Source organism: Dermochelys coriacea, chromosome 4, assembly GCF_009764565.3.
Source record: "Dermochelys coriacea isolate rDerCor1 chromosome 4, rDerCor1.pri.v4, whole genome shotgun sequence".
NCBI lineage: Eukaryota > Metazoa > Chordata > Testudines > Dermochelyidae > Dermochelys > Dermochelys coriacea.
Window position 1 is genome coordinate 109,186,764 of NC_050071.1, and position 288,358 is coordinate 109,475,121.

Genomic DNA, 288,358 nt, shown 5'->3' on the forward strand with positions numbered 1-288,358 from the left:
TAATCTAAGCTGGTAAGATTAATCTTAGGGGGTCTTTCATGCAGGTCCCCACATCTGTACCCAACTTTGACAGCCCCCTCAAGGATGGAACTCACAACCCTGTGTTTAGCAGGCCAATGCTCAAACCACTGAGCTATCCCTCTACCTGTGTACAAAAAGGAGATTTATGGGCAGATGCTAATGACAATATAAAACAGGAGGGGAAGAAGGGCATCCCTGTCAGTAAGTTAAATCCTTTCTGTCCCAACCAATGCCTTCTCACTGCATCCGTGTATACAGCATCCTGTTCAAACAATCAAATGCCCCTTCACCACCCAGGAAAACAGCAGTAATGGCAGTATTTAGATCTTTTTCGCATCAAATTAACTCACAAACTAAATTTGTATTTTCTAAGTTTAAAGGGGGAAAAAAATCTGAATTGATCATGGTTTATATCCTGGCTCGATTCCAACCTGGCTGCAAGGACTTTGGCATAGCTCTTACAACTAAAACAGATAAAGGAGATTGGCTGGTAGCTTTTGCAATTAGACTTCCTGATAGACTTCTTTGTAAGTGTAATTCATGTTTTTGTTAAAACACTTGTTTAGTGTTTTAATTAAAAAATTGGCTTTTCGGGTTGCTTTCCCGCATGGATTGGCGCTCTCTCTCATCTTTTCCTTTGGATAGTATTAACTCTAAAGGATTACAGCTTCCTGTTCTCCTTAATCGTTTTAGCTCCACCAGATAGGGATGTCCATTATCACTTTATTATAAACTTTGCTTGTGCAGCCACCAGCCATAAAGATTAACAGTCAGATTTCATTTCAGGGATTGTTAGGTCCTTAGAATATCCTCACTAGGGTTGCGACAAGGACTTTAGACCAACTAAAAAGAGACTGTATGTCTCAGTGTTACTGAGCCCCAGGACATGCTGGCACAGGACTTTGGTTAGTGCTGTGTATATGCAAACACTCTGTAAACGAGCTCAATGAAGAGATAAGGTTGTTTCTTTGGCTTTAGACCAAGAAGTTTTCAGTAACTTAGAAAAAACTTTACAGTATGTTATATGCTGTGAAAAAAATTGATTGCCAAGGCTGCAATCAGCCCCAAAATTTCTCCCCTCCTGTTTCCACAAACTATGACAGGCCTCTTAATCCCACATTCCTCCCCTACTCTTTTCAGAGTATGGATTACATTTAAATACAGAGGTTGTTTATCCTACTCCACCCAGGATCACATTGGTCATCTCACACTCTTTAAAATCTCTTTGCAATTGTTAATATGGAAAAGTATTTGATGTATTTTTAGCTATCTTTCATGCTGACTAACAGCTGGAAAAGGGAAGAGAGCAAGCATTGTGATGAGCTGTCTGGTTGGTGATCCACAAATAAGTGGTCCATAGACCTAATATGAAAATGAATGGGTATTTATGCTGCAGCAACTGTGGTTCTTTATTATGGGTTGTCCACATGTATTATATTTCTGGTGTGCATGCAGAATGTTTTAGAGCACCAGTGTTCATTGGGGCGACATATGCACTCTGCATAGTCTCTGGCTTCCTGTAGCTTAGGTCATAAAGCCCAGTTCCTTTGCTAAAAACAGATGCCAAATTGGTAAGGGTGAGGTTTTAATGTCATTTATTCTTATGGAAAACTGTATGCACTGGCCTCACTACAAGGGCCCGAATCTCTCCTGTCTGGTTGAGGTTATAGCCGCTAGGAAGACAGTCTTAATGGAGAGGTGGTACAAAGGAGCAGGTAGCCAAGCATTTGAAGGGAAATCCCATCAAACTTGTTCAAACTATGTTGAAGTCCCTGGAGGGAGGTTCTCTGACTGATAAAATATGAACAGAAAACCTTGGGAAATCTAGTCACTGTCAGGAAGATGCAGGGCCTCTGGTATAATACAATGAGAGATGCAATGAGTAAAGCACCATTCCCAGAGGTGGATTACCTTCTGGCAAAGCAGCAATGAGCAAACTCCTCCTTCTTTGTTAATGTAGTACATTGCTGTGGTGTCATCCATGAGCAACTGTACTGTGCACCTCAGAGTGTCAAGAGGAAAGCCATGCACACCAAGTCAATGACTCTCAGGTCCACAATATTTATGTGAAAATTCATCTCCTGGGAAGAACAGGGGCCTTGGGTCCCAAGATGGCCCAGATGAGCTCTCCATCCTACTGTGGACACACCTGACACCAGTTGGAGAAAGACAAGAAAGAACCTCTTGGGGAATCATGACCAACATGTCTATGTGATGGCTGCCTGGCATACACACTTATTTCAACCACCTAAGTATGGAGCACAGGTGAAGCCTGGCAAATGGCATCATACTGGTGCAAGGGGCCCAGTGACCCTGGGATTTCAGGGAAGTTCTGACTGATGTTCTTGGGTGAGATTGAAGCTGGTTGACAAGATTTAGAATGGTGAGAAATGTTATGTGGCAGATAAGCTTTTCCCACTAAGGAGTCCATCACAGTCCCTATGAACTCTTTGCTCTGTTGACTCAGGCCAAATTCAGTTAAAAGGATGAGGATTACTCAGATTGAGATGTTCACTGTTGCAGTGACTGGCCTCAGATTAACCAGTTGTCCTTCTCAGGACTACTACCACCACTGCTAGGCACTTGGTGAATACCTTCAGGAGCGTGAAGACACTGAATGGAGCACCCTAGATTGGTAGTGACACTTTTCAATGAGAAACCTGAGATATTTCCTGTGGGCCATCTGAAGAGCAATATGAAAGTACTGGTCTTATAAATTGAGACCTGTGAACTGGTCTACAGGATCTAGTGTAGGGATTACAGATACCAATGTCACCATCCTGAATTTGAATCATCGGGTGAAATGGTTGAGGTCCAGAATGGGGTGCCATCCCCTTTTCATCTTTGCTACCAGGAAATAATGAGACTAGAATTCCCTTCCCTGGAATTCCAGAAGCATTTCTTCAACGACTTCAAGTTATAGGAGGGAGTCTACTTCCTCTGTGAGCAATACTTCATGAGTGGGGTGCCTGAAGGGGAAAGGGGTCAGGAGGGATTCAAAACTAGAAACAGTATCCCTTATCCACAATCGCTAGGATACACTGGTCCAACATAATCTGGTTTCATGACTCCCAAAAACAAAACTTAAAAACATTTCCCACAGATTAGGAAAGGAGAGGACAGGAGAGGAGAGGAGATGGAATTGGATCCACTAGCTCTGCAAGGCTCTCGGCAGCACTATCAAACCTGCTGTTGTGAGATAGCTGGGAAGGTGTACAGCGGAGGAGGAGAAAGAGGCAGATGGTCTCCTCAGATTCTCAGAAAGAACGAAGAGTACTTGTGGCACCTTAGAGACTAACAAATTTATTTGAGCATAAGCTTTCGTGAGCTAAAGCCCACTTCATCAGATGCATGCAGTGGAAAATACAGTAGGGAGAGAGAGAACATGAAAATAATGGGGGGTGCCAGACCAGCTCTTAACACCACCAATCAATTAAGGTGGGCTATTATCAACAGGAGAAAAAAAAACACACAAACTTTTGTAGTGATAATCAGGATGGCCCATTTCAAACAGTTGACAAGAAGGTGTGAGTAACAGTAGGGGGAAAATTAGCATTTGGAAATAGTTTTTAGTTAGTGTAATGACTCATCCATTCTCAGGTGATATCTGCTTACTGTAGTAGTATGAGGATGGTTACCTCTACCGTTAATAATGCGGAGGCTTGTACTGTCTCTTTCTGGAAGCCATGACAGAAGGTAACCCAAGTCCTTCAATGTTCATCAGTGTTCGTATTGAAAAGGTTGCAACCCTCAAACAAGAGGTTCTTGATTGTTATGTGAATCTCCCTCAGTGTTCCCAAGAACTGCAATCAGGAGGCCCTGCTGTCATTATCATAGGAGCCATACCCTTGGCCACCATATTGGAGATGTTAAATGTGGCCTGTAATGAGGTGCATATATCCAGCTGTCCCTCCTGCATCAGAGATTTGCTTTCCTCTGTTTTTCTTTCAGGAGTCTGTCAGCACATTGAGAAACAGGGTCCCAATTCAGGAAGTCATATTTGGCCAGGAGTAGTTGGTAGTTCATAAAGCACATTTGTAAACTGACTGAGGAATACAACTTCTGACTGAGGAATAGAAGGGGTCCAATGTTGTTTTGTTCCTTATCCTTGGGAAATGCTTATGGGGATCTGCGGACTTCTCTTGGACATGGCTATGACTAGAGCCCAGTGTCAGGTGGTGGAAGAAATCCTCAGAACCCTTGCAGGGGTCTTCATAGCATCTCCCTGCTTTTTTAGATGTAGGCACTATAGAAGCAGTCACTGGAAGCTGTGGGCGCTCGTGCCTGTGGATGGTCAATGTAAACAAACTGCCTCACAGCCTGCCAGCAGATTACCCTGATGAGCCACAGGTTGCCCACCACTGTTCTAGAGACTGTGCAAAGGTCTGTCAGCGACCTGTCAGTGTTCAGGCACCATCAGCACTTGATCTAGGCTTTCGACTGCTTGCTAGGCTGTATCTGCTCCCGGTCAGAGAGGGAGATCTACATGTCCAGTCACCATGTCAGCAATGCTTCTTCCATCCTGTCTTCAGAGGGTTCTGAAGGAGTGAAGAAAGTTCTGGCCAATTCCATGGGGGAGTAATGGGATTTCCTCAATGTTGAATGGGCTATGGAGCCCAGGATGGACCATAGCTTATCAGGGAGCTTGGAGAACAACACTGCATTATAAACTCCTAAAAATAAAGTTAGATCTAAGGGACTCATACTGAACATGCTGACTTCGTTTGTAATAGCACTTCATTTGGAATCTGTGAAACTGATCAGTATCATCAGAATGCTCCTATAATGTTATTATGAGTAGAGGATGGATACACTAAACTAAACAAGTTAAATAAATGGATTAATCAGCCAGAGGGGTGGAGCAAGACTGTTGCACTCAGCAATGATAATTCTGAGGCAAAAGAAAGTCATCTAGGCAAAGGAGAGGGAAAAATAAGCATTTTATTGAAAGTGTACAGCTGCACCCAATGATAAAATATTTCATGAGTTGGTTAAGGTAAATCAATTTACTGCATGCTAGTAAATAAATAACTTACAGTATCAAGAATACAGCAATGCAGTTACTGTACTTGGAAAATTATCAGGACTGTACTTAGTAGCAGCTGTATAAAGTTATAATAAAGATTTACAGTTCACACACAGGGCTTAACTATGGTAACAGTGTGTGTTTTGGATGAACAGCACTGATCTGGCATTCATTAAAGACACACGAGACCATTATTAAAAATGAATTATAATAAATTTGCTGAAAAATGCAGTTTTGATCAACACAAAATTATTCAAGAGTTTGTATCAAGTTTACTCAATAGAAACTAATATACAAAACAAAACATTTCATTTCAACCTGACTCAAAATTTTTTCATTTAAAATTTTGGGCATTTTGACAAAAGCAAAGGAAGGGACTGGATTCACAAAACGCTTGGAGGCCAGAAAGATAAGCTCCTTTATAATCTTTAGCCCAGTGATCAGGGTACTCTCCTAGGACATAGGAGCCCCAGGTTCAATTCCTGCCCCACCTTCTTGGGGAAGGTTTGAACAGGGCTCTCCTACATTACATGCACATTCCTTAACCACTGGGCTATGGAATATTCTGGTCTAGAGTTCAGCCTCTCCACTTTTTTCAAATAAATAGTCTTTGGAGCAGGGGCACAGACTTGGGTCTACCACATCTCAGGTGAATAACCTGGAATTTAGTCCTCCTTTGCTTTTGACAAGATGCCTGAAATCTAAATGAAAAAATTCAAATTAGATCAAAATGTTTCATTTCAACCCAGTGTGAAATTTTTTTCCATTTTTCAAATCACTGAACATTTTTTGGGAAAAAATTAATTTGCAGTTCAACCCAAAGCAAAACTTCTTTGGATTTTTCAGAATTGCCAGTAAACCAAAACATCCATTATTCACCCAGCCAGTTCCAGGCTTTACCTTTGATCCCAAGTTCAGATTCCAATTGTAATGGTTTTACAATATTCTCCCTTCTATCTTCCTGGCTAACATGTATATATATATATATATATATATATACACACACACACACACGGGAAATTTACAAACTATAAAGGGGAAACAGTAGAACAGTCTGCAAAATGCTGTCAAATGCACAAAATAAACTAGCTGCAAAAATAGATTTTCTTCTAATCTTCGGTTACACATGTACCAACAGCAGCTAAAAAAAAAATTCAGACAGTAGTGAGATTTACAAGTTGATGGACTCCCTCCATCCAACTTTAACATCTCAGAATATTTAACACAGAAGATTATTTCCTTCCCCCTGAGCCAGCATAATGAAAGGATGCACAAAATTGCTGCTGCGACACCTTTTGGCTGAGACAAAAACAATTTAATTGCCTTGAGTTGTGTCTACAGTACTTTCTGGGTCCTTCTTGCCAAAACTTCCTGGCAAACCGAATGGATTTCTGTTGTACAGAGGCTCATAAACAGTATATCTGATTACATGATGCTTTCTCTCCCCTAGCAGATTTGTCAGCTTATTGAGGAGTTATACAGTGAATGTTAGTATAGTCATTTACTAATATGATAAATGCCAACTTAAGAACTTGGAGAAAGTCCACCTTTTTATAGCTGATCTTTGAACTGGAAAAAAAAGTGCAACTTTCACATTGGACTTCAGATTAACTTAATGGATCGCACATAAATCCTTTTTGACTAAATTAAAATTCAAGGCACACTTTTGATATGTCCACTGGAGACATAAAATTTTGAGAATACACTATACACATTTATTATATATATATTTGCGCATTTTTACTCATGATTAGTATCAAGTCATCAATATACAATTTATAAGGAAACTCTCTCCTCTCTTTTTATGGAAATTGTTGTATCTGAGAAGTTAGGATTTAGGTAGATACTTGGGGGGCAGAATTTTGGTCCGTGCCACAGCTCATTTGATTATTCAGATTCCTTCAGATAGAAATGAGACTTGTCGTAGAGACTGCAACACTGGTTCAACATGATCTCCTGTGGCAACATGTCCTTGACTTGAGGATACCAAGTGCCTGGGTCCTGAGAGTTCCTGGGCACATATGTAGCACTCCCGTAGAGTGTACTTTCAAAATAGAGGAGGAAGAAAAAAAAGCTGTTGAGGTAGCCAGGTTCTAGTACATTTAGAGCTTTAGAAATAAGGAAAGGATATTAACGTAGGCATGGAATTGAATTAGAATTCTATAGTGTGATATGTTCCTATCTGTTCATGTTGAATAATTTGTAGTTTCCAAGCGATTTTTAGGTCAAACAAAAAGTAGAATAGATTGCAATAATTCATGTCAACCTGACTCAAAATTATCAGCATCAACATGTGGTAGAATCCTGATTCATGAGATAACAGCACAATCTCCTGGCCAGACAGACAAAAGAAAGACAGGTTTCAGAGTAGCAGCCGTGTTAGTCTGTATTTGCAAAAAGAAAAGGAGTACTTGTGGCACCTTAGAGACTAACAAATTTATTAGAGCATAAGCTTTCGTGAGCTACAGCTCACTTCATCGGATGCATTGGTGGAAAAAACAGAGGAGAGATTTATATACACACACACACAGAGAACATGAAACAATGGGTTTATCATACACACTGTAAGGAGAGTGATCACTTAAGATAAGCCATCACCAGCAGCGGGGGGGGGGGGGAAAGGAGGAAAACCTTTCATGGTGACAAGCAAGGTAGGCTAATTCCAGCAGTTAACAAGAATATCAGAGGAACAGTGGGGGGTGGGGTGGGAGGGAGAAATACCATGGGGAAAGTTTTACTTTGTGTAATGACTCATCCATTCCCAGTCTCTATTCAAGCCTAAGTTAATTGTATCCAGTTTGCAAATTAATTCCAATTCAGCAGTCTCTCGTTGGAGTCTGGTTTTGAAGCTTTTTTGTTGAAGTATAGCCACTCTTAGGTCTGTGATCGAGTGACCAGAGAGATTGAAGTGTTCTCCAACTGGTTTTTGAATGTTATAATTCTTGATGTCTGATTTGTGTCCATTCATTCTTTTACATAGAGACTGTCCAGTTTGGCCAATGTACATGGCAGAGGGGCATTGCTGGCACATGATGGCATATATCACATTGGTAGATGCGCAGGTGAACAAGCCTCTGATAGTGTGGCTGATGTGATTAGGCCCTATGATGGTATCCCCTGAATAGATATGTGGACAGAGTTGGCAACGGGCTTTGTTGCAAGGATAGGTTCCTGGGTTAGTGGTTCTGTTGTGTGGTGTGTGGTGCTGGTGAGTATTTGCTTCAGATTGGGGGGCTGTCTGTAAGCAAGGACTGGTCTGTCTCCCAAGATCTGTGAGAGTGATGGCTCGTCCTTCAGGATAGGTTGTAGATCCTTGATGATGCGTTGGAGAGGTTTTAGTTGGGGGCTGAAGGTGATGGCTAGTGGCGTTCTGTTGTTTTCTTTGTTGGCCTGTCCTGTAGTAGGTGACTTCTGGGTACTCTTCTGGCTCTGTCAATCTGTTTCTTCACTTCAGCAGGTGGGTATTGTAGTTGTAGGAATGCATGATAGAGATCTTGTAGGTGTTCGTCTCTGTCTGAGGGGTTGGAGCAAATGCGGTTATATCGTAGCGCTTGGCTGTAGACAATGGATCGAGTGGTATGATCTGGATGAAAGCTAGAGGCATGTAGGTAGGAATAGCGGTCAGTAGGTTTCCGATATAGGGTGGTGTTTATGTGACCATCGCTTATTAGCACCGCAGTGTCCAGGAAGTGGATCTCTTGTGTGGACTGGTCCAGGCTGAGGTTGATGGTGGGATGGAAATTGTTGAAATCATGGTGGAATTCCTCAAGAGCTTCTTTTCCATGGGTCCAGATGATGAAGATGTCATCAATGTAGCGCAAGTAGAGTAGGGGCATTAGGGGACGAGAGCTGAGGAAGCGTTGTTCTAAGTCAGCCATAAAAATGTTGGCATATTGTGGGGCCATGCGGGTACCCATCGCAGTGCCGCTGATTTGAAGGTATACATTGTCACCAAATGTGAAATAGTTATGGGTGAGGACAAAGTCACAAAGTTCAGCCACCAGGTTAGCCGTGACAGTATCGGGTATACTGTTCCTGACGGCTTGTAGTCCATCTTTGTGAGGAATGTTGGTGTAGAGGGCTTCTACATCCATAGTGGCTAGGATGGTGTTTTTAGGAAGATCACCAATGGACTGTAGTTTCCTCAGGAAGTCGGTGGTGTCTCGAAGATAGCTGGGAGTGCTGGTAACGAAGGGCCTGAGGAGGGAGTCTACATAGCCAGACAATCCTGCTGTCAGGGTGCCAATGCCTGAGATGATGGGGCGTCCAGGATTTCCAGGTTTATGGATCTTGGGTAGCAGATAGAATACCCCAGGTCGGGGTTCTAGGGGTGTGTGTGTGCGGATTTGTTCTTGTGCTTTTTCAGGGAGTTTCTTGAGCAAATGCTGTAGTTTCTTTTGGTAACTCTCAGTGGGATCAGAGGGTAATGGCTTGTAGAAAGTGGTGTTGGAGAGCTGCCTAGTAGCCTCTTGTTCATACTCCAACCTATTCATTATGACGACAGCACCTCCTTTGTGAGCCTTTTTGATTATGATGTCAGAGTTGTTTCCTAGGCTGTGGATGGCACTGTGTTCTGCATGGCTGAGGTTATGGGGTAAGCGATGCTGCTTTTCCACAATTTCAGCTCGTGCACGTCGGCAACTGCTATTAACTGAGCGCGTGTTCAGAGCACTTGTTAACTTGCCAAAGTGTTTCCTATTGCCAACCAATATCATGTCCCCATTTTATCTGGATTGAACTTGATCCAGATCCCTAATACTGGGACAGCAAGAAGTCAGCATTGCTTGTGCTTATAAGAGGATACAGAAGTAGGTGTTTTCAGAATATTGGTGGTACTGGAACCCATAGCACCTTATACTCTCCCCCAGTGGCTTCACATATATGGTCTGTCAAACAGGAAAAATGACAAGATTGAGACCTGCAGAACTCTATAATAAGGGCCCTTGCTGAGCAGAAGCAGCCGCCTATCATCAAGTTGGAAGGATATGAGAGAAGAGAGCAAAGCCAGCTTGACACTCTTCCATTATTACATACAACCAGCTAGGTCCCTTTGGCAGATCTGCAGTATTGCATAAAAGATGGTTTCAAAATTAGCAAATAGTTATAGAACTACTAGGATGGATGTTTGACCTCTACTTATTTCTAGAAAATCCATCACCACACTACCTAAGCACTAAATACATTAAGATTAACATATCATGGTCCAAAACAGACTTCATAATGAATCCTGCTTTTTTCCTCTCCTAAACTTTCAGAATCTTTGCTTCGTTTCATTTTTTTGTTTGTTTGTTTTTTGTGGTTTTATTTAGGATATTGGTGGGAGAGTGGGAGAAGATGGCGTGTATGAGACTGAATCTACTGGTTATGCATGAATGTCAGCAATTCCTTATCTTTGATAATAGCATAAAAGACTATGGAAAAATAGACGGTTTTGCAGAGTCCTCTGAAAAAGGGTAGAGTTTAATTTAGTCTACCCTTTCTAGTAACTTGTTCCAAACTAGACCACTCTCAACCAAGAATACTTTGCATCTGACTTTCACAAGCTTTGTTTTGGACTTTGCTATTTGAATTGTCCCTAAAGAATGCAACTGTCTTGATGGATCATGATGTTGTCAGATCCTGACAACAGGATTTTGAAGATTAAGACCAATTAATAAGATTAAGATTAAAACCCAAAGCAGAAAGCAACACAAAGTAAAACTGATGCTGATCTGCACAAGCTCTGCTGCTAGTAAAAACAAACAAACAAACAAACAAACAATATAGGACCTTATGAGTGATGAGACATCTAATATAGCCTGCATCACTGAGACCCTGCTGGATGATGATGCAAGCCCAGAGCTAGTACACCTCTTCCCCCCAGGATACTCAGTACTTCACGCACCTAGACAGGACAGTTAGGCAGGCCACCTTGCATTCATCTTCTCTGCAAAGACCTAATACAAAGAAGGTGCTTCAGGTACCACAATTTTATTTAAATTGATTCATCTGACAGTAGAAACCAGAACCAAAGCTAATATTGATTCTGTGCTCATTTACAGACCACCACAGCCAAAAGAATTCGTAAAGGAGCTCACCAATATCTTGTTGGCGATGGTGGTGAAATACCCCAGGCTTGTTGTCCTGGGCACATGCATATTGACAAGGCCAGAGATGCAAAGCCCGAAACAGTTCATCTCCTCACTTCCCATAGAATATCAAGTTCAATGTCTCTGTCCTTATGTTCAAAGCACTCCACAGCTTGGGCCCAGCATATCTAAAACGTCATCTAAAGTTCCAGAACAGACTGTGATCAACAACTATGCTCCTCTGGCACAACAGAACTCTCTACAATAAGAATAAAGCTCATCAGTGCAGAAAACAGAACCTTCTTTGGGGATGGTCTGATACTGTGGAATGAACTCCCTCAAGAACTAAGGACCATCTCCATCTTCTTCTACTCCAAAGCACATTTCTTTCATCTTGCCTGCTGTAGCACATAGCTAACGGGTATATTTATATGTAAAAAGAGACACTACCAAAACAGGACACTCCACTGCACATGCTTCCTCCTCTGGGGAGAGGATGAGAGCACACATGACAGATGTGTAGTCACTTGGCTTAATACACTAGTGGAAGATGCTCAGATACTACAGTGACGAGCTCAGTATAAAAACCTATATATAATAGAATAGGCTAGGGCCTTTAATTAGTACCTGAAGTGAACTAGGAGCTAGTGGATTTTATGAAGCACTGACCTGACTGATTTGTGCCCAGTGGTTCAGACCACTGGAGTGCTGAGCCACAGCTTGTGAAGAGCACAGAAGTCTCTGGATCGCAGAAACAGTAAACTACAATAATCCAGCCTGCAGCAAAGAATGTGTGGATCACCATTGCCAGATCTTTGTCAGACAGAAGAGGCATAGTCTCCTGAACAGCTGAATATGGAAGAAGGCATTTCTCACCACTGTTGTTGCGAGTGCCAGGTTTGTGAGAAATCCTACAGAGAATGCCTCCCTCCTTGGAGACATTCTTCCAAAAATTCTAGAACACCAAATCCAAATCAGAAAACTATTACTTGATGTTTATGACCTCAACTGCTACACCTTCCCAACTACCAGCACACGTTCTACCCATCCACCCCACTCAGTCTTCAACTTCCTCTTTGTGGGTAAGATCAAGAAGGTGATGATGAACCTACTTCACCAGCACATCACAAGTTACCGCATTTTAGACTCCTTACAATCTGGCTTCACGCTGGAATATGGCATGGACAGGGAGCTCATGTTGCTGATTGATCTCCACAAACTCAACCTGGGACTGGAAAAATCCAGTTTGTTTTTTCTGAATCTTACACCATCCCCAGCAACAAAGATTCTGTACTCAGAACTTAGCTAGCAATTTTGTTGAGGACATAGCAGCTAGAAAGTTCACACTTCCATAGCTGTATCAGGTGCACAGCACTAAGTGAATCAAAAACGTGTTTGGATCCATAGAATAAGCAAATATGAGTCAGACATAAAGAGGGCAAGAAGGTAACATTTTGCAGTCCATTTTTTTATTCCAACCAAACTTTCAAGGAAAAGCTTAGCGGGAACTAACCTAGTTTTCAGTCACTTGATCCGTGAAAACATAACTAAATTACTAATAATTATGGGCGAGACTGTACTTCATAGACACAGCCATGCTTTGGGGTGGGGGGGGGGGGGTATGTGGAGCAAAGTTCCCTAGGACAGGAGAAGTTATGGAGACATTTTGCCTGGCACTTTGAAGTAGAGCTGAGTGAATAACAGATATTTTGGTTTGCTGACAATTTTGAAAAATAAAAAAATCGTATCTGGTCGGACTACAAAGAAAAGTTTTGAGTGAATAAAAATAAATAAAATTTAAAAAAATTGTTTTGGATTGAATTAAATGTTTTGCTCAATCTCAAACAAAGGGTTTCATTTCCCTTTTTAGCATTTTTAAATGTTGTTTGATTTTTTTAAAAAAATGAAACTAAAGAAAATGTCTAAACATTGTTTGAATCAAAACACTGAAACATTTCATTGCACAAGCGTCCAGACAGAATGTTTAGATTTTCTTCTGACTATTTTAGGGTTTTTCTAAAATGAACAATTTGATTAAATCTATATAAAGACAGTTTGATGCCACTAAATTTGCATTTTTCACCAATAAACAATTCAGTTGCAAAAGTTTCACTTCCATTTACTGACAAGGTTGTACAAAGGAGCAACAGGTGGGCTTTTTACTCCTTCCCAACACTTCACAGCCATGGAAGGAACATGTCTTTACAATATCCCCATCTACAACCATAAGGGTTCTGCTTTCTGGAATATTTGTCATAGAGGTGGAATATTTTTCATCTTAATCTGGTTTTATCATATTGTCACTGACAAAACCTGCCATTTTTGCTGGTTCTAAAAAACGTAAAGATTATTATAATGATTTGATATGATATGCCTGATATCTTTAAGATCATTTCATTTTCTCCATGTCTACAATAGCCTTTGGCACTCTTGGGAAGGAAGACTGCCACCTCTTCTGCACATGAACATGACCTTGTACTCTCGTCATGGCTCTGTCATGCTGAGTTAGAGTTCCATTTCTCAATCCGAGACACCCATCAGGGACCACCTACTAGTTCAAAAAAAAAAAAAAAGGCTTGAGTGAAGCTACCTTAAATGAAAGGATATTTTACTGGCAACTTTGTAGGAAAAAAGGAAATAATATAAAGGCACAACCTGTCTGATAGACATTAGGGATCAGAACTGTGACTGATGCCTTTGTAGTACTTCAGTAACACAGAAATGGAGAAGAGTTCTTTGCACAGGCAACTTAGCTCAGAAAATTACATGAAACTTACCTACAGAATATCAACTATTAAAATCTTTAATATTTACACAGCAGATAGAATAAAATGTTGAACAGACTTGACAGCTAAGTAGAGTTCAGCATTCCTTAAAATATAAGTAGGTTTTGAATCCTTGGGATACAAATAATTTTTGCCTCAAAGACATTTTACTAATGTTTGGGTGTGTGTATCAATATATATATTTGCATGAACGTAAAGTCTGATAAATAGAGCTGACAGGACTTGTAACAGACTAGTTTAATTAGTGATCTCAGTATTCAAACAAACTGAACTACAGACTTTGTTTTTTTTCCTCTCTCCCCCCCCCCCCCACTCATCTCATGATTATATATATTAAAAAACTAGCAGCATCAATGCTGAGTGATGGTGTCAGAATAAGAAGTGTTTCCCCACATAGATAAATTAATAAACAAACAACCAAAATTAACAACTGGCAGGGGGGCATATACAGTAATAATTATTTCTAGGTACTTAGAGCAACAGATACATTTTAGAACTCATTATTAGATACAATAGTCCAATGTAAACCATAGTACCATCTACATATTAAACAAATTAAACTTTAAGGTGGCATTTTAAGTTCACTGAGTAGCTATCATTTTCTCACCCTGGTCCAAATTCCCTCAGTGTCTATGACCAACTCTACAGTTAAAAAATAATTTACTCTGGAATTGCAACCAAATTTTCCTAAACCCTCCAAAGCTGCCTAAGCATATCATATTCCAGCTTTCATGAAGCAACTTATGCTGTCACAAGTTCAGTCAGTACAAGTGGGTAAGGAGGTAGCCACATGTCTCATATTTTTACACTGGATTAATTTCCATCTGTACCTCAGCACCTGCTTGTTCAGTCCGTCTTTCAGTTACCTGAAATATGTTCTGGATATTCTTTTCTTTACGGATGTACTAATATCCATGCATAAATTAATATATTTTCAAATAGGTCTAAAATTTATCTTGTTATCACAGTCAAGTATGGTACTTTGAGGAAAGATGTTTGTGTCTTGACAGCTGACATAATATTTTGTTGATTTTTTTAAAACATAAGATGAAACAACATGTTCTTGATCTTCCTAGACAGAGATTAACTATTCAAGATCAGTCTTAGACAGCCCTCTTCACCCATACTTTTCTGTGGAATTTATAGGCCCTACAAGAAGTTATTTACAACTATTTGTTTAGAAATAGACAACATATAATTGTCATAAAGGGCTTAATGCAGCTGGAAGTGGATGCAACTCCCATAGAAGTTAAACTTCTGTATATGGGTCAGAAAATTGACTGGGAAAATGATGTAATTTGCACCTAATTAGCATTTGGTGGGCCTTTTCTCCCCTATGCATTTCTTAAGAGGATGTATGTAAAACAAAGTTTTAAAAGGCCTAATTATAAAAAGAAAGATTTTTCAATGCACATTTTTGTAACAGAACATTTTAAAAGTAGTAAATAAATCCAGCATATTGTCCTTGGGTTTCAAGCAGAACATGCTAAATGTTCAGTTACAGGGGATTTAAGCACAAAAAATAAATTAATATCCCTTTGTGACTAAATCTTTTGCAATTCTGAATGCTAACACCTTTGAGACTGCTGTACTTAGTGAGCAAACATTAAAGTCAAAAAGACTTTGGGGCATACCCACAATTGGTTCAGGGTAACACTGCATACTACCATGGGAATTATGAGAGTGAAAGCAAAGCTCAGTCATCCCTTCTGCTGGAATTGACATATAGACTGAGGGAATAAGAGCATCAAATTGCTCTATTCTGGCTAAACAAAGGAGCCTAGTGGCCTTTGTGTTCTCTTGTCAGCAGAAACAACTGGAGAAGTGACCTGTACATACTAGGAACAACGATACAATGCTGCAGGGGAATGAAATCTTTTACTTTTTCTCTCTCTGCATCACTAATCAGGCCAATGCAGCACTAGACCCATTAGAGATTTCCTCCATCCAGGAGCAGCCGGGGCAGCATGAGGCCATGTAACCACTTATGTAGGGTGACCAGATGTCCAGATTTTATAGGGACAGTCCCGATATTTGGGGCTATTTTTTTTTTAATATGGGCTCCTATTACCCCCACCCCCATCCCGATTTTTCACACTTGCTGTTTGGTCACCCTACTCTTATGGGACCTTAAAAGTGCATGTAGATATTTTCCTCTTGTGCATATGTGCTTTTCCTAAGGAGAAGAAACAGCAAAGCAGAGGTTGCTAATAGCAGCAGCATCTCCTCCACAGCCTGAGGACACTTGTGATTGCATAGCTCAGGGAGCTGTTTTTCAAAGATGAAAGTTTGACTTTTGGGAGGGGAAGTGCATGAAGCAGGGCAAGTGCATGAAGCAGGGCAAGTTCATTCGCAATGTGGTGGAAAAGGAGGCAAATAAGTAGAGGCGAGATAAATATGAAAAGGTAAAATACAGGGGGAACTAAAAGGCTTGAATGTAGCTAGATCAGAGTACAGGATGATGAGTTTAGAACCAGCATGTGAAGGAGCAAGTGAATTTCATAGGAACAAGGTCAGATAAGGCCATACAGGAAGGAGGCTTCTGAGCCAGCATCCATCTGGGCTCCACACAACCACAGATATTTTTAAGATCAGACAGCAGAAGAGTGGCCATAAGAGGGGGAGAAGATGAACGAGGAGGGGAGGAAAACAAGAACGCGGGGGATGATAAATGAATAAAAATCTTTACAAAAAACCTACAAAAATTGTGGGCCCAAGAGGACGTGCCAAATTTGGTCTCAGTATGTTTGCCTCCATCCCTTACTTGTGTTTTCTTTTATTAGATTATTGAAATAAAGAGGTATTAACAAAGGTTAGCTAGGAAGAGTGACAGAGAAACTAATTAGATACAAGTCCTGGAGGCTACAAAGACCAGTGACCACACTGATTACTTTGGGCCTGGGCCTGCAAACACTCGCACAGGGAAGCAACTTTATTCACATGATTAGTCCACATTAAAGGAATCAGCACTAACTGAATGAATAAGTTACTCAGCTGCACAATTATTTGCAGAGTTGGGTGCTTTGCTTGCATGTTATATTCCTTTCCACCAGCTTTTATGTATTTTTTGCCCCTTTTAGATTATAAGCTCTTCAGGCACTGTGGGCTGGTCCGCACTGGGAACTTACATTTGCATAGCTATGTTTTGTCTTAGGTAAATCCATGCCCCTGACAGATGTAGCTATGCTAACCCTACCCTCGGTATAGACAGTGCTAGATTGATGGAAGAATTCTTCCATCGGGCTACCTACCACCTCTTGGGGAGGTGGGTTAACTACAGAGATGGGAGAACCCCTCCCATCACTGTAGTGAGTGTACTCTGAAGCACTGCAGTGGCACAGCTGTGCCTTTGTAATGTTTTAAGCATAGACATACCCTGAGTGTTCCTATTTGTCTGTACAGGACCCAGCATGTTTCAGCTGCTACTGTAATATAAATAATAATGATAAAGAGTGACCCCCTAGTGAAAGAAAAAAAAAGTGAGGTGACAGGAAAGTGAAAGCCCAGCTATTAAGCCAAGTTAGTTGGTCAGGTTCCATCAGCACATATAGACAGGGATACAGCCTTATCTGTAAAGGCAGAGAGCTGGAACTTGGAGCGTTGGAAGTGGAATGTGTACTTGGAAACTGAAAGCTTTAATCATGTATTACAGTGTTAATCTAACATTTTAAACATGGTAGCAGCCTTTTAATTTCAAAACATGTACTCAGCTCTGTTTTATCTCTATATTATTATTGCAGTCAGGACATTTACGCAGAATATTATGTAAACAACAGAGATCATCAAATGGTTTCTTCTGTTTTATTGTAAGCTGTTGTGTCCTTGACTCCTTGTGACTGCAAGTACTGCATATCTCTGTGAAAGATATCAGTGAGAACCAACACTGCTAAACTGGTCAGGCACAGCTAAAACTATTTATAGGCATTGGACCAGTGGTAAACAACCTGCACAGGCAGCTCATCAGGGTAATCCGCTGGCGGGCCACGAGACAGTTTGTTTACAATGACCATCCGCAGGCACGGCTGCCTGCAGCTCCCATTGGCCATGGTTTGCCGTTCCTGGCCAACGGGAGCTGCAGGAAGCAGCATGTCAATGTAAACAAACTGTCTCGCAGTCCACCAGCAGATTATCCTGATGGGCCACATGCAGCCCACAGGTTGCCCACTACCATAGGTGCCGACTCCATGGGTGCTCCAGGGCTGGGGCACCCATGGGGAAAAATTGGTACGTGCTCTGCACCCACCAGCAGCTCCCCGCCCCACCCCAGCTCACCTCCGCCTCTGTTGGATCATATTAAAGAAGTTCTGTATTAAAATCATAAATGAGTTTGATTCCCCATAGTTTAAATTCCAGGGTATTACTAATTAAGAGGTCTCTTGGTTCTTGCTACTGTTTCTCTCTCTCTTTGTGTGAAACTTGCAAGCTGCTAATTGTGTTAGTACATTTTAAGACAGAGTCTGTTCTCAAAGCAATCCTTTGTAACACAACTACTCACACAGAGAGATACTCAAAGCAATACTCTGTAACAACAGAAACAGAACCCAGAGACTCCCCGCCCTTTTGTTGTATTCATCTCGCTTTGTTAACAATTGTGATTAAAAAGGAGATAGAGGATGTATGTGGATGGATGCTTGGTGTGGATAATAACTGAATGATCAGGGAAGTGCCAGCCTAAGAATCCAGTGTCCATCGGCTGAAGAAGGCGTCAAGTGGAAATAACCAGAGGACTCCCGGAGGGCAGACTGGTATCCAACCGAACAGCCTCAAGAATTAGAGAAACAAAGAACAAAATAACATCTGGCAGCACGGAGCCATCAGGAATGTGCCATCTGCTGATTGATTCAGCACAGCATGATGAAGCAATTCCCATAGACTGGCATAGGAAGAAATCCCTCTAGAAAGTGAGAACTTTGGGGTCCGATTCTGCAAACCAACTTCCAGGAGCATCAGATGAGCATCTGACAAGGCCCTGCTCCCTCCTCATGTCCAGGCCACCTGGCCAGTGGCTTGGCATGAGCAACTCTAAGGCTGGTAACTATGATAACAACCTTGCAGAACCTGTGTGTGTGTGTGTGTGTGGTGTGTGTGTATGAATAAATATGAGATTGAATGGAATGTTATAGCTATAACTAACTGCTTACTATGATTCTTTCTGTATTCACAATAAATGTGGTATTTTGCCTTTTCCCCTTTAATAAGATCCTGCTGGTTTTTATTTTATTGGTATATCACCTCTGCTCCGCCTCCTCCCCTGAGCACGCCGCGTGCCAGCTTTTTCCCCCTAGCTCCCAAAGCCTGTGCCGCAAAACAGCTGTTTTGCACGGCAAGTGCTGGGACAGAGGGGGGAGGAGGAGGAACACAGCATGCTTGAGGAAGAGGTGGAGCCGGGGTGGGGATTTGGGGAAGGGGGTCCAATTGGGGCAGGGAGGGGCAGAGTTGAGGTGGGGACTTTGGGGAAGGGGTTGGATTTGGGGGGCATGGCAGGGGTGGGAAAGGGGTGGAGTTGGGGCGGGGCTGGGAGTGCGGGGGCACGAGCACCCACCGGCACCAGGGAAAGTTGGTGCCTATGCCCACCACTGCATTAGACTGTTGTCATAAGATGAAATCTCCCATCATGGGTTTGACAAACGAGCTACAGTCACTTATTGTGAATCCTGAGATAAGACCAAAGACTGGTGTTGCAAAGACAATAAGGATTTAAAGCCAAATTCTATTTTCAGTTATACCCAGCCATTTTCAGTGAGATGTTACATGTATAACTAATTTGATCTGTAAGGATTTCTGTTTCGTTTCTGTTTAACCAGTGCAACAACATTTAGATACCAAGATCATAGATACTATAGAAAACCCTAAAAGCTAACCCTGGTCTATCCCTTTCTCTCCCACAGGGATCTCATCAATCACATCATTAATAAGCATTGCCTCAGTTATCTGTTCCCCAGTTTCATTTTATATTCTCTCCAAAAGTGATCTAAGGTTTCAAATAACCTTTTTCTGGCCATATCTCAGCATGTTTTTCTAAAAGATCTGCTCTAGGAATTATTTTGGGAAAGTTCTATGGCCTGTTATACAGGAAATTAGACTAGATGATCATAATGGTCCCTCCTGGTCTTAGAAACTATGACTCTATGAGCAAATCCTATCACATCTGGAGAGAAACTCCACAACTTTTAACAGTACACAGCAAAACTACACAACTATTTAGGGCAAGAAATGAAAAAAGCAACTAACTAGAATTTAGTCATCAATAATGTTAAATTGTAGGTTTCAGAGTAGCAGCTGTGATAGTCTGTTTCAGCAAAAAGAAAAGGCGTACATGTGACACCTGAGAGACTAACATATTTATTTGAGCATAAGCTTTCCTGAGCTACAGCTCACTTCATCGGATGCATGCAGTAGAAAATACAGTGGGGAGATATATACACAGAGAACATGAAACAATGGGTGTTACCATACACACTGTATGTAACAAGAGTGATCAGGTAAGGTGAGCTACTACCAATAGGAGAGCTGGGAGAGGAGGGAAACCTTTTGTAGTGATAATCAAGGTGGGCCATTGCCAGAGCCAGAAGAGTACCAGAAATTACCTACTACAGGACAGGCCCAACAAAGAAAATAACAGAATGCCACTAGCCATCACCTTCAGCCCCCAACTAAAACCTCTCCAATGCATCATCAAGGATCTACAACCTATCCTGAAGGACGACCCATCACTCTCACAGATCTTGGGAGACAGGCCAGTCCTTGCTTGCAGACAGCCCCCAACCTGAAGCAAATACTCATCAGCAACCACACAACAAAAACACTAACTCAGGAACCTATCCTTGCAATAAAGCCCGTTGCCAACTGTGTTCACATATCTATTCAGGGGACACCATCATAGGGCCTAATCACATCAGCCACATGATCAGAGGCTCGTTCACCTGCACATCTACCAATGTGATATATGCCATCATGTGCCAGCAATGCCCCTTTGCCATGTACATTGGCCAAACTGGAAAGTCTCTACATAAAAGAATAAATGGACACAAATCAGACGTCAAGAATTATAACATTCAAAAACCAGTTGGAGAACACTTCAATCTCTCTGGTCACTCGATTACAGACCTAAAAGTGGCAATTCTTCAACAAAAAACTTCAAAGCCAGACTCCAAGGAGAGACTGCTGAATTGGAATTAATTTGCAAACTGGATACAATTAATTTAGGCTTAAATAAAGACTGGGAGTGGATGTGTCATTACACAAAGTAAAACTATTTCCCCATATTTATTTCCGTTCCCCCCCACCCCCCCGTTCCTCACATATTCTTGTGAACTGCTGGAAATGGCCCACCTTGATTATAACTACAAAACGTTTCTTCCCCCCAACTCCCCACTCTCCTGCTGGTAATAGCTCACCTTACCTGATCACTCTTGTTACATACTGTGTATATGGTAACACCCATTGTTTCATGTTCTCTGTGTATATAAAATCTCCCCACTGTATTTTGTACTGTATGCATCCAATGAAGTGAGCTGTAGCTCTTGAAAGCTTATGCTCAAATAAATTTGTTAGTCTCTAAGGTGCCACAAGTGACTCCTTTTCTTTTTAATGTTAAATTGTGTTTAATCAAACAGTATGCCTATAAGATTTTACATTTACCTCATAATATAATATAATTTCAGGTTCTCAAAGGATTAATACATATTAAATAAGCTCTGGAAAATGGGCCAATTTAAAGGAGATTATTTTTATGTACTGTAATGATAGCATTTCAACTCTCACCTGCTTTACTTCACCAGCTTGTTTTCTAACCTTAGTACTTTTTAAAAAATAATTAAAAGTTAGTATTGATTTCATTTAAATGATCAACATGTAAAATTAACTCACTTTGTTTTTAAATATGGATTTAAATTGTTTTCAATATCACATCATAAAATCCCAAACCTAACTCCCAATATTCTGAGGACTGACTGAAGGACGGAGATGTAGACACTAATATAGTTGTATTACTATAGGACAAAAAAAATTAAAAATATGTATCTAAAAGATAAATCTGAACAATTTTATCCATTTTGTCTTAATCTAATACATCCCTGTCCCCCCACCAACTGATAAATAGGAATTAATCAATTCCGCACCCAAGAGATAAAGTTTATTATTCTTCAGTTCACAGTAACATTTTAAGCAGCTGCTCTTTGAGCTTCCTTTAGGAAATGGTTGATTGCTTCATCAAAAATTTAGTTTAAAATAAATATCTCACCAGGTATTTCATTACCTTTGCCCCTGAATGCTTATCTGTAAATACTGACCAGATAAGAGAAGGATGTGGAATGCATCCTAGGAAAGGTCTACAGCTTGATTAATAGACTTTCTTATAAAGGAGCTCACCTATGGATGTCTGGGAGGTCCAGCAAAACAAGTCTCTGAGGAAACTCTTGAATTTAACCAATTCATTTTCAAGGAGAAGGTATCTTTGGGCCCCCAGAGCCTCCTCTGCAGCAGAAGGGAAGCCCAGCTACTTCTGTTAAGGATTATGTATGCAGACACTAGTTGCTAATAGGTAGGCAATTATGTAGGAGAGTTCTGGCTACTAAGGCCCAGCTGTTTTGGTGATTTTTCAGCAATAGCATGCTGTGACACTTGTGTATTTTTATACCTGATTTTGTAAGCAAGCAGTTTTTAAGTGAGGTGAAACTTGGGGGTACGCAAGCTAATCAGACTCTTGAAAGGGATGCCATAGTCTGGAAAGCTGAGAGCCACTGCCATAGACCATGCCTATAAGAAGAGAGGAGATCCAGCCCCTCCCACTTGCCATAAGGCTACAGCTACGTCTAGAGTGTCAATAGGTACTTTGTCAAATGCCAGATCACTGGTTATTGCCTCTTCAGCTGCCAGATCCTCCAGTCCCTCCACTACCCATCTCCAGTGACTTCTACAAATTAGTTAGGTGCTTTCACTACAAACATTTCAGTACAGCACATAGAAAATTTGTGGAGTAGCTCATCCCGCTTCTCCCCTTATGCATATACTGACCCACTCACCTCCAACACAGCCTCTCTTATAAATCCTCCCCACTCAGTCAGATTTCCTCCTCCCACCAAAAGACCCTCCACAAATCAAATCAACCCCCACATTCAAGTGAAATGCCAACTCCCTGCAAGTACTTCCCAGGCTGCTTTCTCACCTACCTCGGCGTCCTAGGACTCCTTGTTGCCACTGCTGCTAGTCGCCGCCTGTCAGCCCAGTCTACAACACAGTACCAGGGCATAGGCTAGAAGGCGGCTGCTGTGGTTACTGCCCTCTGCCTCAGTGCCTTTGGCCCATAGCATTGGATCCTCTCTTGAGACGATAACAGTGCTGCCCACCATCGCAGGGCCTGTTGGGCTCACAACACCCAAGGCAGGCAGAAGCTGCTAAACTAACCTTCCAAGATACAGAGGCGGGTGCATGATGCCCCGTGGAGGCAGGGAGAATGCCAAGAGTCCTGGCTCTGTCTGTCTTAAAGAGGCAGTCCTCACAACACCATAGCATAAACTACTTTAAACCTTCACTTTTGCTGGGGCCAGAGGTCTCTTGGGTGATTTCATTGGGGGTCAGTCTGATATAATTGTATTATATTGCCTGGGTAGCTATACTAGAGCAGCATATAATTAAATACAAGTCACTAACCTAAAGGGTGAAGGTGGGTGAGATATGTTTTATTGGACCAAATTCTGTTGGTGAGAGAGCCTAGCTTTCGAGCCACACAGAGCTCTTCTTCAGGTCTGGGCTGTCCTAAAGGGGGTGTCACAATTCTCCTCTCCCACCTCCACACCAATCTCTTTTTCTCCTTATTGTTCTCTCTCCTCTCTAAAACTTCCCTTTCTCCATTCTCTTCCACTTCCCCTTTGAGACGTTCCAGATAGCAACACCTTTCTTCCTCTCCTCCTGAGGTTCATCCTTCTTCTAATTACTCAGACTCCAAGGAGGGGCCCAACAGGAGGCAGTGAAGACCCCATTCCTCTTCCCCCATGCATCCTTTCCTGGAGGGCTAGGATGCCTGAGCCAGCAATGATAGTGAGTGAGTCCTTGTGGCTGGAGATCAGCTCAACAGAGGAACTAGCGCAATGCAGATGGCCCATTTGAGTCTGCAAGTGAGCTCTTCTCAAGAGGCAGCAGGGGAAACTTAAGCAGCTCCTACACCCACAGATCAGCCAGGAGTCCCAACAAAATGTAGGTGATCTACTACCACAGATTGTGTGGGTGCCAAAGGCTTGGACTGGGCAGCATGGTGAAAAAACCCCACGGTATAACATTCAACCCTAGCAAGCGCTAGGTTTATATTTTGCAGATTTTGTTCTGAAACAAGACAAGGGCTAGAATTTTTTTTAACTAGATTAGCATGGACACTTCTGAGAGCAGAACAGGCTTCCTGCAGTAACAACATACATAAGAGGATCAAAGGAACACATGCTGTTCATATAATTACACAATGCTTAGTGATGTGTCTACATCCTTGAGTAGTAGAGTTTACAAAAAGCCATTTTTCTTCTCTCCAAAATTTTTGAAAAAATGAACAGGGGAAAGGTTCATTTCCCACACTTCCAAACTCAAACTGTGTCTAAATAAATTAATTTAATTATTCAGAGCCTTAAAACTGCATCACTGATAAGTAAAGCTGGTCAAGTATTTTTCAACAAAATGCGTGTGATCGGTTGGTTTTTTGTTGTTGGGGTTTTTTTGTCTTTGGGAGTCAATTTCAACAAAATGGTTTCTCAGATCCAGGATGGAATTGCTGATCAAAAACCTCAAGGAGCCCTACCTCACAATAGCCAAAAGGCCCTCTGGTCAGGGCACTCCATTGCAATGTGGGGAAATCAAGGTTCAAGTCCCTGCTCTGCCCAATTTGGGAGCAGGGATTCGAATCTCGGTCTCCCATCTCCCGCTTGAGTTCCCTAACCACTTGGCTATAGAGTGATATCTGGTTTTGTATCCCACAGCTCCAACCAGAGAATTTGAGAAAGCTGGAAACTGACTCTATAGCTTACTGGTTAGAGCTCTCAGTTGGGATAGGAGAAGACCCCAGTTCAAGTCAGGAAGAGATGGGAATTGAAGCTGGATTTTGCAAATCCAAGATCAGCACCAATGCTATAGGCTAATCTAGAGTCAGACTCTCTCTTGCTCTGGTTTTTGCAAAAGACTTCAAAAGCACCCACCAGCAGCTCCCCGCCCCACACCCGGCCCCAGCTCACCTCCTCTCCTGAACGTGCCGCCCCTCTCTACTTCTCCGCGCCCCCTGCCACTCGTGGAACAACCGGTTCTAAAAGGACTTCTAAATTTAACAACCAGTTCTAGCAAACCGATGGGAACCGGCCCCAGCTCACCACTGCCCTGCAGCCTCCCCATCCCCACCCCAGGACATGGACTCAGAGGTGAGGCTGCACCTGCATCTGCAGTGGCACAGAATTCCCCCATGAGTACAAGCAAGTCCTAGAGAAGATAAGATCAAATGACTGGCCACATACCACCCATCAAAATGAAAGATATGATAGCAACAACTGGGCTGATTGGGGTCCTGTCTGATGAAGGTGATGGGCTCCAACAATCAGATTCAGTACAAAGATTAAGAGGTACAGGCAGTCCTCGACTTGACGTTTGAGTTATGATAAACAGCACTTATGCTGTTTATAAATTGACACCGTTTCAACTTTACAATGCCGGTTTTGACTTTACGATGCTCGATCTACATTCATGCATGCTCAGTTCCAACTTACGATGTTTCGACTTAAGATCCGATTTTCAGGAACCAATTGTATCGGAAGTCTGAGGACTGCCTGCAAAGAAACATCAGCAGGAAAGACTAAAGGCTCTAATTCAGTGTTTCTCAACCAATGGATTGTGACCCCCAGGAGGGTCAGAAAAAGATCAAGACAACTGTGAGGTGTTGAAAAATGTATTACAAATTTTAAACAAAAAATTTTGCTCCCCAATTGCTGTGCACCCTAACGCTTCAAGGCCAAGTATTCTGTCAATGTCTCAAAACACAACACACACACAAATTATATAGTACTTTTGTACTTCTACTTCCATGGTAAATGTAAGGGAGTCAGGAAAACGTTTTACTTTAGGTAACAAGTCGCCCACCTAAATAGACTGAGAAATACTTCTAATCTGACACATCATTTGTATTATGCATACTAGAGATATAGGGACCAGTCATGTACCTAATGAAGCCAGTAGCAAAGCTCCGATTGATTTCAGTGGGTGCAGGTGCATGTATGTGCTGTATACATTGGGTTAGGAAGACAGGAGAAGATGAACGGAAGTAATAATTGAGTATTTCTAAAGAGCATATTGTAGTGCAGGACTTAGGACCTATTACAGAGATTTAGAAAAACAAACTGTGGCAAAGCAGAAAGCAATGCTTCAAACCCCACGCACTAGAACCACTTAAAAAGAAGGCAGATCCAGGTGACTTGTTTTCCAGAACACTCAAACTAGGCTATTTCACAATTCAAATCTAAGGAAGACTTGGACTGAGCCTGCTCTCCAGCAGTAGAGAATGCTTCAATAAGCAAGCCCACTCCGCAGAGAGCAGCCTTTGAACTTTTAGATAGTCCAACAGGTGATGGGAGGGAGTTGATTTTTAAGGAACTTCATAGACTAAAACCTCTCTCTGCCAGTAAAAAGTCCACAAACTTTCTTTAGAAGTTAAAAAAATTATACATCCAATAAGGGTCCATTTAAAAAAAAAATCAAATTACATATTGATAAGGTGTGAATGATAATTTCTAGAATCACTCATTGGCATTAGACACACCAACACAATCAAAGAAAAGCAATTTATAGAGAATAGTTGTACAAGTTTTATGGTATTTTTTTAATTTTAAAATAAGTGTACAACTAGAACACATGCATAAGAACTTCCCCAATTCAAGTTACACAAATTCACTCACACAGTTTTATAGAATTATGTATTTAGCAGCACTGTTAATTCGAAGAGTTGAGCTGCAGTTACAGAACACAAAGGAGGCCAACTAGTCAGCAACAGGCAAACATTTTCAGATTTTAAACAGGTTTCTAACTTTCACATTGAGCACCACAACATTCCAATAAACATAAATTAGAAAAGGAGATAAATATAGCAAAATTGAAAGCATACATGGGACATACAAACACATCGGAATAGAAAAATATATTCTCTGTAATAATATAAATTTTCCATCATAAAATACACAGGGGAAAATGTTCAAGAATTGTCTCATGCACCACACCACAGGTTGCAATATATTTCTGTTGCATATACTTTAACACAGACATAGCTGGGGTCTAACAACCTTAATGGGTTGGTCGCGGGGGTTGTTTTAATAATTCTTGGGTTCCCAGTAACACAAGCAAGAATTACAAAAGCATGAGTCAAACTTTTGAAATGTGCACCAGCTAAACTTGGGTAGCCAAATACCCAATGCATGTCTGCAAACCTGTGTGTTAGTCAAATACGTATGTAAACCTTGGCTTCAGAGTGTTCGCACCCCTCAACTGGACATAAAATTAAGCACACATCTGAAAATTTGACTCCTATAACACATTCTCCTCAGGTAGGTAAATTTATGGGCTACACAGATTGGTTATGTCCCTTTAAAACTCCAGCTGCCATCCCCACCACCCCTTTCCCAAACATAGTCAATAATGCAATACTCCAGGAAGAAACGGTTGTGCTTGTTACAAACTAATTGTAACAGAACGAACATTCAGTAAACACACTCTGGAACAAAGAAATGGTTTTGTCTGAAGCACTGTGTAGTATTCTACAACATCCACAACAATATTAATATAATATTTGGTACAGTACAAAGAAAAGTATCAATGGTTTGAAGCTAGCTTTTAGTCTCTTCTTTTTGTTATAGTGAAGGCACAAATATCAAGGATCAGATCAAGAATCCAGGCTTGATTCATGTTCTTCTGTCTCATCTGCCAGCTCAGCAGAACCATCACACACACTACTGTGGTTAACTGCAGACAGATTCATCTCTTCATGTTCACCACCCACAATCTGAGTTGTTTCTTCCTCCTCCTCCTCCTCTTCCTCTGCCTCTCCATCATCTTCTACATCCATCTCAAACACTCTGACATGACGGAGATTCGAACTTAGCTATGGAAACATTTAGAAGTTTTCATTAATAAAATTAACAGAAAAAAATTATTTGTAAATGTTGGCCAATGCCTTTAAAAACAGCACTTACCAAAACCCTGATTTTCTTTTAAATGGAGTGAAGTAAAGTAACAAGTTAGTGACAAACCTATTTCATTGCTACGGCTGATTTAGAATAAGGTAAATATGACTAAACTAACCTGTTCCAATCTATCTACACAGAAGGCAAGCAAACATTTAAGTTCTATTATTATAATTTTTTCGACTCTGGAGAGGAGATGCAAGTTGTCTCCTCCTTTCTTTCTAAGAACCTTGTAGAACACAGGATATAAAAAACATTTTTTTACAAAACAAATTAAGTGCCCTAAGAGTAACTGATGCAGAGTATCAATCTCTTCAGTCACTGCACCAGCAAACTATTTCCCTTAATGATTTATATGCTAGACTGTAAACATGATACTTACTACACAAGAAACTTTCCGAATGCCATTCACAGCAACATACTGAGCTTTCATATTCTCCAGTACTCTCCATTGACTCTCCAAAAAGATAGTACGTGTAGGAATATCATCAGATTGCTCATCCAGCCTACATTTGGTAAAAAACAGAAATGTGTGTGTGTGTGTGTGTGTGTGTGTGTGTGTGTGAGCAACAACTCTACCCTGAGCAACCTCAGACAAAAATGACAAAATTAAAATTTTACTGTACCACAGGCAACAGGCTTATAAACACTGTTTCTCCTACTGCATATATTCTAGATTTCTGTTACTGAACATATTTTTCTTTAAATTATACTGAAAATCTCTCTTCTCACCCTGACCCATAATGGCAATATAATTAAGTATAGGAAGGCATTGATCCTGCTCTTTCATTCCATAGATAAGTTAGTTCTGTTTTTTTCAACAGACAGTGATAATACTCATAGGTACAACCACTGGGAGAATGAGGAAGAAATATTCCCTCAACTTTTTATTACCCTGTCCCTCAGTGCAACTGCAGATCTTGTGCATTCACTCCTGTTCCTGAGTCTCTAGTACTCCTATGAGTGGCGAGGCACAAATCTTCTTACCCAGAAGCAGACAAAGTTTCTACTTCCTCAGGACATTCTCAAAATTGGCTCTCCCATTTATTAAAAAAAAAGAGATGTGAAGTTTTATTATAAGAAATAGCATGCAATCTCAAATATGCACAAACATTAGATTTGGAAGTTGTAAAGGAAGAGAAAAGTTTTTTTTCCCCTCTTTAAAATACAAGTGTATAACTGTACATAAATCAGATACTTGTATAATCCGCTTTTCGGCTCTTAATTTTCAGGGGGTCATGTTTTCATACCTTTTACTAGAATTCAAGCTGAATTCCCTTTCTTGGTCCTCGTCAACGTACACTGAAGATAAAGGCAACTGAGCCAAGATTCTCTCTTTGCCTTCTTGTTCAGCATTCTCCTTAAGAACCACGGTTATAGTTTCATCATCATAAAAATGTGCATCTACACAACTGTAGAAGCTATAGCAAAACAGATGTGTTTATTTGTATTCCATCAAGTTTTACAAACAGTAAATGAAAAAGCTGAATGAATAAATATGGAAAGATCTTTAAGTAAGTTATCACTATTTATGTTTCACATTTTAGACCCGAATTTTGCCTCAGCCCACAAATGAAGTGTTCTTAACCTGGTAATGGGCTATTGATCATAAAGTCATAAAAATACGCAGTCATGAACCTAAGCTTATAGAAAGCTTGGCAGTCCATGGTTTTTATGGCAATAGATGTTCAGGGCCAAAGTTTATCTGATCCTTCACACAAAAAGGCAGGGAATGGGAACACTAAAAAACAGCAAGCAAGCCCCTAGGAAATATTTGGTATTGCTGAAACAGGTGTTGGTTGGTTAGCTCTGAAGGCAGTCGTATCTAGCCCTCCTTTGCTGGAAGGAGAAGTTGGCCCGACATGACTTTTCTGAGATGTGGAGAGCAGAAAAAAGGGAAATCCTGGGAAGAGAATTCCCCAAAGACACTGCATTGAGAAAATTATGCCCAACAATTACACACTTCATGCATATTATTATTTGTTAAGATCTTATTTTGTGTCACTGTTTTCAAGTGTCAGTATTCCATGTTTAGGCAAGAGCATTTTCAGAACTAAACTAATTTTGTTTCCATCTAGCAAATTCTGACAGTTTCCTTGAACTTGAGTTCAAATACAAAGTAAGCCACCTGCCCAAAATCCTGTAAGTTACTTCATGAAGATCTATGAGGATGCAAGCAGGTGCCCAGATCTGCCCACAAAGACCCTGATCCTGCAAGTTACTCTAAGTGTAAACAGCTGAAAAAAATATTAAGTAGGATAAGCAAACCCTTGAAGGAATATAATCTGATAAATTATTAAAGACCCTGTTTCCCAGATATACTAACCCTGTATCTGAGCTTTCATTTATACTGTTGTTCAAGAAGTTTCCAAAATCAACAGCAAGTAGTCCATTAGCAGCAGACCTAAAAGGAGGGAGAAAACTAGCTGTGTTACTCGTCCTTAAAGTTCCATGCCAAAATACCAGAATCCAAAGATTTACACCAACTACTGGAACAGACTGTAGAGCCTATTTGGATGAGAACAGATAGGCATGCTATATGTTGCTTCCACTCTCAAGAATGGGCTGTGGAAGAAGAAAAGCAAAAGACAATATGGATGAAAGGATTGAAGTTACAGAATTGTGTTGTAGACCTTGGCATCAGGCGCTACTAACCACTGGCACAAAGAAATTACTCTAAGAAATTAAGAGTATAACTGTCCACATCACTGAGATCATCTTCCCATTTTTACAGACTGTGATAAGCTTTGTAATAACTATACAAAGTCTATCACAAGGTTTGAGGAGTTGACCAAGGTGAATATTTATAAAGTAAGATGAAGAACCCACTTAACATTACCATTACTGCTCACTGAAAGGAAGGAGCAGAGAATACTTGACACATTTCCTTTTGAATAAAGCATACAATCACAGAAGAGTAAAATAACTCAATCCAGCAATGAAGAGCAAGGTCCTAAGCCTGGAAAAGGATCTAGATACATCTGGCTGAAAAATCAGGCCCCAAGAGCATACTTTTTCATTTCCAATCAATTTCTTACCTGGAAACATCTGTGTGCCGCCTCAAAATGTAAATTTTAGAAAGAGAACTTTCTAACATCGTGAAGAGAACATAATGTAAGTTGGAGGATTTGTCATTCCACCTAAAATACAAAACAAAACAAAAAAGTTAGACCAAAGCATAAAACATGGTAAATGAAATACCAGTAAGTACCAGTAGAAGCAGAATACTTACATAAAGGGTAATTTAAATAATCGAGGGGTAGAGTCCTCACTAAAACAGAAAACCAAAAAAAGTCAGAAGGTAACAATTACAGTAATTCTATGCTCATTAACACTACACATAATGTAGAAAAAAATATGTACCTTTTAGATCCTTTGTATAGAGGCATACAAACGGCTTGATGTACTGATTTTCCAATCACATCCTGAAACACACCATGAAAATATTCCAAAATGCAGAAAAAATTATTCAGTTACACACACACACACACACACACACACACACCTCCCCACCTTTTTTAAAGTAATCACAATCTACCTGAAACAGATTGACTCAGCCCAGTTCCTTCTGAATTAAAGTCCTTATCACAAAATCTCTTATCACTCGACACACTTTTAAAAAATTATTTATTTAAACGACTGTACTGTTGCTTGGAAAATAAAATGAATTAAATTTAAAAATGGATACTAGTTGTGTGTGTGTGAGAAGCAAAGAACTGAACAGGCAGGGAGATTTAACCATCTTCTCAGCCCCATGACAGGCTCAAGACACACTGGAAGGGGAAGCTGCATTACATTTATCCATGTGGTACACCTTGTATATTAGGGAACTTCAGGCCCTAGGGCATGCAATGTGGCACCTTCAATGAGTACTAAATTCACTTTAAACAATTTAGAGTAATTAAATGACAAGATCAAAGAAAAGCAGCAACTGCTGGCCCAAAATGCACACAGTTTGTAACAAACAGGACTTACAGCTGGTTTTTGTAGACACTGATCAATAATACCCTCCATTCGCCTTTTGACAAAATGCAGTGATTTCTGAGGGTAATAGGGAAACAGTAGTGGACTTTCTGCAAACAAATAATTAAGTTTTTAGTGAAAAATACAGTTTCTGTAAAGATACAGTTAAATGAGTTTGCATTCTAGCAGAAGTGTGGATCTGGATATAGAAATCAGAACTGGAGTCGTTTGCGCTTTGTAGCTCTCTTCCCCACCAACTAATTCAAATGGTATAAACAGGGGACTTGCATCCAGCCAACAGTTAGCAATACATGTGTCATGAAGCATCCTGTTATACCAAAAATGTTTTTTTCTTCTTAGCGAATCTACTGTCTGGGCAAAATGGAAATATTTTCAGCTTGAATTTCCTTGCTTTAAGACATGATACATTTGATGTACACACATTTAAGATTATTTGTTACTAATTATCTTTTGAAGTATATCTAATTCATTTCACTACAAAGATTTTACTGGAAAAATAAATATATGCTAAGTTAGAAGGTTATATAAACTACCAAAAACTGGAAATATAGCATCAATCACAAAACCATTTATTATGTTCCTAGCTCCTTCAAGCTTACAGTTCTATGCAGATAACAAGGCAAGTGAATGCCTTAATACTTGCTGACTTGTGATACTAACAAGAAACTGGTGTATACAATCATTCTCAAACTGTGCAGCGTTCTCTGCTGGTGGCAGAAAACTGGCTAGTTATATGGTGTCAGCTATTTCCAGCCACTAAATCAAATGAAAAGATACCTAAATTATATTACATAACTTTCCAGATATATTTTGTCACATAAACAATTGCTGAAGTTGCCATAAGGATGCTACATGATTGTGAATAGGCAGAAAGGGTCTACAAGATAATCTCTCTGTTATAATTTGGTCCATGCTATGGAAGAGTTTTAGACCACCTAGACAATCAAAAACAATTACTATGAGCATCAACTACTTGATGCTAATTTATATGAGTGAGAGAAGAATATAAAAGGGAGAGAGATTCCATAATGCCCGAGGAAAAACTCTTTGCAAAACTGTGATCTTATTCTAGATTGAGCAGGAGGCTGTATGGAAACATCTTTATAGGGCAATGAGATCTGCATGTTTGTTTCTACACCATTGACATTCTTCGCAACTGACACAGTATAATCTACTTGCACTCATGCCTACCCAGGTATGATTAATATTATCAAATCTGCACATGTATCTTTGATTGCACAATACCTTTAAGATGTGTGCTGTTTTGAAGAAAGTTAAACCACTGGTTTCCCTCTGTGTTAGGTGGGGATACTAGGTCGTCATCTTCATCTTTCAAGTACTGGAAGAAATGACAGATCCATGCAGTAAACATTTAAGAACAAGATACTTCTGACACATTCACTGAAGGACTGTGTGGGAGGAATATGTGTTACAATATCTTCACTTAATTGGCCTTTAAAAAAAAAAAAAAAAAAACAACCCAGTTTTTGGGCCTTCTTCCCACATCTTTAGAAAATGTTTTATTGTCCATTCTAAATCAGATAATAACAGGTTACCCAAAATGCTGTGGAACTTCTTATCAGAGATAGTTATAAACCATTTCTCTTTGAAAATGTAATTTTAGATTCTAATAATAGTGCCCCACGATTTGAAGGACATCAAGCAAACAGATTTCAATTTCATTCCATCAACATTAGTTTCAACCATGTTCCACTTTTTTAAAAAAAAAAAATATACCCCACAAATGAAGGAAATAATTTATAAGATATTAATCCAATTAATTTTCTGTTTAATTAACCTTTCCCTAATAATCAGGGAGATAAAATAGTATCCTCCACTCTTAACACCTGTGTGTGTGTGTTGAGCAGCAGGAAGGGAGTTAGAAGGAGTTCTCTTTAGTAACTACATTATCTTAATACTCTAGCCCTTGCTCCCCTATCCCTCTTTCCCAAGCTGGTGCTTGTCCATATACCTTGTCTCTCTTATCTCAATATACAGCTTGATACTTTACCTGACCAACTCTCTCTACATTGAAGTATTTTCCTTTACGATTGTAGAGCTCTGGTGCCTGAACCAAATATAAAACAAATTTTAAACACAAAATACTGACTTGACAGTACTTAAGACAAGGGAAATTAGATGATTTTTCATAGTGAGACACTTTAAAAAAAAAAAAAAACAAAAAACAATTTAGTTTAACCAGTCTTTCCAGTTCAGTTGTCTGAAGCAAGACAGAATTAGGGTGCATGCATAAAAGCACTCAGTAAACTGAAGTACCTTACCTCATTGAAGTGTTCAGTAAGAAAATCAGCAACAAATGTGATATCTTTTTGAGTCATCTAATGGAAATAAAAAGGGGAAAGACTATAAAATAACCGTAATTCAAACAAATATAGAATGTAATAGGTTCCAAGGAGGCAGGTGACAAAAGCCTACAGGTAGATAGATATATATATATATATATATACATACATATATATATATATACATACATATATATATATATATATATATATATATATATATACACATACATATATATATTATAAAAAAAAAAAAAAAAGGTGACCTTAACAGAGAGCTAAACGTTGGGAGAGAGAAATGGAAAATTACAAGAAGGTCATAAGAACAACAAGAGGGCAAAGTGGGGGACGTTGCTTACCATTTCAGGTGTCTATACACAAATGCAAAGAGTATTGGGAATAAACAGGAAGAACTGAAAGTATTAGTCCATAAACTAAAGTACTTAATTGGCATCACAGAGACTTGGTGGGATGAATCTCTTAACTACCACATTGGCATACAGGGGCATAGCTTACTCAGGCAGGGCACACAGAGGAACAAGGGAGATGTTGCATTGTACATCAAGAACACACACTTGTTATGAAGGTCCAGAAGGACGAGAGAGGCAGACCAATTGAAAGCCTCTGGGTAAAGATAAAAGGGGGGGAAAGAACAGAGGCAATGTCATTACAGTAATTATTACAGACCAACAAATAAGGAAGTGGTGGTGGATGAGGAATTTCTAGAAAAACAAAAACACAGAAATATCCAAACATAAGACATCATTGTAATAGGGGATTTCAACTACTCAGGCATCTGTTGGACAAGTAATAAGAAAAATCCAAGTGTCCAATAAGTTCTTGGAATGTACTGGGGACAACTTTTTCTTTCAGTAAGTGGAGGAAGTAACGAGCCCTTTTAGACCTGATTCTGACTAACCAGGAGGAATTGGTTGAGAACCTGAAGGCACTTTGCGTGAAAGTGATCATGAAATGATGATTTCATGATTCTAAGAAAAGGAAGGAGAGAGCAGCAGAATAAGAAAAAAATTGACTTCAAAAACACAGATATTAACAAACTTGGAGATCTGGCAGATAAGGTCCTATAAGAAGAAAAATCAGAGGGAAAAAGAAGTTCAGGAGAGCTGGAAGTTGTCTCAAAGGGACTATATTAAAGGTGCAACAGCAAACTATCCTGATGAGAAGGAAAAAGATACAAAGAATAGTAAGAAGCCAATATGGCTCCCCGAGAGCTCTTTAATGACCTATAAATCAAAAAGGAATCCTACAAAAAGTGGAAACATGGAAAAATTGCTAAGTAAAAAAAAACCAGCACAAATATGTAAGGACAAAATGAGTTGTACCTTGTGAGGGACATAAAAGGTAATCCAGAGAGGTTCTATATGTACATTAGGAGGAAGAGGAAGGAAAGTTTATGTCCTCTACGTAGTGGGGAAGGATAGCTAATAATGGACATTATCAAGAAGACTGAGGTGTTTAATGCAAATGTTGCTTCAGTCTTCACTAAAAAGGTAAACGATGACCAGATACCTAACACAAATAATATTAAGCCAGGAGAAAAGAACACAAGCCAAAATAAGGAAAGAACAAAGACTATTTAGATAAGTTAGATGTATTCAAGTCAGCAGGGCCTGATGAAATGCACCCTCGGGTACTTAAACTAGTTGGAAAAAAAAAAAAAAAATCACAGAACCAGTCTCAATTATATTTGAGAACTCATGGAATATGGGTAATGTCCCAGAGAACTGACGAAGGGCAAACATATCATTGTCTAAAGGGGAACAAAGAGAACCTGGGGAATTACAGACCAGTCAGCCTAACTTCAATATCTGGAAATATACTTGAACAAAATTATTAAAAAACAGTCAATTTGTAAGCACCTAGAGGATAACAGGGTAATAAGTTATAGCATTCAAGAACAAATCAAGCCAAACCAACCTAATTTCCTTCTTTGATTTTAGTAAGGCTTTGGACACAGTCCCACATGACATTCTCATAAACAAACCAGAAAAATGTGGTCCAGATGAAATTACTGTAAGGGGGGGGGGGGGGGCGTATAACTGTTTGAAAGACTAATCAAAGAGCAGTTATTAATGGTCTGCTATCTAATGGGGAGACATATTTAGTGGGGTACCATACTGATCTGTCTGGGTCTGATACTTTAATTTGTTAGTCTCTAAGGTGCCACAAGTACTCCTTTTCTTTTAAATAATGGAGTATGCTTATAGAATTTGCAAATGACACTAAGCTTGGAGGGACTGCAAGCACTTCAGAGGACAGGATTAGAATTCAAAACACTGATTAATTAAGAGAATTTATCTGAAATCAATAAGATGAAATTTAATAAAGACAAATGCAAAGTATTAGACTTAGGAAGGAAAAATCAAATGCCCAACCAGTAATTCCTCATTTTGTAGTTGTGCAATAGCACTGCTGAAAAGGATCTGCGTATTATACTGGATCACAGATTGAATAAGTCAACAATGTGATGTCCTTGCTAAAAAGGCAAATATTATATGGTATATTAACTGAATGTAATGCCGTATGTAATACACAGGAGGTAATTATCCTACTCTACTCGGCACTGGTGAGGTCTCAGTTGGCGTACAGTGTCCAGTTCCTGGCACCACTCTTTAAGAAAGATGTGAAGAAACTGAAGAGAGTTCAGATGAAAGCTAAAAAACGATAAAAAGGTTTCGAAACAATCACCTATGAGGAAAGGTTAAAAAAATTGGACGCATTTAGTTTTGAGAAAAGAAGACTGAGGGGTGAAGCTTGTAACAGCTTCACATATGTTAAGGCTATCACAAAGAGGATGGTGATCAATTGTTCTCCATGTGTACTGAAGGTAGGAAAAGAAATAATGGGCTTAATCTGCAGCAAGGGGGACTTAGGTTAGATATATTAGGAAAACATTTAAATTATAAGTATAGTTAAGCACTTGAACAGGCTTCCAAGGGAGGTTGTGGAATCCTCACAAGTGGAGATTTTTAAAAACAGATTAGACAAACACCTGTCAGGGATGACCTGGATATACACTTCTCCTGCCTCAGCGAAGGAGGCTGGACTAGATGATCTCTCAAGGTCCCTTCCAGCCCTATTTCTATGATTGTATACAATACACCTTAATAGCAGCAAAGGAGCAATTTTGCTAGTGAAGAATACTGGGAAGCAACAATTTTCTTCAGAACAAAGTGAAATCAAACACAAAGCTTCACATTAGTAAAAGTTTAGATGGGCAGCAACTGCTTTCATATAGTGTCTAAAGGATTGCTTCAGAGAAGATCATGCAACAGCAGTGATATTAACTTAGACCCAAAGAAACAGAAGCAATGCTGACAGGGGGGTGGAAGTAGACACCCCAGTCAGGGCCAAGGTGCCCACTGGAGGGAGGAGCAGAGAGTAAGCCTTCTTCAAGAGGTGAAAAGATCCACTATACAGCCTACTCACTAAAATGGTCAACATATAGTTTACTCAATTTCAAAGTAAAAAGTGAGAATTTTTTCAGAAGACTAATAGATATAAGACTGACCACATTACAGCTGATAATGTGCAACTGAGGGCATTTCATGCCCTAACTATCCCAAAGGGCTAGCAGGACAGCATTATTCTTTAAATGCAATTTACTTCAAAGAAACAACCTTAAAAGGTTGGTTTTTGTTTCTAACTGCACCAAACCACTGGCTACCTTCAGAATTAGATTTAACATTGCAATATTATAAAAAGCATCTACTAGGAAGAAGTTACTACTACCTTGTTCAGCTCTGGAAGAACATGATCTTCTGACATCCTCAGCATGGCTGGGGGGAAATAAGAACAGCGAAAATGCTATTTTTCCAATACACTTAAAATTTTCCTACGGTAAAATATTAAGACACAGATGACAGAGCAGGAAAGTTTACTCTTTAGATGCAATATTGACTAGCACAGGGGACAAGATTCTTAGGTTTTATTTATTAGTATGATTCAGTATTAATATAGGTTTTGAAATGAAGGGAGAGAATGATTCCTCAATTAAGTGACTGCTCTTCATTTAGACTGGCCAAGAGCTGCCACTGTTAATATACCGGAGCTAAACCATAGCCAAAGATTCCCCCCCGCCCCCATCACCTATATAAAGGAAAAAAGTCACTTTAACTTGTATGAATTTCCAGGATGGCAATAAATAGCAAGTCATAACACCAGCGCCACAACTGGATTTAGTCAGTCAATCTATTTTTTGCCAACATTTCAGTATTTAAATACAATACTGGCTCTTTTCATCATTTAATTTCTTTTTTAAAAAGCTAACAAGGAGCTTATCAAACTACATTTCTTAGAAGTCAATTCCACAGATTAACCCATAGGCAAATATTATTACACTAATTCTAATATTCTATGACAATTCCAAAGCAAATAATTAAAATATAAAGGAGATATGAAATACTTAGGATATAATTAAGCTTACCCACATACAACCATCGGAAAAATGCTTTGAAGTTTTTCATACTACTGTCTATAACTCTGTATAAAAAAAGAAAATGAAAATTGGTAAAAGACTTGATGTAAACAAAGGTCACAAGCTGCAAGTTTATGCAGAAGTTCTAACTTTATCATAGGTGGGGATGGCAGCAATGCCTTTTTGTTAAGTTGGCCTTGCACTTCCCATTACAAGACTACTTTTGGTTGTTTATAACTTTGCCAAACTTTAACTCTTTGAGCTGAACTTTCCCATGCTAGATGTCTGCCTCAGGCTGAATTGTTTTGGAAAATTTCAGTCAAACTGGTTCAGTCATTTTGGAGAACAAGGCTAGTGAAAAATATGTTTCCCAGTTAAAAGATTCTGGTGACCTTTTCTTTGATACATTGTAGCACCCTCATGTTTTGGAGTAGGGACTTAAATTTGGAAGGAGGGCAGAAACTTGTATCAGGGGGTATGCCTTTTGCTGTCTGCATGAGAATTCATCCAGTATTTTGCCAAATTATAAGCCTGGGGGGGGGGCAGGGGGGAAATCATGGCTCACAAATGCTCAGTACAGACTTGCTAGACCCTAACAGCTAAAATCTCTGTAGATTCCATCCTCACTGAGCATGCTCCATCCCCAAAAAGCTCCTATAGATGACAGGACGGTGCATGTACCATCCCCACAGAGCTGTGGAGCATGCTCCCTCCAGTCCAGGGCTATAGCGGTGAAGTTAGAGTTTTCTTGTAATTGCTGTTCCCAGCTGCTCTCTGAGCCAGGCACTGGAACTGAGAGCAGGGAAGTCTCTCTCCTGTGCTCTCAATAATCCCACTACTAACATCTACTGGAGGAGCAGGAAGCCATTTGATTCAAATACTACTCCTGGGGGAATTCTGCGCCCCAGTGTGTGCGCACGCAGAATTCACATCCACCACAAAGTCCTTTGCTTCCCTGCAGAAAAATTACTTTCTGACAGGGAAGAGAAGGGAAGCTGCAAGAATGGTCACTCACCCCTCCTTAGCAGTGCAGATATATCGTTTCAGGTATTCAGAGCAGCCAGTGGAGAGGTAAATCACCACAGGGCTGGGGACACCCCAGCTGGTGGCTCCTACCCTGAGCTGGGATCAGCTGCTAGTCCTAGCTGAGCTGGAGGCAGAGGGAGGACGGAACTTCCTCTTCCCCTGCAAGGAGCGGCTGGGCTGGGCTGGGCCAGACCCACCTCCAGAAACCTCCCCCAGCTGCAGGAAGCTCAGCATCCTCCCTTGATTCCTACCCCCATCACTCTTCAGCTGGGGGAGGGGAGGGGTCACTGTATGAGAAGCTGCTCCCCCATCCACCCAACCCCCTGCATCTGGACCTCCCCATACTCAGACCCCCCCCATCAAGCCTACCCAGAACCCTCCCCCTGAGCCCCAACCACATTCACCTGGAACCCCCTGCAGAGTCCCACTTTTCCTGCTCCTGGAACCCACCCCACAATGAGCCTCTGTGCATCCAGATCCCCCTATACCTGGACCCCGACAATAAGCTGTCTGCATCCAGATTGTCTCATAAAGAACCCTCTCACCCCACACCTGGACCCCCCCCCCACAGTAAGCCTCTCCAAACTTGGTTGAGCCTGCCTGCCCCCTACCTTAGTGTGCCTGACATGGAGGAGCAGAGCCCTGGGGTGTTTCTGGGGGCAGGCCCAGCCCTTGCATTGTGTCAGGGTTGGGTGCAGCCTCACTGCCAAATCAGTGTCCAAGGAGGGGGCAGGGGGAGGCTGCAGGGTGATCTCCCACCTCTATGCAGCCAGTGGACTGTGCTTCCCACTGCCATGCTGGAGCCTCCACATTTATTTATTGTGCAAAATTCTGCAAGTTTTATTTGTCAATTTAAAAATATTGTGTACAGAATTTTTAATTTTTTGGCGCAGAATGCCTGCAGGAGTAAAATGTAGAGGGGATAAAAGCCAGACAGGAGAGAGGGAAAGGAGTAGATTAGGACAAGGAGTTTGGTGAGACTAGGTCCAGAGGGGAGAGAAACTGGGACTTGGAGGTGGGGAAAAACTGAGACTGGTTGGGTGGGGAGGCAGGGACAGAATGGGGGGCAGGAGACTGAAATTAGACAAGGAGTCTCGGAAGACAGACTGGGACCCAGTTGGAGGGCAGAAAGTGGGAGAGAGGTTGAACAAGGGGCTAGGGTGAGGTAGAGAGGTACTGGCTGGGAAAGGAGACTGGCACTAGGTGTGGGGAAGTGGAGAAACTGGTAGTCGGTGGAAGAATGGAATTCCAAAAGCAAGCCCAGAGGGGGAGACTAGAATTGGCTGGGCAAGGAGATGGACTAGGATGAGAAGTCTGAGTGGTGGTGATTGGGTAAGTGAAGAGAAAGGTACTGGGACAAGGAGACAGGGTAGGGGAGAGAAAGGACTGAGACAGGTTGGAGGGGATGGGGCAGAAGGGATCACAGCTGGGAGAACAGACAGAAGTGTCTAACCATTAGACAACACTACCCTCCAGAGCTTGGAATGGAGCTCAGAATTCCTAAGTTTCACCATTCCTCTCATCAGTAAATATCTGTGAAGCCCATTGGCAAAATGTGTGTCTCATCTTCTTGTAGTGCTGGTCCATACAGAGGGTAACAGCTTACTACTGCTGTTACTCCATTACCTCAAATGGCAGAGGATCTAAAGGTTCCAACTCTGCTGATGACCCATGTGAGTATCAAGATGATGCCACCTAATGGAATTTCTATTTTTTTTTGCAGTTTACTTTTCTAATAACCTAGGAAATTGCACATACATAAACTATGTGAAAAGAAAATTAAGATAGTGACTAAATACTTAAGTTTAAAACTGCTCTAGTCATTGGAAATTACTCATTAAGAGAACTAATTTTGTTGAAATATGAACTGTGGACTAAACAATATCAAAAATTTTATATTACCCACAAATTTAGCTCAGTTAAAAGATTAATGTTAACCATTATTAAGGTTGCAAAGTCAAGTGCACGTGCATTATGTGCATGTGCCTGTGCATTATGATAGAGTCTCCAATTACATGCTATGTTTCCCAAAAGACCCCAGCGTCTACAAAATTGGTACTCACAATGTAGAATAAAATGCCTTTATTATACCAGTTATACTTCTTCTTTTCCTAAGATCAATTTTGGTTGCCCTACTCATCACTCCAATATCTCACTTGATCATTTCAGTTATGTTTTAAATAAAGGAGGAGGTCATAGAACAGTTACTCCAGGAGATTATTCTAATACATAAAATGACATAGAAAAATTTTCAAACGTTCATTTCAGCTATACGTTACATTTTTATATTTGAAAATTAGGGCTGTCACGCAATTAAAACAATGAATTGCGCTGTTAAGCAATAACAGAATACCATTTTATTTAAATATTTTTGGATGTTTTCTACATTTTCAAATATATTTATTTCAATTACAACACAGAATACAAAGTGTATGGTGCTCACTTTATATTATGATTTTTTATTACAAATATTTGTACTGTAAAAATGATAAACAAAAGAAATAGTATTTTTCAATTCACCTCATACAAGTATTGTAGTGCAATGCTTCTCAAGCTATCTGATGTGGGGGGGACCAGCAATTTTTTTCCCGATGTGCGCACAGACCAGCAGCCGATGGCTCACGGACCGGCACCGGTCCGCAGACCACCACTTTGAGTAGCACTGACGTAGTGCAATCTCTTTATCATGAAAGTTGAACTTACAAATGTAGAATTAAGTACAAAGTGACATTTTAAATAAGAAGCAGACAGCAGTATCTCCCATAAAATGTAAACAATCTTGTTTGTCTTAGAGATTGGCCGAACAAGAAGTAGGACTGAGTGGACTTGTAGGCTCTAAAGTTTTACATTGGTTTGTTTTTGAATGCAGTTATTTTTTTGGACTTAATTCTACATTTGTAAGTTCAACTTTCATGATAAAGAGATTGCACTACAGTACTTGTATGAGGTGAATTGAAAAATACTATTTCCTTTGTTTATCATTTTTACAGTGCAAATATTTGTAAGGAAAAATAATATAAAGTTAGCACTCTACACGTTGTATTGTGTTTTGTAATAGAAATAAATATATTTGAAAATGTAGATAAACATCCAAAATATGTAATAAATTTCAATTGTTTAACAGTGCGATTAATCCCGATTAATTTTTTAAATCACGATTAATTTTTTTTGAGTTAATCGCATGAGTTAACTGCAATTAATCGACAGCCCTATTGAAAATAAAATTGTGTTGCAACTCTCCAAATAAATACTTACTGAAGCAGCTCGTTTGCTTTCAAGATGAAGGAGCCCACAGCAGTAATAGCATCTGCAAAGAGAGCAACCATTTTTAGTTTTCACAACGAACATCAGTGTGACGAGTAGTGAGCCAATTACTGTACCTTCAATTCCTGCTGCGTCTAGTCCAAGAGACTCATATTTTTGTTTCCATGATGCCATTCCTTTCAGTTCACTCAAATGGTACAACAATGCCTCAGAGCCACTATTATAGAAAAGCATAATTTCTTAATCAAGTGGAGACTCATTGTTTAACTGACAAATATTTTATACATAATATCTTACTCTTATACAGCACTTTCTCATCCCTACTTTGTAAAGTTCTTTCAAAAAAAGTAGATAATTTTGGACAGAACGTTTGCTCTCTGTAAAATGGGGATAATGATATATTTCAGGGAATCACAGTCCCAAGCCCCTAAATATTAGCTACAGCACATTTCCTGTACAGTGTTAGACTTTTCTAGCTCTAATCAGTTAAATAAATCAAGTATTTCTTCCCTTACAGTATTTTAGGGAGAAAAAAAGAGTTAATATTCAAATTACATTTTATAGTCTTCTGATGTCACAAAATAATAACAGACTAAACTCTGCATGATCATGACAAGAAGTGGTTATGTTTTTGTTGGGCTCAGTTTCTTTTAAACGAATGTTTACTAATAAATTTATCTCTGTAATTCATTAGGTGTTATATGACTTACCTCTGCAAGTGACTTATGACTAATTTTTGTATACTGGAGTAGGAAGACTCTATGGACTGACCAAGCTTTTTTAAACCCTGATAGAAAAAAAAGAGACATGCTTCATTACAGTATATTAATACAACACTTATGAAAGATACTGAAATAGACGATTTAAAGACAGTAAACATTACCATACCTTTACTGTTAGCTGGTTCATTAAAAGTGCTTGAAGTTCAAGGCTAAGTGATAAAAATTAAAATAAGTGTTCTTTCTTTAATTTGAATATGTATTTACAAATTGAAACTGGAATATAAAAACCCAAGCAGCAACTACCTTGCTTTGCCCCACAACAGCAGCTGCATAAACTCATCCTGTACAGAAGTGGTTGTGTTCTTTTCCTGTTAATCAAAAATTACTGAAATAAACTGATTTTTATTTAATTACCAATTTACAACATTAGAATTGCAAACACCTAATTTAAAATACAGAGAAACAAAATACATCATTGAACACTGAAAATGCATTCTTGATCACTGAAAACTCAATGATTAAAATAGGAAAAAATATTCACTACTTTCACATTTATTCCATTAGTGATAAGAGTTTTGAACATTATTTTTATTAATTCAGAATGCATGTTACCAAACAATCTTTTAAATTTGTTTGTTAAATACTAGCAAGTATTACAAAATTTATGCCACTCCAACAGCATCTCATTGGTAGCTCCCTTATACATATTGTACTATACTTTTTCCTACTTGACATAGAGCCAGTGAGATGAACCGAGCTGCAGGTGCTCCAGTTCAATAGTTATAATTGGAATCTGTGCTAGGAAATTATTTGCTTATAATAAAGAAATTCAACGTTAGCCACTCACAAATTAAGAGTGTAAACTGCTTAAGTTGTACACTTTCATGGACAGGCTGGTCAATCACTAACAGAAGTCTATTCAGTGGGTTAGAAAACACAAATCTAATAAGAAGGCAATCAGTCAATAATTATATTAGTGATCAACCATCACTACTGCATGAACATGAATCCATTAAAATAATGAGATTGACAACAGTCAATTGGTATATCATCATCAATGGACTAGAAAGTCACAGGATAAAACTACTGAACCCTCAAACAATGCTTTTTCAACTTCAAAGCACTTGACAGACATTAATTACTAATGGACTCCAGCTTGCCTCTGAATTTACAGAGACCATTATCCTGTGATAGCTGTTCATTACACAAGATATAGACAAATTGGAGAAAGAACAGGAGTATTTGTGGCACCTTTTGCGGATATAGACTAACACGGCTGCTACTTTGAGACAAATTGGAGAAAGTCCAGAGAAGAGCAACAAATATGATTAAAGGTCTAGAAAACATGACCTATGAGGGAAGACTGAAAACAATTGGGTTTGTTTAGTCTGGAAAAAGAGAAGACTGAGAGGAGACATGATAACAGTTTTCAAGTACATAAAAAGTTGTTACAAGGAGGAGGGAGAAAAATAAGAAAGCTATTCATTCTCTGCATTCCCCAAATAATTGCTTATACCACAATACCTGTACGAATTTGGTTAGACGCGAGTCCATCTGCATCAATATTTCTTCCCATGCTTCACACATACATGTCAATGACAACTTTATATACTGCAATGCAAAAAGAAGTTAGTGCAGTGACTTTTTTAAAATTCAGACTAAACATACATATGTTCTCATAGGAATCTTATCTTTACATTTCTAAAGCGGTGCTCTATATCAACTAAAAAAATCAACCTAAATCCCTAAGTAAGCAAGTGTTTTATACTAATAGGGTTACAAAATCCAATGCCTGTAATAACTGTGGAATTAAAAAAAAGTCATAACAAAAACGTACCTGTAGGAGAGTTGAAATATGAGTAAATTTCCTGGCCATTCGAGTTACCTCAGGTAAATAAACTGATAGCAGACTGGTGTCCAGCTGTAATATGCAAGGTAAGCAACAGTTATAATCAGATGGATGGTCTCTTTATTTTCTGTAACAATAGACTGGATCATGTTCATTAAGGCAAAAACCACAGTCACTAAAATAGGGAATATTAAAATATATTCCCTACTATAATAGGGAATAATGAAATTATTTACTTGTTAGTTTGGCAGAAAGGAGACAGTACATAAAAAGCCTTTAGAATACAGCTACTGTTCAGAAAAATGCAAACACTTCAGAGCTTCATCACTGTCAATCACATATTACAACAATTTGAATCAAAATGGAGAATCCAAAAAAACTAAATAATATTACATGAACTTTAGAGAAGGTGGGAATAAAAATATTTTATCATTATGTAAATAGAAATGAGAACAACATATTAGAATTGTTTGATATGAGTAGTAAAAATAAATAGTTTTAATATTTTAACAGAACATTTAGAAAACACCACTATTTGTGTGTTTGCAGTCTGCATTTTACTCACCTGGAAATAGGTAATCTCTGGTACACTGTCTGGGGAAACTTGCACCTCTGTAATGACGGATAGTGATTTCAAATCACTAGAAAAACATAATCCAAGGCAAGAACCTGCCACCTGAAAGAGTCCAATGTAAAGGGGTTGAAGTATCTCATTTTCTCAATAGCCCAATAGGTACAAGTACATATATACTACACTGATCTATTAACTGATGAACTAAACACATGCCCTTATTTCAAACAGAAACTGCATTCTATTTCTGTTTAAGTATCAACTGAAAAGAGAAACAAAAGCCTCAGCTATTGAGGGGAAACAAAAATATGTGCATACTGTTTTGTTTTCGATAATCAGTATTAGATTACAGAGTGCCCATGTTAGACTGTATCAGCAAAAAGAACAAGGAGTACTTGTGGCACCTTAGAGACTAACACATTTATTGGGCATAAGCTTTCGTGGGCTAAAACCCACTTCATCAGATGCATGCAGCAGAAAATACAGAAGGAAGATAAATACATACATACATACATACACCATGAAAAAAATGGGGGTTGCCATACCAACACTAACAAGACTAATCAATTAAGGTTTCAGAGTAGCAACCATGTTAGTCTGTATCCACAAAAAGAACAGGAGTACTTGTGGCACCTTAGAGACTAACAAATTTATTTGAGCATAAGCTTTCGTGGGCTACAGCCGACGAAGTGGGTTGTAGCCCAAGAAAGCTTATGCTCTAATAAATTTGTTAGTCTCTAAGGTGCCACAAGTACTCCTGTTCTTTAATCAATTAAGGTGCACTTTGTTTCAAATGATACAGGATTTGAAGTTTTCCAGTCGGAATACTAATTAAAAAACAAAATAAAAACCACACAACTATTCCTCTCTTTGGGTTTTAAGCATAGTAATACTGAAGTGTTGAAGTTGTAATACTTTACACTCCCAAAGATGAACTAAAAACTGTGTTTAACTAACAAGGTGTATTTTAAGAGGAGAAATAACATAGAAAGTTAAAAATAAAAACAAAACAAAAACACTCACCCCTGTTACTGTAGCAATCTTGTACATTCCATAAGCGTAAACCTCAATGAATCCAGAACTGCCTCCAAGGACAAGGGCATTTAGCCTGATAACAAATAAGACTCAGAAATTACTCAGTGAGTTGTCCAAATGTGGGGGGCAGGGGAATCAATTTTTACTGGATTATGACAAACCTAATCAGTAAATCACTAGTTGGCTATTTCTATTCCACATGAATACTTTTAAATATTAAATCCTAAGAATAGGTAATCAAAAAGTCTGTAATGTGAAGATTATCACCAACATATAGTCAACATTAAAACAAGACAAAAATTTAAAATACATTAAAATATTGTTTAAAGAGAGAAATTAACAGCTCTACAAAAAAGTTACTAGCACCAATGCCATTAGTATAGATATATTAGATATATGATGAAAGAAAATTTGATTTATACATACACCCTAATTAGCCATCTTCTTTCTAAAGAGTAGACAACAGCATATTTACTCTTTTAAATATTCTCTTATATTCAGCTAATTTTACTCTAATATAACTCTGAATATGTCACCAGCAGTCACACAATGGCATTCCCCACTCAATTTCAAATGCAATGAAAATTGAAAACAAACGTAGCACCTGAGAACAAGCACCAATGACAACTGCAACAGAAGAGGGAATCCCATCCAGTGGACGGGGCACTGGACTGGGCTGAGAGACTGGCGTTTTGTTCCTGGCTGTAATGCTAACTTGCTGTATAACCTTGGACAACTCACTTCAGCTTTCTGTGCCTATGTTTCCTCTCCCATCCTTTGTCTGTCCATTTGTATTGTAAACTCTTTGGGGTAGGTGATCTATGATAGGGCTGAATCTGACCCTGTAATTTTAAACTGAATAAGCATTTACCATATTTCCAAGTGGTTTCAGGCCCTGCTGAAGTAACAAACAAACAAACAAACCATTCCCTGCAAAAATAGGTCAATAGAGATCTTTTTTTCCCCAATTATATTAGAGGACAAGAAGGAAGCTGCAGTTAGCTATTTTTTAAGCACTTATGGTGTGTTTGATAGCACATTTCTCTAATCTAAGAAGAGGACCTATCCAAGCTGCAAATGGGGGAGACAAAGGAAGGGGAAATTATTTTAAAGAATACCCATCACTTCCATTTATTTTAAATAGGCTAGTTTTAAAGTGACTCTAATTATACTGCCAATGAGACAAAGGGTGGTTTTTACAAGAATTTGTATGCTTAATGCTTATAAACTACATCAGGGGCTTTGGAGGTTTCTTGCTAGTGGATTCTTTGGAGGAATGAAGAATTAGCCGAACTATGACATCACAAAAAACATAAACATGATCAGCTGAGAGATGAAGGAATTCTTTATCCAACTACAGAACGTTTTGGTTTTGCTTAACATGTATTTAACTCAAGATTAAGACAATTTAAAAAAAAAAGCTCTCTGAAATATTCAACCAACTCTCCCTCTCTTTCAATTAAAGGGTGATAAAGTTCCCACTTCAGTTCTATATTCCTTCAAGAAGTCCTCCAGCAAAAAGAGAGAGACTTGATTCCATTAAATCCTTCTTTACACTTTATGAAAGCCAAGAGACTTTCCTGCCACCCCTTTTGTAGGTCAACATTAAGAAAAAAAAGTTATTTTAAATTTTAAATCCAAACTTGCCGTTATTTTACGGATTTCAAAGAACAATACTTACTTTACATCACCCAAGAGCTTCATAATCTCATCTGATTTTTCTTCACTAAAAATATAAAAATGGTATGATTATGGTAACCCATAGGCTATCATAAGCACCATTATAAGAAGACATGAAGTAATCAATTCTTACCTGAAAATTTTTGCAGTGGTACTGTAGCTAAAGTGAAGTCAAAATAAAGTTTGAGAAATAAGTGCCTTTAGTAAAGATGTCTTCTTATTTACTTCAGAACAGTTGTGTTCTTTTAAACATAAAGAACCCATAAAATGACACCAAATGACTAATTAAGATATTTAGACTTTTTAATTTTACACCTACTTTTTGGGCAATGCAGGTAATTTAGGCAGGAGAAGATTTGACTCATCCTCAGCATTATAAAATGAAGTGAGAACACTGGAAAAAAAAAGAAATGATTAAGAATTTCTTTGCCTTCGCTGTCAGACTTTAAAAATTGTAAAAAAAAATTTAAAAATTAAGTGTCCGGTAGTAATTTAGACTTAACATATCATGTATGTTCAAAGAGTTACAAATCTCACAAGCATATCATTTGTTTTCTAAGTAAAGTCTTTTAAAAAACACAATCACATCAATACTAGATGGCTAGAAGTTCTCTTTTTGTTTTTATATCCTCTTCTTTTGGCTTAGTGTTTCCCACATAGAAAGGCGAAGAACAAGTTTATATTTGCTGGTTCAGCGGTTTGCTTCCCAAATCTTCCATTATTATTAATTATTTACATTACAATAGTGTGGGGAGGCCCTCATCATGGAGCACAGAACCCCACTGTGCTAGACAATGTACAAACACCAAAAAAAAAAAAAAAAAATTTCCCCTGCCCTAAACAGCTTTAAATAGTTCCTAGCATAAGTCTATGGGTCTGATCCAAAGCCCATCGAAGTCAACAGAAAGACTGGTCAGTCTAAAAAGCAAAGCCTTATTTACAACCTCATTTCAGGTTAACATATATCCACAAGTTAAGTGTCCAGCATATTACATGTTTATGCTGGAAGCATGAGGTTGCAATTAAAATTATGTAGAGAGATTACTGTAAAGAGAGATTAAGGAAACTCACAACATATTCTGCAGGAAATTACTTATGAAGATGGTGAGTGTGGAGACAGGCCATGAGGGCATTAGTCTACAGTTAAAAGATATCCCCTAGCTTAATATTTCCTTGCTGGTTCAGGGTTTGTGTTTATGGGGAAGGGGAAGAATGTCACACTTTTTACCTTAATCCCTTTTAAACAAAATTTTTGTTTATGGAATTTCTTGGTTTTTTAATAAAACCAGTGTAGACTGGTTTGTGAGGACACAGAAACGGATGCAGATGCCCCCAACTTCCCCTATGGCATGTGGAACTATGGAGGGCACATATCAGATCTGTGCAAATGTCATAGAGTGAACGGAAGCACAATTTATGACTAATGGCACACAACTTGCAAGACAATGGGGGTACTCTTATGTCCTGAGATACAAACATAATAAAGACAGCACTTCCAATAGCTCTGGGTTTTCCATCAATGCATTAAAAATAAACAAAATCACTAAAATTATTGAAAATGTGGATAAAAATAATATTTTAAATTTATCACCTTCCATTGTCCAGGTACAATGAAGCAGATTACAGCAATACATTTGATTTTGGTAGAACACCGTTACGTAAACTGAGCAGCAATTATGCAAGTCAATACTAGTTCATATATCTAAATAAATAAGCTATAATAAACTATAAATTAATAAATAGATGCACAAGATACTATTAAAAGTGTTCTTGTTCGTATAACTAGAAAACAAAAATATCAAAAACTTATAGCACTAGAACTGCATTGTTATCAATAAAGTATGAAAAACCTACACTAGAAACAAGAAAAGGGGATTTTTTTAAATGAAGTGGTGGGAAAAGTGACTGAGCTGTTTTTGCTTAACTACTATATTCCATTATTTATGGAATGTAATGTAAAGTTTTAGAGCTACCTGCTTTCTTCAGTTACTTCCATCCAATGCATGTAAGTAATAGGAGCATCCACTGAGAAAGAGTGTAAACTTTCAGGTTTTTCTACATCACACAGGATAACACGCTTGGTATCAGCTAGGCCAAAAGCCAGAACTAGAGAAGTAACAGAATAATGTTAAACAATCAACACACCGAAACATTTCAGCTACTCAAACATATGACAAGCTAGGAAATGTAATTATTCTTCAGACATTAAATCCAAATACTATATACAATTTTATCTTTTTCTATATATAGTACATTAATGTCACTTCTAATTTTAAAACATTACTAATTACTAAAAAGCACACTTGAAGTCAACCTTTTTATTTTAAAATGACATATTGGGTCACACCTGACAAATGACCTGATCCTGCAAAGACTTACACATATGTTTAACCTAAGTCCATACTTAGCTTACTGTTACTCATGGGAGAAAACATAAGCTAAGCATGGACTAAAGTTTTAGCAAATTTGGTGCCAAAAATACATTTGAGACACACTGTTCAATTATCAAGGATATTTTACTGCAATGTAACATAATTCTAAGATTCTCACAAGAACTCATCCCTACTTGATTAGAACACTGACACTAATATTCATTGGGCAACATTTGCATAAGAACTTACATGACTATATTCATCTTTTTGAACCAATTCATTCCCAAAGAATGCCAGGTTACAATATAATTGGAGATTCTGCTCATTCATATGCAGATGGATGATTGACATGGAACATCTCTGCACTATTAAGAGTTGAAAGTTGTGCCATGCAATTTGAAGAATAATATTCCCATAATTGCAATCAGATTTTAGATTTCACCTGTTATTTCAGTGCCACTATAATTTGGCCATTCTTTATACATCACATCATACATCAAAGGGGCAACTTTCACTATTATTTTAATAGTATTGCTACATAAAATTAAGCTACCCTTTTCTTAATATTTTGTAGTGAGTATTTTCTTTTTGAGACGGGGGTATTGTATTCACTAAAGGTATCTGCTGATTTCCAACACCGTTTTTATTGCAGCACAAAACATCATATATTTAACATTACTTTTGCCATCTGGTCTCCAAGCAAGGGCTGTAACTTCTTTCCCTGTATTTTCATTTGGTGGCAAACTCCAAACTCGCTGAAAGTTTGCAAGTCGGTGAAGTAAAACCTGAAAAGCAGATAGATTAAATGTAGGAAACTTGAACATCTTCTCCTTTAACAATATTTTGTAAGTCAGCCACTAAAGAATCACTCCTTTTTATTAGATTTAAGAAAATCCCACATCCTGAAAGTCAGATCTAGAACTATTTGTATCAAGAAAGCAGTCATTCTACATACACACACAGAGTTCTGGGGAATACTGTCTACTCTGAAGCAATGAAAAGAGGTTTTAGGTTAAGACCTGAAGTCTACAATCAATCTGGCTAATCGGAATAATATGGTATTTAGAGAGGCCTCCCCACCACAGATAGGTTTCAGAGTAGCAGCCGTGTTAGTCTGTATTCACAAAAAGAAAAGGAGTACTTGTGGCACCTTAGAGACTAACAAATTTATTTGAGCATAAGCTTTCGTGAGCTGTAACTCACGAAAGCTTATGCTCAAATAAATTTGTTAGTCTCTAAGGTGCCACAAGTACTCCTTTTCTTCCCACCACAGATAGTAACTGTATTGTGGAAGCATTGCAGTTGATCTTCCCATGCATAGCCAAATTCATCATGAGGAGACCAAAGTGCAGAGCAATGTTTTTTAATCTTTTTTCATTTGCGGACACCCTAAAAAATTTCAACTGAAGGTGCAGACCCTTTTGGAAATCTTAGGGATAGTATGCAGACCCCCCATGGGTCTGTGGACCACAGGTTGAAAACCACTGGTGTAGACAGCAAAAAGAATGTGCTGGGGTGGGAGAGAGGGAAACAAGGAAAACAGGAACTGAGAGACCAGAAAAAGACATTAAAAAACCAACGCTCTCTGACAGAAGCAACCCCCCTACTCTGTCATCAGTGGATAGCACTGCCATAAGATCAGAAGCAATATGTGGCAAACTGGCAAGGGAAGCTCTGAATTACATGACCTCAAGAAATAAACTGAGATCTACAACATGATGTTCCAGGACATACAGTCTGCCTCTGCACCACTAACCAGTTTTCGATGCTTCTATTGGTTTTAAAATTATTTTAAATATAAATTAATTTTCAAACACTTGTTAAATCACACACAAAAACATGCACTCTGCTGGGACACACAAAAAAACAGGTATTCAACTGGGAATTACCCTTTACTTAGATTCTATTTTTTTAACAAAGGATAGGAGAATTTTCGCCTCACTCTTATCACAAAGTATATACTAAAACTATTATACTGTGGACAAAAGACCACATATGTAGCAAAAAACACAGAGAGACAATATACCCACTCCATCCCCACCAGCATCTATTGCTCTTTACTCCCAGGGATCTTAACCTGAACATTTTGAAGATGAGAACAGAATCTTGTGGTGACGGGATAAACATTTAAACGATACCCCTTTTCCAGAACACATCTGAAGAACATCAGGATTGTGAGAGAACATAAGACAGGAAGAAAATCAGCAAGCAATTTTTAAACACACTTCAGAAAAACAGGGTGCCTCCCAAAGTCAGAGACTGAACATTTGAGATAGATTCAGATACAGCGTGTTCAGGCATTGTGCCAGATTCTTCACGCCACTGCTCCACCAAATGCTGCCTGGCAACACATCAAGCAGCTCCTGTAAACCTGGGTCTCTCCTGCACTGATGTTGGCAACCGGGTCATGCAGCCAGCATGAAGGAACCACCGTTCTTGGCTGAAGGAGCCGTACAGCTAACAAAATGCCTTGGAACTGCCAAGAGAGGAAACCCGGGGCACTTACCAAGTCATTCTCACGTGAAGGGTTTAAAACAAAACAAAACGCTCATACAGTCACATGCCACGCTAAGGCTGGAGACAGCCAAGCACCACTATTCATGTGGCTGGAACGAGGAGGCACGTTCGGGGTATGCCAGTAATGGCCACCGAGGGTAACCAATGCTAGCCCCCCTGGCGCAGCCCTGCCCAGCTGCCAAGGTGAGGACTCGAGTTCTTTCCAAAAGGGAGGACCGGGTTCGGGGCCCTGCCAGAGGCAGGGCACTGGACTGGATCCTGGGTGGGGACCCCTAAGGGGCCTGCTCGTGGAGGGGGCAGGCAGCAGGCCGCTCGCTGCGAGCGAAGACGGACTGTCAGCCAGGGAACCCCGCTCCCCGCCAGCAGGAGAGAGCACAACAGCCCTGTCTCACGAGGCGGTTTCTCTGCCCACCATGTCCAGCTCGCCCAGCCGGGCCCTCCAGCTGCTCCCCGTTACCCCCGGCCCCGCCTTACCTCCCCCACTTTGTTGGCAAGGGCGATGAGATCCCTCTTGGGAGACCAGGCCATGAAGCTGATTTCCTGGGGAAGCTGCTTCTCCCCGACCTGCCGGAAAGCCGGCATGGCGGGGGGGGGGCGGGGCTCGCGGCACAGCCTGCTCGGAAGCCCCCTCCTCTCGCCGCCGGTCTCCGGCCCCCTTAAATCCCCCCGGCAGCGCGCAGCCAGCAGGGACCCCGGGTTCACCGGGCGGCTGCCCCCACCAGAGGCAGCTCCGCCCCGCCCCGCCCCGCCTCTCCCGCCTTCCCAAGTTCCGGGCCGCCCTTCCCGCGTCACTGCGCGGCCGCCGCCGCCTCCCAAGCCCGCCGCGCGGCGCTCAGGGGCCGCCTGTGCCGGGGAGCCGGGCTCCCGCCGGCGCCTCATGCCTGGGCGTGGGCTGGGGCCCAACGCCCTCGCTGCCCTCCCCAGCCCAGGCCCGCGCACACCGCCCTCCCGAGCGGGTGGATGGCCATAGCCCTGGGGCGGGCCCCCCTCCGCTGCCGCTCGGGCCATAGAAAGGCCCTGGTCTCGGGGGGGGGGGGGCTTGGGATACCGGCCTGAGGGGGGAATGTAAACCGGGGTAGGCAACTGCTGCAGCCGCCTGTGTGGACGCTCCGCCGTCGGTGTAAGTGGGTTTGAGTCAGCTGGGAGCAAGCAGAAGTGGAACAGAAGTAAGCCGCTCAAACCGCAACAGGAGCCTCCACGCAGAAGTTTGTCCCAGATGCACTGTATCCGTTTAAAAACCAAGGCAGCTTTCCCCTCTAGACAGCAAAAAATAGCCCGGGACACAAGAGTTTGCCCTCATTTTGCAGATTTCAGTGCAGTGAGGCTGGAGAGAGCTGCAGCAGGCCAAGTTGCTTTTGAGCGGGAGCCTTCCGAAGACACCCGGCATGACAAACTGTGCATTGGATACCACAGGATGGTTATACCAATAAAATAAAAACTAGCAGGATCTTATTAAAGGGGATAAGGCAACATGCCACATTTATTGTGAATACAGAAAGAATCAGAGTAAGCAATCAGTTATAGCTATAACATCTCGTTCACTCACACACATACACACAAGTTCTGCAAAGTTGTTATAGTTACCAGTTGCTCGTGCCAAGTCACTGGCCAGGTGGCCTGGACATGAGGGTGGAGCAGGGCCTTGTCAGATGTGCATCCAATGCTCCTGGGGGTTTGCAGAATCAGACCCAAAGTCCTCAGTCTTCCAGGTCTTATAGGGATTTATTCTCATACCAGTTTATAGTGTTTGCTTCATCATGCTGTTTTCATGTTTGAAGTGATAATCGCTGTTCTCATGTTTGAGGTGATAGTCAATCATGCAGATGACACAGCAGTGACAAAATGACAGTATATTGTTATCTTGTTCTTCGGTTCTTCCGCCCTCTTGTCCTTGGGGCAAGTATGCCCTCAGGGTTATCAGGCTATCTCGTCCGCTGCTTTCTTTAGCCAGATGATCTTATTTTAAGGCTGGCACCTCAACCTTTAATCTTTCATTCCTCATTCAATCATACATACATACATACAATCACACTCACTCCAACGTATATCCTGTCACATCTGCATTTTATCATCTACCCATCCTTTAATATAACCATTCCAAAATCAGTGGGACATGGCAGACTTCAATAAGTCTATTCATCCCACTTATTATAGCTAAAAGGAAACGAACAAGATAAGCATGCAAGAGTGAGGGGTTCACACATCTTATTCCAGAGTTCAGGAAAACAAAGTTGTACCAGCCATAAAGGACAGCTGTTATCTTGTTACTTTTAGAACAATCTCTGTCTCTGGATGTGCTTCTACAATTAACACTGATCGTGTAAAACTGACTGGCAATTTCAATCAACACAGACTCAGCAGGGTGGTTGAGAAACATATTTCTTTCTAATGGTCAGGCCAAATTCTGGGGTTCTGCTGTGGAGTCACTCTTTCTTACATTGCCCATATCAGAAATATACCAGTTATCAATCTAATCCAACATAACCATATCAGAAGGATGAACATGGGGATGCAGGGTGTTCCCCTGAGATACAGAGTGTCACAGTGGGGCTAGGGGTAGGCTTCTCCTTTGTCTTTCCCGTATGCTGTATCAGCTATAAATATCTTACTGGTATGGCGTATCGGACTGTACCACTGTACTTGCACCACTGAATGTTACATACATTATAACAGGACACAGATAAGTGAAAACAATGTAATAGCAAACATTTACATTGTATATACTTCTGTAACTATATAACTTCTCAAATATCAGCTCCCATATGGTCTAGTGGTTAGGATTCCTGGTTTTCACCTAGATGGCCCGGGTTCAACTCCCAGTATGGGAATAGTGAAATTTTGGGGATTGGACTAGATGACCTCCTGAGGTCTCTTCCAACCCTAATCTTCTATGAAATGAGAAAGAATCCTTGTATAATCTGACTGAAAAACTTTAGCAGAAAAGTACTAATTCTTGCACATTTGAATCCAGAGGCAACTCTCGATTTAGTCCTGAGTGGAGCGCAGGATCTGGTACAAGAGGTAACTATAACAGGACTGCTTGGAAATAGTGACCATAATATAGTAACATTTAACATGCCTGTGGTGGGAAGAACACCACAACAGCCCAACACTGTGGCATTTAATTTCAGAAAGGGGAACTACGTAAAAACGAAGAGGTTAGTTAAACAGAAATTAAAAGGCACTGTGACTAGAGTGAAATCTCTGCAAGCTGCATAGACACTTTTCAAAGACACTATAATAGAGGCTCAACTTAAATATACACCCAAAATTAAAAAACACAGTAAAAGAACTAAAAAAGAGCCACCGTGGATTAACAACCATGTAAAAGAAGCAGTGAGAGATAAAAAGGCATCTTTTAAAAAGTGGAAGTCAAATCCTAGTGAGGTAAATATAAAGGAGCATAAACACTGCCAAATTAAGTGTAAAAATGTAATAAGAAAAGCCAAAAAGGAGTTTGAAGAACAGCTAGCCAAAAACTCAAAAGGTAATAACAAAATGTTTTTTAAATACATGTGTCCATACAGGAATTATACATACTTTATAAAGCCATTACTATAGGTTCCTTGGTTCACAGTACATAAATGTTGAAATGTTGGGATGTTGAAATGCCAATAGTTATCCTTGGGGACCCAGCCTACCCCTTACTCCCATGGCTCATGAAGCCATACACAGGCAGCCTGGACAGTAGTAAGAGGCAGTTCAACTATAGGCTGAGCAAGTGCAGAATGGTGGAAGAATGTGCCTTTGGACATTTAAAAGCTCGCTAGTGCTGTCTGCTGACTAGGTTAGACCTCAGTGAAACCAACATTCCCATTGTTATTGCTGCTTGCTGTGTGCTCCATAATCTCTGTGAGAGTAAGGGGGATACGTTTATGGCGGGGTGGGAGGTTGAGGCAAATCTCCTGCTGACCAATTTTGAGCAGCCAAACACCAGGGTGATTAGAAGAGCATAGTTAGGCAAGCTGCGCATCAGAGAGGCTTTGAAAACTAGTTTCATGACTGGCCAGGCTTTGGTGTGACAATTGTGTGTGTTTCTCCTTGCTGCAAACCCGCCCCCTTTATTGATTTTAATTCCCTGTAAGCCAACCAGCCTCCCCCATTTGATCACAGCTGGCAAAGGAAATAAAGTCACTATTGTTTTGAAACCATGCATTCTTTCTTTATTAATATTTAAAAAAGTGAGATAACCGACAAGGTAGCCCAGGTGGGGTGGGGTGCGGGAGGAGGGAAGGACAAGGCCACATTGCTTATTGCAGCCACAGTACAAATCAAAGCTGTTGGAATGACAGCCTTCTGTTGCTTGGGCCATCCTCTGGAGTGGAGTGGCTGGGTGCCCGGAGCCTCCCCCCGTGTTCTTGGGCGTCTGGGTGAGAAGGATATGGAACCTGGGGAGGAGGGCAGGTGGTTATACAATGGATGGAGCGGGAGTCTGTGCTCTTGCTGGCTTTCCTGCAGCTCCAACAGATGCTTCATCATGTCTGTTTTCTCCCCCATTAGCCTCAGCATCGCCTCCTGCCTCTGCTCTTCACGCTCACTTAATGCTTTCCTGGCTTCTGCCACTGAATGCCTCCATGCATTAAGCTGTGCCCTATCAGTGCAGGAGGAATGCATAAGCTCGGAAAACATGTCATCGTGAGTGTGTTTTTTTCCCACCTTCTAATCTGTGATAACCTCAGGGACGGAGATGATAGGGGGAGCATAGAAACATTTGCACCTGGGAGGAGATAAAAAGGGAAAGTAAAATTTAAGATGATACATTTCTGAAAACAAAAGGGAGACTCTTTCACAGTGAATCAAGCAATTCACAGCACACAGCGCATGTGCTTTAGGTACAAGGTCGCATTTTGCCTTTTATATTGAGCGCCTGCCAGTATGGTGACACTTCATAAATGGCTGGGCAACAGAATTTGGTTTCCAGGCAGCCATGGTAAGCCTTTTGGTACTCGGGGTTGGCTTCTTCCACCTTCATAACATGTCGGAATGGTTTCAAACTGCAACGCCATCCTTTCCCATAGCAAGCAATGCCGGTTGGCATTTAAAAGGAGGGCCTGCGGTTTTCGCAGTACACACCTCCCCTCACCCCACCACATGGCTATTTTCTGGGATGATCCCTTCACCCCTTCCCGGACTGTGGGGCTATTCTCTGGGATGGTCCCTTTTAGCTAAGCACAAACAACTCATCATGAACGGGGTCCTTTTACTGTTCCCTTACAAAAAGTCCCCTATTTCAACCAGGTGACCATGAATGATATCATTCTCCTGAGGCTAACACAGAAAGATAAAGACCAAATGTTGCTTAAATGCAACCAAAACCCAGGACCATTTGCTGCCATGCTTTGTGCTGCAATGATTCCAGACTACTTGCTACTGACTTGCCATGGTAAAGTGTCCTACCGTGGAGGTCAAAATAAGGCAGCCCTCCCCAGAAACCTTCTGCAAAGGCTTTCAGAGTACCTCCAGGAGAGCTTAATGGAGATGTCCCTGGAGGATTCCTGCCCCATCCCCAGACATGTTAACAGACTTTTCTAGTAGCTGTACTGGCCGCGAATGCATCCCAATTCTTCAGGGCAAATCAAACATTAAACACTATTGCTTTTAAACCCTGTACTGTACTTACAAATGTACATTCACCAGAGCTGCCTTTTCCAGCTTCAGAGTTGGGGATCCTGCCTTGGGAGGTATTGGCCCCAGGGTGATGAAAAGGTCCTGGCCGCCAGGAAGAATGGATTCACCGCTCACCTGCTGCGCATTCTCCTCCTCCTCCTCCTCCTGTTCCTCATCCACAATATCCTCCTCCCCGTTGCGTGAGACTCCCCCCTTGCAGTTGTCCATGGACAGTGGTGGGGTAGTGGTAGGGTCCTCCCCTAGAATGCCATGCAGCTGATCGTAGAAGTAGCACGTATGGGGCTCTGACCTGGAGTGACCGTTTGCCTCCTTTTTCTTTTGGTAGGCTTGCCTTAGCTCCTTAACTTTCATGCTGCACTGCTGTGTGTCCCTGTTGTAGCCTCTCTCCACCATGCCCTGTGCGATTTTGGCATATATATTTGCATTTCTTCTTTTTGATCAGAGTTCAGCCTGCACAGATTCATCTCCCCATACAGCAATCAGATCCAATGTCTCCCTTTTGGTCCATGTTGGAGCTCGTTTGCGATTCTGGGGGGACTGCATAGTCACATGTGCTGCCGAGCTCACCACGCTGACCAAACAGGAAAGGAAGTTCAAAATTTCCTGGGGATTTTCCTATGTACCTGGCTAGTGCAGCAGAGTTCAAAGTGCTGTCCAGAGCGGTCACATTAGAGCACTCTGGGATAGTTCCTGAAGGCCAATGCCATAGAATTGCATCTGCTCTACCCCAAATTTGACCCAGCAAGGTCGATTTTAGTGCTATTCTTCTCGCCAGGGAGGAGTACAGAAGTCAATTTTCAGAGCCCTTTAGGTCGATGGAATGGGGTTGGTTTCATTGGCATTCATTTTAAAAATCTACCTAACGTGGCTAAATTCAGTCTAACCCCATAGTGTAGACCAGAGCTTAGTTGTTTATCAACCTATTTTTTCTTCCTGTCCCAGGATAATATTCTCCCTGTGTTCACATATGTAAAGGAATTTGAGTGAGAGATAAACACTGTACTAGGAAAATTACTTTTTGATAACCCTCTCCTTTTAAGGTTTGAGCATTCAGAACAAGGTATTTGACTGCTTTATAAACTTTAAAAAAAAAACCACCTTAAATTCAGTCTAGCACTCAACTTTGAACCTTAGGCTGCTACAAAACAAAATTTGTGTGAATATCTGATATAATTAAACCTATGTATCAATAAAAAAAATGTAGTATAAAACCCAAACTGACGTTTTTCAATCAAGAAATCAGAGTGAACCTGGATTGTAACCATGGGTGGTGGGTGAACCCCGGGCCCTGCCCCCCTCACCGGAACGCAGAGCCCCCCTCATGCAGCTGCTAGCCTCCTCTCTTCCCCGGCTGTCTGAGCACCCCGAGTCCCAGGCTGGTGGCACAGCCCCCCCACAGCCTCAGAGCACCAGGTGGGTGGGCAGGGAACATGGCTCTTCTCCCCCAGCCCCAGAGTTCTGGAGAGTTGGGCGAGCAACGTGCTTCCCCCATCCCCAGCCCCAGAGTGCCGGGTGGGTGGCACATACCTGCACCTCCAAAGCTCAGGTCAGCCCCAATTAGCTCCAGCCTGGGCCCTGGCCACAGCGGGGAAATATCCCTCTGCAACACAGCGATGGGAAGCAGGAAGGGGTCTTCCTGACCTCAGAGATAAATTGCTAGTTTTAGACAGATAATTTCATTACACTACTGTGTTGCCAATATAAATGCTTAGAGAGATTTACACGATAAACATAATCAATGATTTAGATAATGGTATAGAGTACGCTTATAAAGTTTGAGGACAATACCAAGCTGGGAGGAGTTGCAAGTGCTTTGGAAGATAGGATTAAAATTAATAACGATCTGGACAAACTGGAGAAATGGTCTGAAGTAAATAGGATGAAATTATATATGGACAAATGCAAAGTACTCCACTTAGGAAGGAACAATCAATTGCACACATAAAAAATGGGAAATGACTGCCTAGGAAGGAGTACTTCAGAAAGGGATCTGGGGCTCAGAGCGGATCACAAGTTAAGCATGAATCAACAGTGTAACACTTTCCAAAAAAGAAAACAAACATCATTCTGGGATGTTTTAGCAGGAATGGTGTCAGCAAGACACAAGAAGTAATTCTTCCACTCTACTCCATGCTGATTAGGCCTCAACTGAAGTATTGTGTTCAGTTCTGGGCACCAGATTTCAGGAAAGATGTGGACAAATGAAGAGAATCCAGAGACCACCACCACAAATGATTAGAGGTCTAGAAAACATGCTCTATGAGGGAAGAATGAAATAACTGGGTTTGTTTAGTCTGCAGAAGATAAGATTGAGAGGAGACATAACAGTTTTCAAGTGCATAAAAGGTTGTTACAAGGAGGAGGGAGAAAAATTATTCTCCTTAAGCTCTGAGGTTAGGACAAGAAGTAATGGGCTTAAATTGCAGCAAAGGTGGTTGAGGTTGGACCCTAGGAAAAGGTGGTTTGTCAGGGTGGTTAAGCACTGGAGTAAATTGCCCAGGGAGGTTGTGGAATCTCCATCATTGAAGATTTTTAAGGGCAGGTTGGACAAACACCTGTCAGGGATGGTCTAGATAATACTTGGTCCTGCCATGAGTGCTGGGGACTGAACTAGATAGCCTCTCAAGGTCCCTTCCAGTCCAACAATTCTACGATACTTTAAGCTTTACAGATCAACTTGAAAAAATAACCACCTTTCCAACCCCTCTACGCCCAATCATTTTCTACATCAGAAAATGTTTGAATAAATAATGTTATTTGGAAACACGGAAACAGAGCAGACAACTCTGAACCCCATAATGATTTAGTACTTTTTAGTTCTGCAGAACCAACACATCTCTGGGCAAGTAACGTTCATTTTTCTTCTTGTTTGCACATCAACAGATTTATTATAATTGCAGACCTTTAATACTGATTATGATGTGCAGATGAGAGAAAAAGCTTAACTTTCAGATTCCTGAGTCTGCAGTAACAGCAATTAGAGAACACCATCTTTTAAAACTATAAATTGAGCATATATGCTATGAAATTTAGTGAGCCTTAAAAAGTTACACAAATTATGACTGTGTTTTCTATATCCCTCATCTTCTCTTTCAATCACTGTGGTCAAGAAACAGAGCAAGATGACTGCGGTCAGAAATTAGCAGAGGAACTCCTGTTGCAATTTCATAAACCTGACAAATTATCCCTGTGGAAGATTTTGTTTTGCACACCTTAGCACAACGAAATTGTGCACTGGCAGATGGGAGAAGACAGTGAAAAAATTGTCAATGATGTCTTTGATATTTAATACTAAGTAGAAAATCCATTTCTTGAATCAAACAAGTACAGTTATAAAAATAGTTTATTTCCCCTGCATTTCTCATTTCATTTTCCTCTGAATTTGTTATATTCATGTCTCGCACAGCATCAAGAATAATTTGTATGAGTTTCCTTGAACTGCAGATTTATCACCACTAGTAAATGAGGTTATACATTTAAGTTTAGTTATTTTTAAAAATCCCTGATTTAAAAATATTATAACAAGGGGCACTTGTCTAGGAATTGCTTTGGGGAAGTTCTATAGCACAGGCTATAGAGGTCAGGCTAGAAGATCACAATGGTCCCTGACCTTAGAATCTATAAATATATTGTTAAGTTTATCACTAAAATCCTAAAAATATTTTAACAGCTGGAGAAGAACATCCTCTGAATTTTTGTTGTCTACAATGTGTCCACTGTGGCTAAAATTTAAAAACTACATACATCTATAGTTATCTATAAAGCACTGGTCTCCATTACTGCGGGTGATACAATCAACATACCACTAGATAAATAACAAAAGGCTGACTTGATATCTGACAGACAGATGGCTACAGTGGATGGTGTTGAGAGAGTGTAAGAGTTGGGTGAAAATGTTTGAAAAAAAGGATCAAAACATATGTCTTGTTTTATAAAGGTCAATACCAAGTTAACTGAAAGCTATTAAAATCCCTGTCCCTTTAACTTAATCATCTTGTGTAATATTATTCCACTTTTTATTTTAGCACAGACATGGTTTATGGTGTATATACACCGATTTCTATTTTGCATTTGAAAACGTACACAAATTGAAAGAGCAGCTTGTATAGCAGTTTTGTCCTACTGCCAATTACAAGTAGTAATTTTTAATTCAACCAGATTTTATCTGAAAGATCATATTAAACATTTACAGAAAATGGAAGCAAAAGTTGGCTGTAAAATCATTCACAGTTTTAGGTAACTGGAGATTAACGGGTAAGAGAGTTTTTCTTTTTCTTGTTCTTTATTTTTTTCCTTGAGAATGTAGCATGCTTCACATATGATCTTTTAACGATATCCATTTTTATCTTCTTGTTCTTTTTTAGCCTCTGATTTCTGTCAGCTCTGGAAAAAAAATAGATAGACAAACCCATTACTACATGCTATCAAAGTATAGGTAATTATACATTGTAGTAAACAAATACATAAATACAAGTTAAAAGACTGGACTGTTCATGAGCAAAAACTTAGAAATATTATCACAAAAACAGCTATTAAAAAGGAACATTTTCTTTGAAATTGGATTTGTGAGTGTCTAATCTCCCCCGTGATAAGTTTATCCACTTTAACTCGAACACTGACACAGGATCACATTTATTTTGATATATATATATATAAAATCTTTACTCAATATTATAATTTTAGATCCAAATGCTTATAAATGTTTAAAAGTGTATATCACAGATCAAATATAAAATATGGCAGTTGTTGACACTGCATGTTCAATACTGAACTGCTCTGCTCACTTGACTATTGAAGAAAGTGCACCATGTTTAACAAACATAATAATCTGCATAGAATACAGGAATTAAAACCTAAATAATTAACAAGTGGATTCTTTTCCATCTGTCATGGGCATGCAACATGCTATCAACTAAAAACTACACAATCTTTGTACTAACAATTACATACATTTGCAGGTGTTTACATTAACTAGCAAAGGAATCCCATGATAATCCAACAATTCAATGCACTAGAAACATATGGAGAATAATAACAAACAATGGTCTGTAAGAACTACAGTATTTCAGTAAGATATAGGTCTTTGATCTCACCAAAACCTGCCGGCATGCAAAGTTTCATGGAAAAGCAAGATCACACTTATTTTCATGTAGATTTTACTTCTTTGAGGAAAAATATTTTAGGAAAAAATTACGAATGAGGGATTTCCCTACATTTTGGCTATATATTATTCCATAATTAGAATTATTGGTAAACAGAAATGCTCGACTAAGCCTTGCATTGATATTAGATAGCAAATTACACCTGAGCTGATGTAGTATGGACACAAAATGCTAATATATTTTTTGCGCTGTATATACAGAGGCATCTACTCATAGAATTTCTGCCATCTCACCTATAAAATGGAAAGGTTAAAACACTACATCATCCACTAATAAGTGCACATGCCTTACTGAAGTTCAGTAACTGCATGATCTTATTATGGTCATCTTGGTTCTTCTGCTTTGGACAAAAAATAATGGATTTAACCTCAAAAAGCTAAAGCGTTACAGTAATTGTGGTTCTTAGAGCAGGATCCATGTGGACAAAACATCTCTAGGTTAATATGAACCCCATGTACACAAAATCATTCTTTTGGCCAACTGATGACCATGGAAACATCCAGTGAGAATCCCTCACCCAAATGCATAAAAGCAACACAGTCCCAACTGCTATTCAGTTCCTTCTTACCACCCATGACTGTAAGATGGAACAAAAGTGTCCTTGTAGCTCTATCTAAGGGGTTCTCAAACTGGGGGTCAGGACCCCTCAGGGGGTCAGCCTCCACCCCAAACCCTGCTTTGACTCCAGCATTTATAATGGTGTTAAATATACAAAAACGTGTTTTTTAATTTATAAGGCGGGGAAGGGGTCACCAGTACAAAAGTCTGAGAACCACTTCTGTATCTTCTCTTATTGTTTAGTGTTAGTTATTTAATAGCTAGTTAAGCTCGTTGGCAAATTAAAATCTTTCCTCTCCTTTTTAATAATTACCTTGGTGCTAAGGCAGTGACTATAATTGAGTCTAAGTTTCCAGACTTAGAAACTTGTCTGTCTCAGAGGCCCTTCAATGATGGGCATATTAAAGTGCCTTTATTAGAGAGGGGTATGTGCCTGGAATATGCTCAATATGCAGATCTTTTTTCAAAACACACCCACGAAAGGCCAGACATCTATTTAAAATTGTTTTCATTAGAGTGCTTCAAGTGAGAGACTCTGAAGCTCTCTAGAAAGAAGCTCCTGTCTCTTTTAAGGTCACATCTACACTTTAGCTGGGGGTGTGTGTCCCAGCTTGAGAAGACATATGCTAACTCTGATCACGCTACCGCACTAAAAATAAAATGAAGCTGTGGCACTGTGAGCAGCTAGTTGTGCCAAGTACTTGCCTAGCATCTCCAATGGGCATACATTTTTAGCACAGTAGCTCAATCAGAGTTAGTGCAAGTATGTCTCCTTGAGCTGGAAATTATACCCTCATCTTAAAGTGTAGACAGCTAAGTCTGACTCAGCCAGTTATGGGTCTCCTAAGCTTCTTTAAAACCCAGCATTTTATCAAAACAGGCAGAGTCTCTCTCAAATCCCCCACAAAAGTCAAATAGATTGAGTGAGGGGCTCAAGGACAGGGTGCATGTGCAGTCCCAATGGACACTGTTGGCCAAAATATGACCCCAAATCCATGAGACAATCCATGTGGACAAACACTTGAAGTAGTAGCATCTCCTTTTTACAGACAAGGCTGAAACAGAGAAACGACTTGGCCAAAGTCACAAAGGATGCGGGCAGCAAACAGAATGCGAAATGAAAAAACTCTCAGAACTTCCTCAATTTATTCATTATCACAGACAATTTGAAGTTACTGAACAACTGTTTCCCTACTTCTATCAAATCATTTTCATGAAATAATAGTCATGTCTCACAATTGAGAGGTGCAGTGTTAAACTTACTTGCCAGCTCTTTCAGTCACCGAAAGATTAGGACAGGTGCTGCGTTTGTGACCTGCTCCATTACAAATAAAGCAGACAGCTTTAGCACTCTCACAAGTGTGATCTTGAAGAGCACAGCGATTGCAAGTGTTGCAGTGAATCCAAGCTGAAAAATAACAGGGATTTATGATTTTGAAAAGACTCACAAAAATATATTAAAATTTAAATACGATTCTAACATCAAGAAGTTTACAGATTGCTTGCAATTTAAAAAGGTATTTTAAGGTTTACGTTTAGTTTCTATTTCACCAGCCATTTTTTTGTTTTCACTAAATGTGCTGGGAGAAAAGAAAAAGGGGACTAGGGACTTCCCCATTAATTCATTGCTTTTCTTTTAGTAAATACAAAATCTATATAAGAATATTTTCATGATTCTACAACAAAACAGGAATCAGACTATTTAAGTTCTTCTATAACTAATACAGAAGGAATTTACTGTGCCTTGATTCAACAACAGAAATGTTTTCGCACAGCTGAAATCCACTCAGACAAGCTGAATTTTGGGGGATGTCTATGGAAGTTGTTTTTTTTAGTTTGGTATTTTTGCACTGAATCATTGTGTCTTTTATAGTTTACTATTTTCATTTCTAGTTTTTGTTTTGACTTCTTTGGACTATAACTTATATAGTAAATGTATTTGTATTACTTAGAAAAATATTTTCTGTACTTACAGGGCTTTACGCATTTTTTGCAAAGAAAGCAATGTTTCCATCGCCTTCCATCCTATGAAATAGATTTTGTAAGTAATTTGTTAATTTTAAACACAAATATTTTCAAACATTACTAATGAAATATACACTATAATTTTAAACTGTACTGTACTCAGTGTCTTCCTGGCATACATCACTGAAATATTTCAAAAATATGGCACATGCATGTACATAGGTGGCATACACAGATACCCTGAAAACACAGATCCTGAGCATCCTTTGGCAGCTGTTAGCAGAACTGATGTGCCTTAAAGGGTAGCATATTTTTCTACCTTTCCAAACATAGGAAAAATGGTACATGGAAGCATGCTTTTGATGAATGGGGTCATGAGGGTGAAGGGCAAATGTGTAAACTTCTGGTGTCCTTCTTCCACCCCAAAATCAATCAGGAAAAGGAGACAGAAAATCCCACAGGACCTGATCCATAGCCCAAATCAATAGAAAGCCTCCCATACTAAGCTCCTTGCCACGAAAGATATACTGTCAGTATGAGGACAGGTTTATAACAAGACAAAAGTATGCAAATACATCACTTTACAAGTGCTAAAATTCCTTTCCAGAAAGAGGGACTTACTTTTGATGTACATGAATTGCAGATCTCACAGTGCTGGTTCTCTGAACTAACATATCGCTGACACACAGAGCAAAACCTGAAAAAAGCAGTTACAAAAGTATTGGTCTGCTGTTTGCTCAGAGAACTTTATCAATGGATCAATTCAACAAAAAGTTGCATGAGGAATGCAAATATAGTTTGGTAAATTTAAAATCTCACTATCAAGCTATGGAATAATCAATTTGTTTTTGTTTTTTTTTTTAAATAAAATACTGGCTGGAGTCACTTGCGCATACTGTAAGCAAATCCTTTTATACTTTACCTGTAACCCTCTTCCACAGGAAGTACTATCATACTTGGGGAAATGTTGGTGAAAATACGAACAGGAGACTGTTTACGGCCTGTCTTTCCATGTTTATAAAGTGCATGATTATCATAGTCTACCTAGAAAATGAAGACACAGGAAATTAATTAAATTAGTTAAAAAAAACCTCTAAACTTCCTACCAAGTACTATGCTAAAAAGTGACAATGGCATTTAGCATTTTTATTCCCTTTCTACACCCTCCAAGAGGTTCAAGTTTCTATGAGTTAGACGCCATCCCCAGTGCAAACAAAATAGCAAAATTAAATTATAAACTCTAGAGCAGATATTAAATCATTATTAATTAGTGTGATTATACCACTGGGGGTGACTCAGGGTTCCTATCACTTTAACCTAGTGCATCTTCCCTTTTTATTACACTTTTGCACTGTGCAAGGTTATTTTTACAGTTGCTGCGGAGGAGAGAGATACATCTCCTTTGTTAAAATAATCCATTACGTAAATGAAAACTGCATCCAGTTGCTAAGCCTGGCAGCATGAAAGTTCACAGGCTAAGAAGCATTTCTCATCACACATAAAAAAATTTTAATTACAATTACTATTTCTGAGCCTAGTGCTGGAAACTGGTACCTTGCTGTAGAAACTGTCACCTTGGACACTACCAAAATTACAGAGCCAAAAATGTAAACCTGTTTCCAATATAAACATATACAATGTTTAAAAATTCACTTCTTTCCTCAGGCCGTTGAACTGAAGTTAAGACAGGTTGGAAACTATTTACTATTGCTTGTCTTGGGCTCTCAGCAGTCAGTATCAGAATTTCACAATAATAGACTGCAATCACGTATCAGTCTTTCACAAGAGATGAAGCTCTGAATGAATTTTTCTATCTCAAAAACGTGCTGCATGGTTTATTTAAATAAGCATTTCCCCAAACCACCATGTCATAACTCAATGCAGAAGCAAACACCAGCCCTTGTTACTAGGAAACTGGCTTAATTCAATAAGTAAGACGAGTTTTACCTTCCTAGCTGTAATTTTATGTATCAGTAGTGTGACGTACTCAGATGATAGAGTGGTAAGTACAATAGAAATGTAATATTGTTAGGACACCTAAGTCATTTTACACAATGGTATAAAACATGGATATGTATAGTTCACCCATTTTAGTACAGAATATAAAAACATTTGTTTCACAAGGAAAGATGTTTTAATATATTTCTAACAGACATCCATACAACACAATTGACCTCACAGACACAAATCCTTTGATACAGTACAACACAAACAATTTTACAAAATTACTTCTATCCACTCATGGAGCCAAAACCATTTCATTGCTTTAATCCCTGACGCTTCAAAAGCATTTGCAAAAAGAATGTTTCCAATGGTATACAGATCCCATTTCTAGCCCTGATGGGTTGTAAGAAACAGACCTTCAGCTTTTCATTGGTCCAGGATTGAAAGTTATAAAATTTCACTGGCCTAATGGGTAAGAGAAATTCCACGTTTAGGAAAAGTAAACTGTTTGGGGCTTATTTATTTAAGAGAGCTGTTTGAGTAACTCAAAGAGCTTGTCTACAAAGGGATATTCAGGGCAAGTCTACACTTAAAGTGCTGCATTCATGCAGCTGCACCGATTGAGTTGAGCCACTGTAGACACCAAATATTTTCAGGGAGGTGGATTAACTGTGCTGATGGGAAAGCTCTCTCCCATTGACTTAGTGAAGGGGATTGGCAAACTCCAGCCTGGGGACCACATCCAGCCCACCAGACATTTTAATCTAGCTCTCAAGCTCCTGCCGGGGAGCAGGGTCCAGGGCTTGCCCGGCTCTGGCACTCCAGCCAGGGAGCGGGGTCAGGAGTTTGCCCCGCTCCACACAGCTCCTGGAAGCAGCAGCTTGTCCTCCCTCTGGCTCCTACACGTAGGGGCATCCAGGGGGCTCCACACGCTGCTCCCGCCCCAAGCGTGGCCCCCGCAGCTCCCATTGGCTGGGAACTGCGGCCAATGGGCACTGCAGAGGCGGCACCAGCCGATGGGGAAGCGCACAGAGCCGCCTGGCCATGCCTCTGCGAGGAGCAGAGGGGGACATGCCGCTGCTTCCAGGAGCTGCTTGAGGTAAGAGCTGCCCAGAGCCTGCACCCCTGCCCCAGTCTTGATCCCCCCTCTCACCCTCCAAACCCCTTGGTCCCAGCCTGGAGCACCCTCCTGCACCCCCAACCCCTCATTCCCAGCCCAACTCCAGAGCCCACACGCCCAGACGGACCCTGCACCCCAATCCCCTGCCCCAGCCCGGAGTCCCCTCCCACACCCTGAATTCCTCATTTCTGGCCCCACACCAGAGCCTTCACCCCCTCCCACACCCCAATCCCCAATTTTGTGAACGTTCATGGCCCGCCATACAATTTACATACCTAGATGTGGGCCAAAAAGTTTGCCCGCCCCTTCACTAAGTGAACAGCACAGTTAATCCACCTCTCTGAGAAGCAGTAGTTATGTTGGCGGAAAAAGCTCTCCCACTGACACAACACTGTCTACACGGAGGGAGGGGTGTGTGTGTTAGGTTGGTATAACTATGTTGCTCGAGAGTGTGGATTTTTCACATCCCCAAGTGACACAGTTATACTAATAGAGGTCTGTAGTGTAGATCAGACCATAGAAAAATTAATCCAAATTAACTAAAGGTAGGAATTTAAAATGGAGTAGCTATACTGCATTAAATCCCTGTACGGACACACTCATTCAGTAGTAAAGCAGTCATATTCACTTTGGAAATTAAGTAAATTAAACCGAATTAAGGCCACTTTAATTCTAAATTAGAATGTCCACACAGAGGTTTAATGCAGTTTAACTAATCCACTTTAAATTCAGACCTTACGGCTGGTTATGATGAAAACTTACATCTCTCAAGGATCTGAAAAATCCACCTTTGAGAGACATAGCTGGGTTGATGGAAGAATTGTTCTGTTGATCTAGCTAACATTTCTTGGGGAGGTGGATTAACTACAGCGACAGGAGAACCTGTCCCATCACTGTAATGAGTGTCTACGTTGAAGTGCTCCAATGGTGCTGCTGTAGCATTTTAAATATAAAAACATACCCTTAGTTAATTATTAACTTTCCTGAATGACCCCATGTGGGCAAGCCCAAAGCTTTGTTATATTAAAAACGTCTCAAGTGAGAAGGATTAGTGGATAGCGGCTGCTGAAGTGTCAAAGGAGCTTGATGAAGGCATCACAGTGCTCCACAGTTTATCTGAGAGATCACCAATATACATGTATCAGGTTAAGAAATAACTTGACAGATGCTGTGGTGTTTGCTCTGCTGCACAGTAAGGCATGAAGTTGAAGACAAATTGCCTTTTGCACAAAAGTATTTTGATTATCCACAGTCCAGCCCATTTTAATTTCTAATATATGTAGTGTAAATTAAGAGAATTAATTAGATTTGGTCATACCTGATAATCCATCATACTGAAGCTTGGGAAAAACTCAAGAATGCGAGACTCAAAGAAGTATGGAAATATCCAAAAAATGGGCAACTCTTTGCTGCTGTGATCTATTAATATAAAGACTCAGATATATTTTTTTGCTAAATAAGGAAAGCAGAATGAACTGCATGAAAATTTACTAATACTTATGCACCAAAACCAGTTATGTGTATGAGAATAGCTCACACGGAACCAATTCCATTAAGAGGGCAGAATGTTAGCTAGAACACTATGGGTAGTTAGCTTCCACCTGGACCACAACCAAGGACAGGTGTAAGTGACATTGGTTTAATGTCTTATCCACAAAACAAATATAGAAGAAATTAAAAAAAAAAAAAAAGAAATGAAACTTTGTATAAAGAAAGTGATTTGTTTCAATGTCAGGACATTAGTCAAGAGCTCCTCAACCATCAGTTAAAACATACATTTAAATTTAGCATATTGGTCTTAAATCTTTAGAAACTAGAATGAAAATTTGTGTGCATCAACTCAAGAGTCAGGTACCATTTTAAACAGTAGTTTATTATTACAGGGTGATGAAGTTATTAACTCCATCATCTTATTTGCTTGTAACACATACCTTCCTCTTGTGTCTCTCTCCATGTTGCAATCAGCTTTTTGAAACTAAAAGCCAAGGGCTCCACCAAACCTCCAAATGGGGGATCAGTCACCAATATGACTCCTTCACCTTTCTCTTGATGCAAGAATTTTCTACAGATTTCATGTGCAGCCTGCAGGAGATTCGAGAACGAGCTCAAAAAGTGTAAGGACAGCATTGGGCATTATTAAAAAATGTGGTTTTTATGTGTGTGCAGTTTCCTTTTAGAAGTTTGAAAATGTGTATTGCATTTAAATTTTTTAGTGAATTTAGTGTTTGTAAAAACTGATAGACTGAAAACACTGAAAATGAGTCCTTTATATTTCATAGGCTATATATAGTAAGGATAGCAACAGCTCAAGCTTCCTAACACTGCCCTTCTTATTGGGTCCTAACCCTGACCTGGAGAGATGGAGGCTGCTAGGAGTGAGAGAGTAGCTCAATCTCAATGCCAATTCAATATCTGCTCTTTTCCCTTGGCTGGCAATTAGTGCAAATTATGAATGCAGATGGAAAAGAGCTACTCCACTAGGAATTAGGATAAATTCTCCAGTTTGTTCCATATCATTACCAAATCTATTACTTTTCAGAAACCAACATTCCATTTTGGAGATGGATTTCCACTGACAGACTTTCACATCTAGATTAGTATTCTACTAACATCCTAAACAATCATGTACTGTTCCTTCCCCTATGAACCATGTCCAACTCTGTCGGGGGGGGGGGGGGGGGGCGGGCCGCGGCAGGAATCTTTATAACTACTTCTATTCATAAAAGTGCAGTGGTTCAATAGCTTCAAGTGATTTATTATACTATTATGTATACACTTCTATAGTGCCAATCATTTCAAACTTCTCACAAGTTAAAAAATTAAACTACAATGGGGTGTAACTATACCTAATTCACTTTTTTTTTTTTTAAAAAAGCAAGAAACAGTAATACTTTAATAGAATGATAAAGGATTGGATTTGAACCAAGAAAGCAAGGAAAGTTTATTATGGGCCTGAAACCTCAAATAGCTAGTTTCACTCCTGAATGTTAGTTTTCTTTATTTTTTATTATTTTTGAGTCAACGTTAAAAGCTATGGTTTATGATGCAAAAATATGAAACCTAAGTGAAACCAAACTAAATGGCACCGCTACAGATATATTATTATAAGATGGTATCTACAATAACAATGGCTCCAGAGGAGACTAACATTTATTGTGTAAAATTACTTGGATGAAGGTATCATCAGAAACAATCTCAAATTTGTAGGTTATATTATAGTATAGTTCCACTCTGGAAAGTGACTATAAATATGGCATTGTGGGGTTGCATGTTTCTTTTCAATGATTTCCAGATCCAAAGTGCTCAGTATACCAGTAAAAAGATGTTTTTGCTAACTGTCAACACTACAAATTTGTCCTCATTTCAGACAGTCAAGCTGAGATATTTCGATCTTGAACACTTGTAGTAAATCCTGCCCTCAGTGGACCAGTGTAACCCCACGGTCTTCAGTGGGACTTTAATAAAAAATTCTGTTAGCAATTCACAAGTGGGAAGCTTGTTCCTTCTTCACTGTGTTGGATCTGCAAGACTAACTGGAGTAAAAAGCAGTAGCCAGCAAAAAGGACTCTGAAGACACAAAAGGGAGTAATCTGCTGAGAAGGGTGCAGTCTTTTTTCCTCCAAGTCACTTCTCAGAGTGGATCCTCACTTCAAGCTAGTACAAACAGAAAAATAAGATACAGCAGAACTTGATCACCGAGTATACCAGCTAACAGAGTGCCATCTACTAAAGATCTGGGGTTGAGGAAGAAATTTTCCTGTGGATGGATTATTGTCCATTATAGAACTTCTGACACCCTCCTCTGAAGGATCTGGCTTTGGCCACTGTCAAGACAAGATACTGGACTGATGGGCCACCGTTCTAATCCAGCATATTCCTAACTCTGTTGCATTCCTCTATATTATCCATTTGAGATGCTTTCTTTCTTATGTAAGAAAATAACTTGTACTGACAAACTCTCTCTCTTTAATACAAAATAACTAAAAGTATTTAAAGTAAAACTAACTAAAAATATTTAAGTCGCACTAGTTAAAATAGGCAGTGTTGTCCTTGGATATAATGGTATAAGTTACTGAAGAAATTGACACTGCTATTCTTTGATCTAAAGTAGAGTTTGCTGGGAATTACATTATGGTAACTATTTTATAATATGTTTGACCATATCAGTAATATGGACAAAGTTCTACATGAACAACATACACAGCTTTGAGAAAACATTCAGGAAATTTGACTGGCCCTTACCTCTCCACCAAAGAAATAATGGTTAAACATATTATAGTGGCAGAAGTCTTCCTCTGTGTAAAACTGTGAATACCTGTAAAATAAGTTTTGAATGTAATAGAAAACATAAATAAATTCCTGTAAGTTAGTAATAACATTTAGGGTGAAAACTTGTGAGCACAGGGCCATGACTGCTTAATTACAAAATATCTTGACAGGCTGAGTGCACAGGACAAGTACTTATATTGGCCAATCACTGAGCTAGTTGGAAAACAAGTATAGCACACGGATCCTGGCTAGGGGAAAAAAGAACAGATGGCAAAAATTAAAAATGAAATAAACCACACAGAAAAAATAGTTTGTGTATGTTCCCCAGACAGACACTTAGCAAAACCTACCTGAAATCAATATCTAGCAGAAGGCTTTTAACACTGGACTCCTGTTCTCGTGATGCTTCTAATCGGATCAACTCATGAAGCCTGAGGTAATTAAAGCAAAGCAGTTTAACATGTCATATCATGAGTGCTTCAGAAAATAGTCAACTAGACAAAGAATGACCAATAGTTTTCCAAAGAAAACAACTTATTTTTCAGATGAAATCACACTGAAATCTCCCAAATTCAAGTTATCAGTCTTTCAGTTTCACTACTATTTACAGTTAGAAAGAAATGTCCCATTACCTGAAACAATATTAGAGATTATAAAGCAGTGGAGATTGTTAAGACCATCAGAATTCTCAATATTTTTATTAAAAAAAAAAAAAAAGGCTTCTTGTGTCAAGGAGAAATCCAGTGCACTTCAGTGCCTCTACCATGGAAGACAGCAAAACTCTACTTTCTAATGAAAGATGACTGTTGGAACTTCACTATAATATTTATAAGGTCTTCTCTTCCTGTATCTTCATAAGATCTTCATAAGCTGCTTTGGCAAAACCAAATACCTCAAACCAGAGCTCATGAAGGCACTTTAATGTCAAATACAGACGGAGAGAACCCTTCTGCTAGATACTGAATCATGTAAGAAAAAGAACTAAGCAAATTAGCCTTGTCTACACTACAAAATTAGGTCGATTTTATAGAAGTCAATTTTTAGAAACCAATTTTATACAGTTGCCTGCGTATGTCCATACTAAGCGCGTTAGGTTGGCAGAGTGCGTCCTCACTACCGTGGCTAGCATCGACTTACAGAGCGGTGCACTTTGGGTAGCTATCCCACAGTTCCCGCAGGCTCCACTGCCCATTGGAATTCTGGGTTAAGCTCCCAATGCCTGATGGGGCAAAAACATTGTTGCGGGTGGTTTTGGGTACATGTTGTCAGGCCCCCCTCCCTCCTTCATTCCCTCCGTGAAAGCAACAGCAGACAATCATTTCGTGCCTTTTTTCCTGGGTTACCCGTGCAGACGCCATACCATGGCAAGCATGGAGCCCACTCAGCTCACCATCATCGTAAGAGGCAATTCAACTATAAGCTGAACAAGTGCCGAATGGTGGTAGAATGTGCCTTTGGACGTTTAAAAGCTCGCTGGTGCTGTTTGCTGACTAGGTCAGACCTCAACGCAACCAACATTCCCATTCTTACTGTTGCTTGCTGCGTGCTCCATAATATCTGAGAGAGTAAGGGGGAGACGTTTATGGCAGAGTGGGAGGTTGAGGCAAATCGCCTGTCATCCGATTTTGAGCAGCCAGACACCAGGGCAATTAGAAGAGCACAGAAAGGCACGCTACTGCGCATCAGCGAGGCTCTGAAAACCAGTTTCATGACTGGCCAGGCTTCGGTGTAACAGTTGTGTGTGTTTCTCCTTGCTGCAAACCCGCCCCCTTTGTTGATGTTAATTCCCTGTAAGCCAACCACCCTCCCCACCTCAAAATAAAGTAATTATTGTTTTGAAACCATGCATTCTTTCTTTATTAATTAAAAAAAACATAAGATAATGGACAAGGTAGCCTCGGTGGGGTGGGAGAGGAGGGAAGGACAAGGCCACATTGCTTATTGTAGCCACACTAAAATTCAAACTGTTTGAATGACAGCCTTCTGTTGCTTGGGCTATCCTCTGGAGCGGAGTGGCTGGGTGCCCAGAGCCTCCCTCCCCCCGTTCTTGGGCGTCTGGGTGAGGAGGCTATGGAACGTGGGGAGGAGGGTAGGTGGTTATACAGTGGATGCAGTGGGGGTCTGTGCTCTTGTTGGCTTTCCTGCAACTCCAACAGATGCTTTATCATGTCCATTTGCTCCCCCATTAGCCTCAGCATCGCCTCCTGCCTCTGCTCTTCATGCTCACTTAATGCTTTCCTGGCTTCTGCCACTGAATGCATCCATGCATTAAGCTGTGCCCTATCAGCAGGAGGAATACATGAGCTCGGAAAACATGTCATCGTGAGTGCGGTTTTTTTTGCCTTCTAATCTGCGATAACCTCAGGGACGGAGATGATAGGGGAGCGTAGAAACATTCTACGCTCTACAATTCTGGGGGGACTGCATAGTCACCTGTGCTGCTGAGTTCGCCATGCTGACCAAACAGGAAATGAAATTCAAAAGTTTCTGGGGGTTCTCCTGTGTACCTGGGCAGTTCACCAGAGTTCAAAGTGCTATCCAGAGCAGTCACAATGAAGCACTCTGGGATAGCTCCTGGAGGCCAATACCATCAATTTGTGTCCGCACTACCCCAAATTTGACCCAGCAAGGTTGATTTTAGCGCTATTCCCCTTGTTGGGGAGGAATTCAGAAGTCAATTTTAAGAGCCCTTTAGGTCGACGGAAGGGGGTTGGTTGTGTGGACGCAGTCATTTTTAAAATCGACCTAACGCGGCTAAATTTGATCTAACCCTATAGTGTAGACCAGGACTTAGTAACGAGAATTTTTTGCAAGACATATTGATGCTCACTAACATACCTTGGTGTGCCAACACAAAGCACTCTTTTGAATCCTAGTGCAACAATAAGGTCCAGCAGAAACTGACAGCTTCTATCTGTAAACAAATACTGTGCATTTGTCTTCTTATTCTTCAGTGGACACAAAAGTTGACTGGGCCTTTGTAAACGGGCAATGGAGAGATCACTAAGTATTTGATGGCCAAAGTGTTTTCCCCACTCCATTGGCAATAGCAACTGCTGGCATTCTTGACAAAATTTCCTTTTTGATAATGGCAATAGACCAAACTGCTTATACCTTCAAATACAAGATGAAATGAGGAACCAATTTTAGAAAACAAATGAAGGTATGAAATTAGTCCAAGTATTTTATAAAAGTTTAAATAATATAGTAGCACTATTTTAAAGGTACTGAACCTCAGCCAATTAATGGTTAGGAAAATAAATGTTCAACAGCATGCTTGGGAAAAGCCTTACTTGACAAGAAAAGGGTGTAGCATAGGGGCTAAGTGTGTTGTGAATCTCACCAGAGGCTGGTCTACATAGAGAAGAGCCTATACGAGCTAACGAGCTACTCCTTTAACTTAAGTGGTAGAAGCCTGTTCCTTTGGTGCTAAAGGTTCAAATGACCTTAGTAACTGAAGATATTGGGCCCCCTCCAGACTTCTAGCAGCAACACGGTCAGCAATACCCTTGGACTGGGGCAAAAACTTCTTCTACAAACTCTGGAGTAGGATGACACCATGAAATGTTTGGTAGTGTACATTTCCTTTGTGCTATCCAGCTCACTTAGTTGAGTAATTGGCTTTCATTTTTATATTATTTTCCAACTGCATTCACTACTTGATTTGAACTCCTACTACTGCTGACCTACATTATTTTTATTACCTTAGTGCCCACAATGTGCTAGGCACTGTCCATCTCACACAAAGATACAGTCCCTGCCCTGAAGAGATTACAATTTAAGGAAACTTTTCATGTAATTTTATCTTCATAGTTGATTGATTCTTATTTTCCCAAATCTTGTCTGTAATTTTTCATATTTTTAATTAGCATAATGAAGGGATGATCAGCACATCTGATGAACCTAAACTACCTACATGTTCATATTTAGTAATGAAAATGCACATAGTAACAATACCTTTCCACGTTCTGTCTGTGTGACAAAGAGGGTTGACAACTTCTATTAACTCCTTCTCGTGCTGAAAGTCTAGCTTCTGACACCTGTAGATATAGAAAATATAAACAAAGATATGAACCTAACTATGCTATATGAAAAATTCACACTTCTCTGTTGAAAAAAAAATTATGGATTCCCAGAAGACCTAACATTTCTATTTCAGCATCTGACTATCCCTGCAAAACATCCTACTACTCAGAAGAATTCCCACAATCCCTGCGGAGATCATGGCAGCATTCAACATACTGGGAAGGTGATTCCCTGAAAGAATTCGAACATCCTATGAAAGGATAAATTATCTTCTTTTCATCCTTCTACAATAATAAAACCAGGAGTGGGAAATCAAAAATGTTCTGTTGCAGTGGAGTGACAGAAGGATTTACCCACTGCTAAAGGATGCCACAGTCTTAAATGAGATCCTAATCCCTGTAAGGAGTATAAACCAAGTCCTGCCACCGAGGACAATGAGAATTTTGCCACTGACTTCAACAGGTGGAGGATCAAGCCCTTGTAGCTGTCCTTAAGGTATGACTGGCCCTCCCCAAGTATTTTAAAAATATTTTATTCCTATAAGAAATTCACACTTCCTGTCAGATTTTATTTAACCTTTTTAATGCAGCTGCAAAACATCTATAAAGAAGCGACAAAACCAGTTTATTTAAGCACACAATGGAAGGCTGTGAAGTTTAATGGATTGGGAACCAAGGAACCTATAGTAATGGCTTTGTAAAGTATGTATAATTTCTGTATGGACAAGTCTATCCACTGGCAACACCATTTCACTCCACACAATCCAGCAAATAGCCATCTCACACAGTTTTCAAGTTAGACAACTTTTCATCACTTCCAAACAGCTGGGTTTGAACAGCAGACCAAAGGGTGAAAGGCTTAAGAACTGGATTAATAAACTTCCACGCTAATATCATCCCCCAAGAAGTGAGTTTTAAGATCCAGTTTGAATCATGCAGATATGTTGAGAACAGTATTGGAGAAAGAGATAAGTTACACACTCGTGAATGTGAAGAAATGATAAAACCAAGCCCAGTGGGAAGATATTGTGGCAAGCTATTCCCTCCGAGTTCCACCAATGCTCATCAATCCTGAGTTAACATTTTTTTTAAATTGTCTGAGCAAAGACATACAAATCAAGAAAGGGTGCAAAGAACTGTATTGTGTTTTGTAATATTCACATAGAGTGACATTTAATCTCAGCTGTACTTCCTTTGAAAGCAAATCCTATTTGAAACTGGATCTCCAGAACTGCAGGGCTATTTCACCATTTAGCCCATTCTCTTTGTCCAACAGCTGGAACTTTAGAAATAATAAATGTCATTGCTTCTCAGATAAAAGAAATCTTCAGTTCAAATATATATATACACACACACACACACACAGAAAAAAACCCATTAGCTATATCTTAAATAGTATTTTCTTACCTTTTCATTTTCCCATTGAAAAAAATTACAGTCTTTCCTATCTCTACATGCTGAACAAGCATAAAATCTTCTTTCCTCTTCTTTTCCTTGGCTAATCTTTACAAACAGAAGAGTAGGACCTAAAGAAGAAATGTGCCGAGATCAGTACCTTTAAAAGAAAAAAATGCATTTTTTTCCATTTGTTACAACACTAGTTATAAGGGATTATAGAATTAGATTTGAGATATATTTATGGCCATCCCTCCCCGACCCTCTCTACGTCCCCTCTGCTACAACTAGCCCCCATTCTCTCCCGCCCCGAGTTCCCTCCCCATCGGTCTCCGCTGGCCTCTGCTCCCCTCCAACCAGCCCCCATTATCCTCAGCCCCGCCTTTCCCTCCCCTCTCCTGATATCCCTCCCCAGCCCTCCCTCCGCTCCCCCCAAACCCGCTGCTCCCCTCCCAGGATCCCTCCCGCTGGCCGGGCTCAGGACAGCGCTACCCCCACGACTCACCGTGCGGGCAGCAGGGAGCGGGCCGGCCGGCCTCCTGCCCCAGCAGCACCGCCACCCCCGAGCCGCGCAGAGTCCTCTCGCTTCCGGCCGCCGCATCCCCCACGTCAGCCTCCAAACCCCGCTCCGCGGCTCCCGCGGCAGCCGCCATGCCACCGTCCCGGCAGCCTTAGCGCCCCCCGCCAGTATCGGGTGGTGAGGATTCCGGCGGGCGAGAGAACACACGAAAACCCCACGCTGCGTGCGCCGGCTGCAGCGCCACCCCGTGGCCGGAGGAGCGCCCGCCCCACGTGGGTAGCATCTGGGATTTGCAGCCCTCGTTAAATGACAAACCTTGAGCGTTTTCCTCAGCCCTGTCCCTTCCCTCGCCCCCATCCGCACAGAGAGCTGCGGCTGCACCCGCCCAGCCCAGGCCCATTTTGAAATTGTATTCTCGCACATCTTTTAAAAACATGAAGAAAAGAAGTACTTGTGGCACCTTAGAGACTAACAAATTTATTAGAGCATAAGCTTTCGTGAGCTACAGCTCACTTCATCCGATGTATTTGGTGGAAAAAACAGAGGAGAGATTTATATACACACACACAGAGAACATGAAACAATGGGTTTATCATACACACTGTAAGGAGAGTGATCACTTAAGATAAGCCATCACCAGCAGCAGGGGGGGGAAGGAGGAAAACCTTCCATGGTGACAAGCAGGTAGGCTATTTCCAGCAGTTAACAAGAATATGAGAGGAACAGTGGGGGGTGGGGTGGGGGGGAGAAATACCATGGGGAAATAGTTTTACTTTGTGTAATGACTCATCCATTCCCAGTCTCTATTCAAGCCTAAGTTAATTGTATCCAGTTTGCAAATTAATTCCAATTCAGCAGTCTCTTGTTGGAGTCTGTTTTTGAAGCTTTTTTGTTGAAGGATAGCCACTCTTAGGTCTGGGATCGAGGGACCAGAGAGATTGAAGTGTTCTCCAACTGGTTTTTGAATGTTATAATTCTTGACGTCTGATTTGTGTCCATTCATTCTTTTACGTAGAGACTGTCCAGTTTGGCCAATGTACATGGCAGAGGGGCATTGCTGGCACATGATGGAATATATCACATTGGTAGATGTGCAGGTGAACGAGCCTCTGATAGTGTGGCTGATGTGATTAGGCCCTATGATGGTGTCCCCTGAATAGATATGTGGACAGAGTTGGCAACGGGCTTTGTTGCAAGGATAGGTTCCTGGGTTAGTGGTTCTGTTGTGTGGTGTGTGGTTGCTGGTGAGTATTTGCTTCAGACTGGGGGGCTGTCTGTAAGCAAGGACTGGCCTGTCTCCCAAGATCTGAGAGAGCGATGGCTCGTCCTTCAGGATAGGTTGTAGATCCTTGATGATGCGTTGGAGAGGTTTTAGTTGGGGGCTGAAGGTGATGGCTAGTGGCGTTCTGTTGTTTTCTTTGTTGGGCCTGTCCTGTAGTAGGTGACTTCTGGGTACTCTTCTGGCTCTGTCAATCTGTTTCTTCACTTCAGCAGGTGGGTTGTAGGAATGCATGATAGAGATCTTGTAGGTGTTTGTCTCTGTCTGAGGGGTTGGAGCAAATGCGGTTATATCGTAGCGCTTGGCTGTAGACAATGGATCGAGTGGTATGATCTGGATGAAAGCTAGAGGCATGTAGGTAGGAATAGCGATCAGTAGGTTTCCGATATAGGGTGGTGTTTATGTGACCATCGCTTATTAGCACCGTAGTGTCCAGGAAGTGGATCTCTTGCGTGGACTGGTCCAGGCTGAGGTTGATGGTGGGATGGAAATTGTTGAAATCATGGTGGAATTCCTCAAGAGCTTCTTTTCCTTGGGTCCAGATGATGAAGATGTCATCAATGTAGCGCAAGTAGAGTAGGGGCATTAGGGGACGAGAGCTGAGGAAGCGTTGTTCTAAGTCAGCCATAAAAATGTTGGCATACTGTGGGGCCATGCGGGTACCCATCGCAGTGCCGCTGATTTGAAGGTATACATTGTCACCAAATGTGAAATAGTTATGGGTCAGGACAAAGTCACAAAGTTCTGCCACCAGCTTAGCCGTGACAGTATCGGGGATACTGTTCCTGACGGCTTGTAGTCCATCTTTGTGTGGAATGTTGGTCACCTACTACAGGACAGGCCCAACAAAGAAAACAACAGAACGCCACTAGCCATCACCTTCAGCCCCCAACTAAAACCTCTCCAACGCATCATCAAGGATCTACAACCTATCCTGAAGGACGAGCCATCGCTCTCTCAGATCTTGGGAGATAGACCAGTCCTTGCTTACAGACAGCCCCCCAGTCTGAAGCAAATACTCACCAGCAACCACACACCACACAACAGAACCACTAACCCAGGAACCTATCCTTGCAACAAAGCCCGTTGCCAACTCTGTCCACATATCTATTCAGGGGACACCATCATAGGGCCTAATCACATCAGCCACACTATCAGAGGCTCGTTCACCTGCGCATCTACCAATGTGATATATGCCATCATGTGCCAGCAATGCCCCTCTGCCATGTACATTGGCCAAACTGGACAGTCTCTACGTAAAAGAATGAATGGACACAAATCAGACGTCAAGAATTATAACATTCAAAAACCAGTTGGAGAACACTTCAATCTCTCTGGTCACTCGATCCCAGACCTAAGAGTGGCTATCCTTCAACAAAAAAGCTTCAAAAACAGACTCCAAGGAGAGACTGCTGAATTGGAATTAATTTGCAAACTGGATACAATTAACTTAGGCTTGAATAGAGACTGGGAATGGATGAGTCATTACACAAAGTAAAACTATTTCCCCATGGTATTTCTCCCCCCCACCCCACCCCCCACTGTTCCTCTGATATTCTTGTTAACTGCTGGAATTAGCCTACCTGCTTGTCACCATGGAAGGTTTTCCTCCTTTCCCCCCCCATGCTCTTGGTGATGGCTTATCTTAAGTGATCACTCTCCTTACAGTGTGTATGATAAACCCATTGTTTCATGTTCTCTGTGTGTGTGTATACAAATCTCTCCTCTGTTTTTTCCACCAAATGCATCCGATGAAGTGAGCTGTAGCTCACGAAAGCTTATGCTCTAATAAATTTGTTAGTCTCTAAGGTGCCACAAGTACTCCTTTTCTTTTTGCGAATACAGACTAACACGGCTGCTACTCTGAAACCTTTAAAAACATGATCTCCTTTCTGGAGGTGGGGAGAGCTGAAGGAGTCCCACTAGCCCTGCGTTTTCTTGGTCTGCAGGAGCTGCGCCTTGGTTCTCATCACTCATCATTTGCCACACTCAAAACAGGGTTTTCAAACGTGGGTGTAATGCAGGGGAAGTCTACTCCTTAGACTGCAACAGGAACCATTTGAACTGGAACTGTATTGTAGTAGGTTTTATCCGATTTTTCTGTCTCACTGCTCTTGGAATGCAACATCCATTTTCATGCGTTTATACTTTAAAAGTTACCTTTTAAATTGACATTTTTCATACACCTCGACTTACACAGACAGAAAGGGTGGTTTTGCAGAGGTAGGCCTCACTGTGGGCGGACTCTGAAATTTGACTTCAGCCCAAGAAAGTTTACGTGTGCAGCTGATTCCTTTGCACCAGCGTTTTCCAATTTCAGTCACAAACTAGTTTTTTACTGCTGTGGTTGCCTATTTCACCTACAGAATCAATACAGCTGAGAGTGGAGGAACTGCAATTCTATTGCTTCTCAATCAAAATTCTTAGTGAGTGCTCATTTATACAACCCCACTGAATATAACGGAGTTGCACAGATGGCACATGGAGCAGAATTTAGCCCGCACCAACCTTTGTTACAAGTCATAGATATGATAAGAAAATCCAGCTGGTGTCTCAGATGCCAGGTGGAGGTTGTTCACTGTCAGATAAATATAGAAATCAACTACCACAGAATGCCCTTCTGACTTTGACAGTTGCTTCTTTAAGTAGTACTGGTTATGAAACTAGGGGGTGAAAAGCATATCTTCCTGTGGTAAAAGTGCAGTCCTTGTGGCTCCACAGGACCTCTACTCCTTCTCAAAAGTTGCATACATTTACACACACACACACACCCCAGAAATTTAAAACAAGGAGTCACCCTTCACTAAAATAGCAAAGAAAAAAGGGATGTAGAAAATCCTATTCTCTTCCTTGGTACTTAAGGATATGTCTACACAGCAAAGAAAAACCTGCAGCTGGCCTATGCCAACTGATTCAGGCTCATGGGACTCAGGCTTTGGGCTGAAATCCAGACTATAGGACCCTGTAGGGCCTGGGAGCCCGGAAGTCTACACAGCAATGAAAGAACCCCATCGTCAACTGGTGAGGCCAGCCATGGGTTCTTCTTTGCTGTGTAGACGAGTAAGCGTGCCAAGTACATGCTATCTTAGACAACATATGGGCACAGAACACAAAGGGAAACAAGCAGGTAAAAATAAAATACCATGTTTTTAAGGTTTCAGAGTGATAGCCGTGTTAGTCTGTAACAGCAAGAAGAACAAGGAGTACTTGTGGCACCTTAGAGACTAACAAATTTATTTGGGCATAAGCTTTCATGGGCTAAAACCCACTTCATAAGATGCATGCTGCGGAAAATACAGTAGGAAGGTGTGTGTGTGTGTGTGTATATTATATACACACACACACACACACACACACAAACGAAAAAATGGGGATTACCATACCAACTTTAACGAGACTAATCAATTAAGGTGGGCTAAAATAGCGCGCGTGCGTGTGTGTAAAAAATCTTCCTACTGTATTTTCCACTGCATGCATCTGATGAAGTGGGTTTTAGCCTATGAAAGCTTATGCCCAAATAAATTTGTTAGTCTCTAAGGTGCCACAAGTACTCCTCATGTTTTTAAGAGTATCTAACTATTGATCATTAGGTAGAGTCATGCTGCCTGCACTTGTTAGTTTCACAAGCATATTATTCACAGTATTTATAAATTCAGCCAAGAGGAATTCCTGTTTGCTCCTTACTATTCATTGGCAGGAGACAAGTTGTAACAGAGCAGCAGCACATACATTTATATTGTGTAAGGGAAAAAGACAAACTGCAGAGTATTATTATTTTAATAACTTGTGGAGTGATTATAGAAATGGCAGTATTCAGGACTCAGTGTTTTCTTCTGTTGTTGGTGCTTGTTAATTTAGATAGGTAAAGAATAGCTAAATAAGGTAACCATTTTCAGAATACCTATTCTTGTTTCAGTCTCATCATAGATGAATGGCTTCAATGCCTCATGGCTGCCTGAACAGCTTCTTCACAGCAAATACTTGAGTCTCAACAGAATGTTAAATATGCAAAAATAAAGTTAGTATCCAATATATCCAACTGCTTATTAGAGACATGTAAGTGGTTTTTGTTATACTCTTTCCCATTATATGTAATATTGAAAAACTTCTAATAATGTTCTACACCATGTACATTTTATCTTGTAGAAAGTGATTTGGATGCAGACTTTACAAAAGATTAAGTTAAGGTCCTCTTCCTGCTTAAGAAATAAGACACTTGAGGCAAAAACTATCCATTTCAGACTGACATTTATTGTTGCAAGTAGGCATGCCCCAATACCTTAAATATACACTTTAAATTTAAGAAATTGTTCAGCTAAAAACTGAAGCCATAGAACTTTATAAAGGTGGCTGCCTCAGTCTTATTTTAAACACCACAGTCCAGTAAATTCTACATTTAAGGCTTAGACATTTTAGTAAATCAAGGGAATTCCTGACATGCTACAATATATACATCAACCCAAAATTATATAAAACAGTATACAAGGATTTTGTTCTTGGGATTAATAGTATTGCTTGGAATTATAAAATACAGCAATGTCTGAAATACTTAAACTGTAGGTTTCCTAAAAGCAACAATATTTGTTACAAAGGTTTTTCCCCCACCCCAGGTCCAAACCTACGAAGACATCACTGAAGTAAAAATAATTTACCATATCACAAACCACAGATGTGGAAGATGAATCTATATTTTAAACTGTGTAGCTTCAACATAAAAACAAATAAGTGGCAGGCAAACATGGCGTTGCAAGGAGTCCAATGACAGTGTTGCTTACTCTACACATTGCAATCTATTTTCTGCTTTTGCTGGTCCACATTAAATAATGGAGAGTGTTTAAACTGAAATGTTGCAAGTGGGATGGCTCAACAACCAACATTCCAGTGTTTTCATCAATCAACAATGGCAGGGAACTACTTTGGTGTCACTTAATATACTCCATTGAATTGTCATACATAGCGTTAACAATCAACCCATCAATTCTAAACAAAACTATGCAGTATTTTGTTGTCATGATGGAACTATAGAATGCTACCTATGGAGTAAATATAGTACAGACAATTTTCCATAAGTTATTTAAATATACAAGTGATCCTTAAAAGGCTAAAGACCAAATTTCACCCCACAATACATGTACATAACTCTGACTGAGGCCAAATGAAGTTGCGTACATATATGAGGGCAAAAATTTGCCCTAATTCTGATTAAACTAAGATGTGCTCTTTTGGTCCCCAACTCAAAAACCTTTGGAGTATTTTTCAAGTTTCAAAAATTGCAACTAATGCACTTTTTTAAATGCATGACCATTTTATTTTAATATTTTCCAACTCACTAGGCTAGGAAAACTCATGGAATAACTTATGACATCTGTAAGCAGTAACACTGAATAGCATTTTACAATCAAAGAAAGAGAACATGCTGTGCTTCATTTCTAAAGCATATATAAAAAGGATCAGTTTATAATTTTATGTGCTCACATTTATATCCAACAATAAGCATTTTTTCTATGTTGTATTCAAAAGTAGTCTCAGCATATGTAAACTAAGTTTTCCCTTTAGTATGAATTCAGCCTATAAAAATACAGTATAGACAAATTCCTCTCATTCCCTGACATAAGGATTCACAATTTTGACACAAAAATTGTAAACTTTGATTACATTCAAAATACAATGCTTAAATCTTTACATTTTCAAGTTAAGTTTTGAGGTTTTGGCAGTCAGAGCCCTCGGTATACAGCAGAATTACATTATTGCAGAGCCTTACTAAATTACAGACATTTACTTTCCTCTTATGTTGCTACCAGGAGGAAAAGAAAGGCTTCCTACTATGAAAGGTCTGTGTGAATGCATTACTTAGATGAACAATTCGGCCCTGACTTCCAGTACTACTTCGCTCCACAACCACGCGTGGCATCTGAACTAGCTGAATTGGACTTCTTCCATCTTTTAATGCCTGAGTGAGGTTTAGTATCTGCAGAAATAAAATGAAACAAAATAAGTGGTACCTAATGAAAATTTGATTGTTCAACATGTTTAGATGCTGCTCTTAAAAAAAATAAATAAATAAAAACAACCAATCCCATAGGGTTCTGGTAATTCTATTTTCTAAGTTATCTTACTCCTAAAGAATCACACTGTTTTTTAAACTGCAAGTAAAACAACATAAGATATTACTGGGCAGCTGAACGTTCCACTAATCTTTTCTCTTGAGAGCACACACACCAAACCCTGCCTTAAATACCTCTTGTGAAGCAAGTTCTTTCTGAACTACTGGAATAGGTTACAAATGCAGAAATGCTTTCAGGTCTACATAGTCTAGCACATCTCCAAAGAAACTCATATATTAAAACACAGGAAGGCCATCAACATTTTCTTAGCCTAGAAGTCTGCCAGCTAAGATTTTTGCTATGAATGATTACAGGCTAACTTAAAAACCCATCTAATATGCAATTATCCTAGTTATTCCTTCATGTCTTTCATGAACCCTGGGAACCTTTGAAACAGAATAATTTTTTTCTATTCTACATTACAAGATGGAAAGTTTTAGGGCATCCAGACTATGCTGAACTTTAGTGATGCTATTATAGCCTTTACACAGGTAAGTGTCTAAGCTTTTAGTTACATCGATCCCTGAACGATACATGGCTTAAGGGAAGAAAATGTCTATGCAGCAAGCAACGACTAGACCTACTCGGTTTGTGCTGAATCCAATGACTCTTGTGAGTTAACAGACATTTTGGTGTAATTCTTGAAATATCTTCAGAAAATTGCTTAGAATACAAAAGGGTCTAAGAATTCTTAAGAGAATATACAAAAAGAAAAGGAGTACTTGTGGCACCTTAGAGACTAACAAATTTATTAGAGCATAAGCTTTCGTGAGCTACAGCTCACTTCATCGGATGCATTTGGTGGAAAAAGCAGAGGAAACCTAAGAGAATATGGTATTGAACAGTAAAATCTTAGCTAGATCTCTATTATTATTTTAAAAAAAGGCTTTTCTAAACTAGAATTTGTCTTGATTCTAAATTAAAGGTTTTGCAGAATTCTTTTGTTAAATAATCAATTTTCAGTGACAAGTTACCAGCGTGTCATGAGAAGGTTACTCACTTGAATCAGTTTGGTGCTTGATGAATACTTCCCAGTGATAAAGCTCTGTGAAGAAGAGGAGGTGACTTTCATATGTCCACACACCAAACTTCTTTCACAAGTTCTTTCAGAAACCAGGCCTAACAGTTCATTTTGACAAATATGCTTTTACTGGCTTTTTTGCCAGAAGAGCTACTTAATTTACCAGAACCATATTTGACTCAGCAAGCAGGAAAGCAGTACCATCAATACCATGGACTTCTGTGAAAAGGGGCAAGATTAACCCTGTACAATACCACTGTAAAACTGAACATGCATAACTTCTGCATTGTTCATACAGATCATGACCACAAGGAAATCAAATTCATAGAGTTTAAGGCCAGAAGGGACCACTAGATCATCCCATCTGACCTCCTATATATCACAGGCCCTTAAATTTCACCCAGCTATCCCTGTATTGAGCCTCCTAACTGGTTTTTGGCTAAAGCGTCTCTTTCAGAAAGGCATCCAAGTCTTGATTTAACGACATCAAGGGATAGAGAATCTATCATTTCCCTTGGTAGTTTGTTCCAGTGATTAAATCACTCTCACTATTCAGAGCGTATAACCTATTTCTAATTTGAAAATGTCTGGCTTCAGCTTCCAGTCATTGGTTCTTATTATGACCTTCTTTGCTAGATTTAGGGGCCCTTTTTCTTCTCCCTGTGAAGGTACTTATACACTGTAATAAAGTCATCTCAATCTTTTTTATAAAGAGTTCAATCTGTTTAGTTTAAGACTCTCACTACAAGGCAGTTTTCTCCAGTTTCAATCATTTTTATGGCATTTTGCTGTACTTGCTCCAGTTTTTCAACATTCTTTTAAAAATGCTGAACACAGAATTGAACAGAGTATTCCATTATGTCTCACCAATTCCTTATGTAGAGGTAAAACTCACTTCCCTACCTCCAAGGATTGCATTAGCCCTTTTTGCAATAGCATTGTATGGGAGCGCATGTTCAGTTGTTTGTCCACTCTGACCCCTAAATCCTTTCCAGGGTCAATGCTTTCCAGGATACAGCCCCCCTTTCTGTAGATTTGGCCTGCATTCCTCATTCCTATAACTTTGCACTTGGCTGTATTAAAATCATTTTGTTTGACTGGGCCCACTTTACCAAGCAATCAAGATGATTCTGCATTACTGGCCTTTTCCACAAATCTGTGTGCCATCCATAAATTTGAATCAGCAGCGTTTTTATATTTACTTTCAGATCACTGAAATCTTTACTTTCAGATCACAACAAAAACGTTGACTATCATCAGGCCTAGTACTGATCCCTGTGGAACATCTCAAAAAGTACCTCCAATTCAATGATGTTTCCCCAATGACAACTACTTTGAGATCCGTCAGTGAGCCAGCTCTAAATCCATTCAGTGTGTGCTCTAGGTTTTATAGTGCCCTTTGTAAATAAAATGTTATACAGTACTAAGTCAAATGCATCACAAAAGTCAAAGGTAACTGTATAGATGCAACATACTTAACCTCCAAACTTGTAAATCTCCTAAAAAAGAATCAAATCACCTTTCTTGACAAGACACACTTTGTCAAACCAAATCTTATGTTCAAGTCATACATTAATTAGCACACAGACTAGTATAGCACTTCAACTTAAAATAGTAACTTCAGTGGGAGATCTATTGGCTTACAAAGTTTTGACTAGATAGCTAATATAAAATGTAATATTCTAAAGTTATGGTGGCAGAGACTTCGGTCTCCAGGAGGGTTACTTGTATATTAAAAACAAACACCAAAGCGATCCGACTAACTAATGATTGATGCAAAATTAGAACCACCTGTTTGTTACGCGCTAGAGAAGCCAGTAAAAAAAGAAGGTTGTCTAGTACTCCAGTGCAAGACCGGTGGAAACAAATTATCCTTTTGATATTTCATTCAATAATTCTGGGAAGCAAATTTATCTGTGTTTGCATAAACTGCTAAACTACTCAAACTGGAATAATTCACTCCTTAAACATTAAACTAAAAAGTATGCATTTTGATCAGAATTCAATCTCAATAAAACCACTACATAGAATTTTATACTTTATGATTAAGTGCATTTCAATTAAACTGCAATTCAATTTGTAGATCCCAAGGTGTAAGCATGTGGTACAACGAATGATTTGTAAGGAGTTCCTGTTGCTCTGTCACACACTTATGTGCTAGGTTTCACAAAACTGTCTTTCAAGAAATAAACATACAGTTAAGGTCAGGTGATGTTTCCTCAGCATTCACATTTATCTCAAGTTAACTGCTAGTTTAATTCAGCTTCTCAATTGCTGATTTAGCTGTATGCTGGTTTCTCTAAATACAGTTTATTAATAAAAGTTGTTCACTATATTTTGTTGAAAGTTCATAAAACCCTTTTACTAAGCTTTGATTTTGAATTATAGTTTGTTAGAGATCCTACATTAATAGCATCAGAAATGGAATTTCTTTAGCTGTAAAACACAGACAGAAAGACCAACATCAATAGAAACTTCCCTGCTGCCTCCTTTCTATCCTAATGAATGAAAACAACCTCTAGGAATGAAACATTAAGTTCAGTCTTCATGGCCATTTGGCTAGATTTTTCAGAGATATTAATCACCCTTAACTCCCTTTCAATTTAACAGCAGTTAGTTTCAGGTACATCTGAAAAATCAGGCAACTATTAAGAAATACAGCAACTATCTTAAATATCTTACTAAGTGGTAACATTTTTTAAATGGGTCATGATAAGGAATTTAAAAATCAGCCATACCTGTCCCCTCATCACTGACATTTGGTTTTCAAAAGTAGCCTTGTCAAATCCTTTATCAGTCTTTATTCAAAATAAAAACAGAGCAGTTATTTTCTAAACATTTTACCATTCTTAAAACCACATGTATTTGGAAACACAATCTTATTCTAAGAATTTAACTGACCTTTTGTAAAATGTTAAAGTTTATGATTGAGACAAACCATAACTAGGAAGGAAATTCCAAGTACAAAAGCAAATATAAAATTAAGTGTAGTAGCTGTGTAAGATGACAGATTGGATTTGGACACTGTCAACATCAAAGTGAATTAGAAGTAGTTTCAGATACTATACCTGTCCCCAGTTCTCTCTTTTTGTAGTTTTGAAATTGCATTTTAAAATGTCTCACTTATTACCGTGTGAAAGAACCACACAGGGTGACCTATATAAGGGAAACTGGGAAGCAGACTGTAAAATAGAGAGCTATAAACTGCGCAAAGTAACTGAAAAAAGATTATTTATTGTATTTCAGTTTTAATTAATTAGGTATTACCTATAACAGTAAAAAGTTTCAGATACTGTGTAAGTGGAATATTTCTGTTGACAGTACCCTTTAAGAATAAGAGGAACAGCATGAGCAGTAACAATGCAAGCTTAAAATCACCTTTTCACAAATGATACTCAACCCCAATGTGCACAACTACCTATATGGGAAAAAGGACAGGTCTGTCTCCAGATCCATTAAATCCTTCACATTTCTGCTGTGACTAACAATGGGTGCTAGTTAGTGCCAATTTTGATTGTGGTATTTTAATCATTTTAAGTCAAACAAATATAAAATTACATTAATGAATGTGTTTCAGGATCCTACTTTTCCAATCAGAATTGCATTTTTAGAAATGCAAGTTGGGCACTGTGCTGAATCCCCCCCTCCCCCCCATTATGGTCATTTGGAACATTCAGCATGATAAATGTTCATATTTTACAAGATTAGAATTTGTATAAATCCCCTTTACTAAGATTATAGTTGTGTTCAATGTTTTAATAAACAGAGTAAAAGGAGGTGTGCGTGTATTCACAACAATATATAGTTTGAATATCTTAAAATGAAACTGACAAAACCTCTGTCTGGAAGCCCATTCATTAATGGAATGACAGGTTTTAATATCGCTTTGAAGGCACATGTAAAAAGAAATATTTTAAATATGTACCAGCTGGACTAATACCTGATATTATAGTAAGTGAAGCTTTTTTCCCCAAGTTATTTATCTGTTTATTTCAAGTGCATGTTGCCAGGCATCTTAAGTGACAAATATATTTAGTTTTAGTTATTAGTTTAGTGTTTTTTAATTGATTATATAACATTTAAGTATAACAAAGGAGGCTATTACCCATCAGTAAAGTTGATTACCAACAATTTCAAATCTTTCATGCACAATACAAGGCCATACATTTACAGAGGGAGATGTATAACTACTATGTCAGCCTATGTACCCCTTTTGCCATCCTAACATTAGTGGTAAAGCATAAGTAGTATCACATATTGTGAAATAATTAAGTAATACAAGTTTCTAAGTTAACTTTTAACAATTAAGTTTTCCTTCCACATATACTACTCAATTAACTATCCCTTCTCAATTAAAAATGAATTCTGATTCACCTTGAACAGTTCATAAAGATCTTCACAAAGATCCTGTACAAAGTTCATGTCAGAAATACGAGGGAGAATCAAATCTCTGGTCTCTTGGGAAAAAGGAACTTTTGCTTGAGAAAGCCAAGCCCAATGAAATGGATCTAATGGGAAAAACAGTTCAATTTCTTGATTAATTCACAGGTAGAAGTTAGAATCAAATGATCTGCTAGGGGCAGAAATCTTAGGAAATAACTTGCTATTCGGTATCAAAATATGAAACCATTTGTCAGTCAGCAGTTACCAAAGGTTATTTACATATATAATATTCCCAAATTTGTTTGCCACTATTACATTCACTGTGTTTGCCTGTAATTACAAGTTAAATTTGATTGCTGTAAAGGCTTTAGTTTTTAAGAGACTACAGAAGACGTTTTAAAAGGTAATTAGGATAACAAATAAAAATTAAAAAGATTAATTATTCCAAAATACAAGTCCCTACTTTCCCTGTCTCCCCATCAGTTATATAGTTTGTCTTGGAGTGTCTTGTCTTTGTTTATGATCAAATAAAACTACTTCCAGATAGTTGATTTGATTTAAAAATATAATCTATAATTTTTAAGTAAAGATCAATCTTAACTTACCAAGACATTTTCTTAAAATAGCTTGAAAAATAAAAATTATTAACTATAACAAGGGTCTTTTCTCAATGCTATAATCTGTGAAAGAACATAAGATGAAGTTTATGTACATTATATAATGCTTTTTAGTTAGAGAAAAATAGTTCTGCATCCCAAACTAAGGTTTTTGAACCACACTGAGGTATTTTATTTTTAGTAGTAGTATTGTACCAATCTTGTCCAACCTAAAGAAGTTTATATGCTGAGATTAATAAAATTTATACCCGACAGAAAAATAGTAATGCTCTTTAATTTTAGTATCACAATACAGTGGATTCTACTTATTAACAACATCTCAGTTCTCAGCATAAAATTACATTAACTGGAAGTTGCCCATAAGCAGAAGGCAGGTTTGCAGGGCTGCAGCTAGGAAAGGAAGCACTGGAACATACCTTCCCTTGCTGCAGACCCGCATACCAGCCTGCAGTCAGTGCCCAGCACATTCATTCCCTGGCTGAAGCCCTGCAAGCCTGCCTGTGGTCAGGGCCTGGCACATCCCAGTGTTTCCTTCCCTGGCTGCAGCCTCACAAGTCTCCCTGCCTTTCTTCCAAAAAGTGTTAATAAGCAGCATGCCCGAGGCCAATAGCCAAATCCCATTAGGGATCAACTCTCAGCAAAATGTTGCTCTTAACCAAAATTTAAGATTGGTATTGGTATTAACCAGCATCCACTGTACTTAAGTTTGCTGTCACAGGTAAAGGTTACCTTAACCTCTGTACGACAGAATAAGGCTGAAGTTATATATCACTTTGTATTTGTCAACTAATTTCAAAAAGCATTACAAAAGGATGAAGAATAGCTTGTTTTGTAATAGGAAAAAATAGGACCATTTCCATTTATAGAAATAATCTGGGAATTTTAGCACTCAAGAGAAATTCTATGATAGCAAGCAGGAAGTGCACATGAAAGATGCATCCCTAAATCCCTTCCAACCCCACATATCTAAAGTAGGTATTCATATCAATGCATCCTATTTGTCACCATCCATTACTGGTGGGGTGAAAAACCAAGCTAGTGAGTGACTATGAAGCACAAACATATTCCAAAAACAGTAAAAAACCACTCAGTATTTGCTTATTTTCTTAAGGAAAAAAATACATCATTATTCAATAAAAACAAAAGTTAATATGGTGAAAATATTGTAAGTATTCTCAAATACTGTCTGAAGACAATTATTCCCTCAAATTGAAGATTAAAGAACTCAATACTCACATGCTCTCCACTCGTCAGGATGTTTAAAGGGAAAAGCTAAACCATTATCAATTGCAGCAATTTTAATAACAGGTTCTTTACTAGTAGTCCATTGGATATCCTAGGATAAGAACATTTCCAAGTTACTAGTAACTGAAATATCGATAGGGTATACACAAAATTAAGTATACAGTAAACTGATTATTTTTTTAATATAGTGGGTTTAGCAACACCACAAGTGCTTTAGACTGAACAAAAAATAAAATAAAATAAAATAAAATAAAATAAAGGCATTAAGTGGGAGAACTCAAAATGAAGGCCAAAAGTCAGGTGCATAAGATTTGGATCCATTTATTCACCTCTGTAAACTGTATAAATGACCAAAAGCAGCTAAATCAAGACAGCCTGACGATCTAATTTAAAATCAACAAAACCAAGATTAAGTATTAGATGAACAGAGCATATCAATAAAGTAGCTAAAATACTGCATTTATATGCGAGCAGACAGCTTTATTGTTAAAGCACATGTGCTACAAATGTTGCTTCTACTTGTTTAGTTTAGTTAAATATGAAGTTCATTAATTGTTTTATCCAGGTCACTCTGTAATTTAATTTGACCAGAAGGATATATCCACATATTTCACCAGGAGTACTCTATCACATTTCTAGTTAAGGCACATTGTGCATCAGCATTCCAGCTACACTGCTCAAATTTTATGAGTCAACTGACCAGTTTTGAAAAAAAAAAAAAAAAATTCTTCTTACCTTATCTGAAAGATCAATATCATCAGCTTGCTTTTCATACCTGACTAACCAGTTATCATTGCCCCTGTCTTTAAAAAGGGAAACAAAAGTTGTTGTGGGGACTTGCAAGTCTTTTACAATTAGCTGATCTTAAAATAATGTTGTAAAACACTTTGTTTCTATCATAAACTGAAGATATTTATTAGAAGAACAAGGGAAAATATTCACAAAAATATTTTTCCATCAAAATACCCGTGTTTTAAAGTTTATGAAAAAAACTAGTATTAGATTAACTGGAAAGATGTTTTCATGTTATTAATTCAAATTTTGTGTAGAGTCATGCACTAGTAATTCAGCTTCCCTTACTGGCTCAGCAAACATGTAATATCAGGAACGTCAGCAGAATTCATTTTAACCCGTTTTCCCAGAATAAGTTGGCTACGTTGTGTATGTTCTCGCCAATCAAGTTGGGGGGAGGAGGAGGGAAGTGTCAGTAGCAGCAGCAGAAATTTGGCTCTGGGCTGCTGGTGGGGAAAGGGCAAGGCCCTCCTCCAAGATAATCCATGTTTTAACAAATTTAGCTAAGCACACAAAAGGGAAAGGTCTACTTTTGAGGGAATTCTGTGCCACTGCACAAGCACAGAATTAATGTCCCTTGCAGATTCCCTCCCCCCCCACCCCGAATAATTGATTCTGATGGGGAAGCAAAGGAAGCTGCAATTACACCTTTAGCCCACCCAGGGCTGATGTGGTGCTAAAGAGAGGGCAGCTGGCTCATGGGCCGGAGCAGCCAGCCACAGAGAGGGAGATGTCAGAAACTGTCTTCCTCACAGCACTCTGCCCACAGGGCCAGTGGAGGCAGCACAGGACATGGTGGGGAGGGCAGAGCAGGTCACACAGCACTGCTGGGGGGGAGACAAACTGGGGTGGGGGTACAGGAGCTAGTGGGGTGATAACACTGAGCCAGGGGGTGCAGGGCCACCTGGGAACAGGGGGAGAGGGAGTGGCTGAGTGGGAGTTCAGTGATACATATGGACAAGGGCAGAGGTGCATGACTGAATGGGAGAGGCTAGGAGTCAACCATGGTCTGCACGGAGGAGGCTTCCCAAATCCCTTCCACCGCCACCCCCCCACCCAAAAAGCCCCAAACCAAAACACAACCCTCCAAGTTCGCTCCCAGACTCCTTCCCAGCAATTACTTCCTTCTCCCCTCGGTTCTTCCATTGGCCCTGACTCCCTGAAGCTTTGCACTGCTTCTGAGGGGTGCAGGAAATACATTTATTTATTGTAGTTTAAATAAGTATTACTCAAAGTTCTGTATTAATATAACTAATAAGGAATCTATTTGTCAAAAAACATTTCCCGAGTCTTTTTTGTTGTCTGTCAGCAAGTACGTCTGTATTTTGAAATGTTAACAAAATAATTTAAACTGGCATGATTATATTGTATTTTGACAAATAAAATATGCACAATTTTACAATATTGTGCACAGAATTTTTAATTTATTGGTGTACAATTTCACCTGGAGTAAAGGTCTACCCAAAGATGCTGAGAGGAGGGGAACAGAAGACAATCTTCATTCCTAAGAAGATATTCTCTACCAGGAAAACACAATGGCATGTTGTAAATTCTTTCACAGGGTCTGCTGGGTAGAAGGGGATTTTGTGGGGACAGAGGGCTAGTGTATTTAGATTCTTCATAGATTTGGATAAGCATCCAAACTTTGAACATTTTACTGTTCCACTATTGCTAGTTTTGTACATAATTTGGTTGTGTGGATGCTGCTTTACATGTTTGGTTTTTAACTTATTCTCTTAAAGTAGTATGGCGCAGATCATGAAAATCTGTAAAAGTCTGGAGACACTGGGATCAAGTTTGGAAACTGGCTGCCAAACCGTAACAGTGACCAGAAAGCACAATATCTTTATCATTGTACTTTCTTCCTTCAGGGAATTTAAAGTGATATGCATCCTCAACAGGCTTTCCTTGAGATATCCTCAACCAGCTTTCCTGCTACATTCCTAATTGGGGGCGGGGAGGGGAGGAAAGAAAGAGGAAATTGCAGTGGTAGGACCTGTCGAAGAGCAAAAGGAGGAACCCACTACTGGCACAGCAGAGGAGGAAATGTCCATACCAACTACCTTCACACTCATGAGGAAACTGGGCACCTACATAGCCAGCAACAGAACATCAGCCTCTAGTTACACAGAAGGAAGTTTGGCCAGCATGAGATGCTGAGGGCCGAAGTTCACAGTTCTCCTCCAGGGCTTGCTCATGCTGAATAGGACCAGTTCTGAAGTGATATGCAACTGGGCTGCCATCTTCTTCCACTCAGCAGAAAGATCTGGCAGAAGATATTGCTTCTCTTCCTAGTTAAGTGGTCTTGAAACCCCAGTGTGCCCCTCACAGTTTGGCTACAATATGGAAAGTGGAAGGTAAGGGCACATATCCTGGGAGACTTTCCTCTGCTAGTAATGGAGGAGAAACCAGAGATCAAATATCCCCAACTCACATCAAAAGGCTAATCCCTGGCTTGGGTTGTGTGCTTGATTTGATACATATTGCTCTAGCCCTCAGCGTGCCTTACAAAAGCCAAAAACTGCTTAAAATGGCTGCTATGATACTTGATACATTTCAAAGACAAAACTTTTGTAGCTACAACAGATTTCACAAGTTCATCTGCAAAGGAGTTTCAGATTTGTGAAAAGTATGTGAAATGCATTAGAAGAATGTTACTTTCACTCAGCACTATTTTCTGACTCGAATGAGCAAGCAGATATAAACTGGGGGACAGTATGTTAGATACCTGTGTTTCTGATGACATAATCTAAAACAACCAATCTCTCAAACTGTGACTGAAATTCTTTCCTAGTATTCTCAGGTAAAGAATCAGTTTCAAATTTCCTGAGCCAGTACTCAGCTTCCTTATATCCTTCAACGAACAGCTGGAAGGAGCCAACCTGCAATTTTAAGAAGCTGCATTTAGAAAATGTAATCAAATAGGTGAAGTTTAAAAGTTAACTGAAAGAACTGAACACAAAGAGTTCTGAACACAAAGTGTTTGACAGTACTACTCAGAGTAAGCTACATGAAATATTAAGTCTACAAAATAATCCCCGGCTTCCAATTTCTAGATAACCACATTTTATAGGTTCAAATAAAACTGAACTATTTCCACTTTCAGATTTCTTTATGATTAGAATACTACACCAGAACAGCATTCTAGTCTTAGTTTGCATATAAGCAGTATGTCAGAAAAGAATAGTTTAATGTTCAAAAACAAAACATAGCAATCATATTGATATAGGATATAAATTTACTGAAAGAAAAGCAGCAACTAAAAAGTTTTACTACTGTCATAATTTGAAAGCAGTTCAATCCAATCAAACTGGAACTACTTCAGGAGCCAGCCATACAAGAGATGGCAAAAGGAAAATAGAAATGTTTCACAGCAGTTGTGAAGTAACTGGAAATAACAGAAGTTGACTAAAATGACTGTATATGTATATCCTGATTTCTAGACCAGTCCTCATTTTTCATGTGGATCTTGGTACCTCAGAACTTCTTTTGGGATCCCTGAAATGTCCCAGGTCTTCTATTTCACCAGTCAAAGTTTTCTACATCTGTTCAATAATTTGATCTATATTTACTAGGCACAAAACAGTCCAATGGACTAAGTGTTCACAGTCATGAACAGCCTTTGGGGCAACAAGAAAATCAAACAGACTACACACTACTAAAGCTGCTGTTCTGCTCAAAGTGAACATCAGTGACGCTTGGTTCAGTGTTTCATGATAAGCTCATCCAGAACATTAAGTTACTAGAGAAAATCCTCCATTCTCACAAATATGCACCTTTCATGTCTGAGTCAGAGAACTGGCAGCAAAAATACTAGCACACTTTTTAAAAATAAGAACTTTTGTATGACTTTCATGACCCCAAAAATCATTTCCACAATAGTGTCTGAGGAAGAAGAAAACTGTGTGAAAGAAGACTGCGTGTGAGACAGGGCACACAGCAAAGAACGAACACTCAGGAAGAAAGAGAGGCTGTGCTTGTGTTCAGAACAAAAGGCTTCATGTTGCTATGCATCTATGTAAGCAGACAGAGACTTTCTGGGAAATGCATGCGTAACAAGTGTCATATGGAGTGCTGTTGTGGGTAGCCTACACATGTAAGCAGATAATGGGGGAACCTGCATGTGTGCATTTGCTTGATTTTCAAGAGAACACGGTTGTGAGATTTGGGGATGCAAGAAGAGCATGTGTATGATTTTATGGGTGAGGAAGTCGTATATGAGGCTTTGATCAGGGAGACAGAAGAGTCTACAAGATAAAATGAAAGTGGGCATAATGTACAAATGAGGAAACCAAGAGAGGAAAGGAACGACAGAGTAAGTGAGAATGACTGAAACCCATTAGGCAGTTGGACGAGAAAACACCACAAAAAAAGATGGAGGGGAAGAGAAAGAACAATTATTATACAATATAGGAAAGAAACTGAAGGGAAAATAAACTGCAAGGCAGGAAAAAATACCTAGAAGAAAAAAGGAAAGATGTAAATAACAAATACAGTGTGGAGACAGTACATTTTAGAATGCTCTTGGTAGAAAGTGTAGATGCAAAATGATGCAGTAAAGTCACCAGATTTTAAAATATGTTTAAATAAAGGGATAATATCCGATATGCTTTGTGGACAGAAATTTGTTTAAAGCTAGCCAAGGCTGGCAGTCTTTTTGTTGAATAGGGGCATGTCTACACAGCAATGTAAGCCTAGGATTAGTGGGACTCAAATCAGCTGATTAGTGTCAGGGAACCCTGGGCTTGAGTATCTACACTGTATTTTAACCCTAGACTAAGAATTTTCTGATCTGTGCTTGAACTCAGGGCTCTGGCATCCACACTGCAGTGCACCCAAGTCAAAGTAAAAACATCTCAAAGTGCCTTATACCCCCGCTCCCCCATGTTGGAACTCTAGCCCTAGGAATGTGGTGCACTGTGGGAAACTCTACTGCCCACCCCGTTTCCTAACTGTGGCAGTGCTACTGATGGGACTCCCATAAGGAGTACGTAATCTGCATAATTAGCTCCTTTGGTGGCTGTCTTAGTATAATGACTACAGTTTATACTGAACTGCTGCCTAATCTGAACTGGGCTCTCTACCTCTAGGCTGAGTCACATTGCCAGGAAAATGCCCACGTGCACCAGTTTGGAGGATAATTAGGATGTTGGTCTCCAGGACTATCAAACAACTAAAATAAAACTTTGCAACTCTTAATTTTTACAACTGGATGTTCAATGAAGGTGTTTTCATTTGTTTTGGGTTTTTTTTGTATTTGTCTGTTTGGAAGTTTGACATAAAATGTAGATGCCAGAGGAAAAACACAAACACCCTCCCCACCCAACCTGGCCGCTGCCAGCTGCAGAATGGTGAAGTGCATATCCCGGGCTTGGGGTACAGTGTGATTCACCATCCCCTGGGGATCTCTTATCCCTACCCCCGCTGCACCCTGGGAGACAGGGATAATGGATCCCCCAGATGCTACAGGCAGGTTTTGGGGCTGGCTCCCACTCACTGCCCTCACAATGGATGCTGGCAAGATGCCTCTGCATATGCAGCCCCAGGGAATAGCAGCCCCAGGTGTCCGAGATCAAGGGCCAGAGAACGGAGCACGGACTAAGCAGCTGCCCTGCAGGGAGTGGGAGTGGCAGAGCTCCTGGCTTAGCACTTCCAGGGGAGGGATGATCCCCAAACATCCTGGCAGCCAGGAGCTGCCTCCCACTGTCAGCTTTGCTCCCTGTGCTGGGCAAGTTCTGCGCAACAGCAAAGAGGAACCAGAGCCACTGCCACAGGAGGCTGCAGGGAAGTTTTGAGTCTGGCACCCACTTGCCACTGTGAGATTGCACATGCAGCACAAGGGAGGGCACGGGGAGGGGGGCAGAGTGGAGCGTGAACTGCAGGGAGGGGGAGCATCGCGCTCCCAGGTCAGCACAGCCGGGGAGGGATGACCCCAAATATCCTGGTGACCAGGAACTGCCTCCCACCTGCCAGCTTTGCTCCCTGCTCCAGGTAAGTTCCAGGCAGCAGTGAGGAGATGGAACAGGAAGGAGGGAGTGTATTTAGCCAGGTGGTAATGTCGCTTCTGGCCACTGCGCTGGCTGCCTGCAGTGCTGCTTCTCTGCAGCCAGGAACTCAGATACATCTGGAGGACTTCCAGGACCTGAGTCAAGCTGGGGCCACATGCACCCAGCAAAATAATATGGCTCGGACCCTACATCCCAGTTTAACATGGGCTCGGACCCTCCAGAATCCTGCGACCTTGGGTCCAAGCCCCAGGTTAGCTCAATTAACGCGTGGACGCAACAGCGTTTTGGCTTGAGCCTGGGTTCATACTGCTGTGTAGACATAGCTGGTATTAGTTTAGGGTTTCTTCTCCTGTGACTGAAACTACCCACGAATGTCCTCTTTTTAATTCAGCAAAGTATATATCCTGTATAGACAAGGCATTAACGAAATACTACAATGTAAAGCTTCTCAGAAGAACTTACTTTAGGAGGCAGTCCAATTCGATGAAATTTTTTACCAACTTTTGGCACTTTTTCTAAAGCATATTTTTTCCCTCTTGATTTTGCACGATCTATTGCACTGTAGTTAAAGGTTTCACTGACAAGCCAGACAACCTTAAAAATATCCAAGTTAAAACATGGCTCAAGGTTGCTTATCATTTCAATTACAGATTGACAATAAGATTTCTAACCATCATAAATATGCCAGGTAAATAGCAATATTTAAAAACACAAGCAAATGCAATGCAAAAAATGCTGCACACATGCAACACTGCAGATGGCAGAAAATTTAAATGTACACATAGGTCTGGAAATTCTAGACTACAGTCCATACAATGCTTTGCATTACCACTATATTGAAAGAACTACATTAAAAGAATGCTAAAATTGCAAAGTCAAGCACTCAGAAGTTAGGAAATAATGAATTAAAGTTGCCCAACCTTATGCAATCTTAATGTATATACAAAAGGGGGCCAAATTATGTTAGTCTAACATGATCATTTACTATTTTTCTGCCCTTGACCTCTGCTTCATTCGCAGAATATGTAATTATTGAATATTTTTTAATCCTCTCATTCAATCTCTCCTCCCCCAGGTCTTATTTATGCTCACCATCCAAACTCTGTACTGAATACAAAATTATTAGTTTCCTCGTGGTCATTTCTATGGTGCTCTCACGAGTGAGTACTTCACAAACATTAATGACTTTATCTGTATAATTGTGCTATGAAAGTAGGTGGTATTATCCCCATTTTACGGCTGGGGAATGTAGACCTGGAAATATTAATGTCAAAATTGTCCAAAGTGTCTAGACACCTAAGCGCTGAATTTTCAGAGGACTTGGTATTTTTAATAAAATTTATACATTCAAAGCACAGCTCCAACTGACTTCAGTTGCAGTTCTGACGATTCAGAACTTCTTGTAATTTGGCCCTCAGTTTCTCACATTGAGCACCAAGCAAATGGACACATAAAGAGAGACCAAATAGGTATTCAATTTCCTTAACCATAACATCCTTTCTTTTCTTGCAGCCCGCTGCCTCATTTGCTCTTCACCACACATCCACCTTCTGCAACACACAAGAGGTTCTACAGACAACATCCTCCTTCGCTACACAGTCCTGATATGTGCATACAGCACTATCCATCCTAGGCACTGAATTAGGGACTGGTTTTGGAAAAAAAAAAAAAAAGTATGATTGCACATTTAAAGACCGTCTCATAATGCGCATATGCAAAAAAGCATGAATTAAAGCTGCAAGAACAATTTCCTAACTTCTGAGTGCTTGAATATACAACTTTGAAATAACTTCAAAGCAGCGTTTTTAATGCAATTTCCTAGGTTTTTTTTTTTAATTAAAAAAAACCCATCATGTAAAACCGTAATGATCCCCCACACTGGATATAAAGCTCCAAATCCTGCTGATGACCACAATGCAGACCTCATCACATGAGCTAGGGGACAGCTGATAGCACTAGTAAGCATTATTTCCTATGTGGACCAACCACTGGAGAGGGATGAGACATGCATTTTTCTGATGGGTTTAACAGCTATTTGCTGAAGGCAGAGAAATGTGGGTTCCCTTCCCCAGGACTCCTAGGTTCCATTATGGGCTCTGGAGAGGAGCATGCTATAGTGATTGGACACAATTTTACCACTGGACCCCAGCTTGCCCCTCCCTCCACTTAGCTTCTATTCAACCCTCTTACACTGGCTCATGCAATGCACATTGAATTGTTTTTCTCCAATATTAGTTTCTCTCTCTCTCTCTCTCTCAAGTTGGGGATAAAAACACTCAGTTTGATTCTATATTGCAATATCATATCCTCATTTATTCTGCACAGTTAAGTTGTAGTGTACCAAGGAAGAACTCTTTTACCTTAGTTTTAGGTACCACTCCTAATCCTAGTTTGGTGTCCACAAGATAAGCACCAGTTTCAGAAAGGTATCCCTGATTAGGAACAAGGCACCCTCTGCCAAAGCAGCAAGGACAACAGATCTTGTGAAAGTATTTGGTCCATTTTGGATTCAGATGACCATAAGGCTCTTCAGATTTTGGTTTGAACACTCCAATAGTTTTCTAAGAAAAAAAATTAAAAGTTAAGTAACAATAATTTGAAGTGTAAGAATTAGTCACAACAGTTTTACTGAAAAATTCACAACTTGCATTTTAAGATTTATAGACTTGGAAAATAGTTTGCCATCGTTGATGATATTCTGCTTTGTACTTGTTCATTTTGGTCTAAACAAGGAGTTGAATAGGAACACTAAAATGGTAATATCAATTCACAAGTTTGTAAAATGAAATGCTTGTCTAAAATGTACCATTCAAAATAAAACTTTTGTTCACAGATATTTTAAGATAGATATCTTTAGTGTTTGGGTTTTACTTATATTAAAAGGGATATGATCAATCTTAAATTTTAAAAATTAGTTAAAAGTAATCAGATTTTCTAATTTAAGATGTTTTCTCTCCCACAATACTTGTGAAAGACGCACAGAAACACAACTATACTGAAGAAAGTGACACTTGCATAAAAAACCAAAGTTAAGCTAGAAAATATTTTTCTTTCCTCTTATCAAATTTTAGGTTTTCAGTGACAGTATATAAAAAAGTAATATGTTTTTTTAGTTTGTTTGCATCTATAGGGACTGTATTGTCTTGTACAGCGGCTTCAGACTTAGTTTCTCATAGCAGACAATGCCTCAAACCATCAAGGCATTTACCTTAAAGGGAAACAATGAGCTTGAAATTGTCCTTATTGTTAAAAGTAAGCTTAGGGTTTACTTTTAAATCTCCTGTTAGAAATGTCCATCTGACTGATTATGTCTCCAAACTCGGTTTCAGGTAAATCAGTATGCTGACTACAATAAGGTTCAAGTAGGGATCATGTCTTCATTCTCTCTATACCAGTGGTCCCCAAACTTTTCAGGCCTCTTCTTCCCCCCCGCCCACCCAGAGCTAGGTCAGAGACCAGGGTAGTGGCTCCTGGAGGAAGGGGGGGGGCAAGGGGGATGCCGTCAGAGGTAAGGGGACCAAGGCTAGGGCTGCAGATGGGGACAGGTCTGGGGACAGGAGTAGAGCTAGGGCCCTGGCTGGGGCCTCGGCTGGCAGCTGGGGCCTCGGCCAGAGCAAAGTGGGGCTGGGTGGCACTCCCTCCCCACCCACATAGGGGATGGCCCAGGCCCTGCCGCATCCTCCTCAATATTCCTCTGTGCCCCCCCGGGGGGGATGCATCCGATGAAGTGAGTGTAGCTCACGAAAGCTTATGCTCAAATAAATCTGTTAGTCTCTAAGGTGCCACAAGTACTCCTTTTCTTTTTGCAGATACAGACTAATAGGGCTGCTACTCAAACCTTTTTAAGATAAGAGTTAAGCTCATTTACCTACTCCACTTGACTCAACCATTTGTGTTTTTGTTTGTCACTTGTAATCCTTTAAAGCCATCTCATTCTTATGCAGATATACTAATGAAACAGCTAATATAACCATGGACAATATAACACTAAATCCCCACAGTATAGCATTTTTTTTAAAAAAATCGAACAGTTGAGTTTTGTTTTCTTTTTTAACAGCTGCACATAGCCTTGCCCAAAAAACATTAACACAAAAATTCCCTTTGGAAGGACGTTTATCTATAAAATAAATGACAGATCTGACAGTCAGAAATATATGGTGATTTCCATTTTTATTAAAAAGAAAAGGAGTACTTGTGGCACCTTAGAGACTAACAAATTTAACCATCTGTTTGCATTTGGAGAGGAAGATGATGTCTGTCTGTATCTGTGCGAGTTTTTTCATGAAGTTGACAGATTTCCACTCTATACGGCTAAATTCAGTGCCTTGCATAATCACAGGTTTCAGAGTAGCAGCCGTGTTAGTCTGTATTCGCAAAAAGAAAAGGAGTACTTGTGGCACCTTAGAGACTAACAAATTTATTTGAGCATAAGCTTTCGTGAGCTACACTCACTTCATCGGATGCATCCCCCCCGGGGGGGCACAGAGGAATATTGAGGAGGGTGCGGCAGGGCCTGGGCCATCCCCTATATGGGTGGGGAGGGACTGCCACCCAGCCCCACTTTGTTAGTCTCTAAGGTGCCACAAGTACTCCTTTTCTTTTTGCGAATACAGACTAACACGGCTGCTACTGTGAAACCTGTGATTATGCAAGGCACTGAATTTAGCCGTATAGAGTGGAAATCTGTCAACTTCATGAAAAAACTCGCACAGATACAGACAGACATCATCTTCCTCTCCAAATGCAAACAGATGGTTAAATTTGTTAGTCTCTAAGGTGCCACAAGTACTCCTTTTCTTTTTGCGAATACAGACTAACACGGCTGCTACTCTGAATCCATTTTTATTGACATTTTCAATCCTTTAACTCAGTAATCCCCAAATTTTTTAAGGCGCGTCACCTTACCTCTAACATAATTCTCCCCACCTCCCCGCCCAATCCCTGAGTCACAGTTGGGAGCCAGGGCTGGAAGCAGGGTGGCGGTTGGAGCCAGAGCTGCGGCTGGAGCTGGACCATGGCCGGGAGCCAGAGATGCGGCTGGGGGCAGGACTGGGTGGTGCTCTCTCCCTGCCACCCACTGGGGCTGGCCCGGGTCCTGCCACACCCCCCGAACATTCCTCCATGCCCTCCAGAATGTGTGTGTGGGGGGGTGCCCCAATTTGGGGATCGCTGCTTTAACTCATCATGTATTGATATTCATAAGCAGTTCTTTCTAAGCGTCAAACAGCTGTAAAGTTAGTATTAATGCAAACAATTTAAAATTTCTAATCTTTTTATGAATGATTTAATAAAATAGTTTACATTACTATCTTTAAAAAGACAGAACAACAAAAATAAAGGGTAATTGCTTGACTAGAGAACTGAACGTTTCTAGTTCTAAATAAATAATGCCACAGTCCAAACAACTTTAATTATGATTTGCATTAGCTAATTCAGATGCAAAAAGAGGAAAACAATGACTGACAAGCCATAGGGCACTATACAAAATAATCAAAAAGTAATAGGGCAATATACAAAAAATCAGGCTTCACATTTTAATTCTATATACTCATGGACAACAGCAGTGCACTGACTGCTAACCTGATAGTGTATAGATCAGTCAAAGTTTCCCATAAAATGTTTCCTATAATAGATCATTCTTGCCTGAACTATTTTGAAGGGCTTAGTGTATTTACATAATGAAGCTATCCTGACTAGCAAGCATTCATCATGAAATCCCAACACAAATTTTAATCACATTTTTACCATTTCTGTATGTAGAAAAATACCATTTAAATTTTACTTCTGTGCTATTTTTTTCCCCGTTTATTGTAAAGGAATTCTTTAAATTAAGCAGTCATTAATAAATAAGTATTCTCAGAATTTTAACGTTAAATTGATCAATATCTATAAAAGGTGATTCATGAAAAATGAAATTGCAAAGCTGAAAGGAACAGGTCAGTTCAACTAGCCATGTCACACATATTCATTAAAACACTCAGAAAGGTTCTGCCTGCACTTGAATTTTAAACTACTTTTATAATTAGTGACACCGTTTGCTCAAAACAAAGTCAGTGGCCATAAACGCTAAGTTTAATACACAGTGAACATGCTACAGCATTTCACTCCATCAAAATTCTACTCTGGTGCACGGTTTTCTCCCTGAAAGAGTTTCAATCCACCATTTCTTTGTATCATTTTTATTTCTCCGATCCCTCTTCCTCCTATTACAGAAGATATCCAAAATACACTTCCCTCACAAGCAGCTGATGTCGCTTTGTGCAAGCCCTCTAGGCACATATATTCTATTGGGGAAGTAGTGACAGTTGCCCACATTTTCCCAGAATGGTAAGGAGATGCTAGATGAAGACACACAGATATGGGTCAGCTCTAGTTGCAAGGCAGAAAGCTGCAGAGTAGACAACCCAAACCACATTTGTTGTGAGTCAGTCAGATGAGCATGTCACAACCATGTTTTTGTATCCAATTTAACTTTTAGCATGGATGGAGCCAAGACCACTTAATACCCTTGAACTGAATGGGGTAGCACTGCTTGAACACAGATGTTTGTGTACTTTCTAGGAACAGAGGACCATCACTTGCTTTAGTTGTGCATGCTTTACTAGTTAGATGCTTTTTACTGTACTAGTATAATATTGAAATATTTGTTTTGCAATCACTAGAGAAATGTTTCTATTTAAAACAACTATATATTGCTTTGCTTTTTCAGTTCCATAACATTTAGAATACTGGATTTATTGAGTTTATTTTGTTAGTCACAAGTCCTAAGTCAGAGGCTTGGAGGAAACACTGACAGGTAGTTTAGCTGCTGCTACCCAAAGCAATCAAAGCACAATACATTTATTTGAAGAGTCTACAATACTAGTGACTTCTTCATTTCCCAGTGATGAGTTGGTAGATACAGTAGTATATGTAGCCTGCTAACCCGATAATCAGTCTTGTCCCTCCTTGAATTACACTTTTAACCTACCAAGGAAGCAATCAATACATGTGCCACATTAAAGGAGTCCCACCCACTCCACCAGTTGATTGGACCATGCTGTATTTTCTCTGTATTGTCAAATCTAGATTATCCAATCCCAGATATGGCCTCTAAAGTTTGACTGAAGCACTGATCTTGCTGAGCTCTACAGGTTCAAAACTGTTGGGCAGCATAACTGTGCAGAGCCTTTTAATGAAGAGGAGTTACATAGCCACACAGCTCTATATTTAAGGAAGTCTCCATAGCAGGATTTGAAGTCTACACAAGTCTCCTGACTGACTCCACAAATTACCTAATGGTTTTGTGTATCCTATACACTTCCAAGACTTCAGGACTAAGGACTTTAGTCCTTGGAGCAACGATAATATCATCTATGTTCTGTAAAATGCAACGCACATTAGGATTGGGGGTGAGGGGGCTTAATAAAATATTTTAAACTGCAGCTCAATTACTTTTACAATATTATATTTGAATTTAGATTTAATTAGCCTTTTTTTAAATTTAGTTTTCCTTTACTACTGATGGGCAGGGATGATGTCCCTACCTCTGTTTGCCAGAAGATGGAAATGGGCAACAGGGACTGTATCACTTGATGATTACATGTTCTGTTCATTCCTTCTGGGGCACCTGGCATTGGCCACGGTCAGAAGACAGGATACTGGGCTAAATAGACCTTTAATCTGACCCTGCATGCCCGTTCTTATGTTCATTACCCAGAGGTATTTTAATACACAACGAACAAGAGCATGATGGTAGTTTATTGTTTCACTTCTGTTGGCATCAAATAAAAGAGCTAAGGAGAGGGAGGCAAAAATCCACACTTTGTTTACCTATATTCTGGGAAAACAGGTTATCAAGACAATGATACAATCACAGGGATGTTAAATACTGTAAAATACAGAGTGAAGAAACAAAACACTCTGACCACTTATTTCCCAACACAAGGGAAAGAGGACTTATTTTCCCTACCCACAGGGGAATTGGGAGAAAACACATCAGAAAACTGGTTTGGTGCGAGATGATGCAACACTGAAATGTCAAGCTGAAAAAGGATTTAAAAGCCAGCTTAAAAGAAAGGGGCTTGGATGGTAGGGATGTAAATTTAACCAGTTAACCAATAAGCACACGGCCGGGGTGGCGAAGGTAGAGGACAGGAGGCAGCCAGGACCCCGGGTGTGCAGGGGGTGGGGGGGAAGAGGAGTCAGCAGAGCCCCACGTAAAATGTGGGTGGGCTGCAGTGCCCCCGCACCCCTAGTTCCCAGTTAAACCGATTGAATTTCAATAGATTACTTTTTTACCCTCTATTTATATCCCTATTGGATGGTTGACAAAGGAGTGTCTGTGGGGTCCAAGAAGCACAGCAACCTATCCTGAAGGACGACCCATCACTCTCACAGATCTTGGGAGACAGACCAGTCCTTGCTTACAGACAGCCCTCCAACCTGAAACAAATACTCACCAGCAACCACACACCACGCAACAGAACCACTAACCCAGGAACCTATCCTTGCAACAAAGCCCGTTGCCAACTCTGTCCACATATCTATTCAGGGGACACCATCATAGGGCCTAATCACATCAGCCACACTATCAGAGGCTCGTTCACCTGCACATCTACCAATGTGATATATGCCATCATGTGCCAGCAATGCCCCTCTGCCATGTACATTGGTCAAACTGGACAGTCTCTACGTAAAAGAATGAATGGACACAAATCAGATGTCAAGAATTATAACATTCAAAAACCAGTCGGAGAACACTTCAATCTCTCTGGTCACTCGATTAAAGACCTAAAAGTGGCTATTCTTCACAAAAAAAAAACCCTTCAAAAACAGACTCCAATGAGAGACTGCTGAATTGGAATTAATTTGCAAACTGGATACAATTAACTTAGGCTTGAATAGAGACTGGGAGTGGATGGGTCATTACACAAAGTAAAACTATTTCCCCATGTTTATTTTCCCCTCCCACCCCCCCACTGTTCCTCAGACGTTCTTGTCAACTGCTGGAAATGGCCCATCTTGATTATCACTAGAAAAGGTTTCTCCCCCTGCTCTCCTGCAGGTAATAGCTCATCTTAAGTGATCGCTCTCATTACAGTGTGTATGGTAACACCCATCGTTTCATGTTCTCTATGTATATAAATCTCCCCACTGTATTTTCCACTGAATGCATCCGATGAAGTGAGCTGTAGCTCACAAAAGCTTATGCTCAAATAAATTTGTTAGTCACTTAGGTGCCACAAGTACTCCGTTTCTTTTTGCGAATACAGACTAACACGGCTGCTACTCTGAAACCAGCAACAGAAATGATGGACCTGGACAGAACCCTGAACTGACAAGCACAGAGACTGCTTGGAGAATGAGGCAAAGCTGTAAATCAAATGTAATAAATCTTCTTGTGACCCCTTAGCCAATACTTTCATATTCTGAAATAAAGCTCTTGCCTACCTACCAATATTTTTATAAATATTTAGTCCAAGCATATTTGAATATTTTATGACAGTTTCCTCCAAATATTTCAAAGTATGATGAAATGACTCATTTTGGAACAATAACTGTCAAGCACACAGGAGGGAAAGAAAACTGAACTCTGACCTTAAATGATGCTGAGCGGAAATATAAGTAACAGCTTAGGCACTAAGAAACAAACAGGAAAATAAAGGACTCCTCCCAAAAAAGTGCCACAAAGAAGATTGCCAAGGATATCATAGGCATTGGGACAGTCAGAGACTTGAGGCTGTTAGGCATTGTTACATATATATAGGACTGCCAGAATTCATGGGTGTTTTAAGGTGTCATGATTTCAACAGAGTGTATCAGTTTATGGTGCCATAGCACTGACTGGCCCCAATCATGGATCAGGGCCCAACTGTGCTAGGTGCTGTATAAATAAAACAAAAAAACCAGCCCCTGATCTGAAGAGCTTTTGTAAGATCTGACTTGGATTAGGATTTCTATTTGTGAGACTTAGCTCCTTCCTATGAGTGTGATGGAACTCCCCTCACAAGGTGCGTGGGGTTTTGTTTTTTTAACTTTTGAGGGCAGCGGGGTAGAGCATGAGCCAGGCTTTCTAGTGACTGTAGCATACCGCTCCAACAACTACTGTGTTCCGAAAGTTCTAGTCTCTTAATGCAATTGCAGGAAGTGACATATAACAGAAAGACAAGATTGGGGAGGCAATATCTTTATTGGACCAACTTCTGTTGGTGAGAAAGAGAAGCTTTCGAGCCTACACAAAACTCTTCTTCAGACCTAAAGAACTCTGTGCAAGCTTGTCTCTCTAACTAACAGAAGTTGGTCCAATAAAGATATTACCTCACCCGCCTTGTATCTCTAATATCCTGGGATAAGCCCAGCTACAACACCACTGCATACATCACAGAAAAAAAAGCCAATTCAAGGTAATTAGAATAAGAGTAAACTAGAAAAAGATGCATCCAAAACCAGCAACCTCCAATCTCCGAGGAAAGATGGGTGGGCAAGCAAGAATCCTGCAAGTTGATCTTTTCATAGGAGCAAAATTAGTAAATATTTCCCCCTTCTCTAATGATATCATCTGTGCATGATGACCTCTCCAAAATCCAAAAAAAGATTAATAGCTGTTCCAAGGATATAGGAGTAAAAAGCATACAGTAGCAACAAGGCAGTTGTGTATAAATAAGGAATGACTATTTGGCATGTAAGAAGACAGGTACTTCCACTAAGGCACAATACTCAGCCTGTAGAATGATTCCCACCCCCCTGCCCAAACCCCGCCTCCCCCCCCCAAAAAGCTACCTATGCAAACCCAAATGAAGATAAAAGCCATCCAAAATAATTGTTTTGATTCATGACCAGCCAAATCACAGCAATTTGAAATGCAATCAGATAGCTAGTTAAGGCATGGTCATCTTGTTAACAGGACTGCCCAGCAGACTGGTGTCCGAAGTTGGATGGATTTTCTAAATGCATCAGTCCACACCAAGCTCTTTTCTAGAAAAGTTCTTATACCACCCTCTTCACCACAGTAACTGAATACCTTCCAGAAGTTCAATAAGTGACATGACTAACATCTGTCATGTGTGGTCCATTCTCTCATCCTCCTCTCTGCACTGGAGGTTGGTGGGGGACATGTGTACAGAGTGGTTTTGGTTTTAGTAGGTCTTTAAAAAAATATGCACACACTGCTAGCTGTTTATATTAGATAACATGAGGTAGAAAAAAATGCACATTCCACTAGGAATGGAAGATGGTGACGTTTGTGATGGTCCTTTATTCCTGGGGGAATTCCTTCCAGTCTCAGACCAACCTCTGAGGCAGCTGTGTCTCCTGCATTAATGATCTTTACTTACCCTTGTAGTGGGAAGTTCCACTGTGGCTGAGAAGTGGAGTTGTCAACCACTGTCCTCATCCTGGAGGCGATCTTTTAGAAATCTTGAGCCCAGGCCATCGAGCACCTTGAAGATGAGGACAGACACCCCAGATAGAAACCCAAAAGCCTTTTATCAAACAACTGGAGAAAGACTTCAGTGCGATGGGCATGTGGCAATGGAAAAATGTTGCCAGGTTTATAAACTCATTAAGGTGGAACTCTGGTAACACCTTTAGAGAGGAATTTAGAACGAGTCTGCAGCACCACCTTATCCTCATAAAATCTGGAATGAGATGGGTTGGTCAAGACAGCTTGAAGAGTTCACTCACCCTATAACCTGTAATCACTGTCATCATGAAAGTGACCTTCCATGTAAGAAACTTAAAATCACAGGAAATGAGTGCTTCAAAAGGAGGTTGCATCCACTTTTTCATAACCACATTAATATCCCAGACACAGGGATTTTTAATGAAGTTTTTTAAAACGGTCAATCCCCATACAAACCTGATAACAAGGTTCATTCTTTTAGGGATACAGGACAACCATCTGGAAGGTTGACTGAAAACCTAATGCTGTACTACACTGTACAGTGCTAAAGATCCAAATGCCAAAGGTGACCATAGGTATTCAAGACTAACATGCTCCTAGTCTGCCTCTAACAGGGAGGTCTTTGCAGACTACTGGTAAAGGCTGGCCAGCTAAGCATCTAGAACCTTCCAAAAACCCTCTGCTTTTTGGTGCTTCTGAAACATCCCTTTGGCTTTTGGAAGTGCTGAGGACTTCAGATAGAGGTGATTAAGTTCCCTCAAAGCCAGCTGGCAATGTTAAGTCAAATTACAAACCAGAGCCTCTCTTTCTGGTACACATTAGGGATTAGAACCAGTCACAAGAATGGAATGAGACCCTTGGATAACATTTTCAAAAGCACTTAAGTCACTCAGAAGCCTAAGTCCTACTTCCCTGTCTCAGATCACCATGTCATTTCCCTCTCCCGAGTACTAACTTCTCATGTTTGCTTACAACATCCCTGCTAATACATCTCAGAATGATGTTAGCTTTTTTTGCAACAGTGTTACACTGTTGACTCACATTTAGTTTGTGATACCTGGGGGTTATAGTGTTTCTTTCTAAAGTACTCCTTTCAATCCAGTCATTTCCCATTTTGTATGTGTGCGACTGATTGTTTCTTCCTAAATTGATTATTTTGCATTTGTTCTGATTGAATTTCACCCTATTTACTTCAGACCATTTCTCCAGTATGTCCAGATCATTTTAATTTAACAAGAAAGGCGAAGCTGAAATTTAAGAAGCAGAAGAGACTCAAAACGTGAGCAGGGAAACAGAAAAACCCTTATTAATAGATATTTAAAAGAGAAATTTTAAAGACCTCAGCACACTATTTCAAATAGTTTTACAATCAAAAGCTTCAAGTTTTTGAAGTTTATGGTGTCCTTTTAAAACAGAAAGTAAAGAATATCAAAATTTTACACAAGGTAAGAAGAATCCTTGACTTGTTTTCAAACAGTAACAGAGATCCTATTCCCCATATATTTTGATTAATCATCAGCCATTCAAAAGTGCCTGAATAAATACCACTATACAGGAATAAGAATTATGTTCAGATTATCTTGTTTTGCAAGATATTGTAATGAGGCAAGCTACCTGACCAAATTGATTTTCACAGCTGTGCTATTAATATATCAAAATAAATTAAACTAACATGGCACCATTTATTTAAGGGAGACAGTTCTTTGGTTACCAGTTAGAGAACGCCAGTTTCTTTCACCTTTTCAAATAAAATGAGTCGCATTTACTATGTCTGATTAGTCAATAATGCACTCACCCCCTTTGGATCCTTGACAAAATAGCTCCCACTAGATCCTTGGGAAATTCGTTCTGGAAAGACTCCACACTCGATAGCTTGTTCTGTTCTCAGCACAATTTCTGCGAATTCTGGATCATCCAAAAATAAGTTCATCTCTGCAGTACTTCCCGCGTTTCCTAAAAAACAAAAAGTTATTCCTCTAAATGTTAATGAACTATATTAGACATGGCTCACACAATAAATGGCGAGTAGGAAAAAATTATATCAGTTCTTCCTCCTTTAGTTAGAAAATGGCACTAGCATTCACTGGAGACCAAGGGTGAAATGCTGGCCTCCCTGATGTCAGTTGAGTTTTGCTATTGATTTCACCAAGACTAGGATTTCACTAAGTATCAACAAAGTATCTACTGTTTAAAAAGTTAAGCATTAAGCCTAGTTTGTGTCAACTTATCTGAGTTCAATATTGTAAAAATGTTTATCATCAACTTTAATACAGAATAAATAAAAGGGAATATGAATAAACATTAAATTTAAACATGTAAACAACTCATGTTTCCTTTGTTTTTATAGTCTTGTTTCCAAAGGAGGGAAGTTCAGATTAGTGGACTAAAAAGCTTTTATTGATCTTTTTCACAAATATCTGTCCACATATGTAAGTTGGGCCCTGTAAAGAAAGCTAGATGAGTAAAGCATTTCAAGCAGCATTGATTATTCAAGGATATAGTCCATATAACAACTTTGCCTAATATACTTGTTTTTTACATTTTCAAATCCTCTGCCACAAACTACAGTATGATAATATTATTCACTAGCCATCCATTAAGCAGATCATTTGCAACTAGCATTAACATCCAGTTTAAGTTCTGAAATGCTTGTTAACATTCAAACTTTAAAGCATTCCAATTAACTAATCACCAGAGAGTTTTTTGCATACCAACCAACACAGAAATTACAGCTCTGTACAAGTATGAAAAAAAATATTGAAGTCCTATGAAAATAGTTTCCATGACTTCGCAATTGATATGTTTTGAAATCTGTTTTTATCAAAAGCTTTGAAATCTGAAATATCTGACAATTTCTCCACAATTTTTTTTTTTAATTTTTGGTTAGGACTATATTTTACATATGCAAAGTTCTTATAGCTAGAGAAAATATTTTAGGGATTCTAATGCAAAAGTTAAGGCTGGTCTATACAAGCTGTTCCTGAATAACTCCGTGTGTGGACACTTATTCCAGAATAAGATTGCCTTGTTCCTGTTAAGTGGGTTAAGCTCTACTAACTGCCTGACATGAGGCAAGGGGAAACAAGCTCCAGGACACTTTAAACATCTCTACCTGAAGTGAAAGGGGAGGGGGCAAGGACCCAGAAAACTTAATGTACCAGGGCCCCAAATTTCTTGCAACAGGCCTGAGTGTAGATAGGCCATTATTCAAAAAAAGCTGTAACAGCTTTGCCTTTTTTCCTTGTCTCCCACATACCTTACTCTTCTCCTCCCTCTTTTTGTCTCACCACTATCTTCTGATTCTCATCCTTAATTCTTCTCCCAAGGGAGAACGTCACACCATTCAGCTCACTGGTGCACAGATGTATAAAAAACTTGTTGATATTACTGAAGTCAGAGTTAAAGTTTTGCATTATAACATAATTACAAAGAATATGGAGTGCGTATTATGTTACTGTACATATTAAACACAAAATTTTAGTCCTTATCGTCAAGACATTCAATGGCATATGACCAGAATATCTAGATTCTAGAAGATCATAGAAAGCTCCAGGATGAGGACAGTGCTCAGCAACTCTACTGCTCAGGCATTCACAATTCTCCTTGGGGGAGGAGGGGAAATGACACAGAATGAATGACATTTGACAGATGTTAGTCATGTCACTTTTGTGCTAATGGAAGTTGCTCAGATACTGTAGTGATGAAGGTGGTATGAGAAATCATACATGTTTAAAGTGTATGGGACCTTTATAGAAGGTCAGAGTGTCAGTGAAAATGGTGTGAATATGATGTTTGGGTACTAAAGTATACCAGAGGATACCTTTATGGGACATTTTTTGCTTTTAAGGTTTTGTGGATGCGGTTACCTTTAAGCAATGCTAACTTTTCTTAACCAAGTTTTTGTCTGTGTGGGAATACACTATCGTCAACCATTTTTGATGTAGTCCCCAATACTGTAATTAAATCTGAGCAGGCAGATCCCCTTTCACCTCAGCTTGTATAAGCTTCACTTCAGTAGTGCTCTATGCTGGAACAAGGGTCCGCCCACATCTAATTACAGAATTAGATCACTAAACAGTTTAAAATTCAAATGAGAGTCTAGATAGTATAACTCACATCTTCTGAGCACTCTCAGCTTTTACGTATAGCAACTTCACTTGCTTAAGCTTTGTCTAGACTTGGGTTTAAGTGTGCAATATTAAAACATTTTAAAGGAGTAAGACAGAAAGCAGCAAATACTTTAATACATGCTAAACTAATTGAGTTAAAACTGGGGCTCCCCCTATTCTATTCTTTATAGAATATACACTGTGCTCACCACCATAATATCTGAGCTCTTTCCAGTAGTGCATTAAGCAACATGATTATCATCTGTCATATACTGTTCTCTTAGACCCTCCCCAGTGATAAAAATGTGTGCAGTTGAGAGTTGTTGTGACACTCTGTACCTTAAAATAGCATCCTGGAACCTCCATATTCACCGTGGTCATACGATTCTGATATGTTTTGTACAACGAGTGCCTTGTGAAGTATCATTTTAAAATGATCTGTCCTAATCTGTTGAATTTTACTATTATTGTATGTGAAGTTATGAAGTATTGCTATAGGTTTGTTACTGAAATGTAGTATGAACTTGGGTCTAGCCTTTCAATGGGGACAAAGGAGTAACTGACAAGATGGAGTTACATCAGGACCAGCCAAACATGTGTTGATTGCCCATCAAGAAGAATCCACTATCCCAGAGACTTAGAGAGGGCATGTACGCAATGAGGGCTAACTAAACCCAACCTCACAGTAAGGATCTTTCTAGTAGCTAGAAAAAGGTATAAAAGAGGGACAGTGAAATCATCACTTGGCCTCTCTCCATCCCCCATTTCAAAACCTGGAAGACTGTTAGGAAGATAAAACTTTGAACTGGGGAAACTGGTCCCAGGTTGGGAAGGGGATCCAGCCTGTGTAAACTGGGGTGAGAGACTGTTTGATTCAAACCTTACTTAGGCCTGATTTACACTGGGGGGAAGGATGGGGGCGCGAGGTAAGTTGGTCTAAGTTACACAACTTCAGCTACAAAAATAGAGTAGCTGAAGTCAACGTACTTAAAGCTACTTACCGGGGGGTGTCTTCACTGCGGTAGGTCGACTGCTGCCACTCCCCCGTCGACTCTGCGTACTCTTTTTGCTCCGGTGGAGTACCGGAGTCAACGGGAGAGCGCTCTGCAGTAGAGGCGATAAATCGACCCCCGCTGGATCGATTGCTCAGGAGGTAAGTGTAGACATGCCCTTAGACTAGAATTTAGACTGCAACATTATTATTTCTTACGTAACCAACTTTGATCTCTATGTTTGCTACTTATAATTACTTAATCTATCTTTCTATAGTTAATAAATCTGTTTTATATTTTATCTAAAACAGTGTGGTTTTGGTTGAAGTGCTTGGGAAATCTCAGCTCAGGTTAACAAGTGTTGTTGCCTATCCACTACCCTTTGTAGAAGTGGCAAATTAATGAATGATCTTGCACCGTCCAACTCTTGCACAGCATAAGACGGTATATTGCTGGGGTGATTGGCTGGTGCCGATCTCTATATAATTTGTGACTGACTCATGCAGTTTATCTGGGTGTGGAGCTCCACATGCTGATGGCTGAGTGATCACAGCACCTGGAAGGATTGGCTGCCTGTCACTGGCATAGCACTGAGAGAGACAGCCCAGGTCAGAAAGTTAAGGTGCACAGCAGTCCCACAGTTCCATGTTATATCCTGTGGATCCTGTCAGTTGTGTTTTGGAATTTTTTATACATAAATATATAGCAACGTGGGTGTACGTATTTGATAAGGCAAAGTCAAAGAAATGCTCCTTGCACTTTAGTCTGAATGGTGGGGAGGTTTATTATGGTCCCTAGTTCCTGAGAGAGTTAATTTCTGACTAGTGCACAGACAAGCTTTACTATTATTGCACAAAGTTCCATCATACCAAAGAAGCAAAGTTGTTGACAGTCTTCATTCTGGAGCTATAACACAACCAATTCAGCACATATTATAGGCAACATGCTTTATGTACTGTACACCATACTTTTAAAACGTGTTATGTCAGAACACATGAGCTAATACATTTTAACTTAGCTTCTTTAAATCTTAGGCCTGGTCTACAGTTAAAAGTTTTGCCAGAATAGTTATGGAGTTAGAAATATGAAAAAAAAAAAATCCTATCATTCCCCCTCTCCCCTCCAAAAAACCGCCATAACTATGCCAGCAATAGCCAGAATGAAGATGCAGTTGTGCAAGGTAACATTGCTTTTTGACTATATAGTTTATTTCATTTGAGAAACTATTAAAAATAAACTGGAAAAAAGATTATTTTACAGCTTTAAGTTTCATCTCAACTAGCAAAGTTTGCTGGTATAGTTATACTAATAAACCTTCTCTAGTGTATGCAAAGCAGTTTAGACAAGGCCATAGGTTTACACTCCTTTACTGACCTGGAGAGGCTTGAAGAGAGGTATAAAGTCATAAGAAAGACAACTAAGAATTTATTAGTTATTACTTTCTTGCTACAACCCTCTTTTTGGCACTTTTGCATTTGGAATTTCACCAACAGACTGACTCACTTTAAAATTTGGACACTTTCCCCTTGAATACTGGGTTTCAAAGACAAGAAAGCAGTTATTAAAAGTCAATTTCATATTGCCAGAAATGTACACACCTGACACACTAATAAAAGCTCCCCAGTCCTATAATAGGTCATAAAAACAAGCACTGGATCACTTTTCACAGAATAGAAAGTGAATAAATATTATTCACAAGAAAAGGAAATTGGACAGTCCTTGAACAAGCAAGTCTGAAGAAGAAAAATGAGAAAGCTTTGCCAAGTTGTCAGGAATGATTGACTGTTCCAAACACTAGATGCAGCATGACAACAGGTGTGAAGCCAGAACTTGAAAAAAGATGATGAGAGCTGTTAAGTGAGAACTGAGGGCAAGTCTACACTTAAAACGCTGCAGTTACGCCACTGTAGCACTTCAGTGAAGAGGCTATCTACGCTGTCCGCGTAGGTACTCCACCTTCTTCCTGGGAGGCGAATTCTCCTACTGATTTAGCACTGTCAACACCGGGGGTGAGATCGACTTAACTGTGTCACTCAGGGATGTGGATTTTTCATACCCTGAGCAACATAGGTACACCAACCTAATTTCCTACTGTAGACCTGACCTGAGAAGAAAACAGGAAGCAAGAATATATGAGACTGGATATATAGAGGCAAGTGACCTCACATAGGGTCTTGCATATAGAGACAAGGAGTTTGATTTTTAAGTTAATTTACAGTAGCAGCGTTCCTTAAAGCACTGTTTTTAAGAGGATGATGGTCCCAAAAATGATTACATTGCAATATACTCTCCCACCATTCTAGACTAACAGTGACTGAAAGTAGTTTTTACATAACAACTGACCCACACATTACACGATACAAATTGGTGGTGGTCTCCTAAGATGAATCCTTGCTGGCATTTTCAAAGAGGTATGGGGTATGGAGACTCAATTACTTCCTCCCCTCTGTTTTTTCCACCAAATGCATCCGATGAAGTGAGCTGTAGCTCACGAAAGCTTATGCTCTAATAAATTTGTTAGTCTCTGAGGTGCCACAAGTACTCCTTTTCTTTTTGCGAATACAGACTAACACGGCTGCTACTCTGAAACCTGTCAATTACCTCTGTAGATGAGAGGGTATACTTACAAACAAACTAGCCGGGACGGGACTGTCACTGCCTATTCTGTAGCCATTCCCTGAGCAAACAGGCCTTCAGTTAGGCAGCTCTTGGAATCAGCAAAAATAGCTTTTCAATGATCTCATACTACACCCCATCCCATCCCCTCCCGTCCCTCTTCAGGTAAGCTCTCTCAAATCGCATAACAATCACAACTTTGATCTTGTTCCAGTAACAGCGCCTGTTTTGTTCCCGGCTCACTTCTTTTAAAAATTATTTAAGCTAAGTAAGTCGTATTCCGGAACGTGCAAGCAAGATGAAGGAGGGTAAACCCTCGTTTTACACGGTGTGGGGGCAGGCTGTATGTGGGTATATATATAGGAAGACTGTGAGGTACCAGCCCCCCTTTACGTCTCCTACCCTAACTAGCCAGCAGCGCCTCGGAAAGGAAAGGAAAGACAAAGTGAACTGGATTAACGCTGAGTCAAGGGATCAACAAACCAAAGACAAGGCATGAACGGAGGGGTGGCGGTGAGGAATCCCCGCGTTCCCCCGGGGGGAAACAAAGTAGAAAACAAGGGGAGCGCCGTGGAAATTGGGGGAGGGGAGGCAGTCCCACCGGTAGACCAGCTGTCCCAATGTTATAGGGACAATCCTGATATGGGGGGCTTTGTCTTATGTAGGCACCTATTACCCCCCCCAGCCCGTCCCGATGTTTCACACTTGCTATCTGGTCACCCTACCCACCAGGGTGGATAGTGCGTGCGTGTGTGGACAGGGCTCCGCCGTACCTGCAGCAATGCGAGTCTCCCTGTCCCAGGAGGCACCGACGCCCCGGCTCCGGCTCCGGCGGGTGGCAGATGCTCCTAGCAGCGGCTCTTCCTCACCATCACCCTCGGGGTCCGTGTCTATGTCCCCGTCCTCCTCCTCCTCCTCCAGCCCAGAGGCCCCGCCGAGCCTCACGGCCCCGCCGGGAGCTGCCTTCACGCCGTGGAGCCCCCGCGGGGGGGGGCTGTCCTGCAGCGTCGCCTCCGACAGCAGCAACAGCCGCTCGTCTGGCTCCTCAGGGCCCGACTCCGCCATTAGCGTCTGCGGCGGGCTGGGTAAGATCCTGCGAGCCGCCAGGCGGGCTCACAGGCGACCGGGCGGACGCATTGCGCAGGCAGCAGCCCAGAGTCGGCCAAACAAGCTCTGCGGCGCCACCTCTCGGCAGCCCTCCCTGCCCATGCGCACCATGGCCGAGGACTCCCTCGCCGCCAGCTCCAGGAGCAAACGGCAGCGCAGGGAAAGACTCGGCCGCTGAGCCCTTCCACCCTTGCCCTCTTCGCCTACCTAGGGAGAGACGCTCTTCCAACCCCCGCCCCCCAGCGCACACACGTCAGCAGGGAGACCTGCACTCCCAAGGTAGGGTGACAGCTGTCCCCATTTCATAGGGACAGTCCAGATTGGTGGGGCTTTTTCTTACATAGGTTCCTCTCACTCCGCACCTCCCCTCTCGATTTTTCACACTTGCTCTCTGATCATCAAAAAGAAAAGGAGGACTTGTGGCACCTTAGAGACTAACAAATTTATTAGAGCATAAGCTTTCGTGAGTTACAGTTAACTCACAAAAGCTTATGCTCTAATAAATTTGTTAGTCTCTAAGGTGCCACAAGTCCTCCTTTTCTTTTTGCGAATACAGACTAACACGGCTGCTACTCTGAAACCTATCTGATCATCCTATCCCTAGGGGCCTGCACGGCCACGCAGGCACAGAGCCAAGCCATCCACGGCTTCTCTGCTCTACTCGCTGTTGGGAAGCTTGAGTTGACAGTATCTTTCTTTATACATTTATCATTTTTTATCCTCTCGCTTTGAAGGTGAATTTTGGGGCCAAGGCACCAGCTCCAGGAACGCTAGATTAGCCCCCACCCCACACAAATACATTCGGGACGATTGAGGCAATCTACAGGCCTGGGCTGGCTGCATTTCGTGAAATTTATACCGTATATGAAATTGCTATAGCACAGGACCTCTTGCTGCAAAATGACACCCTAGAATCTAAGTCTTATTTTTTAAAAGTTTGTAGCTGTCAGCGTGGGGAAGAAAATGTTGAATACATAAATTGATTGTAACTGACATTATTGTCAGATGTCAATTTGCAGACAGTCTGAGACAATACAAGAAGTGTTAACTATTCCCTTAATCTACACAGATTAATTCTGAAACCTAAATATGGCAGTATCACAAACACTTATTTGATTGCTGACCATTTTAACAGAAACATTCCACTATTTTGTTTTATTCTTGAATCCCAAACTGTTCTCTCCTCATTAGCACATCCTGAGCAAGTCAATTCTCTGCTCAACTAAAAAGAAGGCTATACATGGTGGGAAGTTAGTCATTTTATGAAATTATAAGGATCCTTCAGTGTGCTACTTGAAAAACCTAAATAAAGTTACTTTTTTCAGTGATTGATAAAATAAGCAGTCAAATATCTGACTGGTCTGTTTTATCACAGCTTAACTGCAGGACATGGACTTTGGAACCCCCTCATGTACCATTTGCTTATATAGCTATTAATATTTGTAATCTCATAGAATCTCTTCATATTTGCATTTCTCTTTTCATTTGTTTCTGCTGAAGATGAGCAGAATGGACCAAGTTTAGCCCTAGTGTACACCCAAACAAATTGGCCCTTTATGCCCAGTAAACAATTACATGGAGACAAAAGATACAGGAACTGATTTTACAGTGTTGCATATTATATGGTCATCAATCCCTGTGCATAATGGGTGTAAAAAGCTACCAAACCATAATGGCAGAAAATTCTACACCCCCATTGCACACTGAATAATCAGATCCCGTGCATCCCCACATAGCCACAAAACAGTAGCAGCTAACTCACCTATTTCAATACTGTTCTGTAGCATTGGTGAGACAGAACCTCCTTTAGAAGATTCCAACAAGTTTGGGATTTTTTTCTGCCAATAATGGGGGATGGACTGAACAAGAAACATGTTTATATTTCCCTTTCCTACCCCATTTTTGTATACTGGAGTGGAAATGTTAACACTGTTTGGATCTTCTGCTCATGTAATGGGAGTTCTGTGATTTGCTCAAACACTCCTAACCTAAACAGCATCCACGATAGCTCACTCACTGACTCATGGTACAGGTCTCAAACAGGAAAATGCCCATAATAATAAATTATTAAATATATAACATACATTATTTACAAACTATTTATATTGAATTCAAATTATTAGCTCATGTTTCTGGATTAACAATTGTCTTTTTAAAAATACTGAAAGATCTGGATTATTTCAATTTTTTCATATCTTCTTCATTGATTTGAACATGAATCTAATCCTTTAGTGTATCTCACTTTGTAGATATTTATAATGTACCTCTCACAGTGGTGTCTGAACCCTAGAACAAAGAAAATATAAAAAAAGGCTAAGTACAAACAGAAGTAAACCCCCATGGTAGCTCACTCACATTCAGTGTGTTTTTAGCTTTAGGTGGGTGCCCTCTTGTGATACTTTCAAATAAAAGAACAAAATAAATTATGTCCCTTGTATGAAAACAAGATTAATTCAGTGCATCATCACATTCCAGGTGCAACACAAAATATTTTATTTCTATGGGAAAAATCTTTTAGAATGGCTCTTCTATGCTCAAACAGGCTGAATAACGATCTATTAACAGGTTTCAGAGTAGCAGCTGTGTTAGTCTGTATCCGCAAAAAGAAAAGGAGTACTTGTGGCACCTTAGAGACTAACAAATTTATTTGAGCATAAGCTTTCGTGAGCTACAGCTCACTTCATCGGATGCATGCATCCGATGAAGTGAGCTGTAGCTCATGAAAGCTTATGCTCAAATAAATTTGTTAGTCTCTAAGGTGCCACAAGTAATCTATTAACAGTAAACTGTGAGACAACAATTATTCAAATAGGTTTAACATTAACAACTTGTGAGGCTTGTTGATGATGTAATCAAGTTGATGAAAGTTATGTTCAGTAGGGTCAGCGAGGTCACTATTTTCAGAGTAGCAGCCGTGTTAGTCTGTATTCGCAAAAAGAAAAGGAGTAGTTGTGGCAACTTAGAGACTAACAAATTTATTAGAGCATAAGCTTTCGTGAGCTACAGCTCACTTCATCGGATGCATTTGGTGGAAAAAACAGAGGAGAGATTTATATACACACACACAGAGAACATGAAACAATGGGTTTATCATACACACTGTAAGGAGAGTGATCACTTAAGATAAGCCATCACCAACAGCAGGGGGGGGAAGGAGGAAAACCTTTCATGGTGACAAGCAAGGTAGGCTAATTCCAGCAGTTAACAAGAATATCAGAGGAACAGTGGGGGGTGGGGTGGGAGGGAGAAATACCATGGGGAAATAGTTTTACTTTGTGTAATGACTCATCCATTCCCAGTCTCGATTCAAGCCTAAGTTAATTGTATCCAGTTTGCAAATTAATTCCAATTCAGCAGTCTCTCGTTGGAGTCTGTTTTTGAAGCTTTTTTGTTGAAGTATAGCCACTCTTAGGTCTGTGATCGAGTGACCAGAGAGATTGAAGTGTTCTCCAACTGGTTTTTGAATGTTATAATTCTTGACGTCTGATTTGTGTCCATTCATTCTTTTACGTAGAGACTGTCCAGTTTGGCCAATGTACATGGCAGAGGGGCATTGCTGGCACATGATGGCATATATCACATTGGTAGATGCGCAGGTGAACGAGCCTCTGATAGTGTGGCTGATGTGATTAGGCCCTATGATGGTATCCCCTGAATAGATATGTGGACAGAGTTGGCAACGGGCTTTGTTGCAAGGATAGGTTCCTGGGTTAGTGGTTCTGTTGTGTGGTGTGTGGTTGCTGGTGAGTATTTGCTTCAGATTGGGGGGCTGTCTGTAAGCAAGGACTGGTCTGTCTCCCAAGATCTGAGAGAGCGATGGCTCGTCCTTCAGGATAGGTTGTAGATCCTTGATGATGCGTTGGAGGGGTTTTAGTTGGGGGCTGAAGGTGATGGCTAGTGGCGTTCTGTTGTTTTCTTTGTTGGGCCCCCAATCTGAAGCAAATACTCACCAGCAACCACACACCACACAACAGAACCACTAACCCAGGAACCTATCCTTGCAACAAAGCCCGTTGCCAACTCTGTCCACATATCTATTCAGGGGATACCATCATAGGGCCTAATCACATCAGCCACACTATCAGAGGCTCGTTCACCTGCGCATCTACCAATGTGATATATGCCATCATGTGCCAGCAATGCCCCTCTGCCATGTACATTGGCCAAACTGGACAGTCTCTACGTAAAAGAATGAATGGACACAAATCAGACGTCAAGAATTATAACATTCAAAAACCAGTTGGAGAACACTTCAATCTCTCTGGTCACTCGATCACAGACCTAAGAGTGGCTATCCTTCAACAAAAAAGCTTCAAAAACAGACTCCAACGAGAGACTGCTGAATTGGAATTAATTTGCAAACTGGATACAATTAACTTAGGCTTGAATAGAGACTGGGAATGGATGAGTCATTACACAAAGTAAAACTATTTCCCCATGGTATTTCTCCCTCCCACCCCACCCCCCACTGTTCCTCTGATATTCTTGTTAACTGCTGGAATTAGCCTACCTTGCTTGTCACCATGAAAGGTTTTCCTCCTCCCCCCCCCTGCTGTTGGTGATGGCTTATCTTAAGTGATCACTCTCCTTACAGTGTGTATGATAAACCCATTGTTTCATGTTCTCTGTGTGTGTGTATATAAATCTCTCCTGTTTTTTCCACCAAATGCATCCGATGAAGTGAGCTGTAGCTCACGAAAGCTTATGCTCTAATAAATTTGTTAGTCTCTAAGGTGCCACAAGTACTCCTTTTCTTTTTGCGAGGTCACTATGTATGTTTCCCATGTTATTTAACCATCTAAACATAAAACTATGAAATGGAAGAACCAGATAAGACTCCAAAAGTAAGTTTTAAGGGGCCAGTTATATTTGCTCTAAACTAAACATCAAAAGTAAGAACTCAGGGACCTATCCGAAAAGCTTGCTTTAAAACGTCTCAGTCAGTCATAGAATCATAGAATCATAGAATATCAGGGTTGGAAGGGACCCCAGAAGGTCATCTAGTCCAACCCCCTGCTCAAAGCAGGACCAAGTCCCAGTTAAATCATCCTAGCCAGGGCTTTGTCAAGCCTGACCTTAAAAACCTCTAAGGAAGGAGATTCTACCACCTCCCTAGGTAACGCATTCCAGTGTTTCACCACCCTCTTAGTGAAAAAGTTTTTCCTAATATCCAATCTAAACCTCCCCCATTGCAACTTGAGACCATTACTCCTCGTTCTGTCATCTGCTACCATTGAGAACAGTCTAGAGCCATCCTCTTTGAAACCCCCTTTCAGGTAGTTGAAAGCAGCTATCAAATCCCCCCTCATTCTTCTCTTCTGCAGACTAAACAATCCCAGCTCCCTCAGCCTCTCCTCATAAGTCATGTGCTCTAGACCCCTAATCATTTTTGTTGCCCTTCGCTGTACTCTTTCCAATTTATCCACATCCTTCCTGTAGTGTGGGGCCCAAAACTGGACACAGTACTCCAGATGAGGCCTCACCAGTGTCGAATAGAGGGGAACGATCACGTCCCTCGATCTGCTCGCTATGCCCCTACTTATACATCCCAAAATGCCATTGGCCTTCTTGGCAACAAGGGCACACTGCTGACTCATATCCAGCTTCTCGTCCACTGTCACCCCTAGGTCCTTTTCCGCAGAACTGCTGCCGAGCCATTCGGTCCCTAGTCTGTAGCGGTGCATTGGATTCTTCCATCCTAAGTGCAGGACCCTGCATTTATCCTTATTGAACCTCATTAGATTTCTTTTGGCCCAATCCTCCAATTTGTCTAGGTCCTTCTGTATCCTATCCCTCCCCTCCAGCGTATCTACCACTCCTCCCAGTTTAGTATCATCCGCAAATTTGCTGAGAGTGCAATCCACACCATCCTCCAGATCATTTATGAAGATATTGAACAAAACGGGCCCCAGGACCGACCCCTGGGGCACTCCACTTGACACCGGCTGCCAACTAGACATGGAGCCATTGATCACTACCCGTTGAGCCCGACAATCTAGCCAGCTTTCTACCCACCTTATAGTGCATTCATCCAGCCCATACTTCCTTAACTTGCTGACAAGAATGCTGTGGGAGACCGTGTCAAAAGCTTTGCTAAAGTCAAGAAACAATACATCCACTGCTTTCCCTTCATCCACAGAACCAGTAATCTCATCATAAAAGGCGATTAGATTAGTCAGGCATGACCTTCCCTTGGTGAATCCATGCTGACTGTTCCTGATCACTTTCCTCTCCTCTAAGTGCTTCAGGATTGATTCTTTGAGGACCTGCTCCATGATTTTTCCAGGGACTGAGGTGAGGCTGACCGGCCTGTAGTTCCCAGGATCCTCCTTCTTCCCTTTTTTAAAGATGGGCACTACATTAGCCTTTTTCCAGTCATCCGGGACTTCCCCCGTTCGCCACGAGTTTTCAAAGATAATGGCCAAGGGCTCTGCAATCACAGCCGCCAATTCCTTCAGCACTCTCGGATGCAATTCGTCCGGCCCCATGGACTTGTGCACGTCCAGCTTTTCTAAATAGTCCCTAACCACCTCTATCTCTACAGAGGGCTGGCCATCTCTTCCCCGTTTTGTGTTGCCCAGCACAGCAGTCTGGGAGCTGACCTTGTTAGTGAAAACAGAGGCAAAAAAAGCATTGAGTACATTAGCTTTTTCCACATCCTCTGTCACTAGCTTGCCTCCCTCATTCAGTAAGGGGCCCACACTTTCCTTGGCTTTCTTCTTGTTGCCAACATACCTGAAGAAACCCTTCTTGTTACTCTTGACATCTCTTGCTAGCTGCAGCTCCAGGTGCGATTTGGCCCTCCTGATATCTTTCCTACATGCCCGAGCAATATTTTTATACTCTTCCCTGGTCATATGTCCAACCTTCCACTTCTTGTAAGCTTCTTTTTATGTTTAAGATCCGCTAGGATTTCACCATTAAGCCAAGCTGGTCGCCTGCCATATTTACTATTCTTTCGACTCATCGGGATGGTTTGTCCCTGTAACCTCAACAGGGATTCCTTGAAATACAGCCAGCTCTCCTGGACTCCCTTCCCTTTCATGTTAGTCCCCCAGGGGATCCTGGCCATCTGTTCCCTGAGGGAGTCAAAGTCTGCTTTCCTGAAGTCCAGGGTCCGTATCCTGCTGCTTACCTTTCTTCCCTGCGTCAGGATCCTGAACTCAACCAACTCATGGTCACTGCCTCCCAGATTCCCATCCACTTTTGCTTCCCCCACTAATTCTACCCTTTATACCCTTTATATACCTTTATACCTTTATACCCTTTACCCTTTAGTCCTTTATTTCTTACATATAAAAATAAACAACCAAACATTCTAAACTAGAAAAGATTTTGTGGAGACAGAATACATTGCTCCTAAAATTCCAGTTCTACTAATTCCTCTCTTTTAGTCCTTCCAATCTCAGCCCGACAGAATGAATTGTTCTGGCACTCCTCCTGCTTATAAAATGCAAGAAACAAAAACACCTCTAACAGATTTCCAGATGTCAAATATTCAAAACAGTAAATAACTGACAAGCAATCCACAGCTTTTCATACTAAGTTGTTATTTCAAATAATTAACCATTTTTTAAAAAAAAGGATCTGCTTGAGAGTCAAACTGAAAAATGGCTAAATCTGATTAATAAACTTCACTGTGACTAAACTGATCAGTTACGGAAGTGATACTAAACACCTAAACAAAACTGGGCTGAATAAAAGTTACTCTAGCAGTTTTAACCTAATTTCTGCTTACTTCTTCAACCTAAACATTGTTTCTATGCATTGTTTGTGTCTAGTTTTAGATTTAAATTTACTTTGCAGACAAGATACACTATATAATAATGAACCACTCAGGAGAATGTAAAAACGTGGTTGCTTAAATAAGGTGGTCTTTTAATACAGATGCCAGAGAAATTTATTAAAAAGCTAAAAGCAAGACCTATAAAAGAGTAAATACTTATAGGACATTAAATATATTGTATCAGTTATTTAATAAAACAAATACATTTTAATTCAATACTTGAAATACTTAAAAATTTTGCTTAATGCATTAAAAAGTCTTGTGTAGTCCAAATATAAAACTGTCTACAAGGTACCCACAGATGAAATCAGAGTGTAAAATCTATTTTGTTGCTGTCTGGTGTTTCATAATAAAAAATTTAAAGCAACACACAGAAGTATGCAAAACACAATCTTTTGTGTATAAACTGTGGCCCCAATCCTGCTAGTACATACATGCCTAACTTTCAAGTATGTGAGCAATCCCACAAATTTAAACTCATAAGTAAAGATAAGCATATGTTGTTGTTGCTGGATCAAAGCCTTTGTACAAACTTTACACATCTAAAGTATTTCAGGTGGCTTCAAAGAACAGTAGAGGTGCGGCTGTCTCTAGTTCTGGGTGTTTTCAGAGTGCATTAAGAAGAGATTTAAATAAAATAATTTAATACTGTAAATTGCTTGGCAATGTCCTGAAATGGGAGTTCTGGGCCTGGTCTGCACTTAAAAGTTTTGCAGGCATAGTTATGTCTGGGGGCCGGGCAGGCGGGGGATTCACAAAGTATACCAGCAAAAACTCTCTTTTGCCAGCATAAACTAAGGAGGTTTGCTGTTATAGTTTTTCCAGTATAACCCTCTCTAGCCTAGGCAAAGCCTTAATGAATGTGGGATCTTCTAGCAGAGGTTTTGAGTGAAATCATGCTATTTCAAGTGATTTAATTGTTTAAGTATAAGGCTCCTGTGTAAGGATTTGAGCTAGCTAGGCAGTTTTCTCCACTAACGAAACCAGTTTAGTTTTCTGTTTAAAACAAAACAAAAACCAACTAAATATTTATTTTATTCTCCATTAAGTTTTTCTGTCTCAAGGACATAACTGACTTTGAAAATGCTATAGAAAGGCACTAGCAGTGAATGTGGTGAAATGGGTACAAACTTCCACAGGGATTCAATAACCCAATTATTAGGACTTGTCTACACACACAAGTTGTACTGCATTAATTATACCAGTATAGCTAAAGCTGCAAAACACCCTTATTACAGATGTAATTATACCAGTATAAAGATGCTTATAGTGGTTGTTTATTCTCATTCCCTTATGGGAACAGCTATATTAGTATAAGGCACCTTGATAATTGTGTCCACACTAAGGGTTGTATTAGTTTAACTATTTTAGTAAACAAGCACATCCCTAACCACAATCATTATAATGTTGAAGAACTGCATACAGCAGCCTGACATGCATGTTTTTAACTTTAAGAAATCCTATAAGCCACAAATTTCAGAGTAGCAGCCGTGTTAGTCTGTATTCGCAAAAAGAAAAGGAGGACTTGTGGCACCTTAGAGACCAACAAATTTATTAGAGCATAAGCTTTCGTGAGCTACAGCTCACTTCATCGGACGCATTTGGTGGGAAAAACAGAGGAGAATTTTAGTCTCTAAGGTGCCACACGTCCTCCTTTTCTATAAGCCACAAAGGGGGACTAATCATAAACTTTAAGTTAAGCACCTATGGAAGTGTGAGCAGCCTCAAGACTTAGGTTTATTTCTACTCCCTGCAGGAATACAGTATCCTGCTTTTCCTCCTTTGTACAGGAAAAGGGTTTTTCAAAGTCAGCAAAACCTTTCACCTCTCTAATATGTTCAGGCCTTTAACAAAACGGCCATTCCACAGTGCACTCCAGGACAGCCCAGCGCGCCCCTGCTATGCAGGCCTAAACTAAGCCCACATCTTAAGGGCGCTGCCTTAGTTATTCGCAGGCTGGTCGGGCCGGGCTGTGAGGGCAGAACTGGACCTTTCCGTGCCCATCTTTACTGGGCGCTGGTACATCCGCGGGCCTGAGACCCGTGATCTCCGCGGCAGCCCCTAGGCTCACACGTTGCATGATGAGCCCTGCGTAGTGCTCAGCGACAGAGGGGCTGCGGCTCGCGTGCCCGGGCGGAGCAGCCTGGCCGAACTCAGGGTCTCCGCGTGCTGCGGGGCCCGCCTCACCTCCGCGTAGAGACACCTGGCCGCGGTCGGCTCCACTCTGCCGGCTGCGGCCGTTGGTGGCTGCGGGCAAGCTGAGGAGGCAGCAGCGCCCCCGCGAGGCATGGGCGTAGACCACTCCGCGCGCCAGGAAAAAGGCGCCGCACCCCCCACCCACCGGGGGGGCGTGGCGTGGCGTGGCGCGTTCTCCACGCGCATGCGGACAGGCCTTTGATTTCTCCCTCGGAGTTGAGCGTGTCACCTCACGTGGTCTCACGGCCCCTCGTTCTACGCGGTTGCGCCTGCGCGGCGGCGGCGGCAGGAGGGTCTGGAATCCGAGCGTGTTCGTCAGTTTTTCCGCCCACTTCTTCCGACATGAACGCTGAGAATTTCGGCGCGAGTGAGAGGCTGGTGAACGCGGCCTACGTGCGGCAGGGGGCGCAAGGCCGCCGCGCGCATGAGCTGCGCCTGCGGGCGTTGCTGGAGCAGGTAACGGCCGTTCCTGCCCCTGGGGTTCTAAGGTCGCTCCGTCAGCGTGCGCCCAGCTGTTGCGCAGCGCGCACCCTCCCTTCCTCGTGCGCGCTGATTAGAGCTGGGGCTCTGAGCAGCCCGTCTCTACCCTCAGCCTGAGGCACCTGGCCGGAGTTGGGAGGATCCCTAGTAAAGGCTCCCTGCCCCCCTCCCCCTTCTGTGCGTCCGCCCTTTAGGGCAAGAGCGCCTGTGGCACTGCTGTGTCCTTCCCTGCTTATGGAGTAGCAGCCGTGTTAATCTGTATCCGCAAAAGGAAAAGGAGGACTTAGGGACCAACACATTTATTTGAGCGTAAGCGTTCGTGAGCTACAGCCCACTTCATCACATGCATCCGATCTCACAAGACCTTCTGCTCAAATAAATGTGTTGGTCTCTAAGGTGCCACAAGTCCTCCGTTTCTTTTAGTCTGGTTATGATTTGTCTGCCCCCTCGCACGCAGGAGCCCAGCCATTGGCTTGTGCTAAGGCTGTACAAACACAGAACAAGCTCCTGGCCCTTACAAGCCACGTGTAGCTTCAGAGGATGGATGGACGCAGATGGACTGGAAAATAGGAGGAACCTTGTCATTGTACTTGGTGCCTTTCACTTCTTCTTTTGTGTAGAGCACGCGCTTTGCAAAGCACATGGAGGGTCTCAGGGAAAATGCGTTGATTTTTGTGGTCAGAAGGAACCATTATATTCATCTGATCAGATCTTCTGCAGAGATGCATGCTGGAAGCATTGATATATCCCCCCAAAATAGCCACAGAGCACCTTGTCTGGCTCCAGCATTGTGGGTCTTGGGGTTTGCTGGTATGTACTCCAAGCAAGTTAGAGGTTTCTGTCTTCCTGCTTCCTAGCAGAGTGCTTTGCTGGGGCCCACATATTACCAGGGACTGATCTACACTACAAAGCTGATCTAGCTACATTGCTCAGCGTGTGAAAAATTCACTCCCCGGAGTCAGACACCTAGTTAAGTCAACCTGAGTCCCAGTGTAGACACTGGTAGGTCAACCGAAGAATTTCTCTCAAAGAGGTAAATTAATTACAGCAGTCAAAGAAGCTTGTCCGTTGCTGTAGTAAGGCCTAGTCTATGCTGCACGGTTAGGTTGAGATGCCTTGTGTTGACCTAGCTGTGGAAGTATCTTCACTTAAATTTGGCTCCTGCTGATGTAAGTGCCTCTCTACACTGATTTAGTTACACCACCTCTGTGAGCGGCATGGAGTTTGCACAGCTCTGTACTTTTGTCATGAGCATGGCAAGCACAGGGCATTTGATCCTGCAGTATTTACAGAGCTGCAAGAGGAGCCACGGGGAATGTGTTGATTCCTTGGAGGCTAGATTGCTGTGGGACATAGTAAGAACTAATTCAGGATTGTTGCTGGCATTCATGGAGCAGTTGGAGATGGTGGAGTGTTGGTTCTGGGCCTGAGAAACAAGCACTGACTGGTGGGATCGCATCGTTATGGAGGTATAGCATGATGAGCAGGGGCTGCAGAACTTTTAGATGCGCAAAGCCACATTCCTGGATCTGTGGTGCTGAGCTCTCTCTAGCCTTCCAGTGCAGGGACCCCAAAATGAGAGCTGCACTGACAGTTGAGAAGTGAGTGATAATTGCACTGTGGAAACTTGCAATGCCAGATTGCTACCAGGTAGTCAGAAATGAATTTGGAGTTGGGAAATCCACCACAGGCTGTTGTCAAGCAAGTGTGCAGGGCCATTAATCATCTCTTGGTATGCATGACTGACTCTCGGTAAAGTGCAGAACATGATGGATGCTTTTGCAGCAGTGGGGCCACTGAACTGTGTTGAGGCGATAGATGGCATGCATGTTCCTATTTTAGCACCAGACCACCTTGCCACTGAGAACATTGACAGAGGGCTACATCACTGGGGATGCTTTACTGACATCAATGTGGGCTGATCAGGGAAGATGCATGACGCACACATCTTTAAGAACACAGGACTGTTCAGAAAGCTGCAGGGACTCTCTTTCCCAACCGGCAATTACCATTGGGAATGTTGAAATGCCAATAGTGATCCTGGGTGACCCAGCCTATATCTTGCTCCCATGGCTCATGAAGTTATTCACTGACCACCTCGACAGCAGCAAGAAGCGCTTCAACTACAGGATCAGCAGGTGCAGAATAACAGTTCGATGTGCCTTTGGTTGTTTGAAGGGTCACTGGCATTTTTACTTATAAGTTTGGGCCTTAGGAAGAAAAATAGCTGAATGATTATAACTGCCTGCTGTGTCCTGTATAATAGCTGTAAAACAAAGTGGGGAAAGTTTCCACTGGGGTGGAGGGTGGAAGTGAAGCGGCTATCTGCTGAAATAGAACTGCTAGCTACAAGGGCTATAAGAATTGCTCAACATGGAGCTATATGGCTCAGGGAGACTTTGAAAGAACATTTTAATAGTGAGTCAGAGTAGTATGTTTTGCTGTAGTGTTCTCTTCCTTGCTCTTTTGCAGCCCCAAATGAATCTTGCAGTGATTGCTGTGTGTCTAGCAGTATAAGTAGGGCCCTACCAAAAGATGGCCATGAAAAACGTGTCATGGACCATTAAATCTGGTCTTCTGTGTGCTTTTACCCTGCATTATACAGATTTCACAGGGAAGACCCAACTTTTCTAAAACTGGGGGCCCTTCCCAAAAGGGACTTGCAGTGGATCACAAGGTTATCTTAGGAGGGGGTTGTGGTATTGCCATCCTTACTTCTGAACTGCTTTCAGAGCTGGGCAGCTATTGGCCAGGCACCCAGCTCTGAAGGCAGTGCCCTGCCAGCAGCAGCGCAGAAGTAAGTAAGTATGTGTTGTGATTCATTACCCTTGATTTTTATTTTTGTTCTATAATATTCTGAAATTAGTAATTAGAAGCGAGTCTCCCTGTTGTTAATGTGGAATATTGAGGTGCCTCCCTTATTGTCGTCTTGAGTGTTCAGACCTAATTTTCTGACCATTTAAATGGACACTATCATTTGTCTGCATTTTTTCCTGTTGTTGTGACAAATAACTAAGATTATTGAAGGAGACTAGCGGAAGATAGTCTTTTTTTTTTTTTTAGTGTTTAAAAACGTACAGAAAGAAGAAGAGAATAGGTGTTGCATAGCTATTTTTTGCCATGTAGTAATGCTTTGTGTTTTCAGAGTGCTTTTCATCTAAGCCAGTGGTTCTCAAACTGTGAGTTGTGACCCCAAAGTGGGTCGTGACCCCTTCGCCCGGGCTGATGTTAGACTTACTGGGGCCCAGGGCCAAAGCCCAAGCCCCACCACCTAAAGCCAGAGCCCTTGGGCTTCAGCCTTGACTGGTGTGTGGGGCTCAGGTTACAGCACCCCTACCTGGGGCTGAAGTCCTTGGGCTTTGGACCCCCCGCTCCCAGGGTCGTGTAGCAATTTTTGTTGTCAGAAAGGGGTTGCAGTGCAATTAATTTTGAGAACCCCTGATCTAAGCACTTTACAAAAGGTGAGTATACTATACAAAGGAATGCAAAGAACAGTTGGCCACAGTCTTTGTTTGGTCAATCTCACTGTTTCCCTTGCATAAGCAGTCAGTTTCTCTTGCTTTAGTGGGACTTTTTTTTTTTTTTTTTTTGAAACAGTAACAAAGAGAAAGAAATAAGTAGGAAAATGTGTAGTACCTGAAATTACTTTTAACTTTGATTATTAGTATTCTTTCTTCTGTTATCCTAGTTGTCTTTTACTTTATGTTCTCCATGTCTCTTGATCAGTGTTATACTACTAATGGAATAAAACTGCATGTAGTATACCAGATATTTTGTAAAAAGAAAAGGAGTACTTGTGGGACCTTAAAGACTAACAAATTTATTAGAGCATAAGCTTTCGTGAGCTACAGCTCACTTCATCGGATGCATTTGGTGGAAAATACAGAGGGGAGATTTATATACACACACAGAGAACATGAAACAACGGGTTTTATCATACACACTGTAAGGAGAGTGATCACTTAAGATGAGCCATCACCAGCAGCGGGTGGGGGGGAGGGAGGAAAACCTTTATATTATGGCAGATATTATGCCAGATATCTTGTATATTCTTCATAAGGTGAATCATAGAAGATTAGGGTTGGAAGAGACCTCAGGAGGTCATCTAGTCCAAACCTCTGCTCAAAGCAGAACCAACACCAACTAAATCATCCCAGCCAGGGCTTTGTCAAGCTGGGCCTTAAAAACCTCTAAGGATGGAGATTTCAGCACCTCCCTCGATAATCCATTCCAGTGGTTCACCACCCTCCTCGTGAAATAGTTTTCCTAACATCCAACCTAAACCTCCACTACTGATACTTGAGACAATTGCTCCTTGTTCTGTCATCTGCCACCACTGGGAACAACCTAGCTCCATCCTCTTTGGAACCCCCCTTCAAGTAGTTGAAGGCTGCTATCAGATCCCACCTCACTGTTCATTTCTGCAGATTAAATAAGACCAGTTCCTTCAGCTTCTCCTCATAAAATCATTTTTGTTGCCCTCCACTGGACTCTGAGCAATTTGTCCACATCCTTTATGTAGTGGGGGTGGGGTGAAACTGGGTGGCTGTACTCCAGATGTGGCCTCACCAGTGCTGAATAGACAGGAGTAATCACTTCCCTCAATCTGCTGGCAGTGCAGCCCAATATACCATTAGCCTTCTTGGCAACAAGGGAACACTGTTGACTCACATCCAGCTTCTCATCCACTGTAATCCCCAGGTCCTTTTCTGCAGAACTGCTTAGCCAGTCAGTCCCCAGCCTATAGTAGTGCATGGGATTTTTCTGTCCTGAGTGCAGGACTCTTCACTTGTCTTTGTTGAACCTCAAATGTCTTTTAGATCTATTCTCTAATTTGTCTAGGTCACTCTGGATCCAAGCAAGAAACTTCCTAACTGCTCCTGTTTATGCATCCTAAAATGCTGTACTTGGAGACAAATACATCTTAAATTTATTCTTTCTGGAACATTAATATCAAATTGCATTGAGTATAGGAGTGGTTTATTATGTAGGTTTTATTACTAAATGTTCCAATTTCATATACTAGGAAGGGGAGACTAGAAGATTTCTTTAATGTTTTAAATCTGCTCAGTGCACTAAAGAAGATACCAAATTAACAAAACAAATTTACTTACAGAAATCTTATCAATTTTAATTATCCAAATCTAGGCAGTATTTTTATAATTATAATTCCTTCTGAAGGGCAAGTGTCCTGAAGATGGATGGGATGAAAGTACCATCGAACTTTTTCTCCATGAACTTGCCATTATGGATAGCAACAATTTTCTGAGCAACTGTGGTGTGGGTGAGAGGGAAGGAAGAGTGGCATCAGGATTAGTTGCCCGTCGGCATTACAGGTAAGTCTGACAAGTAATTTTAATGCTACTGTTTTATGATGTTTGTAAAGGGCTTATTTTAATATCTTATCAGAGAGTTTGAAAGCATTTGAAAAACATTTCATTACAGACAATTACATCAGTTTCAGATATCATATTTTCCATTAGCAAATCATTGAAAAGTTTTGTAACAAGATTTTTTTGTTAATCTCACTGTGTTCTCACAACTTTGCTCTTAAGGAAATTGTGATTGTTAGAGATGCAAAATTTTGAATTGGTTACATGACAAAGCAAGAAAGAGAAGAGACTTATCTGGTTAAAAAAATAACTTGTGTTACTTGTCCTTTAAAGTTCAGTTTATAGAGCACTGCATTAACCCATCTGTATATTATTCAAAACTTCTTTCTTCTAAACATTATACCTATTGGAAAAGATCCCTTGCATCCAAATAGCTACATATTGATTGTTGTAATTATTAACTCATGACAGAGATTAATTGACATGACCATAAACCAAGTCCATTAAAATTGATTCACAGGAGGTAGAGCTATGAGACAGGGAGGGCTTCTAATAGCTTGAAGTCCTGAGTCTTCTGAGATTTGATGGGTGCTTTGGATATTGAATTTTAGAGACTCTGTAGATATTGCTTTATCTAGATCTGCTGTTTTGGGTTGCTGTCCTATGCCAATTATCTGCATTCTATTGTTATGTCATCTGTAATGTCAGCAGAGTGAAATTTACTGAAATCCCCATCTCTGACATGTTGGCACAAGGACATATTGGAGACTAGTATTCTAGTAAATTTCACTTTCACAAGGTAAGCTCAGTTTGGCCCATCCAGTTTTATAATGGGAGACCTCCAAAGAAAACCAGGGAACTAAATTCCTTTTGCAGTTGCAACTAAATACAGTATTTTCCTTCACTTCTTGTTCTAAATTGCAGTTGTTTAAATTTAATGCATGGTCACAGGGATCTAGCAGTTTTCGAAGGCCCCTGCAATTCTTCTTGAGGAAGAATTGTTCTAATGGAGAACAGATCTGGAGGCATCATCTTTGTCTTCTTTCTCCCATTCCATCTACTTAATTCTGTAGTCAGTCTCTGGCTTGATTGAGCTATGGGATCAGGGGCATCTTCAGAGCATCTCTCTTTCCAAAAGTGCTGCTACCTGGCTTTTCTAAAGGAATGTGGTAGACTAGGAGTTGAACATATTGCAGGTGACAGAGCTGAGGATGTTCCTTAACTGTTGCTGGGCTGGGGCAGTTCTGTCGCCTTATGTACCACTTACACCTACTAGCTTCAGTAATGGGAGAGAGAGAGAATTCTTCTAAGAGTCGTCCTCAGTTCCATCCCCACTTCATTCTCCCGCGAATTATGTAAGTAAAAGAGTGGAGGGGAAGCGTCAGGCAGTGGTTTGAGAGCACACTCCTTCTCAGCCATATTAAAATCAAAATGAATGGCTAGAGTGAGCCCAGCATCTAGAGACCCAGACTAGGAAAGAGAGATAAGGAACATGTAGACTGAGAAAAGGGGGACCAGGGGAACAAAGCATTTTTGTAATTGTAAAGTGAGGATTATGTGCAAATTTTTCAATTATCAAACCAAGTAACTTGCTGTAATTATACTGGAAGTGGGAGGAAAAAAAAACTTCAGATATAAAAACCACCCTCCTAAAAGTTCTGAGTTCCCTCTAGTCAATCAACTCTTCAGTGAGTTGATGTATATGGCTGAAGTCCTCGCTGTCCAAGACAAAAATGGAATTCAAGTTGTTAGTAGTTGTATACTGTTGCTGAGCTTTTAGGCAGCTGCTGCATTTCACTAGTAGGTGAAGTTATTTCTGTAAGTGTGTAGTTCATAAAGGGTTATATGATCCTTCAAGCCTGAAAGGTGCTAAATAATATTCCACATTTATAAATGTAATTTGAGTGGTATCAGAAAGATGCAAGAATGTGAAGAAAGATAGGACTGCACAGAATGAGAAGGAGGAGGTAGTAGAATGCCAGGTGGGTAGAGACAAAATGTGGTGGGAAACAGAGCGGGTATTAACGTAAATGTTTTAAAATTTATTTTTAACAGCATATGTAAACCACTTCATTGCTCTGTTGTGAAATGTATATCAGGCACTGCATCTGTAAAATCCTATGGGTGTACTTTGCATTGTATAATACTGATTTTTATTCTTCAAAAAAATCATTGCTGCAGTGTGTGCAAAGTGTGCTAGCATTTGTAGCATAATCTGAGGGACATCAGGCACTGCTGAAATTTCACAGCCCTTTCTTCCAGTAAATCTACCTAGTGGATAAAGGAGTCACTATTACAGGCCTTCTCAGTTACTCTGTTTAACAAGATGTTTTTGATGGCTTTACTGTACAGAAGTGAGTGAAATAGTCAATTTTATGTTAATATTATAAGGTATTGTAATTCATCTGATTTTGGTGTTGCATTAGATAAGACATTTTATCAATGTTTATCGAATCAAATGCTCTTCAGAAAACAGGAAATACTGCTTTAGGGCTTGAAAAATTCTTAATACAAGTTTAACCTCTTTTGTTCAGGCTAATCCATGGAATTGGGAGGTCAGGAGATATTTCTGCTGTCCAGCCTAAAGCTGCAGGTTCTAGCCTTTTGAACAAACTTACTAATTCAATAGTTCTGGACATTATAAAGCTGGCTGGTAGGTATGAAACTAATATTTCTCTTGTGGGTGATATGGCAGTTAGCAAATATTCTATGCTACTACCTCGTTTGTTTTTATATACAGGTGTCCAGACAGTGACCAATTGCTTTGTGGTTCCTATGGCAACTGGCATGAGTCTAACTCTGTGTTTCTTAACACTGCGGCACAAGAGACCAAAGGCAAAGTATATTATTTGGCCACGCATAGATCAGAAATCTTGCTTTAAATCTATGATCACTGCAGGTAAGAGGAAGAAGGTGGGATTTACCATGCAATGTGGCATTCTAACTACACATGTTTAAAACTATTCTGTTGCTAGTGGTACTGGATTCATAAAACTTGGTGTCTGGAAACAGTAAAATAGACTGTAGAAATCCAAATAGAATATGGAGATATGTAAGAGTAGAGAAAGATATCACTCTGCATAAAAAGAAAGTGAGGAACATGTCTAGAATGTCATGCCCAACTTCAGGCACCATATTACAAGAGACCAAAGAACTGGAAATAGTTCAGCAGAGGACAACAGTTGAGTATTTAACTAGGCAGCCATAGCATTCTCTGAACATCGCTAATTATATGGAATGTGGTTTATTTAAGATACTTGTAATACCTGGTTATATACAGAGGAGAGGTTAAGAATAATAGATTTATATTAGGAAAAAAGAGTAAGAAGAGACATGACAGAGTTGTTCAAAACTTTGACTTAAATAAGATGGATGTCACCAAATTAAAGAATGAATAAGTGTCTCCCCAAAAAAAATAATAATCAGCAAGTATTGGATGTTTAGGGATTGGTAATGTTTAGGGATGCAGAGTCTTACCCCACCTCACCAGTCTGAAACCAGCCTAGGTCAACAGTGACTAAGTCATTGCAGTATGATTTCAGGTTGTCTAGTCCAAGTTCTTGTGGACAGGGGCTCATGTCACAATTTCATTCCTCCATGACGGAGCTGAGGCATGTTGTTAATCCAAGGAGGGAAGACCCACAATGATGCTGCCATGCTAGATTGGAAATTGAAGAATTTATTTGGTCAACTCAATCTTACTCCCTTAGAAGTCAATAGGAAAATTCCCATTGATTGCACTGGGAACAGGAGCAGGCTTGATGGAGTTCAGTACAAACTTCTTTGCATAGATGGAAATTAGGGTGTGAAATGGACTGCTAAAACTGGCAACTTGGGATGTATGAAATTTAAATAAGAAGTTTATTAAAAAAGGGTACAAATACTTCAGAAAGGTGACCAGATATAGATGGATCACGTGACTTCCTTCCATAATAGGAAGTTATTTTAATCCTTATTTTGCTTCGGGATGATAGTTTAAATTACTTTAATTTTTCTGTTTGCATGCCATTCAGTTAAAACTGATCGTGGAAAAAGAAACAGAACACTGGGGCCTTTTTCTTTATGTTTTAGTTGGTACACAAAGTATGGAGGCTAGAAGTAGTGAAACTTCTAGACTTGCTAGATCCACTGTGGAGGAAAATATATGGTTCTACAAAAATCCCACCATATTTTAAGTATCAAACTATGGTATTTTCAAACAAGTGTTTTGAATTTTAATAGAGCCTTAAGTTTGCAGCCCTATTCATATAGTTAGCATGCATAATTGAGCTTTTCAGTAACTCCATAGGTTTTCAATGATGCCATTTTGTCACATACTGAAAAAACTTACATGTGGCACTATGGAGTTGTGCAATTAGATAGTTCCTCAAGCAGTGGCCTAACTGAAAAAATGAATATATGTGCACAAAAGCAGTTTAACCATTTATGACTTAGATGTGTTTAAATTTTTTTTTTTCAAATGCACTGTCTCTTGGGTATGATTTTCAGTGAGGAATAGCCATATATAAAGTTTGCAGTTCAGCTGTTTTATTGAGTCTTTGTAACTAGACAAGTCTTAACACTTTTTAATGTGATTCTTTTTAGTGTTTGTTTAACTCAAACATGGATTAGCAAACTTTGCTCAGATTTTCCAAAAACAAAAATTTAACTTCCAGAATGAGACCAAATGTGGACATTTCCAAACTGATGAATATTTGAGAGTTGAGAATGAGTAAAAACAGGATTGATGAAAGTTGAGTTGCAGCCTTAACTATAGCATTTGCTACAAACTGGTTTTATTTTTAGAAGCGGTTTGATTAGTACTTTTTGCATTTTTTTTCCCAGCAGTACTGTTTTAATGTACCTTGGAATCTTGAAAGGGAAATCCTTTTGACTGATTTCACCTGTCTTCCTCATACTGAATATTTAAAAACAGAATTGGGAGTGAAGGGGTTAATCTGCTTCAGTAAGGGAGATTTCCTTGAACCTGTTGCTGCTACATGGTTCAGCTTGCAAAGTGCACTAGCTTTTACCTAAAGTCCAAGCTCTCCAGTGGGCACCAGTGAAGTTGTCATTTATGTACTGGTGCTTATGCTCTAATAAATTTGTTAGTCTCTAAGGTGCCACAAGTACTCCTTTTCTTCTTAATGATTCTGAATCTCTGAAGTAGTCTTTTACCAGAATAAATGAGTAGAAATTAAATGTGAAATTAAATCAGAGCCAATAAGCATGCATCTAGCCTGAAGATATAGACCTGTAAAATTACTGCTTAATACACACTTATTTTTATTGGCTGGGTTAGGTTTTGAGCCAGTGATGATAGAGAATGTATTAGAAGGTGATGAGCTGCGCACAGACGTAAAGGCGGTAGAGGCTAAAATCCAGGATCTTGGGGCTGAAAATGTTCTCTGTGTTCATTCTACTACATCTTGCTTTGCTCCAAGGGTACCTGACAGGTAATTAATCCTCACGTAATGCTTGGTAACTATTACCAAAGTTTTAAATAACCTTCACATTTATGCTCATCTTCCTAAAATTGATTGATTACTACTACCAATAGTTAATGAAGCTAAATAGCACAGTGAAAGTTTATTTCCAGTTTCCTCCTGGAATTCAGGGAGCAGAAGGATGGAAATAATGTGCCTTCTTCAAAAAAGCATACCAGAAGAAGCAGAAAAGGACGGACAAGAAACAGGGCAGATCTTCCTTTTCATGCCTGGCTGAGGATAATAATCTCATTGCTTTTGGTGATATAAATGTGATTGTAGCCAGCAGTTTTTCATGTGATTCCACAGAAGTGGGTAACAATGGTCTTCTGTAGAATCATACAACAGAAGCTTCCCTGCTAAGTGAGAGGTCACATTTTTCTTAGTTACAGTTCCCTATGCTGCTGTCTTCTTTAGTTCACTGATCAGATGAATTTTTCTCATTTGACCCTTTTGATAGCCCAAGGTGGGATGTCTGTCCACTGTGCAAATACCAGTGTAAATATATAGTATAGCTGCAGCATTGCAAACCTGAAATGTAGATGTACTGCATTGATATTAAAAAAAAAATATTTGCTCTGGTTTAGCTTACCTTGGTTTGAGCACTTACTAGCTAATGTGATGCTGGCACTCTGTTTCCAGCTGTTAAATCACATTAAAATAAGCTTAACATACATTACATTCTTTCCTAATATTACATTTCCATGCAAGCTATTGCTGTAATTGCCACAGGGATGTTATTCAATCATTACTGACAAGGGAGATGAACCACACAATCAAGAATGGGAGATAATATGGTCTTTGAAACACTATATTAAGATGTGGTCTGCACGATGAAATCTTTGAAAACTTGTTCTGGAAACTAGATATTGGATTCTGATAGCTAAATGCGCTCAGTATGTTGGGACAAATTTTCAAAATGAGACCAGTGATAATTGCTTGGAACACCTGCTTTTGTGAATGCAAATAGTGTCTGCATATGCAAATAGATAATAATCCCAAATACTGGGTTTTGCCAGTGTATAATTGTATATCTGTGGGCTCATTTGTGTTCCCAGTACAATTTGTTTAAAGTATAGGTTTTAATAATATTGTTGAGGTTTTGAAAATATAGTACTTTAACTTCAGCATAAGAAATTGCTTAAATTAGGTATAATTACAAAACAAAATAATCTTACTGATTTTGTAATTTTCTTTACTGCATCATATGTATCTATTTGCTTTCATTAATTGCTTTGATACCTAGAAATTCCTAACTGAATGTCTATGAATTTAGAAATGAAACACTATTATCCTACAGTTGAAAAATGGCTAGTGAAAAATATCTTTCACTCTGTTATCCTACATTAGTCAAAACTATCCTACATTTTATTGATTTAAAAAAAAATACCAAACACTTATACATGTTGGAAGGAAAGTGGGATGAATAATTCTGTCAGAATACTATGAACATTACCTGAAGATGAGTTGGAAAATGTATTGGCCATCTTGAATCAAAACTACCAAACTAGTCTGTTTTTGAACTAGTGTAAGTTTCTTTCACTCCTCTGCCTCCTTCTCTCCTTTTTTGAAAAAGTAGTATTCTGTCTCCTGTGACTCTGAAATAAAATACAAGATGGGGGCTGCATTATAGCACATTACAGATAGAGGGTTTTGAGCTTTTTATTAAAAGGATACTTCCAACCATCAAAGACCACAAGATGCATATTCATAAAAGGAAGGTAAATCCCATACATCTCTGGAGGATACCTTTTTATATGTATGTTTTTAAATATCTGACTTTTGTTTTAAATGAACATTTTTAAGCAAGTGTCATGCTACATGAAATTTAGCCTTTTTATTTTTTAAAAGGTCTTTTTTTTAAGCCTAAGTTCATTGTGTGCCCCTTTCTAAGTATTACCGCTCTTTATTGGAATGAGCAGAGCTGTAACGAGGGATTTTAGTGCCTGGGGCAAATATATCTGTGCCCCCTAGAGGTGATGCATGGAGGGGGCTTGCAGGGTCACGTGCCACTCCCCCACCCACTATTTTTGCCTTCTATTGAGGCGTGCCCCACAGTTTGAAAACAGTTACCTCTTGCCAGAAGCTGGTAGATTGGAAGCTAGTGGGAGCTACTTGGGCCCCTGGTTCTTTGCACTGTGGATTTTGCATATGTGCAAAATCCAATGGAAAAGTTATAACTTTTCAAAGAGAATATTTTCAAAAATATATATAAGAAATGTACACAAGTTGGGAGGAAATCAAGGGATTTTAGAGAGATGCCAGAATTGGAACCCTTTTCCAATGTACTAAAAGTGTAGATTTTATAAAATATAAGAGGCCCGAAAAGTTTAGTGAGCTCTGCCCGGTGAACTCCTGCATCTATGCAGAGCTTTATAGATTTTAGTGGGGTTCAGAGGTCCACCCACATGGAGCTCATTGCAGCACTGAGCCTGTATGGTAAATGAAAGTTTATCTGGATTGTAAGAAATCAATTCCAGCAAGGTGCTAATCCATGGATCTTTGCAGTCAGCAATTATAGGGCTACCTATTAAGCCTAAGGAAAATCTCTTTTGTTAGTAAGTTTATCTGAGATATGAAAGCAAAGATATTGGCCCAAATCTTGACATGAGTGTTGCTTGAAAAAAAGAGTACAGGATTCAACTTAGTGTAGAGGAAAGATTTATTGGTAACTAGTAAAATAAAAAGATGGTAGAGAAGACCCAAACACAGAGAAATACCAACCATCCAGATATGGTACTAACTAGGACCAAGTTCATGTGCCTTTAAACTTGCTGGGACCAAGCATATTCAGACTAGTATAGCGGTCCTCTTTTGCGGCCCATATTTGAGAAAGGGCTTAAGTCAATGGTCTTAAGAACATGCTTGCCTATATTAAGGGCCTTAAGCATCACCCTCTGACCCTGCAACTGCAACATACTTTGGTTACTATATTGTGGTTATCTGAAGATACAATAATTTATGTGCAACATCATTTGACTTTCTATGCTATTTGCTTTAAAATTGTACAAACCACTCAGCAGGTTCCAAAACACGTTCTTAATTTAGATTTATGTGCAGACAAAGTATAAAACAAAATAATTTGGTGTGGCAAAGGTGTCAGATTGGAGTAATGGGAGCCCAAAGTCTACTTCCCACAGAGCATGTATAGTATGAGCAGCAGGAGTGCATGTTTCTCCTCCTAGATCTGTCAGTATTTCTCTCCTCTCTTCTAGAGGAACCACTTGTATTGTCAAGACGACAGAGTTACTTCCATGCCAATTTACTCCTTGGCCTCTGCTTAGAATGCAGATGAGCACCAATTGATGTCAAAGGTGCTGGTGGCTTTTGAAATGTGATTACTAAGGTTTGTACTGGGACTACCAACCCAATTAAACATAGGGCACTCAATAGCTATCAGAGGGTAACAACTTTAGTCACTACCCAGCTGGGTTAGATTGAACTGGGAACCTAAAGGTGAAAGGTTCTCTATCTTGTGCTATTTCCAATCTCTTTAGACGTTTCATTCCCCACACAAATTTTAAAACTTCAGTCAAACCCTTTTTGGGGCTAAGTGCTATAAATTAAAAAATACAGTAAGCTGAAACATGCTATAAAAAACCCATTTTTGCAACTCCAATGAAAGTTTTTTGCAGGGGTGCTTTTTACTAAAAAGTTCTTTGGAACCAAGGTTAAGCATGAAAAATTTGAGCCCAACCCAAAAGGTTAGAGAGTGGGTATACGTAACTAAGAATGTTAGTTTACCAAAAAACCTTTCCGTTTAACTATCAGGTCACAATGGTAATACTGAGGTATGTCTGCTTTCAGCTGGGATCATGCCTCCCAGCCTCGGTGGACAGAGACACGCTAGTTCTCCTTGAGCTTGTATTCTAAAAATAGCAGTGTGGACTTTGTAGCGCAGGTTAACTACCCGAGTTAGGACTGAGGAGGTCAGGTGGGCCTATACTTGAGCAGTTAGTCTGTGCCACTGCCCATGCTCGGATGTCTGTACTGGTATTTTTAGTATACTAGCTTAAGGAGAACTAGCATGTATCTGTCTACCCAGCTGGGGCATACTCCCAGTTGCAGTGTACCCTAATATAATTGTGGAGAAGTTGCCTTTTTCCTCGCTTGCCCCCATTTTGATCTTATATTAATTAGTCCTTAAATGGCCTGACTCATACCATAACTTCACTGTGTTGGGATATAAGTGTTTTCCTAATTTGCACTTCTATGTTTGTAGACTGGAAGAACTGGCTGTGATTTGTTCTAATTATGACATTCCTCATATTGTCAACAATGCATATGGAGTTCAGTCTTCAAAATGTATGCATCTCATCCAGCAGGTATGAGGCTTGTATTTCAAATGAGACTTTTTTAAATGATATATTTATGTTAACCTTTGATATGCAGTTTATAGAACTACAAAATGCACAACATGGGCACATTCTGTCAAATGTTTTTGCAGACTTGAATCTAATCTCAGGCAGTTTTGCCTGAGTCTGAGTAGATTCAAAGGACAGTACTTTTTCAGAGCTGCTTCCCCCTGCTGACAAAGTCAGGTGGGCCAAATTGAGCAGAATTGGTTTCCAGCAACTTTCCTACATTTTAGACTAAAAGGGATATTCTTGAAGGGTTATTTGGACTCTCCACAACTTCCTAGTTAGGGGCTTGAAGTAATATTCATCAGCTTCTGATTATTATTCAGACTACAAAATCAGAAACATACAAAGTAACATTGAAAGAAAAGGAAGAAAAATAATTTCCCACAAATCACTTAGGATTTTTTAATTGCCAAAAATATGGGAGAGACTTCAGGGTATTGGTGATGTTAAATCAATAAAGTATATATAAATAATTTGTCAAAGTTAATGCACCATGTGAATTTGAGGCTGAGGAAAGAGTAAGGAAAAGAAAGGGGTTGGGAGGGGGGAGAGTTCCAAACGGTTTCCCAAAATGCCAAGCAGTATGTGGCCCTTTCAGCTGCTTCCAATTCTTTTTCTAGTGTAAAAAGGATGGAAGCTGTTCAGTATTCCAGATGTCATTATTATAGAAGAAAGCGAGTTAAAATTGGCAGCTGGGCAAGCAAACTGCTGCTGAAAGTGGGGAAGTTGGGGACGGAACCAAATAGTTCAGATAACCCTTTTTTAAAATGAGGGGGAGACTTGGAAGAAATAAATAAATATATGCTCACCTTTTGTCTACTGTCTGGAACATAACATTTTCCCCATCTTTGCTTCATTTTATTAAGAAATACTTTTCATAGTGGAAGAATATGTTTTATGTCTTCTTAAAACTGCTTCCTAAACTTATTAAAACAATTATATGTAAAATCATGGACTGTAATTGAATAGGAATTAAGACCTCTTCAGGTTGTGAATTATTAGGCACCTTATTATTGATGCACTTCTGAGGTGGCTGAAGGAATATGACAGAAGTGCCACAACATCCTACCAATGTCCACCTCATCCTTGCTTATTGCTACAGACTGTTCCAGGGAGAGGAACAACTGACTGACACTGGATAAGCTACTTTGTTATGTTTCAGAGTAGCAGCCGTGTTAGTCTGTATCCGCAAAAAGAAAAGGAGTACTTGTGGCACCTTAGCGACAAACAGTCTCTAAGGTGCCACAAGTACTCCTTTTCTTTCTACTTTGTTAAAATGCTACTTTTTAAAAAAATGCCTGTTTTGGGAGAATTGTTTATTAAATGACATTTCCTAATATGCAGCATCAGCCCTAAAACTATTAAAACCCTTGTATCTCAGTAGTTGCCATGTACATGTGGTTTTTTTGTCAACAACACCTTCAGAAGTTTAGACTGAAGAGAATTCTGAGGTCTTTAGTTATTTTCATAACATTCCTTTTCCTAGATGTTTGTGGAAATTCCTTGTTTTAAAGGGACGCTGTCAACTTAAATCTTTCTGAGAAATGTTTTACTGACTGTTACAAACATCTAATATGGCTATAACTGAAAGATTAGAGGAAAAGACATCTGTCAGCATGTTTAATTTTGTACATCTGACAGCACTTTGTATCATTTCTAATATTTCCCGTGTGGTACGATCCATTGTCTACAGCCAAGCTCTATGATATAACCGCATTTGCTCCAACCCCTCAGACAGACAAACACCTACAAGATCTCTATCATGCATTCCTACAACTACAATACCCACCTGCTGAAGTGAAGAAACAGATTGACAGAGCCAGAAGAGTACCCAGAAGTCACCTACTACAGGACAGGCCCAACAAAGAAAATAACAGAACGCCACTAGCCATCACCTTCAGCCCCCAACTAAAACCTCTCCAACGCATCATCAAGGATCTACAACCTATCCTGAAGGACGAGCCATCACTCTCACAGATCTTGGGAGACAGGCCAGTCCTTGCTTACAGACAGCCCCCCAATCTGAAGCAAATACTCACCAGCAACCACACACCAAACAGAACCACTAACCCAGGAACCTATCCTTGCAAAAAAGCCCGTTGCCAACTCTGTCCACATATCTATTCAGGGGACACCATCATAGGGCCTAATCACATCAGCCACACTATCAGAGGCTCGTTCACCTGCGCATCTACCAATGTGATATATGCCATCATGTGCCAGCAATGCCCCTCTGCCATGTACATTGGCCAAACTGGACAGTCTCTACGTAAAAGAATGAATGGACACAAATCAGACGTCAAGAATTATAACATTCAAAAACCAGTTGGAGAACACTTCAATCTCTCTGGTCACTCTATTACAGACCTAAGAGTGGCTATCCTTCAACAAAAAAGCTTCAAAAACAGACTCCAACGAGAGACTGCTGAATTGGAATTAATTTGCAAACTGGATACAATTAACTTAGGCTTGAATAGAGACTGGGAGTGGATGAGTCATTACACAAAGTAAAACTATTTCCCCATGGTATTTCTCCCCCCCACCCCACCCCCCACTGTTCCTCTGATATTCTTGTTAACTGCTGGAATTAGCCTACCTGCTTGTCACCATGAAAGGTTTTCCTCCTTCCCCCCCCTGCTGTTGGTGATGGCTTATCTTAAGTGATCACTCTCCTTACAGTGTGTATGATAAACCCATTGTTTCATGTTCTCTGTGTGTGTATATCAATCTCCCCTCTGTTTTTTCCACCAAATGCATCCGCTGAAGTGAGCTGTAGCTCACGAAAGCTTATGCTCTAATAAATTTGTTAGTCTCTAAGGTGCCACAAGTACTCCTTTTCTTTTTGCGAATACAGACTAACACGGCTGCTACTCTGAAACCTGTCATAATTGTTTGTGAAGCATTTTGATCTTCACATGGATGGGGCTGTATAATTGCTGAGTATTATTCTATAGCTAATGAGGGTTTCTTATCAGAGAAACTATATTATAGGCTAAACTTATGATCAGAATGTTAAGAAAATTTTCCTGTGTCAACTCAAATGGAAAAAATCATTTGTAATGATAATCTTGTCAAGAAACACTGAAAAGCACAATTATGTACATTAGTGTATTGGGCTGTGTATTTCTTTCTGGTTTGTATCTAGATATTTCTTATGATATAATCTTAAACATTTAACTGAAGTCATTATTTCAGAGTTTAACTCTTTTCTTCAATAGAAATTATATAATCTAGGAGGAAATTAATTTTAAGGTATATTTAGAAGCCTATGCATTCCATGATAACAGTGGCAGAATTTGTCAATGGTAAGGGATGACCTGAAGAACAATGGGCCCTGGGAAAAGTTCAAAGGTCCCAAACCACCATCATCCTCAAGATATTGGGAAGTTGGGGCATTCCACCCCTCCAATGTAATGATAGATATAGATGGAAGGAGAAGCTACCTGAAGTTCCCAGGGTACCTGCTTATCCCTGTTGTCACGAGGCAAGTGCACCACATGCCCTCTTGAGGTGTGGTAATTATTTCCCCGTCGCATCCTTCCGATCACCCCTTGTTTTGGGATAGTGTGGCCTAGTGGTAAAAGTCAATATGGCCACTCTCTCAAGGTTGTGTGGCCCAATGGCCAGCATCAGGTTGTGGGACCTAATGGTCCGAGTGAATATGGCTTCCCAGTTCAGCCAGGGTATATAGCCTAGCGGCCACAGGCAGCAGGGCCACCCTCTCTCGGGGCCACGTGGCCTAGCGGCCACAGGCAGCAGGGCCACCCTCTCTCGGGGCCACGTGGCCTAGCGGCCACAGGCAGAAGAGTGGGCCACCACCCCAGGGTGGCTGTCAGCCAAGTAGGGGGACCTGGGCCCTCCCTGCACCACCAGATCCCAGCTCAGGGCCATGTGAGTGGCAAGTATGCCCACCACTGAGTCAGCAGGGAATCCATTCAAAACATGCTGACCCCACTCAGCACCACAACTTATCTCCCTGAACTACTTCCTACCTGGTTCCTGATGCCAAAGATTTTGAGCTCCTCAGTCAGTGAAGCTCCCAGCATCTCCGCCACTCCTTGGCCATCCTTCAGAGTCTCAACATCCCTGGCTTCTGCCATCTGGGGCTTCAGCGGTTCATAAGCTGCAACTTGTAGCATGCATTTTCTTTCCAACAGTCAGCCCTGAGTGGGCTGAACTGCTCCCTTTTATACCTAATCTCCAGCTGGAGCATGCCCAGCAGGGCCGCGGGGGATTGGCCTCCTCATCCCAGAGAGTAGAGTTAACTCTCACAGTACCAGTGCGAGGCAAGTGCACCCGGTCACACTTGTACACACTCATTACTAATAGACCAATGGATTGTGCATAGGTAGCATGATGAATTCCAGAAAATAAATGCTAGAAGGATGGATCCAACAAACCAAAATTGAATGGGAGGATGAGGAGGAAAAAAACTAGTTTTTTTTCTTTTGTTTGTTTGTGAAGAGGTGGAGAGATCTTGTTCCCAGTACCCTGTCAACTGCCCCACTTTTCCCTTTCCCCCAACTAAATGCAGGTGCTAAACCTCTGGCATTCATCTCTGCACCAAAAAGCTGCCAACTCCTTGGCTCCCTTCCACTCACCACCCAAACAGATGTTTAAAAAACAGAAGTGACAATACATCTTCTATATTTTGGTATTGTCACAGATACTGGTATCATTCATGTAGCTTGATTTAATATACAATAAATTGTGTGCTTGAGTATATTATACTGATTTCATGCTGCTGCAGACTTCTCAGCTAACTGGAGAATTCATAAATTCGTGACTTTTAAAAGGCCAGAAAGGACCACTATGATTTTTTTTCTAGTCTGACCTTCTGCATAACAGAGATCATAAGACTTCTCTGAATTCACAGGATTTGTGCTTCAGAAGTCGGAGCCTTGCCGCAGTATTTACATCCTGTGTCTTGGAGAATACTTGGCCCCCTGGTTATAATCATAGTTTGTTTTATTGGGGGGAACTTGGCTCCATTTACAGTAGTGGAGTACTTGGATCTTCATATTATAGGCAATCTTATATGATACAACTAACTGAAATCTTGGTAAGGACAGTGTTTGAGTGTTCTCCCACAATCATCCACTGGTTTTAATGGGAATTATATATCTGCACTGAGGAAAAGACTCTGTTTTCTCAATTAAACATAGCTACACCGTAGCCATTTTTATATATAAATATAATCCCTGATTGAGACTCAATTTGGTAAACGTTTGAAATGTTGAGGGTTACTGACTTTTATAGCAGTTATACAGTTAAAAATCCATGCAGTACTTTGAAAATGTACTACATTGTGTAAGACTTCAACTTAGTTCAGTGTTTCAGTTCCTTGCAAAATAGGGATTAATAGTAGAATTACAGATAGATGAACCTGTGGTATATGTAGCAATGCAACCATGTTCTTAGCAAACACTACTAAGAAAAGGAACTGTAAACATTTTAATTTTGTTTTAGGTCTACTGTATTTTCTGTGAGAGTTTTATTAATGTAACTTGCTGTCCATTGCTTTTACACATAATACAACTGGATGATGTCTAACACTTGTTCCTAATGTGTACATGTGTGTGGGGTGGTTGTGTTGTTTTTGTTTTGTTTTGTTTTGTTTTGTTTTTAGGGTGCTCGAGTAGGTAGAATAGATGCTTTCATCCAGAGCTTGGACAAAAATTTTATGGTTCCAGTAGGTGGTGCTGTCATTGCTGGCTTCAGTGATTCCTTCATCCAGGATATCAGCAAGATGTACCCAGGTAAATAATTGACAGATTGATTCATCTTTGTGAAATAACTGAAGAGAACTTGAATATCTGCTTCTACGTGTGTGTGTGTGTGTGTGTGTGTGTGTGTGTGTGTACACATTCATCTTTGTGAAATAACTGCAGAGAATTTGAATATTTGCTTATATGTGTGTGTGTGTGTGTGTCACTTCACAGTTCAGTTACTTCACAAAGATGAATGTGTGTATATACACACACATACATTTAGAAGCAGATATTCAAGTTCTCTGCAGTTATTTCACAAAGATGAATCAATCTGTCAAAATATATAAAATGATATATATAAAATTATATGTGTGCGTGTGTGTATGTGTGTGTGTATATATAAAAAATATGAGAGAGAGAATGAAAATAATCTGTATATCATTGCTTCAGGAAGAGCGTCAGCATCTCCTTCCTTAGATGTCCTCATTACACTACTGTCCCTGGGTAAAAGTGGCTACAGACAGCTACTAAAAGAGAGAAAGGTAAGTTTTCTGCCAAACACCATTTCTTTTTCTTTGTAAATATAGTGCAGTCACAGTACAGCCCAGGAGCATTCACATATGAGTATATGCAGTTTGCCTGTTTATCACTGGATCCCAAACTAGAAAATTAATCTAAAATCCTTTACTGTATTTCAGGAGCCACATACCTCATTGTTTAAAAATATATGTGACTTCCAAAATAAATCTTTTACTTTTGAAAACAACAGCAGTGCAAATTCCAGACTGTTTCTGACTTTGAAAACAAAATTGCTTGAAACATGGATCATTTTTTTAAAATGTTCATGTATTTGGCCTGACATTTCACTTCAAAAGCATGCAGCTCACAGGAAGAATACTAATTGAAACTTGAAAAACAGTTTGTAGTAGAGTTAATGGGAGTGGTTATGTTTTAGGTTGGATCATCTAATTTCAGAAGCGCTGTCAATCTAGGCAAATACTTCCTTTGTGGCTGGGTCAGCTATTTTGCAGCCTGTCAGTAATACATGACCCAAAAGAAAGTTGTGAGGATTTGAATTTATGTAAATGTCTGCGTCTTCTATTATTTTATTTTGTATTGGGCTTAGACATGGTGTCTCTTGTCTATTTGTGCATATCACATGCATGAAATAAAACAGTCTGAACTTCATAGTCTCTCTCTTGTTCAAATACAATTCCATCTAACACCTTTAATCACTAGATTCACAAATAAGGTGGTATACAGTAGTTAGCTATATTTTGACTAATGAACAAAAAACCTGAGATTTGCATCAGTAAATGTTTCCTTTTTCTTCCACCCATTCCCTTAAATAATCGTAAACAAATTAATTATGCCTTTCTTTAAAATTAATTTTGATTGTACACTTTATAACAGTGGTGAATATGTAATGTGTAGCTGTAGGAATTGTCCATGTCACAAATATGGTAATTCTTTAACAAATAAAATGTCTTAATGAATAGCTGTATATTTCAAAAGTAATGACATTATTTTCCTGGAACTAGGATTCTAAAGTGAATAAAACATCAGATATTTACAACTTCAATAGGCAGATCTTTTTTATTCAAAATGTGGCTATACGCTATAAACATACTTTATGTATGGTGTAAATATTTCCTTTATTGGATTTGTGGTAGGAATAAGAACCCTTTTTGTTTAAATGTGCTTGCTCCTGAACTGTATAACTCTAATAGTGATAATTTATTGTCTGTGCTCTGTGAAGGCAAAGCTATTATGCTCTCAGCAGGAACTATTTATAGCTTGACATTGAATACTTCTTTCTATATTGGTGCAGCCTACACCTACTCAAAAAAGAAGTGAAGCTATAAAAACCTCCATGTATTTTTTTTATTTCTTTTCTTACCTTATCCTTATTCACACAAAATGTTACTTCAGGTTATTTGAGCTCAACTCAAAACGAAGAGCCCAGATTTTTAAGTAAAGAAGGATAATCTCTTGCAACAGAGGGAAGCAAGAACCAGACTCTGTTTCTGCCCTTTGCTGGGGAGAATTGTGTCAAGGTGTAAAATGTTATCTGGTGGCAGAGAGAGGAGTGTACATGGAATAAGCAGGCCCAGAGGTTCAGGGCATAGGGCAATATAGAGGGAGTGGTTGTGTGACCAAGGGCAGAGCAGTGAGGGGATCTAGCTGACTTGCAGGGCTAGGGCTAAGGGGCTGTTAAATTGCTGTGTAGATGTTCAGTCAGTCTGGCACCCAGGTTCTAGGACTCTGTGAGGTGGGAGGGTCCCAGAGCTCAGGCTGCAGCCTGAGCCCAAACGTCTACACCACAATTAAACAGCCCCTTAGCCTGAGTCAGCTGGCAAAGGCCAGCTGCAGTTGTCTAATTCCAGTATAAACATACCCAAGTGTGCACGTATTTAGAGTGCAAGTGGCTGGGGCTGGCAGCAGGTGAACCTACATGAGAGATTGATGTGTCTTTAAGGGACAAATGCAGTGGGCATGTCTGGGAAAGAAGAACTGATCACAAACACTTTCACCACTTTCAACAATTTCCATCCCACCATCAACCTCAGCCTGGACCAGTCCACACAAGAGATCCACTTCCTGGACACTACTGTGCTAATAAGCGATGGTCACATAAACACCACCCTATATCGGAAACCTACTGACCGCTATTCCTACCTACATGCCTCTAGCTTTCATCCAGATCATACCACTCGATTCATTGTCTACAGCCAAGCGCTACGATATAACTGCATTTGCTCCAACCCCTCAGACAGAGACAAACACCTACAAGATCTCTATCATGCATTCCTACAACTACAATACCCACCTGCTGAAGTGAAGAAACAGATTGACAGAGCCAGAAGTGTACCCAGAAGTCACCTACTACAGGACAGGCCCAACAAAGAAAACAACAGAACGCCACTAGCCATCACCTTCAGCCCCCAACTAAAACCTCTCCAACGCATCATCAAGGATCTACAACCTATCCTGAAGGACGACCCATCACTCTCACAGGTCTTGGGAGAGAGACCAGTCCTTGCTTACAGACAGCCCCCCAATCTGAAGCAAATACTCACCAGCAACCACACAACAGAACCACTAACCCAGGAACCTATCCTTGCAACAAAGCCCGTTGCCAACTCTGTCCACATATCTATTCAGGGGATACCATCATAGGGCCTAATCACATCAGCCACACTATCAGAGGCTCGTTCACCTGCGCATCTACCAATGTGATATATGCCATCATGTGCCAGCAATGCCCCTCTGCCATGTACATTGGCCAAACTGGACAGTCTCTACGTAAAAGAATGAATGGACACAAATCAGACGTCAAGAATTATAACATTCAAAAACCAGTTGGAGAACACTTCAATCTCTCTGGTCACTCGATCACAGACCTAAGAGTGGCTATCCTTCAACAAAAAAGCTTCAAAACCAGACTCCAATGAGAAACTGCTGAATTGGAATTAATTTGCAAACTGGATACAATTAACTTAGGCTTGAATAGAGACTGGGAATGGATGAGTCATTACACAAAGTAAAACTATTTCCCCATGGTATTTCTCCCTCCCACCCCACCCCCCACTGTTCCTCTGATACTCTTGTTAACTGCTGGAATTAGCCTACCTTGCTTGTCACCATGAAAGGTTTTCCTCCTTCCCCCCCCCCGCTGCTGGTGATGGCTTATCTTAAGTGATCACTCTCCTTACAGTGAGTATGATAAACCCATTGTTTCATGTTCTCGGTGTGTGTGTATATAAATCTCTCCTCTGTTTTTTCCACCAAATACATCCGATGAAGTGAGCTGTAGCTCACGAAAGCTTATGCTCTAATAAATTTGTTAGTCTCTAAGGTGCCACAAGTACTCCTTTTCTTTTTGCGAATACAGACTAACACGGCTGCTACTCTGAAACCTTCACCACTGTTTTGCTGTCTCCGGGGGGGAGGGGGGCGGGGGAGAATGAAAGCAGTTTTTTTTCTTTCTCCCCTCTTCTAGCCCTGTCACCTCCATCATCACACTTAACATCTAGTGGCAGTATTGCCTCATGCCTTTTATATTAATTGACCCAGGGACTGTCTCTTGCTATGTATTTACAGACTGCCTAGCACAATGAATTCCCAATATTAGTTGGGGACTCTAGGCACTACTGGAATGCAAAGAACAATAATAGACACATAGTCAAATATGACAAGTACATGAATGTTTTCTCATTTTGAATTCTAGTATTATGTAAAGGTTAGATTTCTAAGAGGTGATCTTTTGGTGCTCTTAAATAATATGCTTGTTGTGCATCAAATTCTATATTTCAGGTTTTAACATGAAACCTATATTTTATATACTTATTTCTTTGGCTGAACCAGACAATATGTACCAAACATAGTAGTAATACTATTCCTGACGTCCAAAGCAAAATATTACTCATGCTGAGGAGCAAATGTTAAGAAACTCAGAATAAACACGACAACCAAGGAACCTAAATTACAGTATCAGATTTAACATTGGTTACCTATACTGTGGAGAACATCTTACTGCTCTATCTAACCATCTGATATGTTGGTAATATCAGGAAGGCAACTACAGAGTATTGTGGTCAACTATTTAACATTTTCCTTAGTTTTCTCAATGACGGAATGGTCAGGATGTATTGGCTACTGCTGAGACACAGCCAGCATATGTTATTTCCTTCTTTTGAAATGCAATGCAGATTTTGTTTTGATGACTAGGTGTTTCTAACTTTAGTTATTTACAGTCACTCATTTTCCATATGAATATGACACATGAGTATGAAGTATTTAAAACTACATGAAAGAGAAAGGTACAATGGAGAGGAACATTTTGATTTGTAGCTGTTTTACATATGTGTTACCAAGAAAATGTAGATTATATTGATAAATGTGAACGTACTATATTTTGTCTCTACAGTTCAAAATCAAGTTATATTGCTGCTCTACTTACAACTGAACTTAGGAATAGTGAGAGAAAATACTTGTAATGCATATTAAGACTGTTAAGTTTTCAAAATGTTAGTACTCCAATATTCTTTCACTTATTCAGATGAGACATTTGTTGCTGTCTCAGAATTCATGAAGTGTTAGATTCCCATGTTATAGTTTGTGAGATTTTTTTAAGTTACTGCAGGATTTTCTGTTTATATGGAACTTTCAGATGTTTTGTAGAACCTTCATTCAGACCCACAATGTCCATGACTTTCTCACTTAGCTGACATTAATGCATAAACTTAATATCTTAAATTATGTTTTGCAGTTATGCAAGCACATGGCATGAGTAAATGGTCAAAAGCAGTATATATGTCCAGAGTCTGTATTAGAGATGCATGGATGTAAAGGTCATGCAGACACAGAACAATATGCATTGTGGGATTTACAAAAACAATTAAGTTTAGAACATGAGGATTCCGTTCAACAATGTGTCATCATCTTACCTGAGTGGTCGAGGGTTGGGGGTTTTGGGTTTGTTTTCTTGCATTTTTAAGCAACTATTTTGGAGCATTTAACCCTCCATTTGTAGTCCAATTTCCATTTTTAAAACTGACATCAATTATATACCAGTGTTTGGAACAATTGAGATTTCAGCTTAAGCTCTGTGCCATTTCAGAAGTTGGACTCTGTGTTTTAGCAAGCTGTAGTTCTCAGTGGTTGCAGAGGGGTTTTCAATTTTAATCACTCTTTTCAAATCCTTCGACTTTGTGTTTTTCTTATGGATTCTTAAGACTAAAGAATGTCTAATCTTGTATTTGTAATCAAATACAGACTATATAATCGTTTTAAGCATTTAAGTTCTTTACAGTATGTTGTCCAAAGGTATCTTGAAACAAGTATATTGAAGGGGCTCTCTCTGGAACCATAATGTGTGTTAGTATATTTAGTATGGGCTGGAATACAGGAACTTCTAAGTTCTAAATTTCTATGTCACTTACTTGTTATAAGGCCTGGGGCAAGTCATGTAGGCCTGGTCTGCACTAAGAATTTATATTGGTAGAGCTACATCCCTTAGGGGTGTGAAAAATCGACACCCTGAGAGGCATACTGTTCCAGCCTATCCCCAGTGTAGACCGTGCTAGCCCAATGGAACCTAACTGCCCCCTCTGGGGAGGTAGTTTACCTCCATCATGTACTCTATCAGTAATATCTACACTGAAGTGCTGCTGTGGCACAGCATCTTTTTAATTTAGACATATCCCTAGAGACTGCTTTCAAAGGTGCTGAGCTCCTGCATTTCCCATTTACTTACATTGGGTGCTTAGCCACTCTGAAAATCAGATACAACCACCTCTCTGTTGTAGCTTTCTTATGTGAAAAATAGGGATGATATTGACAGGGGTTTTGAGATTAATGGGTTTGTAAACTGCTTTGAAGATGCCAGGTGCTAAGGATTAATTCTGATCCTAAAATAGTTCAAATGTCACAACAAAAACCCAAATCCACATACCTTAGCTTAATTTCTTAGGGTTAGATTCTCATACTATCCCATTCTCATTAAACCAGGTAAAAGGGACAGAATAGCATAACAGGGCTCTAAAATCTCTATATCTGGCCAGGGAGGCACTGCAGAAGATAGCTGTAAGGCTATCCTCTGAGGAGCACTTTGCAAATCCTGAAATAGGAGTGGGATGGAGCTCTGGTCAGGAGAGGTGTATTGGAGGAAGGGTCACAGTAGGCATATAACTATGGAAATTCTGGGCAGTGCTGCAGCTCACAGGGCAGCCCCGGGAGGCTGCCATAACTGAGGGTGTGTCTAGTGCTGCAGCTGTGCCATCATAATGTAGATGCTTCCTACATCAACGGAAAGGGTTTTTCCATTGATGTAGTTAATCCATCGACCAAGCTGCATCTACAGTGTCTATATACAATAACTGGGTTGCACAGCGTGAAACATTTTTCACTGCTTAGAGTGATACCGCTAGGTCTGTCTAATTTTTCAGTGTAGACCAGGCCTTAGTTAGGCCCCAAGGGCTTTCTGTGTTAAGCCAGGGATGTCTCCATCTCTGAGTAACCCAGGATCAAGAGGGTGCAAAGATGGCTTAAAGCCATGATAGCTCCCACCCCTCCAGAACTGAAGATCTGTCAGAAGGAAATGATACCATAGTTGGGACCCTCCTTCCAGATGATGATGTGGTATCCTCTCGCACTGAGGATACCTCTCTGAGGGAGGGAACGCCAATTATTAGGAAGAGACAGGTATTAGTAATGGGAAATTCAGTCAGTAGAAATGTCTATAACTGGGTTTGCAATGAGCGGGAGAACTGCATGGTGACTTGCCTGCCTGGTACGAAGGTTGCGGATCTCTCGAGACCTCTAGATAGGCTCATGTGTAGTGCTGGGGAGGAGTTGGTGGTTGTGGTACATGTAGGTACCAATGACATAGGAAGGATAGGAGAGAGGTCCTAGAGGCCAAATTTAGGCTGCTAGGTAAGAGATTGAAGTCCAGGACCTTCATGGTAGCATTCTCCGAAATCTTTTCAGTTCCACGCGCAGGGCCAGTTAGGCAGGCAGAACTGCAGGGTCTCAATGCATGGATGAGACGATGGTGTAGGGAGGAGGGGTTTAGATTTATTAGGAACTGGGGAAATTTTTGGAAAAGGGGGAACCTATACAGGAAGGATGGGCTCCACCTAAAATAAAATGGAATCAGATTGCTGGCACTTAAAATTAAAAAAAGTTGTAGAGCATTTTTTAAACCAAGGGCTGGGGGAAAGCTGACAGGTGCGGAGGAGCACATGGTTCAGACATCCCTTGGGGCGGATCTGTCAAATGAAAAAAAAAGTCCCATTCAATTACATCGTGTAATGGCCAGCAGCTTAAAAAGTTATGAGTTTTTAAAGTGCTTATATATCAATTCTAGAAGTCTAAATAATAAGATGGGTGAATTAGAGTGCCTCATATTAAATTAGGAGATACATATATATATATATGAAAGGAGACTTAAGGAGCTTGGCTTGTTTAGCCTAACTAAAAGAAGGTTGAGGGGAGATATGATTGCTCTCTCTAAATATATCAGAGGGATAAATACAGGAGAGGGAGAGGAATTATTTCAGCTCAGCACCAATGTGGACAAAAGAACAAATGGGTATAAACTGGCCACCAGGAAGTTTAGACTTGAAATCAGACGAAGGTTTTTAACCATCAGAGGAGTGAAGTTTTGGAATAGCCTTCCAAGGGAAGCAGTGGGGGCAAAAGATCTATCTGGTTTTAAGATTCTACTTGATAAGTTTATGGAGGAGATGGTATGATGGGATAATGGGATTTTGGTAAGTAATTGATCTTTAAATATTCAGGGTAAATAGGACTAATCCCCTGAGATGGGATATTAGATGGATGGGATCTGAGTTACCCAGGAAAGAATTTTCTGTAATATCTGGCTGGTGAATCTTGCCCATATGCTCAGGGTTTAGCTGATTGCCATATTTGGGGTCAGGAAGGAATTTTCCTCCAGGGCAGATTGGAAAGGCCCTGGAGGTTTTCGCCTTCCTCTGTAGCATGGGGCATGGTTGACTTGAGGGAGGCTTCTCTGCTCCTTGAAGTCTTTAAACCATGATTTAGGGACTTCAATAGCTCAGACATAGGTGAGGTTTTTCATAGGAGTGGGTGGGTGAGATTCTGTGGCCTGCGCTGTGCAGGAGGTTGGACTAGATGATCAGAATGGTCCCTTCTGACCTTGGTATCTATGAAAAAAAAATATAATAGGCATCACAGAAACTTGGTGGAATGAGGATAATCAATGGGACACAGTAATACCAGGGTACAAAATATATCGGAAGGACAGAACGGATCGTGCTCGTGGGGGATTGGCATTATATGTGAAAGAAAGCGTAGAATCGAAGTAAAAATCTTAAATGAACCAAACTGTACCATAGAATCTTTTTGATAGTAATTCCATGCTTGAATAATAAAAATATAGCGGTAGGGATATATTACAGACCACCTGACCAGGATGTTGATAGTGACTGTCAGGGAGATTAGAAGGGCTATTAAAATAAAAAACAATGGGGGATTTCAGTTATCCCCATATTGACTGGGTACATATCTCCTTTGGAAGGGATGCAGAGATAAAGTTGCTTGACAGCTTAAATGACTGCTTCTTGGAGCAGCTAGTCCTGGAACCCACAAGAAGAGATGCAATTTTTGATTTAGTACTAAGTGGAGCATAGGATCAGGTCCAAGAGGTGAATATAGCTGGACTGCTTGGTAATAGTGACCATAATATAATTAAATTTAACATCCCTGGGGCGGGGAAAACACCACAGTGACCCAACACTGTAGCATTTAATTTCAGAAAGGGTAATTACACAAAAATGAGGAGTTTAGTTAAACAGAAATTAAAAGGTACTGAACCAAAAGTAAAATCCCTAAATTTAAATGTGGCTCAATTTAAATGTGTACCCCAAATTAAAAAACATAATAAGAGAACCAAAAAAAGAGCCACTGTGGCTAAACAACAAAGTAAAAGAAGCAATGAGAGGCAAAAAGGCATCCTTTAAAAAGTGGAAGTTAAATCCTAATGAGGAAAATAGAAAGGAGCATAAACTCTGGCAAATGAAGTATAAAAATATAATTAGGAAGGCCAAAAAAGAATTTGAAGAACAGCTAGCCAAAGACTCAAAAAGTAATAGGAAAATTTTTTTTAAGTACATCAGAAGCAGGAAGCCTGCTAAACGACCACTGGACGGTCGAGATAATAAAGAGCACTCAAGGATGATAAGGCCACTGCGGAGAAACTAAATGAATTCTTTGAATTGGTCTTTACTGTTGAGGATGTGAGGTAGATTCCCAAACCTGAGCAATTCTTTTTAGGTGACAAATCTGAGGAACTGTCCCAGAGTGAGGTGTCATTAAGAGGAGGTTTTGGAACAAATTGATAAACTAAACAGTAATAAGTCACCAGGACCAGATGGTATTCACCCAAGAGTTCTGAAGGAGCTCAAATGTGAAATTGCAGGACTACGAACTGTCTGTAACCTATCATTCAAATGAGCTTCTGTACCAAATGACTGAAGGATAGCTAATGTGACACCAATTTTTAAAAAGGGCTCCATAGGAGACCCCAGCAATTATAGGCTAGTAAGCCTGACTTCAGTACCAGACAAACTGGTTGAAACTATAGTAAAGAACGAAATTGTCAGACACATAGATGAACATAATTTGTTTGGGAATAATCAACGTTGTTTTTGTATCGTGAAATCATGCCTCATCAATCTAGAATTCTTTGAAGGGGTCAACAAGCATGTGGACAAGGGGGATCCAGTAGATATAGTATTTAGATTTTCAGAAAGCCTTTGACAAGGTCCCTCACCAAAGGCTCTTAAGCAAAGTAAGCAATCACTGGATAAGAGGGAAGGTTCTCTTATGGATTAGTAACTGTTTAAAAGATCAAAATAAAGGGTAGGAATAAATGGTTAATTTTCAGAATGGAGAAAGGTAAATAGTGGTATCCCCCAGGGGTCTGTACTGGGACCAGTCCTATTTAACATACTTATAAATGGAAAAAGAGGTAAATAGTGAGGTGGCAAAATTTGCAGATGATACAAAACTACTCAAGATATTTAAGTCCCAAGCAGACTGCGAAGAGCTACAAAAGGATCTCTCAAAACTGGGTGACTGGGCAACAAAATGGCAGATGAAATTCAGTGTTGATAAATGCGAAGTAATGCACACTGGAAAACATAATCCCAACTATACATATAAAAGGATGGTATCTAAATTAGCTGTTACCACTCAAGAAAGAGATCTTGGAGTCATTGTGGATAGTTCTCTGAAAACATCCACTCAATGTGCAGCAGCAGTCAAAAAAGTGAACAGAATGTTGGGAATCATTAAGAAAGGGATGGATAATAAGACAGAAAATATCATATTGTCTCTGTATAAATCCCTGGTACACCCACATTTTGAATACTGCATGCAGATGTGGTTGCCCCATCCCAGAAAATATGTATTGGACTTGGAAAAAGTTCAGAAAAGGGCAACAAAAATTGATTAAGAGCATGGAACAGCTTTCATATGAGTGCAGGGCCTACCATGGTGCAACCTCTAGGTATTACCATAATCCAAGGCAAATAATATTTTTTAAACTCGCTATCTCCTAAGAGATGGAAAGCCCTTTAAGTCTAATTTAGCTTCTCAAAACTAGAAGAATTCTGGAATATAAATATATAGTATGATTCAACTATTTGTGAGAACATATCTCCAGATAAAGATTCTGCATTAAAATATAAAGATTCCAAAATTATTAATATCCAATTCCTGTCCAAAAATGGGTATATGTATTATGCAATATGTATATCTGCACTGAACGGTACATATTGTAGTAGATGGCTTTATTAACGGGTAAACCTAGAAACCATAAATCCCATTTCTAAAGACTTCCCTGTGATATTCATAGACTGGATTTTTGTATTACTACCTCACATTTCATGGTCGGTCTAATATGAATCCTCAGGCTAGACTGATTTCAGTGAAGCTCTGCTAATTAACAGCAGATGAGGAACTGTCCCTTTATATCCAGGTTACCAAAATTGGCTCCAGAAACAACACTGATTTTTTTGCTCACTTCTTCAAAAGGCTCTTGATAGTTTTATGTATACTTCTGTGAAGCTTGCGATATGTCTAACCTGACCATGTCATCTGGCACTTTTGATATACGCTGCCTCTAGGATTAACTGAATTTTCAGTTTTCCGTTAGATGTGATTGTTTTAGGGGGTTAGAAATCAAACTAGAATGCCAGAAGTGCAATATATATTCATATAACAACATTTACCTCAATAGCTAGCTAGTTTTTGTGGTACAGTTGTTTCACATTTTCATTCACTCTTCCCCCTAGCAATTTAGCTGACATTTACTGTGTAAGTAATTCAATACATCTTTTAGTAAGATAAGACTTTTAAAAACTGACTTATAGTGCCTACCACATAAAAATCAATTGTATTTACCTACATTTCTTTTAAATAAGAGCTCATTGTATATATTTGCTTGGGGTGCTTATAAATTTTCCATGCAGCAGAAAATGATTTTATAATAGAGGTCAACTATAGACTTGACCCCCCAAAATACTGCCAAATCTGAAGTCATTAATTTATTGTACAGTGAACTGCTTAGCTAACTATTTATTTATAGAAGATCTAGATCTTGTTAAATGGAAAATAAAAATTCTAAAATGCAAAGCATGCTATTTTACAAAAACAGGAAAACATTTAAATTTGTATACAGAGGTTTTCAGTCAGTTGGATGAAAATGCATATACCTAGGTTTCCTCTCCTACTTCTTCATTCTTCCCTGATTCATCCAGTCCCTCCACATGCAAGTAACAATTCTGGGCTAATTGAGAGGTTTAGATATCAAATCATAAATGAGGAAAATGTGCTGCTATAAGTAGCTAAGTTAAGAACCCAATTATACAAATTGGAAGGTTTTTTTATTAAAGGGACATTGTCAAATATACTATACTATAGGGAAGTCCTCAAATGAGACACGCTTAGAGTGTTAAATTGTTGGAGAATATCTTACTGTTCTCATCTCTAACTTTCTCTCATCACCGTTCTCCTCAATAAATGTATTCTGAGAACAGGCATTGTAAATACACTCTCTTGCAGTATTATCCTCTGTTGCTGCAGAATTAAATAGCCAATAGAGGGAGTACAAAATGATGAACAAATCAGATTACAAAAATGATACTGATATAATAGACGAGCACATTAGTGATGCTTATTTATTCCTGAGGGAATTCTGCACCAAAAAATTAAAAATTATGCACAGTGTTTTAAAATTTTGCAAATTTTATTTGTCAATAATTGTGGAGGCTCCAGCATGGCAGTAGGGAGCACAGGGCACTGGCTACACAGAGGTAGGAGTCAGTCCTAGGACACAGACTCGACAGTGAGGCTGCACCTTAACCTGACACAGTACAAGGACCAGGCCTGCCCCAGAAACACCACAGGGCCCTGCCCCTCTACGCCAGGCGCACCTGGTGTGGGACAGGCAGGTTCAACCCAGCAGGATCCAAGTGTGGAGCGACGTAGTGTGGGGGAATCCAGGTGTGGGGTGAGACGGTTCTGTGTAGGACAGTCTGTGTGTATGTGGGGGATCTGGATGCACAGGGGCTCGTTGGGGGTTCTGGGTGCAGGGCTAATGGGACTCTGCAGAGGGTCCAGTGAAGGTGGTTGGGGCTCAGCTGGGAGGTCTGGGTGCTGGGAGAGAGTGGGGCTTGGTGGGATGGGAGTTGGAGTTTGGAGGGCTCAGCGAGGGGAGGTCCACATGCAGAGGGGGGTGGGACTTATTGGGGTGGGGGTTCGAGTGCAGGGGTTCAGCAAGAAGTCTGGGTGCAGGGGGTGAGGCTCAGTGGGGGGGTTCGGGTGCAGGGGGCTCTGTGGGGAGGTTCTGGGTGTTGGGGGGAGTGAGGCTCGATGTGGGGTCTGGGTATGGAGGGGTCCAGATGCATGGGTGGCAGGCAGCTCCCCCACAGTGACCCCTCCCTCCGCAGCTGAGGAGTGATGGGGCAGGAAGCAGGAGGGAGCAGAGCATGATTATGGTGTTTGTCTTCCATGAGGAGCAAGAAAAATGTGCCTGGATATGGGAACAAATGTTACTTTTAAGCTTCTAAGGGTATGTCTACACTACGAAATGAGGTCGAATTTATAGAAGTCGGTTTTGTAGAAAGCGTTTTTGTACATTCGAGTGTGTGTGTCCCCACACAAATGCTCTAAGTGCATGTAGTTGACGGACTATGTCCACAGTACCAAGGCAACTGTTGACTTCCAGAGCTTTGCACTGTGGGTAGCTATCCCACAGTTCCCGCAGTCTCCACCGCCCATTTGAATTCTGGGTAGAAATCCCAGTGCCTGATGGGGCTAAACATTGTCGTGGGTGGTTCTGGATACATATCGTCAGGCCCCTGTTCCCTCCCTCCCTCCGTAAAAGCAAGGGCAGACAATCGTTTTGCACCTTTTTTCTTGAATTACCTGTGCAGACGCCATACCATGGCAAGCATGGAGCCCGCTCAGCTAACTGTCGCCATATGTCTCCTGGGTGCTGGCAGACATGGTACTGCATTGTTACACAGCAGCAGTTTATTGCCTTTTGGCAGCAGACAGTGCAGTATGACTGGTAGCTGTCGTCGATGTAGTCCTGGGTACTCTTTTAGCCGGGCGCCTGGGCAAACATGGGAGTGACTCAGCCAGGTCGTTTCCCTTGTTTCGTCTCATGGCGATTGAGTCCTACCAGCAGTGCACTGTCTTTTAATCTGCAGCCAGCAGAAGATGATGGCCAGCAGTCATACTGCACTGTCTTCTGCCGAGCACCCAGGAGGTGACGATGGCTAGCGGTCGTACTGCACAGTCTGCTGCCAGCAAGATGTATAAAGATAGATGAAGTGGCTCAAAACAAGAAATAGACCAGATTTGTTTTGTATTCATTTTCTCCTCCCTCCCTCCCTCTGTGAAATCAAAGGCCTGCTAAACCCAGTTTTGAGTTCTATCCTTGAGGCGGCCAATCAGTTTCTCACAAAACCACCCCCTTTGTTGATTTTAATTCCCTGTAAGCCAACCCTGTAAGCCATGTCGTCAGTCACCCCTCCCTCCGTCAGGACAACGGCAGACAATCGTTCCGCGCCTTTTTTCTGTGCAGATGCCATACCACGGCAAGCATGGACCCGCTCAGATCACTTTGGCAATTAGGAGCACATTAAACACCACACACATTATCCAGCAGCAAATGCAGCACCAGAACCTGGCAAAGCAAAACTGGGCGAGTAGGCGACGTCAGCGCTGTTACGAGAGTGATGAGGACATGGACACAGACTTCTCTCAAAGCACGGGCCCTGCCAATGTGGGCATCATGGTGCTAATGGGATAGGCTCATGCAGTGGAACGCCAATTCTGGGCCCGGGAAACAAGCACAGACTGGTGGGACCGCATAGTGTTGCAGGTCTGGGACGATTCCCAGTGGCTGCGAAACTTTTGCATGCGTAAGGACACTTTCATGGAACTTTGTGACTTGCTTTCCCCTGCCCTGAGGTGCAAGAATACCAAGATGAGAGCAGCCCTCACAGTTGAGAAGCGAGTGGCAATAGCCTTGTGGAAGCTTGCAACGCCAGACAGCTACCGGTCAGTCGGGAATCAATTTGGAGTGGGCAAATCTACTGTGGGGGCTGCTGTGATGCAAGTAGCCAATGCAATCAAAGATCTACTGATATCAAGGGTAGTGATCCTGAGAAATGTGCAGGTCATAGTAGATGGCTTTGCTGCAATGGGATTCCCTAACTGTGGTGGGGCCATAGACAGAACCCATATCCCTATCTTGGCACCGGAGCACCAAGCCAGCGAGTACATAAACCGCAAGGGGAACTTTTCAATAGTGCTGCAAGCACTGGTGGATCACAAGGGACGTTTCACCAACATCAACGTGAGATGGCCGGGAAAGGTACATGACGCTCGCATCTTCAGGAACTCTGGTCTGTTTCAAAAGCTGCAGGAAGGGACTTTCTTCCCAGACCAGAAGATAACTATTGGGGATGTTGAAATGCCTACAGTTATCCTTGGGGACCCAGCCTACCCCTTAATGCCATGGCTCATGAAGCCATACATAGGCAGCCTGGAGAGTAGTCAGGAGCTGTTCGACTACAGGCTGAGCAAGTGCAGAATGGTGGTAGAATGTGCATTTGGATGTTGAAAAGCGCGCTGGCGCAGTTTACTGACTCGGTTAGACCTCAGCGAAACCAATATTCCCACTGTTACTACTGCTTGCTGTGCGGTCCACAATATCTGTGAGAGTAAGGGGGAGACGTTTATGGCAGGGTGGGAGGTTGAGGCAAATCGCCTGGCTGCTGGTTACGCACAGCCAGACACCAGGGCGGTTAGAAGAGCCCAGGAAGGTGCAGTGTGCATCAGAGAAGATTTGAAAACCAGTTTCATGCCTGGCCAGGCTACGGTGTGAAAGTTCTGTTTGTTTCTCCTTGATGAAACCCCCCCGCCCCTTGGTTCACTCTACTTCCCTCTAAGCTAACCACCCTCCCCACCTCCCTTCGATCATCGCTTGCAGAGGCAATAAAGTCATTGTTGCTTCACATTCATGCATTCTTTATTAATTCATCACACAAATAGGGGGATAATTACCAAGGTAGCCCAGGAGGGGTGGTGGAGAAGGGAAGGACAAGGCCACACATCACTTTAAAAGTTTAAAACTTATTGAATGCCAGCCTTCTGTTACTTGGGCAATCCTCTGGGGTGGAGTGGCTGGGTGGCCGGAGGCCCCCCCACTGCGTTCTTGGGCATCTGAGTGAGGAGGCCATGGAACTTGGGGAAAAGGGCAGTTGGTTACACAGGGGCTGTAGCGGCGGACTGTGCTCCTGCTGCCTTTCCTGCAGCTCAACCATACGCTGGAGCATATTAGTTTGATCCTTGAGCAGCCTCAGCATTGAATCCTGCCTCCTCTCATCATGCTGCCGCCACCTTTCAGCTTCAGCCCTCTCTTCAGCCCGCCACTTACTCTCTTCAGCCCGCCACCTCTCCTCCTGGTCATTTTGTGCTTTCCTGCACTCTGACATTGTCTGCCTCCATGCATTCGTCTGTGCTCTGTCAGTGTGGGAGGACAGCATGAGCTCAGAGAACATTTCATCGCGAGTGCTTTTTTTTTCGCCTCCTAATCTTCGCTAGCCTCTGGGAAGAAGATCCTGTGATCCTTGAAACGTGCAGCTGATGGAGGAAAAAGAAAAGGGACAGTGGTATTTAAAAAGACACATTTTATAGAACAATGGGTACACTCTTTCACGGTAAACCTTGCTGTTAACATTACATACATAGCACATGTGCTTTCATTACAAGGTAGCATTTTGCCTCCCCCCACCGCGTGGCTAACAGTGGGGAACATTTCTGTTCAGCCATAGGCAAACAGCCCAGCAGGAACGGGCACCTCTGAATGTCCCCTTAAGAAAAGCATCCTATTTCAACCAGGTGACCATGAATGATATCACTCTCCTGAGGATAACACAGAGAGATAAAGAACGGATGTTGTTTGAATGCCAGCAGACATACACTGCAATGCTTTGTTCTATAGTGATTCCCAAGTACGTGCTACTGGCCTGCAGTGGTAAAGTGTCCTACCATGGTGGATGGAATAAGGCTGCCCTCCCCAGAAACCTTTTGCAAAGGCTTTGGGAGTATATCCAAGAGAGCCATGAATGCCAAGGCAAATTAATCATTAAACATGCTGGCTTTTAAACCTTGTATAGTATTTTAAAAGGTACACTCACCAGAGGTCCCTTCTCCACCTGATGGGTCCGGGAGGCAGCCTTGGGTGGGTTCGGGGGGTACTGGCTCCAGGTCCAGGGTGAGAAACAGTTCCTGGCTGTCGGGAAAACCGGTTTCTCCGCTTGTTTGCTGTGAGATATCTACAACCTCCTCATCATCGTCTTCCTCGTCCCCAAAACCTGCTTCCGTGTTGCCTCCATCTCCATTGAAGGAGTCAAACAACACGGCTGGGGTAGTGGTGGCTGAACCCCCTAAAATGGCATGCAGCTCATCATAGAAGCGGCATGTTTGGGGCTCTGACCTGGAGCAGCTGTTGGCCTCTCTGGTTTTCTGGTAGGCTTGCCTCAGCTCCTTAAGTTTCACGTGGCACTGCTTCGGGTCCCTGTTATGGCCTCTGTCCGTCATGCCCTGGGAGATTTTCACAAATGTTTTGGCATTTCGAAAACTGGAAAGTAGTTCTGATAGCACGGATTCCTCTCCCCATACAGCCATCAGATCCTGTACCTCCCGTTTGGTCCATGCTGGAGCTCTTTTGCGATTCTGGGACTCCATCGTGGTCACCTCTGCTGATGAGCTCTGCATGGTCACCTGCAGCTTGCCACACTGGCCAAACAGGAAATTAAAATTCAAAAGTTCACAGGCCTTTTCCTGTCTACCTGGTCAGTGCATCTGAGTTGAGAGTGCTGTCCAGAGCGGTCACAATGGAGCACTCTGGGATAGCTCCCGGAGGCCAATACCATCTAATTGCGTCCACAGTACCCCAAATTCGACCCAGCAAAACCGATTTCAGTGCTAATTCTCTTGTCGGGGGGTGGAGTAAGGAAATCGATTTTAAGAGCCCTTTAAGTCGAAAAAAAGGGTTTTGTCATGTGGATGGGTGCAGAGTTACATCGATTTAACGCTGCTAAATTCGACCTCAACACCTAGTGTAGACTAGGGCTTAGGAAGAGTGGTGTTTGTTCTGACTGTTGTCCATCTGTGTTCTGTGCTGAGGTGTGAGGGGAGCATCGCTAACATTGAATTGTTTGGTTGGTGAAGACCTGAAGCAGCTGTGTTGTGTGGATTTTTTTTCCTAATATTGTGATGTCGCATATGCATTAGTCAGTATAGGTAGGAAATTCACGTAGGCATCTCTGCTTTTGGCATCCTTTTCAATAAAGGAACTGTCTGATGAAATGACATCTAAACTTTTGATACCCATCTATAATGTTTAGAAAGCTTGAGCAGCAGCTGCAGGGTGACCAGCTACTTTTCCCAGAAAGAGGACAGGGAGGGGAACTGTCTGCATGACATAGTTGACTGTGGAGAAGAATATAGCGTATGGCACAAAATACATCCATACTCATGCCAATGCTCTCTTGCTTAATGTGAAGGCAGATCAGATGCTGACTTATTGTCATTCTTGTGTAGAAAAAGAGGGATCCTTTTAGGAGCTGATGGCAGTTGCAGCTCTCTAGTGACAGATGCCAAACTGCACTTTTTTTCTACACTAAGATTGTTCCGGATTAAAACAGCGCAAGCAGCACTTTGGTATGACTTGGCCTGCAATGAAGGTAGAACAGTGTTCTCCTCACTTCGGACAAGTGGGTCCAAACCTCCCCAACTATTTACCTTTAAATCAGGGCTTTGGAGCTGTGCTCCAGCTCCAGGCAAAAACCTGCAGCTCCACTGCTCCAGAGCTGCTCCGCGCTCCAGTTCTGGCTCTGCTCCGAAGCCCTGTTTTAAATCAGTCAAAAAGCAAAAAATCTGATCTGATTGATTAACAGTTAATATTTAACCGTCATTTGTATCCAGATCTGTGATGCTAAACAGTAGAAATATTCTTATTCATCACAGAACTATTTCAGCTGGTAAAAAACAAGAATATTTTCTTCTCAGATATTGATGGGAACAAAATGTGCTTTTTTAGTGTTGTATTGGGAAGTTAAAAAAGATGGATTAAAGGAATGCTAATTCCTGTTTTCTTTGGGATCATGCAGGGTTAATTTTTTTTGAAGTGGCTATTTATTGATAGAATTTGTGCTCAAAGATATCATCATGTTTCACCAAAGATTCAGCTTCTTATGTCATGAATATCACGGCTATAGTCCTGTCTGCTGTACTTGGATATGAAAGGTGCCATGGGACTTTTGTAAGAGTAGAGGTTTGTCCTGGTGTAGTGGGACAAAATTTCCCTTTAGTCTCATCACCATGTCTTGTTGACTTCAGAGTTATGCACTAGTTGGTTGCCATACTCAATTCCAGCTATGTTATGTACATATGAAGTGTTTAGGGCTCTTTCAGGATGAATGACACTAAACAAATGTAAAATATAGTATTCACCAAGAAATATAAAATATGCTCCGAGGAATGGTATCTCAACTTTTTCACTGAACCAGTTTGTCTCCTGTCCTAATAAATACTATAGACAAGGGCTTTGTGTGTGGCTATTTCTGCAAAGATTTCCTTGTGGCGATTCCCCCACAGCGTCTTGTTGGGAGGGCAGGGTTTGTCGAGCTATGGTAAAGCTCTTGCCCGAAAGCATAGCAGACTGGCTGCAACCCTGCACCAGCTTTGGCCTTGTCAGCTCCTCTCTAACTCCCTGGCTCCCTGGCAGTGGCTGCCCTGTGGTGGTGAACAGTTTAGGTCAGAGATGATGTGGGAGTACAGGCGGTCTGCTATGTTTGCAGATGCAGCCTCTATCACAGCAAGGCCACCCTGTTCCTTCCCATTGCAGGATCCTGGGTGGGGTCTTGCTGCCACAATCTCCTCAAGAATGGATTACCTTTTCTATATAAATAGAAGCCAAAGAGGGATTGATAGGAATCCTGAGCACAGGTGCTGGCCCACATGGCTGCTTCCTCTGGTCAGGCAGGGAAGACCATGGTATGGAGGCAACTGAGCACCCCCTCTCCGTATGGAGGGAGATCTACGAAGGAAGGGGCTTCCATGTGCAGCTGAAGGGCACTGTCTGACCTATTGACTCAAATAAATGGCTGATACTTAATACATATGAACTGGGGACCACTTGGGTACTTCGATATATTCTGGAGGCTGACAACTTTCCAGAATTGATATTAACTATTCAACCGAGAAAGAGAAAGAAAAAGAAAATTAATTGAAAATTGTTGCTTTTTTCCAGGAAATATTTTCCTACCTTTCAAGTCAGCTGAGGAAGCTAGCAGAAGTCTACAATGAGAGGCTGTTGAACACACCACACAATCCTATTTCCTTAGGTAATTCCCATTCAGATTTGAACTAAGCCAGCACTTCTGAAATCTTCTGTATTTTTAATACGCTTGCATACACAAGATGAGCTTGCATATGGTTCCCTCTTCCATTCCATTAATCTTATACCAATACAAGTCCATTGAAATCAATGGAATTACATCAGCCTAAAAGTGGAGTAGTGCAGTTAGTGACTCAGGCCCTGTATTTATATACCTAACTGCTTGTGATCAAAATATGCTTAGTTTGATCATGAGAGTAAAAAGACTGACATGTTAGCATTTAATACTACAATTTATTTAATTTGTTTATTTAAACTATTTGTTTAATAGTTATTTCAACCACAACTGCTTGGTGCTGAACCTCAGTAAAATAAACTACTAGTGAGTCCCTTTATTTACTTGGGATTTTCATTGTAAGTAATAACTCTGTTGAACCTGGAAAACTGGAATGTCTCTCTCCACGCAGTATCTCAACTGTATAAACAGTATAATCAGATAATGAAAGGATACATTTAGTGGAAAACTGAAAAGACTTAAAAATAATAGTAAGAATGTTCATCTTAATTATATTCTAAGCCAAATACTTAACCAGGTCACCATTGTTAGATAAAATTTATCAATGGTTCTTTTCTGATGAAAGAGGAGCTTTATTACAGTTATTATAACACAGCTATTTATGTCTTCAGCTATGTCACTAGAGAACCTAGATAAACATAGTGACATGGCTGTCACTCAGCTTGGATCTATGCTTTTTACAAGACAAGTTTCAGGAGCAAGGTAAGCATCTGAGATATTTTAAACATTTTTCATATTCAGTGAAGTTTGCTGTGCTGTGATGGTTCTTAGGACTTTACAAACTAACTGAGGTATAATGTGTACACGTATCTCTCGCACAAATTTGAAGCTAGTTGTAAAGAGTCAGAGTGATGCATTCTTCATTCTGCTGCTGTCGCCCTTCACTGTCCATTACTTAAGCTTTCCCAAAAGTGTCCTCATGCTTCCTCCCATGCTGCTCCATATGTATACAAGGAGCTTCCTGTAAAAATTTGCTAAACCACTAACTACATAATGTCTGTCAAACCTCTCCTTAAAACTTGCTGCTGTCAGGATGCCTGCAAAACACTAAATGCTGGTTAGACAATTGGTGTGCTATGATATAACCACTGATTACCATGTTACATTGCACTATCCCTGTCTGTTTGCTTTAGCACCTGGTGCCACTAATCTTAAGATTGTCCTTGTCCAAAATTATTCATAGTCTTTTTGTTATGTGTGGCAGTAGTGCCTAGCACAATGTAGTCCTGATCCCTAATTGGGGCCTTCTAGGTATGATACCACAATAAAAATTAGTAATAATGCATCTTTCACTAGTTTTGGAAGCTGTTACAGTACTTGACAAAAACTGAGGTTTGTAATTTTAGAGGAATATTTAACTTGGCTTCAGCTGTATTTTAAAAAATCATCTTTGTGCCGAAGACCTGGGAAACATATTGCTAATCTCTAATGTTGTTAGTTGCTTTTTGGAGTGTGAAAGAAAATCCTACTTTCCAGAATTAACTTCTGCCACTGTAGGTGGAAAAATTTTACTGCTAGACAGTACATGGCAAGGGAAATGCAGGCCAAATAATTTTTAATAATTTCAATTTAAACCTTTTAGAAGAAGAGGATGATCTAAAACTTGTTTTGGCAGAATTCTTTAATCTGAATATTGCTGCTGTCAACCAGCTTCTGCTACAGAGTTAATGTCACTTTCTCTGGCAGAGCTGAGTATTTTCACATCAGAAGACATGCTTCATTAGCTTGGATTATTCCACTTCTTACACAGATGAACTACAGTAAATCTGTATGTACTGCAGTAAGATGGCTGGGGTTTTTTTTGATTTGCCTGATAACTGTTCCTTGTCCTGCTACTATAGTCCTCTTTGTGTAGATTGGTCGCAACAGATACCATCTTTGAAAAGTTCAGGGTTTCATCAAGTTCAAAATTTCCAGTCCTATCTGTACCTACGCTGGGTTTTTTTATAGTTCTTGATTTTAATATTCTTTAATAATTGATTCACTTCTGGTACTTTTACACAAACTTGTTTATAATTTACACGTGTTGTTATGCATAGAAATGCTTGTAAATGATTTCAGAATACTGTGCTTCCTGTAAACAGCCCTGAGCATTTTTAATTGAATTGTGATTGTTTGTTTTTTTTCAGGGTGGTTCCCCTGGGGTCTTTGCAAACAGTGAATAACTACACTTTCAAAGGATTTATGTCACATACAAATAACTATCACTGTGCTTACCTCAATGCTGCTTCAGCAATTGGAATGAAAAAGCAAGATGTAGACCTGTTCCTAAAAAGACTGGATAAGTGTATGAAGACTTTTAGAAAAGAAAAGAGCAATGGAAAAGATGTGCCTGAAATGGATAACTGTACCAAACATACAAGTGCGGGAGAGACTGAAGACTAGAACAAGATGTGGATTTTGGAAGACACAAAGTTTGGGGTGATGATTTTTTTTTTTTTGATTGTGGGAAGTTTGTATCCTATTTACATTGTGGAATATGCAAGACAGGGAATTGGAATTTAAATTTTAAAAAAAACTTGGATGAAATTCAGATTTAAAAAAATTATTGGGTAATATTCACCGCTGTGCAGACAGCAAACCATGAGGCTTTTGCACCTCTGAAAACCCACTTAAGTACTCAAATAGGGCTTAAATGGTATGAAGGCTCTAAGATGGGTCTTTGTCTAGAGATGAATGTGCACCATTGTGATTGGAATTGGACAAATATCTAAAGAAAATTTCAGTGAATATTGATTAATATTTTAAAGTGAATTTGCTTGAGCAGTGTTTTGTATCCCTTCTGATTTTGCTATTGGTATTCATTTAGCAAACAGTCCTTTTTTGCTCACAAAAATGTCTGTGGTCTGAGTGTTCATACATGTGAGTATTTGCTCATGAGATGGGCTCACAGCCATCTCCTGCTACATCTCTTTATGGCATGAGAGGGGAGATGGATATTATTAAATGAAATTTTAAAATAAGGTAAGGATGAGATACAATGTGGAGAGATTGTTTTTCCGAGTCCCTTTCCTGATAGTAGTTTGAACAGCTGCAAACAGGAGTCACATGTTTGAAGTCTGGACATGTTCTTAGGCAAGAAACACCATGGAAAGGCACAGACTCTCTGTGGCAAAGGGAAATCTACAACACTTCATACCCAGCCAATCCTCAGCCCCTGGAAAGATTTGCAGGATTGAACAGTCCCACAGGAAGCATATGGGGGTAAACAGCAAGGAAAGAAGGGGGCTGCAGTAGGAAGGCAGTGAAATGGGAAGATCTTCCCTCCCTCTTGCATTTTATGTGCCTTAATAATTGCTCTCCTGAATGGGAGCAATCAGAAGACCTGCAGTAATGGGAGATTGGTTCTCCTCTGGGCCCTGAAGAGGGACAGCAGATATTCATGGAGACTCCCAGGAGGTTAGATTTACTCCAGCACTTCGATAATTTTTGAGAGCATGCCTCCTAATTCTGAACCATCTCCTGTGGGTGGTGCTGCTGCTGCACCAGCTATATTCAGTGGCTGACTGAACTGGTTAGCCTAGCTAAGGGCCCATATCACTGAATTTGCTTTTGTTGGCTTAGGCTTGTAAAGTTTTTCATTTTAAAAAAAAAAATTAAAATGGGATTCATGCCGCATATGCAGAGTGGCAATTTGGTTAAATTGAAGATATTCCAAATCATTTATTGGTCGAGTGGAGCAAGATCAAACGCTCAATTCAGTGACATTTCTCTGTGTGTCTGTAATGTGCTATCTTTGGCACGCCGCATCTGATCAATTTTAAAAATAATGGAATGTTCTAGGCATCCATGGGCACACTTCTGTTAGTTCAGGTGGAAATCAGAACACCAGAAGAACCCAGTTCAGAGGAAAATCAGGGCCCCAGACTGTTCGTTGCCACAGGCAGAGGAATCTCTGCTGCCCCCTGTACATAGCAGAGGCAGCAGCGTAACCTGTTGAGTGGGGAGACGGTAGCCTGGACTCTCACAGAAATGAGAGCTTTCCAAGGATGGTATATAGGGAGGGAAGTGGGGGGGGAGGAGGGAGAGTCCAGTGCATAGGGGAGGAGTAGGAACCCAGAGAGGGAGGGGGCCAGGGTGAAGGGATGCATTAGGGACCAGAGGGATGGGGCAGTCGTGATGGGTGAAGCAGGGACCCAAAAGCGGGGGAAAGGGAGATGGAGGGGGAAGGATGCAGGAACCCAAAGAGGACTAGGGGTCAATGGTGCTGTGGGAGAAGCAGGATCTACAAGAGAATATAAGGGATGGGAAGCAGGGGCCCAGAGTGGAGAAGGGGGGAGGAGAAAGCAGGGGTGGGGAGTCAGGAGGGGCAAACCATAAATACTTGGGGGTGAGGAGCAAGGACCTGGAGAGTGGGGAATGGTGATGGGGAGTGTAACAGGGCATAGCAGGGCCACCCTTGGTCCTGCCTCTGCTCCACTCCAAAAAGCACTCCAAGACCTTCTGGCTCAGCAGTCATCAGTGCAGTTTATTTGCATAGTGCCACCCCACCACCTTCTCACCAGGTCCAGCTTGGGGGCTCTAGCCTTGAGGACTCCTTAGTCTCTGGACCCAGAAGGGCAGAGCTACCACACTCCTTCCCTGGCTCACCCCTTCTCTTGCTCTCTCTCCCTCTTCCCCCCACCCCCCCGCTGTCTGCCACTGGGCCTGTATATAGACCCAGGCTAATCAGGCTGGCAGCTGTTTCTCCTTTGCCAATCAGCCACTGGTTTCCCCCAGTCAACCCCAATTTACCTCCTTTAATTGGAGTTGGAGTGACAGAGAGCTGGCTCAGCTATTGCTGCTGAGCACCCTGTCACAGGGAAGGAGATATGCAGGGGGGACACATAGATTGGAGCAATGGGGACACTGGTATGAGGAAGGGGGTGGAGGAGTTGTAGGGAGATCCTGAAATAGAGGAGGATGCAGTATGACACAAGGAATTTACTACGGGGGAAATGGAGGAATGCAAGTAGCCCCTAGGGGCACATTGTGCTTCGCCTGCTGAAGCTATGAAGAGTGTGACCCCCACACACACTTTTACATACACACATTTTGTTTTGTGATACCATTGTCTTGGCATATTTTTACTTTAACATAATATCACTGTTTAAATGCTGCATTAATTCTATCCTCAAGTTAGATTTTGTTAAACTTACTTGTTCATAAGCATGATTTGTATGAGCCACTGTAAAATACTTTTATACAAACTAAGGCCCATAAATTGTAGAATTCTGCCAGCCGGAACAGAACTGCCAGACTTCCTATTCTGCCAGTGCCACAAACCTTTGTGCCCCATTTGTCCACTTCTTTCATTGGCATCGTCAGGGCTTCTTTCCTCAACACTAATCTCTATGCCTGGAATGCCCCGCAAGGGCCGCTATTCTCTCTGCAATCAAATCTGTACTTCAGGCTCACATCGAAGACTCAGCAAATGCCCTCATGAAGCGAGTCAATTTAATTTTTTTAAAAAAAAACCTTGTACCATCATGATGTGCATGTGCCTTAAACTAAATACCTCTGTAATGTCATTGCTGCTACTCTTGTTTCTTCTCACCCCGTTGTTTGTCACTCTCACTTGCTGTGCCGCTGTCATTTGTTATGTCATGTCGCATCTTAATTTAGACGGTAAACTCTGAAGGCCATATGCTGTGGGTAATTTAATAATAACTTGAAATGAAATTTGATTTAAATAATCCAAACTCAAATAGAAAAGAATTACCAAACCTTTGTGTTGGTCTCTTACAATGCAGAGCTAGTTCTGTACAAAAGATCTGAGCCAAATTATTAAACAGAATGCTTTTAAAGGAAGATTATAATGTCATTGACCACTATCCACCAGTATGTATGATAAAGTAAGTAATGTGCATTCCAGTGATGCTTCAGTTACTAACTTAATCTTTCCATATGTCCCTTACAATAACCAATTATGGACAAGACGATGGTAAATACTACCCCTTGGAAGTGGGCAGAGTTTCACAGCACTGCTGCTAGAAAGTGGTGATAGAATGGAGGCAGCATTGTTTGGAGGTAGGGCGAGAGGGAAAAGCTGACAATGTCTGCCTTCCATGAAAATTTTGCAGTGAGATTTTATGGCGAAGGAGAAGAACTCAAGAACTTTTGCTGCACTGCACCCAGCCACAAAGTTCACAGGAAGGTATGAGTGAACTGACATTTGACCTGATGATCATGTGGAGATTTTGAGCAACTGCACTTTCAACATAAGTAAGGCCACGGGACCTCCCACAACTCCTCAAAGAAAACCAAATTAAGTGGTTGAGAGGGGGTGGGTTTGTGTGTAGGAAGGGGCCAGTGCTGTTTCTTCACAGGGTGTGCGAGATGCAGTGCTTTAGTTCCATTTTACCATGTAATAACTTGTGCTAATTAGATGTTCCTGAATGTTTGACATGTCTGATTAATTGTGTATTAAGATCTCTTATAATGTCTTACTTTCACGGGCAAAAATACATAATAAATGTTTTAATATATTTGTCTTTGCAGCCTTGAATATTTTTGTTTAGCTTATGTAAATCTCATTTCAGAGGATCAAGCAAATTCTTCAAGTATTTATCACATATATTGCACGTGTGCGTCACGTCTGTTGGGGGCCAACTCTACACCCTGAGTTTACTAATGCCTCCAACTGAGTGTTTAAAGGATGGAGGTGGCCCCAACCACCCACTTCCTTCTTACCACCTGTGGAATTTTCAATTTCTCAGCTTGCTCACTGTGTGATCTATCAGACCTGATTGAGGGAAGGAGGAGATCATTATTAGATCAGCCTGAGAGAGAGAAAGGGCAGGCCAGCAGGGCCAGGGTAAAGGAAGATCACAGCATGGAGTGCCTCTGGCAAAAGGTGGTGATGCTTATTATATGACACAATAGAATAGAACTGCTTTGGGACTTTAAGAGGGTTGTGGTTGATACAACACAAAGTACACAGTGGTGGTTACAAATTGGAGGTGTCAGAGCGATTTGTTCAGGGAGACAGGAGCAGAGGGCCACTTCCTGTCACAGGACACCATCTCCAGATTTGCTGACAGGATTCCTCAAGATGGCAGAGAGGCGTTTAAATCCTTTAGCTTGAAGGGGCAACTTGCATGTACATCCCTTCAATTAGACCATGCAGACACAGGAAGTGCCAGAAATTTCAGAGGAGGAAACCATCCATCTTTATCATCATGTCTTCTCACCAGCCCTCATCATCATAAGGCAAGAGATTTGACTCCTGCGGTGGGAATGGTGTACAACCTCTGTTGGATCTCCCTCTTACATCCTCTCCATTTAATTGCCATTTATTTTATTTTCATGGGGTGTGAGTATTTCATTGCTACAAATCGTTGGGTCCTAGAAATCATAGAGGTGCGTTACTTGATACAATTCTAGTCCCTCCCCAACCATCTTCCCAGACCCTACTTAGGACCTGTTCTCATGAGAACATGTTCATCAAGTATGCCTTATTGTAAGACAAAAGGAGCTCTCTTTACTTAGCTTAACAAAGTGAAGGTTAATTATTACATGTAATTATTACATGTACAGTCTACAAGTACTTACATGGATAACAGAAATTTGATAATAGAACTCTACAATCTAGTAGACAAAGGTATAACAAGTCCCATGGTTGGAAGTTGAAGCTAAACAAATTCAGACTGGATGTAAATTTTTAATAGGAAGGGTAATTTACCAAAGGTCATGCTGAATTCTCTATCACTGGCTATTTTTGAATCAATATTGAATGGGTTTTTTTAAAAAAAGATATGCTCTTGTTCAAACGGGGTTAATTTGGAGAAGTTCTATGGGCTCTGTTATACAGGAGATCAAACTAGATGATCACAATGTTCCCTTTTGCTCTTGGAATGTAACATTCTATGAATCAAGAGGTGCAGTCACTTCTAAATCTTGGAGCACTGGAAGAAGTGCCTCAAGAACATAGAAGGGCAGGACTGGGGCCATATGGTGGACCTGAGACAACTGAATACTTTGATTTGCAAGCTCAAGTTCAGGGTGGTGACTCTGGCCTCGATAATTCCAATCTTTGGTCCACTGGACTGGTAAGTAGCTACCTACCTCCAGGATGCTTATTTTTGTACAGCAATTCATCTTGCCCATTGAAAATATCTAATATCCATGTGGGCAATTCCCCCTACCAATACAGGGTCTTGCCAATTCATCTATGAAAAGCATTAAGGGTATTCACAAAACGCCTAGCAGTAGTGGCAATTTACCTGATGAAGAATGAAGGTTTACCCATACTTGGATGATTGGCTCATTTGTGGAAAGTTCCTAGAATAGAATCTGCCACTTTTCACCTTTCTAGGATTAAAAGAAAACAGATAAATCAGTGTTAGTTCCTATTCAAAGGATAGCATTTTTAGAGGTAGTTCTGCACTCCCATCATATAAATTGCCTATCTGCCCCCAAAAAGATTATATTAGATCTGGTCAACCACCTGCAAAGTCATACTCTGATATCTGTGAGAATTTTTAATTGAATTGTGATTGTGATTGGCACGAGAACACCAAGTGCAGGCATGGCCACCTACCCCAACAAATACAGCTGGCAAAAAAAAATCCAAATTCAAGTGTATAGGGGACATGTACACCAACAATAGAATATATATATATGGACAACACATATCAAAGAACCAATGTTACAGTAAGGTAAGTAACTGTTTCTTATCTGTGAGATAAACAAAATTGGGAACCATTTGTGCAGTAATCATATTATCTGTTCATACTTTGCAATGACTGTATAGGAAACAGAGCAAATAAAGCCTACCAGATGCAGCAAAATCTCTTGAGCCTAAGAAAGCAAAAATGTAATGTTTCAAATGTAAATTCTGGCATTGCAGCTTAATATACATATAAGCCAAGTAATCTATATTGTGTGATCATCATTTTTTTAAGAAAGGCTGGAGCCCAGAGACTAATTAATGTCCTCATCTGCAGTGTATCAGCAGTTCTCAGTCCTGCGCTGATGTACAGATAATAAATCTAATTGAAGAAATATTACATGAATCCACATGTGGATTATAGATGGGTTACAGCCTTTTGCTCATGAAGCTTTAACTCAGTTTAACTCAGTTGCCGTTTTCATTTTTTTGTTTTAGGGGGTGTCCAAATTACCTTTTATTTTTAATGCAACATTTTAATAACACTGGCTTGAGGGTTTTGAAATCCCAAGTAAGACAATTTAAAAAGCTGACAATCATTTTTTTTAAAATCATGCCCATTGCAAACTTGAACTGGTTACAAAGTGACCCTCTTCTGGTATTAAACAGAGGACCTATGGTGAGAAACCAATATTTGAATAATTGTGCTGTGTGTATTCAGAAACTGTTGCTTTTCATTTATTTATAAAACTACCTTTATAAATAATGTGAGTATACTAGAGTGCATTGTAATCATTCTATTTAAAAATATTGGTTTAAAAAACTGTCTCTAGCCATCTGTCACAGAGCGCCTTTGTCACTGCCCGGTGAACTACAGCTGGATTCCCATACCTACTCCAAAAGGCACGACAACAACAGGAGCCTTTGCCTTGGGAGAATCCAGTTGGAAAAGACCCTGACTGTTCAAGTGCCCAGATCCCAAAGTCTCTGAACTAAGGTAAAAGCCCTGAAGCCCTTCAGGCACTGAAAGACTTCTCTGTGATAAGATTTTCTTTTCGTATACCCCAAAAGGGGTGGACTGGGAGGTGTGACCTGGGTGGTGGGGGCTGAGCCACAAAAGAAGAGACAGACCCCCCACAAGACAGAACTATAAGTAAAAAGGAGGGATGTCAGGGTGGGAGACAATCTGCTGCACCCCTGCCTGACCCCTAGTGGCACTGGTGGTGAACATTCCCCTTTACAAGGCCTAGTGATGAGACATAATATTTGACTTAGATTTTGGATTCAAATCCCACCCGTGTCAGTAGTGGAAAAGTTATAATCTGGCTATATTTTGGCCTACTATATGTGACGCAAATATAGTGGCTCTCAGCAGACAGATGTGTGCACCACAGTTGACACTGATGGGAAAGCAAAGGAGCCAAGAGCCAAAACACACACTTACCCTCCCACACTTAATGGTGGTTTGAATAAGTCAAATTGTTGGAGCACTGTCAGGGAAGTTTACTCTCTTGCTGCTGACTTTGTTCTCCAAGTACTGTCCCTCAATTTTTGTGAATTAAAGGATTATGGAAAAAAATATGTTAGCAGAAATATGAGAATAAAGGAATGGTACCTCCTAGCAGTAGCTTTAGGAAGGTCTCCTGATAGGTTATGAGGTGATAGCCAGTTTAGCATGAAAAAGCTTCCACTGTAGTTACCTGATTGTACCCAATCTGTGGCTAAAAAGCAAATGGCACCTTCCATTGTCATCAGCTCTTTAAATGTAGACTGAACCCTTTTTTTCTGTCCACTCTTCTACAAGTTGACCTGTAAAGTTGTGCTTGCTGTGTATAAACTGTCAAAAAATGCTTAGGGTCTCATTTTCTGCCCACACTGCTGTAAATCAGAATAACTGGACTGAAGTCACATGCGTTACATCACTATTAACACCCCCAAGTTGAATTTGTCACTTCAGAGCTGGTGGCTTCCATTTGATGCAGGGGAAAAGTCGTCTGACAGCAGAGTGAGAGAGCTCAGTGTCTGAGCATTTTGGTTTGATAATGGGCTAACAAACAGATGGTGATATTTAGTACTAGATTGTGAATACTTGGTGAGAGTTACTCTGGGGGCACAATGGGACCTCAGTAGTTGTTGGCTTTTAGGTACTACCATAATAAACACTACCACCAATAAACACAATTATTGTTAATAATAGTCCCATGATAGATTTCAGAGTAGCAGCCGTGTTAGTCTGTATTCGCAAAAAGAAAAGGAGTACTTGTGGCACCTTAGAGACTAACAAATATATTTGAGCATAAGCTTTCGTGAGCTACAGAGGTGCCACAAGTACTCCTTTTCTTTTTGCAAATAGTCCCATGTGTAGGCCTTCTGGAGTCAATGGAACTACTAGTGGGAGTAAGAGGGCTCACCAGTGTGAGCAAAGGACTCTCAGTTTGGCCCTTGATATGCTCAAAAAGAGGAATGCAGATATACAAGGAAGGATTTTCCAGCCTATCAGATTTAAATAGAAGTATTTTTTAAGCTTTCTTACAATATAGTGTAATAACCCTTGTTTAAATACAAAACTCTCCAACAATCTCTCACAGTCCATCTTCCTCTTCTAGATGCTCCAGCAGTGACGTTTTATCTTGTTTTATCTAGTTTATGGTTTTGCATCGCACTTGTCATTGCAATGTTAGAAAGTACCAGGGAAATGGACTAGTGAGCAGCAGATGGGCGAGATGATAAAACGTATGTTTTTATATGTATATATCTAGAGAGAGAGAGAGAGAGTGTATGTTTATAAAATATAAATTGCACTGGAATTGACATGCTTCTTGTGGCATTGTAGAAGCAGAGAATCTTCTGGCAGGATTTGAATGAATAGCTATAATAACGCCGTATCACATCATGATAAATATTTATCTTTTTTAGAGCCAGTAAATACTGTCTAAATACATATTTGTTTATTTTACCAGACTGAGTGTCCACCTGTCAATTTTAGGAAATGCTACAACTTTATTTCCAATAATGTTGTATTTTTCTTTGACTTTTTTTTTAATTGTTCTTTGTGTGTTTTTGAGCCAACTTTGCAGTGCTACGATACAGGAAAAAAAATGCTTACCAGTATATTACCATCCCCATGGATGCAGAACTTAATAGGCATGAAATTGACTGACGCACATAAAGGCAGCAGGATCATGTGCATATGGTGCCAGCAGTTTTTAGGGTTTATAATCAGTAAATGGATTTTAATACGGAAATGGTTTTTAATAATAATATAATTGATACTATTATAACTCCATCTTGTATTCTACTCAGTGAAAACTGCAATATTTGCTTTTTTTTGGTTTTATTTTAGAAAAATTCATCTGAATGTCAAATCTATGAGCTATATAAATGCAGCACCTTATTTTTCATGAAAAGACAGCACCAGTCTACCATATTAATTTTTTATACCTTGATTACCACCACCAATGCCTCTCATCTCTGAGACAGTGGCTTGGGATTCTGAGCCTATTATGTTGCTTGGAATCATAGGTCTGATTCTAGTCCTCCTGAAGTCAATGTGAGTCTTTCCACTTAATTCAGCTGGACTCGGATAAAGCTGTCTGTGATTTTCATCCATTCCTTAAGGTGAAGATCTACTCTGAAAAGTGACTGTCAACATGACCATGAACTGTCATGATGACTGTAGGTAAGTGACTTCTAGGTCAGACTTTATTTAAGTTTACAAGCAAAGAATTGTTGTTTTCCGTCAACAGGACAAACTGTTCTTTATTGCTCAAGCTTCATCATCAGTAATAAAGATTTAGGAAGCAAAAATTCTGACCTGTTCGATATTAATGCTTTCAGTAGAATTATACAAGTGTAACTGAGGGCAGAATTGGGCAGTTGGAACTTAGTTTACATTCTGTTGATGTGTGAGCCAGAAAAGAGTTCAGCTCTTTCCTGTAGATGTGATCGTTCTGCAGTGCTACCAGGAATAAAAGATAATTAAAATGTATTTTTGTCATGGAAGCAAGTAGATGTGACTCACCCAGGGAACAGTTCTGCTGAGTTAAAAGATGCCATTTTTATTTAGTCACCATAACTGCACTATTATGCAAGAACAAAGTGGCATAGACTTAACCCTGCACTCATTAGGCCTGATTCATATCTTCCCTGCACCTTGTATAGTCATTTACACCATTGCAATAGTCAACTGTTCTGATCTGATACCATTTAATATATATGCTGCACTGACTCTGCACTAGTGTAGAGGTTGCACACCGGGCAAAGGAGTGGGGAATTAGACCCACTGTTTACATTTTAATCCAAAGGACATAGAAGCCAAACATCCTTCTCCCCATCCACCATGCTCTGCCGTTAACATCAGTTAGTTTTTGTAAAACTTTCCCCAGGAAGCTGAGCACATTATCTGTACAACACTCCAACACATTGCTAGAAACATTCCACTGTTAAGTTTTTAGAGAGTTCTTTTCATAGCTAGCGACCTTGATGTGACCACAGCACCTGTTTTTATCTGATAAGATCATTAATTTTTCTCCTCTCCAGCATTTGTGTTGAGCGTAAGCAACTCTTCGTTTATATATGACAATTATTGCCTGGATATCAGCTTGCTGGAACGCTGACCCATATTTCTTGATTTAATAAAAACAAACAAACCAACCATTAAATGACCAATTAGAAGAGAGCACTTGAACAAAAGTAGAATGAACTGTATTATTATGAGAGCGCAGGTTTCTCATTAGTTGAAATAGAGCTAAGACCGCTCCTGGAATCAGTCGTCATGCAGCTTTTCAGCCGTCACTCTGCTGCAGCAGCGGCCGTCTCTTAGTCAAAATGACAGCATAGCACTGATCTATACGGTTCTCTAAGCAAGAGCAAAAACAGTTGCATATTCACAATAAATGAGTTCCTGGAATAAACACATTGGGAAGTACAGCTTATTTTTTTAAGAGAAATTTTCTTATCCTCCCTCTCTCTCCTTTTTTTAAATTTAGTAGGTTGCTGTCATGTACTACATTTTAGTTTGTAACTATTCTAGGCAGAGCTTTATAACTGTAGTCTATGGAACTTGTGATTTTGTTTTTCTGCTTACTGCAGCTTTACATTTCTAAGAGTCTGCTGGAGACAGCTGTCATTTTGTGTTCAGTTCAGACGTGGACTAACAGAAGAGAGACATGCTCTGCTCTCTCATGAGCCAGCTGCACCAGTGTTTAGCAATCCTGGGAGCCCTAAGATAGCAAGGCTCCTAAGACTGCAGCTTTTATCAGTGATGTGTTGAATAGACTTGTTCTGGGTGGGTTTCAATGACACATTGCTGAAAATGGCATGGAGTGGGAGAGCCATTGTACAAGGGCTCCCAGAATCGATACCACTGATTCAATTATCAAAAGTGGGAATTTTTTGTCAAAAGCCCTAGTGTAGACAACATTCTGGAGTCTTTACATTTGCTTTTTCTGGTTTTACCTTCATCTATATGAAGAGCAGTTTGAACTTGAAGTATGTAGTTTTGTATCAGATTCTTTAGTGTCAAGGGCCCAGATCCACAAAGGTATTTAGGTTCCTAACTTCTGTTGATTGGTCTGGATCAAGGGCCATATATGTACTGTGACAGGGTTAGGCCAGATGGCTACAGAAGAGTGCTAGAAGGCAGATATATTAGCCCCAGGTTAAGTAGGTCCCTTTTCCCTAGGTAGGGTAACAGGGAAGGTTCCAGAACAACCAGGAACTTTCTGGAAACAATTAAGGCAGACAGTCTGATTAGAACACCTGCAGCCAATCAAGAAGCTGCCAAAATCAATTAAGACTGCAGGCTAATCAGGGCACCTGGGTTTAAAAAGGACCTCTCTTCAGTTTGTGGTGTGCGTGCAAGGAGCTGGGAGCAAGAGGCGCAGAAGCTGAGAGTCAAAAGGCATACTACTGGAAGACTGAGAAGTACAAGCATTACCAGACATCAGGAGGAAGGTTCTGTGGTGAGAATACAGAAGGTGTTGGGAGGAGGCCATGGGGAAGTAGCCCAGGGAGTTGTAGCTGTCATGCAGCTGTTACGGGAACCTCTGTAGACAGCTGCAATCGACAGAGCCCTGGGCTGGAACCTGGAATAGAGGGAGGGCCCGGGGTTCCCCCCATCCCTCCATCTCCCACAACTCCCTACTTGATACTGGAGGAGTTGACCTGGACTGTGGGTTCCACCAGAGCGGAAGGTTTCTGGCCTTTCCCCCGATCCACTAGGTAGATCAGCAGAGACTGCGGGGATTGTTCTTCTTCCTTTTCCTCATGCTGGCCAGTGATGAGGCTAACCGAGTGAACGACGGATTTGAGCCATGAAAGTGGCCAAACTGAGGGCTGCCGTGAACCTCTGAGGCGAGCAAATCCGCCAATAAGCGCAGGACCCACCAAGGCAGAGGAGGAACTTTGTCACAGTACCTAGATCAATAGATTGATTATACCGTTATATTTTCTGTTTGGTGAGGGTGTGAAGAACCTCGTATCTCAGGGTGACCATCAGGACACTGGTTCAAATTCAGATAAGATGCTAGTAACAAAGAGTGGCTTATTTAGTTTGGCCTTTCAGAAAGGCCTCTGAACTCCCAATGTTTGATATCAGAAATGGGCAAAACTGACCCCCAAAATGGTTTTCCAAAAAAATGCCTGAAACATTCTCCCATTTCATTTCATGTGATCTTGAAAGTTTTTGGTTTTACAACATTTCAGGAAAATAGACATTTTTTGTGTTGAAGTATGCAAAAAACTGAGAAGCAATTTTTTTTCTCAAAAATGTGCACTTGTGAACATCTAACCTTAGGTGGAAGGAGTCTGTGTCCATTTGTATGAGGTGTGTGTCCTTTCCTGGACAAGCTGCATGTTTGTCTAGTGTAACACAGACCTCAAACTGTGGTCAATGGGTCACTGTTAGTCCATGGAACTCTTGCTGGTGGACTGCAGGGAACTGGTTTTGGAACATTATTCCCCTTAGCACTTCTGTGTAGTACTAAGTATACATTATGACAGGAAACTGAGACACAAATGACAAGATCCTCAGCTGGTGTAAACTGGCATCACTCCATTGAAGTCAATTTACACCAGCTGAGATTCTGGCTTAGAAAGTGTGTGATGAGCCTGAGGGAACACTGTGGTCTAGTAGGTTAGGCATGAGTCTGAGCATCAGGACACTTGCATGCTATACTGGTGCTGGTATTTACTTGCTGTATGACCTCAGGCAAATGATTTAACTTCTCAGTTTTCCAGTTTCTGCATTTCTAAACTTAGAGTAATTATATTTATCTACTTCATAAAGTGATGTGAAGCAGAACTAAATAAGGTTTTCAATAGGATTTGTAAGTACAAAGCCAAAGGCAGGGTGTAGCAGAGATGGGAGTAAAATACAGGAATTTTTGGCTCCCAATCTCATGCTTTAGACTATAACTAGTCCCTTTGGCTATGTCAGTGTAGGCACAGGACAAAATGGACAATGGAAAATGTATAACCTTGTGAATTCCCTCTGGCTCAGGATGGAGATGCATTGATGATCAACATGGGTAATACTACACTGCCATTAACTTACAGCTACCTGTTCTCTGGATATGCACAAACAGAAGATGTCTGCTTCCACCACTGCCATTAGGCCCTTTTCATGAGAACCTAAAGAATGCCTGCAATATTATTTGAATGACCCCTTCTCCGTTATGCAGCCCTGTGTTTAACTCTTTGGTCTCAGCAATGCTCATACAGCTCCTGTAAAGTTAGCCAAATAAATCATCTGTGAGGAATAGAGGTATTGTTAGATCATATAAGTTCTTCAGAGGAATCGTTCCTTTCTCAAGGTGTAGCCAATTGGAAATAACATTTTGACAGTGAACATTTCCAATACTACCATTTCATCAGAACCCAACTCATTCATTTTCTATCTGGCTGAAACTCATAGTAGATCTTCCTCTTCCAAGTTTAACAGGTTAGTGAGTCCAGAACAACATACATATATACTCTCCGTTGGAGAGTAATCTGTTTTCTAGTGCACTGGTGTTGATTTCCCTTTAAATATAGAGCTCCACGGAGCTCCACTTTCAGTTTCACTGCAAAGGTTTAAGCATGGGCCGCGGGTGAGCCCTGTGCTTGGGGAGGCTAGCCCCTGGCCCAGCCCGCCCCTTCTGCCTGAGGCCCCTTCCCTCCCATCAAAGCCCAGGGCCCCCCCCCACGTGGCCGCCAGCCCCTCCCCCCAGGCCATCCTGGCCTCCACCCCCTGTGCGCCAGGCAGGCGGCATGACCCCTCTCCACCAGCCCCGGAGCACAGGCTGGCCCCTATTAGCCCCAGCCTGAGCCTGGAACCTGGCCATGGGGGGAAGAACCCCCCACAGCACAGTGCTGGGAAGCAGGAAAGGGTTTGGGGGTAGAGCCTTCTCCTGCCTTCGATACCCAACGCTCATGGGTTTAAGCCACAGAAGACGTACAACTTGCATGAACACACAAGAGAGGACATTCCCTAAGAAATGCTTCTGGAGAAATAAAATAGGCAGCTACTAACAATTTAATGCTCAGTTCGAACAGTTTTCTTAGAAAATCTAATGCCACAAAATCAGAGCATTTAAATGATTCTGGTTCCAACCACACCCAAAGATTTTCTCTGAAATTTCACTTTTGAAACGTATACCTGTAACAAAGAAGAACCTTTAAAATATCACCATGTAGCCCTGACATTTTCTAAGGCATATGGAAATAACAAAAAATAATATTCAAAAGACATCAAACATGAAGAAACCTCCAAAGGCCAACCTTTCTTCCAAGCCTTGTAAACAATATACATGCATCCTGTAGAGAGACATAAAATGTGCGCTCTGCGTTTCAGGCAAAGTTGTGATCATAAATGGAGTGTAACATAAGTAGAATGTTGATTACCTCCACTGGCAGACCATGAACAAACAAGTCCCAACAGAATTGTTCACTGTTGCTTGTGCCCTTTATTTAACCGGTTTTTAGATGAAAGAAAAATAACAAAGGTATGAGATAAAGCACCGATAGTTGTGAGCTCCTTCAAACAATCCAATTACGCACTAATAAGGTCTGTGGAAATAGGGCCTGACCCTAAGAGGTGCACCCCCCAAAGTATCTTCTGCTAACGCCAATGGGAGCTGCAGGTGCTCAGCACTATATTGGTTGAAGACTGTGGTTTCTAACAGATATTAATTAAAGCCTCTTCACAGAGGCTTCTTACACTAAAATTAACACTTGTTTGAACTGCAAATCAGTCAAAGCATTCCGAGTGCAATTTGTCAAGCAAAGAGGAGTCAATCCAAGTGAAGCAAAGATGGAAAACTTTAACTGTAGGCCTTAATACAACCCTAACAATATTTCCCAACAATCCTCTCACATTCTTGCTGGGTTTCCATAAGTAGGATTCTCTAGCAGGAATTGCATTTTCCTCAAACTTCTACAAAAAATAGCAAGGTAAACATACAGTCAAATGAACAAGTACGATATTTATCGGTCAGCTCTTCAGGGCAGGAGCCATCTATTTTACTCTGTGCTTGTACGGTGACTACCACAACAATGCCTGTTCTTGGTTGGTCTGTAGGCACTGCTGTAATAAAAGTTTATTATTATTAATGATACTAAGTAAGCACATAGAGCTTTAAATACAAAGAAACTAAAGCTATGTCTAAATGACCCTCAGGAGCATTGTATCATTTATCATCTATCATTTATAAAACCTTAATCTAAAAACCTCTCAGGAGTGCTAGATATCTGTATTCCTAGGCTTTTCCTGAAGAGACGGATGGATTGATGTAGGACAGTCTCATAGGTTAAATGATTACCTATGGTGGGCAAATACCAAATGCAATTTATATTTTGACCAATTGAGTCAGCTTTGGGAAGGAAGCATAAGTTTTTGTATTATAGATATTTATTTTTGTTTTCTACATTGTAATGTTTAAGCAAGTAAGTCCTTTGCAAACACATTAACAAAATTAATAGACATAAGAGTAGCATTCTTCCTTTCTGTGTGCTTTCTCTTGCTCTAATTGAAGTCAGGATCAGATCTCAAACTGTGTCTTTGTCTGTTACATTCAAGTCTACATATTTCCCCAGTGCTGTGTGTCTTATTCAAAATCAATCCAAAATAATTATAAATAGAGTGCAAAGAGAGAATCCCATCTTTACAAACTTGTGACTTTGTGGACTTAGGCAAACTGAGTCTAGGTCTATGTATCAGCTAAGAGTCTGTCAGGCTTAATGCTGGTAGAACATTATTAAGTTGTTAAAATTGCAGTAAAATGCAATAGTGTTTGGATTTTCCTAAATGCTGGTGAATGAGTGACAGTAATACTCATGTGCTAATCTCTCCATTTCTTGTGTTAAGAGTAATATCTGTACCTGTGTGTCACATAACTCTCATATGGCTGGCACAAAGCTCATAATAATGAGCCATTAATCATTGCTGAGTTTTGCCCATAGAAATGGCTACACCCCTTTGCGGGAGAGAGTGGTCAGTTAATAAGCATTAAAAAGCCTCGTGTCCAAAGGAAATGCCTTGATTCTCAACACAGCAGGTAGAACCAGCTTACAGGACAGTGTAGAAGGGGAAACACCCACCCAGGGAGGAATCGCACAGGATTACTTCACCAAAGAATTGGGTCATGGACCTCCCCCCAGTCCCCTGTGAACCCTAGAATCAGAATGGTCACATGGCAGGGGATAAAAGATGCCTAGCAGAAGGAAACAAGGTTCTTTTTACCAGATTGGATCTTAAAAGGCAAAGACTTTGTCTTCCAGGTGAAGGACCTCGAGATACCTGTGACACCCCCCAGAGGTGTCCAAAGGGGACCACTGTGTCCCCTTTAACTCTCTGGATCAGGGTACCTCTCACGTTGCTCTGCTAGTGACCAGCAACCCCTTCAGGCTTCGCTGTCACATAGCCATTAGCACGCAAAGGCACACCCAAAGTTACATACAGGCTCTCACAGCCTCTCATGAACTATACACAGGGAGACACTAGCAAATCTGCCCAGCACCAGCCTTGCATACCAGAAATGTACAATCTTACACTGCTCCAGACCTTCTTGATCAGTGCAAGCTCATTAATTAGTTTGCTACTTCAGAAAAGGATAGTGGACATGCCCCAACCTTTTATAATCTGAGCAGATTCCCTAAACACTTTAGACAAATTTACTGGTAAAGATAAAACATTAAAATAAGTTTATTAATGACAGAAAGATAGATTTTATGTGATTATAAGTGTTAGGCATAGAGGTCAGAGTTGGTTACATAATAAATAAAAGGTAAAATCACGGTTTAAATCCTAAACTTTATCAGACTAAGCAAGATTTGAATCAAGCAGTTTTTCTCACCCCACTAGGCATTGTAAACAGTTCACAGTTCTTAATACACAGGCTGAATTCCCTGCTCAGCCTGGGACCAATCTCCCCAAAAGAAAGTCTTTTCTTCCAAATGTTTTTGTTACCTTCAGAGTAGGTGGGGGAAGAGAGAGGTGGACTCATGATGTCATTGTCCCTTATTTTAGACTCTCAGTTCATGTGCCTGGACAAATATTGGCTCACACCATTGAGTCAAGCATCATATATCCTGATACCTTGCTGAGTTACAGAGTTGAGCAATCCCCCATAGTGTAGAGCTTGAGCAACTGTAAATCTCATATTTATAATTCCCGTAGTGGTCAATGGCTGGTGATAGTCACTTAATACCAGTCTGGGTGTGGGTCACCCCCTTTGGTGCCACTGGAGAGGTATCTGTGAGCATCCCCCAGACTCTCAATATATTGTATTTCAATAACAACCATATAGCAAAATCTCATAACTCGATATACAACGATGCTATACATATTTTGACAGAACAATGAGTTTCAGCACATCATGATTTTTCAGAGGATACCTTAAAAGGCATTCTTTGTACAAAATATCATAACCATTTACAAGTGGTGATTGTGGGGGTTACAGGGAGCTATTCTGAAGTACCAAGTGTCACAATGCCACAGCTGGGGTAAGCCTCAGAAGCTAAACTATAAGACCTTGTTACGTTGAACAGAAATTTGATAAGATAATAGACTTTGCCTAGCTGAGTCTTTAGTATTCTTAGCATTGTGAAAATATCTCCTCCTTCATTTTCATTCAATATATAAAGCCTACATAAGTTTATTACAGGATTGGACTGAATGTTGCCCGATTGGGTACAGGAGGGAGATCTAAGGAGGATTTGACCAGTGATATGTGTCTGGTCTCTTTGGAACAGAGGAACTTGGATTTTCTGTGACATTAAAGAAAAAGGGCCCAATATCACAAAGGTTCACTTACCTGGTGTCAAGATGTACTGAGGATCCCAAGGGTATTGTTTAAACTGTATACTGAGGCTGGCAAAAGCCTAGGAAGTTAATAAGCCATGCGATTAACTGGTGCATCTAAGGAATTAGAGCCCTAGCTGGCACTGGGTTAAATTCCCTATTATGAACAGTCTGTCCTGAAGTGGAACCTACAGTCTTGAGATATGCAGGGGCATGACACATACATTATAACTTGTCACTGTTAACAGATCATAGCAGCAATACTTTCTCTTCTCTTTTCATAGGCTTACTTGGGAATAAGCAAACAACATTTTCCAATCTACAGCTTCACCAATGAATTGTGCTAACAATTATTAAAGTCAATATTACATACACCTCTTTCTCCTCCAACAAGTGCTCCTCCACGAGGATCTTCCTTCAACCCTACTTCCTTGCATGATAAGGTGTTCCCTTCCAACCCATGCTATCAATGTAGGTAGAGTCACTTTTGGAACTACTTCTTTGCTATGGTTACCTTCTCATCTCCTGCCCCGCACCAAGTTGCCTTGTCCCTTGGTCATTGGGCTTTCCCTTTGCTCCAGTTGGCTGCAGCCAGTATCCTGGCAATACCTTTTGGGAATGAGATTCCCATGCCCATGGCTTTAGCTGCAAATCCAGCCAGATACTGTTGTCCCTATTCAAAATCTTCTGAGTACTTATTGGTGTTTCCCTTGCCCTAATAACAGTGTGCACTTGGTCTAATATAATCATTCACTCCAAATTATCTTCACAAAAATAAATTTTTCTTTATTTTGGAAAGTGGAGGGAAAATGTAAGGAAATGAAGCTACACAGAATATAGCATCTCTAGGAAAGGCAAAATGATGCTAAGATGTATGCTATGATATGATGATATGATAGGCAAAATGATATGCTAAGATGTATGATAACTCAGACGACTACAGTCTTTTGACTTAAACCCGAATACTCTTTGAGTTCATTGGGTCCGGAATTCAAATTGACCCCATGTTTTCATTGACTCTCTAGTTCAGTGTGACATGCTCCTGCAGCTAGCAGATACTGTGGGTCTAATTATCGTTCCAGCTACACTGGGGTAAATCAGGAGTAACTCGGCTGAAATCCATGGAATTACTCTTCAGTAGATGAGGAGCATTAGGCTCTGTATTTTTTCAGCTGTCAGTGTTGCAGATACAGTTGTTTTGGGGACCTGTGGAGTTGTCATGAAGTGTAAACGACTACTAGATAAGAATGGGAGTTGAACCATGTTTCCATTGATGAGGTCTGTATACTTTGATCTTCTGTAGCTATTACACTGGGGGTACCTATATATATGAGCATTTGAAAGAGCCCTGCTGAGCTTCGCTTCTTTCATCCAGTACAGAAAACGTCAACACTCCTTCAGAGAAAGTAGTAGATTTACCACTTAGCATATTTTCACTATAGTACGTTTCATAAGGGGCTTTTACTCAATAAGTAAATGGTCTATTTTCCCAGGATTTAAGATTTCCTACTCAGCCCTGTTCTTAAAAGATTTAAACTCAGTGGGGAATAGCAATTCATCAGTCGTCACAGCCCAGTCTTGGCCTTCTCTTACACAATCTTCAAATTCTACTGGATATTTTGTGTAGGGGTTTTAATTCAGACTGTAGTCCTTGTAATGATAATTAGGGTTACTTCCCTTCTCCGTCTTTATTTAATTGAAAGATATAACAATAAAGCACCAACTATGACTCATGTGAACTTGTGAATGGGTGAAAGTAAGTTAACTTACTATGTAAAAGATTTTTTGATAAAATGGTTTTCGTTATCTCATCTCTGTGATTTATGGGTGTTAACAGGTAGTCAAGATTCCTAGTGAGGGAGACAGAAATCTGAAAATAGATGCATGAATTGAAAACACTAAATCCCCTTTGGCTGGGAGGTCAGCCCCCTTAGAGCCTGGTCCAAAGCCCATTGGAGTCTATCTATTAACTTCAATGAGCTTTAGATCTGACCATGGTTTTGTGAGTGAGGACTGGGGTCCTGAGCTTTTTATCTCCCACAGGTTTTACAATAGCATAGCTCCAGTGTTGCAGTGGAAGTGCTCCTAATTGACAGCAATGTCAGGATCAGGCCTAGAGGCACTTATAACTTGATCAGTTATTTTCTCCTTTATCTATTTATCTGAGTTTCCTTAAGGGTTTTACATATTGTTGCCCCTTTGCCAAGCAGTAGCACATGTGAGGGCTCTGAAGTTGACTTTCTTGTTGGAGGAGAAATCGATGTGCAGTCTGTGCAACTTCTTTATTTTACACTGTATAACCAGTCCTTGAACAACGGTGGTTAAACATCACACTGGAAATATTCTTTTTCAGGAATCTTAGACAAAATACCAATGCCCAGTACCTAGGAGCAACTCTATGCCACAAATTGACTCTAATTAGAGATATTAAGGCAGTGAGCAAACTCCCTTGCTCCTGGCAAAGCTTTCTACAGAAGAAAATACCTCATAAAACTAACAACAATGCAGCATTTGTTCAAAGACTGAGCAATGCTTAAATGGTAAATTAAAGAACTTGTAAAGCTAATATGTAACAGCCAACTGGTAACTCCTGCAATACAGTATTTATTGTATGGTTAAAGAGTTGACTGGTGGTTTGAGCTGTGTTTTTTACTTTGTAATTCATGAACACCTACAAAGCACTAAGCAGGAACCTGTTTGTTATCCTATTTAATCTTTATAAGCTGGTAGGTAGTTAGGCACTCTAACGATAACGAAGTCAAAACAGATGTTTGAACAAGTTTAATTACAGCAACTTAGTTGTGTGAACTTTTCTAACATAGACAAGTCCTTAGATTCCATTTTGTATTTAAAGCATCTTGTAGGACAACACACATTTTTTTTATCTTTGCTGTTTGTTGATTTCTTTGCTTTCATTTTTTCTTTGGTTAATGTCTTCAGATAATGTTAGAAGATTAAAGATCAACTGCAAGTGCAGATCTACACAAAGATAGGTGGTATGTAGTACAGGTAGCTGTGCTAAACAGTCTAAAGGAGCTGGAGTTCTGCCCTCACCGCTTCCTCCACCCCAGCCAATGTAGTAGGCATGGCACAAGGGGAAAGCAAACATTTAATCCTTTTAAGAGTTCCTGCTCTGGCATGGGCCCCCCTGTGCTGCAGAGGCATTCTGACGCAGTTGGTCAGAATGCATTTAGCTAGAATACGTCTGGAGACTGCTGCTGGGGCAGAGTGCACTTACACAAAATAGGATCATGGTTTCAAATTCCAGAATAAACCCTCTATCAAATACAGTTTATTTTTCAACTGTGGGAGGGGAGAGGTAGCAATATTGTTTTCTAATACATAAGCCCCCATATAGCACTTTACAAACATCAGCTAATTAATCCAGAGGCCCAAATTACTCAAATGCACATATAATTTTTTCTCCCTGTAGTAGGAAGAGCGCCTGAAACATAAGTGCTTTTATCAGAGGCCTGGTATGAGACAGGACCTGCTCACAGAATCTGGCAAGAACAGGGCTGATATTGCAGAAATACACATTCCTAAGAAGTGCTAGTTACAAAGTACTTAGGCAAACATATTCTGATATTAAGTGGTACCAGAACATCCTGATATTAAGGATGGTACAAAAACATTCCCTAAAAGTAACAGGAACACATTGACCCTCCTAAAAGATAAGGTCAGGATGACAGTATGTAATAGAGATGTTTTAATTGAATCAATATGTACAAGGTGATGGGTAATAACTAACCATGTTAGGGGGCAGTAACTAACTATGCTAGAGGGGCAGTATTAACTTCTTTGTACGGGGGTATAAAAATGTATTTCAGAGGGAGTATTTTTGTTCCGCCGTTTACTGAGTTGGTCCATTGTTACGGCATACATGAATTAGTGGTCCAGTAGAGTTTGCGGGATACTAATACCGTGCTGTGTTGACAATAAACCTGGCTGGGAGCCTTTGTCCCTTAACGGATCTTGTGGTTTTTGGGTGGTTTGTCTGAGGTCTGCTGTGCCAGCTGTCTGCACAGGGCTGGGGAAGCACACAGAGGGAACACACACACGCAGCCAAACATCTGTTATCATTTTACCACACTGGTGACCCACAACCGCTGATCTGGTAAGTAAGCGAGCTGTCCTCTGTAGGAATTGTGATCTAACATAACAGAAAACAACAAGCTAGGGAAGATTTTTGCTCCGAGTGCTGAGAGTAAGGGCAGGAACATAAACCCATCTCCCAGCAAGATTTTCACCTTATTTAATAAAACAATATTTTTATTACCAAGACATGATAGGAGTAAAAAATATGATAGCCTCTATTTTATGTAGCCATTGATCTTTAATCTGCAAGGACCTGGAGGTTTTCCACACTGTCATTGCTTTCCGGCCAAAATATCTGACTGCAGGGAAATGGATAAGTGAGTGCCAGTGCTGCTTTTTTTTTCCTATGGAAAGACTGAAGTTGCTTTGTGTACATGTGTGGAAAATGCTGATATTTTGTTTCTATAAATATCTTGCTGCCTGCGTGCCATATTTCATTTATGCCGTTTCCTAGGAGTATTTGGCTTCTTATCACTTTGACACAGGGTGCTGAATTCAAATGAGCTTTTGCTACAGTTTACCTGGCAGCCTATATTTGGAACAGTGGTGACTGTTGTGCATTTCCTGAGCAAGAGTAACTACTGAATGAAACAGTTTACACTGAAGCACTGCAAAACACTAAGGTTTATAAAGCATACCCTTGGTATATAAATACTAGAGAAAATACAGACTTTCTGGGCAGGTGTGAATATATACTGTGTATATATGTGATGTAACCCCCCGCCCTCCCGAAATAATTCAATACTATTCTTGGGAGTTTAAACACATGTAAGTCATGAAATTCAAAGTTTCAGTTCCTATTCACAATACCACTGTCCCAGATCTCCCAACAATCCCGGGTTTCAGGGGACTGCCTCAAGCCTCCTATCCCAGTTGAAGGGAATATTTCCCACATTCAGGGTTGCCCAGAGGAGGGGCAAAAGGGGTAGTTTGCCCCAGGCCTCCTGTTTGAGAGAGCCCCGAAACCAAGTGGTATTGCAACTTGATGCACTTGGTTGCAGCGCCACTCAGGTTTAGCCCAGCCACCCCCTCCATCTCCATCTGCAGATGAGCCAAACCTGAATGGCGCTGCATCCCACTATAGCCCTGTGAAGTTGGGAGGTCTTGCATCCACAACTCAGCCCCTTTTGTGTGTCGTCATTTGTATTGCTGCATCTGCCATACCGTATTCATAGCCCATATTTCCCAAACAAAAAAACTGTATTACCATGAGTTAAGGTTGAGTGTATGTATCAACAATTCCAGAGTTAAAAACACAATGCAGTGTCCCTCATTTGGCTGCCAAGCAGGGTGAACAGGCCAGTAGAGCTGGTTGAAAAATTTCAAATTGACATTTTTTCACAAAGGTAGGGTGACCAGACATCCCACTTTTAAAGGGACAGTCCCATATTTAAGCCCTCCTGCAGGTGTCCTATCTTTTTCTTAAAAAAGGGAAAATTTGTCCCGTATTTTCTGTCTTCCTCTCCATCAGTACTGGCAGGTCCTGCTGCTGGTTGGATCCCTGCTTGCCAGCCATCCGCCCACTAGTGGTGGGGGGAAGGGTCCAGAGGCTGCTGATGGGGGTGAATGTGCAAGGCTGGTGGCAGGGCGAAGATGCAATGTGCGGGGCCTGCCTCCCCGTGCTGGTCTGGCAGCGCAGTCCCCGCTGCGTGCCAGATCTTGGCCAGCAGGGCTCCACCACCTGTCCCGTTTCCAGCCAGCACTGGCTGTGCGTGAGCTGTGGTGCTGAGCTGCGAGCTGTGGTGGCTGGTTGGTGTGGGCAGGTGCCAGGGGGCGGCCAGTGACACGTTGCCTCTGCTGCACACCCATCGGCCCTTTACATGCTTCCCCTCTGGCTGTCCTCTCCCTGCTTTGCTCCTTCACCCCACAGCTCCGCTGTTCCTCCATATCCCCTCTGGCAGGGCATGTCCTGCTCCCAATGCTGTGCAGAGAACCAGCCCCTGGTCGGAGCACTCAGCTCACCAACAGCCTGGCTGGCAGGCTCCTTCCTTCCTCCACTGCCTCTGACTGGACCGGCACCCCAGGAAAGCCCAAGACCCTCTGGCCTGGGGTGCTGGCCAGGAGGAGCCGAGCCCTGCATGTGCCGAAGCCCCGCACAGCGCATGCACATAGGCAGTGGGTTATATGGGCCTATGGTGCCCATGCTCCACCAATATTCAGGAACCTGGGCCAGGCACCACCAATGTTTGGGCTTATATTTTCGTAGCCATCCCATCCATAGGATGGACCGGGGTAATGGCCTCGGGCCCCATGCTTTGCGGGGCCCTCTGCTTCAGGGGGCGTGTGGTCAAAGGCGGCTTGGGGGACTAGCGGGGGACCTGGTGCTGGCAGCAGTAAGTGACCCAGCCCCGGCCTGCCCAGCCCTGCCTCTTCCCATCCCTGCTCCACCCCATCCACCCCCCACCCCACCCTTTCCCCCAAGCCTCTGCCTCACTTCTTTCCAGCTTCCGCCTCCTTCCCCAAGTGACGCCATGAGCTGCTGGGGGCGGGGCGGAGAGGCTGGAGTCAGGTTATTCACTGCTGCTAGTGCCAGGTCCCCCACTAACCCTCCAAACCGCTCTGGACCCTGCGTCCCCTTGAAGCACAGGGTCCCCCAAAATGTGGGCCCCGGAGTGTTTGCCCTGCTCCATCCTAGGGACAAGATGGCTCTGCTTGGACCCGTTCTGGGCACCACCAAAAATTATACAAACCTGGTGCCCATTGGCATGGGGAAGCTAAGCTCTGGAGTGATGAGGGGAGAGTGATTTCCCGTCTGTTCATGCCCCAAAACTGCAGGCTCCACAGCATCAGGGTAGGGGCTTTGCACCCTTTTCATTGCCTCCCACCTAGGTCCTGCTTCCAGAAAGCACAGGGCTGCTTTGTCCCCTAGGAGCCCTCCTCTGTTGAGCCACCTCTCCGGCCAGGGTTCGCTGAAGCCCCTGTAGTCAGGTTCCCTGGGCACTAGTGCACAATGCATCCTTAGGGCTCAACCCCTTCCTGCCTGTGCTGTAGCCGGGGGCAGGAGGCGGCTGGGTTATGTCGGTGGCCAGCAGCAGCCTGGAGGTGTTAGCTGTCTTTTGACGCTGTGTGGGTAGGAAGGGACAAGTTGCCTTTTGACGCTGTGTGGGTAGGAAGGGACAAGTTGCTTCCTGCCACACAGGAGTGGTGAGGAGGCGGAGAAATGAGCTCTGCAAAGACACAGGCCAGGTCATCCCTTCCCCGCCCCCTCCCCTGTGGCTGGAAGCAGCTCCCTTCCCTCCCACCCAGTGCCAAAAGGCTGCTGCTGGCCACATACTGGTGTGAGTCCTGGCAGAAATCTGGGGAGCGGGGCATGTGACCCTGCGTGCCCTCCCACATGTTGCCTCAGGAATATGCGGCACCAGGTACCAGGAGAGGCGGATCCATCCCAGAGGCCCAGCCAGGCATGGAGGGCAGAAAGCTTTGGGCAGGGAGGATCAGGTCTGTTGGTCATGTACTTTGTGTGAGAGAGGTGTATGGGAGTGTGTGTGTGTGTCACCCGCCCCATGTGAATCTTAAAGATAAGAAGGTAAATAAAAAGAATCCACTACGGAGTATTTCTTTTTAACAGGGGCTCAGTCAACTTGATGTTAATTTGAACGTTTGTACAACTGATTGCCGTTGAACTCGCTTGAATACAAGTAATTTTACCAGGTATCCCATATCTAGCATAGGGAAATATGGTCACCCTAAACCAAGGATAATTTTAAAACCAAACTTAAAGCCACTGTGGGAGACTTTTCCAATGCTCCCAGGGGTGGGGCTGTCAGCCATTGGTGGTATTTGTAAATACTGAGTGCCTAAAGTCAGGCATTGAAGTCATCTGGATCTGCTGTGCACTCAAGGCCTGATCCTGCACCACTGAAGTTAGATTCTTCCATAAGTTACGTTACTGTACAGCTGCTGACTTCTGTCTATTGCTTGGTCGAATGCACGCTTAGCTGCTTGCATCTTTGCTATGTGCACTCACCGTGAGCAACTGTGTCGGTGGAAAATGTGATGCACCGGGGTAAGTATCTCAGTGTGCCCCATGATGCAGAACGTTGTGGGACATTTTTGCAGTTCTTTGTGTGATACTATTGATTCGCTCAAGGATTTCCGGGAAGTAGGAATCAAGTTCCCACAATGTCACTTTATCCATCCCATAATGTTTGTTCCATCTCAGAATTTTTGCACTATTTATAAAACTCCCACAATGCCATGCTCTGCTTTTCGGTTTCTGCCATCTCTCTAGCACAAGCATGGACCCTGCAGAGCTCAATGCAATTGTAATAACTGTTGCTAATACAAGTTGCATGATTCTCCTGTGTCTGAGGAACTTCTGTGAATACTACTACAGCCAACTGTGTGATGAGGAGGAAGAGGAGATGCTCAACCATTACTGGATGAACATAGCAAATAAAAATACCAGGTTGCATCTGGCATTCACAGAGCAGCTCCACACAGTGGAGGATCACTGTTGCTGGTCCCAGGAAATGAGCAATGGCTGGTGGGATCACATTGTTATGCAGGTTTGGGATGGTGACTAGTGTCTGCAGCTTGCAGAACTTTCAGATGAGAAAGGCTACATTGCTGGATGTATGTGCTGAGCTCATTCTAGCCCACCAGAATGAGACCTGCATTTATAGTGGAGAAGCAAGTGGCAATCACGCTCTGGAAGCTTGCAACACCGGATTGGTATAGGTCACTGGGAATTCAGTTTGGAGTTGGAAAATCCACAGTGAATTGTCATTGTCATCCAAGTACGTAAGGCCATTAAGAGTATCCTACTGCACAGGATAGTGACTCTTAGTAATGTGCAGGAAATCATGAATGGATTCTCAGCAATGAGGTTCCCAAACTGTGGTGGGGCAATAGATGGGACACAGCTCTCTTCACTGGCCACAGTAGTGTTATTGTGATGCTTTTATGAACTGGTGTACCTTCCTCTTCAGAGCTTAAATATGGGTGGGTTATTGACTGCTGGTATGAATTTTGATACAGTACTGCTCTGCAGCTTGAGTCATGATGAGTATGGCATGGGGAATGGGGGAAGGCTAATTGCATGGAAAATTTAGAGGCTGGGTGGCCCTGGCTATGAGTAGAGAGAATGTGCACTGAATATTTCCAGTATTTTCACAGAGACACAAGGTGGGTGACGTAATCTCTTATTGGACCATCATCTGCTCATGAAAGAGAGAAGCTTTTGAGTTACACAAAGCTCTTTACAGTAACACTGCAAGTAATATTTTCACAGGCTGTGGTAAGTTTGGCTGATCTCTCAATCCTGAGGGTAACAAAACCTAGCTGCTACTGGTATCCCAAAGCCACCCATGCTGCTGGCCTGTTTACTGCCATGGTGCCAACAGAAGTCATCAGAGTGGTGTGGAGAAGTCTCTTATCACAGGGGAAGAAACAAGGCCACTAATGTTTGGGAGAGGATTGCAGAGTATCTACATGAAAGTTTCCTTGAGAATGCTCAAGAGGGACATTGCTGTTCAGATAAACAAAGTACTTTGCATGGTTCCCCCTGCTTAATCCAACAAGACAAAGAATGGAAAGCCTACATCATCTCAACTTCTCTCTCTTTTACTGCTATGTGAGCACAGGACACTGATCTGATACGTCACTGCTGCTCATGCCTGTCATGCCCCAATTTTAGCATCCTCTGTGCAATCTGCACATAGCTGTAGATATTTCTACGGCTGTTCCATAGCTGTGCTTACACACTCTCATCTCTCCCCTCCACAGGCAGGGGAGATCTGTGACTTCTTTCCTGCTCCAGGCAGGATCACGTCTAGTAGCTCTATGTACGTGGAGCCAGCCTCGTCAAATGTTCACAGCGGTGGGATAGTAGGTGTTTGTTCCAAGGTGCGTAATCAGAAAAAGGAATTTAAAAAACACTCTGGGAGTTTTAGAAGGGGCCGGCCGGGGCGGGCGGGGGGGCAACTTCTTATCTCTGTGACCCTGGGCAATGTCGTTCAAAATTGTGACTGGCGCAACCACTGTCACGGGGACAGGGCCTCTGTGGAGCAACCACTATAGGACTGTTAGGATCAACACAGGTAATGCAGTATCTACACTTGCACTGCACTAACAGAAGTAGGACAACCATGCTCTGCATCATTCTGGGAGGTGGTGTTATTGCATCACTGTAACAGGGTGTTTACATTGGTCGGAGACACATGCAAAACTAGGTTGCAATTAGGTCAACCAAACTTTGTAGTTCAGACCAGGCCTGAGAAGGACCAAGTAAAGATGGCCCAGGCACCATCTTCAGAAGGAGTAAGAATATTGGAAACAAATGGTTATATATAAAACAAAATTATAACATGCTTTTTAGAGACTAAATTTAACAGGTTAACCTCCTATCCGAAGAAGGATTATCTCACTCAATGCCTTCTGCAGCTTTTCAATCAAGATAGGATGAGATCTAGCTCACGAAAGCTTATGCTCTAATAAATTTGTTAGTCTCTAAGGTGCCACAAGTACTCGTTTTCATGAAGGTAAATGCAGTACTTTTTTACTTCCTAGGTGCACGATAAGGGGGTGTCTTTTTTGCCTTCTGCTTTTATCCATAAAGTTCATTGTCTGTACTCAGAGACAGGATAATCTCTCGTGGCTTAAATTTTCCTATGTGCTGCTTCTCTGTTGACCTCACATTTCCCTGCTGACTTTCTATGTAAATGGGTATATGTTGTGTTAGCTGACAATGCTTAATTAACATCCCGACAGAGAGAGAGAGGGAAGTAAACATCTGTCTGTTAGAAAACCTGTTTTTCCAGATACAGAATCTAAGAATATATTTTCAGTATGTGCATACTGAACTCCTTATATAATGTCTGTACATGTATTTCACAATGATATTAATGACCAGTGTGACCCCAGTTTTCATTTAAGACCTCACATCCTTTGGTGAACCAGAATTGGGACATTCCTGTAAGCCCCTTATCAGCTGGCATTAAAGGGTTCTTGGGTCACAGAACCTGATCAAAGGATCGACCCTCTTGCAACACCCTCTTGCTTCCAGGTTCAGCTTCTCCAACCAAGCTGAATTTTCCTCTTTTTCTAGGCGCTGCTGCCTGCGGCTTCCAGACCTCAGTGGTCCCTAGCTTTGGTCAGTTCTCAACAGCAGCTTTCCTCCAAGCTTTTCACTGGCAACTCACAGTTACTGCTTGCCTTCCAAACTCTGCTCCCTGCCAAGCAACTCCTCTTCCTTGCTGCTTCCTATCTCTGAATTGTCTCCGGCCGGGCTCTAACTCTCCTGGTCTCAGACAACTCTTGCTTGCCAGTTGCCTCCCTTTAGGGCACAAATGACCACTTTGAAACCCAACTGGGGCCAGGTGACAAATCACAGATGCACTGGCTTCTTGTCTCTTAAAAGGCCAGTGATCCCCCACTTGAAAATTAAGCAGCTAACTTTACCATCAAAGAAATCCCTTAGGGTTTTTTGTTCATGAATCATACATTTTAAGGCCAGAAGGTGCCATTATATGCCTCTGGTCTGAACACCCACATTCACTGCCAGAGAACTTCACACAGAAATTTTTCCATCAAGCCCATATCTTGTGTATGAGAGAGAGTGTATATTTTAGAAAAACATCCAGTCTTGATTTAAAGTGATGGAGAAGCTTCCACGTGCCCTGATAAATTGTTCCAATGGTTAATTACCCTCACTGTTAAAAATTATCTTATCTCTAGCCTTAATTTTTCAGCTTCCAGGCATTGAAATATCATTCTATTGATAAATTTGGCAGAAATTACATAACATGAAACCATTAATCATAAATAAGCAAGGTTCAAAAATAAGAACCTGTTAATAAAATTATCAAAAAGTCATAAGTACTGATGGTGAAATCCTGGCTCTCCTGAAGTTAATGGGAGTTTTGACTTCACTGGGTTTGGGATTTCATTCTGAGTGTATATATTAATCAGAGGGTTTGAAGAAATAATTACTAATTCCTTTCTCTCCAAGCAAAAAAAAATAATATATATATAAGTTACTAAAGACCATAAGTTTAAAGCTTTGGGTAGTTAAATTTCCAGCCAAAGAGCATATGATTTATGAACAAAAGACTTAACAGTTCAAATACATTGAGGAATAAAAAAAATCTTCTAAAATTTCCATATCTTTCTCCTCTATACTTTCTTTTTTTTATGCAGTTGAGATCTTAATATAAGCTGATTAAAATAATATGTTCTCTCTTTTATCATTCTTAACTGCTCATAATTTGCTAGGAAACCTAAAAGATACACAAAAATCAATAAGAGTAGTTGGACAGTGTATTGTGTAAGAATTGGGTGGTGTCCCTTGAAATAATTTCTGAGCACCACCAAAGGACTCATAGACTATTTAAAGGGCTGATACTCAGTTCCTGAACACCTAGGCCTTACATGTTGTATACATTTAGTAAACATGGTTCTCAGGAGGCCCAATGTGCCTGTCCGGTTTCTACATATTTTGTCGTTTAAAGTGCAAAAAAATGGAGACAGATTAATGGGCAGAGTTGAGGTGAGATGGGTGGATGATAAATTCAATTAATTACATGATACTACAATTTGTTACATGATTCTGCAATTTATCAGTGAATGTGACTGCCACATATATGGTATATATTAATCTATATGTATGTCCACAATATTCCACACACAGGTCTGTCTAGGGCTGTTGAGGTGCTGTACTAAGCTAAGAGTAGGAACTCATCATTTTGTTTCAATTGTACAATAGTAATTCAATCTCATTGATTTTAAAGGAAATAAACCTGCTAGGAGTGCTTCACTTTTCAGTGGATAACACTATCTTTAAGCACATAGCGATAGATTCTGCTTTCATGTACAAACATAAATCAGGAGTTACTCTGCCAACTTTGAGCAAAATGGATGGTAGAAAAATATCTAGTTCTTTTTTGTGCGGGGATAATCCCAAAATGGTTGAATGTTATAACATCACATTTCACATGTGGCTTGGTTTCAGTGAAGTATAGCAATCCGCTAAATCTGAAAAGCATTTTTTTTAAAAGCGGGAAGATATTGGCAACTGTGTTTTGTGTGTATGTATCACACCATATTTTAGGTTCTTATGTCAAAACTTGGTTAAGAGCAAACAAGGCAGTTGGACAGTAATGTTCAGTTTAGAAATGGTTTTAGTACAGTACTACTGAATTTTGCTGAGAAAAATCCACGTATGTCACTGGACGGTAACATAGGTGAGGCTTTATGGCCAGAAAGGACATTGCAGTTTAACACACACACAGCAGAGGTTTTCTTTTAGAACTAAGTTCATGGTTTTATATGATCTCTATTGATGCCTTGGTTAAACCCATTTTCCTAAAGAAGAGAGGATTTTTGTTTCCATTTTCACCTCCATTCTCCTTTTTTTTTTTTGGTCTTAAACGAGTAAGAAGGAAATTAAGTGCAAAAATGTAAAGAAATTTAGGGGGACTGTTTTTTTAAAGGTGCTAAATGTGTATGGATGCTCTTAGTTTCCACTCTGTTACTTAGTCTCTCTTACTCCTACTGGCCCCTGTACTGCTCAGATCCTATTGGATTCATACTTCCAGATGTGCACCATCTACTGGGACTGACCTTGGAATCCACCTTGGGGATGTCTATACTAAAAGGTGTGATTTGTTAATTGATTGCTAATTAACTTGAGTTAACTAACATGTTTGCATATGCTAGGCTGCATACTCCATAAAAGTTGATTTGCCTAGGGTAAACTACAAAACTTCGTCTCCTGAAACAAATGTTTGTAGAGTATCCAGACTACCACTGTAGGTAGCTAGAGTTAATTAGCATTAGTTAATTCAAGTTAAATTCTCTGTGGTTCTACCTGTAGAGAGGAAAACAGACTAAGGTAATACAATCACAGGGTGTACTAACCTCTGCTGGATTTGTATGTGGAAACATCTGGAGGAACCCAGATGGTTCCCTTCATCCCATCTCCCCACTTTGACTTCCCTACAAATTCATAGATTTGGAACCCCACAAAGTCCCCACAGACGGAGAGGCAAGGGCAAGCGTACAACAGAAGATGAACTCTTCTCTTCTTTGGGGGCAGATTCCTTCCTGCATGTGTGTACATGTTGAGGTGGGGTTTATATGTAGCACTCATATTAGTGGAAATGTAGACTACTTTTGATATAAGAGGTGGATGGAATGCCAGGGTTATATTTTCCAGGACCCTGTACCTTTAAGAAGTGGAACTCTGCTGAAGAGGTAGAGGAACACAGCTCTGGTGAGCAGGTTGTGGTTGCAGAAGGGTTTGCTGATCCTGGAAGACTCTCCAGGTTTTTGCAAGCTGTGGTTTTGTTGCTGGATTCAGAGAAAAAAATGTAATAAAATGCTCATGTTAAAACAGTCCCTGGCCTTGGAGAGTGACATATAGAGTTATATTTGGACAGAGAAAACTGCTGTTGTGCCTCACTGAAAAACATTTGCAATGACACAGCAGACACAACCTATGGAATTGTAAGGTGCAGTAGAAAAGTCAAAAGCCAAAGGTCTTTAAACCTGAACAAGCAGACGAAACGTTCAGTACAGACACTGAAAAAGACTGAAGAGAAGGCATGACAAAGTGCTTAGCACTTAGTCCCTCTCCTGTAGCAGTCAAGCTGTCCAAAGAAAATAATCACCCATCACTGAAGGGAAGGAAAATACTCAGCAATATGAATATTATTCAGAGTACTAACCCTCTTACATTCTCTTCGACCAGAGTCAAAAGTGAATTAAGATCCCTAAACAGAGGAAAAAATTCTGATAACACTGTCTCCTCATTTGAATCTTTCTAAATCTTGTAGTGTGGACAAACAGGGTCAATGATGATACCACCAAATCATTTCACCACCCAGAATTCAAAAGAAATGACCATAGGTGAAATGATAAAGGATCATTCTGTCCCCTGGCCTTCACTGTGGTGAAGTGTGTTGGGTGAATAAGTGAACAGCTTTCTGTACACTGCCAAAGTCAGGACATCTTACAAAGATACATTGCAGTAGTTTATTATTATTTGTGTTCCCATAGTGCCTAGAGGCCTGAGTCATGGACCAGGACCCCAGTGGATTTATGCTAACATTATATTAGAGAAAGTAGGAGACATTGTTAGTCAAAGGAATATGTGAGGATAGAAAATGAAAGTGAGTTCTGAACATCGTTGCAGTACCTAGAGAAACAATTCATAAGCTACACATGGAGATATTTCATTGTGCTCTTTATTTAGTGGTTATACCAAGCTCAGACAATCCCATCTCCCCTCACAAGTGAAGATGTGTCAGAAAACATGGCAGGCAGAGATTTTGGAGAAAGAGAATAGAAAGAAAGTGAACCTCTTAGCTGGAGCGATGACAACAACCTTCTAAACGTGACAAGGTCTGTGTCTGAACCCAAGACAGTTAGATGATGATCAGAACGTTTCACTTTTAAAACATTTTAAAATTATTCTCCCACCAGGCATCTGAATGAGCACACAATTCAGCTGTATGTGACTGCCCTTAATGTGTGATCCAGGAATTGCATATCCTTGTGCACACTTAATTGTATTGACTATTTAAATGTGCAGCATATTCTATCTTTATATCATGCTCATCACTGAGTGCTTCTTTGATTGTGTTGCCTATTTTAAATGCATGTACCTATGGATAGTTGATAGCCTGATCATTCATATGCACTTAACTGCATTTATTTGTGAGATGACTTAAAAAGGTGCACCTGCAAATCTTCATAAAAAATCACCTCATATGCCAAAAGTTAAGACAAGCAAGACCCTGCATGCACACTGTAGTGTTATTTCCTAATCTTGAGAACCTTATTTCAAAACCATATTTTTTCAAGGAAGGGAGGATATTTGTTCTTATGCACAGCTAGTGTATGTACATTGCTAGGTTTAATGTTTTAAAACAAAGCAAATTTTGAATGATCTGATTTGCAATACAAAAGCAACCAAACATTTGAAATAACTTTTTAAATACATAATTGTTTTTCATGCTTGGAAAACTCAGAAACAATTAATTTATTTTGAACTCTTCTCACAAAAATAGTTTTTGAGATGAGACAAAGCATAGGAAAATTTCATCCCCCAATGTAATTTTTAAAACAAGTTCTGAATAAAAACAGAATTTTCATTTGTCAGAGAATCACAGGGTTAGAAGGAACCTCAAGGGTCATCTGGTCTAACCCCCTGCCAAGATGCAGGAATTGTTATGTCTAAACCATCCAAGACAGATGACTATCCAGCATCCGTTTGAAAACCTCCAGTGAAGAAGATTCCACAAGCTCTTGAGACAGTCTGTTTCATTGTCCTACTGTTCTTACAGTTAGGAAATTTTTCCTGAAATTTAATCTAAATATGCTGTAGTTTGAACCCATTGCCTCTTGTCCTGTCCTCTGGCAAAAGAGAACAACTTTTCTCCACTATTTTTATGGCAGTCTTTCAAGTATCTGAAGACAGCTATTTTATCCCCCCTTAATCTCCTCTTTTTCAAACTAAACATACCCAGTTCCTCCAGCCTTTGTTAATATGGCTTGCATTCCATCCCTTTGGTCATCTTTGTCACTCGCCTCTGGATCCTTTCCAGTTTCACTACATCTTTTGTATACATTGGTGACCAAAATTGGACACAGTACTCCAACGGAACCTAACCAGCACCAAGTAGAGCGGTACTATTACCTCCTGTGACTTGCAGTTGCTTTTTTTTGCAACAGCATCGCATTGCTGACTCATGTTGAGGTTGTGATCCACCACAACTCCCAGATCCTTCTCAGCAGTGCTGCTCCCAAGCCAGTATTTTCCCCCATTCTGTATTTGTGCATTTGGCTTTTCTTCTCTAAGTGTAGCATCTTACATTTGGCTTTGTTGAATTTCATTTTGTTGTCTATAGCCCAGTTCTCCGGTTTATCAAGATCCCTTTGAATTTTAGCTCTGTCCTCCAAAGTATTGGCAAACCTCCCCCCAGCTTTGTGTCATCTGCAAACTTGATCAGTATACTCTCTATACTGACATCCAGATCATTAATAAGGATGTTAAACAATACCGGACATTACACAGTTCCCAGTGGAACCCTACTTGAGACCTCCCTCCAATCTGACATCATTCTATTAATAGTTATTCCTTGTTTGTGGTTGTTTAACCGATTATGTATCCACTTAATGATAGTTCTGCTGAGCCAGCATTTCTTCAGCTTACTTATCAGAATATTATGTGGGACTGTGTCAAAAGCCTTGCTGAAGTCCAGTTTTGTTACGTCCACCACATTCACTCATCCACCAAATCAGTTGTCAAAGAAGGAAATCAAGCTGGTTTGGCATGAGTTGTTCTTGGTAAATCCAGGCTGGCTGCTAGTGATGACCCCTTCATCCTCCAGGTATTCACAAATTGAATGTTTTATACATTGCTTTAGTAGCTTTCCAGGTATTGAAGTCAGGCTGACTGGTCTATAGGTCCCTGGCTCCTCCTTTCCCCCCAAAAGTAATCTTTCTTAAAGATGTCAGAGGTTACACTATTGCATTATTGAGTATGATTTTATTTTATTATTTTATAGTAGTGCCTAAGATCCCCAATCAGGGCTCCATTGTGTTAGGTACTATAGAAGCATAATAAAAACATAATAAAACATAGAACATAATAGAACATAATAAAAATACAGTTCCTGCCCCAAAGAGCTTATGATCTAAGTATAAGATGACAGACAACAGACAGGGGAGCACAAGATAGCAGTCAGAAAGTTAGTTTTATCAACCCCAAACATTGAAAAATTATAAGTTGTGGCTTCAAAAGTTCATGAGATTTTATTAATTGAAATTGCGGGTTCTTTTACTTTTACTTTATCATCTGCTTTCTGAGCCTCAGGGTGTACTTGGGTCACATTTTCAGTGTTTTCTCTGTGACCCTGAAACTTTGTTTTAAATGAAATTGAGATTTGCTTGTAATAACTTGTCTCCAGGAGCTGGGGTTTAAGTAAAACATCAAATATTGCGAGTCTCATGATTTTGTCATTAGAGTTGCCAACTCTGCTATTATGATAAGTTTAATAAGCAGTGGTCGCAGCAGAGGTAAACTAGACCTCCCAACAGTCCTGGGTTTCAAGGGATTGTCCCACTTTGGCCTATAAACTCCTTTCTCTCCATTAAAGCAGCTCCTGTCCCATAGGGTTGGCTGGGTGTGGCTTCCAAGTCAGGACATTGCAACCTGGCCCCTTGCACATGGGGTTGCAGCGCCACTCAGGTTTGGCCCAGCTCCCCTGGAAAATTTGAGTGAATGGCACAGTGACCCCATGTGCCAGAGGCTAGGTTGCAATACCTGGGCCCAGCCAGCCCCATGGGACAGAAACTGCTACTGCAGGGTAGGCTTGTCTGCAGCTCTGCCCCCCCTTCCCTCCCCTTGATCTCCTACCCGCCAGGGGCAGCACCTGATGTGCTTTAGCCCCTGGAGATGTTGAGAGGTATAGTAAGCTGCATGTTTGCCTATAAGAGTAGTCAGCCTGAGGAAAACATTAAAATGTTCCTCCCACTCCCAGCTCTTGTCATGCAAGTGAGAGTATGTGTTGATTCTTTAACTCTGTAGCAGGAAGCAAGGCAGGAGGTGACATGAAGAGGATCTGGGTAGAAGCTCAACAGAGAGAGACAGGGCAGATTAAAGAATAACCATGCTCCTTATTCTAATAATGTTCCTTGTTCAACATCAGAAGAAAGTGACTCCTTCAGTGATTTTTTTTTTATTGCAGTCAGTCCTATATTCTCTCTAGCACACAGCTGTAGTCTCTTCCTGCTGCCTTTCACAGTGCTCTCAGGACTTGTTCTTTCCCCAAACTCACTGCTGCAGCTTCCTCCTAAGTGCTTGCCAGACCTTCTCTCCCCACCACGTCCCTAGCAGCCAGCTATGGCACCAGATATGGACCTAGATACAAGGCTGCCAGGTGTCACCCACTCAGCAGTCCCATCACACATCCAGCAAGGTTGTAGGGAGACAGCTGCCTTCCCCTATAATTCATCCTCCCCAACAGTGGGGCCACTGTGGCACTAGCACTGAGGGCAGGCAGATTTACCTCCATGTGCCCAGTCAGTGCTCGCCTGGCTGGTTCGGGGTCAGCATGGCTATCAGCCCTGGGGAGGGGGGAGCAGATTGGGTGCACCCGTGCCTCGCTGATGAGGAGCCGAGGAGCTCCAGGACAGGGAAGCGTGGGAACCAGGATGTGGGATGGGCTGATACGGACGGGGTAGAACACAGCAGGCTGCTCCAGCCTCCCCACACCCTTAACAACACCCTAAGTCTCCAGGCTCCCACTGCCCTCAACAAACTCTGCTGTCCTGCACTCTGACTGCACCCCAGGCCTCAGACTCTTCTCCTGCAGGCAGCCTCTGCTGTCCTCCAAGTTCCACTCACCTCTGGCTCCTCATCCCACCACTGCCTTTTACTCCCCACCATCCTCCTTCCTCTGATAGGGCGAAGATCATTCCCCTCCACACCTGCCCCCAACACATTACACATTCTCCCCACTGACCAGGGGAGACAACATCGATGGCGTGGCACAAAACGTGGCAGGTATGTAAATAGATAGATTGTTACAGACCCTTCAGCTTGGTCAATTGAGTTAATTTTGATCAAAGATACTGGAGGAGCATCCTACACTTGTGAAAAGAGGCATAGGATTTTCAAGGAGCCACAGAGCAGACAGGAGGGTTTTTAAGGGTCTCTGTACAGGGGTTCCACTCACCACAGGTGTGCCTCCTGATGGCTGGGTCTGGGAATTAACTCTTGCCCCATCTGGCACCCCCGCCATTAGTTGCTTCTTGTGTTGCCCCCCTTTCCCCCCTCAATGACTCGAGATGTTCGCTCTTCATAATTCAGCCCTCGGCCAGGTCACTGTGTAGTTCCCTGCTTCCAGGCTAACGAAGTCCCACCAGACAAGCTATCTGGACACTCCTCATACACTCTTCTGTTCCACATCTCCAGATGTTAATGGGGCTACTTGCAAAGTATGATATTGCTCATCATGAAAAGTGGCAGAATTGAGGCCTTGGAAGATTGTAAACTCTTCGGAGTAAGGTTTCAGAGTAGCAGCCATGTTAGTCTGTATTCACAAAAAGAAAAGGAGTACTTGTGGCACCTTAGAGGCTAACAAATTTATTTGAGCATAAGCTTTCGTGAGCTATAGCTCACTTCATCAGATGCATTCAGTGGAAAATACAGTCTCCCCACTGTATTTTCCACTGAATGATCCGATGAAGTGAGCTGTAGCTCACGAAAGCTTATGCTCAAATAAATTTGTTAGTCTCTATGGTGCCACAAGTATTCCTTTTCTCTTTGGTGTAAGGAGTATATTCATCTCTGTGGATAAACTTTAGTGTCTCTCAAACTGCAGTTTTATTAAATTCCTGTATAGAATGTGTAGACATTTGAGACCTCTTGGCAGCATCAAATCCTGGAATAACGAGCACTGGCATAAGATCTGGTAGCAGTTAAATGCTCGGGGAGGATCAAATTGACTAAAAACTGTGGTTTTTAGAAAATGCACACCTGGTTGTCCACAATGATTTTAGTTCACAGTGGCATTTTAAATTTTTTCTGGTTTGTAGCAACTTTGCAGCTGTTCTGCTGTTTTGGTAGGTCAGTTCTATAGCTTTTTCTTTCTGGTGCCTGTCTTACAAAATTATTCTTTGCTTTAAACTCTTCCGTTGACTTAGCTACCACCTCTCGGAGAGGTGGATTATCTACAGCGGTGGATAAACCCCTTCTGTCTATGTTGAAGGAGTCTATGCTACAGCAGCACAGCTGCAGCTCCTTAGCTGTGTCATTGTAACTACAGAATTGACTCTTTATGCGCCTTCCAACACACAAATTAACTTCACTGCTTAGCTTCTGTCTGCTGTTGCTTAGATAGCATCGTCCTCAAACTGAAACCAAATTGCCATTTCCAAAGGCAAGAAGAGGTGTATTTAGGGAACTGAAGTGCTCCAGAGACTAGAAGAGAGGCAAAATCTCTACATAAAATAAAGCATGGACTATTGCAAAGAAGCTTTTGAAAGTAACACTATTTTGTGTGCCAGCTTTAATGACCACACACTGCTCTGGCTGCCTACACAGGGCTTGTTTTTGTTGTATTGTATTGCACTTTATGCATTTAGTCTGTTAACTTCTAAGGGCAGGGACTCAGTTATTTGTGTGGATAGAACATCCACTGGGACCAGCACTTCTGGGAGAGAGCAATTGTGCCTTCTCATCACTCAACACCACTGCTGGTGGTAGCTGATTAGTCAGGGAAGTCTCTAGGATATGTCTATACTGCAGTGTGATTGCAGCAAGTGTGATTGCAGTCGGTAGACCTGGGCTGGCTTTGACTGAGTTGGCTCGCTAACAATAGCAGTGTAGCTACAGTGGCACTGGCGGCAGCTGCCCGAGTATGTCCTGGATGGGATTGCATGCAGGGAGCTAGCCTGCATTGCCTCCTGAGTTGCCTTGGCTACACGGCTATTTTTAGCGAGCTACCTCAGTCAAAGCTAGCTCAGGTAGGTCTACACATGCTGCAGTCACACCTTCCAGTTGCAGTGTAGATATGCCCTAAGGGTATGGCTTCACTGCAAGCTAACCGGGGATTAAGCTATCACAGATTAGTCAGTGTGTAGTAGCCTAACCCACTGCAGTGGGAACAAATTGTTGATATGGGCTCATGGCTGTCATGCCCCATGTCCTCACTGTGGCTAGATTTGGCTATGAGAAGCAATATAGCTATCTCTGTGTATAGCCTGTGATTCTTGGCATCACAACTCCCTGCATTGTTCAATGCTCACATTTGCAGGTTCTTGGGGGGCAACTTGTCTGCGCATTATGTGGGTTGTGGAGGAAATCGTCTACGCCTGGGAGGTTCATCTCCTGGCAGGAACTAAGCTAGCGTGGTGGTGTGCTGTCACTCGCCCCTTTTCTGCCAGGACCAGGACCTGCCCTGGCCAGTAGGGAGTAGCTGTGCCTCACTGTTGCTCTTCTCCATTGCAGTCAGGGGATGCCTTTGTAAGCAGGGTATGAATGAATGCTTCCCTGACCGCTAGCTGGGAGCGGGAGAGACTTTGGGTGTGTTTACGTAAATACAGTTTGCTCCTGTTCTGCTTTACATATTCAGCAGAAAGGCCCTGTGTCAAAGTGATCAACTTTGGCTGGTGTTGGGTTACAAATCACCTTAGTACTGAATGCAGGGGTAGTGAAATATGGTTACCAATGTTGTAATTATTGTGGGAATACAGGGAAGCAGGACTGTACTTAACCTGTCCCAAATGAGGGGGGTCACTCTCAGTTGACGGAACCTCATTAAACCAGGGGCTCGAATGCCAGGGCCATGAGAAAGTAAGGGAGTGGTAGCAAGTGTAAGTAGTCTCTTGGCCTATCTAAGGCCATGATCAAGTGTCTTGATCTTTTTGGTCTTTTGGCCTCGAGATGAAAACCTTGTCTGTATCTCTTAGATCTTGAAGTGAAAAAATTATCTAAGTTATATCCTGGTTAGGAGGCTGCAAACCCTTCCCAAGGGTCCTTCTTGGACTGGTTTAAGCTGGTCTTCTCTTCCACCCCTCCCCCCTCCAAGAAAGAGCTAACTAGGCTTGATTAGGAGCCTCTTTGCTATGTTAAATGTCGAATCAGAGCTGAAATCAGTTACGGTAGGACTGTGTTTCTGCCCTGCCTGTTAACAGCTAAAAATCCCTGAGAGTTGAACTCACTTGAGATGGGGCAGTGTTTCTGCCCAGCCTGTAAAGAGCTGAAAATTACTAAGAGACTGATGTGCAGAGATCATAACAGAGAGGCAGGTGGCAGCAGAAAATGACCTACCTGAAAGGGGGTTTCAAAGAGGATGGCTCTAGACTGTTCTCAATGGTAGCAGATGACAGAACGAGGAGTAATGGTCTCAAGTTGCAATGGGGGAGGTTTAGATTGGATATTAGGAAAAACTTTTTCACTAAGAGGGTGGTGAAACACTGGAATGCGTTACCTAGGGAGGTGGTAGAATCTCCTTCCTTAGAGGTTTTTAAGGTCAGGCTTGACAAAGCCCTGGCTGGGATGATTTAACTGGGACTTGGTCCTGCTTTGAGCAGGGGGTTGGACTAGATGACCTTCTGGGGTCCCTTCCAACCCTGATATTCTATGATTCTATGATTCTATGACTGACAGTCAGCTGGTGAATGAGTGGCTGGTGCAGCAGAGAGGTACAATGAGCGGGCGGCTGCCAGCAGGGTGGTGATGGAGAGGTGCTCTGAGCAGCTAGCAGGGCGGCTGGTGGAGAGGCACGGCAAGAGTAGGCAGCTGGCAGGACTGTCCGTTGAGCGGCTGACGGAGAGGGTCAGTGAGCGAGAGCCCGAACAGCAGAGCGAATAAAGTGCTTCTATACTCCATCCAGGGTGGGAGGTGAACTCTCCAGATGCACCTCTGAACTTTGGGTCTGCACTGATCAAGGACAGCAGCTGTGAATGGGATGCGGAGAAGGGTCGGGCACATGAAAGGGAATTTTGGGTTGCTGGACTTAAGAACCTGAGGGGAAAAGGATACTCCCCAACCTACTTGGGGGTGGATCTTTTACTCATGATTTATGTTCATGAACAGTGTTTGCAGTGTTTTCCAAAATTAACACTGTTACTTCCCTCCTTTTATTAAAAGTTCCTTTTCTACACTCAAACTCTGTGCTTGCGAGTGGGGAAGTATTGCCTCTCAGAGGCACCCAGGGGTGGTGTGTAAATATCCCAGGTTACCGGATGGGGGCTCGAGCCAGTTCTGTATTGTATCAATGGAAAGGAACCCCTAGATATTGAACCCGGCCCTGGTTCTTGCTGGCTCTACCTGGCAGAAGGGTTATACCTTTAAGAGCCAGACTATCATGTATTGGAACTAGCACAAGCCTTCCTAAACAATAGTAGCGGCAGAACAATCCATAGCATCTCTCCTGAAGACAGGGCAAGAACAACCCACTCAACAAAGTGGTTCTAATGAAAATAGAATAAAGAACATTTTAACTTGTGTATATGGCACCTAGAGAGACAAGATGGGGGAAGTAATATCTTTTATTAACCAACATCTGTTGGTGAGAGAAACAAGTTTTTGAGCAACACAGAGCTCTTTCTTCGGTCTGGGAAAGGAACTCCTAGCATCACAGCAAAATGCAAGATGGAACAGGTTGTCTTTCTCTCCAATAAAAGATATAACCAAACACACCTTGTCTCTCTAATATCCTGGGACCTACATGGCTACAACATTAGTGTACTCAGATATGGGAATAACTTAGAGGGTTATTTTTTTCACTTCATAATTATTGGAAGCTCCTATCTGGTGGGAACCTAGTTAGTAAGGGAATGGACACCTTAAAAATCATAGCAAGCAATGTGGGCCAGTGGACAAGGCAATTATCTGGGAGTCAGGGATTTGGGTTCTGTTTGTGGCTCTGCCACTGACCTACTGAGTAACTTTAGGCAAGACATCCCCTTTCTGCCCTTCCCCTCTGTAGAATGGGGTTATGGTATTTTCCTTTCTTCACAGAGTTCTTTTGAGGCCTACAGATGAAAAGGACTAAAGTAGTAGTGCTATAGCGAGGAAGGATGGCATTATGGACTGCAAATTGGATCTGTATTGAGTTCCCAGCTTTGCCACAGGCCTTGTATAATCAAGTTTAAACTCCTTTTCCTCACTCTTAAGGCCCTGCGCAAACCTGCCCTACACTGCAGCTCAGACCTTGTCTCCTGTTGTATTACCCAATGGTTCGTTAATGCCCCCTCTGTTTTCTTTTCCCATTCCTATCTCTGTGCACTTTCCCACACTGCCTTTCTTAGTGCACTGATTTTCCGTTACCATCTTGCTCCTAAACCTCCCATAAATTCACTTCTTCCCTGATGCCCACCAGATAGGAGCTTGCGATTAATTATGAAGTGGGGAAAAAATAACTCCCTAAATTATTCCCATCTCTGAGTATCCCGATGTGCCCTGTCTTCTGTGCGCCTGTCATGTAGACTGTAAGGACTTTCTGGGCAGGGTCTGCCTTCAGATCTGTGCACTGCGCAGCACTGAGAACTTTGTCAGCACTAAACATGTTACAAAGAAGAGGAAATGATGAAAGAATGTCACAGGTTTTCCGATCTCCTAAACTGCTGTTTCTACCACATGGTGATTTGGGGGGCAGGGGGGGCGGGGTGTCTTTAAATTATTTAAACTAACATTGTTCCCCCCCCCCCCAGCCCTCCCCACTTCTGCACAAAGGCGCTAACATGCTGTGTGTACATGTGTAAGGCCTGGAATCCCCCTTCTGTCCCAGGTCACTGGGAGCAGCAGCCCTGGGGTGCTCTGCACCCCTTCTTGCCCAGGAAATGAACATTTGGCCCTAGTCATGTGTGTGGCAGATATACCCCCTCCCCCCGCAAGGTCACCCAGCTGCCTCCTCTCCTCTCTAGTGTTCAAGGAGAAACCAAGGGGAGGGGGAGGGGAAAGTGAAACAGAGTCCTTTGAGCCCTGGCTATTTGGGGGATTATTTTTAAACTCTCCCTTGCAATGGAGCCTTTGATAAATTATTCATTGGATAGAAAAGGCTGCAGCTGAAGTGCTGATGTCAGGAGGAAGGAGTCTAGTGCAGCAGCCCTGATGCTGCTACTGCTGTTTCTGCTGCAGAGAGACACTCAGCCTGAGCATAAGGGTGCAGCATGCTGCCTGGCTCCTACTCCTGTTCCAGCCTCCTGTGCATTAGCAGCAGCAGCAGCAGTGCTCTGGCCAAGGGTGCAGGGCCAAAAGGGGATCACGAGGAAGAGGAGGAGGGAACGGTATGGCTCTCCTACGAAGCAGTGGCTGCAGCGGTGGTTCTCTCTGTCTCCTGGTCCTGGCGGTGGCATGCCTACTGCAGCGTGCCCAGGTGAAGAAGCCAGTCCGATGCCCTGCCACATGCAGCTGCACCAAAGAATCCATCATTTGTGTGGGATCTCCTGGTGTGCCGCGAATCATCCTCAGCGACATCAGCTCCTTGTAAGTTAAACCTTCCGACACCAGAGTTCTCCTGGGCAGCGGCCGGGTGCCCCCCACCCCTATTCCTTCTTTGTGGTTTGGGCTTCTTTCCTGTATGTTGGGGTTTTAGTTTCCCTGCTAGATGCTGGCTTCTTGAGGAATGCTAAGATCCCAGTAATGTGCAGTGTAATTAGCGTATGGCAGTGTCTTGTGCTTTCCATTGCTGAAATATTGCATTGCCATGCAGCTGCAAAGGAGTTTGATTTCTACATCTGAAACACCTTTTCAAATAAGAAATCTTGACTGCACCATTTCTACAGCAGATATGTAAGGGAAGGAAAATGCATGTATGTGTGTACCATGTGTAAAGCTTACGGACCTGAGGAGATGGCAAGTGGCCATATTAAAGTGCTGTAGACTTAAAGAAAGATTTACTCCCTGGTAATTATCTTAGATGGCATTATTACCGTGGGGAAAAGACTACACAGACTTCAGGAACTTGAGAGTTAGTTAGATGCATTTTTAATGTGAGTAGAGCTGGAAATGATGGTGTTTTTAACTTGCACCACTTTTAAATCTCATGTGCTTTTGCTGTTAATCCTGTTTAACACACATACTAATTTTCTTTTCTCTCTCCCTCTCTCTTTTGTTCTTTCTTTTTTTATAAAAATCCAAAAATATAAGCCCACAAAACAATCCTCCCCACCCCGTGGAGAGAGGTTGCCAAGAGGCTAAAAGTGCATGGTATTAAAGATTAATGTGAAGATACAGTGAAAAGGGAACTTTCCAAGCTTAGTGGGGTGAAACAGGGACAGGAGCAGAATTAAACACCTTTTAAACATGAATATTGACCCCATTTGCTGGGATATTATAAAAAGGGGCCAGGCCAACCAATGGGGCAGATATTGGGATGCTGCTAGTGAAGGTGATGGTAATGAGCCTTATTTAGTTGTTGGATTTTCCTGTTTTTTTCCTCTCAGGAGCCTGGTAAATGGAACCTTTTCTGAAATCAAGGACAGAATGTTTGCCCATCTGCCCTGCCTGCAGCTGCTGTAAGTACTGCACTTCCCAACAAAACACATCTCTAACTAAAACTTTTGCCAATATCCACCTAGATATAGGCACCATGGTATCTTCAGAAAGAAGATAATGGATAAGTTAATCGCTGGGGTAACTCCATTGACTTCAGTGGTGTAACAATACACCACGGAAGAATTTGCTTCATTGACAATATGTCATAAAACCATTTAGAAAATTATTGCTAATTTACTAAATGAAGACAATATGTTTCTCTGCTGTTTTAAATTCTTTTTTAAGGCCCATACTAAACACACTTAGGATTGAATTTGCCTCTTGGAGTCACATGATTGATCTAACTCCAGCATCATGTTCATTCTATGCTAATGAATCTGACATTAACCGTGCGGGTGGGGGTGGTATTGATATCAGTGGTGATTTGCTCTTCTGGGGAGAGTGGACTGTCGGAGTCCAGATCATTCCAGTACATTTGAGAGGAGAATTTTGTGCTACCTAAAAGAGTTCAAAGTCTCTTAAGCAAATTGTGTTGGGTGGAATGTGGCTTAATGGAAAATGTTGGGCTTTGAGGTCACAGGTTCCAGTCCCACCGAACCTGTCTAGGAAGTGGTGACTATTCTGTAGGAAGGACAGTGCAGTGTTAAGTTGGGATATGGGAGCCCTGTGTTCAATTCTCTGCTCTGCTGCAGACTTCCTGGGTGACCTTGGGCAAGCTGCGTAGTCTCTGCTGTGTTTTGTGATGCCATGCCCAACTGATTTAGGAGCCTACATCTCATTTTCAAAAGGGATGTAGGTACTTAGAAGCCTAAATCCCCTTGACATTGCCTCAGTGCCACGTCAGTAAACATGTGAATAATAGCACTTCCCTGTGTTAGAGGGTGTTGTGAGGATAAATACATTAAAAGATTGCAAGGGCATTACAGAAATGGGGGACATGTAAGTACCGTAGACAGATCATTTAAAACCAGGGTCTGCTGAAACAGAATAGCCCCCGGTGGCGTCTCGTAATGAGGGGCGAATGGGGCTAAGCCCCACCAGTTCAATCCTCTCGCCTTTATTTCTTTGAATAAACAAAAACAAACAAATACAATTGTGCCAAATGCCTTCGTTTCCTTCTTTCCAGCAGCACAGTGGAGAGAACACTGGGGAGTGAAGGGAAGACAGGACAAGGAGAGGTCTTCATCCCCTTCTGTGCAGCACCTTGGAGTGCAGCTAGGAAATGGAGGGGCTGGCAGAACCTCACACCTTCAGTACAGCAGCCCCCTGGCCTTTGTGTTTAGTGGGAAAATGCACTGGGTTAGAAAAATGTATTAACTAACCAGCTGCCACATTTGAAAACACTTGTGTGTACGGTAAGGGAAAAAACATGTTTAACATGGTGCTAGTTAATGGGTTTGTTAATATGATGTTTTTTCTCACTATAAAGAAGGCCATAGAGTGCACTCAGGGGAAGGAAAGTCTGGCGGCTTCCAGCCCTTAAGACCTGAACTCTTCCCTTCATTGAAAGTGTAGAGCAGGGCGGAGATCAGAACATGCTCAGAGGGAACTTTCTCAGGCCTCTTTGGGGCTACAGAAGATTTGCCCAAAAGAGCTGGAGTGCAACTATAACCCGCACACCTCCTGGATGTGGTGTTCAGTCCCATCTAGTGGCACCGAGACCACTTAGAGAGAGAAATTAATGAGTCTGCTCTACAGCTTTAGCTAAGGGCCATGTGGCTTTTAGCTCATGCATTAGAGGTTCACGCACTGATGTCCCAACTTCGATCCTGCCCACCGACAACTGGGGTTGTCGCGGTTACACAAGCCCAGTGCCGAGCTCCATCCCATACCCTTCAGAAGCAATGTGAGGAGTCCAAAGAGGGGAAGGTCAATGCAAAGGCAGTGAAGATCTGGCCTGCCAGTGATTTGAAGGAGATGGCAGGTAGAGGCCTGTATCCTGAGGGGAGGGCAATGTGGAAGGGGCTGCCTGTTTATTTTTTTCAGAAGTTGGGGTACAGTGGTGAGATTACCAGTAGAGGATATTGCGAAGTGGGGGTATCAGATTGTTCAGTGGGGGAGGAGGAAGAGCCCCAGCATGGTTAGTTTGTTCATGTTATTGGGGAGGGTGTCTAAGTGCCATACCAACCACTTATCTTGGCCCCCCACAACAATTTTTGCTGACTAATGTATTTTATAGTTTTGCCTTCAAACACAGGAATTTGAATGATTCAAGATATGAAGGAAGTAGCTTAAGGCATGAACTGAAATAAACATTGCTCTTTGCAATCTTTGGTACTGGTTCTTATGTGTTAGTAACCCTGGTAAAATAGCAATACCAGGATTTATTTTAATTGCCATCTCAATCTTTTTCAGATTTCTTTGGGTTAATTTAAAGAGTATTTGTCTAGAATTAGCACACTGACCTAGGATCACAGAGCAAGTTTGCATTTAATATTCATTATCTTTCCAAATTAATTTTAGTAAAATGCCTAAAACTATGCAAAAAAAGGATTACTAAGTGGTTATAATAAGTAATAAATGCAGACATGCTCACTTGTAGCTGCTGGGAGTTCCAGCAGCTCTTGTGAGATTTTAGTAGTCTTTCCTTTGAGTGGGGTTTCCTTTTCATAAACTAACAGGATGAAGAAAGAGCAAATTTTTGATCAGATACTTGCATGTACAAGCATTACAGGGCAGATTCTCCACCCCACGTTGAACAGAGCTGTGGCTGGCTGTAGTTCACTGATCCCCAGCCTCACAGCCGTGGCACAAGTTAGAGTTGCTCCTGTCCAGCACTGTCTAACTTACATTACTGACCTAAGGTTCTGTTGGTGGGGCACAGCTGCCTCTGCTGGCAGAGGATATAGGGAGAGTTCTTTGCGGACTATCTATGGCCACTTTGCACCTCTGATGTGGCACAAGATGGCCTTAGTGCACCAGAAAATCTAGCTCTCTGTGCCTTTCCACCAAGGTGGATGATGATGTCATGGAGTATACTTTCTATAGCATGGAAGACATTAATAGGGGGTCAGATTATGCCACTGATTTTTTTAAAGCAGCACTCCAAAATATTTTCCACATTCTGTATTGATGGGATAATATGGGCCTGAGTCAGTAAGATTAGGCTGATGATAGTCAATAAACGTAACTGGCATAATCCTCTGTGTCAAGTTTTCATCGGCTTTCCTAATGGCTGCTCTCCATTTTCAGCTTGCTGAACTCTAACTCGTTTACTATCATACGAGATGATGCTTTTGCTGGTCTCTTCCATCTAGAGTACCTGTAAGTTCTATATTTTACATATTTGCCAGTCTTTTATAAACCAAGATGTTTTGATGAGTTGCCAAAACTCCTGCCTTGGAGAAACCATCTTCCCTGTGATTACTGGGGTCAAGGAAAATGGAGGGATTTATGTTCCATTTTCTGTCCAAATGTCTCATGCAGCTGCCTACTATTTTTCAGATATTGCAGAGTATTTTTAAAATATGCCATATATGCTGGGGTGACTCTGTATAGACACAATTCACTGAAATGGGGCTGGTGATGTAGAACTGGTGCTAGATTTGCAGGCCAATTCCATCTGTTATATGTAATAGAGGAGTTTGAAATGTCAGTCAGTAGATAATGGCTTGCTGACAAGTCCCAGCAGGTGAGGTGCAGAGTACCAGAGTCGCTCTCTTTTGTAGCCATGATCCCCTTTTTCTTCATTCTCCCCTCCCCCTCTCTCTCTCCAATATCTTTGCCACCCCAGTATTTCATTTATACTACATCCTCTTTCTTCTTAGTTCAGTTTACTACTTCTCTTTATTTCTGCTTCATTTCCTCTTCTTACCACCCTTTCTTTCTCTTTTTTTAAAAAGTATACTAACCATATTATCTGGTTATCCTCTCTTCACATTCAAAGGGCTTTCCAAAGACTCACCTGCTTTCGTATCTCAAATCAGGAGGTAGGTTTTTAGAGTCTGAACACATTCTGGGTACAAGATACATCCCTCCAATAACTTTTCAGTGTTGAAAGAAGCTTCCCCTTCTATAGATTCTCACCATTATATTGCTGCCTGGAGGAGTGTCATGAACGCTAACCGCTGCTAATGCCTTTATACGTCTATAGGCAGTTACTGCTAAACATGCTGCGTTCAGAACTAATATTATGGTATGGAGGAGCAGTCAGCAATAGAAGTAACAAACCTGGAAATAGTGGAATATGGCAAACGGCATGTGCTGTAATTCATGATTCTACAGCACCTGGATTTTTCAGTGACAGCAGTAATCAGTTTTACAGGTGGAGGCATCAAAATGTAAAAGGCTTGTGGAAGGCAAAAAAAAACAACAACAAAAAACAAACAAACTTTCAAATCTGGGTCTGTTGTGCTGGCTTCATTTCCAAGGGGTGCTCATGAGGAGCCCGAGATAGAGCAGGTTACAATAGCCTATGTTTATGGTGACGGATGCAGTGAGCAGGCCCATATTTGAAAGAAAAGAATGGAGTATATTAGTCATTTGATCAAATGTAGCATTCTATCAAGAAACAGAGACAAATCTAACAAGACCCCAAGACTGCAACCCCCTTTAACCAATGCCAGACAGATGCTCTCAGCTGAGGCTATGATGAACATCTCTGCCAATTCTTCAAAATGTTTCCTCCTGCCAAGAGACCTTACCTCCACCTTTTGTAAATTGAAGCTAAGCAGTGATATTTCCTCCACATGAATGCTAAGCAGCATTAATACTCCAGTATTCAATTTCTTCCAGGCATTGGTAACCCAGCATAGGGGGAAAAGAAACCTCTCTGGCAAATGAGAAAGTTTCTTTATGTACAAAATAAGGGATCAAGGAGGAGGGCAGGCCAGGGAGTATGCATAACAGGTAATGTTGCCAAAAATAACTACATCATGTCTACACCATTAAGAACAACTATATATAAATACTGCCAAGACTAATGGGCTATGTTAACAGTTTCTGAATATATACCTCTGAAAAAGGACTGGGCTAATATACTGTAAGTCATTAGAGAGTGACACTAATAGGTGAAGAGTCCCTTCAGAAGATTCAGTCATGCAGGAATCTATATTTATTGGGCCATGCAGTCACTGAGTCCCAGTCCAGACTTCTCCATCTTGAAACATTGAGTTTGATGGAGATATGTTTATTTACAACAACTGAGGAGGCAACCAGTCTTGGTAAGGCAGAAAAAACCTTCTGTCTCCTGAGAGAATGAGAAAATAGCTCCAGCTTCCTTGGGTATGGTGTATGGGGACAATCTGGCCTTTGGGAGTGCAGATTGAATTCATGACTCAAGGCAACCTTCTGACAGAGTAGACTGACTCCTTTCTCATGTCCTTATCTGTGCTCTTGATGTGAAGAGGGGTCCCTGTCACTTCATGAAGATGAACAGTTACTACAGAGCTGGGCATCAATATATGAACCTAGACAGATAGTGAAGAGCCAAGGACAATGTAACTGTTCACAGCAGCTGACTTTGCTCTCTAACCCCCAACAAAATTATTTCTCCAACTCCTTAGTTCCTAGAAATGTAGGGAGTCATTCTGCAATTTCCTTGGCCAGTCCTGGTGGTGACCCCACAAGCTGTAGCCCCCAAGGAGACCATGAAGATTTCAGTCCAGATGCTGAAATGTAGATAGGTTCATTTTATTGTCCTCACCTTTGTCCCACCACTTTCCTCTCTGCTGCTATTGGCTCTCTTTGTTTTGTTCTTAACTTACTTTGTCCAGAGGCGCTTACAGTCTGTCTTCACACGACCATACATATCAAATGGCATTGCTAAGCGCTATGGAACCCAGGACAACTCTCCCTCTCAGGTCTGTCAGTAGAACTCCTCAAGGGATGATTAACTAGTTGTGAAATGGGGAATAGGGTTATCCACACTGTCCATGCTTTTCCTTCTTCTCTTTTCAGCTCTTTCCCTTGCATTCTCTCTCTCTCTCAATCTCGTTCAGACTGTCACCTTTTCCTTCTCTTGTGCTTTGGCCATAAGAGAAAGGAAAAGGGAATGTACATACCTCTACTGATATTTCTTCAGCACCACATACGAAGGAGCCTATGTAGATACTTACTAAGTTTAGGAGGCAATAGGTTAAAACATACATACTAATACTGTATTTAACATATATATTTATTATTTTTTTCTGTATAGATTTATTGAAGGAAACAAAATAGCAAGCATTTCAAGAAATGCATTCCGTGGCCTTCGCGATCTGACTCACCTGTAAGTCCTTTAACACTTATTAGAAGTTGTTTATACATTGCCAGATGTGCCAAAACTCATGCCTTAAGCACTTCTGTAATTGTTTTTACTGTTAATGGTGGAGGCTCCTGCTCCTTTAAAGAAAACTAGTTTTTGTGCTGTGTAGGACATTTCCATCTTAATCTCTGCACATTGGCTAATTCAGACTGTTACAATGTGGCTTCCAGTAAGTTTAAAAATATTCACTGTTCTGACAATACTCCAGGATTTTCACCTGAGTTACACACACTCACAACCTGAACATGCAACCTTTACTTGTGCAAGCAGTTCTTATTACTAATACCTTAGATACGGCATATTAAATTCTAGTTAAAATTCCATTTACTTTTCAGCATTGTACTGCTTGTATTTTTGTGTATTTCATTCCTCTTGGGCAATAAAAAACAATTTCACTTTTATTTCTAGTCATCTTCACTTTCTGTTCTCACACATTAGCAAAGATTCACAAGGTGGAAGCACAGTGTTTAATTCATTCATGATCCCATTAGTCATGGTCAGTACTAGGACTTAGACAACATCAAATCATTAGCATTATTTAAGTGATGTTAGACTTGATAGGAGTCAAGATAATAAGATCTAACTTTCTTTTCTAGTTCTTTGGCTAATAACCACATTAAAGCTCTGCCAAGGGATGTCTTCAGTGATTTAAATTCTCTGATTGAATTGTAAGTAATGAAAATCTTTTTATTGGTTGCCTGTCATTGTGACTCTATTAATCTGTGCTTTAAGTTCCATTTTTTTGGTGTTGTAGCTGAAATCCATGCTAAAAATAAATGCTTATTGTGTTGTATTAGCATTCTCATTTTAATATTGTTTGCTCAGTAGGATTAAATTAGATTTCACTTGTTTATCACAATAGTACGCATGACCAGCATTATTACTTATTTTCTGATCTTTCATGAAAATTCTTGAGTTGAAGGGACGTCAACTTTAAAATCAGTTTGAAATTTTTTTTAATCTACTGTTGCTACAAGTAGCCCCGAAAATTATTGTTACTGAAAGAGATTAGATTTAAAAAAAAATTCCCCCCCTATTTTTTCATTTTGTATTTGACAGCACTTTGCTGTGACACAGGCTGTGTCAATATTTTTCTTGTGGTTAGTCAGTTTCCCCTATTGTTTGCCAGAGTCTGTCACACAGCAACAAGGGAGAGCAAAATATTTTTTTTTAAAAAGTAGGAAAATGTGATTGTAAAGCCACAAACTTTGTCAAGAGGCTCAGAGACAGGAATTGTACGTGGAACTACAGATACCTTATTTTTTGGAATTGACTCAACTTCACATTGATGGTGACCCTTTTAAGAATTTAAACACACTGTGAACATTTCAGATGTTTGTGGAATTAGTCTCTGTATGCTCTGTTTCAATGTAACATAGAAACTTCACTGATAAGGCTGTTACTGTCAGCCGCCTGTGTACTGGAATGGCAGAGTGAAGCAAAGGAATCTATGAATTTCAGTGGAACTCTGAGACAATGGAAAAGCAGCAGAGTGGGAGGGAGCCGTCTTGTGAGGATTTTTAGTGAATTATAGTTTCAATCCTGCTAATGCTTATGAACATGAAACACCTGAATAGACCCGTTCCATGCATAAAGTTACACATGTGTGTGTTTCCAGAATTGGGGCCTGTATTTGTTATAAACAACGTTTCAGTGAAATGTAAAGAACAATACAGTTAGGATAATAGATGGAAAATATTTTCCATCCTCTGTTCAGAATCAATTTAAAACAATTCTGCTACTTTTGAGTTAAGTATGTCAAGGTGCTAACAATTCTGCAGTTTTTGTATCACTACCAACCATTTCAAATATGTTTATTTCTGTGTGTTTTTTTAGAGATTTAAGGGGAAATAAATTTGAGTGTGACTGCAAAGCCAAGTGGTTGTTTTTGTGGTTAAAGATGACAAATTCCACTGTTTCTGATGTCCTGTGTATTGGTCCAGCAGAATACCAGGATAAGAAGTTAAATGATGTCACAAGTTTTGATTATGAATGCACCACTACAGGTATTCAGAATATATATTTCTAAGCACACTACAAATGATTAAAGATTAGAAATTTAGATTAACCCCACATTACTATATCAGCATGATTTGGGAAGAGGGAGAAGAGGGTTCTATATAAAGCACTTTAGAATAACAGAACAAGTCTAACTATTGAGAAGATTACATTTAAAAGCCAAAGGAAGTAGATGAGATTATATTTGGATTAAGTGATAAAAGGGACAAGAGCTATGATTTTCAAATTCCATAAGGTTTCATCATGACTCTGTGACTCAGTTTTCAGTCACAGATCTTTTGCTGTTGTCTGGAATAAGGCCTTATATCTATATCAGAAGAATTTCCTGAAATCAATCTCCATTTCACAGAATGCTACATAATACCGCTGTATCTTTGTCTTCGTTCACTAAGCCACAGCTTAGTAGCACTGTAATAAGTATGTGTTAGCAGTGTTTCCAGCAATTAATTATGCAGACCCATAATAAAGGAGAGAAATACTGGATAATACTAGTGCTGCATGGCTTAGGAACCTGGTATTTGTTTTTTATTAGATAGTAAAAAGCATTCTCTAGGATGTGGAGGCAAACTTGCATGAAGTTCTGATTGTCAGAAGATGATTATAGACCAAACATAACAATCAGTTATCTGTGTTTGAATACAGTCGTACTATATTAAGAACATTAGCCACTAATGTTAAATTGTTCTTGTATATGATGAGAGCAAATTGCACCTGAAACAAGTTGGTCCAATAAAAGATATTACCTCACCTGACTTTTATATCTGTCACCTGAAGGTATGGCAGTCATATTAATGGTAGTTGAGTTCTCATCTCTGCAAAAGCAAGCTGTCAAGAATGAGATAGAGCTCTTAAAATCTTGTGCAAGAGACAACATAAAAGTTGATTGCCAGTATTGTAAAGATAAACTTCCAAGCCAAGGCATGAAATATAACCCAAGCACCATATATAAAAAGTAAAAAGAATAAACTCTAAGTTAAAGCCCCAACTTATGTCAGGAGAAGCATCAGAGGTGAAGGATGATAATTCCTTGTGTAGACAAATTGATGTCAAAAACAGAAGACAGAAATTCCTGTGAACTGTACCAGAAATTTCCATTACTGTGTCCGCTGATCCACAATGATGCAAAAACGCAAAGTTTAATTTTACCTCAGTCTGCATTCATTAAAGGTTACTGTTGCACAAGCACTGGCTTAGTGCTGTGTAAACCTTGACAGCCAGATCCTCAGAGCTGCCCTGATTTACAGCAGCTAAGGATTTGATTTAGATCGACTCTCTCTGTAAATGTATGACAGTATATGTGTAATTGTGCAGTTGTCATAGGCAAAATTCAATCCTGCTGTTACTTCACTGGCCTGGTGTAAATGAGGTTTCGTTCGGAATAAATCTTACCCCATATGCTCTAGGGATTATGTAAGAAACTAGGATTTTATGTGGTGTAATGACTGAATGCTTGAATACTTGTGCCACTGCAGTTAGAGAAGCATTGAGACACGGTAGTATAGGATATTTTCAAACCCCACAGCCAGTTAGTTGCTAGCTGATCTGAACAAAGAAGAGCATGTCACCTCACCAACAATGTGGTAGTCAGCAGCATGCTTTCCAGTTTTTTTAATAACAGCATGAGAGCAAATTGTAGAAAAGTTGGAGCTGTGACATAGGGCCTCCTTAACAGGTGTTTGCGGGGGGGAACAGACTTTGAGGCCATGGCACACCTGGTGGCTGAGCTTTGTGACTTTGTCCTCACCCACTACTATTTCAGATTTGGGGACAACTTATACCTTCAAGTCAGCGGCACTGCTATGGGTACCCACATGGCCCCACAGTATGCCAACGTTTTTATGGCTGATGATACTCCAGAAGAAGTGGGTTTTTTACCCATGAAGGCTTATGCCCAAGTAAATCTGTTAGTCTTTAAGGTGCCACCGGACTCCTCGTTGTCTTTATGAAAAAACAGTTTCTGGAATAGAGAAAAAAGTCTTCAGGAAGTGCACCATCACCAAGGCAGCATAGTACCCCAAGTGTGGAATTAAAAGCTACTCACTTCTGAGCTCTAATCCCTACTCTGTTCTCTGTGTATATAAATCTCCCCACTGTATTTTCCACCAAATGCATCCGATGAAGTGAGCTGTAGCTCACGAAAGCTTATGCTCAAATAAATTTGTTAGTCTCTAAGGTGCCACAAGTACTCCTTCCCTTTTTACTCTGCCCTTGACTCTGTCTGTGGCATCAGGCAAATCACATAGCCTGTTTGCTCTTACTTTTCCTAGCTGTAAAGTGGGAACTGGGGCTTGTCTACAGTGGAAAGCTATTCCAAAATAAGGCAGAGTGGGCATTTTAAACGGCATGGAGTAGCTCCCTGATTGGACACTCCTATTCTGGAATAAAAGTGCCCTTTTCTAGTTTCTTAATCCATCTCCAAAGTGTGTTAAACAAGATCAGGAAAAGGCATTCGTCTGCCAGAATAAGTGTGTCCACACAGGGAGCTGTTGCAGAGTAGCTTGTTCCATCATAGCTCTTCTGTTCAATTTCCCCTCATTTGGTCTGTGAAGATTAATTAATTTGCGAGTTAATGTTAGTACAGTAATTTGAAGCTGTAAAGCAATATATACTATAAGTGCTAAATGTATTCTCCTACTCACTGAAGGACAGATGGTTTTTCTGCTTTTTGTTCTTATCCCTCAGTATAAATCACTTTCACATAGTTGTTCATATTAATCTTCAATATCATCTTTTCTTCCCTTATCATGCATGGTTTAACAGACCTTTCAATGTATTATACTCTTCAGTGATCCACATCAAGTATTACATGGATAATCCGGGTAATTTTCAAAATACCTTTGATTTCAATAGGAATTTGTTTAGTAAGAGTTCCATCTCAGTGGCTCCATTGACATACCAGACCTGGTGAACTGAAGAACAGTAATGAATCACAGGGATGCTATAAAATTGAAACACTTTTTAACACAATCGATTATTAAAACTGAAAGATTTTTAACAATCTAATGTTACTTTTAACCATTTTATCATGGTTTAGTTTTTGCATGTTTCACTGTTTGGACAATGAACATAGATTAATCTATTTCACTTTTGTTTCTAGCCCATTATACGTTCACATTCTCCTACAATGGCACAGGGCTGCAGGGGCTTGGTTGCAAACACAGCAAATCAATTTTTGGTTAATTTTAAAACCTCTTTCCAGGTTTCGTCAAATCTTATTTTTATAAGGCCTGCTTCTCTTTGACTCTAAGGCCCCTTTACATTGCTCTGGCACCACAAAAGGGGCTTAAAGTGGGTGCACATCTGGCAATGTAAAGAGACCTTAAAGTGGGCCAATTTACATGGGAATAATCTGGAAAACTAACTTAAATTAACTAAAGGTGCTAAATTAAAGTGGATTAATTAAACTATATTAAACTCCTGTGTGGATATTCTTATTCAGAATGAAACTTATTCAGTTTAGCATAATGTAATTAATTGAAAAGAAACCAAATTATGCTCACTTTAATTCTGAATGAGGTTGTCCACACAAAGGTTTAAGTCATTTTAACTAATCCACTTTAAATTCACATCTTTAGTTCATTTGGATTAATTTTCCTGAAGAGTAAGATCTATAAAGCACTTTACTGTATTGCACTCTAACTCCTCCATGTAGACCCTCCTGGCACACTCTAAAATGTACCTGGTTCATGTTAATGTATGTAGCTTTCTTGAGCAGGTCAGCAGCATCTTTATGTACCTTTTAGAGAGCAACGATAGGGCGCTTTACAAATCACATCCTTCAAATGCACTTTGTCCTAGATGAGCCCTGAGTGTCCCTATCTAGATAAGCCCTTATGTCCACTTATGGCCTCTCTACTGCTAGAGTGGCATAAAGGGGTCTTAGTGAAAATGCAAATCAGGCCCATAAAGTTTAAGTCGGAGGACGGATGACAGCACCTCTCTACTGCGTAACTCCATACCAATTACAATGGACAGTCTTTTTTAAATATGTAGTAAAAATATTGTAAAAAGAAAAGGAGTACTTGTGGCACCTTAGAGACTAACAAATTTATTAGAGCATAAGCTTTCATGAGCTACAGCTCACTTCATCGGATGCATTTGGTGGAAAAAACAGAGGAGAGATTTATATACACACACAGAGAACATGAAACAATGGGTTTATCATACACACTGTAAGGAGAGTGATCACTTAAGATAAGCCATCAACAGCAGCAGGGGGGGGAAAGGAGGAAAACCTTTCATGGTGACAAGCAAGGTAGGCTAATTCCAGCAGTTAACAAGAATATCAGAGGAACAGTGGGGGGTGGGGTGGGGGGGGAGAAATACCATGGGGAAATAGTTTTACTTTGTGTAATGACTCATCCATTCCCAGTCTCTATTCAAGCCTAAGTTAATTGTATCCAGTTTGCAAATTAATTCCAATTCAGCAGTCTCTGTTGGAGAGTTTTTGAAGCTTTTTTGTTGAAGGATAGCCACTCTTAGGTCTGTAATGGAGTGACCAGAGAGATTGAAGTGTTCTCCAACTGGTTTTTGAATGTTATAATTCTTGACATCTGATTTGTGTCCATTCATTCTTTTACGTAGAGACTGTCCAGTTTGGCCAATGTACATGGCAGAGGGGCATTGCTGGCACATGATGGCATATATCACATTGGTAGATGCGCAGGTGAACGAGCCTCTGATAGTGTGGCTGATGTGATTAGGCCCTATGATGGTATCCCCTGAATAGATATGTGGACAGAGTTGGCAACGGGCTTTGTTGCAAGGATAGGTTCCTGGGTTAGTGGTTCTGTTGTGTGGTGTGTGGTTGCTGGTGAGTATTTGCTTCAGACTGGGGGGCTGTCTGTAAGCAAGGACTGGCCTGTCTCCCAAGATCTGTGAGAGTGATGGGTCGTCCTCAGGATAGGTTGTAGATCCTTGATGATGCGTTGGAGAGGTTTTAGTAGCCCCCAACTAAACATAACAAATCAAGTGTCCAGCAGTCCATCAAAATGCAGCCCCCAGGCCTATCACCACACTCAGGCTCTCTGCAGCTTCAGCATCTCTCACTGGGCTCACCACGTAAGTGTTGCGCCTGCATCTCTCACTACACCTCATTGCAGCTTTCCCTCTCTGCCCCTCCAGCTGCAGCTCTCCAGCTCAGAGAGCCAGGGTTCTCCCTGCCTATGTTGAATAAATAACAGGTTGAAAACACAGACTACAGGCTCAATTCCAACTTCAGATTCAGCCTTCAGCCCTCACTGGCCATGGCTCTCTGGCCCCTGCACTGGCTACCTGGCAATTCCTCCTTTTTTCCAGGGAAGGCCTATATAGCTTTCTGCTTTCTCAGAGACCTCCTCTAGTCTCCTGATCTTTGGCAACTCTCACTTGCCAGTCTCTCCCCATATACATGGCCCAGGTGCCTTCTCTTAACACCAGTTGGGAAGCAGCTGGTGAGACACAGGTACAATGGCCTCTTCCTTCTTAAAGGACCAGTGCCATGCTTTGACACACACACTTTAAATACATGTTTATCAGTAACAGCTAGAGTCACTGTTCCATCCTTAACTACATTTTTATGCTTTCATTTATTTTTACTCTCCATATATTTTATCTTCCAGTTTTCTCAGTCCTTTAATTTTTCCAAAGGAATTGATGATAAGAACACCCTTACTTTCTAAATGTACTTGCTTTCACACCAGCATCACTGGTATTATCAGCACAAATACACACGGTTTTGGAAATAGGATCTGCTATTTCAGTGATGCAGGAGAGTTTGCCACAAAAACTCATGCTTTGCTTTTGGTAGTCACCAGAAAAATGGTGGCTGTTCTCTTTTTTAGCTGTGGAGTGGTAGATTTTCTTTTTGTTTAATTGTAGCTATCTAGTCTTACCTCTGCAGCATGACTCCACAAGGGTGGGCCTTTCAAGTATGCATAGATGTAAAATCCAACATTTGGAAGTAATTAATATTTACTTTGGAGAGGAAATAAGGACATGCCTTTAACCACCACTGAAGTGCACAGAACTGGGCAAGAGTTTTTAAAGGGTAAGAGTGAGGACATGATTAAAATGTTGCTAAAATTCATGGGCCATCAGGCACTTCCTGAATATGAAAAGTTAGCATGCACAGCATGGCACAGGGCTCCTAGTACGTAAGGGTGTCTGTGGGTCTGAGATGAATCTTCATCTTAATGAAAGACTCATCTTTTCCCCCAAATATATTTTCCCCTCCTTGTAGACAGGGTTTGTGTCACCCAAACTAGACCTGAACTTTGTTAATGCTGCTCTTTATTGACCAACAGGTGTCACCCTAAGTCTCTTTCCCTCATAATAGTCCCCTGCTCTGACTGGCCAAGCTACTGTTGCAACAGAACAAGTATGAGATCCTGCTGTGCAACATATAAAATGAGCTCTCGGCTCAAGTAAATTTTAGAATAAAATTGACACGTAGGCTGGGATTTTCAAAAGAGGCTTAGGGATGAAGTGAGCTGTAGCTCACGAAAGCTTATGCTCAAATAAATTTGTTAGTCTCTAAGGTGCCACAAGTACTCCTTTTCTATTTGGAAGTTGGACTCTCAACTCTCTTAGGTGCTTTGGAAGCCTCAGCCTCAGCTGCCACCCTAGGTTTTCCACTAGATGATAACATTGAGGCAGGTCAAATTTTAAACCTAAAATACTTGACAGTGTTCCTTTAAATTATACTTTTATTCAGTTTTTTTAAATTAAATGTTCCCCTATGTATACTTGGTCCTGCCTCAGCACAGGGGGCTGGACCAGATGACCTTTTGAGACCCTTTCCAGCCATATATTTCTGTCATTGCAGGTGTGGGGTAACTGGGATGGGGTTATCCCAAGGAATTCACTTCATCTGCTTTAATTGGAAATGTGCAGAAGTGTGTGTGTGAAATAAATAACAGGTTGCAAATGCAGACTGTGGGCTCAATTCCAACTTCAGATACACATGTGCAATAACAAGATTTTTGAAGACACGGTGCATAGCAATAAGTGACCAAAAGTTACTGTTGAAGTTGGAGTCTTGGTTTTTTGGGGTGAAATCCTGACTCTTTTGAAATAAATGGCAAAATTCCCATTACTGCAGTGGTGCCAGGATTTCTCACTTTACAGTCTACTCATAGACGATACTCCTACATAGTACAATTTCTAGCTTTCTTTCTAGGGAAGTCAGTGGTCTGATTTCACAGATATCAGGCAAGATAGAATGCAGATTTTGCAGCTAACACCAATGACATGTCTTGATCTTCTTGTGAATTGAATTTTGGAAGGGAAATTTACACTGCACAGAGTAGCAAACTATTCTCCCTATTGCTGCATGCCTAATTGTCACTCAGTGACACTCCCTGTGTTAGGGCTGTTACAAGCTTAATCCTAAATTCAGAGTTCTTGTTCCTAAAATAGTTTCCAATAGTACTGATTAGAAAATAGGAACCCTGTGTCAACTATTTTGTGTTTAGAACATGGGATTTATTGTAATTTTTTTAAATGTCTGTTTCTAGATTTTATTGTTCATCAGATTTTGCCATACCAGTCAGTTTCAGTGGATACATTCTATTCTAAGAACGATGTGTACGTAGCCATTGCACAGCCTAGCATGGAGAACTGCATGGTACTGGAATGGGATCACATTGAAATGAATTTCAGAAGTTATGACAACATCACAGGTACACACATGAATATATCGGATTTATACATGAAGTGGTGGTATCATCCGTGTGTAATGGGGGGAAGGGAAGAGTTGGAATATGGAATTCACTGATGCATCATGGAGTGGCCACTTGATGCTATATCCTGTTATCATTCCACCTTTGTTGAAACTCCCACATTGAAGTCAATGGATCAAGGCCATAATGTGGACTAGATTGCTCAGAGAGCTATATCGTTCTTGTAGGAGACAGCTCTTACCAGTACACAAGCTTGGCATTTGTCTCTGTGATATTTAGTGTTCAGCAAAGGACAGGATAGACATGAGTGGGTTCTGCTCCTGTAAATTGTTCTTCATGAGTGGACCCTTATATCCCCACAAGCCCCTCTGAAGTTAGCTGGGCCTCCACACAGGGGTTGCCCTTGTGGAACAGCTTGCAAGATCGGGGCCTTGTCTACAGGAACATGGGGACTGCCATGTTCAATCAGACCTGAGATCCATCTAGTCTAGTATCATGTCTCGGACAGTGGCCAGCACTAAATGCTTCAGAGGCTGGTATAAGGGCCCTGCAGTAGGCAGATTATGTAGGCACAATATTAGTATAACATTTGAATTAGTATCCATTCTAATAGAATTAATTTTATCCAGAGAGTGTGAAATCCCAAAATGATCTCTTGACGAACTATCTGGGTTTTCCACATACAGTTCATCTAGACCAGTGTTTCCCAAACTTAGGACGCCACTTGTTCAGGGAAAGCCCATCGGCCCAGCCGGTTTGTTTACCTGCCGCGTCCACAGGTTTGGCCGATCGTGGCTCCCACTGGTCGCGGTTCGCTGTGCCTGGCCAACGGGGGCTGTGGGAAGTGGCGCGGGCCAAGGGACGTACTGGTCGCTGCTTCCCCTAGCCACCATTGGCCTGGAGCAGCGAACCACAGCTAGTGGGAGCCACAATCAGCCAAACCTGCGGATTCAGCAGGTAAATAAATCAGCCGGGCCCGCCAGGGGCTTTCCCTGAATAAGCAATGTCCCAAGTTTGGGAAACACTGATCTAGAAGATTAACTATTAGGGTTCACTTGGCATCATGTGCTCAAGGAAGTTCATCTTGCCTTCATAATGACCTTCAGATCTACAAACTACTACATGGCAAAATAAATGCAGTGCACCAAACTCTGTTCTGTTATACCTGTGCAACGCCACTGAAATCAATGGGACTGCACAGGTGTAAGGGAGAGCAGTATTTTGACAAATTTGAATTAGTTTTCTTTATGTTTACTCCTGGGGAAATTTTGCGCCATTGTGTGTGCACATAATTCATGGGCCGTGCATATTTTAATTTTTTTTTTTTTTGCAGAAATTAGCTTCCGCCAGAAAGTTGCTGCAGTTCTGCCTTTTGCCCACCAGAGGGCTCTGTGGCGCTAGAACAGAGCAGCCACTCCTGACCAGCTAGGGAAGAGAAAGAGCCTGTAATGCAGGGGTGGGCAAACTTTTTGGCCTGAGGGCCACAACTGGCTATGGAAATTGTATGGCGGGCCATGAATGCTCACAAAATTGGTGGTGGGGGTGAGGGCACCGGCTGGGAGTGCAGGCTCTGGGGTGGGGCCAGAAATGAGGAGGTCAGGGTGCGGTGGGGGGGGGAGCTCCAGGCTGGGGGTTGGGATTCAGGAGGCGATGAGGGCTCCAGCTGGAGGGACCAGGGATGAAGGGTTTGGTGTGCAGGAGGGGGCTGCAGGCTGGGGGTGGAGCAGCAGGGTTCAGAGTATGAGAGGGGCTCTGGGCTGAGGCAGGGGGCTTTGGTGTGGGAGGAAGTACAGGCTCTGAGCTGGGGGTGCAGGTTCTAGTGTGGGGCCAGAAATTAGGGGTTCAGGGTGTGGGAGGGGCAGGAGGTTGGGGTGGGGGGGGCTCCGGGCTGGGACTGATGAGGTTCGGGGGGCTGGGGCAGGGGGTTGGGGTGGGGGTGAGGGCTCCGGCTGGGGGTGCGGGCTCTGGGGTGGGGTTGGGAATGAGTGGTTTTAGGGTTCAGGAGGGTGCTCTGGGCTGGGACCAAGGGGTTCAGATGGCAGGAGGGGGATCAGGGTTGGAACAGGGGGTTGAGGCGCAAGAGGAGGTGGGGGTGCAGGGTCCGGATGGCACTTACCTCAAGGAGCTCCCAGAAGCAGCGGCATGTCTCCCCTCTGGCTCCTACACAGAGGTGCGGCACTGACCAGGTGGCTCTGTGCGCTGCCCCGTCCGCAGGCGCCACCTCTGCAGCTCCCATTGGCTACAGTTCCTGGCCAATGGGAACTGCAGAGCTGGTGCTTGGGGCAGGGGCAGCATGGAGAACTCCCTGGCTGCCCCTGTGTGTAGGAGCCAGAGGTGGGATATGCCGCTGCTTCAGGGAGCCGCGCTGAGCCATGGCACATGCAGCACCCCCAGTCCCGCTTCCCTGCTGGAGCAGGGCAAGCCCTTGACCCTGCTCTCTGGCAGGAGCTCGAAGGCTAGATTAAAAGGTGTGGACATGGCCCACAGACCATAGTTTGCTCACCCCTGCTGTAGTGACTTCTTTACAGCACCTGTTGGATCAGGTCAGGAGATAGGAGATATGGGGAGATAGACAGCGTGTAGTCACTGGGGGGCAAGACAGGGGCTCATTAGGGAATGTAGAGAAGGACAGACTGGGGCAGGGGCTGAATGGGAGTGGAGGTGCAGGGGGAGGGAGTGCAGGGCCACATAGGGACAGGGAGGTGCCTGGGTGGGGGCCAGAGACACATGAGGACACGGGCAGATGTGCCTGACTGAGTGGGAGAGAGTAGGAGTCAGCCAGGGTCTGCATAGTGGAAGCTCCCTAACAATCCCTCCTCCCCCCCGCAAAAAACCTGTTCCATACTTTTCCCACCCATACCCAACAACCCTCCAAGTTTACACCCAGGCTCCTTCCCAGCAATTACTTCCGTCTTCCTCCGTTACCCCTGACTTCCCCTGCACTGCTTCTGAGGGGTGCAGGAAATACAATTCGGTATTGTAGTTTAAATGAATTATTACTCAGAGTTTTGTATTAATATGCCTAGTAAGGAATCTATTTGTCAAAAAACATTTCCTGAGTCTTTTTTTGTAGTCTGTATTGTTACAGACATACTTGCTGACAGTATTTTGAAATAAATTACCAAAATAATTGAAACTGGTGTGATGCTATTGAGTTATTTTGCAGAATAATATGCAGAATTAAAATATTGTGCACAGAATTTTTAATTTTTTGATGCATAATTTTTCAAATATTTTGCACAGAATTCCCTCCGGAGTATATGTTGCTGTTGCAGAAGTAAAATATTTTCCTTTAGAGAGGATGTGGGGGAATTCTCTTCAGAGTTATCTTATAGCTTTATACAATGTGTACAGAAAGATATCGAGGTCGAATATAAGTGATTATGTTTTGCTGACTTTACAGTTTTGGGGGAATAAGGGATTTCACAAGAAAAAACTGGATTAGGAGTAGCGGCATAAGGAGTCAGGGTACGAAGGGCATATATTAGCCTATCACAAAGCAGTGTTCCTACCTACCTCAGTGTCACAATGTTAAAATAGGGCTTCAGAATACATATGCTCACACTCCAAATCTGCACATTTCAAAGACTTCATGTGATTGGACCAACTGGCTTCATTGTGCTGAACTGACAGGCCTTGAAACAACAGCACTGTTTCAGGAATGCAGATTTGGCACATTACAAGTGACTCGTACCCTAAGAAGAATGGAAAGCTGCTTTAAGAATTTAGGGTTGCCCCATTTGATCTGAACGGCTAGTCAGAATTCAAGGCCTTGCCAGGTTGATTCAGCAATATGTGTCAGCAATATGTGTCAGGTGTGTTCTTGGTGTACTTTTGTTTATTCATAAAAAGTGTACACAGAGTTGTTTCCTTGAACACAGAGGAAACAAAACAACAGCAGGCAGTTTCCTTGCTAAGAAATCCCCAAGTCTGCCACTTCAGCAAATTCTGTGCCCAAACTATCTTTATGCTTCCTCTCCAGGTCACTGTCACAATTCCTTCTAGCTTTCCCCCTCCAATACACATAGCCAGCAACCAATATCTTAGCTCCTGAAGCCAAGGGTTTCACTGCTTGAGAACCCTATTGTTCCTTAATATCTGAAGTCGTCTTTCTTCACTTGTTGCTGGATCAAAAAATGAGATGTGCCTCATGTAGTATGAATGAAAGCACTGCCTCATGCTGCCATGTAGAACATGAAAAGAAACTGGCAGCAGTTAAGACAACAAAATGAGGGATAAAGAAAGAGGGAACTTAGTAAATCTCTCTCTTTGTTTGAGTGGTTGAATTGTATGGTACTAGTAATTTTTGCTTTTTGTTTGAGCAACAGGTCAGTCCATTGTGGGATGCAAAGCAATCCTGATTGATGACCAGGTCTTTGTGGTGGTGGCACAGCTCTTCGGTGGCTCACACATCTACAAGTATGATGAAAGCTGGACTAAGTTTGTCAAATTCCAGGACATAGAAGTCTCTCGCATTTCCAAGCCAAATGATATAGAGCTGTTTCAGATAGACAGCGAAAAGTTTTTTGTCATAGCAGATAGCTCTAAAGCTGGTCTGTCAACAGTTTATAAATGGAATAACAAAGGATTCTACTCTTACCAGTCCCTGCATGAGTGGTTCAGGGACACAGATGCTGAGTTTGTTGATATAGATGGAAAATCTCATTTAATCCTCTCGAGCCGCTCACAAGTTCCCATTATACTTCAGTGGAACAAAAATTCAAAAAAGTTTGTCCCACACAGTGAAATCCCCAACATGGAGGATGTCTTGGCTGTGAAGAGCTTCAGGATGCAAAATAGCCTCTACATTACGCTCACAAGGTTTATTGGTGACTCCAGAGTCATGAAGTGGAATAGCAAGCAGTTTGTGGAGATACAGGCTCTCCCGTCTCGAGGGGCAATGACACTGCAGCCTTTCTCCTTTAAGAATAATCACTACCTAGCTCTAGGAAGTGACTACACCTTCTCCCAGATATACCAGTGGGATAACGAGAAGAACCTCTTTAGAATATTTAAAGAAATCTATGTGCAGGCACCTCGCTCTTTCACAGCTGTGTCAACTGATCGAAGAGATTTTTTCTTTGTTTCTAGTTTTAAAGGAAACACACAGATATTTGAACATATAGTTGTTGACTTGAGTTTATGAGGGCTGTTGGAGTGAAGCTCATGTACAATGAGACATTTTCACTTATCAGAAACAACAACAAAAAGACAGATGATTCATCTCCAAAAATAGGGTGTATTTGTGGAACTAGTAAGAAGTTTTCTGAACTTTTAGAATTTGCATATTAACCAGGGATTGCAATGACTTGGTTAACTGCATGTCATGTCCATTTTACCATTTTTAAAGACATTTTAAAACCTGTAATTATTCAGAGGAGTGTGCGATGCATTAGGATTAATTCTGATATCTAAGACAGTTATGTGAATTTTACCTAAGAAATTGAATTAGATTGGACACTTCATAGAAACAAGAGAGGAGAGAAAACAATGTCAAACATGGAAACTATTCTTTCCTCTAAACCTAACATTTCAGTAATGATACTTAAGAATAAAGGCAACTGCACATATTTGTTGATGAATTGTATAAATTGACATCAACCTTCAAAAACATTTTTTGGTCATCTTGGTTCCGTGCGGTTGATGGGCAGCATCTCTTTGTTCTTTACAATAAAACAAAGGTCATTGTTTTAATTCATATTGATACTAGATGAGAGGGAAAGTTAAAAATTCTTTGACATCTTCCTGTTGATTTCAGAGAGAAAGCATGGATACAAAAAAAATCACTGTGGGTGACGGGATGGCAATGAAATAAAGGGTCTTTCACTTCTAGATAATGGGTTCCCTTCAGCTTCAGGTCAATAGTGACTGAAAGTGGCTGATAGTTGTTTGCTGGCATATCTGAACTCAGCTGGTCTTAGTACCAGTTAGAGAGTTTGTATTTGTGAAACAGACTTATGAGCTACAAATTGAACTAACTCACACCCTTACTGGTAGTCTCAGTAGTGTGCCAAGGATTTTAATGAGTATGGAAACTGAACTACTCTGTCACTCTTAGGCCTGATCTACACTACAGGGTTACGTCGACCTAAGTTATGCAACGCCAGCTATGTGAACAATGTAGCTGGAGTCGACGTAGTTTAGGTCGACTTATTGCAGTGTCTACACCGCACTGGGTCGATAGGAGAAATTCTCCCATTGACTTACCTTATGCTTCTCGTTTCGGTGGAGTACTGGAATCGACAGGAGAATGATTTGTGGTCGATTTAGCAGGTCTTCACTAGACCCACTAAATCGACCCCTGGTGGATCAATTGCCGCAACATTGATCACCGGTAAGTGTAGTCATACCGTTAGAGGAGGTCCTGCTTAACCTAGATTGAAGCTTACTTATGGGTCAGTGCAGGGAAGCCTGTGTTAGTGTTGCCTGTGCTGGAGCTGTTCCATACATAAAGAGAGAATTTCATTCCATAAAGTTTCTCATCTCCTAAATTAGATTTCTGAAAACTGCAAGCTGTATTTTGGGTGATCCTCCCACCATGTGAAAGCCATATTCTCCTCTGGTATGACCAAGTCCACTGAAGTTAATGGAGTTGTAGCTGCTGCAGATTAGTGCAAATGTTAGCAATAAAAGTACAGTGCTAGCTAAGAATTTTCACTTAGATCACCCCCACATTATCCAACTGACAAATGGCTCTGGGAATGCCAAACTATGGAAGCTCTATTGGATACAGAACCAAACCATATTTAGCAGTCTTTTAAACTCATTTTTGGGTGGATGCCGGCTATAGTGTTTATTCATCATCACAAATAGGTCAGTCGTTGCATAGTCACCATGCATAGTCACTCTTCCAAGATGACAGAGAGGGACTGTGCATTCAGTCACATGAATAGAGCCGTATGGTGGAAGCCATGTCTCTCTACATGCTTTTGAGACAGTTGTATTATAGCAGAGTCCTTCTCTGACTCACCACTACAAATGTCACTTTACATTTTCATCTTGGATTCACATATTAAATTTTCTACTTTATAATGAAACTTTTTGCTGCTAGCTATGGAATTTATAAGGCTTTGTAAAGGAAGCTGAACAAATGAAACAGGTCAATATCCTTCCCCAGGCAAGGTTATCACAGCCTGGCTGCTCTGACTGAGCCTAACATTTCTCATCACGGATAAGTAGCAACGTGCCCAGTTATTACAAATGTAAATGTCTCTTGCTGACTTCTGGTTTAAAGATGCCCAGCATGTAAGCAATACTGCATGAGCGGATTAGAATGTGACAGCTCCTCTCCTTGAAATAATAATCCACCTATGACCTGAAGCATCATTGCTTTCATTGAAAATGTTCTAGATCATATGAAATCAAAACATTACTGGCCTGCCAGAAAAATAGTTCATATTATTGACATTTGTAAATTTCATTTAAGAATATTTTCCACTTAGCTGATAATTCCGGGTTTTATTTTATCTAAATATAAAAGCTGTGGGGAGGCTTTAAGTGATCCTGTCTTCTGAGGTTCTGCTTTCCTACTTCATGGTGCTAATGGCCCTCAATTCCTGTTGATTTCAGTCAGAGCTGAGGATTGTATGATTGGGCCCTTAGTTGCTAAAGGCAGTTCTTTTGTAGTTGTATTAATAGGTCTTCTAGGACTACATTAATGGGTCCTATGTGACTAAGATATGATAACCACAAGGCTGACAGCCAACCACATTTCTTCCATTATTCCAGCTTGCTTTATGAAGCCTTATCAATTAAAGATGCACCTGTACTGATACAGCCACAATGTAGATGGCTCTTTAAATTCAGGAGCTGTCAGAAAACATTGTACACAATGTAGCCGCTCTTCTATATGTATCCAGTATGAAAATGTAAATACATTTTTATTTTCTGTCCAAGAGGAGCATTTCCCAGTGTGCTAACTCTTTCTTTCAGGGATCATTGCCAGTGTTGTGTACACAACTGGCCTTTTTGAGCACGGTCCTTATCACTCATTTGGGAAGAACCATAAATGAGAAAATTTACAGGCAATAAAAATGAATCCTGAAACCCACCACCTGATTTCAAGAGAGATGATGATGGTCCGGAATTCCCCCTCCCCCAATGGCAGGAGACTATATCTTTTTTGGGGGGTGGGGAGAGGGGGAAGTGGGGTGTAGTCACTTGTGGGTAAGGAAGAGGATTTCAGGCTCAACTATCAGGGCCAGTGAAATTAACATTGTCCTATTACAACCATGGTTACAGAGACAAAGTGATCTACAGAGGCTAGCTCATTCCCATGGGACCCAAAGAACTGATTAAAACAGATTCTTTGGGTAGACAGATGTTTCTGCTGAATAGGTCAGTTGCCCAGAGAGCCGAGATCATCAGCCCTTTCACAGTTTCTGCAGTGAGTGTGTAGTTGGAAGGTGGCCTACCTTTTCTGCTGAATAGGTGTAGTGAGATCAAAGGAACTAGGAGGGAGGTTGAAGGGAAATAAGTGGATGAAGAAAAGGGATTCCATTAAGCCTCCCATTGTTAAATAAATGTAGTATCTGGGAAGGATCCTTGAAATTCCTAGTCTCCACTGTTCCTGCTCCAAGGAGCTGATCTATAACACAACCATGAAAACTGAAATTAAAAAAGGAGGTAAAAGGAGGTGTTGGATTTTGTTGTGAAAATAACCAAGAGTCTAAAACATAAAGTGCAAAACTTCAATAAAATAAAGTACACATTTTCTTCTGTCTATCCAAATACAGCTACTATGTCATCTCTATTGCCTATATAACTTTGTTTTTGAGTAGTAAACTACACATGCCCCATTATTTCACTGAAACTATCAGAAACATCAGGAAGGACACTGGCAAAGGATAACACAACATACCATTTGGTACAGTTTTTATGTATTTTAAAATGCATGTAAAATGCAGTAATTTATATAAAATACATTTAATACAGTATGAAGGCTACAATGGAAGAGCATTTTAAGGCTGTATATACATTTAGCTCTTTTTGGTAAGGAGATAATGACTTTAATCTGTGCTACTAATACACATATGTACTCTTTAATTATATGAATAAAAAGTAGTTACTGAGACAAATAATGATGCACTTTGTATGTTAAAATGGTGGGTTTTTTGCTCAGAAAGTTGAAGCACCCAATATGAGGTGGTGTGGTAATGATATCCCAGCTCGATTTTCCAAGGAATATTTCCAACAAAACGCTGGAGTTCTTCAGGATTCAGTGATAATAGAGCCTACATATTGTAGGCCTGGATGGAGCCCTAGGCATGGCTAAAAGTATGAACCGCAGGAAGGCTGTGAACCAAAGTAGGCCTTGTTAGAATAGTAAGCACTAGGAATCAACTAAGTAACATAAACATATTCCTAAGAGAATGGTACAGGAACACAGCCCCTTGCAAGATAAAGATGGAATGATAGGATAATGGATGAGGTTGTTTTGTTTGAATATCAGACACAAGGTACAAGGATGGCAACTGATAACATCTGGAATGTAATACATAACTTGTTTGTATCAATGTAGAAAAGGAGAGTGGTAGGAGGGGCAGCTTTGTATTGGCTTAGGGATCAACACTTGTGTTGAATGAGTTGATACCTTGTCACCAACATACATGGGTTAATGTACATGTGACTGGATGGATGGGGTACTGAGACCATGCCTTATTGACAATAAACCTGGCCGAGCCTTAGCCACAGAACTGAGCTTGTGGTCTTTCTTTATGATTAACATCAAAGTCTGCTGAATCCAAAATCTACGCCAGTGCAGAAACACCAGAGCTCCAGAAGGACAGCATGGGAGTGACATCCTTCATGTGTGATTCAGTAACCTTAACTCTCCTCAGGTCAGCTGCAGAGCAAAGAATCTTTTGTCTCTTCTCTACTACTACCAAACGTTAAGGACAAGCCAGCCCTTGTGTCCATATGTGCAGCTGGCCCACAATGACAATGTACTAATGACTAAACTTAGTGTGGGCTAAAAGAACCATGGGAAAGGGCTGAAAAACTGACACGGACCCAGAAGCCAGTAGTTCTTTAAATAAAGATTTGTTTCTTGCTTTTTATCTGCATGAAAGCACGGTGCTAAGAAGCACGTAACAGACCCTGTATTACAGTCTTATTAAGGGAGGCATGTTGACCAGATGATAGGTATGGCTATGGCTCCCACAAGTAGTGGTGGAAACTCTACCACTTAAAATATTTAAAACAAGAATGGAGAAAGCAATATATCTTGTACCATCAGCACTAGCTGACCTAACAAATCTTTTCCGTCTCTGATTTCTATTATTCACTCTGTGCAGAAAGACCCAGTGTTGTATTTTGACTGCAGTAATGAAAAATGAGTAGACTTAAGTTGCGTTCTTTACTCCAGGTAACTCAGCTCTCCAACATCTTGCTGGTATCTCAGTTCTTCACACACTTTCCTCACCCCATCCTAGTGTTATCACATGTATATTGCAGCTACTATTTCCTGATCAATTCAGTTAGCATTAAATATAACTCCTCTTCTGTCTTTAAAAAAATAAAAATAAAAAAAATCTGAACTTTCAAACTGTAAAATAGTTAAGTAGACTTCCTACATTTATAATTAAGAAAAATAATTAATTCTTAATTCTATTATATATTCTATATAATATTACTATATTATATGGTAGTAACCAAACTCTAAAATAACCTTATGGGTGTTTGTATGTGAAATTTGCTCTTCCTTATGACTTGCAGAATTTTATTACATTCTTTTAAATTATTTGGATATAACAGGAATAAATGTTGGAATGTCATCATTAAATACATCATATCCAAAAACCTGACCATTTTTCTGAGGCAACTCTAGAGACACTCTGTCTCCCACCACCCCCTTCTGTTTTTCGAACATAGCTCAATTCGCTTTAGGATTATGTAGGTAAGGATGTGGGGACTAGAACCTAGCACTGTAGAGGTTGGGACAGCTGACATTTGCACAGTGCCCCCAGGAACTCATGTGGTGCTATAAACAGATAGCACTTTAGAGAATAGGAACCACAGGAAGTACCACCCAAGAAAGTTAGTGTGACAGTACTCTGCGGCCCACTGATTGGCCAATCATCCTATCTAACCCTGGAGGGTGGCCCAGAAAGTTGTTTAGGCAACGATATAAACTTTGGGTCTGCAGTGATTCCATACCTCACCACCTGCTGTTTGACTCTAGCCAGGTATTACCACTGGTCTCTGACTCTGACCCTTATTCCTGCCTCCTGATTACAGCCTGGTACAATCTCTGGTCTCTGATGCTGGCCTGACTTTGACACTGAGGCTGGCTTATTAAACCTGCCTCTAAAGATTTCTCTGACTCCTGCTCACTGACTACTGTGGACTCCAGCCCAGCTGTGACTGCTAGGCCAGACTGTCTATGCCCTACTCCCTTATAATATATGATCAGACTTAGAGTACCACAAATGTCTTTTGCATCAAACAAGATTTTACTTGAGCTACTGTCAGACTGTGCTGTTGCCTCAGTTTCCCCTTCTTGGCTTCTCAAAAGCTGTCCCCAAAGGCTTGCAAGTCAAATAACACCACTTCTTGGGGCCTTGTTTATTAAAACAACATCACAGTTTGAGCAGATGCTTAAATCAAAACATGTCTTTCCCCACAGTTTATACATTCTTTTGGTGGGCTCACTATTTCTTTCCCAAAAATCAGATCCTGCTGCCTAGTGTTTCCTAAAGTCTTTCTCTAAGGCTTCTATTCCTATTTCTCACTGCAGGGAGCTTTAGGGCCTTTTCATCTACCTGGTGTGTAAAGCCCCACTCTGAGAAACCTACAAGAAGGAATTGTCACTAATCAATGGCTCTCAAATCCATGTATCACCTGTGGTCTGCAAAGGTTGAAGGTCTTGCTAGACTATCTAATGCTCCCAGCTATGAAAATACTGAATGCGCACATGAATAGACAGCTAAGAATACTTGAGACACTTTCCTATTATTACTTTTCCATGTAACCAATTGCTGTCATTACCATACGGTTCATAAATCATCAAGAATCATAAATATGGGAGGAGGTGTTCTGTTAGAAAATGAAAGGGAGGAGAGGTGTCCAGAAGACCAGCTCTCTTTTAAGTTGAGGTCCACACTATTAAAACATTTGGAGAATTCCTGCCCTAGATAATTTTTTTAAATCTAATATTTTCAATCCCTCCTCCCCCACTGAAGAAATGGGTCTTCAAGAGGGCTCTAAATGAGGAAAAGTGGTGGCCTGGTGCACACGGTAATTAGAGGTCATTCCACAGAAAAATGTACAAAGACAGCAGTATAAAAAGAAGCCAAAGGGCTTGTTGAGGTTGGTATCCTTGTTCAGAGTGAAAAACGACCAGAAGGAACATCATAGGAGAGGAGAGCCAAGATGTTATGCAGGGCCTTGAAGGCAAGGATGTTTAAGGACTTGATATTGTAAGAATAATCCAAAGATGGGGGGGTGCTGTGGTAGACAAGAAAGATAAGTTTTCTGTAATGTTTTCAATGGATTGAGAGGAAGCAATAAGGGCCGAAGGGAGCCTGGAGAGGAGGAGGCTAGAGTAGACAAGACTAGAGATAACCAGGCAGTAGAGAAGTGCTTCAGTCAATAGGAGGGAAAGGAAGGGTCAGATTTTCTAAATGTGGAGAAAAAAGAAATAAGAATTAGTGACAGGCTAGATGTGTGGGGAGCTGTGATGCGGTGCCCACTCCACACCTCACCTGAAGGGTTAAGGGGCAAATTAACCTAGTAGGTCACACCTGGGGGAGAATTAGGATGGCTATACAAACCCTAAGGGAAGATAAAGCTCAGCTGGGCAGATGTAGGCTGGGCTGGTACAAAGCTAGGAAGCTGAGAACAGAAGGCCTGTAGTCACTTTCTGTGCATAGAGAGGGAAAGGCAGAGACCAGGAGGCTAATAGAAGCCCTGGGATCCTGGCCCTGAGGGAAAGGTATACCCAGAGGAGAGTGAAGGAGGAGCCTAATAGAGACAAAATACAAAGCAGACCTGGGAAAAGCAGTGAGGTTTGGGACAGTGCAGACCTTGACTGCAGATTGTAGGGTCCCTGGGCAGGAATCCAGAGTAGTGGGCAGGTGGGGCCCACCTTGGTTCCTCTACTATCCCTCGGGAAATGGCACACTCAGGGCATTGAGTAGGAAAGCTGCCTGAGACTGTATGGAGAGACTTTGATTATCCCTCTTTTGAAAGAGGAAAGCACATAGTGATCTGCCTGGAGGGCCCAAGCCACAAAGAATGAACACTCTGAGTTGCACAGAGAGGCTGTGGGGCATTCAAATGAGTGATAGAAGGGAGTGTCAAACCTGGAAGGAGCTGATTCCCAGAACAGCCAGGAGGAGGCACCCTAGCAGTAAACGACCCTGTGACAGGAGCCTACATTATTTGCTTTTAAATAAAGCCGAAGGCTCAGGAATGCGAGAATATGCAGGTTGAGTCTATTAAATATTTTTGCTGCTAATTACAGTGCATGCTGGGCCACTGCTTATTCCTGAGGTCACAGAGAGAACGAAATCTACGTCACTTTACTCTTCAGAGTCACCCGAAGCGATACTTAATCTGTGCAGGATCTCCACACTTTAGCAAAACGCCCTTTTCAGTCCATTGTTTGCAATTTGCATTTTTGAAGGGCATTTTGGGCAGACTGTCATCACCATGCTGAAATAATTGTGCTTTGCTTTTGGTAATGAAGCCTGCATTTTTGTTCACTTGCAATTGTGGCCTTTTTTTCTCCCCTCTGAATATCATTTCTATTTCCTGCTGGCACATTAGTGCTGGATTGTGTGAGAAGTGATGATTTTCTAACTTTAAAGGCTTTTGAATTCTTTTAACTAACTCAGCAGTCCTATCAAGGGTTGAATCATGCTCCAGCTGCAGGAGTTCTCTTGCAATTATTTCTCTAATTCATCCTGGTAAATGCAAGGTCAGTGGTTAATAAAGTATTTACCATTCATTATTGGTTAAGTATATGGTTCCAGACTTCACATGTTTAATGGAAAACATCCTGGAAGAAGCATGGGCTGCAGTGGCAGCTGTATGCTAATGACAGCAAGCCTTACATATACATCCCTTCTGTTCCTGCCAGGGTGGTGAAGTGGCGTGCCCAAAGGTTGATGGATAGTAGGACATAAATGAGGGCTGTTAATAATTGAGCCTACAAATTTAGCCTAATGGTGAGCGCAAATGTAAGAAGTGAGTGAAAGTTCATAAGATATCACAGTAACTTATTACAACAAATGTTGATGGGAAAAGGTACAAAAGAGAAAAATGGCATTAGTTCAAATAAAAAGGCCTACTGATAAAATTCAAGGATTGTTAAAATTGCACCAAGAAAACAAGAGATGTGGGACTGAAAATTAATGGCCCAAACTTGGTGCATTGGTAGTTCGGCCTACTTAGAAGGCAAAATAATGATGGAATGTGCTATTCCACCCATAGCTCCTTTTTGGGCTGCTTACTCCTCACTGGTGAGGCCTCAGTTGGAGCATGGTGTCCTGTTCTGGGTGCTTTAGGAAAGATGTGGACAAATAGGAGCGAGTCCAGAGAAAAGCAACAAAAATTATAACAGGTTTAGAAAACATGACCTATGAGGAAAAGTTAAAAAACTAGGTATGTTTAGTCTTTGGAAAAGAAGACCGATAACATGCTTCAGATATGTTAAGGGCTGTTATAAAGGACTGTGATTAACTGTTTTCCAAGTCCACTGAAGATAGGGTAAGAAGCAATGGATTTAATTTGCAGCAAGGGAAAGTTTAGGTTAGTTATTAGGAAAGCTTTCCAAGGCCTGGTCTACACTACGAGTTTATATCAGATTTAGCAGCATTAAATCGAATTAACCCTGCACCCGTCCACATAACAAAGCCATTTTTTTTGACATAAAGGGCTCTTAAAACCAATTTCTGTACTCCTCCCCAACGAGGGGATTAGCGCTGAAATCGACATCGCCGTTTCAAATTAGGGTTAGTGTGGACTCAATTTGAAGGTATTGGCTTCCGGGAATTACCCCACAGTGCGCCCTTGTGACCGCTCTGGACAGCACTCTGAACTTGGATGCACTGGCCAGGTATACAGGAAAAGCCCTGGGAACTTTTGAATCTCATTTCCTGTTTGGCCTGGTGAGCTCATCAGCACAGGTGACCATGCAGTCCCAGAATCGAAAAAGAGCTCCAGCATGGACTGAATGGGAGGTACTGGATCTGATCGCTGTATGGGGAGAGGAATCTGTGATATAAGAACTCCGCTCCAAAAGATGAAATGCCAAAACAGTTAAAAAAAATCTCCGAGGCCATGAAGGACAGAGGCTACAGCAGGGACGCAACACAGTGCTGTGTGAAACTTAACGAGCTCAGACAAGTGTACCAGAAAACCAAAGAATCAAACGGACACTCCAGGACAGAGCCCCAGACATGCCACTTCTATGCTGAGCTGCATGCAATTCTAGGGGGGGCTGCCACCACTACCCCACCCCTGTCCGTGGACTCCAATGATAGGGTACTCTCTGCCATGCCTGAGGATTTTGCGAACAGGGAAGGTGAGGAGGAGGACAAGCTTGAGGAGAGCACACAGCACACTGTTCTCCCTGACAGCCAGGATCTTTTTATCACCCTGACTGAAATACCCTCCCATCCCAACGAAGCCAGAAAAGGGACCTTTGGTGAGTGTACCTTTTTAAATGTAATACATGATATAAAAGCAAGTGTTTTTTAATGATTAAGTAGCCCTGAGGACTTGGGATGCATTCGTGGCCAGTACAGCTACTGGAAAAGTCTTGTTAACGTGTCTGGAGCGGAAATCCTCCAGGGACATCTCCATGAAGCTTTCCTGGAGGTACTCTAAAATCCTTTGCAGAAGGTTTCTGGGGAGAGCAGCCTTATTCCGTCTTCCATGGTAGGACACTTTACCACGCCATGCTAGTAGCAAGTAATCTGGTATCGTTGCATGACAAAGCCTGGCAGCGTATGGTCCCGGTGTTTGCTGGCATTCAAGCAACATCTGTTCTTTATCTCTCTGTGTTATCCTCAGGAGAGTGATATCGTTCATGGTAACCTGGTTGAAATAGGGGAATTTAATTAAGGGGACATTCAGAGGTGGCTGTTCCTACTGGGCTGTTTGCCTGTGGCTGAAAAGAAATCCTCCCCAAAGTTAGCCACATGGTGGCGGGGTGGGGGGGGGTGAGAAGGCATTGGCGCTGAGCTGTTCGCGTTTGGCTAGAGATCTTCCCTGATACCAGTCATGTGGTGGGGTGAGAGTAAAGCAATCATCCCAGAGAATTGGGGGTGGGGTGGTTAGTTTGGTTTCTGCTGCTGCACGTTAACAGGAAAACCGCAGCACTAAATGGCCAACTCAACATGCTTTGATTGGTATGGGAGAAGAGGGTGCAGAAGCTGAAAGGCTATGGCTTACCATGGCCTGCTGCAAGCTGAATTCTGTTGCCCGGCACTGCATGTGTGTGATCTCTAACACCAAAGCCACAGGCACTCAATATAAGATGCAAAATGCGACCTTGTACCAAAAATCACATGTGCTATGTAATGTGAATAGTGTTGTTCACTGTGAGAGAGTATAGCCATTGTTCTGTAAAATGTATCTTTTTGAATACTTCATTCCCTTTTTTCCTCCAGCAGCTGCAAATGTTTCAAGCCTCCCTCCTCCGTCCCAGAGTCTATCTCAGATAAGGCGGCGGAAAAAAACGCACACGCGATGAAATGTTCTCTGAGCTCATGCAGTCGTCCGGCACTGACAGAGCTCAGCAGAATGTGTGGACGGACACAATAGCAGAGTACAGGAAAGTGGCCAATGAACATGAGGAGAGGTGGTGGCAGGAAGATCAGAGGAGGCATGAGGAAATGCTGGGGATACTGCGGGATCAAATGGACATGCTCCGGCACTTGGTGGAGGTTCATGAACGGCAGCAGGATCACAGACTGCCCTGCAGCCCCTGTTTAACCATCCTCCATCCTCCCCAAGTTCCATAGCCTCCTCACCCAGATGCCCAAGAACGCGGGTGGGGGGAGGCTCTGGGCACCCAACCACTCCACCCCATGGACAGCCCAAGCAACAGAAGACTGTCATTCAACAAGTTTTAAAGTGGCCTTTTCCTTCCCTCCTCCCACACCCCATCTGGGCTACCTTGTGAGTTATCTCCCTATTTTTATAACCAATTAATAAAGAATACATGTTTTTTAAACAATAGTGACTTTACTTCCTTTGCAAGCAAGCTGTGATCGAAGGGGGGAGGGCGGGTGGTTTACAGGGAATTTAGAGTCAACCAAGGGGGCGGGTTTTCATCAAGGAGAAGCAAACGGAAGTGTCACACAGTACCCTGGCCAGTCATGAAACTGGTTTTCAAAGCTTCTCTGACGCGCAGCGCTTCCTGTTGTACTCTTCTAACCGCCCTGGTGTCTGGCTGTATGTATTCAGCTGCCAGGCGATTTGCCTCAACCTCCCACCCCGCCATAAATGTCTCCCCCTTACTCTCACAGAGATTGTGGAGCACACAGCAAGCAGCAATAACAATGGGAACATTGGTTTCGCTGAGGTCTGAGCGAGTCGGTAAACTGTGCCTGTGACCCTTTAAACATCCAAATGCACACTCTACCACCATTCTGCACTTGCTCAGCTTATAGTTGAACAGCTCCTTACTACTGTCCAGGGTACCTGTGTATGGCTTCATGATCCAGGGCATTAAGGGGTAGGCTGGGTCACCAATGATAACTATAGGCATTTCAACATCCCCAACAGTTATTTTGTGGTCTGGGAAATAAATCCCTTTCTGCAGCCGTTTAAACAGACCAGAGTTCCTGAAGACACGAGCGTTATGAACTTTTCCCGGCCATCCCACGTTGATGTTGGTGAAACATCCCTTGTGATCCACCAGTGCTTGCAGCACCATTGAAAAGTACCCCTTGCAGTTTATGTACTGGCTGCCCTGGTGGTCCAGTCCCAAGATAGGGATATGCGTTCCATCTATAGCCCCATCACAGTTAGGGAATCCCATCTAGTACGACCTGCACATTTCCCAGAGTCACTACCTTTGAAAGCAGCAGCTCAATGATTGCGTTAGCTACTTGCATCACAGCAACCCCCACAGTAGATTTTCCCACTCCAAATTGATTACTGACTGACCGGTAACTGTCTGGAGTTGCAAGCTTCCACAGGATTATTGTCACTCGCTTGTGAACTGTGAGGGCTGCTCTCATCTTGGTAGTCTTTCACATCAGGGCAGAGGAAAGCAAGTCACAAAGTTACATGAAAGTGCCCTTATGCATGCAAAAGTTTCGGAGCCACTGGGAATCATCCCAAACCCGCAACACTATGCAGTCCCACCACTCTGTGCTTGTTTCCCAGGCCCAGAATCGGTGTTCCACAGCATGAGCCTGCCCCAGTAACACATGATCTCCATATTGCTGGGGACGGCAGTTTTAGAGAAATCTGTGGTCATGTCCTCATCACTGTGCTGCCGTCGCCTCCTCACCTGGTTTTTCAGGTGCTGGTTCTGCATAAACTGCACGATAATGCACGAGGTGTTTACAATGGTCACAACTGCTGCGGTGAGCTGAACAGGCTCCATGCTTGCTGTGCTATGGCGTCTGCTCGGGCAATTCAGGGAAAAGGGCACAAAACGATTGTCTGCTGTTGCTTTCATGGAGGGAGGGAGGATTGACTGACGACATTTACCCATAACCACCCGCGACAAATTTTTGGCTCCATTAGGCATTGGGAGCTCAGCCCAGAATTCCAATGGGCAGGGGGGACTGCTACCCACAGTGCACCGCTCGAAATGTCGATGTTTGCCACGGTACTGTGGACGCACACCACTTAATTAATGTGCTTAATGTGGACGCATGCACTCGACTTTATATAATCTGTTCCCAAAAATCAACTTCTGTAAAATCGGAGTACTTTCCTAGTGTAGACATAGCCTACTAGTTAAGGGTAGTTAAGTTCTGGAACAGGCTTCCAAGGCAGATTGTGGAATCCCTGTTGTTGGAGGTTTTTAAGAACAGCTTGGACAAACACCCATCAGGGATGGTCTAGATTTAATTGGCCCTACCTCAATGCAAGGGGCTAGACTTGATGACCTTTTGAGGTCCTTTCCAGCCCTACATTTCTACGATTCTTTGAAGAAAAAAAAAAGACTTTGAAGGAAAAAAAATCAAGTAGAAGAAAGAAGCTGCTTGCCAACAACCACTGCAGTGAACTTTACCATCACATCTGCCACCCCTACCATCCCCTGGGACTCCAGGATCTACCATAAAACCTCTGGGCCTTCATTGTCCTGATCCCAAGAGATGTTCTGAGTGGAACAGAGAGAGGAACCTAGATGATATTGTCACCTCCACCCGACTAGCCTCAGCTAAATCACAAACACCATCTGGGATGTGAGATTTTGTCACACACACACATCCCACTTCGTATGTCCTTCCCCCCCACCCCAGCTTTCTTTCTTTCTTTTCCTATCTCTCTCCTTTTGCCTTTTGTTTAGTCAGCCAAGACTATACTCCAACAGTGAGGCTGCAAATGAGAGGCCACTAGTGCTTAATTTGTAATAAAAGAGGTGCTGGGGTGCAAGCAATTTTTTTTACTTTTACATAACTCAGGCAGCAAGCCTGGAGGTGCTAGGGCTATGAATTGCCAAGCCTAGAGGTAAGCCCTGGCACAAATTAAACATTGGAGTCAACACCAGAGACAGAAGCTTCATGTTCTCTCTTTGCTGGTCTATTCTCTCCCCTCTTGTGTGTGTTTGTCTGGTATTGTCTTTTAGGAAATGGGATTGGAGTTCTGCAATAACAGCTCCAGCCCATCTCAACCCACTTCTGCTCTCCTCCCCAAAAAGAACAATTATTATCACTGAATAAGTGGTTAAGTGTGTGTGGGTGGGTGGGTGGGGGGGGGATTCCTTTTAAAAACTCTCTCCAGCTAAAGTAAAGGAAGCAAGGAATGTTGTTAAAATTGAAAGCCTTCCTTAATACTCTATATTTCAAATGCTTTAACCTTTCCCCTCCCTTCTTTTCTGTTTCTTTAATAAAAAGTTAAAAATACTTTTAATGGTGTTTGCCATGGTACTAAGCAGGCTGAGGTCTCTGTAAACCAAACCCTGACCCTGGTTTAATGCTGTTTAATGATGGACAGTGAAAGGATCATGTTAACACCTTTGATTCTTTTGGCCCATATATTCCATCTAATAGAATGAGGGTAAATGGCTGAGACTTTGATTATCATATAGAACATTTCATCTTGATCGTGTTTGGAAATTGTAGCTTGTACATAATACAGTGGGCTATTATTGCACAGTATTTCTCACCAAGAACACACTAAATGTGTGATCCATAATCAGTACTGGATACTAGTTGATTTTTTTAAAGTGAAGATTAATGTGTTAAGCTATGATTCCTGAAATGGCCGGGGGAGTTCAAATAAATCAAAGCACAGACCAAAAACCACAAGATAATGTTTAAAAAAATATTTGGGCCAGTCCCATGACTTTTGGCCTTTGGGGGTTTGAGATCCTGTTCTGGGTTGAGATGGGAAAAGGGAAGGAGCTAATCTTAATCAACTTTCCATATGAGGATTGCAAAGTAAGTATCCAAAAACCCAAGAAATCCTCATAATGAGAAATATTGCATATTCATGCAGGAAGCAAGCCTTTACTAGGGATTAATTCCTCTGCTCTCCTTGTCTATTGTTCTTCTCTAGACTCATTCTCCAAGTTCCCTGACTGTGCCCAAGTATTCATTGCATCTACTAACTCCTGTTCTGTTCAGTTCATATTAGATTCAACACCCATGTTGTGGGGGAAAGACCGATGCTAGAAATCCATGGATCAAAGGTGGTATCAAAAAAAGTCCCAGAACACATGCCAAAAGTAAATAATATTTGCAATATGAAAAGGTAATGTAGTACAAGTAGAAAGCCAGTCATTCTGTGATCACTTAGTCCAGTGCTTCTCATTTCCTCACCTAAATATGCAGGTAATGTTACACTTTCATATTTTTCACCATGCCAAAATGTTATAAAATCAATTGTTTAATAAGCACAAATTTGAAAACCACTTTAGGCATAAAGGCCAAATAGTTAGCAGACCTAACAACCACACAGTTCTGCTAAAGGCATTCACTTCTCTCTGTGAGCTGAATTTGGGTACTAGGAAGGAGCAAATGGTCTAAATGTAACTTCTGTGCTTTTGTCTTTGCTGATACCCCCCATGATCAAGGATATTACATAGACACACTTATATACATACTATCATATACTAGCCTATACAAAAGGCTACATACCCTCCCATTGCTGGCCAGTTAGTGCATTTCCCACTCCTCAAGTGAAATGCATAGTTTTGGTTATGGGCTGTGTTGCTTTCTTCTTTTAGACAACATATTTTGCTGCTTAAGCTTATTCTCTGGCATCAAACAAATCAAACCTCAAACTAAAAATACTCTTTTTAAAATTGTTTAAAACATTCATTGTTGGATGCTGCATCCCCACTAAAACACTGCAAAAATCAGGGAGATAAAAGGTTCGGAAAGGTTTTTCCTCTCCCTACCTTTGTTACTGCTTCTCCTCTTTCCTAACACCCACACACACGCATACAAAGATGTTAAAGTTTTATCAAGCACGCACATAAAATGAGATCCATTTCTGCAGGTGCAGTGAAATACAGTATTGAGGGTCATGGCAAAAGACAGAAGCAAAGCAAACTTAAGCTCTTTTCAATAACATGCAAGGTTATGCGGAACATACTTGCATTTACAACTTACAGAAATAGCAAAATAACACTCAACTTCATAAACTGACTACAAAGCATTTGATTGTATTTACATCTTTTACAAGAGAGATCTATTTTGTCTTTTGACATTTACCACCAAAATATTTGCATTTCCTCCCATAACAATGAATTCAAATCGCTGTGTAAATACATTTGGATTTTCTCCAGTAATACTCATTGCAATCAAATGTAAGAAATTATTGTCATAATAGTACAGGAAAAGAGATGGAAATTCAACAGAGGTAAAAAGAAGAATTCACACAATATGTGCTCTGCTGCGCACATCAAACAACTGTTCAGGTGTTCCTGGTCTTTCACACTTCAGGTCAGAAAACCTTTGTAGTGTAGCTGAAATAACATAAAAAGAAAAGGACTACTTGTCGCACCTTAGAGACTAACAAATTTATTTGAGCATAAGCTTTTGTGAGATACAGCTCACTTCATCGGATGCAAATATGTTGCATCCGATGAAGTGAGCTGTAGCTCACGAAAGCTTATGCTCAAATAAATTTGTTAGTCTCTAAGGTGCCACAAGTACTCCTTTTCTTTTTGCGAATACAGACTAACACGGCTGCTACTCTGAAACCTGAAATAACATATTCACCTTGGGCTGGGTAGTGGTAGAATAGATCATTGCTCTACGGTGAGCTCTCTGCTTAAAGAGGACATTGACTGTCTGCAGAAGGAGGCCTTTCCACTCCTGCTTGGCTGAACACTGAAAGAGACAGTGGGCTGGTGGTTACCAATGGATCAGTGATGTGCCCTGTCAGGAAATTATGCTTCAACTGGTGCAGGATACTCTGTCTTGCTGTTCTGCTCTCACTGCAGAGGCTACCTACTACAGGTCAGTCTCCAGAGTGACCCTTGGATAGGGTGAATCGGGGTGACCGCCCTGGACCCCATGCTTTGGGAGGCACCGCACTACAATAAAATCGGGACTGTCCTGATATTTAGCCCTTTTTCCTGACCAATGTCCGACGGAGACGCCATTTGTCCCAATATTCAGGTGAGGAGGCGGGTGGGGAGAGGAGACGAATGAAGATGTGAGTGGCAGGTGAGCAGGCAGGAGAGGGTGAGGAAGCAGGCAGGTGCCCCGGACAGACGGCGAGGAAACTAGCCGGGAGGCAAGCAGTGAGCCGGCGGGTGAGGAGGTGAGCGGCCGGTGGGCAGACATCGAGGAGGCGAGCGGCGGTTGGGTGGGTGCGCGCATCAGGAGAGGAGACTAGTGGGATGGCTGATTTGTCCTGGGCTCCGCGCCTGCTAGAGGCAGTCCTGTCCAGAGGCACTGCTGCCTGTACACATTGTCAAACTTAGTTGACTGGACCCAAACAGCCTTCCTGTCAGCCAGGGTCTGAGGTGGCCTTCAATTCCTGGAAGCCCAGATGATGCCCACGCCATATGAACACCCTTTATTTTTCAATATATAAAAGCTACTCAGAAACTGACAATCTAACTGCAAACAATAATACCCCCCAAAAGGCAGAAGAAAAGAGAAAATGACAGGGGAAGCATCAAGGACCCTGTGTGTAATCAGGCCAAACTCGCTGCGCTTTTGGTGGCTAGAAGGAACTGATAGAGAGTTGGGGCTGTCCCTCCATTAATGCCCTCAGAACGCTACACAAGGGAGGGGAGAGAGTGGGAGCGAGTGAGCTGCTCCACTCTCTAGAAGATTCCCGGTGCAGATGCCTTGATCCCACATGTGGGATTACGCAGAGTTGACACTCATAGATTCATAGATTCATAGATACTAAGGTCAGAAGGGACCATTCTGATCATCTAGTCCGACCTCCTGCACAGCGCAGGCCACAGAATCTCACCCACCCACTCCTATGAAAAACCTCACCCATGTCTGAGCTATTGAAGTCCTTAAATCATGGTTTAAAGACTTCAAGGAGCAGAGAAGCCTCCCTCAAGTCACCCATGCCCCATGCTACAGAGGAAGGCGAAAAACCTCCAGGGCCTCTCCAATCTGCCCTGGAGGAAAATTCCTTCCCGACCCCAAATATGGCAATCAGCTCTTCAAATAACCCATTTTTTCTTCCCTTTAGAAGGAGGCTGTGCAGCCCATTTGAGTGCAGTGCACTTGAGGATGAATGTAAAACAGTCCAGGGATTCCCAGCCTGTGCAGCATACAGCCACCTAACTCCTCAAAGGGACAGGCCACTGTGATCATATTGCCCCATCCTCTGTTCTTTCCACTGGCTCACAGTCTGCTTCCGGGGTCAGTACAAGGCTTTAGTCCTGATCGTTAGCTAATTTAAAGCAAGATTTATCGTTCTTAGATCTTTTTGTGTGAATTTAGTGCTTGTAAAAGGTGGCCAATTAACAGATCTGAAGAAAGAAGACCTCAGATTATCCACAGAATAGGTCCATTGTGAGCAGCAACAGTGTAAATTTCCCAGCACAGTGCTTCAGCCCTGACCTGACCTAAAGAAACCAGCTGTAGAACTGAGAAGCTAGATCAGTCTCCATACGTGTTGGTGTGATTCAGTCATTACCAGCCTGAGTCATTATCAAGTGGCATTAGATCCTATTAGATGAAAGGTGCTAGAGAAGTGCAAAGAATTATTATTATTGGTGAAAGGTTCTGTATTTCACTGTGCTTCACCAGTGTCATTCACTCCCTCTGTTGTTCTTAGGTTGAAGTACAGTTTTTGGAAAGTCTATCATACAAAAGCATCTAGTATACAAAATGCTCTATACCCCTTCACATGGAAGGGCTCATACAAAATATACGGCACTATATGTTAAAAGTTGAACATAAAGAGTCATCAGCCTGAGGAGAGACATGTTTTAAAGGTAAAGAAAAGGCCTCCACAACCCTTGCTGAAAGTAAGGCCATGGTTTGGGGGGCAGGGGCTGCTGTTTATGTGTCTGTAGAGTGCCTAGTACAATGGGGTCGAACTTGCTTGTGGCCATTAGGAGTTACCACAATATAAACATTAAATAATGTAAGGAACTAAGAATCCCTAAAGAGGGAGGTGGGATTTTCAAATCTTTTTTGGGGGGGAGATGGGGGAATTGATCGATCTTCCATATACTTTCAGATGTCTTCTGAGCTTAATCTAGATTCAACATAGGGAACATCAGCTGTACAGGGTCAACTAGCATTCTCAATTTCCTTGCATCTATAGCAGCCTGTAACACTGACCTTATCAGAAAGTGAAACCAGCATTATCAAGTATTTGTGTTCCAAATTATTGGAAGCCTTTAATCTGCCAGAGACTTATATCCTCTGCTTGCAGGTAGATGAATCTAGGGTTACTTTCCCGGTTCTAATTTACATGGTTGTTAGCCCCCTTGCCAGAAGCTCCAGAGGGAAAAGAGCTCTTTACTCCTTCTATTGGTGAAAAGGGAAAAGTATTGTCCTAAGAGATTAATTTACATAGTCTATTTACTCATGATTCCTCTAGTAACACTTTGGGAGTCACATAGCTATCCATGAGCTTGGATTTTGGGGAGTAGTGTGCTCCCAGAGAGAGGAAAGAGCTCATTTTCAAGCAGCTAGAACTCTGCTCAAGGATCCTTTCCAGTGAGAGAGATGATGCATAGGACATCAGCAGAGCAAAGTGGGCTTTGGTGAGTCCTTGCCTAACTGCAACTTTAATAATGCTGAATCACTATTTGGGCCCAGCATGTGGCACCTCCCAAGGAACAGGCATGTTGTTCTCTTGGGACTAGAGACAGTTCGGCAAAGAGACACTCGGACTGTTGCTGCTTGCTGATCCATACTGTGAATAGAGTTTGGTGGATGGATGAGGCATGTAGCCAAGGGGCCATTACCTGTGGGACAGTCTCACTAGTGGGTGGAAAGGGAGTTAGATGGGCTGTTGCCAAAGTTATTAAAAGGAAATAGGGTGGGTACTTTACTCTTTATTTGCTTCTATATTCTGTTACTGTGCTTCCCCAAGCTTATGACTGCATTCCCTTTCTCCTAATACAGATTGCCTTGTTTTTACGCTATTTTGGAGTGCTTGAGAGTAGGGTGGTTCTGCCTAGTGCCAGCTGCCCACAGAGGGTATGTTTAGTTTTCCAAGGTTTCTGGGTGGGAGCTCAAGCTGGTTAAGGGATCCTAGAAATATTCAATCTGGCCCTTTCTGTTGCTGCTAATGCCTGACAGAAGAGTTACATGATCATATGTTCCCAAGACAGTATTGGAGTACATAATGATCAGGCTTATTGATAAATATGTGGCCCTGGCACAGGTAGTCAATAACCTACTAAGACTAGTGCCCTATCCCACCAAGCACAGGGGTTTATGGAAAATCTAAGATGGAGTGTTTATGGACTTTATGTACTTCATTTGTTCCATCGGTCTGGTGAGGACCGTGAAGAAGATTTTTACACAGATCCCTGCATTAGCTGCACAACAAGAATTGCAAGGAAAAACATTTTTAAAAGTCATAAAATCAAGTAAATCTGGGAGGTGCTTCCCTGTGACTCTCTGGCCTTGAGCTCCTGGCTACCAGTTTAATTTACATTATTGGTGGGCACTCACATATTTGTCCCTTGCTACAAGTTATAGCTTCTCTGGCTGTTTCTGCTTGTTCTTTCTTCCCACTCGTTTCATCCACCAGCATGAACAACCAGTTAAGTGGGGAGGAGGGAAATGGACAGGAGGGAAAGATAAAGAGGAGCTCCATCCATAAACTCATTTAGGCTGTGTCTACACTGCAGTCAGAGGTGTGAGGTGTGACTGCAGCATGGGTAGTCATACCTGTCCTAGCTTTCATCTAAACAGCAGTAAAGATGTGGTAGCACCACCTTCAGCAGAGACTCGCATTGCATGGACATATCCAGGATCACCAGAGTGCTTGTACGGTCTACACTAAAGCCCATGCTGCCATCGCTTCATAGCTTTTGTTAGCCATGCTGGAGAGATCAAAGTTAGTGTGGTTACGCCAACATATGACTGCCGTAACATCTCCGTTTGCAGGTAGTGTTAGTGGACTCTCAGATACCACTGCTAAAAGTTCAGATGGGTGGGAACAAGACAGTTTGGGGGACCCTCCTTATTCCTTGCTTGTCCTTAAGTTCAGATAGAGGCACTAGTTGCCGGCCAATGCAAAGTATTGCTTTGGAGCTCTATTTTGCCACCATTCCTGGCACTAAGTAATACTTAGACAAGTAGTCCCATTAACTGCAGCGAGAAGCCTTACCTGAGTAAGTACCATTCAAAGGAAGAAGTGAAGCAGGCCCATAGGATTTAGTCAGTGCTTCAGACTAGCCACACTTTAGCCCATTAGCTGCCAGCCCCTTTTAGGTCAACACATTTCTTCAGAAGTTTCTTCCCATGTTAACAGCTCTGGGCTAGGTTCCCATTATTTAGCAAGGGGACTCCTCTGGGAATGTTGCTGCTGCTGCTTTTCTCTCACAACCTTGCTCAAGAGGAATATCTAGTAGAGTCCTCTTTGCAGTGGAGTAACATTAACAAAGCATCACCCCCAACCTCCACATGGGTGCAGTGGCTAGTTTCTCACTAGCATAAGGGGGAACACTGGGCTCACCAGATAGTTTAAGCATTGTACTGATAAGCAAAGATGCAGCAAGCAGAGAAGAAATATGTTAATCACAATGAGATTGTGGCTTTAACAGCAGCTGCTGATGACATGCAGCAGCTGCATTGGGTCTGTCATCAGTTCAAGCTATACTTTAGATGTATAAGTGCCTTTTGGATTATTTTTTTTTAGCAGTCAGAGAATTATGCACATAGCCCCAGTTACTGTGCATAGTAGTTGCACACCATCCTGAAGAAGTTTCCTTTTGCAAATCCCCTACTGCCTGCTAAAGCCCTAAAACAAGCAGTGTGGCTTAATCCCTAACTAGATAAGATTCTTCTAAATCCTAAAAGATAATTTGTTTGAAGCTTAATTTTAGTTTGCTATTACACACAGGGCCTTATCTTAACACAAAGTCGTCAGCAAAATTAAATGAGCCGATTCAAACAGGAAACGAATGAGTAGCAAGTGCCCAGTGAAATGCAGTGCTTAATGGTACCCTTTAGAAAACCTCAGGGCAGATTCACCTGGTGCTGACCAACCTGCAACCATAGGGAACTCTATGTTCATGGAGATCCTGCCCACCAGTGATGGGTAGATGGTTATTGCTCATGTTGTCTTGCCGTGTGGTGCAGAGTACAAGCTGCTTCTTAGAGTTCAGTGAGGATATTCACCAGCCCCCTGGGAATCAAGACATCTTTCCTTGATTAGGGCCCTGTCTGGAGTACATTGCAAGTTCCTTACGCCCTTCCGTTCAACAGGAAACCTCCCTCTGCAGTTCCCCAACTCCCTTCCAGAAACACTGGGCATGTTCCCTGCTCTCCTTCAGACCCATGGGAGTGAACCCTTCACCCCTAACTGGCATGACCTAGGCCTCTTGGGCAGGCAGGGTGGAGGAGGTGATGCATTTGAAGTACTGAGTCTCATTTAATCTGAGGGCCCTTTACACCAGTCTGGAAGAGTGGTGAAAAGGGTCTTATTGTAAATGAGAATCAGGCCCTGACTCTTGTATCATGCAGGAGCTCAATCACATATCTTCATCCGAAGGGCCTGTTTTGGTTGGTCTGGTCCTGGGAAATGCGTGTTAAATGAGGATCAGTACATTGTGTGGTTGTTTTGGGCCAAATGGAATGAAAATGCCAATATACATTGACCAGGCCCACGGGCTTCATAACAAACTGCTTCATACACTCAGTTTGTCTTCAGTCTTGCAGAGTCTTGAATTGTGAAATTGAAGACATTCCTAAGATAAACGGCTGCAAAAGTCACACTTAGTAATGGCAAAAACTATAGAATAGACTCCCAAATGTAGAAAGGGACAGAAATAAGTAATAGTGACTAACATTAGGGGTGGCCTTAGGTAAGCTACAAAAAGCACAATACTGTTAATTACTGTCTTTAAATTTGGTTCTTTCCTGCTCTGAACTCTCTGAGCTCCCTCTGGTGGTTACATGAATAATTGAATATTCTTCTGCACCAAAACTGTGAAACCTGGGTAAATAGCTAGTTAACTTTGGCATAGAAAACAGGATTTCAATTTTGGTGTGGATGTGAGCTCAGTAAAAAAATGCCCACAGAGTCCAGTAGTTAAGGTACTTGACGGGGATGCCAGAGACCTGATTTCAGTTCCCTAATATGCCCCATACTTCTTATGTGACCTTGGGCAAGTCCCTTGGGCAGGAGCAGGGATATCCACAAAGTTTCTTAGGTGCCTAAACTCAGCTTTAGTGTCTAAGTCCCCTACTGTTATCTACAAAACTCCCACCAAGCACTGTAGACACCTAAACTTCCTTGGCACCTAAGTTTTTCAAAGTAAAAATTCCCTGGATGCCTAAGCTTTTGCCTCATAGAGCCAAACATAATGAGAAATCCATAAATATTTATGATGCCTTTTCACACCCCAGTTTACATGAAGGGCACAAAGCAAACAGGAATGGTGGCCGCTTACAGATCTGAAAGCCAATGCACAGTATCAGTGACAAAACATTAAGTTCTGTATGCCATGAAAAGCAGAACAAGTAAGCTGAGGGTCTGTCTACACTTGGCATTGGAGTTGTGATTGGCTCACAGAAACATACTTGCACTAGCTCTAATCATTTTACCATGCTAAAAATAGATGGTAGCTGTGGCAGTGAGAATGGTGAGATGGACTAGCTGCCCCAGGTATGTGCCTGTGGTTTTGGATGGGTATTCTCAGGCTGGCTACAATACCTGCTGCTCATGTTGCTGCAACTTCACTCTATTATTAGTACACTAGCTCCACGACAGCGGGCATGAGTCGGTTTCCTTGAGCTGGGAAACACACCACAGCTCCAAGTGCAGACATAACCTCCTTGTTTGTTTTTAGAGTGAACTAAACAATGCTAATGGTATGAAGAAAGAAGTGCATGTTCTGAAATGTATGTTTCCTCAGAGCACCTTCATCAGTGTTAATCAGACTGTAGAAACAGTAGAATACATTATTATTGTGTGTAAGTGCTGACAATGTGTTTGGTGCTGCCCAAGCTGCAGGATGAAGACAGTTCCTGCACCAAAGAAATTAGGTCCAGATCCTCAAATACCTCTGAGGCTCGGGGTTTTACAATCTAAGTTCCTAACCCTAGCTTCAAGCCAATGTAAATTTTGCCACTGAGTTGAATGGAAGCAAAATCAAGCCCTAAAAGCCTATGGTTTTGATTGGCAAGCAATTTGATTGCTTATTAATTTCAGTAGGAACCGTACAGCTAAATCTCTTAGCTTTGAAACCCACAACCTAAATTCCTTTCAAAATTTACCTGAGTTAAGAAAAATACTGCAGTAAATGGCAAGTTTGGGGAAATGGAGGTCTCTGGAATTGATACTGTCATAGAAATCATACCAGTGTGTCTGTCTGTACTTGGAATCTGACCTTGGTGAAAGTTGTTTATTATTTGTGTTACAGTAGCAGCCATGGCTCTGGGGATTTGTACAAACATATTTTAAAAGGAAGCTCCTGCCCTGAGAAACATAAAACTTAATTTAAGGCTAGATGCAACAAGTGGGTGTAATTAGCAGAAGATATCTTTGTCCTCCCTCTCTTGTAACAGTGAATCATGTGGTTATCTAGACTAGCTACGTGCACTCCTAGATGGAGCCAAGTCAATATTTTCAACTATAAGTTTCAAAATATTTTAAAAACAGATATCAAAACTGCTATTGGCAACCATTTGTTATCAGTTGGAAGCTCCATAGACCTCATGGTAAAAATAACCTTGAGGGGAGATTTGAAAGAGGCCAGGGCAGTAGCTTTACAGACTGGTTTGGGGACAGTGTCCCATGCATGATGGGTGGCATCAAAGTAAGAATGAAGGTGTTTCTGGGATAAATGGGGGAAGAGAGGCTGACAATATTAGCAGAGTGAAAGAGGCAGGGGTGATATGACAAAGTATGAGCATGGAGAGGTAGGGAGGGGTTAAGTTGAGAAGGACCTTGAAGGTGAGGTTAGGTGACTTGTAAATGATGTGATGGAGGGACTTATAATGGGACTGACACAGATTGAAAGGTCAGAATGATAAAGTGTGGACCTGAGTGAGGCACAGTGGGTCAACAGAACATACGTGAGGCAGTGGATATATTTGGGTTTCTTTGACTTGTGAAAATCCTTGCAGTTTGCACAACAGGATCCTTGCAGTCCTTGTCCATCTGAAATCCAGTGGTGTTTGTTATTGAAAGATGTCCAGTTATTAACTGCAGAACATTTCATTTGGAGTCCCATCCTGTGCCCATGAAAACCAATGGCAAATTTCCAATTAACCTGTATGGGAGAAGGATTGGGCCCTATGGAGTATATGGTGTCCATATAGTTAACAACAAATATGTTGTACAAATTTGAGGTTCCTTATTGTAAATAGTTTCTCCAATTAAAAATTACGTTTTATTCCAAATCTCAGTATTCCATATACAGAAGCCAAGTATTATAACACTTAGTTGTTTCCGTACATTTATTGATGTATCATCTACTTTCAAGTAGCTAATAAACCTTTGCTTCCAATTTTACAATACCTATTTTACATTTAGTATTCACAGATTCAATATTGCATCTTGGCAATTAATAAAGAGACAGTAATTGTTTCTAAACCTTTCCTATTGTTAATGTCATCCATGTTTTCAAAAATGGAGTTTCTGGTCATATCCAAATGAAATTTCTGCATTTGGTCCCAGATTTTGTGAATCAATCTGATTCCCCAGTACTGTGAATCAAAATCAGTATCACAATAAATTTTGGGAATCAGTTTGTGGGAAGGTAGTCCCACAACAGTGATAAAAGATGAGCCTAGGTATGAGACAATTAGGGGATTTTGATAAATCTGGCCGTGCATTTTTGGATATTAAGTGACTGTAATACACTCTGTAGGTAATTAAATACTGCAATTTGGCATATCTATAACCAGCTGAGAAATCATGTAGTATATACAGAACTGTTCTCCAGTGGTCTTCTGAAATTTCTGGGACTCTCTATTTCATGCCTGTGCAGGGTCACTAGTTTATTATCATATAATGGATTTCAAAAAAACAAATAAGAGGACAGATTCTACCACCCTTCTGCTCATTTAATATTATGTTACTCTAAAAGTGATCCCAACTTACTTCTTCACTGGAACTACTTGCAAAGTTAGGCACCAGTCAGTGTTAATAAGGGTATGGGCTCAAATTATTGTATACATGTTAAGTGGGGTGAGTAACAGGATAAATTTTAAATCAGCTATGTGTGCTGTATGCCCTTCTCAACCTTGTTGTTTGGGCCATTCTGGGGAGAGTCGTACAATTCCAAATATACTTCGTAAAATGAAATAAGTTGCTTTAAGAAGGCACTGTTAAAATTGTGGTGCATAAAAACTGATTTAATTTAAACAGTTGGTCCCATATTGAAGTTCTTTCCTTCAGCATTCTTTCCACATATTTGTTTTGGGGTTTTTTGCCAAATGATCTATTTTGACATTAAAATATGTAAAAAATAGCACATGTTCAACTTGCTGTGAAAGAATCACAGTAAACAAATCAGGGCATGCACGCTATCTCTTAGCACGAGTTATCTTGCTGTAAAGTATAACAGCATGTTGTGTATCTACTTAGAAAACAAATATTTTCAGTGACAGTCGGGGGTAGGTTTGCAAACCATTTACAGTCTACAAACAAATAAAATGCCTTTCGTTCTAGCAAACAGATGCCTTAGTAGACAGCAAGCAGAGCGAGGTGTCTGGGTAACTCAGATTGGGGTGGGTTGTATCTGTATGGAACCCATGTCACAAAGAGTGCCCATTGTATACTTGTCCTGAACTAGAACTTCTTTCATAGTGTTGCTAAGTCTCATGAGTCTTAGGATAGACTGTATTTTTTCTTAAAGTCCCAGCTCCTGGAGTCAAGCAATTTTATTAGAATCTCAGCTTTAAAAGAAAAAAAATTTCTAGTCTTCATGGCAGCAGAGAAACCTTTGACATGAGTGAAATCTAAATTCTCAGAAACCAGAAGGCAAATCAAAAGAGCCAAAGCTATTCTTTAAAATCTCATGATTTTTGAGGCCTGACTCATGATTTTTGAAGGTTTGGGATTGGTAATACTGCTTTTATATAGAGTAATTTTATTATCATTATTTCTGATATTCCTGACACTTTGACGTATCACTGTACAGTATTTTTTATGTTTTCAGTGTTTCAGAGTATTTTTCTCTGTACAGAATTGTAATTCATTTGTATGCATTTTCTCTACCAGTTCACTTAGAAATGTTTTTCAGGTTCAAAATTAAATAATGTAAAATTTATCTGGGAATGATTCCAGCATTTTATTTGAAGTGCTAATCACTGGACTTCTGCCTCCTCACAAAAGGGTCTGATTGGCAGGACGATATACCAATGAATGGCTTAGAATCAGTCACATTGTTTCTTCCCTGTAAGAATTGTACTTGGGGAAGCTTATATTTTCAATGGAGATGCGCCTGAACCAAAAACCTTGATCCAAACATCCCCAGACTTTGAGGGCCGGGATTGTTTGAAATTTTCACACAAATCCAGATCCGGATCCCCAATTTGCAAATGGACTCTATCTTTAAAATGGTCTTACTCAAAACCCTAGTCTGAACACCCCACATATCATTGAATATGACATCTACATCTGAGTCCAAATTTTGTTGCTTGAGCCCATTTCTGGTTTTAAGGGAGTCTATTTTTATTCCCTATTTATTTACTATTATTTGACACAGTATGTACTGGATTCATTTATATGAGTAAGCCCTGAGGGTTGAAATCCATGGTTTATTATAGAGGTGGAACCACTTTAATTTTTATTTATGATTAGTTTCTATTTAGTGCCTCCTTCTCCCTGGAGAATTCATCCTTGGTGAAACTCCACTGTCTTCAAAGAAGTTACACTAAAGATGAATTTAGCTTCTTCTTTAAAAGCTTGTCCTGATAGGAGAGAAACGCTTCAGTTGTAATGGGAATGTAAAAAGGTTATTGTCTATGAGAGGAATTGTTTACCATTGGTCAAATGCTTTCCTATGGATTGCTATATCTTCTGGTTTTTCTTATATCTGTTACAAATCACTTGTTCTACATCATTTGCTGATATTGAATCATAAAAATATAGGGCTGGACAAGACCTTGAGAAGTCATCAAATCCAACCCCCCTGTGCTGAGGCAGGACAAAGTAAACCTAGACCATCCCTGTCAGGTATTTGCATAACTTGTTCTTAAAAACCTCCAGTGAGAGGAATTCCACAACTTGTCTTATAAGCTTATTCCAGTACTTAATTATCCTTACAGTTAGAAAGCTTTTCCTAATATCTAACCTTATCTAACCTAAATCTCTCTTGCTGAAGATTAAGCCAATTACTTCTTGCCCTACTGTCAGTGGACATGGAGAATAACTAATAAACAACCTCTTTATAACATCCCTTAATATATTTGAAGACTGATCAGGTCCTCACTCACTCTTCGTTTCTCAAGACTAAACATGTCCAGTTTTTTTTAACCTTTCCTCATAAGTCATGTTTTCTAAACTTTTTATCATTTTAAAAGCGCTCTTCTGGATTCTATTTGTCCACATCTTTATTACTATATTTAGAACTGAACACAACACTCCATCTGAGGCTTTACCGGTGCTGAGTAGTATAACAATTACCTCCCAAGTCTTAGATCTGATATTCCTGTTAATATACCCCAGAATATTAGCATTTTTTGCAACTGTGTCACGTTGTTAACTCATATTCAATTTATGATCCGCTATAACCCACAGATCTTTTTCTGCAATACTGCTGCTTACCCAGTTATTCCCCATTTTGTGTTTGTGCATTTGATTTTTCCTTCATATATGTTGTACTTTGTATGCATCTTTACTGAATTTCATCGTGTTGATTTAAGATCAATTCTCCAGTTTATCGGTCCATTTGAATTCTAATCATGTCCTCCAAAGTGCTTGCAACTCCTTCCAGCTTGATGTCATCTGCATATTTTATAAGCATAGTCCCCACTCCATTATCCAAGTCTTCAATGAAAATATTGAACAGTCCCAGATCCGGGATAGACTACAGGACTTGTTAGATGAACTGCCTCGAATACCGTATAATTATTGTAAAATTCAGTAAAAAATACAGTGTATAAAAGTTGACTCTTAAGATAAGAATTTAAATATGGAATCTACATATTATCACCAACCCTGGGATCTCTCAAAAATCATATTTGTTTAAAACTCCTGCCATTTTATACAGACATAAGATTACTTGTGGTTTTTGTTTGTTTGTCTGTTCGTTTTTGTTGTTGTTGGGTTTTTTGTTTTTTCCCTGCCTTCTGATTTTTAAAACTTTAAAAGATGGGTGGAGCCTTGGGCTCCATTTTGTGTGTGTGTTCGCATAATTTAAGGTTGAAAATTCAACCTTAAAATGCACCCACAGAAAAGCAGGCTTCTCCTCAGTTGCTCAGAATGGGACTCCACTTACCATCTCCTAACCTACTGCCTAGAGGAGCACTTTTGCTATCCCTAGTTGTTCCCCAACCCTGCTAATCTCCAGCTTTGAACTTGCAGTAAAGGAAAGCAAAGTTGATTAACTGGCTGAATGCAAATTGGCATTATCCATCACAGCTGTTGGTCCCCACATTGGTGTAGTACGAGGTTGAAATGAAGGCTACAGACGTGCCATTGACAAATCTGAAAATATAAAAGAGGGAAGTATGTCTGGTCTAGAGATCTTTAATTGTGAATTAGTCCCACCGGGAAGCCCAGAGCTTGAGAGCAGCTGAAAGACACACAAACAAAATAAAGTCAAATAGAAAAAGAGTCAGTGTGAAGCCAAAGGGAAGACAGAAGCCAAGAATAAATCTTTAAAAAAAGCATAGAGGCAGAGAGAGAGAGAGAGAGTAAAGAAAATGGGCCAGTTCAGAGTCAAAGAAAAAAAGGGTAAACCAAAAGTTAAGAGAGTTAAGCACAATAGATTAATGCAGAGCCAGTTGAATATAAGGCAGAATAGTCCTTTCAGCAGGCTCAGATGTTCAAGTCAACTATTGTACCTTGTCCTCAATTCAGGTTTATGTTTTGACTTTGTTTGGTCTTTTCAATATTAACAATGCTCATGAAGTTAAAAGAGGGAGATGTGCTGAAAGGCACTTAAAGGATGTTTATTGTAGGTCTCACAAACGACACCTGGGGTAATGTTTCTTGAGTCTCCTCTGGGTTATCACTAAAAAACTCTGACCTCTGTAGTAACCACGCGTGTTCCTGCCTACACCACAACATGACAGTACCCTCATAAAAGCTGTATAATAGAGGGTGAAATCCTAGCTCCATTGAAATCAATAGCAAAATTCCCATCAACTTCAACAGAGCCAGGATTTCACCTTAAGTATATATTAAAAAACAGAACTTAACTATGGAATTTATTCAGTATGAACAACTTTATGATTTGAAAACCATAAGTCATATCTAAAAAGTTGGCAGCCAGTTTATCTTCTGCATTCACTAATGGAAGTAGGTGTGGGAGTGATTCCCCCAGAGTTACTGGGAAGATTGCCCATGATTTGTATAAAATTTAATTCTGTGAAGAAGCAGTGTTCTGTATTCTGCATGGGGATGCAGGTTTCACAGAGATTACCACAAAAAGGAATCTTCAGACAAGACTTCCAGTCAGGAGGTTCTCTCCTCCAGCCAGAGCATTGTCTCCTCCTCCTCGGTTGGTGTGTACAGCACTTCACAGACAAGTACAAAGACAAATCAGATCTCTGCTCTGAATGTCTTACACCCTAAGTAGATTGATAACATAATGGAAGCTGAATACAGCTATATTCAGAAATAGTTGAAGGAGATCATCCTCAAGTCATGGACAAACACAAACTTTGCTACTCACTCCACATATGTCTCTTGGTCTGCTTCTTCTTTTTACAGTTGCTTTCTTGCCTAGCACTCTTCAAAAATAGCCTTTAAGAAATCAAATGTCTTTTTATTCTTCTCACAAATATCCTCCTAACTTTTTAGAGGGACTCTTATCACACTACAATTATATTTTAGAGTTGGCGTACTCAAATCCTCACTGATTTTGAGAATAGTCTTAAATCACACATTATTAAGCCTTATCCTCCAGCATTCTGATTGCTTTGGATTTACAGTCTCAGTTAAAGTCACATCTATTAAGGAAGATGACATGAGCAAGCACCTTGATTCTCCCTATGCTTTTAAACTCCCAAATTGATTTGGTATCTTAAGTTATTGCTATAGTTTATACTGAGTCCGCTGAATCAGTTCATTGAATTTTAGCGGCAGCTATATAAAATCCCATATAGTGAAATTATTTGACCATACTGAGGATGGCTAAGCCCTGATCCATCAATGCCACTAACTGCCAGCAATAAAGGACTCCTCCATCCCACTCATCACAATGAATTTTTTCAACTATTATTGAACATCTGGAATACACTCTCCTAGGTTTCTAATTATTTTTTTTCTTTGGGTAGCAGGTCAATAATATTCATATGAATCACACTTGACTGGTGAGTGACTTCTATAGCTGGCGGAAAGAGACATTGGGAGGATCCAAGGAAATACAGACTTGTAAGTCTGACTTTAATAGTCAGAAAGATAATGGAAACATTTATAAAAGACAAGATTACAATTCAGTTAGAGATGTGATTTAGTAAGGGGCAGCCTGCATGGATCTGTAGGAAAGGAAAATCATCATGTATGACAAAATGTAGTAGGGTTATTTCAGTGCATTAGTGAATTGAGAACGATGAAATTGTTGACATAATTCATCCAGATTTCAGGAAAGTATTTGTTACTGACTGCACAGGTGATTGGTTTGCAAGGTCAGGAAGCAGAGTACAGTGGACAACTTTTGAAATGGAATACAAATTGGTTTGGGCACAAGAAACAGATGGTGTCCAGTAAAATGAAACAATCCAGGGTGCAGAAAGGTTGAGACATGCATGAATACAAATGCTGAATACCACAATTCAGGTCCAAAAGCATTTGTTCCACAAGGAATGTGGAAATGGGCAGAACTTCATGACTTTGGAATGAAATGATTCGCAAAACTTTTTGGGGTGACCGATTGAAAACTACCATTGAAATGCAAATCATTGTAGAGAAATCCATGCAGTAAAAGTATGATTAAATTTCTCCATGGCATAGAAAAAAGCCTAAAATTCACAGGTGATTAACCACTTCTATCTGCCTTTTAACACCATCTGTGCACCTTGTTAAATAACAAATTGAAATAAATACATTTTAATTGTGTGTCGGAATCATCCCATCCATTGAAGTTGGAAAAACTTACTTTATCATTAATGGATCCATCAGTTGTGAGGAATCTGGGGGGTCACAGGGTGTAGGAGAGCCATCCCATGGTTACACGAGGAAGCATCTCAACCAGCTCTTTTGGCTTTTCTCCTCTCCATATTTCTTTTCTTTCTTTCTGTTTGGAAGCTGAGAGCAACAGGATAACGGAAGGATTCTTGAAGGTGGAATACCCAGGCTTTGGGTATTCTGCACAGCTACATGCCATGGGCTATCTTGCCCAACCCTGAGAACGTTATGGGCCTTGTTAGGAAGATTATTAAGACCACTAACTGAATCGTAGGTGTATTAAGTTTGCCATAGGTCAAAGGATAAATGCTAAGAGTTAGATTATTAAAGATATTAGAAATTCCAATGGCAGTTAGGGGCCTAGGTTAGGGGCTTTGAAAATCCCACTAGGCCCCTATCTGAATCTTCAGACATGCAAAGACCTTTGAAAGTTTGACCTTAATGGCTACATCCTCCAGTGGTGTAAACCAAATAGCTCCATTGATTTAATGCTATCTAGTAGCGCTGTCAAGTGATTAAAAAAAATCAATCGTGATTAATTGTGCGATTAATCGCACTGTTAAACAATAACAGAATACCATTTATTTAAATATTTTTGGATGTTTTCTACATTTTCAAATATATTTTGAAATGACTTCAATTACAACACAGAATACAAAGTGTACAGTGCTCACTTTATATTTATTATTGATTACAAGTAGTTACACTGTAAAAAAATAAAATAAATAGTATTTTTCAGTTCACCTAATACAAGTACTGTAGTGCAGTCTCTTTATCATGAAAGCTGACATGCATCCATGCTGATGACGGGTTCTGCTCAATAACAATCCAAAGGAGTGCAGATCAAAGCATGTTCATTCTTATCATCTGAATCAGATGCCACCAGCAGAAGGTTGATTTTCTTTGTTGTTGGTTTGGGTTCTGTTGCTCCACTTTGGAGTGTTGCTCTTTTAAGACTTCTGAAAGCATGCTCCACACCCAGTCCCGATCAGATTTTGGAAGGCACTTCAGATTCTTAAACCTTGGGTCGAGTGCTGTAGCTATCTTTGGAAATCTCACATTGGTATCTTCTTTGTGTTTTGTAAAATCTGCAGTGAAAATGAAAACATGCTGGGTTATCATACAAGACTGCTATCACATGAAATATATGGCAGAATGTGGGTAAAACAGAGCAGGGGACATAGCATTCTCCCCCAAGGAGTTCAGTCACAAATTTAATTAATGCATTATTTTTTTAACAAGCGTCATCAGCATGGAAGCATGTCTTCTGGAATGAAGGGGCATGAAGCATAAAGGGGCATACGAATGTTTAGCTTATCTGGCAAGTAAATACCTTGCAATGCCAGCTACAAACATGCTGTGCAAATGCCTGTTCTTACTTTCTGCTCACATTGTAAATAAGAAGAGGGCAACATTATCTCCTGTACATGTAAACAAACTTTTTTGTCTTAATGATTGGCTGAACAAGAAGTAGGACTGAGTGGACTTGCAGGCTCTGAAGTTTTACACTGTTTTGTTTTTGAGAGCAGTTATGTAACAAAAAAAATCTACATTTGTAAGTTGCACTTTCACTACAAAGAGATTGCACTACAGTGCTTGTATGAGGTGAATTCAAAAATACTATTTCTTCTGTTTATCGTTTTTACAGTGCAAATAAGATACACTTTGATTTCAATTACAACGTAGAATACAATATATATGAAAATGTAGAAAAACATCCAAAATATTTAATTAATTTCAATTGGTATTGTATTGTTTAACAGTACGATTAAAACTGTGATTAATCACTATTCTTTTTTTAATCACAATTAATTTTTTTTTAGTTAATTGCATGAGTTAACTGCAATTAATTGACAGCCCTATTATCTAGCCTCTCTCCAGCCATGAATTTGTATAGCTCTGTAAAGCAAAGTAACTTTAAATTAACTTGTGCTGAAAAAGCTTGGAACAAAACTCACAAGCAGATTAATAACATATCCGTTTGTATTATCCAATGGGTACAGCTACACAGAAAGTCTCAGAGCCTGGGTTCACTACCGTGGGCTTCCATTATGGGGCGCTAAAAATAGTTGTGCAGATCTTGTGGCTTGGGATGGAGCTTGGGCTCTGAAGCCTAGGGAGAGAGGTAAGCTGGCCAGGCTGGCTCTTCTCTCTCTCTCTCTCCTGTGGTTGGTGGTTGTGTGAAAGGACTAGCTTCTCCCCCTTCCTAGTGTAGTTTTGGAGAGAGCTAGCTGTGGGATGAAAGCCCCTGTGAAGCTGGGAGCTTCTGGTCCGCTGGGTTCCTCTTGTTGAGAAAAAAAATGAAGTTCTTTCTCCTACTCTGCAGAGAATAATTATGGGGCTGCATCTCCATCAGCAGCTAGAACCCCGCTCCCTTACCTCCCCACAAACAATGCGTGTATGGGGGTGGGGGGGAGGGGAAAGATGCATGTATTGGTCTGTCCTGACCATGTGCAGGCGATCTTGAGTGTGGGTTGGGGGTCCAACCATGTCAAACTCATAGTCAAGTAACTCCTCCTCTTCTCTGCCCCAGCCCCCATTGCTGTGTGGGCCTCAAATATAAAGGTCACATAGTAAGTTTCTTGTTCCCAGCTGCTGCCTCTATGCTGTCTGTGAGAGCTGCTTCTCTCAACCCCTATAAATTAACTTATTCTACTAGGAACTGACCCCTAGACTGCTGTCCATTGCGTTCTCTAGTTTGTTCTTCTCCTGTTCTTCTTTATATTCTATTAGAGCTTACAAGGTGCTAGGCATTGTTTCCGCATACAAGAAGTCACGGTCCCTGCCCCAAAAGGCTTAGTCCCTAGTATAGTCATAGCAGCTGAATGGAAAACCTAATATGTCTCAGAGATGATCAAACAGCTTTCAGAATCTGGAGTACCCCATCAATGAAAAATGAATGTAGCCTCAGAAAAGATATTCATACAGCATATCTGCTGACAATACCTAGTTAACCTTGACAAATTACATTGTAGCATAAAGTAGACTGAATGCCCCAATTTTTCTCCTGACAAAACTATTTCCTGTGTATTTAGGGTTTTTATAGTACTGATTAAAGTCTAAATGCAGTGCACCTTTCCTTAGTACCCCTTTCAATCGTGCCTGTCTGAGCCTCTAGACAAAATACTTTCTCTAATAAGTAATTGCATTTTTAACTGCATCAATAAAAACATTTTTGGGGGAAATAATGCGGCAGGAGGACAGTGAGAAACTGGCAAACTGTCTTGACAAGAAGAGTCTGATGCTTCTGGGAAAACAGCATTCATTTTTTCAGAACTCTAAATTAAATTATAATGACATTTTCCTAAAACAAGCACAGGCAAACCATTGAACCTGTGCTCTATTCTGTACTGAAATGTTCTGATTCTTATTACATCATCTTTATTCGTAGGGTCACAAGAGAAAGAGTCGGTGGGTCAGTTATACGTACAATAGCTCAATCTTAATCCTTAGGGAGTTAGCCACTTCCCAGGTGGATGTACCCAAAGGACCACTGAATTGCTGCTATAGGGCAGAAGGAGGGGGGCTGAGGACTTCTCCCTGCAGTTAGTATTCACCTGTTCAGCCTCCACCAGGGGGAAGCACATTCTCTCCCTTAACCAGTCCACTCAGTGAGAGCCGTTTCCCTCTGCCCAGGGAATTTTCAGATATGGAGCCCAGTGTAACCGCTGAAGAAACGGGCAGCTGCTGACCAGGTGGATGGGGAGAGTAAAGATGGCCACCTGGTACTAATGAGTAACGTAGTTCAAAAGGCCAGAGTGAAGGGCTAAGGTAAGGACTCTTACTGAGGAAGAAGAGGGAGGAAACTATATAAGAGAGAGAAGGGATGTACTGGTGGGGAGCTCAGAGGCATTTGAAATGCAGTGTATTGAGGATAACTATATTCAATACAGTGCAGTGTACTGAGGATAACTATATCCATCCACAAAGACCTAGTAATCATTATAGTGTCACTTCCTTTCTGTTTGAAAACCAGAGTGCAGCAGAAGCAATCAGACCTACAGTTAAGGGGAGGCTCCAGTCCAACAGGAAGGGAGTGGCTGGCTCAGGGCATTCATAATGTGTCCAATGGTTCAAATCCCGCCCAATTTGGAAGTGAATGAAAGCTGCTTAATGGCCCATGTGAAATGGACTGATTGTCTCAGTCCAGGTTCTAGTGGAAAGGTATCACCATCACATTTGGCACTGCCTTCCTTGCTAGCAATCTCAATGAAGAGGCCAAGAAACTGCCTCGATATAACAGATGAACTAGTCTCTCCAGGTAGCTGATATTGCTGCTGCCTTTCGTACTATACCTTTTTTTACAGCTAAAAGGGGAACTTCACTTTCCCAACCTGTTAATCTGGCACCTTTCACAAACATAAAAACCCACTTTAAAAAAAATCATCTTAACTTTTATCACTAGATTCTAAAGAGGATCCAGTTTATGCAGAAAAATATAATGAAAAGCCATTCAAGGTCATGCCTGCTGACAGCAAACCTGGATTCTAACATTTTCTGATTCCTACAAGAGAGCTAGTCTTTCCAGGTGGTCAACAAATAGAAAGGTGTTTTCAAAAGGTGCTAAGATCCTAATTGTTTTTTAGGTATGAGCTTGATTAACAAAGCAAAATAAAGGGATTTTAAAAGATTTTATATACACTGAGAAAATGTATACATTTGGGGAGATAAAGTAGTGGCAAATGTACTTTGGAAGAAAAGCTCCCAGGGGTAAGACTCTCATGGACTTGACTCAGGACCTTCCATAATCAGAATTGTTGGGACTTTGAAATTGGGACCGTTATGTCTAATAGAACTTGAGTTCAAATCCACTGCTCTGGAAGAACTCTTGTCTCTTGTATTTTGGAATCTGTTTGTGTTGCTATGTTTAGATAAATGCAGCTATTTGAACTGTCAGAGTACTTGTCAGAGAATATGGGTAAAAGTTTCAAAGGCACCAGTCACTCAGGAGCCCAAATCCCATTTTCAAATGGGACTTTAGGCTCCTAAGTGTCTAAGTCTCTTTTGAAAATGGGACTTTGGCTCCTAAGTCACTTTGGTGCTTTTGAAAAATTTATTAAGTGTTATTATATATAAAATATTACACACAAAAAGACTACATTAAAATAACTTTCTTAAGGCTGCAAACTCAAATATTCAGAAGTGAGGAAATGCCAGAAGCAAGGCTGCCTGTGCATATTTAATTTTGGGCCCCCTGGCACTATGTTATGATACAGTTTTTAATTACATGACATTATCGTTACATGACATTAATGACATTATCATTTTATTTTTTCCACATACAATCTCTCCCTTTCCCCACACCCAGTCTCTGTCTCCTTGCCTAGCCAGTCTCAGTTTCCCCCTCTCAGCTCCTCATCCAATATGTCTCTACCCCCTCACTACCCCTATACTGCTGGTCCCCAGTCTCCCTCCTTGGGCTCGTCATCCAATCTGGCTCACCCTCCACCTTACCTCCCACCCTTGTTCTTGTCTTGTCTTGTCTTTTCCCATCCCATTCCAGTTCTCCAGCCACATCCCAGCTCCTTGTCAGAGCTGCCTCCCTTCCCTCTGGCCCTGTTCCCCCACACTAGTTCATAGTCCAGGCCTCTTTGTTAGTCAGTTCCAGCCATGCCTGACACATTAACCCAACTCCCATCCTAGCTTTCCCCATGCCTCCCAGTCACAGTGTTTCTATCCACCTCCAATCTCAGTCTTATCTGACTCCTTGCCCCAGTCTACTCCTTTCCCTCCCTCCCCTGCCCCATGTTGGGCTATCGTTGTCCCTGTATTCGAATCAGATGGCTTCCTCCTCCATTTTGCATGGGCTCAGCAGAAGGGACATAGAGAGCACTAGAGTCACAGGCAGTTTTGGTGTATCTGATTCTAAGGGTACAGCCAGTATCCAGTATACAAACAAGTATAATATATTAAAAGTCCAAAATCACAGAGGAGTAAAAAGGAAACACCATCACTTCAAAACTCTCCAGTGTTTGTCTAAGAAGTGTCTTTCATGGACATGATTGATTGGGCATGAAAGGATTCAAAATAAATGAATAGCAGCTAAACTGCTTCTGATCTCAGTTCATATTGTCTTGCTGACAGACCATGCATGTGAACGAGAGGAGTTGACAGATAATAGTGGAACCAGCATTGAACCTGAGAAAATTGAAGAGGCACAGCAGGAATAGAAATGGACAAAAAACAGCCTCAAACTAGATACCAGAGACAAGAAGGCGCAACAGAAGTGGAGTGGATATCTAGGGGAGAGGGCAAATGTTAAAATTAATAATATTGCCACAAATGTGGAGTGCCTCCAACAGAATGGGTGCACAAGGTTTCAGGATGTATTTATGTATTAGCAGACTAAGAGAAGTATAAAATGAGAATATTGCTGATATAAATTGCCACAGGTCCTAAATGCCTGTGCTATCCATAATAGGTGATATCTTCATTCAGAGGTACTTAAACCCTGATTAAATAGTTGGAACATCTGTAGAGAGCAAGATCAAATTATTCTTCTGGGGACAAACATTATATACTTTCATTAAGCTTCAATGACTTATCCTGCCAGAACGTATCCTGTGTTTGTCTTTTTACCATATATGTCTTCAAAGCAGAAGATGGAAGTGATGATCATGTTAGTGCAGTAGATAAACAATGAACACAACAAAAATAAATAAAAGTTGTAGACGATCCCATTTACTGGCCTAGCTATAAATAAAACAAAAGGGCAAGCTTTCTAGAATGACACTGACTGAGTGACAGGAGACTGATTTCTGAAAGCTAAGTTTTAAAACTGTGGGCTAAATCTTCAGCTGGTGTAAATTGGTGTAGTTTCACTGAAGTCAATGGAGCTATGCCTATTTACACTAGCTGTGGATCTGGCCCTGTGTTTTTAGTTAGTCCAGTAAAAAGGATTACCTAGGGAACTAAGAGGCTCAGGGATTGGTAATGGTATTGCACTGGTGATCAACACATACATGGAGGATAAATTGATAAAGAGATCATATGAAAGCAAGATACCCCAGGAGAAGATTTGAGAAACAGAGTCAGAAATGTGAGACTAGACAGTGGTGAACAGGGGTGGAAAAGGGGTAGACAGTGAGGTGGCAAAGTTTTCAGATGATACCAAACTGCTCAAGATAGTTAAGACCAAAGCAGACTGTGAAGAACTTCAAAAAGATCTCACAAAATTAAGTGACTGGGCAACAAAATGGCAAATGAAATTTGACGTGGATAAATGTAAAGTAATGCACATTGGAAAAAATAACCCCAACTATACATACAATATAATGGGGGCTAATTTAGCTACAATTAATTAGGAAAGAGATCTCTGAGTCATCGTGGATAGTTCTCTGAAGACGTCCTTGCAGTGTGCAGCAGCAGTCAAAAAAGCAAACAGGATGTTAGGAATAATTTAAAAAGGGGTAGAGAATAAAACAGAGAATATCTTGTTGCCCTTATATAAATCCATGGTACACCCAAATCTTGAATACTGCGTACAGATGTGGTCTCCTCATCTCAAAAAAGATATACTGGCATTAGAAAAGGTTCAGAGAGGACAACTAAAATGATTAGGAGTTTGGAACGGGTCCCATATGAGGAGAGATTAAAGAGGCTAGGACTTTTCAGCTTGGAAAAGAGGAGACTAAGGGGGGATATGATAAAGGTATATAAAATCATGAGTGGTGTAGAGAAAGTGAATAAGGAAAAGTTATTTACTTGTTCCCATGATATAAGAACTAGGGGCAACCAAATGAAATTAATGGGCAGCAGGTTTAAAACAAATAAAAGGAAGTTCTTCTTCACACTGCTCACAGTCAACCTGTGGAACTCCCTGCCTGAGGAAGTTGTGAAGGCTAGGACTATAACAAGGTTTAAAAGAGAACTGGATAAATTCATGGAGGTTAAGTCCATTAATGGCTATTAGCCAAGATGGGTAAGGAATGGTGTCCCTAGCCTGTTGTTTGTCAGAGGGTGGAGATTGATGGCAGGAGAGAGATCACTTGATCATTACCTATTAGGTTCGCTCCCTCTGGGGCACCTGGCATTGGCCACTGTCTGTAAACAGTATACTGATACCAGTCAGCTCCGTGTTTCTGGGGAACCAGGGTCCAGTATCTAGCCTGTCTGACTCATGAAAGACACCCCACCACCACCAGTTTCTTCTTGAATCAAAACCGATCAGAGAAAAGGCTTGCAGAAAGCAGTGAAGGGTGTTGGGAGACACACCTAGACCCCTCCTGACAAGGATGACAAGATTAAGACATCTCCATTAGCATACAGCACGGAGAACAGAGAACCGCACTGAACTCTGGGATCAGAAAAGCAGGGATGCACTGCATCATGGGAATCTCTGCTCCAGATGGTAATGAACCTATGCCTGCACACACCCAGCTCAGCAATTATCAGACCAATTCTAGTAATAAATCCTTGATTGATATCCAAAATACTGAAGCAGCCAAATTGCATTATGAGCTCCCTGGAAGAAAACACTACCGATAGCCGTGAGCGATCAGCTCCTATTGTCTAGCCCAGGGGTTGGCAACCTTTCAGAAGTAGTGTGCCGAGTCTTCATTTATTCACTTTAATTTAAGGTTTTGCGTGCCAGTAATATATGTTAACATTTTTTAGAAGGTCTCTCTCTATAAGTCTATATATTATATAACTAAACTATTGTCGTATGTAAAGTAAACAAGGTTTTCAAAATGTTTAAGAAGCTTCATTTAAAATTAAGTTAAAATGCTGATCTTACGCCGCTGGCCCGCTCAGCCAGCTGCCACCCTGGGATTCCATTCACCTAGGCCGGCAGCAGGTTGAGCAGGGCCTGTGGCCGGGACCCCAGACCAGCAGTGGGCTGAGCGGCTCAGCCTGCTGCCACTCACCCCACTGCCGGTCTGGGGTTCCATCTGCCGACTCCTGCCAGCCAGGGTTCTGGCTGCCGGCCCCATTCAGCCCACTGCCGGTCTGGGATCTCGGCCCTGCCCACATAGAGTAGGTACCTATCTTCTTCCTGGTTCTAGCCCATTCTCTTCCTCTCTCTCTGCACTGAGCTGAGGGTGGGAGTGCACTGAGCACAGGGCTGGGGGTGAAGGAGCAGACTGGGGGTTGGGGTGTAGGGTCTGGCCAGGAGCTAGAATGAGGGAGGGGGCTCAGGGTTGGGGCAGGAGGTTTGGGTGTGGATCCCCAAAGATCGCTTACCTGGGCAGCTCCCATTTGATGCGAGGGTGCAGGTGGGAATGTGTGTGTGGGGGGGGGCGGGGGTGCAGGAGCTCCCGTTTGGTGCTCAGGGTGGGGGTGGGAATGTGGAGGTGCAAGAGTCAGGGCATGGGGTGTGGGGGGCTGTGTATGTGTGGGATGTAGGGGTCAGGGCAGGAGGCTGTGGTGTGTGGGGGGTGCAGGGGTCAGGGCAGAGGGCTGGGGGTATGGGCTAGGGTTGTGGAGGTGCTCCCACCTCCCTGCCCAGAGCAGCTCAAGGCAGGAGGCTGGAGGGGATATGCCCTGATTCCTTCCCCAAGGCGCCGTCCCCACCTCTTCTCTGCCTCCTCCCTGGAGCAGTGAGCGCCCTGCGTCTCCACTTCTCCCCCTCCCTCGCAAGGGCCATCAGCTGATCGGGGACAGAGAGGGAGAGGAGGAGGGGTAGGAACCCAGCACGCTGAGGGGAGAGGCGGGGGAGGGGGGAGCTTGCCTGCCGTGCAGCAGCAGCCACCAGGACCAAGCTTCTTCACCCTGCCATGGCGGGGGCGGGGGAACCGGGGAGGGCAGGATTTTTAATGGCATGCTGCTGCCTGCCAGGGTCCCGGACGCCGGCCCTGCTCAGCCCACTGCTGGCGTGGGTTCAGCAGCGGGCTGAGCGGGGCCGGCGGCTGGGACCCGGCAGGCAGCAGCGTGCCATTAAAATCGCTCACGTGCCATCATTGGCATGCATGCCATAAGTTGCCAACCCCTGGTCTAGCCTAAAGAAAACCCTTAAGTCATTAGTTTACCTATAAACAAATCTAGTGTTCTCCCTTGAACCATTGTATTTTCTCTACAAAAATCCTTACTCACCCTACAGTCAGTGTTCTAATGCTTATATCCAAACTATGCATCAGTTCCACTGGGAATCCATCTTCTCCTGACTGATCCTGCGGGGACTCTGCCTGTCTCCAGCACTCAGCACCCTGAGCTACCACCATCACCTGGGAACCCCGACCTGTTCAAACCTCATGGAGTGGGTGAGATCCCCCTCTTTCTCTCTCTGTTTTCCTTTCTACCTTAGGTATTAACCTTTAACGTATGTTATGTTGGTTTAGCCCTCTTTGTATAGTTATCACTATTATTCAATAAATAACTTTTATGGTTAAGCTGGTTGTTTTTCTCTCTCTCTTTCTGAACTTTACTCTTTTGTATTTTTAGCTTCCCCCATTTACTCTGCAGCAACGCTTCTTTTACCTAAGCTAAAGAGCCCTGTAGTGCCGAAAAATACTGTGGGGTTTGCTCATCAAGTGGGTTACTGACAGTACAATTGTGACGTGAAAGTGGGATAGGGACATGTTAAACCTGGGGCACATAAGGGGGGGGGCAGCTGAAAGTGCTGCTCAGCCCAGCCTATTGAGACCAGGGGCACAAAAGGGTGACAGCTTGAAGGTGCTGCTTAACCCAGCCCATTGAGTACAGGGATATATGAGGGGATCAGCTTGAGAGTGCTGATTGACCTGGACCAATCAGACTTGCTCTGTTCCTGTGTGTGTGTGTGTTCATCTAGTTCTAGGGCTGGAGAAACCCAGTCCTGGGGAACCTAGATACTGCAGGATAGCTCCATTGGGAGGGGACTTGAAGAAGGAAGGAGTAGAGCTCCATATGAACACACAAGTGACACAAGCAGTACATTAATAGAATTACAGAACCCCTCCTCCCCCCAGAATAGTAACCCTAATAAATGAGCATACCCCAAGGTAACAGGCACATCTGGTAACATGGGCTAGATGGACCTTTGGTCTGACCCAGTATGGCCATTCTTATGTTCTTATGTAGAGTTTGGAGTTACACAGACAGTTGCAAGTTATCTGCAGAGAGGGGAGAAAAAACCCCAGAAGCAGACAAGATTGTCTGGAAAGAGTATGAAAGAAGAGACTGAGGACAGAACCCTGAAGGACATCAATAGAGAGGGGAGACAAGGAGTCTAGAGACAAAGAAGACCAGATTGAAGTTGGAGAGGGAGGTAGGGCTATGAACTTTTTTTCCAGATTACGAGTTACAAGAGTAGGTTATTGGTGAAGTGATGGTGAAGGCACAGTAACTGAGGTAGGAGAACCAGGAGAGCTCACCTGTTAGAGAACAGAAAGGCTGGTTTTGTGGCTAAAGCAGTGGGTTGGCACTCAGGAGATCAGCATTTAATTCCCAGGATCCAGAAGAAAGAGTGGTTAAAGCTAAAGAGGAAAGGGATGAGAAAAAGTGAGAGAAGGCAAGAAGGAGGAGGAAGCAGGAGGAGAGGGGGTTCAAGAGTTAGAAGAAGATTGCAGGAGGATATTAAAGAATGAGAGGAGGTTGGAGAGGGGGTAGGAGGGATAGATAAACACTTCATCTCTGTGACTGTCAAGATGACTCCTATCCACATTGTTAAAAGGCGTTACAAAAAGGAAGTGAATATATACAGTGCTGGGCTATTTGTTTATTTCATTCTCTCTCAGGGAGCTTACACGGATTTGTATTTGAGTAACTAAATATTTCATGGCTGCAAAAGAACAACAACCCCTCCGCCGCAACTATTTTTCACGATACCTTTCAGATTGCCAAGGCCACAACTTTGGGCCACAGTCTGTAACAAAGACCTAAAATGAGTGACATAAAAAAATCATTCAGGAAACTTAAAATACTGTGGGATTCACTATTGCCAATCGCAAACGATCAAATATCATGAGTCAGGCCCTAAAAATAACAAGTGACTTTAAATCTTAGGTTTTAAAAAGTAAACTTTGTGGCCTTGTTATTTGCCTTTTTGTTTCTGAGCCTTTACAGTGCACTCATGTCACATTTCAGGCTCTCTCTCTGCAACCATGAGGACTAGAAACTCACTTATTTTTTCAAATGAAAGTTGAGATTCTGACATAATCACATATCTCCAGAAGATGGTTCTTTAAAAAACACACCACATATACAAGACTTGTGATAAAATCACAAGACCTGGCAATATAGTCCCCACGGCAGACTCTGCGTCACCTCGCCTACCCGTCCCTGCCAGTGGCTCTCCGTGTGATTGACGCCCATGGCTTCAGTGGCCAGGATGCTGATGGTTACAACTTGAAATCTGCTGCTGGAGTAAAAGGAGGCAGAGAAGTAGAGTCCAGCAGGTTCATGTCCAAGATCATTATTACTATGTATTCATCTGTATAACTTTAAACAGACAAATAACACGAGTCCATGCTCTACGGAGCTTACAATTTAAGAGCCAGATTCTGAGAGATAGGAGTCTGTTCTCTGGTCTTCCTGCCCCCATATGTTGCTCCT

At 41.3% G+C, this 288,358-nt stretch overlaps 5 protein-coding genes, 1 long non-coding RNA gene and 1 other non-coding gene across 14 annotated transcripts; 4 read left to right on the forward strand and 3 right to left on the reverse strand.

Annotated features, from left to right (window-relative positions):
- Nucleotides 1-27,754: 27,754 nt before the first annotated feature.
- ANAPC4 (anaphase promoting complex subunit 4) lies at nucleotides 27,755-54,751 on the reverse strand. 3 transcript variants are annotated; one of them, XM_043514058.1, is made up of 29 exons: nucleotides 54,332-54,470; nucleotides 53,418-53,816; nucleotides 52,020-52,125; nucleotides 50,942-51,074; nucleotides 49,288-49,362; nucleotides 49,102-49,128; nucleotides 48,970-49,014; nucleotides 47,277-47,361; nucleotides 46,248-46,358; nucleotides 45,671-45,754; nucleotides 45,358-45,444; nucleotides 44,137-44,201; nucleotides 44,000-44,042; nucleotides 43,822-43,898; nucleotides 43,228-43,328; nucleotides 43,103-43,154; nucleotides 38,831-38,886; nucleotides 38,137-38,183; nucleotides 34,363-34,419; nucleotides 34,092-34,148; nucleotides 33,326-33,419; nucleotides 32,072-32,169; nucleotides 31,460-31,521; nucleotides 31,329-31,367; nucleotides 31,135-31,236; nucleotides 30,423-30,500; nucleotides 29,347-29,517; nucleotides 28,479-28,602; nucleotides 27,755-28,014 (listed from the first exon to the last, which is right to left on the reverse strand). In XM_043514058.1, the coding sequence occupies exons 2-29, from the start codon at nucleotides 53,505-53,507 to the stop codon at nucleotides 27,796-27,798; spliced, it is 2,385 nt and encodes a 794-aa protein (XP_043369993.1). In that variant the 5' UTR covers nucleotides 53,508-53,816; nucleotides 54,332-54,470; the 3' UTR covers nucleotides 27,755-27,795. The 3 variants fall into 3 exon arrangements, with proteins under 3 accessions (XP_043369993.1, XP_038255439.2, XP_043369992.1); XM_038399511.2 differs by lacking the exon at nucleotides 53,418-53,816 and having other exon boundaries at nucleotides 54,332-54,751; XM_043514057.1 differs by lacking the exons at nucleotides 45,358-45,444; nucleotides 45,671-45,754; nucleotides 46,248-46,358; nucleotides 53,418-53,816 and having other exon boundaries at nucleotides 54,332-54,751.
- A 1,862-nt stretch (nucleotides 54,752-56,613) lies between these two features.
- TRNAE-UUC lies at nucleotides 56,614-56,685 on the forward strand. The gene has a single exon. It is a non-coding gene; the product is annotated as a tRNA-Glu (tRNA).
- A 6,125-nt stretch (nucleotides 56,686-62,810) lies between these two features.
- Nucleotides 62,811-80,825, reverse strand: ZCCHC4 (zinc finger CCHC-type containing 4). 4 transcript variants are annotated; one of them, XM_038399994.2, is made up of 13 exons: nucleotides 80,429-80,735; nucleotides 79,936-80,054; nucleotides 78,461-78,543; nucleotides 77,342-77,617; nucleotides 74,854-74,934; nucleotides 74,477-74,549; nucleotides 72,166-72,316; nucleotides 71,553-71,653; nucleotides 68,093-68,214; nucleotides 67,792-67,867; nucleotides 67,179-67,230; nucleotides 66,469-66,613; nucleotides 62,811-63,868 (listed from the first exon to the last, which is right to left on the reverse strand). In XM_038399994.2, exons 1-13 carry the CDS (start codon nucleotides 80,574-80,576, stop codon nucleotides 63,733-63,735), a joined length of 1,563 nt encoding a protein of 520 aa, XP_038255922.1. In that variant the 5' UTR covers nucleotides 80,577-80,735; the 3' UTR covers nucleotides 62,811-63,732. The 4 variants fall into 4 exon arrangements, 3 of the variants coding, with proteins under 3 accessions (XP_038255922.1, XP_038255924.1, XP_038255923.1); XM_038399996.2 differs by lacking the exon at nucleotides 77,342-77,617 and having other exon boundaries at nucleotides 80,429-80,825; XM_038399995.2 differs by lacking the exon at nucleotides 67,179-67,230 and having other exon boundaries at nucleotides 63,748-63,868; nucleotides 80,429-80,613.
- Nucleotides 80,826-85,953: 5,128 nt separating this feature from the next.
- PI4K2B (phosphatidylinositol 4-kinase type 2 beta) lies at nucleotides 85,954-122,400 on the reverse strand. Of its 3 annotated transcripts, XM_043514059.1 has the most exons (12): nucleotides 121,766-121,902; nucleotides 116,532-116,626; nucleotides 115,071-115,228; nucleotides 104,253-104,453; nucleotides 102,355-102,486; nucleotides 98,613-98,766; nucleotides 95,828-95,895; nucleotides 95,084-95,183; nucleotides 93,222-93,355; nucleotides 91,586-91,645; nucleotides 88,827-88,871; nucleotides 85,954-87,690 (listed from the first exon to the last, which is right to left on the reverse strand). In XM_043514059.1, the coding sequence occupies exons 3-12, from the start codon at nucleotides 115,203-115,205 to the stop codon at nucleotides 87,517-87,519; spliced, it is 1,203 nt and encodes a 400-aa protein (XP_043369994.1). In that variant the 5' UTR covers nucleotides 115,206-115,228; nucleotides 116,532-116,626; nucleotides 121,766-121,902; the 3' UTR covers nucleotides 85,954-87,516. The 3 variants fall into 3 exon arrangements, with proteins under 3 accessions (XP_043369994.1, XP_038254731.1, XP_038254732.1); XM_038398803.2 differs by lacking the exon at nucleotides 116,532-116,626 and having other exon boundaries at nucleotides 121,766-122,214; XM_038398804.2 differs by lacking the exons at nucleotides 88,827-88,871; nucleotides 116,532-116,626 and having other exon boundaries at nucleotides 121,766-122,400.
- A 9,887-nt stretch (nucleotides 122,401-132,287) lies between these two features.
- On the forward strand, nucleotides 132,288-180,447 carry SEPSECS (Sep (O-phosphoserine) tRNA:Sec (selenocysteine) tRNA synthase). The gene is made up of 11 exons (XM_038398807.2): nucleotides 132,288-132,537; nucleotides 137,743-137,897; nucleotides 140,429-140,547; nucleotides 140,635-140,793; nucleotides 143,176-143,329; nucleotides 147,582-147,684; nucleotides 153,353-153,482; nucleotides 153,885-153,976; nucleotides 173,818-173,911; nucleotides 174,592-174,682; nucleotides 176,110-180,447. Exons 1-11 carry the CDS (start codon nucleotides 132,424-132,426, stop codon nucleotides 176,363-176,365), a joined length of 1,467 nt encoding a protein of 488 aa, XP_038254735.1. The 5' UTR covers nucleotides 132,288-132,423; the 3' UTR covers nucleotides 176,366-180,447.
- Nucleotides 180,448-182,471: 2,024 nt separating this feature from the next.
- LOC122460097 lies at nucleotides 182,472-187,010 on the forward strand. Its single transcript, XR_006281177.1, has 4 exons — nucleotides 182,472-182,619; nucleotides 183,404-183,567; nucleotides 185,177-185,303; nucleotides 185,914-187,010. It is a non-coding gene; the product is annotated as an uncharacterized LOC122460097 (long non-coding RNA).
- A 33,331-nt stretch (nucleotides 187,011-220,341) lies between these two features.
- LGI2 (leucine rich repeat LGI family member 2) lies at nucleotides 220,342-243,524 on the forward strand. Its single transcript, XM_038399560.2, has 8 exons — nucleotides 220,342-220,891; nucleotides 221,851-221,922; nucleotides 225,095-225,166; nucleotides 228,039-228,110; nucleotides 228,743-228,814; nucleotides 229,983-230,152; nucleotides 237,662-237,826; nucleotides 242,155-243,524. Exons 1-8 carry the CDS (start codon nucleotides 220,695-220,697, stop codon nucleotides 242,970-242,972), a joined length of 1,638 nt encoding a protein of 545 aa, XP_038255488.1. The 5' UTR covers nucleotides 220,342-220,694; the 3' UTR covers nucleotides 242,973-243,524.
- The last annotated feature ends 44,834 nt before the right edge of the window (nucleotides 243,525-288,358 follow it).

What these genes read in the sequence shown, in the direction of transcription:
- ANAPC4 (XM_038399511.2), bottom strand. Translation starts at nt 54,736, where the DNA reads ATGAGGCGCCGGCGGGAGCCCGGCTCCCCGGCACAGGCGGCCCCTGAG. An exon ending in ATGTAGAGAGAGTTGGTCAG is followed by an intron (nt 33,420 to 34,091) that starts GTAAAGTATCAA and finishes CATTTCTTCCAG; the next exon opens with TACTTGAAAGATGAAGATGA. An exon ending in TTATTTAAATTACCCTTTAT is followed by an intron (nt 31,237 to 31,328) that starts GTAAGTATTCTG and finishes TTTGTATTTTAG; the next exon opens with GTGGAATGACAAATCCTCCA.
- ZCCHC4 (XM_038399994.2), bottom strand. Translation starts at nt 80,576, where the DNA reads ATGGCGGCTGCCGCGGGAGCCGCGGAGCGGGGTTTGGAGGCTGACGTG. An exon ending in GAGAGAGACACAAGAGGAAG is followed by an intron (nt 71,654 to 72,165) that starts GTATGTGTTACA and finishes TTATATTAATAG; the next exon opens with ATCACAGCAGCAAAGAGTTG. An exon ending in GTGACTGAAAGAGCTGGCAA is followed by an intron (nt 63,869 to 66,468) that starts GTAAGTTTAACA and finishes TTTTTTTTCCAG; the next exon opens with AGCTGACAGAAATCAGAGGC.
- PI4K2B (XM_038398803.2), bottom strand. Translation starts at nt 122,057, where the DNA reads ATGGCGGAGTCGGGCCCTGAGGAGCCAGACGAGCGGCTGTTGCTGCTG. An exon ending in GAGTGGTACCTAAAACTAAG is followed by an intron (nt 102,487 to 104,252) that starts GTAAAAGAGTTC and finishes GATATTTTTAAG; the next exon opens with GTTGTCTGGCTTGTCAGTGA. An exon ending in CAAGCACCAAACTGATTCAA is followed by an intron (nt 87,691 to 88,826) that starts GTGAGTAACCTT and finishes TTATTTCTGCAG; the next exon opens with ATACTAAACCTCACTCAGGC.
- SEPSECS (XM_038398807.2), top strand. Translation starts at nt 132,424, where the DNA reads ATGAACGCTGAGAATTTCGGCGCGAGTGAGAGGCTGGTGAACGCGGCC. An exon ending in GTTGCCCGTCGGCATTACAG is followed by an intron (nt 137,898 to 140,428) that starts GTAAGTCTGACA and finishes TCTTTTGTTCAG; the next exon opens with GCTAATCCATGGAATTGGGA. An exon ending in TATCAGCAAGATGTACCCAG is followed by an intron (nt 153,483 to 153,884) that starts GTAAATAATTGA and finishes TCATTGCTTCAG; the next exon opens with GAAGAGCGTCAGCATCTCCT.
- LGI2 (XM_038399560.2), top strand. Translation starts at nt 220,695, where the DNA reads ATGGCTCTCCTACGAAGCAGTGGCTGCAGCGGTGGTTCTCTCTGTCTC. An exon ending in CTCAGCGACATCAGCTCCTT is followed by an intron (nt 220,892 to 221,850) that starts GTAAGTTAAACC and finishes TTTTCCTCTCAG; the next exon opens with GAGCCTGGTAAATGGAACCT. An exon ending in CTTCGCGATCTGACTCACCT is followed by an intron (nt 228,111 to 228,742) that starts GTAAGTCCTTTA and finishes TTTCTTTTCTAG; the next exon opens with TTCTTTGGCTAATAACCACA.